At 40.7% G+C, this 244128-nt stretch overlaps 12 protein-coding genes, 1 long non-coding RNA gene and 1 other non-coding gene across 19 annotated transcripts; 6 read left to right on the top strand and 8 right to left on the bottom strand.

The window, feature by feature from the left end:
- Nucleotides 1-27336: 27336 nt before the first annotated feature.
- On the bottom strand, nucleotides 27337-33221 carry LOC119728407 (putative glutathione-specific gamma-glutamylcyclotransferase 2). The gene is made up of 3 exons (XM_038200634.1): nucleotides 32923-33221; nucleotides 32709-32744; nucleotides 27337-28604 (listed from the first exon to the last, which is right to left on the bottom strand). Exons 1-3 carry the CDS (start codon nucleotides 33106-33108, stop codon nucleotides 28119-28121), a joined length of 708 nt encoding a protein of 235 aa, XP_038056562.1. The 5' UTR covers nucleotides 33109-33221; the 3' UTR covers nucleotides 27337-28118.
- A 14635-nt stretch (nucleotides 33222-47856) lies between these two features.
- Nucleotides 47857-60663, bottom strand: LOC119728406 (delta-like protein 1). Of its 2 annotated transcripts, XM_038200632.1 has the most exons (11): nucleotides 59625-60663; nucleotides 59026-59337; nucleotides 58438-58498; nucleotides 55409-55672; nucleotides 52927-52984; nucleotides 52608-52741; nucleotides 52280-52440; nucleotides 51784-51985; nucleotides 50532-51624; nucleotides 49491-49599; nucleotides 47857-48905 (listed from the first exon to the last, which is right to left on the bottom strand). In XM_038200632.1, the coding sequence occupies exons 1-11, from the start codon at nucleotides 59694-59696 to the stop codon at nucleotides 48900-48902; spliced, it is 2472 nt and encodes an 823-aa protein (XP_038056560.1). In that variant the 5' UTR covers nucleotides 59697-60663; the 3' UTR covers nucleotides 47857-48899. The 2 variants fall into 2 exon arrangements, with proteins under 2 accessions (XP_038056560.1, XP_038056561.1); XM_038200633.1 differs by lacking the exons at nucleotides 58438-58498; nucleotides 59026-59337; nucleotides 59625-60663 and adding an exon at nucleotides 57277-57887.
- Nucleotides 60664-73355: 12692 nt separating this feature from the next.
- Nucleotides 73356-110171, top strand: LOC119728404 (constitutive coactivator of peroxisome proliferator-activated receptor gamma-like). Of its 4 annotated transcripts, none has more exons than XM_038200629.1 (7): nucleotides 73356-73477; nucleotides 75488-75567; nucleotides 86291-87841; nucleotides 88764-89035; nucleotides 90385-90591; nucleotides 100713-100809; nucleotides 109988-110171. In XM_038200629.1, the coding sequence occupies exons 3-6, from the start codon at nucleotides 86362-86364 to the stop codon at nucleotides 100806-100808; spliced, it is 2055 nt and encodes a 684-aa protein (XP_038056557.1). In that variant the 5' UTR covers nucleotides 73356-73477; nucleotides 75488-75567; nucleotides 86291-86361; the 3' UTR covers nucleotide 100809; nucleotides 109988-110171. The 4 variants fall into 4 exon arrangements, with proteins under 4 accessions (XP_038056557.1, XP_038056556.1, XP_038056559.1 ...); XM_038200628.1 differs by having other exon boundaries at nucleotides 75415-75567; XM_038200631.1 differs by lacking the exon at nucleotides 75488-75567.
- Nucleotides 80121-80516, bottom strand: LOC119727954 (mucin-7-like). The gene has a single exon (XM_038200036.1). The coding sequence runs from the start codon at nucleotides 80514-80516 to the stop codon at nucleotides 80121-80123; it is 396 nt and encodes a 131-aa protein (XP_038055964.1).
- A 5340-nt stretch (nucleotides 110172-115511) lies between the features above and the next one.
- Nucleotides 115512-129698, bottom strand: LOC119727953 (mitochondrial import inner membrane translocase subunit TIM50-like; the record flags this gene model as incomplete). Its single annotated transcript, XM_038200035.1, has 9 exons — nucleotides 115512-115908; nucleotides 122801-122904; nucleotides 124111-124267; nucleotides 124972-125070; nucleotides 126039-126146; nucleotides 127677-127796; nucleotides 128251-128331; nucleotides 128652-128683; nucleotides 129236-129698. Coding segments are annotated over 9 exons (1260 nt in total), but the record flags the coding sequence as incomplete, so codon positions are not given.
- On the bottom strand, nucleotides 119259-119331 carry Trnat-ggu. The gene has a single exon. It is a non-coding gene; the product is annotated as a tRNA-Thr (tRNA).
- Nucleotides 129699-129895: 197 nt separating the features above from the next.
- Nucleotides 129896-179412, top strand: LOC119728426 (endoplasmic reticulum membrane-associated RNA degradation protein-like). The gene is made up of 18 exons (XM_038200655.1): nucleotides 129896-130043; nucleotides 131401-131611; nucleotides 132579-132727; nucleotides 134458-134559; nucleotides 134884-134976; nucleotides 135902-135999; nucleotides 138658-138800; nucleotides 140210-140324; nucleotides 141134-141236; nucleotides 141856-141882; nucleotides 142653-142724; nucleotides 143992-144159; nucleotides 144672-144940; nucleotides 145285-145359; nucleotides 146143-146307; nucleotides 154708-154821; nucleotides 157094-157255; nucleotides 179257-179412. The coding sequence occupies exons 2-17, from the start codon at nucleotides 131446-131448 to the stop codon at nucleotides 157248-157250; spliced, it is 2016 nt and encodes a 671-aa protein (XP_038056583.1). The 5' UTR covers nucleotides 129896-130043; nucleotides 131401-131445; the 3' UTR covers nucleotides 157251-157255; nucleotides 179257-179412.
- Nucleotides 179288-180526, top strand: LOC119727952 (octopamine receptor 2-like). The gene has a single exon (XM_038200034.1). The coding sequence runs from the start codon at nucleotides 179288-179290 to the stop codon at nucleotides 180524-180526; it is 1239 nt and encodes a 412-aa protein (XP_038055962.1).
- Nucleotides 180527-203614: 23088 nt separating this feature from the next.
- Nucleotides 203615-208174, bottom strand: LOC119727290. The gene is made up of 3 exons (XR_005270935.1): nucleotides 208000-208174; nucleotides 206794-206888; nucleotides 203615-206464 (listed from the first exon to the last, which is right to left on the bottom strand). It is a non-coding gene; the product is annotated as an uncharacterized LOC119727290 (long non-coding RNA).
- Nucleotides 208175-209605: 1431 nt separating this feature from the next.
- LOC119728401 lies at nucleotides 209606-213475 on the top strand. Its single transcript, XM_038200626.1, has 2 exons — nucleotides 209606-209904; nucleotides 211074-213475. Exon 2 carries the CDS (start codon nucleotides 211328-211330, stop codon nucleotides 212312-212314), a length of 987 nt encoding a protein of 328 aa, XP_038056554.1. The 5' UTR covers nucleotides 209606-209904; nucleotides 211074-211327; the 3' UTR covers nucleotides 212315-213475.
- Nucleotides 213476-213744: 269 nt separating this feature from the next.
- Nucleotides 213745-217929, bottom strand: LOC119728400. 2 transcript variants are annotated; one of them, XM_038200625.1, is made up of 4 exons: nucleotides 217851-217929; nucleotides 216235-216570; nucleotides 215799-215954; nucleotides 213745-215403 (listed from the first exon to the last, which is right to left on the bottom strand). In XM_038200625.1, exons 2-4 carry the CDS (start codon nucleotides 216544-216546, stop codon nucleotides 215257-215259), a joined length of 615 nt encoding a protein of 204 aa, XP_038056553.1. In that variant the 5' UTR covers nucleotides 216547-216570; nucleotides 217851-217929; the 3' UTR covers nucleotides 213745-215256. The 2 variants fall into 2 exon arrangements, with proteins under 2 accessions (XP_038056553.1, XP_038056552.1); XM_038200624.1 differs by having other exon boundaries at nucleotides 213745-215954.
- A 975-nt stretch (nucleotides 217930-218904) lies between these two features.
- LOC119728402 (histamine N-methyltransferase-like) lies at nucleotides 218905-224573 on the top strand. The gene is made up of 3 exons (XM_038200627.1): nucleotides 218905-219381; nucleotides 221318-221635; nucleotides 222569-224573. Exons 1-3 carry the CDS (start codon nucleotides 219177-219179, stop codon nucleotides 222916-222918), a joined length of 873 nt encoding a protein of 290 aa, XP_038056555.1. The 5' UTR covers nucleotides 218905-219176; the 3' UTR covers nucleotides 222919-224573.
- Nucleotides 224574-229029: 4456 nt separating this feature from the next.
- On the bottom strand, nucleotides 229030-236459 carry LOC119727951. The gene is made up of 2 exons (XM_038200033.1): nucleotides 236258-236459; nucleotides 229030-236015 (listed from the first exon to the last, which is right to left on the bottom strand). The coding sequence occupies exon 2, from the start codon at nucleotides 234952-234954 to the stop codon at nucleotides 229030-229032; it is 5925 nt and encodes a 1974-aa protein (XP_038055961.1). The 5' UTR covers nucleotides 234955-236015; nucleotides 236258-236459.
- A 369-nt stretch (nucleotides 236460-236828) lies between these two features.
- Nucleotides 236829-243254, top strand: LOC119728639 (histamine N-methyltransferase-like). The gene is made up of 4 exons (XM_038200952.1): nucleotides 236829-237336; nucleotides 237781-238034; nucleotides 239474-239791; nucleotides 241779-243254. The coding sequence occupies exons 2-4, from the start codon at nucleotides 237830-237832 to the stop codon at nucleotides 242135-242137; spliced, it is 882 nt and encodes a 293-aa protein (XP_038056880.1). The 5' UTR covers nucleotides 236829-237336; nucleotides 237781-237829; the 3' UTR covers nucleotides 242138-243254.
- Nucleotides 243255-244128: the final 874 nt, after the last annotated feature.

Below are 244128 nucleotides of genomic sequence, written 5' to 3'. Positions count from 1 at the left end.
TCAAAAAGTGTACCATTTTCGTTGTAGAGTTTCCTTGAAAAATTTGTCGGCCTTGTGCAAAATGTTCAAAGCATGTCCGTAAAAATAACTTTATTTCATGTTGTGATGCAAAGAGGTAATATGGGTGAAAGACTGACATATCAAATCAGTTGAATTTGATATCAGTTTTGAATTAAACTTTTCTGAATACGGTAAGTTGTACAATAATGTTTCTTACCCTCAGTTGAAGAATTTCTGTTTCTTACTTTCACAACACAAATTACTCTGGAATAAATCTAGTAAGATCACTAACTTTTGCTACATTCCTCCCCTTTAAGATTATTGTTAATTTGATGATGTTTGCATGCCTAAATATTGATTTTGATGATGAAAAAAAAATCCTCGGGACCCAAGTCACAAATCATGTCCGAGTCGTGAACTTCTGTCTTTTTCTTCGTTTGCGGTGCACCCCTGATGATGCACAGACCCCTCCAAGTTTGGCCTAATTCCCCTTGCGCTAACGGCTAATAACGTAAACTCCATAGATCACTGGGCTTAAATAGCCCAAGGGTCGGCATAAATTCAGCCCGCGGCTTGTTTAAACCCTGGCCTGATGATGACACAAATTACCACTTTGGTTCTTGTTGTCGTGAAGGTTTTTTTGTCTTCGATAGAAAACGAGAACGAAAAAAACCAAGAGAGGAAAGCCTGCATCCCAATTTAAGAAATACTCGACATTCTGGCAGCCCTTTAATTTACTGCTCCCAAACGGCTTCTCTTATTTTATTTTCGTTTTGGAAGGTATAAATCCAATGGTGCCTTTCTGGCCTAGTTTATTGGGAACTTCACGACGTCATCCCGTTGCATTGCTGTTTGTTTGAAAGTGGGAGTGGTGACAATCCAGAGTTTCTGTGATAATCGTAAATTGTCTCTGGCATGAGCTTCACAAAGTCGGCTTGAAATTACAGCAACAAAAAAGATGGAATCCTTAATAGTATTCATCGGATTGTGCAATATGTATAATTGAGGAGATATATTGTTGTTTACACAATCGAACTTACTGGTTGTGTATGGTACAGACTATTACTATGTATATTTCTTTCCAGTTGTAAGTTTTTGATCATTGCAACATCTTGCTCAACACTCATCTTGCTGAAGTTGCTCTAATCTCATCTTGCCACAATGCTTTGTATCTTCCATACAATTACTTCAAGCCAAATGTTTTTGCTGTAAAATATTTATTACCCTATTAGGTCACCTGACCCTGAGTGACAGGTCACATGACCCTGAGTGACAGGTCACATGACCCAGAACTGGTCAAGATCACTTTACACCTAGTTCGCTTTGAGTTCCCTTGCTCCCTCTGTTTATTTACTTCCAAGGTGAAAAGTAGATTCATCTTAGATGTCCATTTCTCCAGCATCTGGGGTCCTTCTTACCACATGTACATGTACTGCCTGTCCCAGTCATTAGTGAATTATTTTTTTACATCTTGGAAGTTTTGGTCATCTGTTTGACCTGTTTATGTAGACTGTATAGTCCTACATGTAGATAAAAATACGTCAGTGAAGGGCAAAACTCAATATTGAATTTACATCACTCCGACGCACATTCCATCTTTTGAATAGTTTCATTGCGGTACCCGCTGCTATATCTGATTCGAACCAGCCAGCCGACCCGGCAAGCTCGGTGGTCAAGTGGTAAGAAGTCTGGGCTAGTAAGCTGAAGGTCTTGGATTCGAGTCCCACCCGAGTGTTTATAAAATATGTTGGTGAAGGGCAAAACCCATTATTGAATTTACATCACCCTGATGCAAATTCCATCTTGTGAATAGACTGCATTGATACCAAATGCGGTACAAAATGCTCCGAAAAAGACTGTGCTTTTTTGGCAAACCCGACTAGTTCATGTGGAACAACAAACAAGAAGAGATACATATATGCTTGCACAGAACTTGAACCATGTTGCCTTTTCCCTATGCAAACATTCAAACTGCACAACTACACAGTCTACTTGGCTTTTTCAGGGGTGTGAAATCTCAGCTTTAAAGCTGATTTTAGCTTTTTTCGTGTTGGATTGCAGCTTTTTGTCAGCTTTTTCCCTCACTTGCTGTGTGCAAAAGTATAGGAGATTTCCAAAGTTCAGCTTTTTACACCCTTTTAAGCTGTTTTCAGCTATTGTTATCAGTGCTCACTCACACCCCTGGTTTTTATACTTGTGAGTTTCACAATAATGCCATCAGATTTGTCAGATGCCTACTTTAGGAAAAAACATTTTACCAAAGTTTGGGGCATTTTTACCTTTTTATATTTGGATAATAAAGAGCAAACTACAGCTCTTGTATTAACAGTTAGGTTTCTTTATTTGTTTGCTCATTGTTTATTTTATATCACAGAAGATCATTTTTTTTCTCAGTTTCTCCTTTTAATGCTTCATATTCTCTTCTTTTACATTCCATTGTCTTCATGGCCTTCGTTGGTCTCATTTCAACTTTCCACCGTCTGTCCATTTTAATCTCCTTAATGAGGCGGCCACAGAACTCTGTCTTGACATTGACAGATCACCTCAACTTGCAGTGGTCCGTGCCCACCAAAAATGTTTTTAAACCAGCGTGAGCATGGGCCTGCTTTCACCAAGATCATTTTTCATCCACGTCCCCCACCCCTTCATTTCACCTTTCGCATTTGGACTTTTAGGTTTTTGCTTTTCATCGTATCGAAGATGTCCTTAACTTTAAAACTCCAAGTGCCGCCACGATGCATCTGTCACAGTTCAGAGGCCTTGCTTAAGCCAAATGCTCTAAAATATTTCGTGTCGAGGTTTCCATGACGACATTATAAATGGAATGCTTTGTTTTTGGCAGGGCACCGGGGAAGGTAGTGAAATCTGTATGGAGGGGTACCTACGGTTCAGTGGGTTACCGGCATGGGCAGCGTTGGCCATTACTCGCCGTGACAATCTCGGACATCATCATTTACCATCATCTTAATCATCATCACCATCACCATCATCATCATCATCATAATCTAGGCCTTCTATTTACAACTCTGGAAGGATCTCCTGTGCAGCACCAATTTGCCGTCAAAGTAATTCCGTGTTTGGGAGGCGTTAGCCCAATGACAGGATCACACACCAACAAATACGGCAAGCCATTCACTACGGGATGAAAACGTGAAACGTGAAGTGTGAACAATCAGCAGAGGTCTTACGTAAAGTGGCAAAGTGGAAGTAATGAGCAGGACAAAATTATGTAATTGTCATCTTTGAGTTTTTTACAACCCCCTTACTAACAAAAAAATAACCAAAATACTGGCATGATAGCAATAAATCGAGTACACCGCAAGGAAGACTAGCTATATCATCAGTAAGATTTGAGGCTTTGCATGGTGGAGATACTAATGTATGAAAGGTTTGCCAAAACACCATGTGCGAATAATTTCTCAACTAAGAGAATGGTTCTGAAAAGAACCAGAGGTATAAACTCCTCTTTATACCTCTGGTTCTTTTCAGAACCATTCTCTTAGTTGAGAAATTATTCGCACATGGTGTTTCCGCAAACCTTTCATACATTAGGTATATCATAAATAGATAGGGAGACCGCCAACAAGGGATTGGATCTAAGGAAAGTACGATTAAAGGACAACTTTTAGAGAGAAAAAATATTTTCATTGTTCCCTGCCCTTCACAAAGTGAGCTTTTTTTCTTTTTTTTGAAATGTATGTTGAATTGAAGGCAAGTATTAGTGTGAAAGGGCAATTCCGTAAATTCGGATGTACATGTCAGACTCTTTAATGAGCTGCTGTTGGAAAAGTGAATGTGATACATCTAATGAGTAGAAAACAATTACAGACCAAACTAAGGTTCACCACCAATTTAGCAACCTTGTACATATACATCATGTGGTCAGACATAAGTTGAATTGTACGGAATTGCCCGAAAAGTAACATTTAAGTGACCCAATCGAAGGAAAGTGGTCGGTCGTATAAGTTTTTTGTTTATACCCCAGTTTTTGACAAGTTATTTACCATGCCTTGTGCATTTGGAATCAGCATGAATGCAGCACATTTTTGCTCCAGTTTGTACCTTCCTTGACGGGATTGTAAACCAGTGTAGTACCATGTCAGGAAACTGAATAGGGTCTCTCAAATGAATACATAACAGCCCAAAAGTGTACAGTTTCTTAGTAAGCCAGCTTGCCGAGATCTAAAAACCTAATTGTGTAAAACATCATTAATTAAGCAAATTTCTTATCTGATGAGTAGTCACATTTCTTCAATTATTCTTTTGATCTTGCACTGCCCACACCCACCCTGCCTGCTACTCCTCATACCACCCCCAAAGCCCGGCCCAGCACTCTAAGGTTTCATGGATTCATGGAGGAGTATATATAAAATGTAATACAATTTAAGAGGTGCTATTTGCGGGCCCAGCAAATCCATTAACTACTGCAAACAAATATTTTGTTATCGTAGCGTAAAACGAGACACTCCACAAGCACTGGAAATCGACTTCAATAATCAACGCCGCCTGAACTTGTTAATAATCTGTTCTTCTCAATTTCTCAACCCCCTAAAAAAGCCTTGGCAAGTTGCCCCAAATTCATCAGGTACTGTTTCCCCTAGCTATGCCACCCACATACTACTGGTATTTTGCTTTTCTTCGCCTCCCCGTCTTTTATTACTTGAGATGGAAAGCAATAACACGAGACATTTGTGGAACTCACAAATTACTTTTCCCTCACTTTGTTTTTCTGCAGAGTAGCTTTCCTGTTCTAAGCAGTAGGGGGTGGGGTTGATTTTGTTCATTTTGCACGATTGCTTCTTTCCTATCGACTTAACGAGAAAATCCTTGCTCAAATTGAAGATAGGACTTGTACCAAATGCCCTTCATAATTATTTCGCTTGAAATGGAGTCATTTGGAAGAAAACAATCATATAAGATAGTTTTAGAAAATGTGTCAACGGGCAATTTTTTTTACGTGGGTTTGCAATGGAACCCAGTTACGTGACCTCAACAATTTTGCATACATTTTCTCATTTTTCTGAAATGTGTTTAGTATCCACTGAGCTGAAACTGCAACACGTTAGTTGTTTAATAATAAATATGCACTCTCTTACCTATAAGATTTTAAGCAATTAAGTTGCTTTGAACAAAAAACATGCACAAAAAACAGATGTGTCCATATACCTAACTGTTTAAATGTGGCAGATCAGAGTCTTTATAAATACAATTCCTGTGTTGAAATATTTGTAAATCAGGTGTAATTATGTATGGATCCCAACTGAAGTACCAATTACTCGTAAGTTCTTAAGAAAAACAAGGGTTAGCTTGTATTACTTGTTCATGAGAAGTCACATGGCTTAATTTTTTTCTGCGAGTATTATCTGGGGTCTGAGTGTAATACTCACCAGTTAAACACATGTTGCCACTCCGGAACCAGACTGACTTAGGAAAGTTACTCTGGACTAGAGAATAATGTTCACCTTGTCAGTAATGTAACTGTTGGTTTGGGGTTTTTTTTCACTGCAAAAAGAAAGATGTATTGCTGTTTTTATGAAAAAGAAATCTTCCTTTTGAGATGTGTAAAAATAAGGAAAGAATGTGTGCAACTCATTTTGCTGACTTGTCTCAAGTCATACCAATCCTTTTACTTCTTGTCGTATTTTCAAGTAATACATTTCTCCAACTTCTTGTCCAGTTCCTGCATCTCATTTTTATCCCTCTTCAAACCGGACTTCATCTGACCACCACCTCTCCCCCCTCCTTCTCTCTCTCCCTTTCAAGAGACTCAAGAGAAGAGAAAAATCCTTCTAACAGTCTTATCTCCTGCTGACAAATCCCAAACACTTAGAGCAAATCTCCTCTAAATCGCCCCAAACCGGTTCTCCGAATCTGGGTTGATTGACACGCTGTTTGTGTTCGGAGCATCTCTAATATCTTGTGTGCACAACATGCGCTAGTAATCTTCCCCTGATTATTTCTCTAACCCAGATGTTTTTTAAAGTCGTTATAAGAGCTTTTTTTCACCCCCACTTGGCCGGGTCCGTGATATGATGCAGTTGGTTGCCGCTTACATAGTCGGGCTGGTGTTGCTGTGGGTTAGATTGTCAGAAGCAAGGTGAAGAGAAAGTTTTGGCTAAGTAAGAACTCCAGATGCCAGTGAATTTAGATCTTGTTTGTTGTTGAATACTCATTCCTTGACGGTATCTTCTCTCATCTCTACGCTTCAGTATCCCATGTTTGACCTGTCATTAGGCATGTTGTAATATCCGCGGCACGGGTTAACTGGACCAGACTGGCTCCAGTTCTTTGATTTGTGGCCGGTATAAAAAAGTTGGACTGTTGTACCATCGTTGTCGTGTAGAGATCAAAGGGTTGAAGAACCCTATGAACTCTGAGCGACCCCCTCTCTGACCGGCTTTTGAAGTTAGGACGGTCTGCCGACAGAACCGCTCAGCAAAGCAAGCACTGGTCATGAATGTCAGACACGAGCACAGCTGGCCCGAAAGAGAAAGATGAAGTTTTGAACTTGCCAGAGAACCCGTTATTTGATGGACTTGGGCTTCAGTCTGTCTCATAATAACAGCCCGAGAGATGTTGGTTGTAACAAGATGCGCTGCCCAGATGTTAGTACTAAGGTGTCATTTCACAGCATAAGTTGATGAACTGAATGACATTTCATATCTGTAAACTTGAAAAATAGAACAAAGACAAATGAAGTACATGTACAGATCTTAATGTCTTTGGACGGAAAGAAAAGTCTCATGAATTCCTTACTATTTCATATTCCGTTCCCCGTGGACCCTTTATGCAAAGATACCTATTGACATGATAGATAGGTAAATATAACCACTTGACTCAGGAAAGTGTTGCCAGGCACATAATCTGAGATCAATGTGAGAATATTGCAGATGAAATTTGCGTACACAAATGCCTAGGAATAATTCTGGGGTTAAAGGAAGTTTCTTTTTGACTATTTTGGATATATTCAATTCCTACTGCGTTTCTCTTAATAATGGTTAACGAGGTAACTAATAAGAAATCACAATAAGGGTTGTTTTTTCATTTGTTTTAACTTTATGGTTTTGGAAGTGTCAAACTGGTTGACTGCCTAACAATCTAGAGATTTCATTCACGCTGAACATTTTGTGCATGTGGCTCATGTGTGTCATCCTTGGCCGCCTGTGCTCATCACAAAAGCTGCCGCCGTGTTTTTGTTGGGGGTTCGTCAGTAGTTGAAAAATGGTACATATTTAAAACACAGCGGCATGTTTTAACGAGGGGCCAGTATCTCACCAGACAAAATATGCAGACAAGCAAAACACATAGAATGGCGCGAGAGAGTTGCGCATACTTCAAGACAGCAATGCTGCGAAAATCATTTCACCATAGAGATCGGTATTGCAAAGGCAAAAACCCGGTGTGTGTGGTTTTGAGTTATATTTGGAAGTGAACATAAAAAAAACCTTGTAATTTGTAAAAATAAAGAAAACTTCACTATTTTTATATTCAGTTCAATTCAATTGCTAAGTTGCGGTTGGTTTGTCGGAATGATTTTTATACTTCAAAATTTTATACTTCAAAATGCACTTGTTTATCGCACTCAAATTCTTTTTTCACAGCTGATAGTAAGTAAATTTGAAAACTAGAATGGTAAAGCAAGTACTGAAAGTTATTTCATGAAAGACTGACAAAAATACACAGTGCTGTGATAGTATGATGTTTTGTAGTCTGTGTATATTTCAACAGAACAGCCGTTAATGTAAAAATTACTTGCACCATTGTTGGAACTATGCTTCCAATTAGTACAATTTATTTATGCCAAATGACACGATGAAATAAAGTTTAAAGTCTTTTGGAAACTATTTTTCATTGTCTCATTAAATTTGTACCTTTTATTTGTTTTGCTTCGTAAACATACCCCATAGCTCAAACCTAAGAGTTATCCACAATCCCCCCCCCCCCCATGGCACCACTCGGACACTTTTCTAAGTATTACAAGACACCCCCCCCCCCCTTTTTTTTAAGTCCTAATAGTTGAGCTAGGAAATTAAAATGTATTTTATTATTCGGTTGATAGAAGTAATCCTGGCAAACTGAAGTTAGTGCACAACAGTTTTCTATGAACTTATTCCAATTTGTCGAAACTTTCAATTTCTGAAATTGTCACATTTGTCCGTGGTACAGTGCAATGCAGAAACATTCGCAAAAGCAAAGTGTGAAGATTGTCTGTGAAAAAAACCTTCAGCAGACTACGTGACTTACCTGTTGCCTCGCATGGCACGCTGGCTAGTTTGAGGGTGATTTTATACCGTTATACAATCTCGGACAATTTCCCTGTCGGAAATTGTGAGAAACTTACTTTGGCAGTTAATGATCATCCCGGAGTATTGAATTTCAAACTTACACCATGAACCACAAGATGAATGTAGTATGCCCTGTCACTTAGATCGAAGAGATACTTGAATGTTAGCCCATTTTCACCAGGAAGTGCGCAAGTTCTATCCCCTAACTTAGGTTTGTATATTACAGTTGTTCTCCACAAACTCTTCAGCAAATTATATGTTTTTGGTGACAAATTTTCTTAATTGTATGTTTCATTAAAATAAAAACCTGGGTTTTTTTCTCCAACCTTTTGGCATCAGCAACTCTCTGAAAATAGGCTTTATTTCCGATTAAGCCTCTAATGCACAGAAATATCCACGTAACATATTGTCGATCCACACAAATTGGAAACTTGTAAAGTGATTATGCCATATAAGCATGAGCAGAATTTGTGTTCATTTAAAGTGCTTTTTAAAGCCAGAAATGTAGCAACTGTAAATTATTTTTCGGGCGGAAACTCAAAAAAATACTATGGGGAGAGTAACTTTAAATTACCAACCATGTTAACAAACTTTTCGTTTTTCGAAACTTCCGGCTTTCTTCCTCAAACTGCAATTGTTCTCTCGGTATCTGTCCATTTCGCAATTCTCGTCAGACTTTCCATTGTGCTGCCACCATATATTTGTCTGAAGCTCCTACTTGACGTTCATAAGTGGGTCTTCCCCAGTTTTGATTCCATTGTGTGGCAAGAAATTATCTCTGTATTGGTGTTTCTAGAGAAAAAAAATCTACCTGAAGTAACAATTGACTATCTTTGAGTGTGTGTGTGTGTGTAGATTTCCATGATTGTACCATTCACTTTGTGTCCAGTAGGTCGTAAAGGCCTATGTTACTTGAACAAACTCGGTCGGAAATATCCGGGAAGTTGCTGGCCAATGAATTCGTGTTACTGTTCATGCACGAGTCATGTGATTGTGCCATGTAATGTCTGGAGTGAGTAGTGTTTTAGTAACAAAATCGGGTGTTTGACCCCAGTGACCCCATGACGACCTTTGACCCCAGTTTGGTCATGTGACATGTTGGGGCTGAGCTACTGATACTTTTGGTTGAAATCGGTCAAAATATGTAAGAGCAATAGACAATGTCAACGTTTGTTACTAACTAACTAACGGACTAACGGAGAGACATGATGATTTGTTGAGCTAGAGCTGGTATCCTGCAGCTAAAAGTATTGCTTCAAGTATTCCCTCCCACTTTCTTCTTTTGAAAATAAATAGAAGAAAAATTGTACTTTCAGTATACAGTTACCCTCAAGATTGTCAAAGAATGGGCCGTCAACATGCTTACTGTTATCTGTACCTCTGCCGGTTGACCTCGGACAAACAAGGATTTATTTTGGACTGGCCTTATCAAAATATGATATTCAATCGCATGATATATGTGATATGATGTCAGTGTGGCGTGTGCCAGGCGCATGCATGCTGACTGCCAGTGCACGCGTACGACACCCGCCGACCTGACCGCTACCACACTGATAGCAGAGCCCATGTCCAAACACAGCCCTTGTTAAAAAAAAAGAAAAAAAAAAGCACTCATAAAGAAATGTCGTTAAAATGTTGGCACACTCTGGTCTGCATTTTTGCGCCCTGAATAACACAGATATTTGTGGCTGTAAACCTGCGCACATTGGGGAGAAATAAAGTTTGGGCAGGTTGTAATGAAATAAGTTTTCTTGAGTTGGACGGGGCATTTTGAATAGTTGAATGTGGTTTTGAAGAGGTAATTTATTTGCAGTTTGGCTGAAGATATTTCATAGAAGCAAAACTTTGGTTGGTGCTTAGTCCACGATTAATTTTAATCGTTTTTTTTTCTGTTTTCTCATTGAATTTTTTTTTTGTTCTCAATAAAATGTAAAATGTTTTGTTACTCAAGCCATGCAGCAGAACCATACGCGGTTAGCAGTGGCCTATTTTTGGTTAGCAGAAAATTAGAGCTTGTGAACACACTTCTTGTAAGCAGGGATTTTAAGCTTAATAGTTGTATTTAACACCAAACGGTGTCCTTAATGCTTAAAATCCCATGCTAAACATGCAGACACAGTGAATTCAGGAACTGAGATAAACTAGGTTTTCATGACCACCGAAGGGTGGCCTTAAGCTTAAACTCCCATGCTAAGCAGAAACAGTTAATTTGGGTGCTGGGATAACTGGGTTTTCATGACTACCATAGTGTGGCCTTAAGCGTAAAATCCCATGCTAAGCAGACACAGTGAATTTGGGTGCTGGGATAAATCGGGTTTTCATGACCACCAAATGGTGGCCTTAAACTTAAAATCCCATGCTAAGCAGAAACAGTGAATTTGGGTGCTGGGATAAACTGGGTGTTCATGACCGCCAAAAGGTTGGACTTAAGCTTAAAATCCCACACTAAGCAAAAACAGTGAATTCAGGTGCTGGGATAATAAACTGGGTTTTCGTGCCTTTTTTTGACGACGCCCATATTTAGCATCATTGCCCTTGACCAGACCTTCACCGTAATCTATCCTATCAATTGAGCAGGTTTTTTCTTGTCAATTTTAATTGTTTTGTACGTGACAGCTGTTTCCCAAACTGATCCCTCCCTGCAATCACCGTCTGCTCTGTGTACCTAGTCACACCCACACAGATAACCAATCAAACATGCTAATGAGTCTGGACCCCATTAAAACTCCATAAATATTACATTGCGTTTATCGGAAAGATCAGTATGCAAATGAGTTACACAACCAGACCAATCCCGATTAAGCTAAGTGCATTGCGCTGTTTATGCATTGAACTACATGTACTCGGGACAATATCATTTGGATTCTTTTTCGAGAGACAAATGCACGCACACTTTTATCAAATTTTATGAGATGATTATTCAAAACGGACTTTGGTCCCTGTCAACCAGGATCAAAAAACGGTTTACAGACTTTTTTGTTTCGGTTGATGAATATATTGATTTGCTATGAGCTGTGTTGCGTTTTCCATATGCTTTGCGGCAGTGTTGGTTGCGCAAGTCAATGTTCATAGTGGAAGCATGTAGATGCCATTGACATCACTGGAATGATAATTGAAAAAGCGAAGAATAATAAGTGAGTTTTTTTTATTGAGATGAAATATACCACTATTGAGACAGTTTGAGAAAGTTTGTTAATCCTAACCCTTGCAGATACTTCAAAATACACCGAGAGGTTCGGAAGATTTTAGTTTAACTATATAAAGATGAATAAATGACCTTAATGCAAAAATACTAGAAGCCGTTGAAGCATTGAGAAGTATTTTTCAACACCCAGGGGCGGATCAAGCTTTTTTGAAATTGGGGGGGGGGGGACCTGAACACCATCTGAATCTTGGACACTAGCGAACAATACATGTCGCTCTTCATTGCGGCATATTTGCCGACAACCACACAGATTCTGCTGTTGTCAGTTCCAAAACAGAAATGGCAAAATACAAAAGTAAGCACCGGAGAAAATATAATACACGTCTCCATCTTTAAACTCTTGGCATTGGGAGGCATGTGCTCAGCATTCTGTCCTGTCCGTTGCCCCCAATCTCACCAATCAACCTTAATGATGAGGTCTCAAAGAGATTTAACAAGGTCTTGGCTCGGCACTCAGGGGATTATCTCACAAAATCGCTGAGTGGTGGAATCTGCTTAGCAGGTAAAGTGCTATCATTTGTCGGCTTAAAGTTGGTCTTCGACGTATTCAATTTGTTTTTTCTCAACACATTTTCAAGTTGTATGTTTTATGTTAAAAACAACTTTTGTTTTCTGTTTTGGGCATCTGCAACCCTCTGAAGAAAAAAAACTTCTTTGGTGGGGTTGCTTTTGCACCTCGAGCGCACAAAAAGATCTGCCTGAATTATTGAAATTTGAAAATAAGCTAGAAATATGGCAGTTAAAAACAAAATTAGGGGGGGGGGGTGAATTTTAATACCAGCAGGGAGAGAGCAACTTTAAGTTAGTGCAACACTACATTTGCTGCTGAATCTGGCTTACCAAATAACTACAACAATTTATTTTCTGCTAAGAGAGCTTCTTTCGCAACTCTGTCCGGATTTCTGACCATCCCCATCTGTCTCCGCATCTCTTGTGATGGATCTCCGATTTCTCCATCTCACTCTTCCCTCTCGCTAGGCTGGCATCTTCGGTCTCAGTCGTTGGTCCCCGCTGCCTACTGACCTCCTGACATCCCTAGTGTCCCAACACAGACAAACATCCAATCCATCAACAGTGTCAACATTAGTTAACCGGCCCGTGAATCTCCGTTGACCCTTGTTAGCCTGTTTTCTGTTTTATTCTGTCAATCTAGTGTCCCTCTCCTCTATATTGGCAAGAGAAAGAAGCTATGCTCAAAAGGAACTGGCCGAAGATGGTCAGAATTCAAAATTAGTGGGATTATCTTGGATCGATACTTCCTGAAAGTGTATGCCAATTTGTGTCCTACTTCCACCACTTGAGAATGCCTGGCAATTGGACCAAGGTTTTATGTGCGAAGCATGAAAAGCTGAAACTGGTCAAAAGCAAAAGTCATCATATGACATCTTGCCTGGTGAACTAGTTTGCAGATATTGTCGTTGCTTTCTCAAATGTGCCCCAGAGTTTTCTTGGGGTGTGTGTGTTTTGTTCTTTTTTCTTTGTTCTTCTATTGCCATTAGTCGCAGATGTCCTTGAAAAATTTGCTAGTTGGATCAGTCCCATGTGCCTACCAAAAAAAAACCCCAAAAACACTTACACAGCGCAAGGGCTCAAAATTAACTGGGGAAAAAACCTGCTGGTTAGAAATAACTGTTTGCTTATCGCTTACCACACTAGATTGCTTGCTCCAATCTTTCCTTGCATTGGCCAAACTTAAATTGGGAACCGCAAACAAAAAATGTGTCTATACTGACTGCCTAAAGCAGAATCACCAAGACGTGCATTCATTTGATTTTAAGTTGTATTTTCTTTCCACTTCCCTGTAGTAGTTGGATAAATGTAGATATGTTTTATCTGTTTTTATGGGCCATTGATGGTTTGCATGAATTTTGAACTCTTCCCATCACCTCGCTCCCTCCAAAATGCCACACCCCGGAAGTCAGTTGGAAGTTTTTTTGCCGATAAAGGTTTTTTTTGTTAGTGACTCCTCCTCTGCATAAAATGAGTATAAGGATGCATCCAGTGCAGTGAACTTCTGGGAGTCATGCACAGTTGACTGACATCCTGAAGGATCCATTCTAGAAGAATCTCTTTCTCTGGCCTTTCTTTAAAAACAAAACTAGACTGTTCCTCTGCTCCCCTGTTTGAAATCCATCATATCTGGCAAGCAGACACATTGGAGCAGTAGACATCGTTACATAGATGAATGTGGATGTTGTGGAGGCACCGTCCTGCATCTGTCGGTTCGTGACACGCAGTGTTTTTGCCGTACATGATCCTGTCATCGTTGTGACAGGAGGTTTGGCAAAAGAAGTTCAAGTGGAGTTCGCTTGCATCGCACGCAGGCAGTAATTAGTACAGTGCCGTGGATAAGATGGAGAGGGATTGGGCTGTTGTGTGATTGGGGGTTTGTGGTTGGGCTGGGTTTGGATGGCCAGGGAAGTCGGTTTGTTGGTTAGTTGGTCTGTTAGTTGGTTTTTTGTTTGGTTGATGGATGGGCTGTGAGGTTTTTTGTGTTTGTTGGATGATGGGAGTTGATAAGATTGTTGATTACATGGTTGATGAGTTGGTTTGTTGGGTTGGGTTGACTGGATTGTTTAGTTGGTTAGTTGGTGTGGTTTGTTGATAAGGCAGTTTGTTAATCGGTTTGTGGATGGATTAGTTGGTTTGGTGGCAAGCTAGTGTGTTGGTTAGTTGGTTTGGGATAGGTGGATTAGAAAGTTGATTAGACGGTTTATGGGAGGTAGGTGGATCAGTTGGTTGGTTTGTTAATAAGTTGGTTTGGGATGGATTGGTGATTATATGGTTTGCTAGTTGTTTTGCGGGTAGTCTGTGGACAAGTTGGAGTTGGTTGGTTTGTTGGTTACTTAGTGGGGATAGGTGGATTAGAAAGTTGGTTAGTTGGTTTGTTTGTTAATTAGTTGGTTGGGGATGGATTGATTAGATGGTTTGCTAGTTGGTTTACAGGTAGTGTGTGGATAAGTTGGAGTTGGTTGATTTGTTGGTTAGTTGGTGGGGATAGGTGGAGTAGAAAGTTGGTTCATTAGTTTATGGGTGGTTGGTGGATCAGTTGGTTGGTTTGTTAATTAGTTTGTCGGGGAATGGATTGATTAGATGATTTGTAATTTGTTTTGTTGGTTGTTAGTGGATCAGTTGGTTGGTTTGTTCAGGTTACTTGCATGGTTTGATATGTGGATTAGAATGTTGATTAGTTGATTTACTGGTAATGGGTGAATCACTTCGTTGATTTGTTGGTAATATTAGGTAGGTTTGGTGGTTTATTGGTCAATAACTGAGCACATACAATGGTCTGTTTGGCAAGTTGGCATTGGATTTGCGCAATAGATGTTTTATCTAACTGGTAACCAGTTCATTGGTTGCATGATTGAATAGTTTGCTCTGTTAGGATTACTCTGTGTGTCTCATACCGCTATGCGTGAGTTATTGCTCGGGAATTAATGAACTTGTACATGACCCAAACCATTGCCCCAGAGACTAAACAAAGTCAGCTGCGGAGTTAATGACTGGGCATGCCATCACGTTTTAGCCGCGGCCGCTCATCAGCATGGGTTCAGGGACCTCTCCCGCTCTTTGATTGAACGGAACAACTGGATGTCACTCAAAGAAATGAAACTTTCCATTCGCGCACGAGTGTCAGCCAGGGACCGTTAGCTTTGTTTTGTCTTTTTGGAAAATGGTCTCGCATTACATCATCAGTTTGCAATGCAGGACGGGGTTTTCTTGTGAAGTGAAACTGCCGCATGGAGTTGTCACTCCTCGGCGATTTTGATTAATTACGTTATCTTTCGCACTAATCTAGACACGTCAGTCAAGCTTACGTAGACAGTATTGTGTTTCACCAAGATTTGCGCTTTAGCCTAGCCGGAAAAAGGTTTGGAGAATTGGAAGTCGCGGCGTGAAGCTGGCTCTGTTGTGATCGTATGCAATTAAACGCATTAAGATTTTTGCCGGGATTATTCAGAAGCACTGAGATGTTTCCTTCAGCGAGCAAAGAAGAAAAGATAGAAACGAAACCTCCGAACTGAAAGTTTTGCGCAATGTGAACACTGCCTTTGTTAGTCAGGAATTCGTAGTTGATGAGTTTGTGATGCAAGATTTAGATGTGAATAAATATTTGAGATAAGATTTTTTTTTCCACTTTGAACGAAAAAGCTTTAATCCAAGGACAGTGTACTCTCTCTCTACCTGCCTGCTACGTCCAAGAAACCTCTTCATAGAACAGTTATCGTTTATATTTAGACAAAAAAAATGCTTACAGAAAGAACTGATAAAATTTCCCTTACCTCAAAATTACGGACTTACTTACCAGTACTTGACCATCTGGTACTCCCGTGCTGTGCCTGGTGGGAACAGTTCCAACTTAAAGGCACATCATTTGCTTTTCATGCATTTTGTTTGTTTTCAATAATAATGTCACTCAAAATCCAAAGAAGAATCTTCAAAACCTAACTTTAAGTTTCTGTTCAGTGGATATTACATTTATCGAGAAAACAGTGAAAAACCATGCATAACTTTTTGATCACAAAACAAGTTTTCAATAGCAAGCATTATTCCGACATTCTGATGGTACCCTGTACCACATTGGTACCCTGTATAGTACCACAGTGAATGGCTGCTAACTCAAACTGACAGTCTGGCTCTTTCCAGGAAACTGGTTCCCTGACACCCCCCCCCCCCCCCCCCCGAAATTTCACTATAATTACTTTGTAATCAGACCTCAATTAGCAGCACAATGATCAAATTTTAAAAAGGATGACCTTGATTATTCAAAATTGAAATAAAATAAAATTAAATGAAATTGACAAAAGGGGCAAAGAAAGTAAAACGATTGTTGGACATAAGGTGAATATGAATAATCATCCTGTGTGCATTCATTAAATTTGTGAATAAGATGGATACTTGGAAAGGAAATTATTACTATGAAAACTATGTTGATGAAATTATTTTGGGGGTTAGGGAGATGGTAAAATTAAGCATGATTCATTGGCAAAACGTGTATGTTTTGATTTTTTGCACCTGGTAATGACAAGAGAACTTACAGCTTGAATTGCCAGCTGACAACTGAAGATGATGACAGTCAAAAATCTACAAAAAGATTTTCAATAACTACTTCTGCATTGGCAGAAAGTTTGCTAACGTGAAAAAGCACCGAGGGAAAATAAACTGTATGCAAATATATATGAAGGATGTCCTCTTCAGTGAAACTCTGTCCTGCCCAGACATAATCTGACCATGAAGACAATTCCGTCTAATGCCACTTCAACCCTCATCAGACGTGGCTTCATTTAATCAGAGATACATCAATTTGGAAAATCCCTAAATGAAAATGGATAATGACCTTTACAAAAAATGCCGCAGGAGGCCAGACACATTGCAGATGCATTAAAAAAAATCTAGAATCGAAAGAAAGAAACATGGAGTCTGTTTTAGTGTAGAGCATGTACGCTGGGGTTATTACATGTTAACAGGGTTGAGATTTAATCAGTGGAACTGTCGTGTGGCTCGGGGAAGGTCAGCGACGTGCTTAGCGACAGCAGTGTCCGTAAGGACAAGTGGACGTCAACACGTAGAACCCCTAGCGAGTCGCAATCACCGTGCAACAAGGACGAGACTGGCAACCAGCAGATGGAATTATAAAAGAAAAGATGCTCATTTGAACAATATTTCAATTCATCATTCAGATATGAATTGAAAAAAAAAAAATTAATGACTGTGTAGCACATGGTTGTCAGATATCCGCAATAATTTCATTGCATAGGGATAGAGGCCCTTGAGCAGGGAGCGTGAGAAAGCTTGATGAGATGACCGTAAGCAGAGTTGGTGTCATGCGTAGTCATAGAGGGCGTTTTTTTGTTAGGAGCTGTGAGTTGTTGGGCATAGATGACTTGCGTATTGAAGTGTAGCATTGAGGCTATATAGGTAGTTGATGGAGATTTGAGACGGGGGGGGGGGGGGGGAATGTTATTTGAGAAGGGGTTACATGAACCCCTGATTAAAAAAAAAGAACTTGTCCTTAGAGAGCTTCTCATTTGAAGTCCCATCTACTAACTCAAAAATTACTATTTATTGGAAATTTTTACAATATCCTGATGATGACGTAGACAGTTCCGCTGAATAGTTTTTACCCCCACCCACATTTGTCATGTATGACTGCATCTATCTGTCATCACACCTGCCATTTCCTTCCTGCTTTTCGTCAACCTTTTGCACTTCCAAGAAATGGTTTGGGTTATCCTGCCACTGATCTCTCTCGCAGACGGTGCCAACGTGTTTCAGCTTTCACTCCTGCATCTTTCTGATGATGCGGGCGTACAGCTGTAACCGAGAAGATGCTGGAAAAGATGGAAGATAACCCGCCTAATAACTGTCTTAAATGCCAACGTCCTGACGATGTCAGTTAGCGGAGTATTAACTGACTCGGAAGCTTCCCCGCAGCGCCTTCTTCGACTATACGACAAAACGAAAGTATCTTGTGCTGCTAATCGGCAAATTGGTTCTAACGAAGCTGCAATTTGGCTAATTGCGCCAGCATCGTGGTGGAGCCGCTGAGTTCATCTTGGCTGCATTAGCTTTTGCGTGGGCACTGGATTTTTTTTTCTCTCTGCCAAATCGCGACGGCAAGGGGGGGGGGTGTTTGTGAGCTTCCTGGAACGGAGCTTGGCAGCAGACTACATCTCTGAATTTTTTATGACTTACTTCGCCGGTCATTGTCATCAGGGCTTAAATACCGCCATAACTCATCCTACATTGCGGGCTTAGCGCAGCTGACTCGCTTTAAACCCAAGCTCCAAATACCTCGCTGTGTTGGACGATCATCTGTTACTCGTCCTTCTTTAACATCCTCTTCCTCTTCTTGTCTTTTTTTCCTCCTCTGTTTCTTATTCACGGTTCATTCGCGGTCTCGGACCGACTGGCTAGTCGCATTGATGTGTACAATCATCTGTTGCTGTGCGTGGGTGTTCATTTGGCTTGATGAGGGCGATTGTCATAATGGCTGTTAATTCACTCAAGCATGACGGGATGATCTTCTCCAATACATTTTCAGTTGCACAGTGCCATTGCACCAAGATCCCATTCCTCATTACTTTATTTTGTAATAACTTTCATTACTCCAAATGCCGTCTTTCTATCAGTCTGATTAGACAATTGTCCTGATGCCAGTTACATCACCCAAACGTGATTGCACTATCTTCTTTGTAATTTGTCGGATTAATACAAAAGCATTCCACCTACGTAATTGTGTTTTTGTCTTATCCACCTACGTAATTGTGGTTTTGTCTTATCCTTTCCTTTCACCAAACTTCTCTCAGTGCTGAGTGGTCATAATAATGATTGTGAACTTTTCTGACCCCAACTGTATAACATTTCAGGCAGAAATTTTTGAAATTAAGTCCTAGCACTGCTAATTGCTTTTTCTTTATTCCTTCATCAAAAGTGTTTGATGGGAAAACTCAGATCAGTGACTAGCTTATCTAGTTGAAAGTGACACGCCCACTTATTTTCCCAAAATAGACTTCAAGGATGGTTTCAGTATCTGTCTAAAAATTGTGCATCACTTGAACTTCATGTTGCTTGACCCAGGGGAACCTTAACTTCCTATAAGACCATCTAAATCATCTTGATACTGATATGTTTTGTTGGAAAGCTTCAAATAAATCTGAGATGTAATTCAAGTTTGATCAAAAAAACAAATCCAAAATGATCTGGTCCAATCTAAAAGAGCATTCAAGTTGACCTCAACCACCTCCGAAATTGTACGAGAATACAGCACATTCGGGCACCATGTTTAGGATCCACAACATGTGTAATATCCTATATTTTGTATTTATTTTGTGTCTTGACCAGGCCCATCCAATCAAGGGCAACAAATGAGTACTTCAAAAGAAAAGAAAGCATCACAATTTACTCTATCTGCTCCGTTCACAAGTACCCCCTCACCGGCAAAGAAAGTACAGTTGGGGGTGACTGACCGACGCCATCTTGCCTGACCGACCGACGCCATCTTGCCTGACTGCAATTCATTTGCCGCGAAGCGCGGCCACTGCGTGTACATAATACAAATCCCCAGGTGTACGTGTGTCACACACAAGGAACGGTGCGCGTCAACCAAATGTCCCGCCCATGGGTTCGCTTGTACCCCCTGCCCTGCCTGTTTGCAGGGCGGGGGGTACGAGCGAACCCAATGGGACGTCGTTGCTAGGTAAAAGGGCGGCCTCTTTCGTCGGCACACGGAGCCTATAGTAAAACTATTTACCGTACCTCTGTTCATTCAATCACACAGGTAACAATTGGATGAATTCAAACACAGGGTCCGTGACTAGACCAGTCAGTACCAAGACGTTTACATGAAACGTAAACGTGGACTTCAATCTTCAATCCATTCTGATCTGATGTTGTCAGATCAAATCAAATCTGATATTCCCCCCCCCCCCCACCCCGTCACCTCCCTCCCCCCCCCCCCCCTTTCCCATTGAAAATTTGGCAATTTGAGAACAGCTTCCCATGATTAGCGGGTGTAACATAAATTTCGTTTTTGAAACGTTTTATGCTCCCCCCCCCCCCCACCTCCCTCCCCGAAATCCTGTGTTTCACTTTTGGCTATTTATTTTAACGCCCTGTGGAAAGCGAAGAGCACCACCTATTGTCTGACATTAACCATGATTTCGGTTTTGAATAGCGACCCCATGGGAAAATGGTGTCCAGCCCCCCCTCCCCCACCCCACTTTTTGATTTTACGGAGACCAAATGTCCAGTGAAAAAAAATATATCTACATGTATACCTTTCAGCATGGATGAAATTGGGCGTCCCTCCAATGAAACATCCAGCCCCCCTCCCCCACGCCCCCCCCCCCCCCCCCAGGATGAGAACCCTGGCTACGCCTCTGATCTAATCTGATCGAGTCTAAATAAATCTCATCCATTCTGATCAGATCTTATTTCCTAATCTGGTCAAATTCATTATCTAATCTGATCAAATCAAATCAAATCCATTTTGATCTTATACTTTCCGAACCCAATCCAATGCAATCTGATCAGATCCACCCTGATCTTATGTAAAACATATCAGTCTGATCCAGTCCATGCTGATCCGATTTGATCCACTTTGATCTGCTCAGACATCCACCCTGTTAATCCAGTGGACATATTTGATCTCATCAAATCCATTAATCCAAAAAATGACTCCATATTAAGCCAGCTGGCCCAGTACGTTCAATTCCACCATTCATCCCTCATCCCATTGTGACCATCTCATCTTCCAAAACAGACACGAATTGGACACTCGACCCAATTGTTCCTCTTTATTTCACACTCTTAACACCCCAATGAGCACATCTCGGCAATTTACGGGTATTTAAGTAATTATAACCGCCGCGTTCTCTGCTGGAAGGCAGCCATCCATATCATAGAGCCTTAAAAGACAAAGTGGGATACAGAAGTGGAGTGTTGTGCTGTGCAGCTGACAACTTTCCCATGGAATTATTTTTCTACCAGTTTTTGCCTCAGTTCTCTACCTTGTTAAGGATGGCTGTTTGAAGCTGTATATTAGTATAACATGTATGATGTAAGTAGGATGAGAATAAGAACCCATTATACCTGGTATTTGTTGTGATAGCTACAGATCCAACGACAGGCGATGAAGATTTAATAAAGCTAGAATAAAGAAGTAGTTTTGTATTGACAAGGTATGGCTTTTGGAGTTTAACCTTCCCCCCCCCACCCCACCCTCAAAAAGGACAAAGGGTTAGGGGTAGAAGTTGCACTCAAGGTACCATTGGAAAAATAGCTACGGCACAAAATGAACCATTTGCGTTTGTTTATGGTGTTAATCGAGGACACACACATGCAACATCATCGGTGAATCGAGGACAGGAACCAAATCGAGGAGGACCTTGATTAGAAAACGTGTACAAAACCAATGAGAGCTGTTGCGAAAAAGTTAGAGTACAAACAAAGGAAAAGGGAAGAGGAACAAAAGAAAATCCTCAATTTACACCATAAACAAACGTGTGTGTACATGTGCAAGCATCTAACATGAACATAGTGTCAAATGGTGTTTTGTGGTTCCCCACCCCACCAAAATATGTGAAGCCTTTTTCCAGTTAGTATGTCCTCCTTGAGAAACTATCCATTCCCTATTTGCTTAGCATGAGTGTGTTTTTTGGCCATCCGTTCTGATTGTTTGTCCATTAGGACTGTAAACCTAATCTTTTGTTATGTAAAGTTCTCTCCTCCCCCCCCCCCCCTTTTTTTTACAAAAATCATGGTTCCGTGACACTGCCACACTGCAGCTGTCTTTAAAAGAAATGAAAGATGCATATAGTCATTGAGATAATGGAGATACTTATTAATTTAAACGACATAATGGAATAGACTGGACTATTTCAGGACCGTAAACCAATCTTTTTCGTATTAATACTTTAAGATAAAGACCAAAATGTAATTTCATTCAATTTTTAGGATAGTGTTTAGACACTCAGATGCTTAAATATGCAACAGGTTGAAGATAATGAAAACAAGATGGCTTGCAAAAAAAAATTATCTAATAAACTGCACTATTTTCAGTACCAGGTTGAACAAAGAAATTGACTGAAGTTGGATGTGGACCAAAGACCTTGTAACATTGTACTGGTGCTCTAACAACTGAACTAGGTTTTTTTTGTACATCGGTAAACATTTTTCCTCTTATTGGGGGGGGGGGGGGGGTTAGGGGGTGGATTGAAGGGAAAAGTGCATTTTACAAAAAGCAGTCCCCAACTCTGCTTTAAGGGAATATACATCATTTGCTTTTGCTGTAATTTTTAGAAATGGATGGATTTCGGGGTTGGTAATATATAGCAAATATTGTTACAATGATTTTTTTGATGTTTTGGGTTCGTAGATGCTATAAAAACCAAGAAAAACAATCGTTTTTTTTTATGTAGGCTGGTTCCCTGACTCCATTTAAGATGAAACGGAGCAATTTATAGACGTTGGGAAATTGTAAGGCCAGGGAACCAGTCTAGCTGGCTTGTACCCGTTCATAGGTGTGTAATCGATTGCAAACAATTGTGGACTAGGTAACTATGGTCAATTTGGGCCAGTATTTTTTTCAACGCTGCTCGGCCGACCAGCATTGGAAATTGATACGAAAATACAACTTTTCTGGAAAATAAACCAGGTGCCATGATTTTACAAGATGCTTTAGACTGTCAGTCACTTACAGTCTAGAAAGGCATTTCAAACTAATTTGGTAATTTTATTTTTTGATGTTTGTAAATGTTGTATTTTCCCTTTAAAGTTGCATTCTCCGTGACAGTTAGCTCAATGGAAGAGCCAGTGTATAACTGCCAAGTTAAGCACCGTTTACTGCGGTCAGTAGTTGGATGGGAGACCATTCCATGTATTGTCCTGGTTGGTGACTTGTCTGGGACACGATTGGACTCCTTCATCTTAGCCCTCGACGTAAAACTGTGCATTGTGTAATAAAACATAATAACATCCAGGACACTTATCATAAAGAGAAGGGGCTTGCCCAGGCATTTCTGGATCGGCTGCATAAAGCGCCCTCTCTGAGCATGTTTGGAGTCTAGTTTATGTTATGGGCATTTGAACTACTCCCATTGTTCAAAATAATTACAATAGAGTCATCTAAAAGCAAACCAAACTTTTTTGTCTAAAAAACCAACATTTTATTAAAAAAAAAGTATTTCATGAACATTTTGATGTTGCTTTTCAACAAAATATAATCATTTGTTGAGTAAAAGTTGTACATGACAATTAAATAAGATGTCTTGTGGTACATTTGACTTATGATTTACTTGCGACCAGAATTGTGATGGACTTTTTTCACATAACTGGAGCAGGAGCCATAGATACATGTCTTGAAATTTAGTTATTGGTCTTGCAAACCCCCCTTTTTGAAACCCTTCTGTTTAGCCCCGCCCATTCTCAAGATTGTTTACAATACTGTAACCCCCACATATGTGGCTGTTCGTCCATTACCGTTATAATTATTCCAATTAGGGAATAATCAGTTTGGCGGATCTCTTTCAAATTCAGACTTTGTTGAGAGGATCACTGATAACATCAGCTGGGATGATTTCAATCGTGTCATCCCAAACTGAGCGAGTCAAGAGATACTGTGATTTGCTTCACGGATGTCTTTAAGATTAAGCCGCATCCAAATGACTTTGGCTACGGCTTGTGATGACACATGCGTCTAATGGATTGATTGAAGCCACTTCCCATAGTCACATGTACAAGTGCCAGTCGTAGCCAAGCAATTTCGGATAGGCCTAAATCTGATATTTCAAATTGTGGTACTCCACAGTACATTAGTTTGTGTGATTAATTAAAACTCTTTCAGTGTCTTTTTATTTTTGCCACTGTGGCTCAACAATCTTTTGCAAACATTTCAAGTGTTTCCTTCAAAGAACAAAATCACATGATCAGGAAGGGGGCACAGCACTTTCTATTTTATCCTGCAATGAACAATCTGGATTTTTTTTAAAGCTAAAACAACACATGTATCCATTTGCAATCCAATTGGACATAGAGTTGTACAGCTTTGGGTTTTTTCAGCTGGGTTTGTGTGGGCATATCTCGTGCACTTGTGCATTTGGTCAAGTAATTTGCTCGCCAGGTTGAAAGATTCAACCCAGTTTGCTCTGCCGATTTCTCAGAAAACAGGTCGTTGAATATTCAATAGTCCTCTCTGTTTTCCCGGCGCTGGTGCTATTTGCTGTATCAATCTGTCAGTGTGTAGTGAGGGGGGGGGGGGGCATTAGTCTTGGACAAGAGCCAAGATTCAAGACGGTTATTGCAAGATTTTATCAGGGATATGGAGGAGATTACTGGTTGCTAAACGCATCAGGAAGATGCGTTGCTGGGGACGGGAGAGAATAAAAAGATGTATCTACTGACCTCCACTCTGGCAGCCATCTTGGTTTTCACACAAATTTATAATAGCTAAATTACAGGTATCAGGTTTAGGCCAGAAGCTATGATTTTGGAGATAGTGCTGCAGCTATTCACCATCTTGTTTAGTGTCATATACTGACGCTTCAGTCACAGAAATAACTGTTTTAAACGCATCCACGTGTATGCAATGCGTGCACAAACCAGTGTGCACATGCAGTGTGTTCCAGACCTCCTCACTGGGGCTTCTACTGTAAAGTGCATGGACTCCAAATGCTGGTTGCAAAGTGGTAAAACTTTGAATTTTAATAGTTCTTACACAAGCAAAGGCTGTATCGGAATTACTCCTCCTTGGCCAGCAGTAACACACATCTATGGGACTGTGACTTCAGCAGCGTCCATAGGCTTATGTGTGAATGCAGGCCATAGCCAAGTCATTTTGATGAAGTTTAACTTAGTGGTAAGAGACAGTGTTGTGGTGCAGTCTCTTTTCAATGAGTGTGAGTATGTGAGTAGACGTAGTTTGCCACAAGTTTTTAGTTCAGGTTTTTTGCCCTTAATAGAGAAGGCTTTTGACTAGCAATAGGTGGGCGTGAACATCCGGGAATTGTTTACATTGGCTTATCTAGCTCCCAGACCTATGTTCTTGAAACTCAATGGTTCTTGAGTCTGGTGTGCTGAATGGTAACACATAGCAACTGATGAAAACTAGTCTGCAAATGAATAGATGTTTTCATCGGATGACATCACCCCGTCCCCACCTAGGTACAGATTTGTTAGTCTGTAGGAGTAGTCCATTCATTGTACTTTTTAATGTGTTTCAAATCTTTGGGACCTACTCAAATTCGAAGGAGGGTTGGATATAGTTTTCAATGATGTATGAGGAGGAAAAACTGGAATTGTGAAAAGAATGATGAGGCTTTTGGTTGTGGCGTGTCAGTATGTATGTCTGTAATGGATGATGCATAGAGTATGTGCTTCCCTCCGTGTCTGGTCGTGGAGGGATTGGGACGAGACACTGTCAGTTATTCCGCCCAGCTCATCAATTGTAAGTTTCTTTCAACATCTCTGGTGTGGTTGGCTTCCAGAAGTTGCCGCCTCATGTTGTTTGAAATAAATGGGTTTAGTGGTGTGTATCAAGCTTTGATGATTTGAAAGGCTTGGTGTTCAACGAAAATTTATTACGAAACAAATTTTGAAATCATGAAGTGTGGAAGCACTTCTGAATACCAAACTGGTTTTAAATGGGAATGGGGGGGGGGGGTGTTCAATTAAAGATAACTCCACTTTTTGGAGGGAAAAATGTAAATGTCAAAGCATTCATGGGGGTGATCTTTTGTAGTGCAATGCGTGTGTTTTTTCCCCTCATTGAAAAAAATTTGAACTATTCTTGGATCCTTGTATAATGTATTTGTCGACAACAATGCTGAATTTTTAATATCGCCATTTGATGTGCATTTGCCGTCGCCTTTCTGGCAACTCCCTCCCCAACCGTTCATAGAAACGGAAAGTGCACTCTCACAAAGCGACCACGCCAGGATTAGCTTCACTTGTTTTGCACAAAAGCTTGCCTGGCAACGGTTTTCCCCGGGTGCAGCTAGCGAGCGATGCTTCATTGTCGGCGTAATTGTGTCAAGTCCCTGTGTTTAATTAATGAGGCAAGTGTCTCCCTGCTAATTTGCATCTCCTCAAAACACTTTAATTACAGGATTTTATCTGCTCACACCCCCCCCCCCCTTCCATCCCTCCATGTACCAACCACCGCTCAGTCGCCAGAATGCCGGCCGGTTCCCTCAGTCGGTTTTGGGGGCCGGGTGTTGTGACAGTTTTTCTTGCAGGTCTAGGGTTGTTTGTGTGTTTCCAGGGGATCGTGGGTCAATATTTGAAGAGATTGTGTTGCCGTCATTAATTCACGGGCAGTGTCAGCGGCGCGATGACAAACTGCCCAATAGATAGTGCTCATCAACAATTTTCCTACAGAGATTGGGGAGGTTTTCCACCACTCTCGTTGTCTTTGATGTTCCATTTTGCCGACACTCTCATAACTGGCATCAAGAGTGCTTCCTGGAGAAATAGTAATGCATAATCGGACCAGATTTTGTTTTACCAAATCAGTATCATTTTGTAATACGTGATGAAAAGAGGGCAAGCTTCTTAAAAATTCTAAAAACCTCCTGAAATGAGTCTCTACTTTCAAATTGCCCACCCCACCCCCACCCCACAACACCCTAGCACCTACCCATACCCCAACTCCCAACCTCTGGAGAAAAACAAATACCACAAATAAAACAACACACATCAGAATGCATTTGCAAGAATATTTTTTGGTTTTGTTTTAATGAAGCGAACATGTGAATATTGCATTTGAAGCACCTTTGGTATGGTCCACTACATATACAGCTGGTTGTCAGCCATTCAGAATATTTTCACATCACAACAATAAAATTAAATCAAAGTTAAAAATCTTCTTAAAAAAAGTAGTCAATGTATTTCAGAAACAAGATATGTCTTGGCTCTAACACAGAAGTTGCATTCAGTGCATCTTGGAGTGTTATTCCCAAAGTCAGGCATGTAACTAGGAATTTAGAACAAATGAGGACATTCCAAACCACACAAGACTTTGCACAGTGTTTTTCAATTTGTAATGGCATTCATGAGAAGTCAAAAATGAGGAAATCAGAGGATCCTGGGGAAAGTTGCATGCCTGCAAAGTGTGCCTGACATGAAAATCAGGCACTGGACAGGAACATTCTTCTGTTAAAAATTAAATTAAAAACACAACAAAACAAAACAAATCATTGTGCAGTTATTTTTTTAAGTGGCAACATATGTACTATGCCCCCAAGTAATGTCAAACAAATAATACTGACTGTTTCAAGGTCAGTTTCATGAATCTATATCTAGATGGCTTAATTTCTGGCCAGAGCTTAGGGATAGCTTTTGAAAGTGTTTTTCTTTAGAATAGACGGTATGTTTAAATTGTGCAATTTTGTTGATATTTTTCATTCAGCTTAATGCCATAATAAAAACGTCTCATTAGCATGAACTCATCAAGGTAATTCAGTCGCTTTTGAAGTCTTTGTGAACATGACAGTAGCACCACAACAGCCATTCACAACAGCTGTGCAAGATTGAAATTGGGGACAGGGCTTATTTGCATTTGCCGATATTTCACATTAATAATAATAATACAGAGCATTTTTTTAATGCCCCAGATCCACCTTGATTAGATGCTCAAGGCACAGAGATACACACACAAAATACAACATGCACAGGAGGGAACACGCAGGTTCACACAAAAGAATTACATGAATATGAAACAGCTGGAAATGTTAGAGGAAATGTTTGCCGTTTAGAAGTTATATTCATGCAAAGTGTTTATTGTCCATATACACTTTTTTAAATAAATAAAAATAAATATTTTTTTTTTCAATATCTACATCTTTATATTACAATGCTATGTACATTTACTGGCCAAGATGATAAACTTCATATATAACCTTGTTTTTGGTTTACTGTTGCCATGTGTCTGCTCCATTTTACCCTGTGTATTTTGTTATGACAAGTGCAGTCAACAGCTTTTTTTTCATGCGTAGTTCATTTTCATTGACATTTTAACTTTTGTTGAACTTCACATGGCCTCAGGTGCTGTTACATCGATGGAAGAATGATACAGATCTTTTCTCTCTACTAACATAAATAAAAAATATCCAAAATACTGATAATTGTTGTTAATGGCTGATGGTAAGAGTAGATGTACTAGATGGCCATGCTTTAAGATTGTTATTATTATCTTCATCTGTGCATTTGACAGGAAGAGCAAAGATTTCTTGGGATGGTGTTCGGGAGCTGAGACGGTGAAGCAATCTCCTGGTTGTAGATTCCAACTCAAAGAGATGATTGTCCTCATCCTCCGGGATCAGTCTTCGTACGGTCTCCGCCAGTTGGAACAGGTACTCCATGTTGTGTCCGCTCATCCCCCGGGAGCTCAGGATCTCTGTGGCTATAGTGTGCACCGGGGCGGGGCCCATGTAGTGGGGGCAGTCCGGCGTAGCGGTGTAGACCACCACGTCGTGTTGCGAGCCAGCCCTGGCGTAGAAAGTGGTGTTCTGGAATGTGTAACCACCCAGTCTGCATTCCCTGGTGTTCAAGTGGCCAAGGGCTGCTAGAATTTGTGCTTCACCCTGGAGAAGGAAGGCCATACCCCACGTCACACCCTGTGGCACATAGAAAATAGATGAGACATGAAATCACTCAGTACTTGGAACTTTTAACAAGTAATTTGGGGGGGGGGGGGGTTAAGGTTGTTGTTTAAAGACCGGTTCATACTTCCAGCAAAATGAAGGCAAACCCAAAGTGAATTTGACGTCATGAAACATCCGTTGCCAAGATTGCTGGAGTTGAAACGTGTTCAACCTTTATATAAAAATTGAGATTTTGTTTTTACACTGACTATGGACCAATCTGTAATAAAAGAGAGGGGAAAAATCATTGCATTGTGGCATTAGCACCATGGAGTAGAGTCCCTGGCTACGTTCAAAGCTTAATCTGTTAACTGCAGCGCTTTTCTTTTTCAGTGAATTCACAAATCTTGGAGTAAGTTGCCATGTACATGGTTCATTTAAGTTTATTCAGTCAGTCATTATTTTTATTTAAAAACTTCAGCACAAAACAACGATGCATCGCGATGCTCTTGGAAAATTGTTTCTATGTTATGTTTACTAAGTACTGAATTGTGCTCAGATATAGGGAGCATGGTATTGTATTTACAAACAATATGTTTTTTAGTAATTAAAAGTCTCTGTCACTGAAAGATGCAGTCTTTACAAATCATGTACAAGTCCTTTGAATACACACTAAAAGTTTAGGTTGTTTTTGTTTTGCAATTTCTAGAAGCCTAGATGTGACATAAACGCATGTAGGATTTCAGAGGTATGTATGTTTTATAATACCAGCAACTTTTAGGGGTTGAGTGGAAGTGTTGCATAATAACAGGAATGATGTTTTGAAAAAAAAAAAGATTAGCATTTCAACCATTATAAACATAGCATTTTCTCACTTGTATTGTTGTTTTTCTTTCTATTTCAATATCATCTTTTTCAATTTCCAGATTCAGGGGAAATGTGTAAATGTCAAATGACTTGTGAAAATAAGCAAAGTTTTACATTTACTTGCATTTGGGCGACCATATTACTTATAACATTGAACTTTTTTTTATATTTGTTAAAATGGGATTCGTTTATGCACACTGCTGGTATAAACACAAAATATACATGATTAAATTGATGCATATACATGTATATTAAAGTCAACGGTTCAATTAAGGATCCTATTGTGACATAAGTGAATTTTGCATTTCTCTATTTTTGTAAACAATTGTTGTCTGGAGAAAAGCCAAATGTTCAAAGGTTTTAGTTGTTTATGTCTTACATGTAAAATTATTTACTGCAATCTATGCACTCAGTTGATCCTTTGTTTTCCTTAAATCACTTACTAATGAATTGAACATAATGAAATTCCAGCGTGTAAATAAAGTTATTTGAAGTTGGTTAATCCAGAATATGTCCAGAACAGTGAATTCTAAAATTTCATCTAAAGCTGTCAGCTTTTAGGTTGTTTTGTCCATTCTTCAGTGCCAGATCTGGGGCAACCCCCCCCCCCCCCCGGCTCGCATCAAATTAGGAAATTTACGCAGAAGTAACACATACCTACTAACCCTCATTGACAACTAACCCCCCCCCCCTTCTTGAACCATAATTGGATCCACCCCTGTTCTCAGTAAACACATTATTTCTCCATCTAGTTTCTGTTCATCTATATATGGATGCACTTAGCTTTCCTACAAGCTCTCTGTGTGTCTTTGTCTTTTGAAACAAAACCATCTTTGTGCGGGGTTTGAAAAGAAAATATATTAAAAATTGAGATTTAGACACAGAGTGGAACTTACAAAGACATCCAAATGCAAACAATTCTCGACTGTGGAGGATTTTAGGAGATTAAGGAAAGTTGGTAGCAAAACAAATCTTTATGGTTAATGAGTATTTTCCATTTTACCTCTCATAAGATCGACAGTTGTCTTGATTTGGAACTTACGCATCCCAAAATGAGAGAAAAGGATTTCCGGTATGGTTAATAAGATATTTGCTACAGAAAAATTGCAGTCATTGATGCGGTATACAACCAAAGTTAGGGAGAAAATGCGCATTTTTAAAGTATAGGTATACTTTAAATATGGTACCAAAATAACATAATGCATGAATTGGTGATAACTTATAAGAGTGCGTGTTTATAAATTACCTAGCATTTTTTTCTAAAAAATATATATTGTATAAATATAACAAAAATCAATTTCTTTCAGCATCAGAGAAACTATAGGCTTCAATAGAAATAATTCTTAATTTGACATAACCTATATCCTGCCTATATCCTACCAAAATTGATAGCCAATGGATACCCTACGGCCACACATGTCAATGTTTTGATTATGTGCTCTGACCAAGTCCATCAGGCAAAACAGGCTGAAACTGTTATAATAGCCGATATATTCATATATAAAGAATAATCCCCGTGCCGCCTCTAATCTATCGATCGAGCACTGCAATATGGGCGATTAATCAATAGCCCCATCACATTACCAAACACCTTGCTATAGCCAGGCCTTGGGCCAGACCACATATGCGGTGCCTCCCCTTCAAATCTCGACCAGTTCCCACGGTCTACCACTTGATAATCTATTGGCTAGCCTGGGATATGATTTTTCCGAGTGCGGGGTATTTTGTAAAGGCTGTTAATAACGAAGAAGTATGATATCACGAATAGCATTACGTAACCAAAACTTCCAAGTTTGTGAAAATTGTGTTTGTGATCCTGGTATGTATGACACGCGGTTTCCTTGTCACGTACGTTATGGTGCGCCGAATCGGGATACTGATTAAAAAAGACAACATTAAAAAAAAAAGTTGGTTGTAATTGTCAAGGTTTATCCGTATCTTGCAAATTCAAAAGGGTAATTACACAAACATTTACTTGTAAGTCTTGCATGATACTTTGTTTTGACATCTCAGTGAATCCAAGTTATTCTTTTTAGCCACAAGAATAATTTACAAACTCACGAATTTTCATACCATTTTTTGGTTCGCCATTATGTTTCGTCATTTTGTTTGTTAAATATAATCAAAGATGGCAATACAACCATACACTTTACTTTTGGAAAACACCTCTAATTCTTTTCCCCTTTTTCATTACGTAAATCAAGATGCCGAGTATAAATTCCCCGAAAAACCTAACCGCGCCAGCGCTTCCAAAACAGTTCCAGATAATCAGCTAGAGGCCATGCACGTGACACATACGTCATTGCGAAGTGCATCATGTGACCGATGTGCGTGCGTCATGTCAACAACTCCACGTGCTCCTGATCCGCGAAGCCGGTTTGGGACGTGTGGGTGGGCGTAGTAGTATTTTGGGGATTCATTCATAAAAAAAAATACACATGGGTGCGTGGGCAAAAACCCGCGACCTGTCAGTCAGCGGAAATAATAAACAAAACAAAATACCGCGTCACATGCAACGGAATGTCATGGAATCTTGAGACATTCTTGACTCAAACTCTGTCCAAACGAAAACAAAACAGGATGTGGTGTTTGGGTTTCTGAAAATATTTTCTGACGCATGGCGGAAATGACTTCTCAGACTGTAACGTCCCGTGATCTATGGAATGTAAATTGGTTTCGGAGCGAAATATGTAATAGAAATGTTCTGACAAATGTTAAAAGATAAAATTAATTCGTTTCATCGTCGTGGACCTTGAACCAAAAGTTAAGTTTTTTTTAAATACCGTATTTTTTTCTTTTTATCAAACAGAATACAATGTAGTAATATTTTTTTTTGAAATGATAGATCCCGTGTCGTAATTTGACCAGCGTTTAAAGTACATGGAAGTTACAGAGAAAATGTCAATACATAATTTGAAAATATTGGATGTTTCGAATAGCCTACCTGCTCCTTTTGTTTTAATCTAACGTTTACAATTAGAAACGTCAAACACTGTACGAACTTCTATCAGACGTGCTCATGGTTCGTACTCTGTTATCAAAAAAATGTTTGGCTTGGCAACGAAATTATTGATTCCATCAATCACGGGGACATTTTACCTTCGATTCGAGAACAAATTCTTTCAGAGTTTCTGTTGGGACCCTGGGCCAGTCACAATGTGATTTTCCAGCTCATCGGGAGAAGGAGAAAGAATACTCCCATAAACAAAAGACATTTGTCATGGTACAACTCTTATCTGAGAAAGGAAACGAAGAAGGAACAACACTTACCTCGGCTTGTTCAACTAATGTGACGACTCTTCCAGGCTGTTAAAAAGACGAAAGAAAAATTATCGTCATTTTTTTAGTCTTCAGTGTTCAATTATGATAAAAAGATGGCACCTAAACAACAATATGTAATGACTGCATAATTATTGTTTCATTTGGTAATTTATAATGGTAAAATAACTGAAATTCTAGGCAAAAATCTTCAAGTCTGTTTTACCTTTCCTGGCACTCCTCTGTGCGTCGTGTTGCCCTGCCAGAACCGCCGAACATACCCCTTGACATGACCGATTTCCACCGTCGAATACTCGAAATTTGGTTTCCAGAGAAGGGAACCGTAGCCAAAAACCCACAGACTGGTCGTGTCTGTGCAGTATTCGGGCAAAAAGCTGTCGTTTGGCGCCATTTCTGTGAGCAGAATTCGACTATTTTGATGCTGTTTACTGCACGAGATCTACGTGATTCTGATCAGTATGGGCCTTTCCGATCTCGCATGCTGCTTTCCACCCACGGGTCGTCGCGCTGATGACGTATGAGCGCCAAACGTCATGAGTTGAACCTATCAATGACGCGTATTCGGGACAGCGCCTCCAGCAGGTTATGAATATTGATGATGCGGGGCTCTGATCACTACGGCGATACACGATGATGCAATCACAACAAAAGTTGCGCTATATTATGAATGGTGCAGTATTTTCTCAACAAGAACATGACCAAACATCCGTCATATCATGGTAAAAATGCGTTGCGCCCTGTATCGAGGGCAGTTTATATTGAAAAGAGAATATAGTTCAGAGGATCGTCGTGCTGTATTGTTGCTTGAACTGAGATGAATAGAATTTGATCTGTTTATGGATCAGACGTGGTAAACAATATAGTTTTTTGAAGTTAATTAAAAAATAATATATTATCCTCAGTTCGTTCGAAGCCATGAATTTACTGTTATTTAAATTATGGAATGTCTCCCTAATGTTTCAAGTCCTATTTCTAGGCATAATTTTATTTTCTGGGCGCAAATGGCCTAAATCGATTCATCGTGATGCAAAAAAACAAAACAAGTTTACAACATTTGGTGAGGGTGGGTTAAGTTTAGGTTCGGCTTAAGTGTCATTAACGTTCGGGTGTTTGTGCTAAAGTCTCATGGGAATGTCTCCTAAAGGCACAATTTCCCATAATAACTATATACTGTTGCAGCATGTTGTCCTTATAGACACTCGAACATTGTTTAATCCAATCGAATCTGGTTTGTTTGTGAACGCATTGTAAGCACGTCCTTGGTTGAAGAGTGAGCAAGGATGAACGTGATCGGCTCTCAATTGGGACTACTTTCCCATTGAAGTGCGCCCGAATTACTTGAGGCTACGGCTGTCATGCGGTAACTTGGAGGCTGCTTCCATCGGCGCAAGGGTAATTGCAAGCCATAGTCGTGTGGAAATAACACACGGGTCTATGGGAAGTGGCTGCATTGACCCACCACAGCTTACGCGACCTCGTGACTAACTTCTGACCAATCAACTGTGTTTCCGCTCCAACTAACCTCCTTCCCATGAGTTTCCATTGAGCAATCCTTGATATCGAAACAGTGATAGGAATTCGTGTGGATTTGGAAGTTATCGCACTTGCCAAAGCACTTTAACATTTCTTTTCAATTTGAAAGTAGTAATGTTAAAGTCGTTCTATTGGACTTATAGACCTTTGTCATGCTTCCACATTGTATTCATGTTCCCTGTATCCAATAACAGTACTGAATGATAATGTTTTTGTGCAAAAAGGAACCAGACTCTTTTTTCCCTTCCAGCCTCGCTTTGATTACCGGTACATCGATTTGAATGGGATAAAAATCAAATGGCTGCAACATGATAATGGTCTATTGTCAGAATTCCTGCCCACATTCGGCTTTAGCACAATGTGCATCTTTTAATTGTCAGTGGAAAGTGAAACGATCGTTTTGTCGAATTAGGCGTCTGTATTGTTGTGAAAAGGGTCGACTGCATACGTGCTGTAATTTGACAACTTAAGCCAGAAAAACCAAGGCATTTCTCCTTGATATTAAGATGAGGTTGTTGTGTGTTGAAACCAAAGATGCGAGAAACAAAAATCAAATTCCAATACAAATTTCATGTAGGCCTAGACTACGCTATAGAATTGTGCCATTTGAACGGTAAGACTGGAAAAGAGACTAAACTGTCGAGTCTTGGCTACTTGACCTTATGGTTGCAGACCAGTAAATCGGTCCGAAATTGCCTGCGCCGGCCACATCACGATTTGCATGCCCTCAAAATCTTCAGTATTTAAGCATGCTGTGGGCCATGAACTTGAGGGTTTGTAAAAAAATATGGATGGAAGCCGTGCACAGGACTGTGAACTTGTAGTTCCGTTCAATCTGGATGAAATTGGCGCCCTTAAAGCGCTCTATTTTGCAATGGAGTGTAGGCATCGTTTTTCAACATGGCGATGGGCTTCAGGACTATTTTCAGGGGTGATCATCTTCGGATGGAAATTTCTCCTAAAAGTCATCAGTTAACCCCCCGAAAATTGAAAAGAAAATGAAAGATGATGAAATATGCTTTAATTTGATGTGTGTCTCGAACACCTTGGAGAGTTGTGAGTATTTTTCCCGAATTTCGGAAGTGTGAGCATTTACTATTGGGGTCTATGGAAGTTTATTTACTAGTCTGCTACCTTATACCAATTAGCCGCTAGCAACCGCGTAAACCGATTCTCTGGCTTTATCCAAAGGTTTTCAATTCCGCGGTGCAAAAACGAATAGTCGGAATTTTGTTCGATTCCAGAGAAAATTTATGCGGAAACGAAAATGGAGGTCGGTGTGAGGCATGATACAATTTTACACAAACACCAGATGTTTGTGGTGCTGGATGGCCCGGTTGTTTGAGCAGAGTTATCCCGGTGAAGTAGGCCTATAGTGGCTGGGGTCATGTGAATAGGACGGTTTTGAAGCACCATTGACATGCTTGATGTAAGAATGAACAGCCGGTCACCAAAACCGGTGTAAAAGTGCCTGGTTTGTGTAGTTAGGAAGCAGGCCTATTGAACCGCGGAGCTGTAAAAAAAAAATCATCTATTATTACACGGTAACACCAGAATTATACGACTAATGTACCATTAAGGAGACACGGTATCGTAATTTCTTCGAATGGTTGGAGACATCGGTCATTGTCAAAGCCCCCCTTTAGAGGCACAATTATTTTAATGTCGCAATTAGGTTATATTTGTTGCTCGTGGTCTAATTAGTAAACAAAGCGAAATTCGTGGGAAAGGTACAAGGGAATATTGGGTTAGGGCACATTTAAGTTTGTAAAATTTGGGCACAAGTCTATGGGGATGTCTCCCAAATGTCCAATCCAGGGTAATTAATATTACTGTATAGATTTGTAAGGGCATATTTTTTTCTAACTGTTTAATATTACATTAATGTTTACACAATCTTCGGAATGAAAAAAAAGGTGTCACCGAAACTATTTTCGAGATTTTTTTTCGTGCATTTTCCGCAACCGCGTTGCTAGTACTGACAGTTTTGAAATATTATTTTGATATAATTAAAAGTTTTACAAGATAGAAATTCATTTGATGTCACGGCGCCAGAGCAGCAAGGACAAATTTGGTTATTTTATTGTGGCGGATATTATAGAATTTTAATTTAAACAAAAGAGCCTGACCTTATGATATTATGATTGGATTGTACCATGGAGATATACAGGGTGAGTAAAAAAAACGAAACCCAAATGTCGGGACCATTGTTTTAGTGAAGTTCTGCATGTAGCACTTTGAAAATGGAGGATATGAAAGCTCAATTCATAAGCTTTCTTTTAGTACAAGAATCATTCACATCACTCATGTACTTTTCAAGTTACGGGTTTTGAACTCAACCACCGTTTTTAAAGTTCTGTCCACGGATCACAAAAAAAGGTGTGCGTTCTTTCAGCAAAACGAAAACAATTCACACATATCCATATGTGATTTTTTTTTTTTTTACAACCCAATAGTCAGAACAGAGAGCGCCGCTTTTCCCCTACCTGATTCCACCGTTTCTTTTACGATTTCATCGTAACAACGTCCATTTCTGCACGTTGAAACCCTCCCCATAAGACGTAACAGTTGTGCGTTATAATACGTGAGCAAACTATTTATAAAGGAGGGTGGAGTCCTTCTTTTTCCGAGAAACGAGGTGCCGCTTCGTGACCTCCGCATTATGTTGTATTCCTCACGTTCCCGCATTCGGTCGATTTGCAATGAACAATTATTTACTATAGCTTCCTGATCTGCCTGCCAATAAATTGGACAATGATTAACAAAAACCTGGTTAATGCGGGTATCATAAATTATTTCATAGAGTTTGGGTTTCCGTTTTTGGTCTCGTTTCCAACATTTCAGTTCAGTTGATCATTGCATTTATATGTTACTTGAGTTTGTAATGTTTGTACCACTCAACATTGTTGCTTGTGTATTTTTTACGCTTTTCGTTTTTTTTTTATACACTTAGTGTTAACAAACATGCATGTGTATAAATTAGAAAGACCTCGATAAAAAAAACAACTATTGACCTATTTGCATTCGAGCTAACTGACCTTGGTTAAGGATTACATTAGAATATTGGAATATCGAACGGTTTACAACTAATTACCTTATGAACCATATTCCCTGTGTTTAAACGCTGCAGGTTGATGTTTGTGCTTCCCCTGGTTGGGTGTGCATGTAATTAAACAGGCGTTCTCGTTGGCTTGTTCCGAACTGAATGGTTAAAAGGAAAACCCAAAGTAAAACTGATTATTTGGGGGGTTTTGTCAATTATTCCTTAATGTAAAGAAAAATGTATTTATTCCTGCAGTGGGGTTAGACAACACGACTAATTAGTCGACCTCTCCGGAAAAATTCTTACCTCCTCTGTGACGGAAACATATTTCTGGCCTTTGTTTTTCTCAAAATGACGGCTGATATTTTTAGAGTGAACATAATGGAATGTTTAGAGCTTATTACAATGTATGAAATAATAAAAATTATTATTGTGGATTAATTTGGACGATTGCTAAATTGGTTCCACTTGCTTTACAATTAGCTCAAAACAAGTTAATGGCTGCGTTTTATTTACTTTTTTTCGCGGATTGAACTCGGAGGTATGCCCCCCCCCCAAAAAAAAATATCGGCCGATTATACATGGTATAAGATGTATTAAATTTTGTTTGTGTGTCAATATTACTCTTCCATGTTATTTATTGTATCTTTCCACATTTGAGTCATTTCGTGAGAAATGTTTTGAATTTGGGGTAAGCATATTTCTTATGAATTACCGATCCTCCAACTTACCCAATTTGCCCGGCTCTGCGTTAGTCATGTGTACTCACAGTATTTTTGATGAAATAAGCTCCCATTAACAAATTCCTCAATGACCTGAAGCCTGGTTCGGAGAATTAATTCGAGGTCAATTAAAATATTAGGTTCTTGTGATCACAAAATTATCAAATATTAATGAGTTTTAGCCGGATAGTGTATCGCGTGCTTTGTGGAGATGCATCAAAATAGTATACATGTATTGGCAACCGCAAACTCACGTGACCCCGCCAGCGAAGGTCAACCGCAGACGACCAGCCGACAGACTGACGATATGGTATAGCAATGATGTCTCGTCTCCCTTTTGTATTTACTTCTCATTAATAAGGCAAGATGGATTATTGTGAATAGAGACGGTCTGTTGGCATGCAGGCAGGGAGTCAAGGTCCAATGTGAGTGTATGATGGGAGCGGGTCGGTCACGTATACACCAAAGGGGGGATGCAGCCCCGCACGCCCCCTGTCAACAGCTGCGTTTGAAGACCACCAACGGAACCACCAATATACCACAGACTGTTACCGCTATACCTCACGTCCCAATTTTATGGAGCTATTAATTAAGCATAAATACAATTCAGCACATTTCAGCTGAGCAAAGATTCAGATGAGAACCAGTTTTCAAGCTGCATGCATATATTTTTTTATATCCCATGGCTTGAAAGCCGGAAAATGTTATTGCTATTGCAAATTCGTTTCTGTGAATTAGCAGATGCTTACAGGGCCCATGTAATGTATTTTTTAATGCAATCTTTGGAAATGCACCTTGGTTTCCCATTTAACATGTTTTCAATTTTCGTTTTGCAATTTTCAAGGGTATGTTGGTGCCTTTTCGGTTTTTATGCTATTGCCAATTTCCATATTCATGAGCGAAAGTCTGATGTCATTTCAGGCAGAAACCTCAATGTTACAGCTTTTTAAAACTTTATACAGGAGACTTGGCCGGCTCCGTGGATAACGGGTGATACTCAGACTATAATCAGGCTGATCATAATGAAATTATTGATGAAATATTGCTTAAGAATTTGTGAATACATAATAGATACTGATTTGGAACTTAACTGACGAGATTTGAACCTGGTCCATGTATTATTGTTCAGGATACCAGAGGGTTCACGTGATCAGCAAAGGCTTGGTAATTTGCATATTATCGACTTGACTCCGTAGTTATAAATAAACTCGTGTGCGCGCGCCGTGGCTTGCTTGCAGGGCGCGCGCGGGCCGCCCTGCCTGCAGCACATGACATGTGCCACTTCATCCGGCTTCCGCACGTTGTGGTGTTATAGCTTATCGGCCGCTAAGCCGCAATGATTTTTCGCAAGTTTCTTTCCGGTTTTGCCGTATATCGATTTGGCGGGTTAAGTGAGATCATCTTTCACCGAAAGCCATCGATGTTGCCAGCAGTGCGCGTGCCTATCGGTCAGATTCAGCTTGCTATCAGCGGAAAGCAGAAGTAGAAGTAAAATATAAACAGTGTTTTCAGTTTTTGCTTTCTTCGTCTCCATTTTTGTGAGTTTGAGCCTTTTTATCCCAAGGCACCCAGCCTTGCTAATTGTACCCAGAAGCTCAAATCTGGCTTTCCGACTACCCGAACGAGAAATGAGAAAATAAAATTCATAAAAAAGTGGTGTTTGGGTTGTGAAGGATCCAATATTGGCTAATTATACAGATAATCAGGAAAAAACGTTTAAAAAAGATTTTAAGATTTTGTGCAACTTATGTACCTCACATTTCATCTGGCTGGTTTCCCATTAGTCAATCAATTAGTCAATGCATTGTAGGCAACCTAAATAACTGTTCGTCGTCGTGTCCATACAAGTAAAAAACACTCACAGCGGTACGACAAACTAAAAGAGAGGCAATGTGAATTTCTTTTCTTCGTGGAAAACTTGATGAAGTTAATTAGCGTGTTTGTGGTTTATATGAGCTGATGTCGAGAAACAGAAGCTTTGGCCAGCATGGTTCCTCCCACCCCAACCGTAGCCGACTGCACCAATCCCATGATTGGAAAGCTTGTGCGATGACGTGGCCACAGGGGGCGTAAATCGGCCCGCGTGGACCCATTCAGTCCCAGTTAGTTTTGATATGAAAGCTGCATAAATATTGTTGTTGGCCCCAGTACTAGCATCATGCCGGGCCGCGCTGGAAGCGACTAAGTGCTTCGTTTTTGGCTTTGCTTCAAAAAAGGGGCGTGCATTAAAAATGGTATAACCTCGCGTGGCCCCTAGACAGGCAGGCGCGTGGCTTACACGTGGGCCCCCGCCGACCCCAGCATTTCTTGGCGATGTGCCAAACTGGGTAATATTGTATGGCATCGTTGCACGTGCAAATCGCGGGCCGGTGCAAGGTACAAAACCAGTGTCGTATTAAAAAGGCTCATATTTTTCACTGCCAAGCCGAAGCGTGTCTCAAAACTGCATATCCAGAGTGTGTTGAAACTAGACCTGCCTGCAAAATATGTCTATGTTACTTCTATTACTGTATTATATTTGATATTCGCTTTTTATTTTCGTCCATTCATTTTTGTCCATTAAAATTAAAAAAGCAACCCCCCCCCCCACATATTCATTGGAGGGCCAGCACCACAACACCTACAAGAGCCTGGAATGAACTCACAAGTAAAGGACGATCAATAAATGTTGAATTAGTTGACATCCGGTCCATTATTTCTTCCAAGAAAATGGAATGCATTGATTGTCTTCTTAAAGATGAAATGTATCGAATTGTATATATTTGTAACAAAATACTGCCGGTTCAGGCAAAGGATATTAAAGGGTATGGCAATGCAGCTGGCTTAAAGGAAAGGCGAAGCCATTTTTTTCTTAGCATTATATTTAGGAATTTCATGATTTAAACCGTGGTCGTTGGATTCTATTAATGTTAGTTCGATCGGTCTATTCCATAAAAACCCTTTCCCCCACCGGACTGTTTTTCCAAATTCGACAATGTTTTTATTTTTATTTTTTGTTTAAGAAGCAAACCTATGGGCCTGACAATTTTTTTAAAGTAAGGATAATCCGTTGTAAGAAATAATCCATTGTAAAGAAATAAGGAACTGTGATTATTATCCCTTTGAAATTCTCCGCACCGACAAATCTGGGTCAGCCGCCTGGGGTAAACAAAAAAAAGAGAGATGGAAATCTCTGCCCCACAGATCGACCATATAGCCGTCGGTCAGAGAGGAAACGAAACACCTCCAGATGATGATTGTGATGAGAGTTAGCCATTAAGACTTGACATTCGTCATGATAATATCCCAGCTCTTCTGGCACGTTCGCGCGCGTGTTACATGCTGAGGTGGCGGCTTCGTTTCAACTTGCAAGTTTCCGCGCGCAGGTCAAACATTTCACTGTTAGCACGTGGGGCCGGGTCCCGGGCTCGGTCAATCAATAACATCCAGGGTACGGGTAGCTCTATATAAAAGTGGGATTCCCGCCCGTGATATTGCCAACCGTATAATAATTTATCGCTCATAGTTTGATGAAAGGGTTTTTTTTGGGGGGGGGGGGGGTAAATCGGTCATAGTAATTTTTGTTGTGTTGTGCTGGACTCGAAAGCCAGCCTATAATACTCTAACTAACTAAGTCACCGACTGACTGACTGACTGACTGAGTCACTGAGTAAATCATGTCCTAAAATTTCTGGTACAGCTGGAGTTGGACTACTATAGACAAGCAAGTCTGGTCTTGGTGTTTTTTTAATAAAATAAACTGAGAATAAACTCACAATTGAAGATCCAGCCTGACCTCTTTCCAACTAATCATATCAGTGTAGCAACACATTTCAGTCGGAATTTCTTGTCCACAATTTAGCTGTATTACATTCCATACTTTGTTGCCTACACAGTGTTTCCATGACGACGTTGGACTCTCATTAGCTCTGCGTATTTGCTTTTGTGGCAACCGAATGATGAGAAAAAAATGTCGGCAAAGATCAAACAAGCAAATGAGAAGCTAGGCGTACATTCGACCAAGATCTCAATCCAGGTGATGCAGGGGTTCGACTGATCCTCACCGCCAAATTGCCCGGGCTAGTTCGGCATGGTTTGACTCCAATATCTATAGACTACGACCACACAGTCAATGACAGAGATCCAATCTATCTCGCGAGGCGAGAAGATCATGCATCGGCGTGTTGACTCAAAGATCTTGGTTTGTTTATTTATGAACTCCAGTCCTGATGAATTGTCCCTTACTTTTTCTTTCGTGAGGAGGTCTGTTCCCCAAAGTTTCTCCGGTGCATTTAAGGAATTGCTCGAACATTTGACAAAAGTAACGATGAGTGTCAATGTTCTTGGTAAGTTTCATGACGATAATCAAAAATGTTATATTCTTCGTTATTAAATGCATAATATATGACCTTTAGATTCGAAAAATTAATATGGAGATTGTATAATTATACATTTTCTGTATATAGGAAAAGCTTGTTTTTCTGCTAATCAAAGTCAGGGCTAGGCATAGCTTCCTCCAAATCCTCAACAGCACCATGGCGTCGCTAAGATGAGGCCCATGAACCAACCTCGTCCCCAGTGCTTACTTTATTTCCAACCTATTTCCTGGATAGGAAACTTTCTTCCTGTATTCTGATTCAATATTGCAATTGGCAATTTGTTAATTTGAATATGACATGTGATACTGCATGTTGTCTCGTTAAGATCGTTACAGTTTAATTAAAATAAAATCGTGTTTTCATCACTCACGCCATGCTCGCGCTGCGACGAATTGATTCTGTTTTTACCCCAGACACCGCATACAAAACAAACGCAAATGTAACGCACAGGCAGGCACCAGACTATTTCTCATTTGCATACGTGTTCAAAAATCTTGCACATGCAAATGATCCAATACCAGGGTGAGAGAGCAGGTAGTAGTGGGCGCGTACTGCTCGACACCCTGGGGACGAGGTTGCCCATGAACAGCACCAATGTCATCATCACCATCGCCATGTTATTATGGCAAAATAATTAGACCTCATACTTTCCCGTCATTTCAATTTGGGACCCGTTTCGCTTGATGTCCACTTATACGCATCTCAAAAAAATTCTGTCCACATCTTCACCCGTTGACCTGTGGTAGAAATGCCGTAGGCTCTTGACTGCAAATCGAACGTGCGGTTTCACATCGATTAATGGAAAAAAATAGCCTGCATAATAATTAAGCTGAAAGTTGCTCTGTTGGTTGGTTTAATCTTCTACCCATTTCCTTGTCCTTATTGTATAATGCTTTATTATAATGGTAATGGAATAGTGGGGAGTGTGGCCTAGTGTGGCCTAGTGGTTAGGGTTCGTGACTCATGATCAGAGGGTCCGGGGTTCGAATCCAGCTGCTGGTCATTATGTTGTGTCCCTGGGCAAGCCACTTCACCCCCACTTGCCTTTCTCCAACCAAGAGTATAAATGGGTACCGGCATTAGCTGAGGAGTAACCTGCGATGCTACTCAAACTGGAGATAAACGCCGGCCTGAAGGGCCACACTGGCTCGTGACAGACTTTACTTAATATGGAATGACTAAAATAGTAGCGTTTGTGCTTCTTATTAGCGGGAGGCATTTTTCAATGCATTTCGCCTGTGTGGAGCTTGCTTCCACAGCGAACTCTATGAGCCTCAAAATGTTAAAACGTATCGATTTGTTCTCACTACGAGTTGGTCAATTTCCGGAGCCCGGCTTTTTTCCCTTTTAATCAGCAAGGTGTAATTAACCAGAGTGACTGCTGACTTGTAAGTGCTTCATTACAATAATCACTGTCGCTGCATCGCTAATAATGGCCATCGTACAGTCGTGGACAAGCCATGATCAGTATAAAGTGAAAGAGGTATTTGCAGACATGTTACGCAGGATTTATAAAAACCTCTCACGGAAACCCCTGGACTCTAATTTTGTTTCACCATGTATGGTGCACACGATCTCTTAACCCCCCAAAAGTCGTTTTAGTTTCACACATTTTGTTCTAAATGAGTCTCATTATTATTGTAATGATCTTGGTAATCACTCTGTACCAGTCATTATTGTTTCCATAGTGTCAAAATTAAGTAGGCCTGCTAAAACAAAGTGTTCTAAAATTGTGTTCTGTCAAATTCTCTCCTAATAGAGACTTTTGTGGCCTCTGCTCTTGAGGGTTGTTAGCAATAATGGGTCCCACTACTGAAGTCTATAATATGGAAAATTCCCTCGCACAACAAGGGTCTATGATAATGTGAGCAGATTCAGCGACTAATTGCAAAACAAGACTGCGTCTTGACCTCGAGATTCTTACCATTCAACCTTCTATATCGGGTCTTCGGTAACCCGTTGTTGTATTTCAAAAACGTGGCATCCAAATCTACCAATCAACAGCTTAGTCCATATTTCTGATCGAAACGACGTCACAGTTTCCAAAGTCGACTCCGATTGGCTGGTGCGAGGGGTCGCATAACATTTACATGCCAGGATAGGCCTATATCAGATGTTCGACCGTGGCTCTGCACATCACGTGAATGTCTGATCCTCAGACTACACTTCTGAGGCGGTCTTTGAACTTGTGTCTGAGAAATTGGGGATGAAACTGAACCCAAACGTCGCTCTATTTTGCAATGGAGTGGAGAGATCATTTTTCAAAGAGGCGATGGGCTTCAATACTACTTTCATGGGTTATTGTCTTCGGGTTCAAAATCACCCAAAAGTCATCGGTTAACCCCTAAAAATCAAACAGAAAGTGGAAGATGGATGCCATGAACACCTGTCGGAGTTGTATTATTCCCGACTTTTCATTGGCGTCTATACGAAAATTTATGGACTGGTTTGCACCTTTAATACGCATGGTATAGATAACCACGACGTCTCAACTGTTGTGAATATCGCAACACAGCGTCAGGGAACTACACATCTGAGTGGCTAAGGGTGGGGCAGTTTTCTTGGTGGGGCTTACGTTCCCTCTTTTGGGGGTGTTATTCAAAAGAGGGATGCTGTCATTGTTGCCATCATTTATATCAAACAAAACTTCTGGCCAACTTTTGCAAACAGCAGATAATTCAAGAAGTTCATTATGATGTCCCATCCCCTCACCCGCCTATTACCTTCCACTTTTCGTCAAAATGACCAAATGTAACATACATGGATTAAACAGTACAACCTGTGGACAGTAATGAATGCACCAAAAGACATGGATTAGCTTTTTTTTCATGTTTTTTTTTATTTATATGTTTTAAAGACTTTCACAGGCGTATAAAGTATAAGCAGTTTCACGCTCCGTACAGTATACGGAGCCAAAGCTCCGCCCACAACAAAACACCGACTTTCAGCGATTTTATTTTGCACTCGACTTTGCACTTTCATACTTAAAATAGTTTGTACGATTAAAAAAAAATGTCTTTTCTGTGTACATGTACCATAAGTCTATTTTGTGAAACTGAGAATTGGCGAACACCTTTTAATACCGTTGGATTCAAAACACATTGCACTCACAAATTTTTAAATATTTTTTTCTGAAGAAAAATGGTTTTTGTGTGAGAGCGTTCTATAACTGTATACAGACTTTCCACAGAAAAGGCATGTGGTTTTTGACTTTACAAATATTAAAAAGGAGAAACTTCGAATGGTGAACAACATACAACGTGGTGATGGAAAAAACTATAAAAACAGCGAAAATGGGCATTGTTCATGTACAAAAAGATTACAGATTTTGAATACATCATCAGGAGAGGCACAATTTATATTAATATTAATCCATAGGTCAGACTGTGGAACTGTCTTTAGTTACTTGCGGTTTCAGATATATTCATGGCACCAAGGCCGCCACCAAGTATGATGTCTGGAGACCGCCGCTAATTGGCGCCAGTTAACTGCTGTATGAAGTATTGTTATCGTCGATATTTTGATACAGCTATTAATTTGTCTATACTGCAGCAGATAATGACAGTTTCACATTCTGAGAAATTTCTTTGAACATATACTGAATACCATCACTGGTTCAAACTTATAAGAAAGGCCTATTCCTTAACAACATTTCTGGCAGTGGTTTGTCATTGATTTTTTTGTCAATAAAAAAGGCAATTTTACGGGAGATTAAAGGGAAAGAATAGTCCCTTGAAATTACGAATTTTATAGAGAGCGCGTATAAAGGTTTGCCGAGTTACAGTACAGAGAATGCAACATTATACTGCTCACGTACAAAGCATTGACAAAACATTTCCACTTATTGGTCCGATGTACATTTTTTTTTACAAACCTAGTACACAATTCTACTGAGTAATCTGATATATTTATTTATCTGTGAAATGCATATTCATTAGAAAAGGCTTCCAATCGATTGGACTTGTTCACTTGCAAAAAGTTTCAGGTATACAAATTTGGGGTATATTCACAATTTCAAAAAAGGAGTCTTCTCGTATTTTGGTCAAAAGTAAAACGATCTAATCAGATTCCTCGGCTTTTAAGCTGTATTGAAAATGGAAGACCTCAAATTGTTGAAGGAGTAGCCTGTTTTTAGATCACAGAGATGGGAATTTCGCAGAGAGCCATAAAAAGGACTGCAAACTATGTTAAAAAAATAGTAAAGGAACACATCTTGTGAAAAAAAATCACAAAAATATGTAGAGCCGTTTAGTGAGAACAGGGGTCGGTCTTCTTTGCGAAGTGAAGGACCCACTGACTCCTTTATATGTTTTGGTGTTCATATTTAGTTCAAAGGCCACACCAAAACATTATTGAAACTCCAAAAAACACCCAACCGGTCCAGACCAATTTTTTTCTTGGGGAGGGGGAGGACCACACAATATAGGTCGCCCAAGTTCTTTTGACAGCCCAAACAATGCTTTTCTCTAGCTGTTGTTTCTGGGCCGTGAATGAACCGCTACTTGCACCTGCTCCTGAGCACAAAGGCCCATTTAACGGGCTGAATAGGGCAGGATATAGGCTGTGCTCTCTAGCTACCCAAGTGGAACTAAGCCGGCGGTTCAAACCTCGCATGCAGTGACTGGGCCCGTGTACTTTGTGTTATTGAAAAGTGTTCAAAAACATGGCCCCCATTTTTCAAGCTTTATTCATATAAATAAGTGAATGGTAAAGAAGCCATTGGCCCCCGGGCAATGGAGGGTGTTTTTTTTTGGTTGTCTCCAGTTTCGAAGAAACAAAACATGTCTTCTGGTGTTACCGGATGAGTTAAAGAATTTCTTTACTTCTAAAGGCCACGGATTCTCTCAGGTGTGCTTGTATACAGGCAGTGACAGTCCAATCTTTGTTTCCCATAAATTTGATCACCTTTTTAATATTTCTGTGCTCCCTCCCGGCCCCTCCCATTTGCCATCTCCCCCATGAAGAAATCTTGTGGTCCCAGGGTGCTGTTGACTGTCTGGAATATCAGACAGCGTCAAACCACGTGATAATATTCTATATTAAGGATGTCATTGGTATGGCAACACATCCGTATGATTTGGATGATAAAGAAGAATTCGTCCAGTTATGAAGAAGGGTTTTATAGTCTGAAATGTGGTCCTCGAAGCACCATCTAAATACTGTTTCAAGTAGAAACCCAGTGTTTCGTAAGTTTTACCAAAGTTTGGCTATAGTGTACTTATTTTCACGGATGCTCTTGGAAAAAAAACCCCAGTTTTGCCTTTGTATTGAGCTCAGTATATTCCTGATCCAAGGAAATTAACGAATCGGCTGTTATTTAAGTCTTGACATCTAAAATTTGTGTAAGTACATGCTGCCATTGTCAATAGCATCCTCCTTTTCCTGCAAATCATACATTGTAGTCTTTGGGTATCAGGTAAAACATTGTGATTAACCATGAACAGAACTGCAGATATCAAAATGACAAAAGGTTTAGCAAGTGCTTCGTTCTTTAAAAAAAGAAAACATCTGCCAGTTTGGTTCATTTATTTCGGATTCCAAAATCACAAAATACCAAATACGATAATCCAATGATTTTCCACATTATGTATATACAAATGTGCATTTTTTACTTTCCCTATAAAATATACACAGCATATACAAAATTGGACAAAATGCCAGCGAAAACACCTATCGCACTGGTGAGAAAACGGCCAAGAACGGAGCATGATAATGTCCGGCACAATAAAATACATTTTGGTCCGCATGCATAGTAATTAATTCTGGTAGCTAGAAAATGGTCCTAATCGGTAAGAAACTTCTAGCTATCCAATAAAGTCATTAAAATCGATTCTCGTTTTTTTCGCCTTTGTTAGTTTAATAATTAAATTATGGAAATCAAAAAGGAAACTCTTAACTCACAAAAATATATAAAATATTTCAAGAAAATTTATATCTCAATAATTTAACAACACAATCAATCATAAGTTCCTATTTTTTGATCAGTTTAAGTTTTCATTTTTTTGCAATAAATAGGAATATGTAACAACTTTCAATAGAAAAAGGAAACTACATCGGTAAAAAGGGATGGTGTTAACCACTTTTATGTAAACGTACGTCACCGCATTATCCCAGTACAAAGCATGGCCATTCTGTATGGTACATAGCCTTACTATACAAAGATAATCAAAAACAGCGCGCTATAGAAAGCAGACACTTTTTACTAAAACACAGTTTACTTTTTCTATTTTGTTTATGAAAACTTTTTTTTGTTTTGTTTTGTCGTTTTTTTTCAAGCTTTGGAATATTGCTGCGAATTAACTATGATATAATTATCATCCAAGGCACAGTGGTATCCTTAGCTGCAGTACGTACGTACAGAAGCGGCCAGAGCCGGTCGGCAACAGGCTGCATAGAAGAGTAGTTTCTGAAGGAGAGGCGAAGTCATCAACGACAGCAATATTGGCAGTGATGTATAAGCAGGTATTTTTTTAAACAAAAACAAATGGCAGTGTTGGCATCACAGGGCGACCACAACATTGAAGACTCATACCTGTCAACAGCAAACAAAAAGTGAGAGAAAAAAAGAGAAAAATTAAATATGAGCTTTCACTGAAATATGCCACAAACTTGAAAGCTTTTGTATCTGTTTAGATTTAATGTGATCGATTCACTTTAGGAGAATTGCCACTTTTTCATTTTTATGAATTTCTTCATCCTCGCAGTCATGCATAATTACACCTCCAAGGTTCATCCAACCAAAATACCTGATTGAAAAGTATACCCAGTCAGAGAAAAGCGTAACTGGAGATTCGCAGAGACAGAGTCTGATATTGCCAACATCAAGAGGCATTTCAGACGTGATAGCATCCCTTGGATCATATTTCACAACACTGTTTGACAGTCCCAGATATAGATCAACTTTTAGTTGATGCTTCCATGACATGGGCACTTCGTGAGTGATACGGCCTGACGGTGTAATGAAATCGTCCTCCTTCTGCCATTCCCTGAACCGGGCATCGCTACAAAGGATGATTTGTAAGCCGGGGATGGAATAGTTTTCAGAGATCGAAGTTTTATGGATAAGTAGGAGGACACAGGACAACAAACACTGAGTGGAATCTTCAACTCTACTCACCTCTGTTGCTTGCAATCTTGCCGGCGTCGACCTTTCTTCGTTGAGATGTACTGAATAACACTGTGAATTTCTATTTACACTTTTTGGGTTGCTTTCTTCAATAACTGCACTGTAGAAGAGAAAACGAGTAAACGCCAAAAATGTAGAGTTAGAATTCTCTGTGTGTGGATTATTTTTCTCACGCCTATTAAAACAACCTTGGTTAAGTTAAGAAGGCTTTATACAGTACAAGAGACCTTGAAGACGAAATAAAAGAAAACGAAACATCAACCACTCAAGGCACAATTGAAGTGGATGTTAATATCGTTTTTGAGGGATAAGCTTGGATTGGATCAATACAAGGGTCCACTGTCAGATTATCATAGGTGTTATGGTGGAGTCTGTTTTGAAACGCAGGAAAATGGCCTTGTGTTTGACAGCACAGCGAAGATGTCCTTCGATGCGAAAACTGAAAAGGCATTAACACTCAACAGATTCTATAAAATGAAATTGAGCACAATTCTTCCATATACATGTACATTGTAAAAGGTAAAACATTGACAGCATCACTCCTTTGTTGTATTTTTTTGTCGTGACTACAACTATTTGGAGGCTGACAATTGAAATAAACGATGAAAATAAAAGTGAAGTAACAGCAACTTTTTTTTCAAAATACGATCGTCTGCCTTAAGTTTTTGCCATCCTAAAGCCAACTGAGTTTACATGAAGTATTCGGTCCCTTAAACAACTTCATGATCATCAATGATAGATCAACATGACGCGCGCACGTTGAAGTACTCTCCTCTCTAAAATGCAATTACTCGATACGGTTTGTGCTGACGTCACCGCTTGGCGACTGCCGATCGGGTTCAATTTTGGAGCACGAGCCATGCGCCGCTCAGTTTTGACAGATGGAAAAGATATTAATGTGATATCTGAACGTGTGTAGCTCACATCACGCGTCCATTAACGAAACAAAATCGCGCTCAACACCGAAGTAATTTCCTTCGAGTTGATGGGCCAGGCAAAAAGAGGGTCAGGATACAGTGAGATAATACTTACGAAATTTGCACGATGGAACACTTAATATTGTGTCTCGGCGTGCTCTCCGTTGACTGACATGTCGAGTGCAACGATTCAGTTCTTTTGAGCTGAGAAGCTTTCTCATCGTAATAATAATAACTATCCTCCGCGTCCAGTCTCGGCAACGAGTGTCTCTGGACGTAACTCATGCACTCCTGTGTGCTAATTTTCTCCACGGGCAGGCTCTCGTGGTATGTCTCCTTGGCGGAGTAGTCTTTGCACTTTGATTTGCTAAAATTGTCACTTTCTGTATTGCAAACTTTGCTGCTGATGCTGAGCAACGGGAGGACTTTCTCCTCCTGTGAAAAGTTGTCTCTGTACATGTGTCTGTTGTTGGGCGTCGAGTCTGTTTTCTCAACGTCCCGCGCACCACGTGCGTGGCTGTGGTCCACGTGTTGTCTTCTGTACACTACAATAATGAGAATGATGATGAGAATAATGATGAGCACACCGAAGGACACGTAGATAGCAATCTGGGTGACATCAGACAAGCCGTAAGAGGTGTGGATGTACGGTGAGCTGGTCCCCACGTCGCCTCCTCCATTGCCTCCCAATGAGGAGGCTGATGAGCGATCGTTGGTAGTACTACCAGGGGTGACCGACGGCTCCAGCGTGGTAGTTGAAGCCGTCACATCATGCCTCTCGGCTATTCCACACGTCTTACCAATCCAACCAGCAGGGCAGGTACACACAAAATCCAGGGGATTCGTAAGATCCGGGGAGCAGGTGCCTCCGTTTAGACACTGGTTGGGCAGACAGGCTGTCGGTACGGTGCAATTCCGGCCGGTATATCCAACATGGCACAGGCACTCGTAGCCGTTGACCTCATGGTCCACGCAGGTAGCTCCGTGGGCACAAGGGGCGGTAAGCTGGCACTCAGTCAGCTCAGTCTCACACTGGGCGCCGGTGAAGCGTCTAGGACACACGCATCGAAGGGTGTCGAAGTCAGCCACACAGGTACCCCCGTTCTTGCACATATCGGCCGAGCACACGTTCCTGCTGCAGGTGCTTCCAGTATATCCATTGGGGCAGTCGCAATAGAATCCACTCAGAGTGTTGACGCAAGTACCTCCTGGAAAACAAGATTTAAAAAAAAAAATACAAATGAGTTCCGCTGATAAATTTTTCAGATGAACCTACAGAAGTCTTCTTTGATAAGTCTTCCTTCTGCTTCTGATTCCTTGAAGAATCCGTTTCATGGTATCTGAAAGTTAAGCATTTCCTGACTTACCGTTGACACACGGGCTGCTGCTACAGTAATCTCTTGTCTCACATCGGTTGCCCACGAAGCCTTGCGGGCACAGACATTGGTGGCCATCTTGGGTTGTGATGCAGGTGCCACCATTACTGCAGCAGGTAGGTACCAGGATGGTGTCACAGTACATGCCAGTGAACCCTGACGGACAGGCGCATGCGTAGCCATTCTCGGTGCTCTATAAGTAAACAAAGAGGGAAAACAAACCAAAAAATCCCAATTAATCCAAAGCTTCTGAAAACCATACGAAAGGATCACCACGCTTACAAATTGGCAGGCATTGGTAAATTGTGTTCATTCTTTTTTTCACGACCGCCTGGGATGTTTTAATTGGCGTTAAATTAGCCTCCGGTTGCCGGAGTACACTGTAGCTGGACCCATCAGCATATACAGCCATTAAGTGTGCATGCTTTTTCATCCATGTCCATCGTTAAAATTAATGATTCATGTGACTGATGCTACTGCCTCTTACCTGACATGTACCACCATTCTGGCAAGGACACTCAACCGCCACACTGCAGTCGATACCGGTGAATCCCGGCGCGCAGTAGCACGTGAAGCCTTCGGGTTGACCGCCGTTCTCGCAGGTGCCTCCGTTCTTGCATGGCATGTGGTTCGTGCAGTAATAAAGATCTGCAAATAGAACGTTTCCAACTTGGATAAGCATACCAGGGTCTTTTTTTTATAAGATGCAAATGAGGTATAAAATATGGATTTCAAGCTACCAGCAGAAATGCCTGGGAGTTATATAACAACTTATAGAGAGAGAACGAGTTATTGGTTTTGGTGGGTCAAGTTACCTTGATTGCACAGCAGATCACCCCAGCCCGGATTACAGATGCATTCTCCAGGTACCGTGTCGCAATACCCGTGAACACAGCCTTCATAGGGAATACACTGGTCGCAAAGTTCCCCTTCCCAGCCATACTGACATCTGTAAAAAAAACCCAAATGATTTCAAAATGTTAATTTAGAGACAAATCAAGTAAGCTTTCAATTAATGGAAAAAGAAACAAAATCGAATGGACTGTTTCATTATTTCAATATTTGTTTTTGACAAAAGTACATCAATATTAAACGACACAACATAACACAAAACAATTCATTCAAAACACATACGTGCATGTTCCTGGCGCTGAAGTGCATGTTCCATGTGCACAACCTTCGGCACAGATTGCTGCAAAAATAGGTAAAGAAAAGAAGAAAAAAACATGCATGATAATAAAACTCTATTATATCAAATTTTGCAGATACTACGCACGATGTTTTATCGCCCATTAGTAGCGAAAGGCACGCGCGCGTTTCCTATTAATAGAATCTGGATATTATCAAGGGGTTCTCGTATTTCCCAGGGTAGGAGATTTGCAAAGGGCGGCCATTACATTGACAGCAACCATGCGGTGCGTTGATGTCATGTGTGTAGACGTCACGTGACACGTGCCCCTTCGGTTTCGATTTAGCGCGAGTGTGCGCCTAATGCGTGGCGGTAAATAGCGATGACAAGATCTCAGCTGCACCCAGAAGCGTTGCCAGGGCACTGTAGCGTTAAGGCCATCTTTTTTTCTTTTCTTTTCGCGCGAATCATAAGTTATGCTAATTTATGCAGACAGCTGTCCACCGCCGGCACAGCCCGTGCGCGCACGCGACATCGTTGTTGTTATCAACCATGCACTACGTCTCCATAATCCCTACATGGCGCGAAATACTGTATTGAACTCGAGTGATGGGCACAGCATAATTATCATTCATTGTAGCAAGCAGGAGGTAAATTAACGCGAGATCTCCAGAGACTCACTGAGTGCCAAGCAGAAATTTGAAGCTCTTTTTCTTAACACTTGCTTTTAATCGTTTACTCTGATTGAGATTCAATGACAGGCATGAATGCTCTCGCTTTGGTATAACCACGATGTCTGTCACAGTCAACTAGTCCCACTATGCATGGTTGGGAGCAACACACTCCATGTTGCCAAGCACATGATTTACACTGACATAGTTACCAAGGTTTCACCGGCCTTGCTTACAAATAAATTTGGGCAGCGCCATGTTTTGGTGTATGTAATTTAATTTCATTTTTATGGCGGCCTGACTGGTAATGTTACTGCGCGCAGCTGTCGCTCTAATTAGATGCTGCAGGAGCCCAGGGTCATTAGCAGTTATCAACTCTCCTTCATTGTAATGAAATGAAGGCAGGAATGCCATCCAAAATTAACCCGTGCGCGGTCAAAGCTTACTACTCGCCGGTTGCCAAGCTGCAGAATCGCAGGCCAACGCGCGTGCACAAGGACTCAGCTGCCTGATAATGATGATGATGATGCCTCATGCCTAGTATTATAAGACGATGGTGAAGCAACGGGTTGAAATGGACGGTGGATATTTTTGCATCAACCTGGGAGCCTGCCAGTGACCTGCTCGGCCTGTCAGCTCCCAGCACCGCTGGCAGTTGTTGAAAATGTGGCTCTCGCATTCGCCGAATAGCTGCGCATGGCGTTACTGGCGTACCGAGCGTGGGAAAATATATAATACAAGCTCGCCTCTTGGTTTGTGCACCACGAGGGTCCGTGCACGGCGTAACCCCCAAAGACAAATATGGCACCGTCCCGGGTCGCGCTACTCACAATCATAATAAAACCATAATTCCACATATGTTGAAGAGATGGATCGCTCTTGTCATTATTATAAATCAACTTTACGGTCGTATGTATATACATTATAATTAAATGGGAAAATAGTAACACTGATGAGTTTTATTCCAATGCAAGAAAGTTAGGCCCTACTGAATCGCCATCCAACATACAATACAGGGCATATGCCAGAGATGTCTAATTGAGAAGTCATTGATAGAGCTAGGCGTTACTCGCTTTGCCGGTGGCTTAATGCTGTTCAATCCTTTTCACCCATGACTAGTTCCTGCATAAATATTAGGTAAATCCCTCGGGAATCCAGGGTTTTCACAGCCAAATTCATGTACGTTGCATCTCTCGCGGTATATTCCCCAACCACACTAGCTTCACATCTGCCTATCCACAAATAATAACCCCGGGCTACAAACACAGATTCCCAGGGATAACTCATCGGAGAACATCACCAGACCTTTTGTCAAGGAGTTAACACGCGTTGGGACTATCATTATCGACAATTTTGTTCAAAACGATTAAGGGAATTTATTTTACTAAATTCCGAGAGTCTTCTTAGCACACAGTTAATCGTGGGTTCAATTCGAAAACCAGATACGATTTATGAATTGTAACACCAGTCAATGTCATTGTCATTTTGTGTATCAAACAAAATCGTAAATTTCTAATTTGGTTCCGTTTTTTTTTCATTTCGATACTTTACTCAAAAAGTTAAAATGGCTTCCCCTTGCGTGTCTAAGACATAATTGCACCTGGCGAACCTCCAACAATTTCCACAATATCTGCCCTGATAAAAATAAACCTATTTATTCAGCGAGTGCAAAGTCCACATATTATTATTTTCGGAACCCAAACGTTGAAACCGTCTTAGCCATAGACCTTTTCTACTGCGAATTCCAATGAGAGGTTGTTTCATCTCACTAATTACTAAGAAATAAAAATAAAAGAGCCTTTTATTTTATCCTTACCTATGGTGCAAAAGGCTCCCTCCCAGCCATCCAAGCACACTTTCTGGCCGTTTTGGTCGCATCTCCAGTGGCCCAAGCTGTCGTTCTTGGGCCGGCAAATATTGGAACATGTCGGTCCGTAGTAATTCTCATTGCAGACCACCCGATAGGAGATGTTCAATTCGTGCTGGTGCTCCTCGTCTGTGTGTGTTCTGTTCGACCACTGTGTGTCGACGTCCAGAAATTGTTGAAAGGCAACCCTGGTTAAAACCTGCCGTTCGCTACCTGTGTGCAATAAAAACAAATTAAACACAGCGTTAAATGTATAATGGGCATGTTGTAGTGTTCAATTTGTAATGACAATATCTAGCAATACACCATGTATATTATGATTCTTGAACGATGTTATAATAATTATAGCTATACGTTTCATATCTCTCTGATTTTTAATTGCCTTCACGATAGCAAAGAAACCATAATCTCCAGCAAGTTGTGTTAATTTTATTTTCAACCCATCAGCTGTGAAAACTCATTTAGGTGCTGGCCTTGCCACGTTAAATAAAACATGGTTGTGTTTGTGTGTGTGTGTGTAAAGGGATACAATAGTTGGGAGCCTGTGCCTTCATATTCTATCAGTGGCTCAAGGACGGGGCGGTATTGTGTGTGTATATATATGCAGATATTCGCGTGCGTAAGCGTGCCCCTTCGTACTCCACCTGCCGTTTGTCGAAACAAGTGACCCCTATCTCAACTGTTCCCTCGGAAGCAAATATTTACATATTGCCTATTGATTATAGTATTTGCTGCGCTCTCCAATCGATAAGGATGCAAAAAAAAGAGAGAGAGAAATATTTCAGAGTGCATATTATTTTATGACAGCTCCTATTTTGTATTTCTTCCAAAATCTCTCGTACATGTACACCCAGACGTGAACTTTTATAATGTTATTAAGAAATGTATGTTCGAATGACTCGGGTAACACAGCGAGTTTTCCAAAGACCGAGTTCGTAAGTAAATGTTAGTGGGGGAAACAGATGTTTGATGTCCCACGGTCTGAGCCAAAGAACTAGCTAGGTTGTACTCTGACCGATTTCGTGTCTATACCAACGTGTGATCGAACTGATCAACGTGGATGCTATTAGGTTACCTATCAATATGACACCATGCATTTCCCAACATTAACAGACCTAATGTATTCCACACTAAGTTCATACAGTGGAGAAAGCTGATCACAAGATATTCATGACACCGTGAACTTTATACTCGGTGCTAATGAAGCATGTTGAAGGACACTATGTGCTGGTATGCATGAACATTAAAAATTATATACTGGTTACAAAATGCTTTAAAAGACACACAACTATTAACGACAACTTTTGGCCCTGAGTGTTTCCACTTTCAACGATACATTGTAGTGGTTTTGTTTTAGCATAGAGCAGGGGTTTGGGGAAACCCTTGAACGTCTCACGGCCAGTGGCGCGTCTTAAGACGTGCCCGAACAAGCCCGCATGGGTGCGTGTGTGGGTCATTGTCTGGCCCGAATTACCATGCGGTTGCACATAGGGTTTCATTGTTTGTGTCAACGCCCAAAGGAGGTGCAAAAAAGTGTGGGTAGTCTAGAGTCTGCGAACTCCGGAATAAACAGGAAAGTTTTTTTGTCTTAACAATTGGAAACAGGCCGAAACTTGTCCGGTTGGTATCAACCGACCAGGTGACGCGTGTCCCGAGGCCCACACCGGAAATGTTGGAGGTGTTTATCGTCCGCAATATTCCCCAAATTTAAACCAGGAAATGCCAGGTAAATTGGCACGCAAAATTTGCAACCTTCAAGAAGGAATTGGATGAATGGTAGAGGGGGAAAAAAAGGAGGGATAACCAAAATAATTTACCATAAGGAAGTGATGGTGGGTTTGACATTGGGTGTTGCTAAACTGATAAGCTCGGTCTTGCCATGCTTTCCCTTGACTTCTGGCCCCGAAGTTTCGATGAACTACATTCTGTGTCCCAGGGGATCCCTTGCCAAACTTCCTCAAAAAACAAACATGGCTTTTGGGTGGATTGGATACAATTCTTGACAACACGCGAGGGAGAGATGGTAACACGCATCGCGAGTGTCCGAATATTACAGACCCGGTAGCCATTTTGTTTAATTGCAGTGTATTTTTTTCTTCCAACGTCGGAGTGGGACAAAAAACACGGTACGGTAAAACGGACGGTACGCTAGCAGCTGTCAGAGCTGGTTGGGGATCTGATGTTAACCGGTGACAAGCTGCACTGCTGCCGTGGCCTGTCCCTGTCACGAGTCAATTGGGGATACAACCAAAATGAAGAAAGACATGATCAGCTCGATAATTTGAAGGAATCTAGCCGAAGCATCCTTCGCGCACTGTATTTATGGAAGGGCAACTTCCATAAAGGGACGGGGTAGGGTTTCCGAGAGACCCTCGCTGTGCGCCAGCAATTTCAACAAGTCCCGCGTTCTCGCGAGTGCAGCCACTGAAAGATGAAATATTTGATCCACTTTGGTGTGTATTCATATACGAAAAGCGGGAATCGGAATATGAAAAAAAAAATGAAATTGGGTGATGCCGTGTTTAACCAAGCTTTACTATCATAAAGAGAACCGAGGCATACAATAATAAACACGGAATGAAAATTCTTCTAGTCTGGGCATCGATTTCCAGAGTTCTGGCACGCGTGCAGTACTCGCGCCCATCGATCCACCGCTCCGGGCCCAAGCCATCATTAAATTACATCTTTTTTTTGCGAAAAGGATTGAAAAAAAAAAAAAACCCTGAAAGAGGGAGGAAAAGGGCGAATAAATAAATAGAATTTATCTGTCTGACACACGCCTGGAATGTACGATGCAACAGGCCATGCAAAGTGAAGATGCAGATGAAATTAATATCAACATTCTGGTCACGTGACCCAAACGGTTTCCATTCAAAGAGTGCATTGCCCCCAAAGAGGGGTGTGTCACAAAGATGCGCAAACAGCCCGAAAAGCAGGTTTAAGTTTCACCTTGGGAGTGAAGAAAATTAAAATCTTACCTGGGGCGGGTCCAAGACTTGTAACGTCGTGAAACGCTTGGATTATTAACGTAAAGGTCCCCTAAAGAAACAACGCAAAAAATAATAATAAAAGACTTGTGTTGACAATATGAAATCAAACACAAAGGATTATAAATTCTACCCGCCCTCTCAAAACCGGCTCCACAAAAGTTTACAGTGGTCTTTTCAGTCACGATTCATAGAGAGAAAAAAGGGAAAGATATTTACGAGTGAAAAGCGCGAAAGCCAGCCATGCATATTATCACGAGAGCCCAGCCTGGGCCGGTGTGGGGGCAGGTGCACACGTGCTGGCCAATTAACAATCACCGTGTGCATTGTCCAACGGGCCACAACAACGGTTATCTTGAGCCCATTCAGAAGTTTCACATTGGCGCCATTGCGTTTAAATAATGCTAACAAGAATGGTAAATAATCGACTATATACCGCTACACCTTCATTTGCATTTGATTTCTGTGATGATTTACATGCGTGTACAAAACCCAAGACATTCCAATCCTCCATCCATCCAATACATACACACCACGAGAGGGTTAGATAAGAGAGAAAAAAAGGTGATCAGTACTTACCGGCCAGGCGAAATTCAACTGAACTTTCAATGGGTTGACGAAATTATTTTCCTCCGAGGGCCCAGTGGGAATATCAAATGTGTTATCTCCAAGAACCGGTGTAATTTCTTCTCCAAAAGTGCAAGCCTGTGTATTTTCCACATCAGATGGTATATCCCGCATGTATTCGAGCAAGCAAATCCTGAAAAAGGTCTCACACTGCGCCGTGCATTGGCCAGGGGAGCCCGTGCCACAACAGTTCCCTTGACTGTCCGCTGCCAGAGTGTTCCTAAACGATGATAATTCCAATTCGAACCGCTCTGTTCCCGTTACCTAAAACGTGCAAAAAAAATGGTGGAAAAGAAGCAAGATCGTTATGTATCCGTTATCTGTTAATAAATCAGGCACCATTCGCACACACACACACTTTGCATAGCGTAAGGCAGCATGGCATGACATCGCATACACACTGCACGGAGAGGACCACGCGGTTCATGAGCTTACTTCACAACAAACCCGGGCCTCCTCGGTTTATATTCCACTTGCGCATCATCCCACCAAAATTTCTCGGATTTGCACACAGAAACGAAGGAAGGTTTGAGAATGAAAAATGTACTCACCTTTGTAAAAACTGTGATGAAATAAACCATTAAAACCGTGATATATCTCCAGGAGAGCCGTAACCGACCCATGATTATATGTGACTCTGCCGCACTCCGTGTACGGCTAGCGAGTAATATCTGCCTGGTCGTATCAAAGAGCGAACACGACCGTATGCATCCGATCGGCTTTGTGGATAGGCTCCGCCTACTGATGTGTGATTGACAGTACTCGGCACGCACGGACGAATGAGGGAGTGCTGCTCACTGAATGGGGCTATGTAGTGACACCCCTTTTGGTGGTGTGTGTACGTGCACTAGTGGTATACACGGTGTGTGACACGAGTCTGGCGCTATGATCTTCTTCAAGTAAACGCACAACTCCAGTATAGGACTGTACTAACTGACTGCCGACCAAACTCTTTTCCAAATTAATCAAGTCAGTTATTCGTGAGCTCCGAACTGCCAGTACACGTGGATCACGGTGTCAACTAACGAAAGAACCCAGCGTGCGTTCCACATTCAAGACTTTAAGAGACTGATTTGCTGCGATCCGGCGTTTAGCGGAGAACTTCACCGATGCAAACTCTGTCACGAGACTTTAACACTGACGGGTCGGCCGGTATAAGTGTGTCTTAAATATTTCCCCCTCCGCATGTTATTAGCATACGATTATTCAGGCTCGCGCGTGGCACGCGACTTAAATCTCTGTTTCTAAGGAAAAGATGGCTTCGCAGTCATTTTGAACAAAGCTAGTCAATTTGCACTTCGGATTAGAAGTTAATCAGTTCATCCTATCGACTGAAAAGTTTTAACACCTTACTGCCCTCATAAACATGAACATCTGTTGGGCTCTGTTCACAGAAAATCGACTTGCTCATGTTTTACAATGTGTGTACATGTAGCAGAGAACATGATTGAATGAATGTCAATTCTTGTTTTACCCAACTAACGGCAAGGAGGAAGATGTAAAGAACATATTTTTATTGCTGGTCAAATTCCTTTGGTCGTATTATGGACAGCGTTTATTGAAATGCCAGGACGAGATCGATCGCCAAAACTTGGCACGCGTCAGTGTGTCGTCCAAACCCCTGCAAGTTTTACGATCGCTTTTGTTGTTGGCAAACGAGAAAAAAAACTTTGCCAACAATTCTCTTTGTTCGTGGCGCGTGCGCTGGGGGACGTGGCTTTTAGTCCTTCCCTGCTTTTGGCAAGGAGCCCAGTGTTGTCCCCCAAAACCCTGCCTTGCACCTGTCCGTTTCTCTTCCCCTATTGTTCGGCCTTTCCTTATCTTTGTACACATGATTAGTGGTACCCGTTTTATGAATGACCTCTAGTCAACAACCGCCGCCAACGACCAATAGGAATGCCCCATTAAGCGTGCCTAGTCCCGGAAGCGGTCACCCAATGGCCCTTATTTGCTTGTTATGCTAATTACCTACCTGAACATGGATTATTGGGTGCACGCGTACGTATGAATAGTCATGACAAGTTTGGCCTTGTGTAGTTTTTTTTGTGCTTCGTGCTGCTAAGCAGAGCTTTCAGTGTATGGTTTGGGTCAAAATGGCTACTGCCCGGTGTCATGAACAGCTACATGTACTCCAAAAACCAAATTGCAAAATGGATCAACAAGATATTTCTTGCGATTCATAGCAAAGCGACACACAACTGAACACATTTCAAATATAAACGCCTGATAGTGATACAACCAGATATTTATCATTCTGAAATATCTTACGGGCTTAATTACATACAAGCATATATTAAAGTTTACATCCGAAGTTTTTTTTTACAAGACTCCTTCCGTGTGACTAACTTTTATACGACATGCTCAACAAGCAAATTATATAAGAAGTAAAACATGTAGATCCACTACTGGGGTAGTCCCACGAGTTTCCTATTGATGACAAAGGGCCCGACATTTTTTTTACACGAATGTGGTCAGCGCATTAAAGGGGATCCCTGCATGCGCAATACCGCAGGTAATGGACATAGGCAATGCACTTAGCAGTCTATACGGAATCTCTGCCTATCATAACATGGAGATACAGAACATGACCCCTTTGACCCCGTCTAGTCTACGTCATCAGCACAGCTGGAAACCAAGGCTAAAAGGCTGGCTCTGCTAAGTAGGTGACCTTTGACACCCGACAACGACCTCCGATTTCACATTATTCAAAAAACGAGAGAAGCTATCTGACATTTAGTGGATCACAATCAGGTTTTCATTTGTAGACCATGTTCTTTTTTTAAGACCTCCTTTGTTTTATACCCAAGATGAACTTGTCACGCAGAGGTACATTAAAGCCTATCATCATGCAAATATATGACTTCATACCAAGCTGAGATTTGTTGATGTTCTTATTTATCGTCCGAAGACAATGAGTATCATTCAAAAGAGAACCTTTTCGGGTTGAACATTTATTTGTTGAGGGTACCCCCAATACTGCACCCGCACCACGTGCATCCTCTCCAAGACCCTAATTGTCACCCGCGGTCACGGTGTGTAACAATGGCACGTGCCAACGCGTGCTTCGTTAATGAGTTTTCATCGGGTACCATTTCAGACACGCGGATCTTGTCTAGTCACCAAGACGTCACCCAACATATACGTACCCCGTAACTTACACTAGTCACGTAATAACTGGGCCCAATTTTTATAAAGCTGCTTATATAAGCAGGAAATACTTGCTATACACTTAGCTAAAATGAGACGGGTGCCAGTTACAAGTAACTTGAATACTGTGGCATTTTGGCTGGTGACCAAACTTCTGTGCTTAGCAGCTGTATGAAAATGGTTCCGTTTTGCAAATCCTTCTTACCCGGCTTCTTCATCCAGGTTTTTTCATTGCAATTTTGTGGACAGTTATGAATAGAATTTGGTTTCAAGGATATAAGATGGACAAGAAACGATGATGTGTTACTGGGAATTGCATCTTCAACTCTCCATCGACGATAAAGCGGGTGAAAGATAAATGTTTAACTTATCACGATACATTCCATATTGAACAGTCCTTTTTCATTTTTACAGCAAACCGTGCATTTGACTGTCACTCAATGAGGTCTTGATAACTCGTCAAAGTATATTTTCTCCCAATCATGGGCACATTGAAAAAAATTTATGCAACAAGCACGCTGCTAACGACCTACATGCACCTGTTGTACCGACGAGACATTGGCCGGAAAAGGGAATGTTATCAGCTGGCGGGGAAAAAATAAACAACAAAACAACAAACAGACCACCTCGCGTCACATTCACCACCCTGCATAATAATAAAGTGTTTGCGAGTATCTTGTTTTAACCATGTTTTAACGTCTTATCAAGTCAATAAACGTTTGAAATATCCCGGCGTCTCGAGGGTTTATCAGCAGCACGCGTGACTCGCGTGCCGGTCATAGAACAAAGTGGACTTTATCACACTGTTGACTGTCGCTGGCACGCGTATAATTAAACGGGGGCCGTCGCATAGGCAATGTTATACGGAGCATGGGTCAATGTGATGTGTTAAGGTCTCAGATCACTGTTTATCAAAATTCAAGAATGAAACATAAACAAAATCTGTTTTGATGGTCTGAAGTAGATCTTTCCAAGTTTCACATTCCTCTGAAATACAGACAGAAAGGCGTTTTATTCGCCTTTGCCATTTTTTTTCATCCGCACGTTTTTAGCAACAACTATAGCCCTACTGTTCCCAGAGAACTTTTGAGGTTGAAAGTAATATACAACATTTGCAAACATAAAAAACTACCAAATTATTATAAAATACCTTACTTGACTGTAAATGAATAAAAGTCTCAAACATCTTGTTAAGATAATGGCACCCGGTGTGCTGTCATTTTCAAGAAAATATTTTTTTATCAATTTCCAACGACAGTCGGCCGACCACCGTTTGTAAAAAAAAAGAGTTTTTTTCCTTCAAATACTGCCCCAATTTATATACCAAATTTAGTTAGTCCACAATTGTTTGCAATTGGTTACACATCCGTGAACGGAAGCCAGCTATAGTCTGGTTCCTATATTCCTGACAATTCCCCGACGTCTACAAATTGCTCCGTTTCATCTGAAGTAGGGTCAGGGAACCAGACTACAAGAACAGCATTTTTTTCTTGGTTTTTCAGCATCTATGAACACAAAACTTTCAAAAGGTTAGTGTAAATATTTGCTATAAAATACCAACCCCCTAATCCATCCAGTTCTGAAAATAACAGCAAAAGCAAATGTTGTATATCCCCTTTAATGAGTTAACTTTAAATTGTCCTGAAGTACTTTACACAAACCATTCGACACAGAAACGTTGACATTTTTGATGAACCTGCTCAATTAAGAACACCCTTAAAAATCAGCATAATACCAAAAAAAGAGAGAATAAAAGCAAGTTTTACAAGACCAAGTCCGACTTTAAAGGGAGAAGAAATAATAAAGAGAATAGAACAAAATAATATAGAAACATTACAGGGCCATGTATTACCACTAACAAGTGGTGTAAGAAACACAAGTTTATAACTTTTGTAAACCTGCTCGCGAGAGGCATCCGCAAAGAAAACAAAGTGAAACATTTGCTGCGTCGACAAGTAGCAGGTCCCTTTTAATTTACTCTCTTCTCCATACAGTTTGGGGGAACGAGAATATTTCGGGAATTAAATCACGCTGCGATGTCCACTCTGTCCCGACGTGGGTTTTTCTCCAGTTACCCGCTTGACCTCTGTCGATTTGACAAGTTAAAAGTCCTTAGCGGAGCATATTTTTTTTGTATCATGTTTCAGGTTACAATTAAGGAGCATATCATGCATAACGGAAAACACTGTTGAAACAATGTATAGACCCTTTGCATATTTCACCATGACAGTGGGCAGGTCTTTGTGTCTGTGCGGTACACTTGATAGTGCTTTATAGATTTAAATAACAAAACATGCCCGCTGTCATGGTGCACCGTGCAAAGGGTCTATTTTCAATGTGTCAGACTTAGGCAATGCGTTCAGCTGTATGACAAATTGCTCTCTTGTCTTTTGAAATGTCCTTTGGGTGTTTTTTTATAAGAGACTTGGGTAAAAGAGTTCATAGATCATCGCAAACCTAAATCGGTTCTCTAGTGGGGCAGATAGGGGAAATATTTGGGGGAATTGTGCCTTTGATGATACGAGCATTGAATTTGGCACACAGAGTATGTCATGAGAAGGATATTTGGCTATAGGGCCATCGCAGATTTGTCCCTAAGGTAGGTAGATAACAAGCAATGACAGCCATTTTGAAAAATTTGAAAATTGCTTGTTATTCTAGGCCTACCTATATTTTTTTCATAGGACAAATCTGCGATGGCCCTATAGCCAAATATCCATACTCTTACTGTGTGCCAAATTCCATGCTTGTATCATCTGCCGTACTACTCGGTGGAGTTATACTTTCGGTCTACAGGTTTAGCATTTCGAACTTCAAGATTACTTAAAATGCAGTCAGATTGTAAGATATCAGTGACCTGAAGTGCTCTTGGTGAGCTTAGAGAAAAATGGTGCAATAGTTCAAATCAATCCCCACCTGATATGCAGTATTGTACTGCAGCTATGGTTTTAATTCAGTTTTTAAATTTATTTGTGTAATCAGAAATTGCAATGATGTTACCGTACGATGGAGGAGAGTGTTTCGAGTGGAGTATGGTATTTCTACCGTGACAACGTATTTTTTTCTTTGACCGGTACCGTTGGCCAGGACACCGGTCAGGCGCGTGCGGGAGCGTGTCAACCAAGACAAGAACAAGTCTCCCAGCGGGGTCTATCCACTGAAAAGAAAACAACTTTCTCATTTGACCCTTAAATGGCCCAGCATTGTAATTAGTTACACCTTTATATATAATTGTATAATTCTGTACATACTTGCTGGTTTAGCCACGTATTGTTACACAAGTTACAACCCCGAATTGAGGTTTGGAGTTGACTTAATGCTTGAAATTTAGAACAGTAAGAAAGTTCGACATTGAAAAAAACACAAACCCATATCCATGCTCTATCACAGATGTAGGTTTGGTATAGATACTCTATGCACTTGAACACTTGACCTTGGTAAGAGGAAAAAGGACTTTGCGAGTGTCTTTTTGTCCAATAGGACTAATAAAAAGAGTTAGAGACAGGCTGAACTCCATCAGTGCTGCAAGTGTCTGTTGTGACGAGCTAATTTAAAGGAATTCGGAAGGGCAAGTGGAGGGGTCTTGGGGGTTGATGGCGTCTGGAGGACGGCGTCCCTAGGTCCCGTGCCTCGCACCCACCCAGCCCCGCGTGCCGTGTGACAGCCCGCGCCTTATATGGTAAAGGCCGGTGCAAAACACGACAGGCAGAAACACAAGTCGTTCGTTGTTTTCACCGGGTTTAGGTCGCGTGTTTGCGGGTTGGTGTTGTCCTTATTTGGAACTGTTCGCGGCGTGAGTGGCATGGGTTGACGGCGGGTTGCCCTGCGTTCCGTTTCCTTTAGCTCTGTGGTTATACTTGTCAAAAACTCACCCAGTTTAATTTACGCTGAGTTTACTATATCCCACTTGTTCTTCCAGGACCGGACGTCATTAATCTAGGTCTGAATAATAAACAATCCTTGGTGCACACGGGGAAGACTCAAGTACTAGAACAATGAATGGACACAATGTCAACATTATCATTTTCGTTTCATGAACATTTTCGAAGTGAATCGAAAGCGATACCCAAAAGTTGTCGAGATTTCAACCACCTCTGACCTATCAAGTCGAGAGGCGTTGTTGGAGATTCGAAATTCTCGTCACCCGTGGTCTAGAGGCGACATCGGCAAAAAAGGGTGAAAATTGGTCTCCTCCGTCTTGTGGTCGAATGCGTGAAATATTGAGACCGTAGCACCTGTCTCCTTGTGTTATTTTCTCTTTGTGTGTCCATCCCAGGAAACAAATGGGGGAAAAAAGAACACTCGACTGGCTTTGAGCACGGGTTGAGATCATTAAGAGCCACGGTGTTTGCACTACCGACCGCCATGGCAAATTTACACACGCTTAACTTGGAGGGTGAGTGCTTTGCCCCCTGTATAATCGGCAGGGAGACTGCGCCCAACACCGAGGAGGAAAAACAAAGTAGGAGAGAGGAGGAGGCAGGCAGTGGTGTGTGGAGACTGACCTCTTTGAAGGCTCTTTGTCTGCACCCAGTGTGTGCGCCTGGCCTAGACAATGCGCCCATGATTAGGCTACATGCTGAAGTTTAACTTTGTCAACACGCTGTTTGCAGATGTTCCTCTAGGGCCCTGGGGAACGCGTGGCCACGAGTACGGATCGAAGACTTGGCGCGTGTCCGGCTGAGGCCCCCTTTGTTGGCCCGCCTAAACCCCCCTGCTTATCCCCTATCAGCTTTGTTCCCACTTGACGGAGGCAAGGCTGCCACGCGAGCGAGTCGCGTGCCGCTTTTGTTTCTCCAACTACCGTTTGTAATTAGGCTTTGTGCACCGGCAAGCCCCATCACGTGGTCCCCCCCCCCTTCAAGCAGTTGATTACCAACAAAACCAGCTTTAGCGCTTCGGTAAATGAGGACAGAAAAAGAAGCCCACTCTTCGCTTTTTGTTGGGTGGGGGGGGGGGGGGGGATGGGGGAAGGCGAGGTATCACAGTTTATAAGCCACACGCGCCTTATCCCAATCACCCCCTTGGCCTTTTGTCAGAAGCAGGGAGCTTATCGGCCCTGCTCGCGTAATAAATGGGCTTCAGTCCTGCCGAATTAGAGAAGAAAAAAGCCGGATACAGGCCTAAGACTTCCAGACAGAAAATTTAGCGAGAAAGCAGGAGAGAAAGAAAGTTGGTTTCCGCTTCAAACGGGGTCTAAGCCGATAATTGCGCACGCGCGAATTCGTCTTGGATTATTGTCCGTGGACACAAACTTTATCCTATACAGTGTCTGTCCAATAGCCTGGAGAACTTTCTGCCTACCGCATGTCACGTGTCAAATAAAGGGTGTGAAAGCAGAAAACAGTCGTTGAAGAAACAAAAGATGCTGCAATCACTCGGGACATAGAGTTCGACGAAAACAGAATATAGGGAGTCTGTGAGTTTGGAGTGTCAGAATGACGATGTGAGGAACTGAATTTACCATGGTTTTTCTTCAACCGCATGTGACTATTTTACCGTTTTCATCTACAAACCAAATATCCGATCTTTCTTACGTTCTGCGTTACAGCCATTGCCCCTCCAAAGTAAAATAAAGCCTAGAAGATACAAAACAAAATTTGGGAAGGTCAGGATAATTTCAGACCCATCGCTGATGTTTATTACGGTGATAAAAATACTCAGGGGGACATGCAGTAAAAGATCCTTCCTGATGTCTGTGCATCGCAACGAAATATTTATGGGCATGAATTGAAATTGATGCTCTCTCGAGTTACAGAAATGTTTGAAATATCTCGGTTATGTAATAAAATTTCGTCCGAATTCAGTTGGCCCAACTATCAACGTAGAAAAAGTGACATTGGAGGGTTGATTCCTTGTGTCTTAAGGTTTTTGTTTCTGTAAACTCCTCGGCTTGTGCGTTTTTCGTGAATGAAAGAAAATCTTGGAATTCCCAATTGTACATGGGTAATGAAAATATATTAGGCTTACACCCTTTTGTAGAAAAACAATACTGTTTAAAGCAAACTAAAGACACCAATTTGTCGAAGGGATGAATACATAATCATGTGTAGTGACGCTCAAATTTGACTGATGGAGAGAGGGGAGTTGGTCAAACCAAACACGGCATTGTGTTATTGTAGGGTTTTACCAATCGGCTCGTGTTACGTAAGGGCCTTTAAGCCGTGCATAATAGGCCATCTGGCGCGTGGCTGCTAATGTCGGACAGGCGCCGATCGATACCGAATTAGCGACGAAAAAAAGACCTCGTGCTTCAAACTTCTGTTCTTCTTTTTGTCTAATAAGGCGAAATATCACGGTTTGTAGGATTACAAGATATACAGACTGTTGTCGTAGGAGGTTGGTAAAAAACTACAAATTAGTAAGCAAGTAATACGCATTGTCTCGTCTTGCAATGACTCGTGAACATGCCATAAGCCCCGGTAGAACATTTCATATAATCATTCTCTGATGAATTGGGTATTTTCCTTTAAGAAATATTGATTCACCTTCTGTCATCAGTTGAAGTGAGAGGAGAAAAAAAACAATAAACTCAATTGGAAAAGTGCGTTCTGGTGCAATGTTGGTATTGAGCTATCCGCTGAAATAAAGTCAACGTTTGGTTGGTTGGTAAATTAGTTCACGGTTAGTTGATCGATTGGTTTATTCGGTCCGTCGGTTGGTCTGTTAGTTTGGTTGGTTCGTTCCTTGATTTTCAGTGGTTAATTAATGTAATTTTTCGGTTGATGTTTTTTTTTTTCCCGGATTAGCCTTGCTGGTGATGAAGCTCTATAATCATACTGTATTATGAGAGTTGAGCGATGCATATTTTGTGCATATTTGAACTTAAAGCTGTGCCAGGTCGTGAATATTTGGCAAAGAAAGGGCCAACAGAAATGGGGAAATGCGCTTCACCTCCGTCCCCGTTTCCAAGTCTGATGATGATGTAAAATAAAGCAAGGCTCCGTGCAAAACGGACGGTGAAAAAACTCGCCGTTGAAACCGAATCATCGCCAGATTCCCCCAGTACCCAATTATATTTATTTTTTAAACAACTTATACCAACAACACACACGACTGTTTCGGTATAACAAGCTTGACGCACGGAAACTGACCGAACAAAAACGGACAATGGACTTTTTAATGCCGCGGCAGGCGCCTGCATCATTAATATTCCTGTCCGGACTGGTCGCGTGCCCCATTGTTCCCCCACAATAGGATGCTACTTGTGGTTTGGTGGCCGCCAGGTCCTTTGTTGGGAAAAAAAAATAATGAACCTCTCCAGTGCTTTTATTCCTGGAGAATGGGGGTATAATCCTTTCCTCCAACCCCACCCGCCCAGCACGCGCACAAGACACGCGAACAAGACACCCTGTTAAAACGAAGCTGCATGGATGTTTTGTATCAAGTCATCGATCGCGGTGACATGTTGTTACGGAAAAACAAAATTACAAAACTTCGCACATTTCAAGTTAAACACTTCTGCAAAAAATGTTGAATATTCTTTTATCGTAATTCCGATTGTTAAGGTTGGGAGGCCCGGTGTTCCGGTCCCGAAAGAATCTTTCTCGAAGACAAACGAGTCACCTTTGAGAAGATTCTGCTATACTCGAAAAGCTGTCTTACTTTACCCGGTTCAAGTCAATCCAGTCAGTGAGCAGTGCTAAGGTCTTTTCACACTAGAGAATCCACATGTACCTTTTATCTGAGTTCTTAACGATTTACCCATCCAATCATCTATACCATGGAACAACAAACGAGTTGTTTTTTTAAAGTTATTTCTTCGCTCTGAAATTTTGTTAAATTAACGTGTTCACAAAAGGACTCGAAACAGCCCATTCATAACGATGCGTCGCAAAATCCATTAAGGGCAACTTTCTCCACAAATATTGATTAGGACAACCCGTGAAGACTCATCATAACGTTATTAAAATTCTACCACAAAGGGGCAGAGCTCTGGACCATTAATTTTTTTCTGGTCATCGAGTAATGTCCAGTCAGATCTCCGGACACTATCCGTCCAGCTGAAGGACTTGAAGAGTGCATTCACTTCCGAGACGCCCCGCCGCCTTTATCACCCCGTCCCAATTATCGCCCGGGCCGCTACGTTTTCTTCTGCAACCGGGTACAGTCACTTAAAATAAGCACGCGTTACTTATATCACGTGATCAACGGCGGATCCGGGGGGTACCCCCCCAAAAAAATTAAACAAACAAATAAAATACGAACCCAATTGTTTTTTTTTTTAAAGTGACGTCGCAAAAAGGCAGCCACTGCGCACACCACCATCTTTTGCAAAAAGAAATTGGTGAAAGTGGTCAGAAATTGCCTCAGATCGCACAACAGAGCATCTATAGGCCTAATCCAAAATGTTCCGGGACCCTTAAGCGAGCCCCGAACCCATGCCGTAAATTTTGGAATCAACTTTTGGGGAACACAGTTTGTTTTTTAGCCCCCAAAACAATTGTGTTCTGGATCCGCCCTTGCACGTATTATGTCACGTGATTGGAGCAAGTTCATGACGTTATCAATTCGTTGGAAAGTCGAAGCGAATTGTGGCCTATAGAGGTTTAGGCTGATGTTTTCAGATATTGAAACATCGTTGGCTTGAATCCCACCCACTCATTTTACCCCTTATTAATCAAAATTATTTGAAAAGAAAGTTTTTAAGTCTGGGAACCACCCCGTTGACAATTTACGCATGCGCATTATGGCCAGGGACTACGGCAAGGTTGCAGTCTACCATTAAATAAAGCGCCATAGACCTCAGTGATAAAAACGCCCACTTCCAAAAATTATGAAAAATATTCACAACTCCCAGGTGATTTTAGACACACATCAAATCAAGCTTATTTCTTTAAAATTCATTTTCCGTGGATCTTTTTGGGAGAAAATTCTATCCAAAGATGATCACCCCTAAAAAGTCCTGAATCCCATCGCCATTTTGAAAAAAGGATGCCTATACGCTCCATTGCAAAATAGAGCAATTTTAGGGCCCAATTTTATCCGAATTCAAAGAAATACGAGCTCGCATACCTGTTCACAGCTTCCAACCTTTTTTCCTACGAACCCCCAAGTTCATGGCCTACAAAATGCTCTAATAGCAACAAACCCCCCCCCCCCCCAAAAAAAAAAACACACACACAAAATAAAACCAGGGCATGAAAATCGCGATTTGACCGGCGTATAGGCAATTTCGGGCCTATTTAATGGCCTGCACCTATAGGCCTTTACTTGGTTGCGGAAAAAAAGTAACTGGTTCTATCCATGGTCAGTCTTATTACAGCTTCATGGCCATTCCGAATCTAGACAGGCTCGGTGCAATTAATTAAGTACAACCCGATTGTTGTCATGCAAATTTAACCGCGGAGGGATTAGTGGGAAGGGTGGGTAATTAAATGACGCTGGCCACACTCATCCGCAGTGAAGACAGCTCGTCACCAACCAGACGTTATGGGCTCTATGTGGGCACTAACATTGAAAATACTGTCGGTGAATGATAGAAGTTTCTGATATGGACAGGGCCATATTACCAATAACGGTAAAACGTCGCAAAACAGAACTTAAAAAAAAAAAAAAATTAAAGCCATTTATACCACTGTGAAAATTGGTTCTGGTGGTAGTTTTGAAAGCTTTTTATTCGTAATCACTAAGGCCTATCCTTTTCGATACTTGGAAGTCTGTAAGCTTTTTTTCCCCGTAACCTTGAGCAAATTGTGTGAATTTGGTTCTTTTTGCAGCGGATTCTACTGTTTTTATTTACATTCCGAGCTCTCCAGTACGGAAGCTTAAAGTGACCATCCGAGTTTCCACGTTTCTTTGATAATTTATCTCGGAAAGAAGGATACTCCAGACTTTGTATTCAGAAATATAGACAAGGTATATTATATTCAACTACAATATTTCATACACCTGAAAAGTCGTGATAACCATCCATGGAAGAAATCTCCACGTTTTAGTAGATCAATTAATCGTTGAATCGAGAAGTTATGTTGTTTGAGACCAAACAAAGTTTTTGCCGCTTTTCTTTCAACTGTAAAAGGTCAATTTTTGTAGGTTCATATTTTTTTCAGGGGAGCAGCTAATCCAATGATGAAAGCCAGAGGCCGGGTTTAACTGTGTTTAAAGCTGCCTTGTGGCTACAAGTTGTAAGCTTTTGTTACGAGAATAATTAATTGGATATTATGTCTCCTTTTTTGAAATCCTTTTTTTTATGGGCTAAACCCGCTTACGGCCTTACTCATTATTTCAAAGCATTTCATTTTAATCCCTAAATAATGACGTGACATATTGAAAAGCCGTCTTTGTTTCTCGTTTTTCCTTTCTTCAGTTAGTCCTCAAATCCACGTCAGATTATTTCAGTGTCATTAGAAGTACCAAGACAATAGGCTTTTTCTGTTAACGGAGGGGCCAACAGTTATATAGGTACCCGTGCAATCCAATATGAACCAAAAAAAAATTAAACATAATTTTCTTTTGGGCTTAACATTTTCCCGCGATGATAGCATGTGACACGTTTTCAATTTATTTTACATGTAGGCCTAGGCTTATGGCAGTGAAATATAAGAGTTGTTATAGCTTATCAGGAAAAAAAAGAATATTTGTAATGGATAACTTTATGTTCAATAACATATCTTGCACCTGAAGAAAAATAAAAACCAGAACTAGTGATTCTTAGTTTTTTTAATTTTCAAATTTTGGTGAACGGAATTATTCAGTGGCGTTGCAGTTTTACCTATGATTTTGTATGGGATGTATATCTACGCATTTCGATTTGATTATCTTTTTAAGCCTCTTTTTTTCGTGATTCGTGCCCGATTTAGGATGGTTTCGAAGAAAAGCTGTATAACCAGTACATAATTAACAACTGGCGTCCCGGACTTTAGTTGTACATCGAAGGCAAACCAATCTAATAAACAAATTACCATTCATGATGCTTTTTATTGCTGTTTGCCACCAGCAGATGGCAAACAACAATACGAAATGGACCGAAAATGAAGCTCAAAACTCCGGATTCCCCCTCGTCTTTTGTACGATTTTCACAAAATACCCTTTTCGTCGAAAACAAATGAGGGTGTTTCCCCGTCGAGCCACTAGTTCCGTCTTAGCATCGGCACGATCAATGCACGGGGCATCGGCGTCGCTGTGTACAGGTGGTCGTTGAGCAGCTGACATGGTGTTATCAGCGACTGACAGGCGTGCACACAACCAAATACATATCAGGACTGACCCGGGAGCTCTATAACAAGCGACATCATTTCCTTGTGGACAGTACACGGTAATATACTCCCCTGTTTAGCTTCCCGTATCAGACCCATACAGGAAGTCATTGGAATAATTTGATAAGTCCAATGCGACGAAGCCGTCTGTGTCCCTCGAGAGTCAATGTTTTCGTGTCATTAGCACCGCGATAAGACAGATATGCAGTTACAAGGTCGACTAATATTTGGAGGAATGGCGCGTTCGATAGTGTCTGGGTGTTTTGTCATCATAAATGTGACTTGCTCATTATTTTGTTGTATTCTTTAAATTCGTGGAAGTGGAAGCTTGTCCTTGTTTTACAGAAGTTGTTTGAAAATTTGCAACTTGCAAGGCGAGGTGTCGTTTGTATGGCCATACGTCGGAGATTCGCAATAAGTATTTCCATGTTATGTAAGATTTTGTTTCCTAAGTAACTTTGTTCAGATTTGCTTTGCTAAGTTAAAGGTGTAGCCCTAGGAAATAATAAGCTAAGACCAATGCATTGTCATTCACAAAACCGCTCGGTTGAACTCTTCTTCGTTAAAGTATAGATGATAATTTCTTTTTTTTTTAAAGAAGTAAACAAACCTGCCACGATTTTTTGAATGAGAGGCAGCTTCTGAACGGAAATATCATAACGATCGTTAGAGATCAAAATTAGAAGATCAAAGTCTTGCACCATATCTTTTGCTTTTTGTTAAGTTTTAAAAATGACAGTACACCAGACTTGAGATTCTCTTCTGTCCATTTCACTAGCGTCTACTATACGACCATGTACATGTACAAGCTGAACGATTTCGCACCCGGATAATCGTCTCTGATGGGGATACCGGATGGTCCACATCGAGTTAGCAAGCCGCTTTTCCTCCAGAGATAAAGGCTGTTAAACCTTGAAAATCTGACATCTTTATCAGAGGAAGTGGGCATCGCATTTACTACCCACTGTGCGTATACTTGAAACTGGGGGAAAAGTGACTTTCCCACGGTTGTAGAGCGAAAGGAACGTGTGATTGTTAATTCGTATCCCTGATTACAGTGTTAGCCGCCAATTGGTTCACTTCCGTGTTGAAAAGACAAGGCCATAAATGGCAATTTTGACAGTCTATATTTGACACCATTGCTTGAAACGTGGGATCTCGAAATAATGCGTTGATCTGATATGGTACAGGTTTAATCCCGCCGTACAATTAATATTAATGTTTTTAGTGTGGTGGACATTTTTCATCGGTCAAATTCCAGAAAAAATAATAATAATTTGCTAAGTTTGATTTACTTCTCTCATAGACGGTCCGCGTTTGTATTTTCTAAAATACCTCCAACTCACAATCCTTTTAACACAATTCCTATAGCCACACATAACTCAATAAAATGTATGAAGCACACTTATCAATGCTACAACCCTATACCCCGCCAAAAAGGCTCACAGAAGTCTTGTTCTATTTCTTGTTATTTGACACAACCGGGCAATATTGAATCTGAGCCGCTTTGATTGTGTTATTCATAATCGTTTAATTACGAAAATAGTAGTTCACGAAGCAGTGACATAATGTAGACCTCGGACTTGAAGTTCCTGCAAAGACTGACTCCATCCTTTGAAGTAAATATTCTTCGATATTCATCCTAACACTGCAACTATAAGGTTTAATATATTGGCCTGTGGTGGCACGCTGTCTTGCGCGTGGCACCACGTGGGCAGCGAGTGCCAAGCCCCTGCCCCTCGTGCGCCCGGCACGTGGAGGCCTAACTCATTGACCACCCTAGACGACTGATCAAGAAAACACCGCGTCAGTGTGCCGACCATAAAAATAGCAAATTTCTGGTCGTGAACTTCTTAACAGACGCACCCCTGCATGCTCTGAGGGCCTGTTTGATGTTTCCTGGCCCGGTTGCCACAGCAACATTTGACCCACGCGAGACCCCCTCGTGTGTGACGGGGCTTCTAATAAGACTTTTTTTTTCTTCCTTGGCACAAAGAGCGGTGAGTTCGTCGCGTCACCTGTTCGGGATTGTAAGCTTAATTCCTCCGTCACTCAACATTCCTTCGCAGGCCGTGTCTTGAACAAAGCGTCCCCGTTACCGAAACACACCGCAGCAACAAAGGAGGTGTCTCCAATACACACAGCACAGGTTAGCTCCATATAACATTCTTGCCTTAGGTTAACAATCGACCAGATGTTCATGTCTTTAATTTTTGTCACATACATTTTATATTACCCCATCATATTTTTAAAACGAGAACTTTATGACAAAGAACTCAGAGTCATTCTTTCCCTCTAAACAACCACCAACATCAAGCAATTGTTTTTATAAGCGAACAGTTGTATTCTTCAGCATAATTGAAAAGGATCAGGAGTGTGAGGGTGAGTGTCGGGGGAGGGGAGGGGAAGGGATGTCAAAATCAATTTCTTGCGAGATTTGGAAAAACTTATAGAAAAGTAAATCGATAAACTAAGGAAAAATAAGTTAGTTTTGTGGCAAAGAAAGTTGGGTTTGGGTTGATAGAACGTTGAACAAAATTGAGTCGCTACAAACGATTTTGAAGGTGGTGGTGGTGGTGGTGGGGGGGGGGGGGGTCACTCAGCCCCCGGGGCTCGCGTCCACTCTCAAGGGCTGATCCTTAAAAAGACTGAAAGTTACAAGGCGAAAGCCTTTTGTCACGGGGTGGAAAACTCACAAAAGAAAAACCCGGCGCACGTGCGGCTAGGTTGTACGGTTTTGCGACCGAACTGCTCGGGATGACAATGAATACCCGTTGTGTGAATCGACCTTGTTTTGGCTGTGGTTGTTTCATCTCCCACTCCTCATATCTGTGTCATTGAAAGAGAGGTTATGAACTTCTTTTTTTTCTCTGCTTATTTTTTTCAGAGACGCGCTAGCCCTAAATGGGCGTTCCGTCCTTGTGTTTTGTCATGCAGATAGGGATTGTGACTTGAACATCATGAAAAGATAATGGTTAACGACCTTGCTTCCACCCTCCACGAAAGAGAAAAGTTCCATTACAAATTCGTCATTGGTGGGGCCATCGGATGTTGTTTATACAATCTCATTCCAGTCGGAGTGAATATGGATACCTAGTTGGAAAGCTCCGGTTTTCATATGTGTGTGGTGGTGGGGGGGGGGGGAGGCAAATACAGAATCATAGTTAATTTTACAATGGTCAATTTTTTTTTTTGGGGGGGGGGGTTGGGGTGTTGGCTGGTCGATTGATACACGTATAAGATCACTGTATACAGACGCTAGTATAAGGCTTCCCTGCATCAGAAACCTGCAAACAGCGGTTCCAAAGATTCTAGCCGCACCATGATGTAGGTCCTAGTTTTTTCCCAATTGTCATCTTGCATTTATTCAGTGGGAGACATAAACCTCAGTGTTTGTGGTTTTGCAGTGACCTTTGACTGCCGTAAATCACGCCACCGACAACCCTCTGTAAATCACTCCATGCACCGCGCGCGCGCGGGCCAGATTCACCCTTTGATCTCCACCCGAGGACGGGCACGTGAGCTCGCGTGCCAAGACAGAAATATAAAAGATAAGCGGCACCTCCGCTGTGTACATTGACTGTAGTCTTTCGCGCCAAAAAAATCGGACCCATCGAAATTCAGATAATTCCTCCACTATGCAAATAGATCTGCCATTTATCTCCGTCAGTAGTGACTATTCTAACAAATTACAATGAACGCAATAAAAAAAAAATTGCAGGTGAACAAAAATAATTTCATGAGCAATTTAATCCGGCTATAAATTCTTTGGTCAGGATGCAATTTTATGACATGGGTTTATACTCAGAACTTTTCATCGTCAGGAAACGAAATTGGCAGATTTAGCATTTCAGACACATCCTTTGAAAAATGATTGAGGGACAATTGCATTTATTTAGTTCTATGGGTTCACTTACACAGTGCCCCACTGGGAGGCAATATGCATTCAGAAGGCGGTCATGCCCCAGTGCGTAAAATACATCATAGGTGTACTATAATAAGTGTTCCTTCACAACAAGGAGTTTTTAATAATAATGTTATTCAGCGAGCTCTCTTTAAAAGAGCGCGTGTGGCAAAGGCCCTGGACGGCCTACAGGTGAGCCGGGTATTGTTTGACTAAGCAGGCAGAACAGGTGTGGGCCCACCTGCCCCTCAATCAGCCTAGGCACGCGCCACGCTTCACGCCCCGAGAGATCGCTTTTGTGTATGTCATTTTGTCAAAGCAAAGTTGGGGGGGGGGATTGAGCGCGCGCAAACATCTAAGAGATTACCAGAATTTGCCGCCCGTGTTGGCCGAAGTCCAGGGTCCAAGGTAAAGATTACGGATTGTTGCTGACATCAGATTTGGCGGGAATTTTAGCTACTGCTGGTAGTACCTGAAGCCAGGTGTACGGTACGGTGTACACGTACACAAGCTATAGGCCTACACAGAGGTGCACATCAATGCATAGTTGTGGATTGTGACGTTTAGATCTATAATTTCAGAATGTACGTTTTAATATTTACTGAAACTTGTCACAAAAAAGATTGACTTTTATTAGCAATATCTTTCTCAATTGCTGTGGGAATACCGCAACAGTTTTAACTGAAATTGCACAGAAAGTGAAATTTTATCAAGTTCTAAACACTCCCGTTCATAAATCGCAAGTTTATTTACCCGTTACAAAGTTAGAACAATTTTTTTTTTGGGCGTGATTTTCCGATTTTATTTTCAAGTGCAAAGTGAACCCTTTGAAAATGCCCCGAAAAACAAGGGAAGACAAATTCTGACAAACACCTGGCTGGGTATGTAAATAGAGATAATAATTGTTTATCAGAATATCAAGATTACAGAAATTCTTAGATGTTAATTTGGAATTTTCGGAGATTTATTTAAGTGCGCCACGTTAGGGAACACTCTGCAAATGTGTGCCCAATTTCCGGACGCCACCGTTTTTGAATTTTGGACTAAATTTTATGAATTTTGGATTAAAACACTTGATGACCTCCTATATATAAAAAAAACATGGTTGTTGGTATAGTACCCTGAACACATTTTACATTGAACAAGGGTTTTGTAGAAGCGAATCAGACTACGTGAGAAATACAATTTCTGGAGTCATGCGAGTGACGAGGAGATTTATTTATTTGTCTTTAATAAAAGCTTTGAATTCAGACGGAAATTGTAGCGAATAGATCTTTCTTGAAGCTTTCGTTCTTGTCTTTTTGCTAAGTTTTGATTGTGTAGTTTTGATCATATTAGATTCAAGGCAAAACAAGTAACTTGAAGGTATGCTTGGCCTAGGGAGAACGGTGTGGAAAGATTTCCATATCTGGCCAGCACTTGTCACCCTGGCCTGTGCACAAACCCTATGGGATTGGTCTGAAAATTTCTTAGTATTTTCTCAGTAAATGCTTTAATATTTTCCCTGCTAAATTTGACTTTTTAAGGACATTTTAATAACTTTCTGATGGTTGATAAGTCACTGAAGAGAACAATTAGTGATGGCGAGATACGGGAATCTTTCCCGACATGCCCGAGTAACTAGGACTCTACCGTCTACGAATCGCCTTTTATAACATTTGGAGATGGTCGGGTGATAGTTAGGGTCCTAGGATCATAAAGCAGTCGCGGAAAGCAAGACAACGCACCAGACGAAAATTGAACCCACTAGCGGCGCTTGAAAGCGGTGTGGTACCCACATACATCCCGCATTTTTTTTCGGTAATCATCACGTGATGCATTCATTTGCATAATTAACTAAACACGATGGAAGACAGCCGTTGGAACTGGACGTTTTGTTATGGACAAGCCGCCGAAATCGTCAAAAATTTTCACATTTTAGTTTTTTTTGGTTCTGTTTCAAGTCAATCATTAGCTTCATGAATGACTGCTGAATAGTGTGAGGTATGGCCATGTAATCTGGGGTGGGATTATAGAGGTGAAAATGGACCATTTTGGGGAGGCCCCCTTTTTAGGGTCTCTTACGACCAGTCTAACTCTGTGGTTATGTCTCCAGCGTTACATGTGAATTCCTGATGAGCTTGTTAAGCTGGAATTACTCAATCTAGTTGTGTACGTGTGACGTTGTTGTGTACAAGTGTCCCACGATCACAATTGCCGTTTTCCAACCCGGCTTCGGCGGCTTCTTGTGGGAGTCCCGATATGATAGGACACCGCCGTTGTGTATGGTGTGTTTGTCGTGAGAGTTTTTTCTCTATGGCACCGCGATTGCGTGCGGAGGGACTTTCCCTCAATGTGAAATAATTTTGCGTAGAGTGGGTGGATGAGGAAGTCGGACACATGCAGGAGAATACTGTACACTAATGTCAGGAACTCAGAATGACAACCCTGCATCCTGAAATGAGACAGAATGATACAATTTTTGGGGATTAAAGTTCCAGAAAGTGAGTATTTATTAAGCCAAGATTACATAGATCCACTTTACAGCTTCCTTTGATAGCTTTATTTGTGTAAAGTTTGCAGACACGTGATGTACAAAATGAAACTTTCTGTGTACATGTGTTTAACCATGTAGTTCTATGTGTGTGTGTTTTTTTTTTTTTAAATAAGTATGATACTATTTGCCTTCAAGCAATGACTACAGCGTCTGCAATGAAACACAAAATAACAACAACAGGTTTAAAGTCACAGTTCTCTACGCCCTCCCAAGTCTTTGGAGGCCGGGGAGTGAGAAAGACTGATACGAAAGTCATTGTTTGCTAAAGTCCCCATTGTTCAACCATGTTGGTGGTTTGGTCTGTCGAGTTGAGCGACACGTGGTAGGTGTGGGTGGGTGAGGAGAGAGCGGGCTGCAGGTTGAGGCTCCATGGTGTGGATGGCAGTGCTCCTTGAGGCCGGGGGCATTGTGTGGCAAGAGGGCTCGTAGAGCTCGTGGAATGGGGCCGGCTGCCGTTGGGCGCTGGGATGGCTGTGGGTGGGTGGTTGTTGGAGGTGGTGTCGAGATGCATGGCTGGTGGTATCGTTGCTGCACCTGGTGAGTCCTTCTGGGTGGTGGGAGGGTCGGTGTGGAACGGCCGAGGTGTGGTAGGGGGTGGCGATGGGGGCTTGGCCATCTTGGCTGGTGGAATCATGGCTGTCACCTGGCCAGGTGCCATTACCAATTGTGCGCGGGGAATGACGGGCAGGTACTTACGCAGAAATTTTCTGTTGCGCAGTGTAACCCGTCCTCGAGACGTCCACTCTCACCAAATATTGGTCAAACTGGCGCACCTCGACCACAATGCCTGTCTTGTCCCACTTGGTGGGGTTGGGGCTGGTCTGGTTCTGGATGCGGACACAGTCTCCAATGATCAGCAGAGGAAAGGTGCGGGTGTCACTGTGCTCATTGAGGCGCTCAGCAGTATGCATGTGACGGTTGCGCAGTGCCTCCTCCCAAGAGAGGAGGGTCTCCCGCCATGTCGTGTGGGGCTGGTACTTGCCGGGATGGATGGGGATGAAGTCTCTTATGGGCCGTCCAAATATGCACATGGCAGGGGAGAGGTGTTTGTCACGGTCGGGGGTATTGCGGTACTGGATCATGGCTCGTTGGAACTTGTCAGTGTTCAATGTGCCGGCAGCGTCAGTGTTGTTTGTCAGGAGGCATTTCACGGTTTTGACTCCTACCTCCGTGCGACAATTGCTGTGGGGGAAGGCACCTGAAGACATGCGGTGGTTCATGCCCCAACAGCGTAAGAATGTTGTCGTGTGGCCGGACTTGAACTCGGGGCCGCCATCTGACGAAGATGCGGCGCAGGGCAGCAATGAGTCCGGTAGCGCCATTAGCAGCTTTCTCCACGATTGGCCAGTTGCTGTATCGGTCTACAGCCACCAAGTAGTTCTGGCCTCGGTAGTGGAAGTAGTCAGCCGCGACACATTAGAATGGGTAGGCTGGTTGGATGGGAGAGGTAGGTGGTGCACTTGGCTGTGAGGGTGCCATCCGGTTGCAGGGTGAACAATGCGCTCGCATCTCTCTGATTGCTGGTGTCATGCCTGGCCAGAAAAATGAGAACTCTGCCCTCGAGCACATCTGTAAGACACCCGGTGGGCTGAGTGCAAGGCCTGAAGTACCCGGTCGCGGATGGAGGTTGGGATGACTACCCCATTGAAAGTGGTTAGGCCATCACGAAATTGGTGATACTGGTGGACTGCGGGGGGAAGATCGCCTCTGAGCTCTGGGAAGCCATCCACAATGACTTCGAGTAAGCTGGACATTGAGGGGTCGCTGGTGGTGGCGAGGCGTACATCATCCCATGTAATTGATGTGATCACCTCGGTGGGCTGTGAGGCTGCCAGGGTGCAAAGCTGAGTGGTGTCCTGGCCATGAGTACGGAGCGCGGCAAGGAAGTCATGAGGCAGCTCAGGCTGGGTGATCTGTCCCGAAGGGTTGAGTACAGTCGCAACATCATCTTGTAGGCCCAGTTGCACAGGCTCGCCAACTGGGTGGCGGGAGACTGCGTCGGCTGTAGCATGGAGCACGCCGGGTATGTGAACAACTCTGAAGCGGTAGCGCAGAGACTTCTCTTTTAGGTTGCGGAGACGAGGGTTTGGGATGTCGTCGAGGGACCAGTCGCCAAACGTTTTCAGGAGGGGCTTGTGATCCATGGCAACAATGAGGTCAAAGCAGCCGAGGACAAAGTGGCGTGCCTTGTCTATTGCATCAACAACTGCCAGTGCCTCCCCCTCCACTGGGGCGTAGCAGGACTCTGCCCCCAACGTGAAGCGACTCCCGACGAGTGTGATCTTTCAGCCAGTCTTGCAGCAAAAGGGCTTGGAGGAGGGGCAGCTGCAGTGCTTTTGGAGGAGCCAGAACCGGGTGCCGGGCTCACGAAAGGGCAGCATCCGTTTGGCCGAGGCAAAGGCGTAGGAGACCTGGTTAATTAGGCCAAACCAGCTTCGAACATCGGTGATGTTGCATGGCGTGGGAAAGTTTTGGATGGCCTCTAGGTTGCAAGGGCAGGGGCGAACAGAGGTCGGGGTAATCTCGAAGCCAGCGAACTCGACTGAAGTCTTGGCGAACGAGAACTTGGAGGGGTTAAGGGTGATGCCATGGCAGCAACAGATGTCAAGCCAGTTGATGGCCTGGAAGAATGCCTCCTCAATGGTGTCAGACCACATCAGTGTATCATCCACACACTTGGTCTTGTTTGGGATGTCGGCAACGATCTCATCAAAGCGGCGGCTGTAGCCGTCTCCCGAGGCGATGTACCCTTGCGGAGCAACGCGGTACCAATAGCGACCCCATGGAGTGATGAATGTTGTGAGATGGCTATCCTCTTCATAGCCGTTCCACGCGTCAAAGACGGTTTTGCGTGTTTGGGGTGGGACCGCACGTGCCTGGTGGAAGGGTGACTGGGTGTGGTTAGTTTCGCGAACGGCATGACGATTGAGTGTTTGGAGGTTGACTGTCCGTCTGGGCTTGCCCGACTTCTTGGCACAAATCACCGTCTTGTGGCACCAAGTAACGGGTGTGCCAATGGGTACTGGCTCCATGACTCCAAGGCACACGTCTTGATCGAGGCCTGCCTTCACATGGTCTCGCCACAGTGCACAGTGCACAGGGACCGGGATCGGTGTGTGGTGAGCGACTGGTCGAACCGCAGGGTCCACCATAAGGTGCATCGGTGATCCAGACATCATGGGAAGTGGCTGATGCTCGCATACGTTGAAAGTGCTAGATTTGTAGCACTCTAGCAGCCACCGCTCGAGTCTCTCGCGTTTCTCTTCCATTGCTGGGAATGGAAGAGATGTGGGGGGAGGTGGCGGTGCTTGATGCCGAGGGCAGTCGCATGTGTGGGTGATGCATGATTCAGGTGTGGGCATCAGTGTAGTTGCCGAGGAGGAGTCTCTGGCACTGGCGGGCTTGCATGCCTCTCCAATAGTGGGGAACTTGTCGGATATCAAGCCAAGGGCGACGCAAGCCTGTCTTGATAAAAATAGTCTGTCAGAGGAGTTGGTGAAGTAGACTATCTGCCGAGTCTCAAGTGTCTCTCCAGAGGTGGAAGTCACAGAGATCCATAGAACAAATGCACCTACGATGCCGATGCCGTGGTTATTGGCAGCAGTCATTTTCATGGTGACTGGGATTAGGTGGTGCTTCTCCAGACCCAGCTTGGATAGTAGTTTTGTCCCAACAAGGCATGACTGGCATCCAGTGTCGGCCATGGCGGGGTACGAATAACCGGGGGGGGGGGGGGGGGGGGGCGTGGTGAAGCCAAGAGCGCAGGCGCATCGGACGGGATGGCCTGAATAGAGACATCAATGAAGGGCTGGGGTCGGATGCCCGCTTCTCCCATGCATCACAAAACTCACTGTAGATGTGGTGTTCGAGTGCAATTGCATGGGCACTGGTTGCCAAGGTGTCGTCAACGGAGCACAGGGCTTCAAAGATGGCAGTTGCATTGTCCTGTGGCGGTGGTGCGGTGGATGGGGTGGGCTGCTGCCTGCGCTTGGACTGGCGACACACATTCTCATGGTGGTGTAGGATGCCGCATTTGGCGCACGTGTGGTTATAGGCTGAGCATTTCCTCACACGCTCCAGTCTGCTTCGCTCGTGGCCTGACTTGCCACAGTGACTGCAAAGTGAGGCTGCGGGTCTGGTCCCTCATCCTGGCGCTTGTATGAGCTGGCGACAGCGGCAGTTGTAGTGGTGCTGCCATGAAGGAGGCAACCGGCTGACCGTTTGCCACTCTCTTTCGTTTCGACGTACTTGAGTACCTCTTCCAGTGACATGTCTTGTTTCCATTCGCCAAGGATGTCCAGTCAAATCTCCTCGTCCTTGAGCCCCCGGACGAGGGCGTCTCTGATCATGATGTCACTGTAATCGACCTGGGTTTTGCATTGACACTCGATCCTGAAGCTGCACACCCCGGCCTGACCACGGAGGTGAGCAGAGAAGGCACGCACCGGCTCGTCACTGTCCTGGCGCATTTGCTACAGCTGTACTCTTGCGATCATGACGTTCTCTTGACGCACGGCAAGGGTCTTGATGTTGCCGAGAACGGTCTGTTCATCACTGGAGGCGAGGGCACCAAAGGTCCGTGTGAGGTCCTTCTTAAGTGCCTCGTTGCAACACTCAAGTAGCTGGAAGACTTTGTCCGAGCCTGTAAGATGTGTGGCAGCCTTGTAATCGGCCCATCTCTGTTTGAAGTATGCCCATTCTTCACTTGTGCCAGCTGCAGATATCACAGGTCGCTTCACCTTCTCTGCCTTCGCTGCACCTGAGGCAAATGGTGGCATGTGGGCTGGGTCAGCCGGATGAGCAGTCCGTTCGTGCAGATCGATCAGGCGGAGCAGGATCTCCGGAGGTGTGGCAGTGGGCCATGTCGTGGCGCAATCAGGTGCTGGGCAAGGTATGGTGCTCATAGTCCTTCAACTGAATATGCTGCAGTCATAAATAAGTATGATACTATTTGCCTTCAAGCAATGACTACAGCGTCTGCAATGAAACACAAAATAACAACAACAGGTTTAAAGTCACAGTTCTCTATTTTTCACAGTGCAGAATGTACACCACTCCATGTACATGCGTGAGACATCCTAACATTTGGGATTGACTGACCCTGGGGGTTTTGTTTTGGGGTTTTTCTATTCCTACCTCCATGATATGACCAAGCATCAGAATCGTAATAAACCGTAGTGATCGAGAAGTGATTGATTGGTGTCCAGCTTTCATCCGTGTTTAATCATGGACGGACCCCAGCCCTAGAATTATAGTAGGGTAGATCACTTATGCAAAAACATAACGCTAGGGTCATCCTAGCTAGGTAGACCACCACATTCGTATCCAGGTCCAGCCCCATTGCTACCTGCATGAATGGATGTAGTGTCGCTAACTAGTTTGTTAAGTCTGTTATAATGTAAAAGTTGATTTTTGTCCCCTTATTAATTATAGGAAACAGGGCCCTACATAGCCCGAATGCCTCTGGCCGTATGTTATTGCAAGATCTGAAGTACAGCCAGAGCAGCAAACATCCCCTGGATGCCTGAAACTGATATAGCGAATTTGCTACCAACTTTGAACGAGATTATCTTCTCATCCAGGACAGAGATTTTTAAAGTTAGGGTACCTGTTCGTAGAGGAACTCACACTTTTCCCAAAACACATTCTTTTATCAAAAAATCTTCATCAATCTTGCCAAGAAACGACGATCAGTCTGCAGCTCCCACAAATATCGTCTCAAAAATGTTCCTCCATGGGATTTCAAAATAGTGGACTGGCTTATGTGCGTCATTTATGTATGCATTTATGCAGGCGCCCGCAAGGGTATGAATATGCATTGTACAGTTCATGACCTCTTGTTTGTATGGCCGGCAGCGCCGTGCAGCCAACAACACGAAGTCATGAACTGTACAATGCATATCCTAGCCAAAACTAAGACTTCCCGGTCCTTCCTTCTGGTGAAATTCATCTCATAAAAATTAATATTCCAACCAAAGTGGAATTTCACTGAGTGAGGTATATGGTTCCCCGACTAAAAATATTGCCTTTCGTTTACCTACACAATGTCAAGCGCACCGCGCCTGGGTTTTGGTCGTATCATATGTTGGGAAAAATTGCATTTGGCCATTAGAAAAGCCAATCACTTGGCACCTCGATTATTTATGCTGAGTACAACATCCACCAGCCGACAGGACAATGGACCGTAAAGTTCATGCAGAATGTCTTACTGACCCGACGGGCTGATGGATGTCGTACTCGGCATAAATAATCGAGGCACCAGAAGGAAGCAGGGGGAAGTCCTAGTTTTTGGCTTAAATATTGAAACATGTGGGTAAGTGAACCCCCTTGCCAAGCATTGAGTCCAACATATTTGCATGAAAAAATGACAATTTTTAACTAAGGTTTAGTGCTCACATTCGTATCTTTGTATCATTTGTTCTTTGCCAACAGGTTTGTTAAAACTACATCAGTTGGTGGCGTGGTCTTCATTAATTATTTAAAGGTGATCAACTTTGAAAGCGATGGGAGTCAAAGGTTTACAGGTTTTTGCTGATACCAACTGCCCTGGTGCTCTTGTGAGAGTTAACATAGCGAAGCTTGCTGCGGATTTTCATCGGCGCTTTGATAGGAAACCAGTCCTTGTTGTGGATGGCATGGGCTGCCTACGTATATTCTACAATCCCAAGACACCCTGGGTGTATGGTGGACAGTGGAAGGAGTTCTTGAATAGACTCAAACGTTTCGTGGATGCTTTCACATCGGCGGGTATAGAACTGGTGTTTATATTTGACGGCGTTGTCGAAACTTCCAAAGTTGCCGAGTGGGTCAGAAGGAGAAATGACGAAATGAAGACAGTCGCCAAAATCTATCGGAGCATTAAGGAGGATGGCAGGCATCCCCAAACCAATCTGCTCCATCTCCCACCTAGTATGAGCTTTTACTCTCAACAAGCTCTGAAGATGTGCGGTGCGACTGTTTACTGTTCGTTCATCGAAGCAGACAGGGCCATTTTCCACTACTACAAGAAGTATCAGTGCTTCGGGGTGCTGGGCCAGGACTCTGATTTCCTGGTGTTTGACATCCACAACTACTTCTCCTTGAACTCTCTGTATTTTGAGAGGGGGCTGGGGATCAAGAGGTATGATAAAGAGAGACTGTGCCGGCAGCTACGCCTGCAACCCTTCCATCTGCCCCTCTTGGCCTGTCTCATGGGTAACGATGTGATAGCACATGCAAAATTGGGTAGCTTTCATCAATCAATCACGGGCACAACGCCCAACAAGATGGCAGATCTGCTGCCAGCTGTAGCCCGCTTCCTGTCGGATCTGCAGATACAGATTTTGACGCCAGAAGTTGTTGAAGATTTGGAGCAGCGTGTCTTCGGCCGAGCACAACATATGTGGGGGCTCATGGACAAAGTTGTCCGTCAGTACATCATGACTGAGCCTGAGCCTCACAAAGTGGTCGACGTCACAAGCACTGGTAGGCAACAGCATCAGAAACAGGGTCTTCCTCAGACATCACTCCAATCCAAATCAGGATCTAATGTAGCATCCGAAGACCGGCCAACATCACAGGATGGCAGTGCTTCCTCACAACAGGTATTTCAAGCCATAAGAAGGGCTCATTTGAACGCTGAAATCCCTGCAAGAATAGACAACTTGTTCTCCCATCACCTCTACCAGAGGGGTCCAGCAATTGAGGACTGCACAGACTCTACTATGCCCTCAGCGGGTCCACTTTTCGAGCCAATTAGGAAGAAACTGTATGGACTACTCCTGGGGGGTGGGTTACAGGAGGATGTGAGCGTTCCTCAAGCCAGTGCCCCTGCTACGAGCTCATCCTTTCCAGATACAATCGACAAGAATCCAGCCAGCTCAAGTCCGGTGACCTCTAGATTAGTGGTTGGTGTGAATGCAGTGAGGGAGTGGGTTGCCCAGCCTGGCCGCACCCTTGCGGTGGAGCCTGAGATAACGGAAGCCGAGCCGTTGGATATGCCAGGTGTGTTTTCTTCAGGAGAAGTGTTTTCATGCAGTACTTAAATCTTTTTTATTTGAAACATAAAAATATAAACTTATTGTTCCACTCCCACAGTAGTTTTTGCAAACACCGTCCTGCATGTTTTGCAATTTGTATTGTAGTTTTTGTAAACAGTCTTGCTGCTCTGTGCAGTGAAGCCTTGCATTGAATAGTTGATTCACATAAAAAAAAAAATCAGTCGACCAAATTAAAAAATTTAGAGGAGAAAAATAAAGGGTATTTTACCTATCCACCCACCGTCCGTTTTTTCCCCAGTGTAATAGGAAACATTAACATCTTTTTCTTGGCCTTATTAACATTCATACTCTAATGCACTGTGATCTGTACTGCATTTCCATTGTATTTTGTAATTCAAACTTGATGATTGAGGATTTTTCTGTTCAAATGAACCTCTCCATCAACAAAATATAGGTATGCAGATTTGTTTGAAAGAAACAAAATACACTTTGTTTTAAACAAAAATGACAGACAAGGTTTGCTTAGAGTAAAGTCATAAATACATGAAACTTAAAAAAAAAAAACACTTGCAATTTTTGGAATGTTTGAAATTTATTGCCAGATCTAAATTACTGATGTTTAATAAATTTTGGAAAAAAATATATAGATTTACTTAAAAATCTCAATCTATCCACTTCCACTCAACATACTTGGCACAGGGGTGTGAAATCTCAGCTTTAAAGCAGATTTCAGCTTTTGGGGGGGGGGGGATTTCAGCTTTTTTTCCCTCACTTGCTGTGTACAACAGTATAGGAGATTTCCAAAGTTCAGCTTTTTTACACCTTTTCCAGCTGTTTTCAGCTATTTTGATCAGTGGTCACTCACACCCCTGTTGGCAAGAAATGGAAAAGAATTGAAACTTTTTTTGTGTAAATCTCATCTTCAGGAGGCACACCACGACTGGAGGCCCTGTGGCTAGGACCACAAGCTGAGGTGCGGTCCTTGAAGTTTGAGACCTTCCTAGCCTGTATGCATTGTGACCTAGACCCTGCCCAACTCCAGCGCATCCCAGCACACTTTCGGCTCTTATGCGTTGTTCTGCAATACTTTGAGAAACACACCGCGCCTAGATTCCTTCGAGAGACTGACGTGGATGCCTTCTTAGCCCAGGCCGTGTGCCTGACGACGCACTACATGGCAAGTGTGATGAAGCTCAGGGTGAGTCCAACTGTAAATGAATAAATAAATAAAGTAATTAATTAATTGGGTGTGGGGGGGGGGTATTGTCCTTTTTCGCAGCAGGAGCTGAATTCCGAAGGACGCAGCTACAACGTGGTAGAGCCGAAGGCATGTATATGTAAAGGCATCCTAGGCAGCCACCATGCAACCCATGTCTGAACACGAAGCACACCAGATCAAAAGTGTCAATTTTTGCAGAGGGAGGAAATTGGAGAACCTGGAGAAAAACATGGAGAATCAGTGAAAACTCTACTCATATTTGACCCGAGCCGGGAATCGAACCCGGGCCAGAGGGGTGAGAGACGAGCGTTTTAGGCCCTGCGCCACCCATGGTGGAATGGGTGGCAATTGTGACATGTGGAGGCTTTGGGCTCATGGTCTGGGGCATTGAACTCATGATTTTCTGGGCAATTCTGCAGGTTGTGGGTTCGAGTCCAGCCTGGGTGTTGCGGTGGGGGCGCCCTTGGATAAGACACCTTGTCACTCATTGCTTCTCCCCACCCAGGAGTAAATGGGTACCTGTGAGGGCAGAGATGATTGTGTGTTTTGGCTTGTCTTCATTGGCCTGTTGAGCAGGGGTAATTGAGAACCTGTTAGGTTGATATGTGTGCTTTAGAAATCCATACAGTATTACAGTATTACTATTATTATTAAAATTACCCTGGATTGGACATTTGGGAGACATCCCCATAGACTTGTGCACAAAATTTTTCAAACTTAAATGTGCCCTAACCCAATATTCCCTTGTCCTTTTTCCACAAATTTCTGTTTACTAATTAGACCACAAGCAACAAATATAACCTAATTGCGACGATAAAATTGTGCCTCTAAAGGGGGGCTGTGACATTAGGGAGACATGAAAATGTCTCCCTAATGACCGATGTCTCCCATCGTGCGAAGAAATAACGATAACGTCTCTCCTTAGTGGTACCTTTACACGTATTATGATTATTATTATTAATATCAAATGTTTTGTTTTGCCAAAGAAAACTAATTTGCAAGCTGGAAGAAGTGTATTAAATGTGTGAATAGTCAATCAAATGAATATTTTAATTTTTTTAAACTGTTTAAAATGTCGAAAAAGTGGACAAATTTTGTTTTGTTTATTTGTTGGGCACATCCACCATTTGGCTCTTAGAGTGATGCCTGAATACCTGTTACAGTGCTTGATTGATATTTTTTAAACCAAAAATCCCCCCCCAAGGCCCCCCCCCCCAAAAAAAAAACCCTCCCCCTAAAAAAAAAAAAAAAAAAAAAAAAAAAGCAAAAATATAAAAAAAAACACCTGTCTGGCTGGAACTTTGACTCCAATGTTTTACCCTCACCAGGTAGACAGAGTCGACCCCAGGGGTGTCCACCTGGCCAGCCTTTTCATGAGGGGTGTGTCACTAGTCTGCTCTGTCAATGCGGCCTGTGGCCGGCCTCTAGACATGGCTGACTTGATGCCGTGGCGCTTCTTTGACGGTGAGCTGTTCCACGCCAAGTACCTCATGAGCCAGGATGGGGCTTCAGTTGAGCAACTCTGCGACAGAAATGTGAGTGAATGGTTTCATTTACTAGCTTCTTCTTCTTGTAAAAAAAAAGTCTCCGGTTTCTGGTATGGAGCTTACCCCAAAAGTGGTGCGGCGACGTGGGTTTTTTTTCCCCTCTGGAGCTTGAGGTGGAGCTTGAGGTCTGAATTCTGCACCCACTTACGATCTCGACCGGCACAAACATTCTTTGGTAAATATGAAAAAGTCTAGTCTAGACAAAAATCAGAGAAAACAGTAACGCCAGACCATACAGCGACATCGACATTGTGCACGAGCTGCCAGGCTGGTCATTAGTCTGCTCCCTTACATACCGGTATTGCACTAATTAAACTTGTGCAGCAGCAGGATCCCAATCAAACCAGTGAGTTTGGCGGTTTTGAGACATCATGTTACATTGAAAAAAAAACTTTTTAATTTTGCCGACTCGCATGGCTACAGCGACGCGTGCGCAGACCAGAAACCAGAGACTATTTTTTTTGGGCCTAATACTTTATGTATTTCTCAATGGATAAACCACTCACTCTCAGTTCATATAACAATCTTATTAGATGCGCCAAATTAGACAATATTGGAAGCCTTGTTACTTTAGGTGGAACCACGCTCGTGTGAATATTGCACACATGAATTCGAGTCTTGCTCACATGTTGGTAACCCTCTTGGTCGAAAGAGTATTGAGTGAACGTGTGTCCTGCCTGCAAGTGATGCATCCTAACTGAGGTCGCAGTTCTTGTCTTTAGGTACTTCCTTTTGCAATGCTGTCTGTCTGCGACCTCCAGAACATTAATCCGGAGGTTGCAGGTTCGAACCCCGCTCCAGTCAATTTCTGTGTTCAACCTTTGGGTGTGGTCCCTGGCTACATGGATACAGGTTGATGGCTTCTGACTAGCGCCTCTTGAACAAAGACATTGACTAAAATAAGGAGCCGCCAACATAGGGCTGAATAGCTTAGTTGGTAGAGCACCGGAACGGTAATCTGGAGGTCGCAGGTTCAAACCCCGCTCCAGTCAATTTCTTTGTTCAACCTTAAAAAAAAAAAGAAGATGGGTATCTGAGTAAGGGAGCATTGCAAAAAGATCGCGGCGCGGTTTGTCTGGTTTGACCACGCCAAAATCACTCATGCGAAGGGAAGATAGGGAAGTAGGCTTGGAACATGCGCTATTATATTAACCCTCCCTCTCTGGCTGGCAATTTTCAACAAGGCCAGCCCAGCAGTCAAATCAGGTGACTGTTTTTAACAGTTGAGTGCCCTCTACGTTCATAAAGCAGGATTGACTGGCTGTAATTGTTTGGTTGTGGTTGTTATGAAACCTGATACAGCTATGCTTTGACTGTGGGAGATTGAAAGCCAGCCCTGCCTACCAGTCACCTGCTTTTGTCTTTTGATGGAAAAACGAAAAACAAGATTATTGTCAGAGTGGGTTGTAAAAGGTTATTTCTGTAGCATTTATAACTGTAATGTAGAACTTTAGAGATTGCAATTAGTAGTCTTGGAAATGTCCTGGTACAAAAAAAATCATTGCAGTTGATGGCAGTGAAAGTGCTGGAAGAGAAACAAATAAAAGTGTAAAAATTTACAGAGAGCAATAATGTCTTTACATTTTTTTCTTGAAGATCACCTCTCCCTTCTGAAAACAAAAAATCAAACCAAAATTGCAGAAATGCCCATTTAAGCGTCTTTGAAATGGTCTGTAAGTTGGACAGATGGTCGTTACTTCTGTCGCTATCAAAGTTGGGCCGAGGAGGTTTAAACAAGACTGCTCTGCCACATCTTTATAGACTTTAACCAGATTTTTATGATCGCACATTAATCGCTTGATGCCTACGATACCTGGGCCATTGTAAACCACTCAGTGTTGCCTCACCTGATGTGGGCAGGTATCAAAGGACCATCAAGCGTCAAATCAAACTGTCGTTTCTCATGATTTGTCGTTTTGATGGTGTTCGTCTCGCCGTTACATAGTTTGCATTTTCCGGCCCCTGGACCTTCCTGCGGTACTGTTTGAGATGGGGACGGCTTGTAAATCTTGCAAGGCTTGAAGGGAATACGATGTTTAATGCGGGAGGTTGTCTCATTCTAATCAATCAGCATGTGTCCTGAAATTATTTGCCGTACATTTGTGTGTGTGTGTTGCAGAGTGCCATGGGCTTTTACAAGAACTGAATTTCGTCACAAAATCCGTTTAAACTGTAAAACTATTTGCGATTAAACAGTTGATTATTGTGCATCTAATTTACTATGACCTTATTTTCATCCAGTCTGCTTCCTAAATATCATTTTGCGGACAACTTTACACAAATTTCTAAAAGGTTAAAAAGCTCATAAGTTTGTGTAAAAAACAAGTGTAGAATATTTTTTTTTTAAATGGCGGTTCCAAAGATTGGTGAATGTGTTGAGAAGCTGAATAGGCCCTATGCGTCTGAATATTTGTAACATCTATCAAGAAATTTAGTACTGCAGTTTTATTTCATATCAAGCTAAGGTAAGATCACTTCCACTGTTTGCAGTACTTAGAAGTTTTCTTATCAATTTAGTTTTTATGATGAAGGGGAAAAGGGAACTCAATTGCAGTGTCAAAACAAAGGCCCCACTTTATGGATTATAATTATCTGACGCCATTTGGTCTGAGAACAGAACCGCTATCTACAACCTCTGTGAAAGATTAGTTGTTGTTTTTCTTGCATCAAAAGGAAATGTTTTTAGTTGAGATAAAGCTTGTTCAGTTGTTTTGATCACTGTCAAACAAGGAACCTGAAACGATGAAAACAAAACAAAAATAAAAGCATCAACCTTGAAGTCCCTGGGAATTAGAAAACCCTGGGATTTCCTTCTTGTAGAATTAGCATGATAATCATCCTTCCCCACCCCCCTTGATCCAGCAATAGTAACAGCAGCATATGTACTTTTTTGGAAGTGTACTGTCTGTTGCAAGCTTATTGAATTGCTATGCAGTGTAAAAAGGTCATGGCGTCATTTAGGGAGTACAAACAGACTTAATCCAAAATTACTCACAAAAGTTTACATTAGGAATAAATTACTAAGGGAATAAATATGTGCTTGGCCGGTTTTAAACAAGTAAGTTTAAAACCGGCTAGGAGTCTGGACGTGGATACATGTATATCAGCGACCAGGCCCCTAGCTGGATTTAAACGTACTTGTTTAATACCAGCCAAGCACATACTTATTCCCATTCATAAATACCTTTTGGTCCAAATGTCAAAACCAGTCAAAAATTATAAATGTCCAACAATTTTGTTCAACAATTTTACTTCATGTTTTGTGAAACAGCCCTCTGGCTATGTTTATGGTATGTTTCTCATGCGAGTAGTACTAAAAATGTGGCGTAGAATGCAGCAGTGCTGGTGCGGTGTGAATTGGATGGTTGATGTGTCCTTTCTCTATGGTTGATGGGAGGTCATTCCATAGTCTAGGGGCACAGATAGCGAATGACTTCTCCCCATCCATCCTTTGACTTCTAGGTACCACAAGCTGTTTAGTACCTGTGTCTGTGCATAGACCCTTTCTTAAAGGTATTTCAAAGAGTTGTCAAAAGTTGTACAGAGTATGTGTTTAACACATGAAAGTTAGTATCATCTCAGACAATTCCAAATCCCAACAGTAATTTCTACATCCCCAATTTCCAAGAGAGACTGGAAAAAGTAACAACCAATCATGCCACCTGTTGTTACTAATGACTTTAGTCTTAAAACGAAAGCTTAAACTGACCACGTCTGTTTCCCTTGCCCCCTTGCACATGAAGAAATCATTTAGAAATCATGCCAAATGAATGCCATCTGACAGGCAGCCCCAAAACACACACCCCGTTTCCGGGGGAAAAAAATTGGTTTCATATGTTCCTGCATGTGTTACCCAAAGTCTCATATTCAGGAAAAGGCATTCCTTACTTGTTTAACGATGTTTCCACAAGATTTAAGCATTACTTAATTGTCTTTGTGCACTAGCACCCCCTCCCAGCCTGTTCCAGTTTAGTTGATCCATAACCCAAGTGAAATATTCTTCTCACAGTGTCAATCCAGACTGATGCATCCTTTACACTTATGGGTTAAAACTTTTCAAACTTTTAAAATGAAAACCAAGTCTTTGCAGTAAAAATCTTGAGGTTTCATCCTGAATTTTTTAATCAATAAAAATGCCATTTTTCATTGTGCATATTATGGTGGTAGACATCAGTTATGAAGTCGAGTCTATCACAAAATTCCGGTAACAAATGTGGTCATAAGTAACAGGGGATGAACAGTAAGAAAGTTATGCCTTTTGTACAATTTCATTTGAATATCTTGTGACTTGACTTGGGACTGAATGACGCATGATTGATTTGTGGTTGATTTGTGATGGACTTGACTACCACATTGGTAGACATGGGTTCACAAGATGAGGGGTTGGGTGGGGGGATGTGGGGTGCGATCTGATACACCGTGCCCTCTGGAGACATGCACACAATAGGGAACAAAAGATTGTATAGGTCTCCACAGGCAGGGTGACCGTAAGGTCATGGCCAAATTCTGCTCAATGCACTTCAAAAATCTGTCACATTTATCAAAAATCTGCCAAATTCCCATGAATTACGCGAAATACACTATAAACACTTAAAATCACATGCAGATGTTGTAGTATTGCCTTAATATAGTCATATAAAGGTGTTATGAAATGGCATAAATTTCAGTCAAAACGAGGTTGCATCACGACGAAATCCGATTCCCAGTGAATGTCAGCACATAGACAAGGCAACCTGTCCTATTTTGCTAGGGTTTGTTTAAAAGATTGAAGCTTTTTTAAACAAATCTACCTTTTTTTCAAATTTGCTATGTTTTTCTGTCAAATAACCATTTTTGCAGAGTTCTGCCAGAAATCTGCCAAAAAAATCAATTCTGTCAAATTTTTTGTCAAACTCGTTTTTTAACAAAAAATCCGTCAAAATTAGCCAAAAATCGGCTAAAACGGTCACTGTGTCCACAGGGCAATTTCTATAGATGAATATGTCTCCACAAGGTTTTCACAAAATAGATATATGGATTTTACTCACAAACTAGGAATTTCCAAGGTATGTTGATTTGTTGCAAATGGTACAGTTTTAGAAAAGGGATTTTGACTGGGATTTTCTTCAATTAGACCCAACTCCTCAAATTTTGAAAGTACCTTGCAGTTGTATATGTATGTATACCACTTCATCTTGTCTCCCTGTTATTGCTTGTTATTCTGGTGAAGTGCGTTGACTGCAAATTGTTGGGATAATTGTACATAGCACCTGCGAAACAAAAAAACCCATATAGCGTTTAAACCAAAAGAGTTGAATAGCCAGCTAGTCACTAAATCCACCCTGCAATAAACCCAAACAAACAGGTGCAGAAACAAATCACAGTGAGATAATTTGCATCACCCTGGTCAGCTTTTTTTGTGCACATGACTTGTTTCAGTTTGGAGGACCTCCTAGACAGACTGTTGTGATAGTTTTATTTTAGATTTGATGTACATGTACATATTTTTGTGTTTATTCATGCAAATGGGGGTGTAGAAACAGCTGAAATGTTTTTTTTTGGGGGGGGGGAGGAAGAGGGGCATGAATGGAAGGGAGCAAGCGAGTACAACGCAGGTGTCTGTGATTGCAGTGGGTGCGGGAGTTCATCAAGCTGTTGCTAATTCGTGAGGGACTCTAGGGCATGATGAGAGAGTAGGGGTACTCTACATGGGATCATTAGGATGTACACCATTTTCTTATTAAATGGATTTTTTTTCGGGGGAGGAGGGAGGGGGTGAGGAAGGGAACACTGAAATCCCATATTCTTACTATTTATATGAAGTTTGTTCCCACTAAAATGTGAATATTTATGTTGAACAAAAGTTGAATGACCATGACAATGTGCCCACTGACTTCATAATAAGGGCACAGTCAAGTAAAGTATCATTTTATAGTGTAGGCCCTACTACTCACTGGCTAAAATGTCATGCACATATATGGAAAAAAAAAAGATTTTAGAATTAAACCAATTAAGAATAAAACCCCTTTTTTTAATGGACAACCTTTACACATGGAAAATAGGAGGAAATAATATTTGTACCCATGTCTGTTCCTTGTTTCCTGCAAATCTTGAATCAGGCAAGTTTTCATTCGTCCTTTAAGAGTTAAGAAAGAAAAAACTAAACAGACAAAGAGGAAAGTATCATGCATGCCAGTTAGGAAATAAAAGAGTGAATCAGTATGACTGTTTTGTCGTTTTGGACTCTGGATATTCGGCACTCCGCATTTTTTGTTTTCCCCACAGAAATCTTCTTCTTACGGAAGCCGTAGCACATAATTTGGAGCCTGTTACACCAAAAACAAATGAGTGAATTACAGCTCTCAGGTGTGTGTTTGAGTCGTGTAAGCAGCTGCATCCCCCTAGCTGCTGTTAAAGAAAATCTTGGTCTTAATCCAGATGCTTTGCTCCCCGAGGGACGATGTAATCTTCTGAAGATACGGGGATCATTTCTCAGTTATGACAGCTCTTAGACAACAGCAATCATCTTCCAAAATTCTCTTTCGTTTTATTCCAAAGGTCATTGATCACTTGGCTTGGCCTTGTTTTCTACTGTTTTTCTCACCGATTTCCCCCCAGTTTTTGGTTCCTGCATTTGTTTTCTCAAAAAAAAAAGAAAAAAAAAGAAAAACAGTAAACCCAAACTTGTCAGTTTAGGTCATTATTTAGTCATTCAATAGCAATTCAGTCAGTGAGGGAGTCAGTCAGTTAGTCAGAAGACAATAGCCAACCCTTCAGGTCCAGCAAAAAAATATCTTTAAATCGTCCAGCTTCTTAAATTTTGTATTTGGCAAGATACTGGTTGTCAGTTTAAAACATTTTAAATTGAATTCTTCCTCCTCCTCCCATTCTTGTGCCAATTTCTGACCTGTCTCTTTACCCATCTGCCGTCAGTAATTTAGCAATCACGCGTGCCGGATGCGGATGCGTATCCAGGTCTGGTTTCATCTCTTGTGACAGAGCTATGCCGTCTGCCACCAGACTTTAAAAAAAAAAAAAAAAAAAGTGGGACAAGTTTTCCCCCTCTTAGTCTGGTTGGAATTTTGGAATGTTAATGCATTTGATGCTTGCTGTCAGTCATGGGTCTGTTAGCCAGGTCTTCCCCAAGGTCTGTCCTGATGATGATGATTCGTGTTTGTCCACGATGCCAAAATCACTTTAAGAGACCTGAAAGAGATGTGGGTTGTGGAGTTGTTGCATTTGTGCCAAAGGAGGTTGTGGAGTTGTTGCATTTGTGCCAACAGAGGTTGTGGAGTTGTTGCATTTGTGCCAAATGAGGTTGTGGAGTTGTTGCATTTGTGCAAAAAAAAGAGGTTGTGGAGTTGTTGCATTAGTGCCAAAAGAGGTTGTAGAGTTGTTGCATTTGTGTGTAAAGATCTTGTGGAGTTGTTGCATTTGTGCTAAAAGAGGTTGTTAAAGTCGTTGCATTTGTGTGAAAAGAGGTTGATGAGTTGTTGCATTTGTGTGAAAAGAGGTTGTGGAGTTGTTGCATTTGTGCGAAGAGAGGTTGTGGAGTTGTTGTATTTGTGCGAAAAGAGGTTGTGGAGTTGTTGCATTTGTGCCAAAAGAGGTTGTGGAGTTGTTGCATTTCAAAAACAACAAATACATTTTTGTTGGTGTCTGCATCTTTCTTAAAAAGGCTTTCATTTTGGGTTGTATGTTGGGTTACAATTAATATGAGATTTAAGTAATGATTCCATAACTGAAAGTCGGCAGAATTTGTTGGTTTTCAATAGCTAGAAAATGGAAGTATTAAAAAGGACCGCTAAATTTTCGGGTGAAAATCGGAAATGGCACGGGGAGAGCAACTTAATTAACAGTTCGCTGCTCTCCAATTCTGGACCGGTGCCAAATCGTACGTAACACAATATACAGATGGCCCGCTCTCACATCGTCCTCCTCTCTGCCTCCGATTCCGGAGGTAAAGAGAGAAGTTTAATGTGCTTGGATTCACTGATGCATGTTTGCTGAATGAGCAACGCCGAGCATTTATGGTGGAAGCCGGCCATAAAATGCCCGTGCTCGAGCTGAAAGAAAAACTGAGAAAAAACAAGGTTGTCAAGAGCAGCTGCAACAGATTTATATTTTTCTCATACGGTTCATTTTTTGGGGGGTATATATTTTGTCTGCCTTTTATTCCTGCCTCCTTTCCTCACAATGAAAAGTTCATAAATCATACTCCAGCCGTCTTTTGTGCTTGTATGCTGCGAATGTCAACTGCTTTTGATTGTCGGATTTGAGGCTTTCGCTTCATTTTTGTGTGTGAAATGTTCCGCCTGGGCCATTTTCAATAAATAACCTCCCAGTCCAGTCATTCCTTTCTTTTTGGTACGTCTGTTCAATCCTGTTGTCTACTAAGTTGAGTATTGCTTTCTTTGGGTCCATTTGAAAAGAAATGTGCTTTGAAAACCATGCTTTGAGATTTTTTTTTCTAGGCTTACACAAAAAAAACATAATCCCCAAAATTGAAAGGTTGGCCACACGCAACTTTTTGAATCAGTCCAGTACTTGAAAACCATGCTTTGAGCCTTTTCTTCTAGGCTTACACAAAAAAACATAATCCCCAAAATTGACAGTTTGGCCCCACACAACTTGTTGAATCAGCCCAGTACTTGAAGTTGTGCCAACTCTTTAGTTCATATTTCTTTTATAGGGTTTTCTTCAATGTCGTTGGTGTAAAGAGAGACAATATTCAGAAAGCTTGACCTCAGGTTTAAGAAAAATAACTTTTTTTTTAATTTCTTTTTTAGGTTGTTATGTGTAACAGTAAAATATCGATATGGATTTCTAGGTTTGCAATATAGTAATTTTTTTTAACAGGGTGAGTAAAAAAAAAAAAAAATAAAACCCCCAAATGTTAGGACCATTTTTTATTGAAGTAGCACTTTCAAAATATAGGATATGAAAGCCGAATTCATAATCTTTCTTTTAGTATAAGAGTCATTCAAATCACTCATGTACTTTTCAAGTTACAGAATTTTAAACACAACACCGTTTTTTAGTTCTGTCCTTGGATCTCAAAAAAGGTAAGTGTTCTTTCAGCAAAACGAAAACAATTCACACACATCCCTATGTGAATTGTTCGTTTTGCTGAAAGAACACTTACCTTTTTTTGTGATACGTGGACAGAGCTTTGAAACGGTGTTTGTGTTTAAAATTCCGTAACTTGAAAACTACATGAGTGATTTGAATGATTCTTATACTAAAGGAAAGCTTATTAATTGGGCTTTCATATCCTAGATTTTGAAAGTGCTACATGCAGAACTTCATTAAAAAATTGGTCCTGCCATTTGAGTATCCTTTTTTTTTTATTCGCCCTGTATTTTAGGTAGCAGTACTATGGTAGAAATGGTTGCACTTCTTGACAAGCTTTTGAGTGTTGAGCTGAGTTTGATTGTATGATACATTCTTGTCAGATATTTCTGACCATTAATCGCAGATTTTACAAAAAATCACCCGAACTCAGCAGCTTTCATGAATATGAGAATATGGATGTGTTAATTTGTGCTACACATTTTACAATCTTTAGCATTACCTGGGGAGTAAACCTGCGATTGACAAGCATCCTATCCAGGGGGATAGAAATATTCTCAGTGGTTTCGTGCTACTGAAACCGGAGATAAACGCCGGCCTGATGGGCCACATTGGCTCGTGACAGACTTGACTTTTACTTAACTTATTCTACAATCTTTGGTGAACATATATTCTTTCTTTGTGTAAAAAAAACCTTATTTGACCACCCCCTCCCCCACCCAAAACAAAAACTACACACAAAAAAAAGTTAAAAAAACAAAAACAAAAATTTATTAACTGGCAAGTTTGGTGGTTCAGTTCTAAGATTTCTACACTATTACTCAGAAGGTAGTGAGTTTGAGTACCGATTGTGACACTGGCTATCAAATTACATGAAGAGCAAATTACTAAAACTGTAAATTTTACTAGAAGTTGATAGATTTTGGAGAGAATGTTCTAAACTTCTAACATTACCATTCTATTTCGTAGACAATTTTGGACACTGCTTCAAAAAAGAAATGCTGGTAAACTAAAACACATATGATTGTCCGATTATTTTTGTTGTGCCTATCTTGTAGGTAGCAGCAGTTGAGGATTTCCGCTTGCTAAAGACATGCATCTACTCTCGGACACCAGCTACTGGGTACCAGCAGCATGCGCATTCAGATTCCTGAGGTATCAAATTATTTTGTCTGAATTTTCATTTGATAAAAATCATGATTTCCAATTTCCAGTTCAAGAAAAAAAACGAAAAAAATTTTCCTTCAGAGAAGTTACTGAATTCAAAACAGGGCTCTTCCACCATTCTATTTCGTTAATCATAATTCCCAAAGGCCCTGTCAGACTGTCTGCGATCATATTATGCGCTGTCACTGCATCCTTGAAAAATACTAGATCACAGCTAGGTCTTTGTGGTCTCCGATGAGCGCCAAAGTTTTTGAACAATCGCAACACCTCTGTGCTCTGGCCAGGGCGCCGTAATGACGCAACTCGGGTGCTCTGCGAGCGTGAATCGTGCGACATTGACGTGGCATTGACGCAGCCTAGGCCCAAGGCAGATGATGTAGTCTCCATGAGAAAGTAACTCCACTGCGATGAACTTGTAGAATAAATTTGAAACTGGACTGTGGATTGACCATTTTGTCGTGGTATTTACACAGCGCAAGTGACATCACGTGAGCGTAATTTGGTCGGATAGAGAGCGCGACGCGAGCTACAAGGACGTATCAACAGTGAGCAGAGTGTAGTGAAAGTGCAGTGACAGCGCAGTGGCAGCGACTAGATCGAGTAATTGGGTTTGACAGGGGCGCATAGAGAGCGAGTTGAGCGCATCGTAAGCGCGGGATGAGCGCAGTATGAGCGTAGCTTGAGCTACTTTCTTGCCACGTAATACAGAAAATTGTCATTTTCGTGCGTCCTCGCTGCGATTGTTAAATTTATTTAATATTTTTGGTCACCGTAAGGTCTCCTTTGAGAGCCCATATAGGGGGGCCTAATGTGACAGGCCCTTTAGTTTATATTTTCTTTGCCAGGAACCTTACCAAATTTTTCCAAATTATTTACTGTCCAGATTTCCAGTGATACCTGTACTGGAACTTTCAATGGGGCATCTAGGCTCCATGTGAAATAACACTGGCTGGGTTGCACCTTCCTAAATCCTGAAAAATCCTCCCAAATCAGGAGAATTTCAATGGAAAAACTAAACAAACATTCATTGATAATGCATTAGTTTCAGTTATTAAAACCATAATGAAACACTGACTAGATGTATTATAATAATTCTAAAGTTGAACAAAACAATTAACTAGAGCAGGGTACCTGCAACATCCGGATAACTGCACCGGTGGTCTACCAACTGAGCTATCCAGCCCTATGTTGGCGGTTCAACACATCTTGACAATTTTGAATTGGTGGACCAAAAAATACTTCATCCTTCAGCAGATTTGGGCAAAACAATACTGGTTTGGTGTGTCTGCACTGAAATCAGTCCTAAATGTTGTAAACTTTTCAAAAGTTCCTTTTCAGTACTACCTTGGCAAGAACTTTTTGCTTCACTTGTTAATTTATGGATCATCATTTGATCATTTTTTTATTCTGTCATTCTCAAAATTCATGTCCGCCATCTGTTTGGAAGTTAATGACAATCAACCAGTTATATGTTTTGTGTTCTTGAATGTCATTCATCATAAGATCGCACACTAGATGGTAGGCCTGATATTAGGAAAGACATTGACATCCGTATCTATCAATCATTTACAAGATTTCAATTTGTCTTTTAAAAATTGTGTCATATTGGCTTAATCCAGCGTATATCCCTTCATGGTTTACAGCTTGATTGTGAAGAAACGGCCCACAGATATTCCATGGACATTTTGGCTGCTTTCAATCATCCTAGGATTGGGTGTGTGTGCGGGGTGGCTTAGGAGCACTAAGGCCAGGTCCCATCTTGCCGAAGAATAATGCGTGCGCTGTCATTAAATTTTGAGTTTAATTGCCGTAGCGTGACTCGGAAAAGACCCCTAAATTGTTCTGCAGCACGCAGTGGCTTTTGAGAGCCCTTGTGTGAGGCTAGGAGTCTGGATTGGGGAGGGTAATTAATGATCCGCCATTGGAAAGCTCGCCAATATCAGAAGGTACAAACTGGCACACACACATACACACGCAAGCAGCTGCGCCATGCTACCGCATTAACGACGTCAGTGTGATTAGCGTAAGCTAGCAACACGTTGTTGTCGCACACTGTAAGGCAAGGCTTAATGAGGTTAACGTAATGTGCAGGCTTCCCCGCTGTCCCAGCACACGGACCCCAAAACCCCCTCCGGGCAAAAGAATATAAAGAGTACAGTCCCGTCGGTGGTTGGGGCCTTGGGGTATTAGAAACCCTCCGTCTAGCACGCCTAGCACGCAACAAATAAGTAGCTAGCTCGTCGCATTACATCCTATGCAACATCTTTTCTACCCCTTCCTGGCAGCTATTGTTTGCTCGTCGTGGCCTGGGGTGATTTGATGTCATATTACATTGGAAGCAGGTACACACAAGGGGATTTGTCTGTTGATTCAGCTCTTCAGTTGCTGAAATATTCCACAATTTCAGGCTGTGGTTGCTTTTGTCTGGAACCCCCCCTCCCCTGAAAAAAGTGGCTGGATTTTTTATGTCATTTGTGTGTGGTTTGGGACTAACAAGTTAATTAATTTTCCCGATGTGTTTGGAGAAGAGAGACTGAGTTTTGGGATTGCGGAACTGGTAGCCCAGCTTTAATTCTACATATTGAATGCAAGACTTTGCATGGGCGCTTTTATGTTCTGTTGTCTGTTCCGTTTTGGAAATCACCAACTATTCATGTTTTCTTTAAAATTACGACACGCCACACTTAGTGTACATTTTGGAAAGAATGTAGAATCCAGACGCCACTTCAGCGGTTGTGTACAAAGTCTGTGGAGAGTCAAGAACATTTTGTATTTCCTAACAAAATTGGAAATGTTTCTCAGTCCCAGATTCATGTCTTTTCAACATTTTTGCAATGGGTGAGCTTTGCTGAGATGATATATGAAGGTAAAAGTGGTGTTAGTTCCGACATTCTTTCCTACGTTTCATTTTCAGCCCAAGCCAGATTTCTCTCAATTATTTGACCGACGTACATGTGCAGGTTTCCATGTAATTACCAATCAGTGTACGCATCAAACCAGCATTTATACACACTGTGCATTGATTAAAAGCCAACCACTATACGTAGCTGTCATTTTTCTTGTGCAACAAAGGAGAAATCAATTCCTGAACACTCGGGTTTTGTTTTGTTTTGGCATAATGCATTAATGAACCCTGAAGCAAATACACTTAGCTGTGCATGACTAACGTGATGAAGATGTAATATCGATGTTTCTACACTCATTAAATCACAGCGTGGCCAGTGGTGGCTACTTACGCTAGTGTTATGGCAGCATCGCTACTTTTGCTAGTAAACATGCACTCGGTGTGGCTACATTTTTAACAAGGCACATGTTTGCATATCGGGCCTGTGGCATTTCTGCGAAACAAGAAGTTATTTTTTTTAAGAGTTTGTCCTGTGTACAAAGAAAAACGAGCGGAAGTTGAGCGATGACATACTGGCTTACCGAGAAACTTGTAAATATTTGAAGACCGGTAGCCTGGCATGGCAGGTGCATTTCAACATTTGCTACTGGTATCAACTTCCAGTTTTGGATGTCCTTTCATAAACACAGAAATGTCCTTTCCAGACATGAGATTTATCAGACTTTTGTCTGAAATCAGACTTTTTGAATCTGAGAGACAAACATTATCATTTAAAAAGAATGTATCTTTCTCATGTTCGTACAGTTTTCAGGCCCCCCTTTTTTTTAAATTGACAATCTCATTCCCACATTTGATAAATTGTTCTTTTATCAGTCTATAACTTGCACCGCCAAGACTGGTTTTCATAGAAAAGAAAACTCATCAATCAAGAAAAAAATCTTGTCTCGTTCCCAAGAAAAATGCCCTCCTTTTTCATGGGAGTGAGACAAGAAAATATCTTTGAAACAAGAACCCGACATTTTCAAATATTAGGAAATTTCATTTTTGGCAGTGTTAAAAGAATCGAACAAGTTACATGTATTTAAGATGGCTGCAGTATTACTCTGTCTGGGATATTTCTTTCCGCCAGTAAATATGAGGATTTTTTTTTTTAATTACAAGGTTTCATTTTTTTTTTCTGAAACAAAACTTCCAGCTACATTTAAGACAGTAATAAATATAAGTGTTTTTGAATTTTAAGCTCTGTTGAAAAAATATGAGAAACTGAATGGATATTGAGAAAAAAAAAGTTATTTTTTGTGTCTGAGAAAAAAAAAGGTGTAAATTTGAAATCACAGTAAAATGTAACACTATTCCCTTCGTGTCCTGCAGCAGATTTAATTACGCATTCGCATTCTACTCATCCCTTCTTTCACCACTCCATTCTCCCAGCTAATTTACAAATTTTGCGCTCTTCCCCCTAATCATCAGCCGACCATCTCCCTATTTTTTTCTCCCTTTCTAAATGCCCCAGGGCAAGGGCATCTTAACCAAATTGGCTGGCAACAGAGACGGAGGTCACGCCATCGCGGCGTTATCAGTCCTTTCTTGTCTTTTTAACCTTTCCTCAAGCAATAATTACAAGAGAAGGATTTTTTTGGAGGGATATTTTTTGTGTCCTCCCATGCCAAAAAGAGAAATTGGTAATTAAAGCTTGCGCCCCCAAATCACCTGCGACATGGTGTTTGACCTTTACACAACAATTTGATGAGATTTTTGATTACTTGAATTTTGTTGTTGTTGTTGTGTTGGTGAGAGAGTGGAGCCTATGACTACTCATATCACACGTATGTTTCAGCCGCTCATTTAGTTTGCGCGCATGCGCACTCAAAATATGAAATTATGAAATACTGATAATCAGCAAACATGGATGCCTGCAGTCGCAGTTTGACCCACTGAAGTATCGGTCAACATCACGCTGGAAGTACTTTGATCAATTTTTCTTTCCACGTGGACAGGAATTTAAGGCAATCAAAGTCACTTTTGCAAACCTTAGCGCAAAAAAACAGAGAGTATTTCATGCATTTTGTTTTGTTTTTCCGTGTCGTGTAGTAAGACAGTATTGGGTAACAAATTCAAAACAGGCGACAGTTTAGGGGATAATTTTTCAGTTTTGCTGAGCAATTGTAAACTTGTCTTCACTGAAAAATGGTAAAGGATGCCACGGAAAGTGCGTTGTATAAATTTCATTTAAGTCGGAAACCGTTTCAAAGAGAAAAGTAAGGTCTCACGTTATACGTTTTTTTCGTTGAATGTAACGTTATTGTGCACGTACCTGTACACAGACCCTGGAATCTGGCCCGTAAACATGGCTAGCCACGCGCCGCGGCGCTCCGTTTGTAATCTTTCGACGCGTTGGAAATGTATACATTTAACTGAAACGATTTACAACTGACTGGTTCCCGGCCCTGAATTGCAGTTAAGTACGATCATAGAGGGCACTGGGACCAGTTTATTTGTGCACAAGCTTTCAAAATGGGTTTACTCGAAAAATGACGATTTTTATAAGCTACAGTTTAGGGGATAATTTTTCAGTTTTGCTGAGCAATTGTAAACTTGTCTTCACTGAAAAATGGTAAAGGATGCCACGGAAAGTGCGTTGTATAAATTTCATTTAAGTCGGAAACCGTTTCAAAGAGAAAAGTAAGGTCTCACGTTATACGTTTTTTTCGTTGAATGTAACGTTATTGTGCACGTACCTGTACACAGACCCTGGAATCTGGCCCGTAAACATGGCTAGCCACGCGCCGCGGCGCTCCGTTTGTAATCTTTCGACGCGTTGGAAATGTATACATTTAACTGAAACGATTTACAACTGACTGGTTCCCGGCCCTGAATTGCAGTTAAGTACGATCATAGAGGGCACTGGGACCAGTTTATTTGTGCACAAGCTTTCAAAATGGGTTTACTCGAAAAATGACGATTTTTATAAGCTACAGGTTTCCTTCTTACATCAAATCACCTGTAAAATGAAAAAAATCTACCATCCTTTCCAATGGTACTACAGCTGATCTAAGGTAAACCCGGCAAATTGTCCAAATGTGTAAACCAAACTCAAAAGCGAACGATGTTTTTCCTTTTCATTTTGTACGTTTTTTGTCCATAATTGTTATTATTTTTTTTATATATTTGAAAAGGTTTTTAGCGCCGTTACCACACTGTAGAGACAATTTATATCTTTGTTCACTTGGTCTACTGATAAGTTTTGGTTTGAATCATCTTTTAAGTACGTTTGAGAAGGATACATTTTAAGACATGAAAACCAGACAATCGTTCAGTGCGTCGTCTGCTACCGCTGTTTGCAAGCCGACGATGCGGAGGAAACCATTGCGTATGCGTGAGAAGACAAACTAAATGCATGCACGGTCTATGGGCTGAAACATACGTGATCACCACTAGGCTGCTTGTCTCACTTGGGGAACTCAAGGGAGGATCCAGAGCCAAATTTTCGGGGGGGGGGGGGGGCAAGAAGGCTCAATTTTTTTTTTTTTCAAAAAAGGGAAGGGGATTAGTGTATGATACGCAACATTTTAATTTATTTCCAGAAAAGGTGTCTTCACTGCCATTTGGGGAACTCCAACATTTTTAGAATCCATTTCAATTCTGTTCATGATTCAGAATTTTAGTTTAGGATTAACTCAGAAGCTGTAGAACAAAAGGGACATAATAATAAACTCCACATTCCTTCAAACGAAAAGCTAATTCTTTCCTTCTGAACCGCTGAAACTCTCCATTACTTTCTTTCCTTTTGTTTCCGTCCTACATTTCTTTTACTTGGCTCTTGTAACAAAATTAAATACATGTATAACTACCATCTCAGATTTTGTAGGTCTTCAGTTACTTTTGGTTGGAAAGATGCAGTTCGATTCCCCATCTGAATGACTTGGCTATGGCTAGTAGTAGCACGTGTCTATGGCAAGCGGCTTCAGCGGCTTCCATAGGTGTATGTGTAATTTTGCAAGCCGTAGCCAAGAAATTTGGACGCTGCAAAACTTGCAGTTCCTATAGAAAGCATACATTCAATGATGCATTCAGGGCCAAATTTCACAGCGCTGCTAAGCACAAAAATTTGCTTAGCACAAAAAAGTCTGGCTTATAAAAGCATGTTACCAGCCAAAACTCCATGCGATTTTCATGCTAAGCAAACAACAGCTGCATACTAATCACAAGCAATATACATCACATGAAGTTTTGGCTGGTAACCTGCTTCTATAAGCCAGACTTTTTTTGTGCTAAGCAAATTTTTGTGCTTAGCAGTGCCGTGAAATTGGCCCTAGGAGTCATCTAAGTAAATTTGTCAAGTTCCATTTCTCAACTTTCAGGGAAGAAGACATAGAGTGTATTTTTTTTTCCCCCAAAGAAATTATTTGAGAGCAAAAACAAAATTAATCACCTGTTCTCCAAAAACACCAATTTTTTTAACTAATGTTTTCTTTCCGGGAGTATCCATTACACTGTTTTTATTTTAGGCTTCGTAGTGACCGACTGAATAATGGTGGGAAGATAATTCTGAAATGGCCAAAATGAAGGAAGGTTTCAAACATGGACATTGTTGGGCAGAGGAGGGCGCTGTTTTATATTACCAGTGGCTGTGCACATGTGTTATTGTTCCAACAGCATTATATCTTCAGTAACAATTTGTTGTTGCATCTCACAAGGTTGAAGCGGGCATAGTGCCTCTCACAATCAGTTATTTTTTTCCCGCGTTTTGCACACTTGCAGTTCTGACCCAAGTACACATGTAGAAAGTACAAGAAAATAAAGAGCTTATGCATGTTTAAAAACTAATCTTCTTATGGGAAGACAGAGATTTAATTCTAATTTTACATCACCAATTGCAAAACATTTTCTGCAGAAGTCAAGGTGCAAAGATGTAAACAAGTCCTAAGGAGTCAACCTCGTCCCCAGTGCTTACTTTTTTTCCAACCGCGTTTCCAATAGTAAGCCCTGGATAGGAAACTTTCTTCCTGTATCCTGATTCGTTACCGCAATTTGCTAGTAATGGATTTATATTGTGTAGTTGGTGTTGTTTTTTCCAACGTGCATTACGTGTTTTCACAATAATTGCAATTCTAACGTCCACGCCTTCTCAATAATACTCCTTTTCTTTCAAGTTTGCTCATATTAATATGAAATGTGATACTGCATATTGGCGGGCCAGATTGTAACATTTTAACTTTAAAAAAAAATTGTTTTTTTTATAACTCACGGCGCGACGAATTGATGCTGTTTTTACCCCAGACACCGCATACAAAAACAAACGCTAATGTAACGCGCATGCAGGCACCAGACTATTCCTCATTTGCATACGTGTTCAAAAATCTTGCACATGCAAATGATCCAATACCAGGGTGAGAGAGCAGGTAGTGGTGGGCGCGTACTGCTCGACACCCTGGGGACGAGGTTGCTAACGAGTTAACCACAATTCACATCACAAGTCCATAAAACCGTGACAAGGGAATTCCTTTGTCATTGTTCATTCCCTGCTAACTTCACTTGGAACTTTTGTGATTGACATCTGATTGGCTTGATGACGTCTCTAGTAAAGGAGACTCAAAACCAGTGCTGTAGTCCAATCCATCACAAGTCCCTTCACTAGTCCATTTCACAAGTAACAGGTAATCAACAACAAGAAAGGAGTGTTCTCGTCACAGTTCAATTGAATAGCTTGTTGACTGGGGACTGGAAAACATGTGACTAACTTGTGATTGACTTTTGATTGAATTGTGATGGACTCTAGTGCAATATTTATGTATATATTTCTTTATTTATGATTATTCGGCAATAGACCTTTCTCATGCTGCCACCATTTCAGTCATGTTCCCTGTATCCAATGACAGTACTGAATGATGTTTTTGTGCGAATAGGAACCAGACTATTTTTTCCTTCCAGCCTCGCTTTGGTTACGTTGATTTGACATGATAATGGTCTATTTGCCAGAATAGTCTATGAAAGTCTTTCGACTTTTGGGTCCCTTAGTAGAAGATGTGGAAGGAAATTCAAGTTTTTAGTGGTGGGAGGAAAACCCCAGAATGATAGTCTGGGGAAAACCCACAAAAAAATCGAACCTAATCCACAATATTGACCCAGGCGGGATTCGAACCCGGGTCACAGCGGTGGAAGGCGAGGAAGATGTCGATATGCCAACCTGATCCCAACCCACCCAAAACATTGACAATTTCCTTCAGAAATCGCACTACTTTGCTCATAGTACTCCCTTCATTACAAATACAGAATGTACTCGGCTTACATTTCTACGTTTCCTCACTCATTTTGACACAGGGATGAGCAGTGTTGAAACCCAAGCTGGAAGTGACATCTCTGGTCAAGATGGCGAACAGTTGGAGGAAAAGAGGCCGACTACCATTTGTGCAATGGGCCAGGTTTTCTGTTGCTATGACTATTTGCTGTAGTCTGCCGGTTACACCTCTATGTTCCGACACCCCTATGTTCCGACTGCACATATTCCTATTCCTAACCCTAACCCTAACCCTAACCGGGAGTAACACAATCTAGGTTGTCGGAACATAGGGGTGTCGGAACATAGAGCAGTCACCAGTCTGCCAACTGCAAAAACTTAAGTCTTAGCCACAAAATTGCCTATAAGCTTTTTAGGATTTGATTTAAAGACAAATTTGAACTAAACCTTAAAGAATTGGACTAAATTTCAATTTTGAATTAAATGTGCTTTATAAATATAATTTGCTTCACATTTTGTTTTGAATAAGAAATATTTAATCTTTATGACATTTTTCCATTTACTTTATATACATCTGGACAATACCTTCACACAGAAATTGGTGTAGCATCCCTGTCATTTGGCACGTGGTCCATACATTCACAGAAAGCAGATGTGAAAAAAAAGTGCGTCTTCGGTTGACTACACCAGACGTTTCTGTGTCTCCCAGGAAAAAAGCCTCCACAGTACGAAAGCGTGTCGGCCACCGTGCCAGGCGCGAGAATCACCGGACGGTTTCCCACGCTCCACTTCCTTCCAGTTAGCTCGCCTGGCACCTCGTTGCCTCTCAAAGTCGCATACCGCAGCAAAGCGTAATAGACAAGCATGCCAGCCATGCTGCACTCATTCTCCCTTCATATGGTTGGGGGCATCTTGGGAGCAAGGACCACCATAGACATGTTCCCCCAGTCCCCCGAGCATTCTAAAATGCGCCAATATTCTTAGCATTGTCCCCGGATATAAATCTGCCAGATTTTGCCAACATTGAAGCAGAGTCATTGGCTACTAACAGGGTTCGACCTTAACTTTTCTTTCACTAGCCAACCGTGCTACTGAAACAGACTATTAACTGGCCCGCAGGCATTTTCACTAGCCCGCATGTTTTTAAAAATTTTTTTTTAGCTCAAATACAAAGTGGCGTACTTTCAGGCTCAATTCTGTCGCAAATTTGTCAGTGTTTTTAATAAACAGATCTAATAGTTTAACCTTTTAAAAGAGTTGATAAAATTAGACACAAATTGATACATGTTTGCTTTCTGAATTTAATGATATATTTCTTCCTGTCCTTTCATCTTTGCCGTATCCCAATATTTTTTGACTCGCAAGCCGGGCTACTTAAGGAATAGTTTGACTAGCCCACTGCTGTTTTGACTTGCATTTGGCTAGCGGGCTTCCACTAATTTCAAACCCTGCACTAATAAGATTGTTTAATGTTGCTCCTCTGGTCCCTTTTACCAAATGTATTCTTTTCTCCTCTTAAATTTTAAATTCTGTGTTTAATTCTGGGAAAAAAACCCCCAATAAAACCTAAAATTTTATTCTATTTTGGGCAACGGCAATTCTCTGGAAATGTTTTTATTTTATTCTGGGTTAAAATTTGAAGGTTTACATGGTGAATGTAGTAATAAGGTAAAGGTTTCCGGTAGCACCATGTGACAAATCTCCTTTGTGAGTTTGTGCCTTAATTATTGTCAAAATCAAAATAAGTAGAAATTGGTATAGTAATTATTCTGTAACCAAATATGGACTGATTTTATTCCCAGAGACATCTCACTCCAATGTGAACAACTTTTTGTATTGCTAGAAAAAAAATCGCAAATAAAACTAGAGTTTGAGGACAAACACACGGTGTTGGGCTAGAGGTTTGGCTTTTTCGCAATGTTGATTATTGTTGTTGATTGTTGATGTTGGTTGTTGATGTTGATTGTTGATTTTGATTGTTGATTATAGTTGATGGTAGTTCATGATGATGTCGCCACAGACATCAACTGAAAATGCGTTTTGGACATTTTTTAACCTGCCGCCAGAGGGCGCTCGAACACTTGATGGCGTCACCGATCATATTTTTGGAAAGATCAACCCACCCACAGGCTAACATAGTTGAAAGCAAGTTCATACCTTTTTCCACTTTTGAATTATTAGGCACTTCCGGTTTCGACCGGGAGGAAGGGTCATGTGATTTTCGCACACAAGATTAATGAAAGAGCATGTATTATCATGTCGATTCCCACAAAATTCAAGTTCCGGTCTGTCATAGTTGATTTTATATTGAATTTCAAAGATTAAATTTATTACTTTTTGGAAGTGACGTCACGTGACCCATGATGACGTCATAATGACGTAATTGCAAAAAAATTCATCTTCAGTGGGTTGTGTTTTCATGTATTGACAATTGAAGTTCATATCACTTTTCATGTTGACAAACAGTTCTGGGGAAGAATTTTGCTGAGAAGAACTAAAAAAAACCAACAAAAAAACAATAATACTTTTTTATTAATAGTAAACTCTTACAATAACAATAGGTGTTGGGCTCAGGCCCAACACCTGAAAAGGGTAGACTTGGGGTGGAAATTGATAATAGCATGGTAAGAGAAAATTTACGCAAGGATTTAATATTTACACTCTCTCATCAATACACTGAAAGAATGCAGCCGAGTTTATTATTGCGAGCTTTTGACAAACGTGAAATTTTTATGGATGAAACATTGGATGCATGCAGTAAAATTGGATGCATGCTAAATAAGCAGGGTACCTTAATTCATGGTCAGATCATTATTCAAGTGTGGATTTGTAAAATAGGATCCAAATAATAAGAAGTTGATAAATTAATTATTCCATAACCAAATGGACTGATTTTTCCCCGCGAGATATCTCACTCTAACTTTTATATTGCTAGAAAAATAGCAAATAAAAAAAAGGTAGTTTTGGGGGTGAAAGTGATAACAGCACAGTAAGAGAAAATTCAAGTAAAGGCTTATTTAATTATTTTCACTCTTTCTTGTCAATATGCTGAAAGAATGCAGCTGGGTTTATTTTTGTGAGCTTTTGATATTTTTTTTGGGTAAAAACATGCAATTTTTGTGGATGAAAATGTAATTGGACTGAGGGTGCATAACAAAATGTAAATTTAAAGATACAAAATTAAAGTAACATTGGATGCATGCTAAATAAGCAGGGTACCTTAATAGATTGTCAGATTATTATTCAAGAGTGGAATTTGTAAAACAGGACATCAATAACTTGAATGCTTTACAACTTGCATATTTAAGAATTATATTTGAAATCAATTACAAGGATGACAACTCATATGAATACATAAATGTTTGTGTACTTTTATTTTGAAAACAAAATAAAAAGATGTTGAATCCATGGGATCAATTCAATTGACATTGACATTTATTCTTATTTCTTCAGCAATTTTGCTGGTTAATAAAAATATGTGCATTATATTTCTTCATGAAGTGACACCATGCCCTATAAACAGCAAGATATGAAGTAGGATAGACCTTTATCATGCTGCCACCATTTCAGTCATGTTCCCTGTACCCAATAACAGTACTGAATGATGTTTTTTTGTGCATAAAGGCACCAGACTTTTTTTACTTCCAGCCTCGCTTTGGTTACGTTGACTTGAATGGGATATACCCAACTGGCCGCAACATGATAATGGAGTATAGAAAGTGCTCACATTTTCGTGCTGAATTTGTGCAACCGATTGTCAGGTTTAACAATTTTTTTCCCCAGACAATTCAATAAATGCTATTTTGTGATCCAAGTTCTCACAAGTCTGCACAAGTCACATCACAAGTCCAGTCTCGAGTGACAAACTATTCAAATCAGTAATGAATGTCTCGAGACCGGTGTTGAGATCACTTTTTCTCCGTTTTTTGAATTGTCGGTCTTGGTCACGGACACTGTGGTCTCCACTCCACCACTGCCTACGATTGATGTATTTCAATGATGGAGGTCTCGAGACCAGTCTCGTGATCAGTTTTTCTCAGTCTTGGTCTCGGTGATCTCAAATCCATCACTGATTCAAATGAGAATTGACAAAGCCAATTCGTTGTCATTGATCATTGTGACAAACAAACTTGAGACTGTCATGTGACAAGCTTGTGACTGACTTGCGATAAACCTGGGACCGACTTGTGATTGACGGACATCTGTTCCTTGGTAAACGTGTGTCCAAAATGCACAAAAGTTGGACGATGTGGTCACATTTTCCATCATAAAAGATGTTTTTGGCATGTTCTGTTCATGAAGTTCTGTACATACAGTGTACCCAAGTTATTAATAATACACTATATTGTCAATTTTTTGGTAAATTTGTACCCAAGTTATTAATAATACACTATATTGTCAATTTTTTGGTAAATTTGTACCCAAGTTATTAATAATACACTATATTGTCAATTTTTTGGTAAACAAATTAATAAAGACTTTCCATGATAATTTCCTACGTCCACTTGAAGACTTCTCTGTTCAGAATCAAAAATTAAGAAAAGTCAGGATTTGATGAAACCCCCTCCCCAAGTCTCAAGTCACATTTGAGCTATGAGAAAATTTAAAAATAAAAACACTTATTGGGAGCTTTGTATATTATATACAAACGCCCACATTATTGACACACAGATGTACATGTTGTATTTACTACGCATGAAAAAAGGCAGATTTTACATGGGTAATGTCCAGTGCTACGCATTCAAGGGTTGTACGGGATTCAGGTACCCTGTTGAAGTAAAGCACGGGTATCCAAGTACCCGTAAAAGAAACCCAACCCCAAAATTGAAATCCCGGAAGTTGTCTGAAGGGCTTTATAGCTTTATGGTGTAAACTGCAAAATTCACAGTCGGCATTTGGTTGAGGTGCAGACAACCGATGCAAATCCCATTAGATATCTAATACAGTAGCAATATCAATTTAAGCAATGATTTATTTGTAATGGTACGCAATACCCCATAATTACAGACATACAAACTGAGTACTGGACAATTTACACAGTGACAATATGGAATATATCTCCCATTTCCCTATGGGCCTATTTACACAGAAAGGCAGTAAAGGAAAGTGGGAACAAAAACAGCATATATCATGTAGTAAATATTAACAGGCGGGTGGAAAACTACATATTGTGTGATTATTCAGATAATTTTAAAGATGAACAAAGAATTTGACTGGAGCAGGCTTTAAACCTGCGACCTCCGGATTGTCGTTCCAGTGCTCTACCCTATGTCGGTGGTTCCCCCATTTGGTCAATGTCTTTGTTCAAGGGGCACTAGTCAGTCGTGTCTTCTCTGAGTGATTCCAGTTTGCTATATCCCAGGTTAGCAGCATTAGTAATGTTGCTAGCATTGCTAATGTTACTGGCATTGTGAATTTGGGCATGATCCCTGGCTAAACAGCACACAGGTTTATGACTTGCTCCCCTTGAACAAAGACTTTGACAAAATAGGGGACCGCCAAAATAGGGCTGGATAGCTCAGTTGGTAGAGCACCGGACTGACAATCCGGAGATTGCAGGTTCATACCCCACTCCGTCTGTCTGTCTATCTTTTTTTCCTAGTCAGTCTCCCTTTGTGGTTTATTTGCAAAAAATTCAAAGATTACAAGGCTAGGTCATGGCCAGCTCAATGACATCATAACCAGAATGATGATTGATTGGCAGAATGATGATTCATCGCACTGTATTTGAAAAATTGCTCAGGTTTTTTAAGCTCGGAGCGTTTAGTGCTCTACGGTGCAAAACGCATACACCCAGTACAAACTGGCCAATTGAACCAGCACGTCCTTTTCCCTTTGTGGAATCCTGTAATCACTTGCAGTAAAAAAGGCCCTAAAATACACCAATTACCAAATCCCTCTGGAGTTTCTACCTTCCCCTCAGCCTCTGTGTCCAGCTGCCTGCCAAACTGCCCGCTTTGGCCGACCCTTCCGTTGCCTGCTGCACTGCCCTCTCTTGTTCAGCCTGTACCAATAAGAATGTGTAAAAGGAGGATCATTACATTACACCAACTCTATTGACAAACCAAAAAACTGGCAACACATGCCTATGTCAGTTTTAAAGTGTAACCACCGATGAAACGGGGTCTACCCGATGTTCCCCAATACCTATGTTCCCCAATACCGATGTTCTCCGAAATCCTTTGGATTAGGGTTAGGGTTATAGGGTATGGAATTTCGGGGAACATCGGTATTGGGGAACATCGGTATTGGTGAACATAGGTATGCACCCGATGAAACGACTGCCCCAATTTGTGTGACTCGCGTCCGTTCCGAGTCATAATTTCGGTGACTCAGACTTGACTTGAGTCATGTTGACAAAGGACTTGAGACTCGACTTTCATGATTCGAACTTGACACCGAGAACTTGTGACTGAAGATGATGAATTCTTTACCAGTACCACCTTTTAAAAATAAGGTAAAAATGTGTCCTTGTTGGTTTTTTGGCCATGAGTACTGGCTAGGATTCATCGCTCATCATAGATATTGTACTCTACTACGGTGGTGTAAAGAATGAATTATTATGCTGATCATTGTGCTGATTTGTATACATGTACATGTATCCCCTTAATTCAAATATGCAACTCATGACTCTAACTTAAACTCAAATCAAGTGACTCAAGAGTTAGGCTCGACCTTGGACACAACTGACTTGAAACTTGGACTTGAAGAAAGTGATTAGAAATGTTTTGCTGGGTATGCATCATACTAACATTCACTTCAACAACTGTTGTTTTTACCCCAGAACCGTTTGTCTTTCAGCGATAGTCACATCACAGCTCCTAATTGAAACTCTCAACCATTCAATAATTCAAACTCAGATTAGTTAAAAAAAAAAAATTGGGTCCATATATTTGTGTCTCACACACAGCAACAGAGAACAATAAGAACCATTTCTGATAACCCCTTCTGCATATTACAAACTCATCACAGAAATTCAAGTGACATATTCTCAGCATAGTGGGTCACAAATAACACCTTCAGCAGATGTGGTTAGTAAAAAAGCATCTGGGAGACGGAGCTGAAAGGGAAATCAATTAATCCTGAGCAGCTTGCTAAGCATTTAACAATCCTTAAAATAAACCTGGGGGGGGGGTACGGGAAACTGAAACATGCTTTAAAAATGCATTGAAAATGCAAGTTCTAGTGAGGACTATGGTTAACCATAGTTTGATTAACTGCTCTCGAATGAAGGATGGTTGGACTACTCTAGTTGACTATTAGGAGCCAGAGCACGGGGCATGGTTCCATCGCTGGTTACCAATAGCCGCGCGCATCATAAAGCACAACGGGGAGCCAGGACCAAGAAGTTTTGTGATGGCGTTTTGACCCTCGTTTGGCCAGAGGCGTTGACATAAGTGCGTATTTAATAGTGCATAGGCGTAAGTTGCTTCACAAATCAACCACTAGTCGACTAATGGTCCTCATTCAAATGTCCTTGCTCAATGGTGTAAGTAAAGTCAATCGTGATTGGGGGGGGGGGGGGGGGGGAGGGAAGGGACACGGGAGTCGGTTTTTTCCAAAGAAGGGAGCAAGTTTGGTCACGGTTTAAACAACTTTTAAGCTCTTTCTCCTCCAAATTCTGAAAAAGGGGGGGGGGGGGGGGGGCGGCGGGAACAGATACATCAATAAGACATGTTGGTATAGTGTGAAATTTGGCAACGAAATGTGGACTAATTAATTGTAGTGCGCATACTTCGACAAACGTAGTTGGGACAGCACTTGACTGGTCACATGTTCGGATCAGAGTCCTTATATGGTAAAAGAGAACAGGAGTCTAAATTTCATATGACACGGGGCCAAGTTTTATCCATTCAATGACCCCATAGCAGACAGGAAAAATGATATACAATACAACAATTGAGCTATCCAGACAAACCATAACTACTAGAGGGGGGCAGGCATCCCATACGACAGATGCAACAATTATCAGCTGGTCGGCAGTAGTGATTTATGCCGCATCCTGAGAGCTGAATTACTAGGCTATAAGCCGTCTCCCTCGCTGACGTCAGCCTACCGATACTCAACTGCAGACATACATCAAGCCGTGGCGTTATGGTCATCTGCTCATCAGCTGTAGCCGGAGTAAAACATTTTATGAAGGAGGACGGTTCAACTTGTTAAAGAGGCTCTGTCTTCTCTGGTTAAGTTGTCGAGCTGCAAATCTGAACAGTTTGACACATTTAAACTCCGGCAAAATTCCTTACCCTACAAAAACTTCATGACATCAAATTTGCTAATTCGCATTCCTGTGAATTACAAACCAGCCTTTATGAAGGGGTAACTTTTTTCTTGGGAGTTCTGATTGCCTCAATTGTAATTTTTGCTCAAAGTCTCAACCTTTCCAAATCCTCCAACATCTTTCACCATGTAGGATCCCACAACAAAAGAGTTACCAGCAGCATTTCAATGACTTTGCAACAGCTTGCTACTACACAGGCGCCTATAGAAGTGGCTGTAGCCACTTGCCATAGACTTGTGTGTTACTGGCTGCCGTAGCCAAAGTCATTTGGACCTGAGCCACTTCAGTGTCACTGCTAATTCACTTCTCGTATAGATTCAGTCACTTCTCCAAAGCTGTGCACTCCGCCATGCAAACCATCACATCACATCGTTCAAGTGTCCGGCAACTATTAAAGATATCCTGAACTTGATCATTAAATGAGGACTCCCGTTTGCCATCAGCTTGCCAACACAGGACTTGAAATAGTTTGGGATGGATTGCTAAACACATTAACATCAATGTTGTGGATGGCTTCACCATGTGGTACATCTGGCAAATGCAAGGCTGGACGTTGGAGGGAGGACGTCAAGATCACTGACGTCAAAAACTGTCTCTTGAAGTGCAAATGAAAACGGATCATTCCCCCCCCCCCAAGGCCAACTATCAAGATGCCTCAAGATTATCCCAAGGTCAAGTGACTCAGGGATAATACAAAGAGTGCATACATGAAGGTCTAACACCCGTTTAAAACTGGTCTTCCAAAGAGCGAATCCAGTCGACCCAAATACAATTTGATTTCAGACAGGCGAACTTTTTGTACTAATTTTCCATTGACTGGACTCCGGAGTTGTTTCAGATGACTATAAGAGTTGTTTAATTTGGCATGTAGTCACTTCTAGTTGTATCAAATTTAATTCTAACCTTTGGAATAATTTAGTTTGGCCTTTCTCTGGAACACCAGTACGGGTTTAAGGATGGACAACAGAGAAGAGATTGGTGCTTTCAACTTCAAAATGAGAAATTTTTGAATTGATTTTAAAAGAATTTGTACGAACTTGATAAAGATTTATACTACTATTGAACAAAGAAATTGACTGGAGCGGGGCTTGAACCTGCCACCTCCGGAGTACCGTTCCGGTGCTCTACCAACTGAGCTATCCAGCCCTATGTTGGTGGTTCCCCAATTCGTCAATATCTTTGTTCAAGGGGCGCTAGTCAGAAGCCATAAACCCGTATATGCCACGCAGTCAATTTCCCTTTGCGCTTCATTTGAAAATACTGCAAAAATAGTGAAAACGTCTAAAGCATCTATACGAACGGCAAAACAATGAAATAAATTTATGAAAGATTGCACAAATGTGGGTCTTAATAAATAACTTTAGTTTCGCCAATTTTTTTTCTTTATTTTTTTTGAAACAAAACTTGAAGGAATGAAGAATTACAGATGTTCCTTTAACAGCCTGCGTATATCATTTCAAGGCTGACGTGACATCTTTATTAAACATTACATGCCGGCCGGACTATCAACATTGACACATGGGCACGTCCTGCGATGGAATGTCTTCTCCGTATATCATACCGGGAAAGCTTTCATAATGGCAGATATAAAAAAAATCCCATTCCGCAATCATCGTTAGAGCCATCTGGCTGCTGCGTCATCGCGGCGTTATACGAGACGGAAATAATGGCGTGATTCATCGTGCAGCGAGCCGTCCAATGACCTCAAAACGAAAAGCTTGAAATCGTTGACATGATGGAAGGGGGGGGGGGAGGGATGAGCAGACATTTCCTTGTAAATGTGTGATGCAAACACAGTGAATATTCCTGGAAAATCGTCTCAACGATTTTGAAAGGAAACAAACATTTCAATATCTGCGAGTATGATTTACAATTCAAGAGCAAATCCAACTTTGAAAGAATGTAGTATCCTGATGCCACTTCAGCGGTTGTGTACAAAGTCTATGGAGAGTCAAGAAAATTTTTCTAAGCATTTCCTAACAAAATTGGAAATGTTTCTCAGTCCCAGATTCAGGTTTTTTCAACATTTTTGCAATGACTGACCTTTAGTGTGATGATATATGAAGAAAAAAGTGGCGTCAGGTTGCATCATTCTTTCCTCCAACTATGGCTTTTTTTTTGCAGATGTTTTTGTGTGTGTAGCTTTTATAGGCCAACACATCTATCGACTATGACGAGGTTCAACACAATTACAAATGTTGTGCAAGGAACATGTGGTATGCAAATGTATTCATGGACCACCGTGGCCTCATAGAACAAAAGAGCATTACAGTTGTACGCGCCCACAATGCATGTTACTGATGCAACTCAGTCATTGTGCCGCCCCCCCCCCCTAACTTCTGGATAAACTGGAGGGGGGGGGGGCAGGGGGTAACCACAAAATTAATACTTTGAGTAAAACACCTCTCAAATACCACACTTAAACACGAAAAGTTATGATTAAGCCGTAAAAAAGTTGTGATTATTTCTGGTGACTTCAATTAATGGAGGATTTTGATGTCTAACAATTAGATTTTTCCAGGGGGGGGGGATAGAAATACAAATAAAGTCAGGTGTGGTATCTTTTAAATATTTTTTTTAATAACTTTCCCCCACAAAATCAGTGCAATTTGCTGTACTTTAAAAGACTTCAATAGATGTACATTGTACATGTATCCATGGTAACTTTGTTTTGGGTGTCACTTAATCGAGTGCAACAATGTTTCATTTATTGCTTTTTCAAGTTTCAATTCGTGACACAGTTCTGAGCACATAATCCAACTCCATGCGTGTGACTCCTGAGGCCCCAGCACAGCGTGTACACCTGACACAAACAGGCTTCCTACATTGATGGCACACTCAAATGGTAGGAAAAGATCACAATTATTCATGTCTATTTCATAATTCTGTGTCACATGCATCCATCATCCGGCCACACAAGGCGGACTGGGTAATTTACGGCGCCCAAATGATAATTCCGACGGATAAGGAATGTAATGGAGGCATGCGTCAGGGCGGGATAAGGCTGACTTTATACAACTCCCTCTGTGCGATGGGTGGGGGGAGGGTGGTTCTTGGTATGTACCACAGATTTCCAACAATCTCAGATGTTCCAATTACTTCCCATACCAATAAGATCGTGTAGATTTCGTCAGTGCACTCCAAGTAACTGAAATGGAAATAGCGCCCTCTATGGATTGACAAAATCAGACAATAACCCAAACAGGCTCATTAACCCTAAGGCCAAAAAAAAAAAAGTCTTCGGTTTCTGGTCTGCACGCGCGTCGCCGTAGCCATGCGCGTCGGCAAAATTAAAAAGTTTTTTTTCATTGCTGCACAATTTTAACCTGTTTTTAGATGGGGTTACTATTGAGTATTTATAAGCTTTATGTGGCCTCGCTGGGCTCCTATATATTTTGCACTAAATTGGTCGGGCACCATTTGCAGTGATCAGCCGAAATTTGGAGGGAAAAAAAAAAAAAAAAAAAAAATAAAAATAAAAAATGCGTCACCGCACCACTTTTGGGGCAAGTTCCATACCAGAAACCGGAGACTTTTTGGGGGGCCTAAACCCTTGATTGATTTACTAGGAACCTTCCTCACTCTTGCAAATTCCAACACCATATGGTAAACTCTACTCCCAAACTGTTGGACTCTGATTTTGGTGGTATGCCTGACCCCATGTAAAGCATAATCAGTTAACTACATGTAGTGCTCACTCCAACAGAATCAAACAAAATATTAAGTTGGATTTTGAGGGGTTGGGAGTGTTAAGGGTTAAATTAACCACACAAACTTGAGTAGTATCTGTGAATGTGCTTTTATACATACATGTACATGACCTTATAGGGTACTGGGAACAAAGAGAAACAATAGGGGCAATGGGACCTTGCAAGTTGGTCTATACAAATTCTGGTAACCTGCAAAAGAAACGCTATGGGGTTTGACATTTTAATTGAAACAAAGGAGAAATTCAAAGGGGAAAAAAGGTCGACAACAGTGGTACCCCATAACTACCCATATGTACAGATGTGATTGCCCAGTCAGACTAACACCTCTAAAGGGGTCTTTAAAAGGCGTATTTTTTATCTCAAAACTGATGAGTGAAATGTACAATATTTAGGGTAAATTGAGTAGAAAGTCGGGGACTCGGAAGTTATTCAGAAAAAAGTAAAACTGCATAAGAAAAAAACAAAGACTATTTTTTTATGTGTCTGAAATGCCAAACTCCTGACATAAATATGCATTTTCTCAACCAAATGTCAAATAAATAAAAAAAACCTAGTACTTTTATCAGGCAATCTACCCTGACCAGTGATCTGAGACATTTTGCCGTACACATAACCCCAGTTAAATAATTAGAATCGTAAGGTTGAGTACAGTACTTTGCTTTTGCCTAGTAAAAGATGGCATTGCATAACCACAACATGCGACATTCTATACAACGGTTATTCAAGCAAATAACTGATTACAACCATTGAGCACCTCTGCTTTTGTCATAAACAACATAGCAGTTAAATGTGGAATAATAGCTGCCACAATGCTGCAGCCATAAATGACTTGAGGTGTCCTACAAACGTACATTGACCTCTGTAAGTTTCTCACTGCTTTGGATTAGAACAAACGCTATTCCTACCTGTAGTCTGGCTTGGTTTGTCTTGAACGTCCCCAAGGGATCATCAAATTGCTTGTAGTGATCCAGCACTGGTCGCACGTCTTCCACACCGCTAACGGCTATCGCTGTGGACACCAACAAATAACGATTACAGAGGACAGTTTATAACGAATAAAGTAAACAAATTCTGGGGGCTAATTCTCCTTACTCGCAGCAGAAGCTGAATTGCGAAGGACACTGCTACAACGTGGACAACCAAGGCATGAAAAAGCATCCTAAGTAGCTGCCACACGACCCTTACTATAGAGCACAGTCTGACCGAAAGTGCTTTTGTGGAGGGAGGAAAACCGGAGATTCCGGAGAAAAACCCTCATTGCATAGGAGAGAATCAACGAACAACTGAACTCACATATGACCCGAGCCAGGAATCAAACCTGGGCCACAGTGGTGAGAGAGTGCACACTATACGCAATGCGCCACCCATCCCACATCCTTTTCTGAATTTTATTTCAGAGTTGCATAGAAGAGCGCAACAGGTTGACCCAACTAGATGTTGGTTTCAGACAGGCAAACTTTATGATGTATATAATTTTTTATATTTTCTAAGTTGTTTAGAAGGGCTGCAACAACTGAACTTTCATGTGAAGTCGCTGATAATGGTATCAAACAGCAAACCTAATTCTTATTTTGGAATAATAATTTGCCAGCGCAAATCTGAAAATGTTAGTCTGAAACAGGTACAAGACAATAATAGCCCAGGTTATATGCGACAAAAGACCCATAAACTTTGTAGAAAACAGAACAAGTCTGTTTTCTAAGATTTTTAGTTTCTCCAACAGAATTTTAGTATTTCAAACTGATAAAAAAGATGAAAGTTCTTTGAAACAAAGTCTGCAAGGTGTGAAACTTTGTAACAGATTAGAATCACTGCCAAATGCAACAGCATCCAACACTTGTCAAAGTGACGGGCCTGCCTAATGTTACAAGATTCAGCAGGTCAAAAATCCCAAGACCAAAGTGTCTCAGAGTCTGTGGTCGCCAGCTGCAGCAGGATAATACTAGTGGCATTGTTCAGTGGGACTAGCTCTCATTGTCCCAGAACTCGCAGTTTATGCACTGGTGTTGATGGCCCAATGCAACAAGGTCCCACAGGCTATAACACATGTTGCACTGGGATTCATCTGGCAGGGTTAGGTTTTTTGAAATGGAAGGCAAAAACCCAATTTCAAACTTTACTTCTCAAAGTAAAGCAAAGATTCTAGTTTCATTTCTTGTTCTAGCGAAAAAAAAAAATAATACATTGATGGCACCAGGCCAACTGAATTTCTTACTTCTGAGGAAATCAGCCAAGTCCACCAGTACCCTGTCGTCGTCGCTTCCTTCCCACTTCTTGAGGCCAAACGCGTTCTGAGGCTGCAGGGAGAACGATTTGGTGTTCCAGTCCACAAAGATGACCTTGCTCATGTCTCTGTTGAGACACGAAAGATCCTGAAAAGCACAGACAACAAGGTTTACAATCTTAAACAAGTTTTACTCTGAACTAAAAATGAGACACAAACAAGATGTCAACATCTCCTAAAAACTACCAATTCTGTTCAGGAATTTCAGATATAATAATGGATACTTATGTAGCAGTTTTAACCGAGATCAAAGCGCTTTACATTAATATTACCCTGATCATTGGGCCAATGAAACATTCCAAAGACAATGTCAGCTCATTGGGGAGTATACAGCTCAATGCTGTCATTTTGTTGCAAAGCAGCTAAAATCAACCACAATAACCATCTCTGCCCTCACAGGTACCCATTTACTCCTGCGTGGGGAGAAGCAATGAGTGACAAAGAACCTTGCCAAAGGGCACACACACCATAACCCCAGGCTGGACTGGAACCCACAACCTGCAGAATTACCCGCAGACCACAAACTCCATGTCCCAGACCACGAGGCCACGGCACTCCACATAATGATTGCATGGAAAGCTCATAACTTATCTTAAATCTAGCATTTCATTTTGTGGGGTAAGTTTATATTCAGGATACCACACCAAAAAGCATGAATGTTGCAAATTAGTGGTAAATTAGGCCCTCTTGTGGAACATTCTCTGAAGGTTTAGGCTTTGACTGTTAGTGGGAATGGGTTGCAATTTGGGCCATCAGCCTCTAAGTTATTTTGTTTTTCAATTCAAGACTTACCTTGACGTGGTGGCCATTCATGTATTTAGTGGCGTCCCGAAATAGTCTGTACATGATGTAGCCATTGGGATCTAGGTTGTCTATCAGTGGATACCCAGTCTGGAAGGAAAGGAAAAAAAAATGAAACCAAGGTTTTTTAAATAAAATTCAAAGTAGTAAATAGATTACACAAAAATACATAAACATTTGATCTTTCAATTTTGTTATTTTTCTGTAGGACGAATAGTAGCCGACACAAATAACAATACAGACTTTGTGAGAAATGGCAGTTTTGTCTATAGGGATACTGACAAATTTTTAAAAATGGGATTTTGACAAGTGAAGTTCAATCTGGCAATATCTTCAAGAACTACAGCAAGTACTGGAAACACAACCACAGCGACAAAAGTTCTCATCAACAAATCAAAATCAAGAAACCAAACCGACAACAATCTGTAACATAACTTGTATTTAAAAAATTGTATTCAAAAGTTCATAAGCTTCATTTTGGTATTATCCCTAACTCCCTAGGCCTTTTTGCTAGGATGTAGCCTCAATCCTGCAAAATCCTCCAATTGGCCTCACTGAAAAAAACATGAAGCTCAATCCTGCAAGCTCCTCCATTATTTCTTGAATATGGTCCATGGAGGGGTGACCACTGCCTGAATCCTGCAAAATCCTGCGGCAGTGACTGTCAATATGTTGAGGCAGGGCCAGTAACATCCTGGAGAAGTGCGGAGGATTTTGAATATAATCTAGGCCTTCACGTAAATTTATGCACTGCTGAACATAAACAACACAAGGTCCGGCCCAAGACCTTGGCACAGTGCATCCTCCAAAATCAGCCGCACATTTTTTGCCATAAAGCCTCAATCCTGCAAAATTCTCCATTTTGCAAACATCATTTTGGAAGGTTAGGGTTTTTAAGGAAAATAATTCCATACCAAACGAGTAAGGATCACGCTGTAAGATTTCTGAAAATTTAAGCAAAAGTTCTGCAAACTTCTCTCAATTTACCACTTATCAAGGAGTAATACACACCACTTTTACTATCGAAATGAGATTTTGCAACTATTTTGTTTACTTACAAATCCCTGCTCGGACGTGTAGATGACAATTTCAAACAGTGGCGGTCCAACCTGCTGAAGAAAGTAGTCGACACCTGGACGTTTCTTGAATCGCCAGCCATTGGAATACTGAAAAGAAAAAGATTCAATATTAAAAAAAACAACCTTAAATGTACAAATCAAAGTCATGGCATTCACTAGTTTAGTAATTTTTAGTGCCATCAAAAAGGCTGTACCACGGTATCCTAGTTGTGAACAAAGTATTATACCATTATGTACTGGAGGCAAACATGCATGTTTAATAGTGTTGGGCATATTAAAAAGGATGAAACCATTATCCCAAAGTTAAGTTTGGATTAAAGGGAATGTACAACATTTGCTTTGCTGCAATTTTCAGAAATAAATGGATTCGGAGGATTAGTATGTTATAGAAAATATTGTTAAACTGACTTAATTCACGTTTTGGGCTTGTAGATGCTGGAAAAAACAAGAAAACCTTAAATCGTATTCTTGTAGTCTGGTTCCCTGACCCCACTTAAGATGAAACGGAACAATTAATACACTTTGGGAAATTGTAAGGTCAGAGAATAAGTCTAGCAAGCTTGAACCCCTTCACAGGTGTGTAATCAATTGCAAAGAAAAGTCAGAATAACTAAATATGAAAAAGTAGGAACAGTTTTTGAAAAAAGCCAGTTTTCTCCAACGCTGGTCGGCCGACCAGCGTTGGAAAAATACAGTTTTTCTTGAAAATGACAGCACACCAGGAGCTACGACTTTACAGGATGCTTTAGAATGTCAGTCCCTAACAATTCAGTAAGGTATACGTGATAATTTGATCATTCCGTTCTTTGATGTTTGCAAATGTTGTATCTTCCCTTTAAGTGCAAGTGAGTTTTCAATCAATGTCAAATTGATGATGCAAAATAGTTTTGAGGTTGTACAGAAAAAATGACTGGGACTTTTCAACCTGCAACCTCTTATTCAAAATTGATATTACAACTTGCAGTTGTAATTATACAAATATCCCTGAACTCTACAGAATACATAGGTAGGCATCATAAAACAAAAAGGGACCACAATTAACCTTAACCCACCTCAATCGTCTAAAATCCTCAGTGCGGTTTTGGAGGATTTTGGAGGATTGAGGATGAATGGTGTTTGACAAACACGAGGGTTTTGGAGGACTGCAGATGAATGATGCTTAAGCACATGAGGATTTTGGAGGATTGAGGATGAATGCATTTTGAGGCAGGACTGTCTGATGATTTTTGAAGGATTGAGGGGCTGGGTATCCTTCACTTGAACATGAGTGCATAATTTTGGGTTGAGGAAGATTCTGGAAGATTGAGGATGAATTCATTTTGAGGCAGGACTGTCTGACCATTTTGAAGGACTTAGGCGCTGTTGCAAGTTTGGAGGATTTTGGATGGTTGCCGGCTAGCAAAAAAGGGCATAGGGGCTTAGGGTTACATGTAACTTACGGTACAGTATAGATCTAGCCTCCCTTGGTGATCCATGCATCATCTCAGCTCCGGAGTTTAGTTTTACTATACCGCACAAAGCAGTCACTATTTGTATAATATATCCTGAACATTATCAACACATGGTTGGCTGTGGGATTTTATAAGTCAAACTAGACAAGTGTAAGCTTGTTTTTACCGTCCATTCTGGATGTACCAGTACATTGGTCATCTCTAAGACCAATGTGTAAGGAGGCTGGTAGTAGGGTTCCGTCAGGGGATCTGGGAGTAGCTTCTCAGCTGATGGCTCCACTATCATCTGGAAAATAACAACACAATCAATATTCATAAGGATTGCATATCTGCGGTTTGCTTTAAACAAAAACAATCACTGATACTACTCCTATGTATACATACACTCTGTGCAAAGTTGTCCATTCAGTCGAAATCAGTCAAGTGACTGTTCCTAACAGTTAAAAAGCTCCCAGCCTACATTAAGCAAGATAGACTGGCTGTGACTGTTTATGTAACTTGATACAGCTATGCTTTGACTGTAGGTGATTGATAAGCCAGCTGTGCCTACCACTTGCCTGCTTTTGTCAGTCGACTGAATTTGACTAGTCACAGTGCTTGCTTGAAATATGATCTGACTGTTGGCGACTAGCCTGTGTAAAAGGCATGGCAGGGGAAGAGGATTGATTTTTTGACTGTCTGTGACTTTTCAGACAGCAGGAGGGTTAATCTAGTACATGTACTGATGATTGAAAACTTACTGTTCTGTACTCCTTGACTTCCTTGTAGGCCCTCTGTACATAAGCGGTTAGGATGAACTGATCGGAAAACTCGTCTGGAATCTGAAGTTAAATAATTGTCGATAAAAGAAACGATTGAATTGAAAGGAAATCTAAATTAGAAGATGGATGACAGAAAGACAAATGCACAGAAAAAATGGAGATACAAGTATTTAAAATTTGGAGGTCATGCTAATTAGTCCAAAGTTTGTTAAACAATACAAGCCAAATTACAAAAGATTTCAGTTCTGGGGGTTTCTCTTATACTACGCCAATCATCACACCAAATATGGCCTCGGGGTGGGTGAAAAGTCGTGTTGAATTGACAGGTAATGACCCTATTATAGCTTTCAATAACAAATTTGGCTGAATTATAGACTTACTTGTTTTCCATGTTCGTCTAGTTTTGGTTGACCTGTAAATGTAAACAAATGCATTTATTTGAGTCAAGTGGATGTTATACAAGAATTCAAGTACTTACAAGTTACATCCCTTTGGAATTTGCCCTTGTTTTTTTAAATAAATTTTAGAAACTTTTGGAATGCTTGATTATTGCAACAAAATAAAAAAAAGGGGGGGGGGAGGCATTTAGTATTCATACGCCACTTTGTTACTTGCAATTACACTTCCATTATGCGCCTATCAATTGTTATCCAAAAAAAGAATATTCTTCTTTTATTATTTTGAATTGACTCCAACATCTTTTTCTGACTCGCGGCTATGGAGGAATTTTTTCAAAGGGACATCAAGTCCGAAATTGTGGTCTGATTCCCATCTTGTGAATATAGAGTCACAATGACAAAGTTGGCCCGGAACCTAAAATTTGTCACGGTAAAAATGTCTAAGTCCCCCCAAAAAGTCACTCACTGCGCATGTTCAGTGCCTATCCAGCAAAACGTTGTTTATTTATTAAAGAAAGCCGGAGCCGGCTAAATATACACTATGCCAAATTAAAATGTTGACTCACCAAGTTCATAGAATGTTAAAAGAGCTGCCCCACCCAGCATAGCACCAGTGATGCCCATGGCCCATTTCTGATAGCGGGCGAATTTCTCCTTGCGTTCTTTCTTCCGCTGTTCGTCGTCTTCTTGCTTCTCCTTCACCTTTTCCTCCGCCTGCTTCAACAGCACACTCAACGGCAGGGTGCTCGCGGATGAAGACGTTGCATCACTGCCTACACCGGACGCTGAATTCGAGGTCGGTTTTTGCTCTGCAAGTGAAACATGACAGGTTGATAATCGCGAAACTTGACATTTTCTGTGATGCAGTATATTTCTCTGGGGAGTGGTGGTCCACTTGTTGTTCAACAAATCGCGATTGGGGGATTTTGAGACCAAAATCCGCAGCGCGTTTCGGAGCGCACATGTATGACTGAGCGCTGCCATATTGGAATCGTCCAATATGAACAAGGTAAAATTCCAACGCAAAAATTAAAGTCCAGTACAAATATATTGTATGTTAATAGTTACCTCCCACCGAGTGATCGCAAATCACCTTATTTATTGAAATTCAAACAAAACAGGAACTTTTTTCAAATGTATAAACGGGTTTGTATTCTCGAAATAGACGTCGTGTATTTTTTTAGTGCCCCTCACTATCTCTAAAGTTACCTATTAACTAATGAGACGTACGTACACATAAAAGTCTGCAAAATGGACTGGATTTCGAGCGTGTCATTTCCGACTGCAGATTTTTACATGATAATTTGATATTAATTAACTAGACACTTAGAGCATAGAGGTACAGAATTTGATTTTTTCCTGCTTGATAACCAGGTAAGTAGCTTCCATATCAAGTGGAAAACAGTCTGGAGAGAGTGTTGCATCCTGACGCCACTTTTTTCATCATAATGGATGAAATTGAACATGTCAGCATGTTGAACGAGTTGAAGGTCAGCTTGTCAATTGTTGCCAATATGTTGAAACCATGGTTGAAACAGACATGAATCTGGGACTAAGAAACACTTCCAATTTTGTTAGAAAAGACTTGTTAGAAAATGGCGTGTGATACATTCTGGAAAAAATTCCGTACTCGGACGTCACTTTTTTCAATTAATTTTCTAGCGCCAAAAGTTACATCTTTGATGGTTATTCCTCCACTTTCCCTCCTCTACTCTCACCCTCTCCTTTCCTTAATTTCTACTTATTAATAAGTCAGTTACTTCATCGGGATTCGAACCTCTGACGCTTGCTTGATACACGAGACTCTTAACCGCTAGGCCGCGCACGATCGCTGTTGCAATAATCAATCTTTGGACGTATTTGAAGTATCCATTGAAATAAACTAAATATTCATGAGAAAATAAATATTCATAATGACGTATTGCACTATCATTGGCAGGCTCATGCGACGTCATGGTTGTTGATGTCACGTGTATAACATACCGCTGTCTTTCAGCCACTACAATCAGTTTTGACTGGCTGCTTCAAGTTAGTTCTGCACGACGTATGCATCCAAAATGTGCTCTAAAAACACATTTTGAGTAAATTTTTTTCACCTTAACACAGCTTCCTGGATTTCTCTTGGTTCAAAGGACAAGGTGAGGTGACCATTAATATGTTTGGCAGCAGATAAATTGACGTCCGAGTATGGAACTTTTCCCTACATTCTTTTCAACAGTCTAGATTTCAAATTCAGAGAACACAACTTTTCACCTTTTTTCAGGAAAGTTTTTAATTGCAAGCATCGAATTGCTGTGTGGTCCATTTGAGACACAAGTTATGCATGTTGTGGCCTGGGGCTACTTCTAGAATTAGAAAGGCACACGGATGCCTTCTAATTCTAGAAATATTATGGGGCTAGCTATTCAATGATAATCTATTTTCACAGATATCTGGATCTTGATCTAGTACATGGCAACAGATCCGGTAGGATCCATGAAGAGTCACAGGAGACGTTGTAAAGATAAATTTGGAATCAAGTGGTTACTGTGCCTTATAACAGTTAAAGCATAGGTTTTCTGCATATTTAACTTTTAGTGGGCTTTTTTATTTGCCAATAGGCCTATCGTAGTTTAAGTGACTTGTGTTTTGTAAACAGAAATTCAATTTGGACCTGTTTTAAAGAAAAGTATTACACTGTTGGACAGCCCCTCTTTCATCTTTCTGTTTTATCTGTTTCTTTAATTCAAAGGATGGAGGAATTGCCTCTCACCACATTTACCTTTGATCTCTGACGATGACAACCTGTCTGTCACCCAAGAAACACCGTCTTGTCTGTGAGTTGGGAGCTCTGGTCAGCCCAGTGGTGCAGCAGGAGGATGGACGGATACGTCACTTTGACAAAGAGACGGGCCTGTTGCTATGGAGCTGCGTTGCCATGGATGAGGTCAAAGTTCGTAATGGTACATACCATTTCCATGAGGAGTTTTTGAAACATAGACTTCAGGAGATTTTAGACTCCTGACTCTGGGCCTTTCCTGCTCATGGGTTTATGCCAAACTGGGACCATGATGGCTGCAAAACATGCAAAACAAACTCAGGTTTACTTTACTCACTCTTTAGATGAACAAAATCTCCAAAATTTTCATGAGGCAAAGACAATGTCCTTGGTATTTCACCAGCCAAGTTTGAAGTCTCAATTCAGTTTTTAAAGGAGACTTTTCTTCAACATTTTGCACCTGAGAGTGAAGCCAAGTGATTGCGTCTTGAAGCCTAAGACTAGATTGGTACATGTCCAACTGTTTGAAAAGATTGACCCTTCAGTAGTCCGGTGGCATGACTTTGGAGAGATGTGCAGAAATCGAGACAGGGTTTCACATCTTTCTTTTGACACAGTTGATTGATGCAGTACAAAAGGGCTGTGCCAGTCTATTTTCTAGTGTTGCATGTTTTCAGTGTCTTGGGAGTTGGGACTCTCATACACAGTATTGGGAGTCCCATATTTTTGGACTAGGTGCATGGCATGTTCAGCTTTAGGACAATCAAATCCTATAATATGAGGCTGAGGTTTGGGGTGTTAAAAGCTTCGTAATGATTCTTAAGCCAGAATAGCCCCATAAATATGTCTCAAATACCGCACTTCCTCCATACTTCGAGACAAACAGCGATGCTTGCTAAATTTCTTGAAATATTGTGTTTCCTGAATTTCAAATCTGGACTGTTTTTTTTAACTTGATATTCACTTACCTGGTTAATAACCATGGAAAATCAAAATGTCAAAGGTGCGTGATCCATGACCTGGAATTAAACTTTCTCCAAATTTCCTTTGAAAATTACATGATAACTAGAATTCTAGAGGTACAGAATTCAATATTTCCCTATGATTCACTCGGTAATTAGAACAAATTTATATCCTGGTTTTTGTTTAAGGATTGATAACTGCAGAAGCCGTGTACGAAGATCACGTCGTCAGCCTGGCTCCTTACTGTCACGCTGTGCACCAGTGGGTTCTTTGTCTCCAGGATGCAGACATCCAAGACAGATACAAGAAGCATCTAGAGTGGACGGGTAACACAGAGGTATGATCTGTGTAGAAATTTGCTAAGCACAGAATATATCTGCTTAGCAAAAACGGGTTACCGACCAAAGTGTCATGCATTGTGTATTGCTTGTGACTAGTCCTCTGCAGATTTTTGCTAAGCATATTAATTAGCTTAGCAACATTTTCTGCTCAGCGGCTCCTGAAAGTAGATTCCGACTAGAGAGAGAGGCAAAGGCAGATTTTCTTTCACGTAAGGCCGTTTTTTTTTAATTACTTGGATTACGGAATTTTTGGGTCCCCATTTCCGGCGGCGAGCGGGAAATGAAAAAAAAAAAAAAAAAAAAAAAAAAATGGGGGCGCCCTATCATCCAACATGGCGGCGCCCATAGAGACATGAAGAAACAAAAACGGGCACGAGAATGAACAGTCACCCAATTGGTGGATCAGATCCGGCAATTGCAGGATCACGATCAGATGGGAACGCAAAAGGTGGATCTGATCCGGCAATTTGACCTGTTAACATCCGCCCGGTGCACGAGTGGCGCGAAAATGTTGCGGTCTCATGAACGAAGAAACACGTTTTCAGGCGTGTAGCTCATGTGGACATTTCCAGCGTTTACAACATGCACAATAAACAACCGCTGAACTACGGGCTAGCACCGCGCATGCAAAAGCGCACGTGGTATCCTAAAACTACACTATAGGCCTTATTTTTGTTGCGTGTTCGTCCATTACTAAACCTTTTTCATTCCTGAAATTTTACTTATTTTTCCATCCATAAATGACTCTGAGTCCACACTCACCAAAAGACATCACTTTGGCACAGAATCATTGAAAAGCTTACGAGTATGCGATGGGAATAGTGCCGATAGCGCGGTACGTACGGGGGTGACAAATCTGAAGTATTGATTATAGAAAATTGGAAAATGATGTCGTAGTACATCATGTGACCGTTTCTAACCAATGAGAAACTTCAGAACCAGGGAATCCCTTATCGATGCATTGGTTTCTGCCGTGATGTCACACGTGAGCGGCTCTGTTGGATTTCACCTTTTAATTTATGCACGCACGGATCCTCTACGGATCCGTGATTTATGTTGGTGAATTCGCGTAATTTTTGTCTGTTAATTCTGATAGTGCTGTTTGAAAACTGACCCATCCTGGCCTAGCATGCAACAATGGCACTCCCACAGAGCGCGCGTAATTCCGAACTCAGTGACCTTTCGGACCCAACATTTCCGTACGAAAAGGTGGATCAAGCATAAGTGGGAACGCGACTTGCGGTTTCGTTGCGGTAAGATAACGATCACACCAAAATGCCGGATCTTGATCCGCCTTTTTCCAAATCAAGTGGGAACGCGGTGTATGTCATGTCGTTCGATCAAACCAGTACTAATACTATGGTTTACAGGCCTGGACAGCGCGCAATATAGAGTTTTTTGTACAATAGGCACTTTTTTTTTTTTTTTTTTTTTTTTTTGGGGTAGTCAGAATCGACAATTTCCGGCGGCGATTTTTTTAATTTTTTTCAAAATTCCGATTTTTTCCGGCGGCGATTCCGTAATCCAAGTAATTAAAAAAAAACGGCCTAATGGTTTTATTAGACGTCCATGACAATGGGTTTCCGAAGACCCGATATAGAATGGTCAGATTCTCGAGGTCAAGACGCATTGGTTTCAGCCCAAAAATTCTCCACCATTTTTTAAAGGAAATTGATTTTACATCACCAAGAAAGACAGTGCATGTAACTCTTTTTATTCCTTGCAGCTTTTCTTGGACTGTTTCAGGAAGGCGAGATCAAATCAACCGGTTGAAGCCAGCTTGAGCATATTGCTGTCAACAGCAGCCTTGGAAAGAGCTCTAGGTGACGTAAGTATGGTGGACGACTTTTCCTGCAACAAGCAAGTTTTATTTAAAGACAGACTTAATTTTAAAGGTGAACAGAGAAATTGACTGAAGTGGGGTTTGAACCTGCAACCTCCGGATTGCATACCGGTGTCCTAACAAAGAGATTTACCAAATGGGGAACCCCCAACATAGGGCTGGATAGCTCAGTTGGTAAAGCGCTAGAACGGTAATCCAGAGAAATTCGTTGAAAGTGCAGTGACAGTCAGTTTCCATAGACTTACTGTCTGAGAACTAACAGAGTGATGATTACATAAATATCAAAATTTGTTTTTCGTACCTTGCAAGGTTTTTCTCATGAAGAGTAAGGACCCCTGCCCGGCAATGCTCAAGAATCTCTTGGCCACTCAGGAGCTTGTGGATACCTTGGGAGAAAATGCAGTAAGTTGTTGGAGACTTGGAGTAATACATTCCACTTGCCAATTGTCAACACTGGGTGTGGTTCCAAAAACAAGAAATGTATTTGGTACTTAACCCTTGGTGGCCATAGCATCCAGAATTGGCCAATTTGAAATTCTCATAATGACGAAAGACAGCCAGTGTTTCCATTTTTTTTGATTTACACACAAAAAAATTAAGTTTTTTAAAATCCAGTCACAGAGTTCAGGATAAGAACTCAACTCAGTGGCACATTCTAAAGTCTAGAACTTTGGCAATTGTGTAGTACGTGGGCCCTGTTCCTGTAAGAGATCAAAAATCCACTTTTAGGTTATTGGACTTACCAAACTGGATATCGACATTTAAAACCAACAGGAGTGTTGTTGATAGAGGGCAGGTTTTTATTTTTTTAGGTAACTTTTGAAAATGACGATGCAGACGAAAAAACGCAATAAACATGCATAAGAACTTCACATTCCTACCTAAAGATACTGTTCAAATTACAAAAATAAATAGGGTAGTTAAAATTAAGAGAAGTCTGTTTTAGGTTGCTTGAGTCATTTTGAAATGATAAAAAAACACTCCCGACTGTGAATTGACCAAAAACTGAGACACACCGCAAATGCACAAAACCGTGTTGATTCGCATGGAATCAGCTATAACATGCATAAGAACTTCACATTCCTACCTAAAGATACTGTTCAAATTACAAAAAATAGGGTTGTTAAAATTAAGAGAAGTCTGATTAAGGTTGCATAAGTCATTTTGAAATGATACAAAACACTCCTGACTCTAAATTGACCAAAAATAAAAAGGGGCCTGTAACTACACAATTGCCGAAACTTGAGTTGGGAGGGGGCTGGGCTTTCCTCAATCCTCCAAAATCCTGATCTGCTAATCTGGTCTCTCATTGGTTGGTTTATTTTAGATTTCTCTTCTACGCATTCTTATTGGTCCACCAGTCAGTCTCAATCTGCGCAACATATTGTGGCATGGCTTCGCCGCTCCGGAGGAAATTCCACAAAGGTTTGTTGAACGCTTAATATTGATTCTCAATTTGGCAAGACAGACTTGTCACTGACTGACTGACTGGCTCCCCGACTGAATGACTGACTGGCTCCCCGACTCCCCGACTGAATGACTGATGAAATTCCTCAAAGGTTTGTTGAATGCTTAATATTGATTCTCATTTTGGCAAGACAGACTTGTCACTGACTGACTCCCCGACTGAATGACTGATTGGCTGACGGACTGACTCCCCGACTCCCCGACTGACTCCCCGAGTCAACAACTTATACTGAGTCCAGGGGTTTTCCTTAACTTTTTCCTTTACTGGCCGGCCGGGCCAGTAAACCAGAGTTTTCACTGGCCCGCAACCTTTTTCACTAGCCCACATGTTTTAATAGTAACTTTCAATCAAACCACCATAACTTAGCATTTTTGATAACATTTTTGATAATAAATCATGCAATATGAATACAACATAATATTGCATGTAGTTCCTTTTTAAGTGATGTCAATGTTTCTTTAATCGTCCATGCTTTAACATAGAGCAAGACTTTAATTAACAGGAATCAAATAGGGGGGGGAAGTTATAATCAAAATTTATGCAGTGTGCCTCGTTCCGAACTTAAGGCTTTAGGTGTTCTATTTCCGACATGTTTTGATAAAACACGAACTAAAAAAGCGTTATCTTGAGGAACAAGAAAACATTGCACACAGTCGTGGTATTAATGGGAGTTTACCAAGTTAGTAACTGAACTGTTTTAACTTGTTTGAAAATGAGTGAGAAGGCCAGTATTTTAAAAAAAAACATCTCTCGCACGCGCCATGCATTTCTAGCGAAGAATGGTGCAATCAGCGTGCCTAGCCAAGAAGCGCTGCAGGCGGGCGACCCACGAACTTACGCTGGTCACGTCAATCCATAACGTTTTCCGGAGCACGGTCCACTTTACATTCACTAGTCTTTACATTCAAAATAGGCCCCTCGAATCTCATATTGTCCTCATCTTTTCGGTACATTCGTTTGATAGTGTTCAAGAAATCATCCCAAGAATCCGTTCAGGCACAAGTTTTGGCAGTGACATGAAAGTTTTCTCCTCACCACGTTTTATGATACGAATACGATGTTAACGTACGTACGTCCGTACCATGTGGACTGCAGACGAAGTAAATCACGTGCGCTGCATGTGTGCACAATGTGTAATGGCAAATACACGTTGATTCGCCTCATGTTCGTCGTTGGGATTTCAATGCACAGCGCACTGCGAATATACATGGAGTGATACGAATTCGAACTACCGATGTTTTTATTTCGGTCGGCGTGTCAAAAGTATTCATGTGTTGTATCACCCTTAACTTGTTATTTTGATTGATTGAAAAATACTGTAGGGAAAACTTCGTTATTTTTATTTTTTTTAACAGTTTTTTGACTCGCCCGTCGGACTACTGAGAGGAGGGTTTTGACTCGCCCGCCGCTGATTTCACTCGCATTTGGCGAGCGGGCGACCGCTAAGGATAATCCCTGTGAGTCACTGACTTGCTGACTGACTAGTCACTGACTGACTCCCCAAGTCACCGACTGACTTACTCCCGAGTCACTGACTGACTCCCCAAGTCACCGACTCCCGTGTCACTGACTGACTCCCCGACCCACCGACTGACTGACTCCCCGAGTCACTGACCGACTGACTCCCCCACTCCCCAAGTTAGTGACACAGTATGACTGACTGATTGCCCGAGTCAGTGACTTACTGTGTCACTCCCCTATGGACTGAGTCACTCACTTGCTGCCTGACTGGGTTACTGACTTGCTGAGTCACTGACTGACTGACTCCCCGAGTCACCGACTTACTGAGTCACTGAGTTACTGACTGAGTCACCTTACGTTCACCACAGCAGTCATAGATGACTGAACACCACTGATTTCAAAAACGACAGTAAAAAGTTTCTTCACCAAGTTGAGGCTGATTTAGTGGTGGGTGGCATGAGCGGGCAAACCAGTGGCTTTCCTGTGGAATGTGTAGAGTCCCCTTTCTACGCACAGTCCACAGTGACGGTGAATTGTTTCGGCAACGCATTTTATAGCTCAGAATCAGCCCAACTGATTGAGATTGCGAATCACTTTCAACGAACCATGGGCCTTATTCACGAGTCGGCCATATTAAAATGAGAGTTAGGAAAAATCTTGATTTTTTGATCTTGCGAAGAGAAATGAAAGCAATTTGATTTATAATCAATTCCAGTTTGCCTCAATAAATAATTTTAAATTTGTAATTTAACATTTCCTAATGTTTCAAGCCATATTAAAAAAAAAATGACAGTAAAATAAGGCTGCATTGTGCCTGCATAAATATTCTGGCGCCATCCAATTCAACAGTTAACAATTAATGAATTGCAGTCAGGGAGCTCGACAAAAATGGCCAACTCGTGAATAAGGCCCATACCTGTGAGCAAATTAGGCGATGTTACATTTTCAGGATACAAAAGCTAAAAAAAAAAATCCTGTATATGGAAGCAGTTGAGCAGTTTAAATACAAATGTAATTTTTGAGTTGTAGTAAAATGTAAAATAATGCTAATTGTCTTTGCTTCACGTCTGTTTTATTCCCCGAAGATGGCATCCTTTACACAGCGCCCTCATTCGATCAAGAATAATGCCTATTGCACTGTGTTTTTCCCCCAGGTACAGCACTTTCCTCCTGATAGTAGTTGCAAGTTTAGGTGCTTGGCTTGCACAGCGTGGTATCACTGCCAGCTGTATACCACACAGAGAGCCACTCAAGATACCACAGACGGACACTGATGTCTTCAAGCAAATATTCCCAGGTCGGTAAGGTTGCAACCCAAATCTCAAACAAAAATTGAAGGTTTGCATGTTGAAGATAGCAATTAAATAAAGCACAGTACAGTGGAACGCCGCTATAACGAACATCGTGGGATCCACAGAAAGTGTTCGTAATAACGATTGTTCGGTATAGCGATTTTGAACTGTCGGTACCCTCTTTTGACCAATAGTGAACTGGCATTTCTCACATCCCACGGCCACAAGAGGAGTCATCACGAAACTTTAGCAATGGGTGGTTTTCCCTTTTATTCCTTGAGGAAATAATAACCATCTATCGCTCTTCAACATTGAAACACGATGTAACTATGGATCGTTTGATGTTTGGGAATCAAAAGTGGCCCAAATAGTGTTTAATACATGTACAACCAGTAGATGTTTTGTTAATCTGTTGACTTTTTTTCAACAACAATGTTCGATACGTGTTGTACATTAAAACCGGGAGCCAAGGATGATGTCCAGTATAGCCGAATGTTCGGTATAGCGGTGTTCGGTATAGCGGCGTTCCACTGTAGCACCATGTGACAAATCTCTTTTGTGAGTTTGTGAGGTTCTGACAAAGAACCAAGGGAACCATGTTGAGTTTTATGGTGCTACCGTAGAGCTTTATAGCCGTAACACACAGCAACCAATGAAAACTGGTGTGCAAATGAATAGGTGGTTTCATCGGATGAAGAATTTAAAACTGGCCTCAGTGTTTTTTCTTTTTATTCCAAATGTTCACAACCTTTACTTCATTTGGGTGTGCCATGATCTGCATAATTTTTTTTTTCACCTCAGGGCTGGGGGGGGGTGTAATCAAATATTTGGGTCACTAGTTGAGTGAAAAGGTTGTTTAAATGAACTATTTATTATTGATTTGAGACCTGGCTTGTGATTTTGCTTGTGATTTTGCTTGTGATTTTGCTTGTGATTTTGCTTGTGATTTTGCTTGTGATTTTGCTTGTGATTTTGCTTGTGATTTTGCTTGTGATTTGACTTGTGATTTGACTTGTGATTTGACTTGTGATTTGACTTGTGATTTGGCTTGTGATTTGGCTTGTGATTTGACTTGTGATTTGGCTTGTGATTTGACTTGTGATTTGACTTGTGATTTGGCTTGTGATTTGCTTTGTGATATGGCTTGTGATTTGCTTTGTGATTTGGCTTGTGATTTGGCTTGTGATTTGGCTTGTAATTGACGTGATTGACTGCAGCTCTGCAAAAAGAGTGATTTAAGTAGAAACATTCGGGGTTTAAAATGCGCCTTAGTAAAATTGCTCACCATGCACCGTCTCGATTTTATGTTGTATATTTTCCAATGTAATTCATCAATAACTTGCCTGTGTCTACCCATACATCAAAAATGGTTATGCTCTATTTGACTTTATAAATCGTTTATTTTTCAATTTAGAAATCTGCAATGATGACCTAGGTCATTTATGGGAGCTGTATTCAACCAGCGAGTTCTTCCATAAGCCCATGCTGCCTTACTGTCAAGCTGCCTTGGACTACTGCAGGGAGGAAAAGTAAATGCTGCAATCGTAAAAAATACAGAGTATTTTTTGGTCGGTGATATTCTTTAATGTTGATTGGTTCAGTGTTTGCCTTCTTGTTAATTTTTCTGTAATCATATGAAATCTGAATTACTAATATAGCAGAGTAAACAGATTGATTAGAAAACAATTGACAGCTGATTTTATTAAACATAGGCCTTAAAGGGAATTTACAAGTTTTGCTTTTGCTGCAATTTTCAGAAATGGATGGATTTGGGGGTTAGTATTTTATAGCAAATATTGTTACACTGACTTGTTTGAGGTTTTGTGTTCGTAGATACTGGAAAAACCAAGAAAAACAATCGCTTTCCTGTAGTCTGTAGACGTAGGGAATTGTAAGGTCAGGGAACCAGTCTAGTTGGCTTGTACCATTCATAGGTGTGAAATCGATTACAAACAAAATGCCGACTAACTAAAAATGGTAAATTGGGGGCAGTATTTGAAAAAAGCTAATTTTATTTCCTACGCTGATCGGCTGACCAATGTTGGAAATTGATACAAAGATACCACTTTTCTTGAAAATGAAATCACACCAGGTGCCATGATTTTACAGGATGCTTTAGACTGTCATTCACTAACAGTCCAGTAAAAATAATTAAGGTATTTCATAATAATTTGGTAGTTTAGTTTTTTGATGTTTGCAAATGTTGTATATTCCCCTTAGGAATAAGTAGGATTTATAAATTTGAAACGCATCTGAGGGAAAAGAAACAAGCTTGTCAAGCAAAAATTATTTACAGATTATAATTTTCATCAGTGTTGAAATAAATTGTGTTTTTCAGATATGGGATGACATGCGTGTTGCTGCTACCTCAGCTGGAGAACGGTGTAAGACGTTTATTTGCGACAGCCAATAATTGCCCAGACAGAATATTGACAGCTGAAGTGAGTAACCAAACTTTGAATAATTTTAAAAAAATAGAATGATAGTGATAATCGTTTCAGAAAAATAAAATACTGAGGAAAAGGCTAATTAAATTCCTGTTTTGTAGACGTGAAAGTGAAAAATGCCAATTGTTTTTCCTTAAAAACACTTTTATTCCACGATTTGTATTCTATTTATTTAAAATATGTACAGTAGACATATCAATGTTTTTTTTGCATTTTTTCTCCACTACGACTTGTGCCCAGTTCCGTCTGATTTTGACAGAACGCCTCACATTTTATGAACCAAAAAGAATCTTTTCTAAAGGCACATGTGGAGTATGGCAGTGTTTTATGCACCAGCATTCTACTGTGTCTATAAAATGTACTAGTTTTTTTAGACACACACTCGGTGAAGGGCAAAACCTAATTTGATTTATATCACCCCGACGCAAAAAAAAAATCCATCTTATAATAGACACACACTGTCGTGATTTGTTCCTAGTAAATATTCTCTTACTAATTCTTATCATGCACATTAACTGAATGGCGTATATTTGGCTGTACACAATTCATCCTTCCTCTGTCTTTGTCACAAATAATCATTGGAATATTTTCTTCCTTTTGTTTTTTCTTACAGTCAGAATATTTCACGACGTTTGATGAGGTAAAAGTTGTTTCTAATAATTAGATAATAGTTTCGAACCTAGTGTAGTCAAATCATGTAATTTTTGTTTCAAGACACATTCATACTCATTAGTCCCTGTAACGTCCCAAACCACCCTGCCAATTACTCCCTGTACCATCCAAAACTGCCGGAGCATGAAAGGGGCTAAGGAGTAATTCCATATGAACTCGATCAGAGGTCCCATGGTGACCGACTCAGATTTGGCTTTAATAAAGTCTAGATGTTGTATTATGAACGCATGCAAAATTTTAGGCATCAACTCCTAAGGGTTTCCGAGATTTGGCCCTTCAAAGATATGATGCCACGCCCGCTTTTTGCAGCGATAAAAGAGATTTATTTGCAAGGTATTGGCCTCCACAAAAACCTATAGTGCAATTCGGCATGCCAAGCCCGCTAGCACTCCACAAGCGTTGTTATAGCTGAGGCGCGCACTCATTTTGTTAACCCTATTAGTTGAGAGAGCATGGAGCGCGTGCGTACTACCTGAGTGCGACTCCCACAAGCCTGGTGCCACCGCAGTGCCACCAGATTTTTTGAGCGAAAAAGGTTTTATGAATGGGAATAAATATGTGCTGGGTTGGTATTTAACACTATGTTTAAGATCTGTTGGAGTCTAAATACTGATAATTGCCCTCGCCTTCGGCTCGGCTAATTATCAGCATCCAGACTCCAACTGGACTTAAACAGAGTGTGTAACACCTCCAAAGTACACATTTATTCCCTAATTAATCTCTTTCTTGATTTCTTAGATGCTATGTCCATACCTGTCAGATGAGACTGTCAACAATGCATTGATCCCAACAATTGGAGAGACTTACATGGTAAGGCGTATGCGTTTATTGCAAATTCCAATCGATTTCAGAAGTTTGCTTTCCACAGAAATCGTGACTTATTGTAGTGTTACAGGGTTGATCCCGCAAGTTTCTTTAGTGAAACCACACGGCTCCATAACACCCTGACATGAAATAGAACATATGATTTTCTGATAAGATCGCATTTTATTCGTCAATGGTAGAGGTACCGGTAAAGCACCAAGATTCTCGTCAGTCACTACATTTTCGCGTAAGTTTGATGATAAACCCATTGCCCTAGATTCTTGGGCTAATGACTGCGTCTGGAGTTTTCTAACACTTCTACTCTGGAGTCACCAAGTTCTTGTCATGTCCTCACAACTCAACTCCTCTAACCAACTTTTTCGCACACCCCAATGCTGAGAAAGATGTCACAAGCTGCCCGGCTCCAAATATGGGGGTAATTTTTAGACCGACCCCAAATAACATACTACCAAGAGGCTGTTTATAGCGCATATTCTTGAATCGTCAGTATTATAATCAAGGCTGAAAATGCCACCCCCGCATTATGGCTGCCATTTTGTACATGCTATACACAAGTAAAGATGTTTCCTGCATGCTATATATAAGTAGTCTTCATGTAGACGCTATGATATGCGTTCAGTTTATGCGTTCAGTTTGGCCGAATTCCTGCCCTAAATGATTTCACCACTGCTAAAGGCGGCTCTGGATATATCAGACGTTATGGCTGTTGTGGCTCTGAACGTTGTGGCTCTGAACGCCTGTTATCCCAGAATTATTTTTTTTTCCTAACAATACAAAATTATACGCATTTGAATGAGAAATGAAGGAAAATCTGACCATATGAAAATTTGTTTTTTACAAATTTTGAATTTTTGCGTTTATGATGCCCAAAAGCAACCCAAAGTAGGTCAGGTCACTCCCGTAGCTGTGAGGCCGTTAGGGCACTTTGATGAGTTTATCAGTCTCCTCTATCTCACCCGATCTGCTGCAGTCTGCACGCCCTCCACCATGCTCTTGCCTGTCCATCTCCGAATATCAGAGTCCCAGTTTGCTCTTGGTCTGCCCCATCTTCGTCTGCCCTCTACACTTCCGTGCATGATGGTGTGCACGAGAGTTCCTGGTCTACGGACGCCCAAAAAAGAAAACTAGTAGATTGTCATCAAAGTAAACATACTGATAGAAAATTTGTTAGGAGAAAAAAAGAAGACTTTTTCAAATACACGAGAAGAGCAACTTTAATCCATGAAATTTACTTTGTGTTGTGGTTTTTCAGGAGATGCTCCTAGATATCTTAGTCCATCCAGAAGGCCCCAGGCTACGAGATCACATCAGTCATGGGGAGCTGGACCTACAGACAATGACTAGAGCCACCACTAGCCATGTCATGTCTATCTGTGCGGCATTCTGCTTGAGGGACTGCCCACATCAGTCACTGATTCAGGTGAGATGAAGTTTTAACCCTACTAGGGCTTGGAAGGGACACATTTTTCCGATATCTTCACCTCACAATTAGGTTTTTGTACCAAGAGTCTGTGAGTTTTAGACGGGTGTCTTGCAGACATTTTGACGTAAATTTTACGTAAAAGGGACTCAAATTTTTGATGCAGGGTATCAAAATCTTGTGCTTTATGTTGATCGTTTTTCTCTTACAAGTGTAGAAGTTCGGTTAACATTTTACCATAATTTAATTACATAATTTAATTATGATATGTAGAGGTTGGATGTTGAACCCCCTCCCCACGACCAAAAAAACCCAAATGCTCTTTAGTTGGACTAGGTTTAAACCATCACCATGTTACGATCTAACAATGTAAAGGAACTGGTTTTGAACTGATTAAGTTTTGCTTGAACCAAGGAAAGTTCAATTGAGCCAGGATTCAAAACAAACCTCTGGACCTGCTTCAATTGCAAAGATTTCTGTTAAAACACCGAATCTATTGTGTGTCTTCTTAGATACCCCTGTTCAGTAGGATAAAAATGACTGCCGAAGACTACGCCCCGCTGTTCCACCCAGTATCACTCCTCAAGAGAGAGCTCCTGACCTTCCTAGAATCTCTGTCGCAATGGGTTGGAATAAGCAGGCCAGACGAATCGGGGGATATCGGGTACCAGACCTGGTCAAGCACAGAAACTGGTAGCGACCAATCGGCACGCGATGCAGCAAGTAGTTTACTCGCATTGCATGAAGGCATGCCCGGAGCAACTGAAGACCTTTTACAGTGGTGAGAATGAATCAGACTTCAAAATTCAAATTTTTTGCCTCTTAATATTTTAACACTGTTCTCTAAATCTCATTTTTTTGGGGGCGAATTTGAAATTGAAGGAGGTGCTTCCCACACAGTTGTTGCCAAATGAAGTAAGTGTGAATACAGCATTGAAATTACTAATGGAAATTGAATTTATTCTTGCATGCATTTATATAAAGAAATTTCAACATGTTATTATATAAAGAAATTTCAATCAAGAAATTTCAAGCAAAATTCTTTGCTATTTTCTTCCTTATAGTAAAGAATGTATGTTTTGAAGAGATGCAAATGATTTCATTTTATTTTGATTTCAATTCCAGTGTAATGATGCCTTTTGCTGAACTCGAGCCTCTAGTCATCTGTGTGTCTGAATCAATAGGAAAAACTTTGTTCAGGTAATTTTTAAGTCTCATTCAGAAGTACCCAAGAGATTTCACATTTGTTTTGTAGCGACCCTTAGGGTTAATTAACATCATCGAATGAGCAGCCAGAATTGTTTAAATATTACAAACGTTTATCATTATTTTTGTAAAGAATACAATTTAGAAGAGCATGTGAGGTATACACGTGGGGAAAAGACCGAAACTTTGATTGCAGGAAAACTGGCAAAACAGAATCAGGCTGTAGTAAACTTACTCAGTCTTGAGCAACACAATTTAAACAAAAATATCCACGTTGCTACGATTGGGTCCTGATTACTTGAATATGTATTTATCCCAGTTTTGGGGTCTTGAGTTAACCCTAACCCCCTAGGCCTTTTTGCTAGGAACCATCCTCAATCCTCCAAAATCCTCCAAAATTTTACAACAGTGCCTAAATTCTTCAAAATTTTCAGACAGTCCTGCCTTAAAATGCATTCATCCTCAATCCTCCAAAATCCTCCTTATCCAAAAATGTTGCACTTATGTTCAAATGAAGGGTACCCAGCCCCTCAATCCTTCAACATCGTCAGACAGTCCTGCCTCAAAATACCATTCAGCCTCAATCCTCCAAAATCCTTTTTTGAAAAAATACCATTCAGCCTCAATCCTCCAAAATCCTTTTCTGAAAAATACCATTCAGCCTCAATCCTCCAAAATCCTTTAAAACCACAAGGAGGATTTTGGAGGATTGAGGAGGGTTAGGGTTAAAATGTCAAAGCGAGTTTTTTATCATCCGTTTATTATTCGTCACCTCAGGCCCCGAAGAGAACTTGAAGTCGTATCCTTACTGCGACGAATCACTGCCCAGTGTTTAGCGTCTTGCCGTAATGTGAAGGACATGGCCGAATTGCGGTACCAACAATACAAAGCCAAGGAACTCAGGTCACGACAGCGAGCCAACTACACAAGGCTGCTCAACTGGTGAGAAACGCTTGATTATTAGCATTTTAGGTAAATTGCATTTTTTGGGACTAAGGATATTGAATAAAGTGGGAGTTGAACCTGTGTCCTCTAAAAAACCGCTTCAGTTTTTTTAAAAATGTGCTGTCTGCCTCTGGACTCTTTGCAGAATTACCCCCTTCGTGGTTTCACAGACAGAGTTATATAGGACTCATGAACATATAGTGGAATCCGGCGACCAGAATTAGAAGCTTTTACTGCAGTGGTGTCAGGCTCACTCGCATGCTGCCTGTGTTCTTAAAGACGAGGCGCACGTGCATTTTGGTGTTCCTATTGGTCGAAGGAGTCTGGTGTGCGTGTGTTCTACCTGAGCACAACTCGCACGAGCCTTGCGCCACTGCAGAAACTGGCTGCCGCAGGATTTGTCTATAGCTGCTGTATGAAGACGACAGGGATTGTGTACATTTTAATAAATTGAGTTGTGTGTACTTCCTGCCATACACATGCGAACCAACGGGCCTACACAATCCCCCCCCCCCCTTCCCTACAAAGGTTTCATGAATGGTCACATATCACCATCTAGTGTTCATGCATAGAGTCTGTTAAACCTTTCATTGCCATGTCACAGCTTAACTTTTTTTGCCAATCCGTGGTCGGCCAACTATTGCAGGCTTGGTCCAAAACAAAACAATAAATCACAAAGTTTTCAAGGTACCGTGCCATGATTTGTATTAATTGTGAATTCTCTGCTCGACCAAAATTCAACTGCCAAACATGAAGACAAGTTTCCTCCGTCTGATGGGCAGAGGTAGTGAATGTTTTTTGGACAAATATTGTTGCCAACCAGGGTGGGAATTTTGTGTATAAACTGAAGGCCGACCATACAAATAGTGCTAAGTGTTTACAAACAAAAGAAAGATCTATATACAGTCTCACACTGTGTTCCTTTTTTGGGGGGGGGGTGGTGGATAAAAACACTATAAAAGTATAGAAGTTAAAAAAAATCAGTAAACGACAATCAGTGACAGCTCACACAAAAACACACAGTTTTATACTTTTGTATTACCCAATAAATCCTGTTTTTTGGTTACGTCTCCCAATGAAAAAGTCACCTTACAAAAACAAAAACAAAACAGTTTTATTGAAAAATGTACATTGCAGTGGGGTAAAATTGGTTTGTCTTGTTTTTTGTGTGTGATAGGGCACCACCTCCCCCCTCCATTTGTGGAAATCATCAGGTTTGATCTCTCCCCACTTTTGGATCCATTTGAAAAAAAAAAAAAAATTACAAAGTGTCCACCAGCGGATCCAGTAAAACAAAATTAAACCAGAGAAGGAGCAGAGACAACTGTTGTTACATTGTTTTTGTAGTCTAATCATCCCGTTTCCTTCAACTGATTCGTAAAAAAAAGGGGGAAAGAAAGTGCCCCTACCATTAAGTTAGATCATGCCCCCATATTTTAAAAAAAAAATTGCAAGGGTGGTCAGCCACCTGGTTGGTGCACCACTGTATTCTTGTCCCCCACCCCAATCCCCCAGAAAAAATATTAGTTCACAGGTCCATTAGAGTGAAAGAAGTTTGCATTGAGTGCATTAAGATTTGAAGGTTTGCATGTTGAAGAGAGAATTATGAGTAAGTTTACGGTCGGACCATGTAACGGAACCTCACAGCCCCCCAAAAAGAGATTTGTTTCATGGCGCAACCGGAAACTTATTCTTATGGAGTGCATTGCTAATTCATGTAAAGTTGTGTCTCTACAAGTTAGTTCCGGGCAGAATTTCCATCCTGTCCTGTCCATGACTTCTGCTGAAGCGCTTATACCCCTTTTAACTCCCCCCAATAATGTTCCCTCTCATATTCCTTTCAAAAATTCAAAATATATACCATTCTAAACAAGGAGTGATCAAATATCAGGCATTCCTACTGCAGCAGGACTGTGGAGTGTGCATCCTCGAGTTCAGAGAGTCAAGTTACCGACAAATCAATTTATGACTTGGCCAGGATAAGATTATACAAAAAGAATTGGGCTGTCTCAAATGACATGTCTAGGCAGTTCCTTAGGAAGAAGAGTTAACATGACCCTGGGGAATGATGAAGGAGTCTTCAAGGTTTTTTTGTGAATTTGATCTGGCTCCCCTGAAAGAATTTTAATGGGGTGATTCACCATTTTACCTTGATGTTAATTACAGATCCACGTGCAGTAAAACGTGGGCTTATGGATAGGACCCTCGAGCATTTATGAAAATTTATTGGAATATTAATGTTAAAAACATAAAGGCTTTCCTGTCCATTGTCATAAATTTCCCACTAGGGGCTCTTCAGAAGTTTTCAATTTGCCCCTCTCATTTTTTAATCCCCTCTGCAGAGACATGGAGTCCACCCCAATTTCAGAAAATTCTTTGACTGTTGGTTATTAATTTTGTTAATATTTTAGATTATGGACAATGATCCTTGGGGAAATGGGAGGATCGAGTGGGGGGGGGGGGGGAGGGGGGGAAATCCCCTATAAAACTGAGGGTGGGAGATGCAAAGGACAATAAGATATTGCCTGTCTATCACCCTTTTCACTTAAAAGTGATATACAACATTTGCTTTTGCTGTAATTTTCAGAAATGGATGGATTTGGGGGTTAGTATTTCATAGCGAATATTGTTAGACTAACCTGATTAAAGTTTTGTGTTCATAGATGCTGGAAAACCCAAGAAAAAAAAATGCTCTTCTTGTAGTCTGGTTCCTTGACCCTACTTCAGATGAAACAGAGCAATTTATAGATATTGGGGATTTTCAAGTCAGGGAACCAGACTAGCTGGCTTGCACCCGTTTACAGATGTGTAAATGGTTGCAAACAAATTATGTACTAACTTTGGTAAATTGGGGGCAGTATTTTAAAAAAAGTTAGTTTGGCCGACCATCATTGAAAATTGATGCACAAATTCCACTTTTCTTTAAAAGGATGGCACACCAGGTGTCATGATTTTACAGAATGCTTGAAAATATTGTTCACTTACAGTCATCAAGTAAGGTATTTGTAATAACTTGGAATTTTTTTTTGATGTTTGCAAAAAAAGTTTAAAAAGCAACAGTGTGTTGGTAGAATAGGAGTAAAGAGTACTTGTAAACATGTACTCTACATAACCCCCGAGGACAGACACACAAAGGGAGAACAACAGATCCTTTCAGTCCTCGGGAGTTGGGTCTTTTGTTCAAAACGGTCCTCTGTAGTAGGTTTGTGTGCTTAGTCTATGGGAAAGTGTTATATTACAGGGACAAAGGGAAACACAAAGCATTGTCTTTGGGAATATAGTAAAACAAGAGTGGGTGGGTATATTATAATGTGTGTGTAACAAACAGGTTTGAACAGCGTCCCCAGACTAGAGTGATACGGTGATAACCCCCCCCCCCCCAAACTACACAGCACATGGTCGTGGTCAGGGGAGTCTTGAAGGGGGATGCCAAGGTCAATTCACTGGTGCTGTGGAGTGCTCTGGTCCAATGGGTATGGTGCTCGACTCACGTGCTGTGGTAGGTGGGTTTGAACCCTGATGGGTAACATGGTGCTTGTGTTCTTAGGCAAGACGTTATACTACACTTGCCTCTCTCCACCCAGGAGTATAAATGGGTACCTGTGAAGGTAGAGACCAGAATGCGCTGATCTCGTCCAAGTGTATTCCGTCCAAAAAACGGTGAAGTATGATTTCATTTTTGCACGAAAGCTTTAATAGAACGTGCATACCAGGCAGTGTTAGGATTCCAAGAGTAAGAAGACAAAGTCAATAAATGTGTTTTCAGGTTAGAGTGACGTCAATGCAACATAAAAATTTGCAACCCGTAAATCTGCCAATTTTGTTCCTCAATTTCAGAGTGTAAGGACGCTTGAAGATATATATATCCTTAAATTGCTAGAGAAATTATGTGCACATGGCCCCCAGTTCACTGTAAAACTAAGTCGTTTACCTTTCAGGCAAAGAGAGATAAAAGTTTAAAGAAGCAAAACAATTTGCGTAACTCGCATTCTCTGGCAGTTACATTGTTGCTGTCCCACTTTGATAGATATTTTGTGAGTAGAAATCACATCTGAATTATTTCAAGAGGTGTTAGTTTTGAGGGATAATTAAGGTATGTTTGATTTCCACCAGCCGGTCAATAGAATAGGAGTTTTTTCTCAGCAGATTTTGTTCTTGGGACTGTTTAATAATTGTTGTTTAACTAAACGTAATATAATTAGTCTGAAACGGCCCTCAAAATATATATTTACAAAATTCAGTGATTTCACCAATTTCACAAATATTTAATTCATCTGAATAATGGATGTCAAGCTAAGTGGTTTACCTACATCTTAAATGAAAAGCTCATGAGTGTGCCCTTTCTCATGCATATGAAAAACTTACAAAATGAAAAGAAGTCCTTGAATTATTTGGTGGCATCTTTTCATAGTGTTCCATAACCCCCTCAAAAAACAACGACAAAAATTAAAGATCAATAGTAGAAAGAAGCTTGACCACACATCTGTTAATGAGCGAAGCAGGCCTGATCAGGTGGGATCTTAATTGAACACTTGCTGAACGTCCCCGCATCACGTCACAATCATAATTGCAGGCCTCACAGCAAAACCTGTACAATGCATAAAACCTATAAAGACCTATTTTCATTCTGCCATACATTTGAACATTTATAAAAGAAAATGTAAACAACTGCGAGTGTACAATAAGCTCTGGCCATCCTGCATGAAAGTCTTGCATGAAATTATCAAAATGATAGTCGGAGCTTAAAAATGTGATGCCCAAAAATGCGACACCAATGGCACATATGGAACACCAAACTTTAGATTTATACCTAGATAGATAGCGATTTGTGATAAATACCACGTGACTATAACATTACTGCACATATTTGTCCTCCATTTACAAACTTTGCATAAACAGCTGTCCAATTGTTATTTTTGTTAAGTATTAAATTTATTTTGTTTGCTTGTTTTGAAAATTAAAATTTTGTAGGTATATTTTATGGGAAACTTAAAAACTTTTGGTCAATTTTCCGGGGAAAGACCGACCGACCACCAAGTGGCATGTAGAAGCTCCTGCCAGAGCTTTAAAAAACCCTTTTGACCCACAGTTTTATTTAAATTGCCAAAATAACCACATTGTCAATATACATGTATACCTCTCTGAGATTCTTTGACAAGTGTTTCAGAGCTGCGTTAAGGTAACTATTTAGTGTGGAGAAGTTGTGGTAAGCAATTTGCTATATTTCTGCATTCTCTTTCTGAAAAGTGCACGATTTTGCACCATAAAAACTTATAAATGCTTATCTGAACTTAGAAACGTTTATAAACGTATATTTTGATTTTCAAAACCTATTTAAAAGCCTTTCTGTTGAAGAAGAGGGGCACTGTGAGGCCTGTAATTGGTATATTATAGACCCCTCCATTAGGCTCCGCCCCTTGTGCACACGGGCATCAACACATGTGCCTCTCCAAAACCAACACTGCTTGTTCCAATCACGCACGTTATAGGCACGTGAAAGCATGCCAGGCTAATGTGCACGCATTTCAAACACTAATCACGGTTGTGATTGGTCAAAATGCTGTGGGGTGGGGCTGAATGGATCGGCCAATCATTGAGGCTGATTCAAAAAACTATATTTGTCCAGTGTCCTGTATCACTATATCCCCTGTCCTATTTCCATCTCATCAGAATACCGAGTGTGCCAAAAAAGTGCAGCATTTAGAAAACAAATAATTCAAACTGTTTAAATTTTTTTTAACGAAATGATAAAAGCTTGACTATATTTCAATCCACTCTTTTTTTTTTTTACCCCATTTCATTTGGGTCCCTAGATCCAGAAATACAATCAATTAAGTGAAAGGGTGTAAATTTAACTTCGCCCACTCTCACCTGTGATGTCACCAACTTCAATGCTTAACCCAGATTCAGCATGTCCAGGTGAGACTACCAAGTAAGATTGACACCCTTTCACTTAAATGATTGTATTTCTGGATATAGGGACCTCAATGGAATGGGGTAAAAAGGAATGGATTGGGAAATAGTCAAAAGAAAAAATATTATACAGTTTTAATTATTTGTTTTTTGAATGTTGCACTTTTTTTGGGCACACTTTGTACTTCCAATTACCAGACACATCGACCTCCTACTGTTTTTCACCTCCCTCTCCAGGCCTCTCATTTGGATGTCTTGGGTCTGTCTTTAACCGGCGATGTTTCACCCGCTCTTTGCAGCAATTTGATTATTCAGGGAGTCCAGGGACCTCAGGCCATGTCCAAAGTACTTGGCTACGGCTGTCAATTAACACACACGTTAATGAGAAGTGGCTTAGGTGCTTCCATTGGCTTGGGAAGCCGTAGCCTCTTCAGGCGTGGCCTTGCTGTGCTCTGAGTAGGACGAGTCAACCGTGCAGTCGAATGCAACCAATCAATTAAATGTGTCATGTTTAAACTCCTGCACTGCAGGTTGTGTCCCCAGATAGAATCTAACCCCGAAATGCATTTGTATGCATCACTCATTTGGAAGGTTTTATTCTCTTTGTACTCTTTTTCTGTGGATTTTCATCAATTTTTTAGTAGTTGCGTTCTTTAAGAGTATCAAGTTTACTGCCAAATTGTAATCTCAATTGATGTGAACAATGCTGAGAACATGGACGAAGGGAATATAGGCTAAAAGCTTTTTTTGCAGATCACAAATTATATGCAAGACTCTTGATAATCAGCTTTATGATAATTTTGAACCTCTGGTAAATTTACTTGAAGGGTACTCCGCCATTTTGAGAATGATTGTAGGTGATGTACACAAATCAATTTTACTTTTTTTGTGAATCACATTTTTCCATGAACTTAACAATGTAATCCTTGCTTTTGGATGGACCCATTCCAGGGACCTAAACACGAAGCATTTTTTGGTTTTTTTTATGATATCTTAGCCTTTGTGAACAATCTTGTCATTCCCCGGCCAACCTCCTAGGGCCCTTCTCAATTCATATCCGGACTGAGTTCTGAACAAGTTGTGGACATTTTATCGGGTAAAGGTTGCAGGATTCTGAACAACTTCCCTGTAACCTTCTCACAATGAAGATATCAGTATTAGTGACAGTGTCAAGCAGTTGCTAATGAAAATTTCCCTGGAACATGTCCAGGACAGATGCGGAGCTTCTTCTGGACAAGGTGAATGATTCTGCCCGCTTCTTGTCCAGAACTCGGCCCGGATATGAATTGAGACAGGGTCTTATTAAGGGCCTTTTCACACTGTGTGCATACATTCAGCATGGTAAAGCAAAAAAAAATTGCTTGGCTTGGAAACTTGAGCAATTTTTTTTCAAAAATACGACATGATGATGCATTCTGGCCAATCAATGTATGGGTGGAGGGGTGAAATTTGTCGGGATTTTTTTTCTGATTTCAGGATTATTTTGTCAGGATTTTTCCTGATTTCAGGATTTGTAAAGAATCCCTTTTGAAATCTGGAATTCCTGAGGTTTTATTCAAAGGTGTTTTTACCTCTACGTAGAACAAAATAAGTGGGTATTCTAAGGGCTGTCTTTAATAATAATAATAATAATAAAGGCATTTATATGGCGCTTTATGTAAAAATACCTCAAAGCGCCTCACAATAAAAACTCTAAAACCTATAGGCGATGAAAATACTAAGATGGAAATTAGAAAGTAACTTAAAGTGCTATACAGTGACAAGTACTAAAACACGGAAGCAAACGAAACTAGAATGCAAGTTACTATGCCAAAAGAAAACAATTCCAACCAAAAACTTTAAAAAGCCAAAACACCAAACCAAACAAGTAAAATGCATAAAAACTAAGCACAAAATGTATAAAAAAAACAATGTTTAATGCAACACTGAACAACAAGCCATTAGAAACAAGAAAAAGGCAGAAATGTGGTAACAAAAATCTAAATTACCAGGAAAAACTATATAACGAGAGACAGAAACACTGAGTAAACAAAAGCTCGTAATAAAAAAAAGGGGAGCAAACCAAACTAAGAAGCAAGTAAATATAGTCAGATACAGACACAAACAACAGACCCTACACTGCACTAGGGTCCTCAGTATCGATAATTTCATGGATTTTTTTCATATTCACCAATCTCCGCCCTGATGGGAGGTTATGACATTAACCCATTAGCCCTCATACTGTCCCATACCTCCCTGCCTGTAACTCCTCATACCGCCTCAAACCGCCCAAGCACTCAATGGTTTTATTGATTTTATGGAGGAGTATAGACAATGTAATACACTTTAATACAAATGCTAAAAGCCTTTTTTTGTGCTTGAATAAGCACTAATGTCGGGATGTCCCTCCACAGCTAGTTCATTTGACAGTCAAGTTGAGGTCATACTTTTTGAATGTCTTGCCCAATTCTTGGATTGATGGAGTTATTGTCTGGTTAATTGCAGCATACCCAGAGTGTCCTGTGGCCTGAGGCTGGTCGCGCTGATACTGCTCTGTCAACTCAGAAATCTTTACAGCATCTCGTGCTGTGCTTCTAAGGAAGCTGAATTTCTTCTCAAGTAAGTTACGCTATCATGATTCTTCCCTCAACCTTTTATTGATTTTCCTTATGTTTTTTTAAATTTTTTTTTTTAGAATTGCCTGTCATAGTCCTCCCAGAATTGACATGAAAAGGTACATTCTATTTCCAAATCCACCATGAAGCTTTGTAACTGGCACTTTGTGCTGATCAAGTTAGAAAACAAAATGCAAGAACTGCAGGCCATTTCACGAAAATTGACGCAATGGCATAAGTCCACTTGCGGCACAATTTATTGTGCAATTTATGCAACATTTCACGCTGCACAACATTACAGGTATGACAATGTCACAAACGTTTCATACTACGTAAGTCTGCGACTTCAAGGGCGGATCCAAGGGGGGGGGGGGCCAACAGGGGGCCTGCCCCCCCCCCCCCCAAATGAACCCCAATTTTTTAAATTTTTTGAAGTGACGTCGCAATAAAGGCAGGCACTGCATACACCACCATCTTTTCCTAAAAAAAATTGGTTAAAGTGGCCAGAAATTGCCTCAGATCGCACCACTGAACATCTAGAATCCAAAAAATGTTTGGGCCCCTTGAGCGGGCCCCAAACCTCATGCCGTAATTTTTTTAAACCAATTTTTGGGAGACCAATTTTTTTTTGGCCCCCCCCCCCTCCCAAATTGTGTTCTAGATCCGCCCTTGTGGGACTTGCGCAACAAATTATGGCGTAACCTGCGCAATCATTTTACCGGCAGGTGGCGTATGTTGTGGAGTAGCGACTGAAAATGACCCTTTTTTACCAGCACAACTTATCAAGGTTGATACAAGACACTCACAGCTTTGTGCTTGAAGTATAAGATTTGCTATTTTAGAATTGTTAGAGTTGTCGCACGGTTCCAAAGAAAGTCGCACAAAAACATTTTCAGAATGGTGGATGGAGGTGATTCAATGACTGTTTTTAACAAAATCATACACAAACAGTCGTTGTGAATGCTGTCACTATCCTTGTCCAAGATGTTTAGATCTTTTTAAACATTGCGCAGCTACGCCAAGTTTTGTTAAATCGATCGTAAGTTTATTGCGCAGCTGTGCAATAAATATGTTGCGTAAGTCCTACGCATGACGTAAGTTACATGTACGCACCGTTTCGTGAAATTGGCTGCTGTTTCGGGCTGGCTTTTATTGATACTTCACAGGCTTGCACCTAATTCAGTCAGGTATTTTTTTAAAGAAAGGAAATCTCCCTAAGTTAACTGCCTGTCTTTCTTTTACGTACCATGAGCTTCAAATTATACATTTCTTTGTATTATTATTGATTTTGCAGTTGTGTCCTGCGTAAACAGGATCCTTGTCAATAAGTGAACTTAAGTGCTGCCCTAAAAAAGAATTAACAATCCTGAAAGGATTTTTTTTTTTTTTTTTTGTCTGAGTGTTAACCTTTGCATGCCATCATTATTGATGTTGCAAATGACGTCAGACGGAGTGGTAGTTAAATGTAGCTTGAATAATCTAGGTGTAATTAATATGTGCATCAGGGAATTACGCAAGAACTTATTTGTGTTGGGTGTGCTGGACATCACCATGGCATTACGGGTACTGAGAATTATTAATTATTTTGGTACATACTTTGGCGTCACCATGTTGTTTCTCGGTCATAGGCATTAATAGTACTAATTACTTTATGTATGTGTGTGTGGTGCTATGGCCTTAACAAGAACAGAAATGTTTTCACTCAAAGAGATCCCATAATTAGGTATGGCAGTTTGGGGGTCTACCCGATGTTCCCCAATACCGATGTTCCCCGAGATCATTAGGATTAGGGTTAGGGTTAGGGTTATAGGGTAAGGATTTCGGGGAACATCGGTATTGGGAACATCGGTATTGGGGAACATAGGTATGCGCCCGGCAGTTTGTTTTGTTTTAAACAGCACGATCGCAAATTTGTAACCAAACAAATCTTTTAACTCTGGATTAGGATGTAAATTCTGCAGGTTGTGGTTCGAGTCCAGCCTGGGTTTTGCAGTGCGTGTGTCTTTGGGCAAGGCACTTCGTCACTCATTGCTTCTCCCCACCTCGGAGTAACTGGGTACCTGTGAGGGCAGAGATGGTTAGTGTGGTTGATTTTAGCTGCTTTGCGCCGAAATGGCATCATCGAGCTGTATACTCCCCAGGGAGCTGAGATTGTCTTTGCAATGTTTTATTGGCCCAGCGAGCAGGGTAATAATGATGTAGCACCTTCAGCACCAAAACTGGTGGAAACTTGGTCTTTATAAATACACATTATTATTATTACAATGTTCTCCCAGGTTTTTGAAGGCTGTTCTTCGATACGCTGAGAACCTCAACAGTCTGACCAGTCCGGAGAAGAACAAATGGGACGAATGCTGCGGCCTGACTGACTCACTGCTTCAACAAGTCAATTCCCACTGCGCAAAGCTAAAAAAGGCACAACCGAGCGCATAAAAGAGGTAAGGAGTGAAAGTTGAAGTTTAATATTGGTGGGTTTTTTTTTAAATATAAAAACATGGTTTATCATCCAGACTTTTTTTAAATGAAGGAGGCAGCCCCCCCCCCCACCTATTTTTTTCCCCAAGCTGGCAGATTTTCTTGGACGGTACATGGATTCTTCTATTTTCTTGACTCTTTTACTGATACAAAATTGTGTCCCAAAGAGCCGTCACCCTTTCTACATAGCTACAATTTTGTAGGAAACTAATATAAAGACAATGTGTTGACCAAATTTGCAAGATATATTGCAAATGTATGATTTACAGGAAAAAAAATCCAAATAAAAATCATTGAAATAAAGAAGGCGGGCGGGAAATTGAAATGGGCGGGACGTTGCAGTTGACGTCAAATCTGAACGTTTTAACTATGAAGATTGCTTCACTTGAAAATTTCAAGTGAAGCTTCAGTTCTCATTTTGTTGCCAATATATACACCGGTACTATGGCCAACATGTTGAATTGCTGAGTTTATTTCATTTTTGGGAAATTATCCAATGTTATAGTAGTGTATTATTCTGGTGAAAACATATTTAATTCCATTTGATTTATTGTGTAGGCCCAACCCAGATTTCAAACAGTGTTTGCCGCAGGCAATTATACAATCAGACTTATGTACAATGAAGTTTGTGGCAACCATTTTTGGGGCATGTTGTATCAAATGAAAATTACAGTCAATTTATTGCACAGTGTTCTTGTTTTAAACAATGTAATCAATTAAAGATGTGTTCCCAATTCAATATAAATGTCTTTCACTTTGGAATGAGACATCGATCAAAATAAGTTGGCCAATGTTAAGTTATTGTATTATTACATACAAGTTCCAATAATTGGTTGCCGGACAATAATTCCATACTCACAGGCTAGGCTGGTTCCCGTCCCACAATCAGTATCCATAATGTACGGACTGGTACCTAGTCTGCTCGCAAAGCAGATCAGTTGTTTGTGCCAAAAAAAACCCCTCTTACAGGGGTTGCAGATGTCCAAAAAAGAAAAAAAAAGTTTTTTGTTGATGGCATAAAACATGCCAGTGGAAAATGTACTGATAGAAAAAAAGCGAATTCTTTTTTTCTGCTTGGAGTTTGTGGTGTGTATTACTCTTTTTTTCCATGGAGGTTTTCTGCTGCAAAAATGTGGCCAACATCTTGGAACTCTCATACCTAAGGGGTTGTGATTTGATTGTTTTTAAATCCTTGGCCTCATTTTGTATATTTTCATTGAGTTAGTGGATGAAAAGAGCCTCAGGTGGTACTTTGCAGTGAACGACATGGTGCCAAGTTTTGTGTGTTTTTGTTTTCAAGAAGTTGTCAGCAAATAAGGGCAAATTCAAGCATGAAATGTTATTAACTTTTAAATGGACTAACTGTTATAATTGATTACATCATAAGTCCGGTCACAAACCCAGTCACAAGTAAATCACAAGTCAGTCCTCTAATATCTCAGAGACATGCATTTGCAATCATTTTTTCGTCACTTATATTTAAAGATCAATATTTAATACCATTAAATTAAAATTTTAAAATGTGCTCAACAAGTAGGTGAAAATTGCTGTCAAAAGTGGGTTTCCTTCTTTTTGCACCACCCTGTACACTGCAAGAATGCAGGATACCTGTAGTTGAACTAATCAAGTTGACTTTTGGTAACGGACCCTGTGACATTCTTCCTGGCTGTTACACCCCTTTACTGATGGTTGATGAATACCCAGGTTCAAGATAAATCCAGTGCGAAGGCCTGTGTATTCCTGTGAATTGTGCAGAATAGTGACTCTGCTCTGGCTTCTGAATGCAGGACACCGGTAGTTGAACTAATCAAGTTGACTTTTGAAAACGGACCCTGTGACATTCTTCCTGGCTGTTACACCCTTTTACTGATGGTTGATGAAGACCCAGGTTCATGATGAATACAGTGCGAAGGCCCGTCTATTCCTGTGAATTGTACAGGATAGTGACTCTGCTCTGGCTTCTTGGGATTTCATTTGGCTCGCTCCTGAGCCGTGATTCATCCAAGGAGCATCTCCTTCATTACCTCATGCATACAGGATCATTGACATCAACCGGAGAGCTTTGGTGAGCAAATCACAAGACAGAGTCATGCATGATCCTTGGATCTCAACCAGGCCGTTGACATTGCGTACGCACGAGTGAGGGGTGCCAAGAGTTCACGATGTAATGTACTCCCGAGACAGTCTGAAATATGAGCGACAATTTCTGTGTGCTTATTCGAACAATTGGGTCGATGCCCTGTTAATGTAGACTCAGGAGTGGGGTCGGAGAAAGCTATGGAGCCTGAAAAATTGATTTCATAACCCCACTTGTCTACGTTCTCCATGTTTTATTGTGACAGTGTTACAGATATTGAGCCCCGAAAATATTCCGGTTCATTCTCCATGTGGATAGGAATAGAAAGCAATTAGACTTCAATTTAAGCATTTGTGGTGAAATTCAGCAACGTTTGAATTCGATCGAGTGTTGCAAATTCCGAGAATAAATTCTCTATGACATCATAAATTCCCATATGAATTTGCTGTCCCATTAACACCACTTTAAGGAAGAATATTTTATGACATACAGTCTGGCTATAAATAAACAAACCAAAACCAAAACACTTTTTTTTCTTCATACAAATCCTTTTTTTTTTTACATTGCTGGTTTAAAATTGTTTACATTTACTATCCTCATAACTGACGAAAATCCAAAATGGAAATCAATGAATCTGTTCAAAAGCATAAATCAGGTGGGTTTTTTTTGCATTCCTTTGCCGGTGATACATGTAACTCTGCCTACAGGAGCATAAATTCAATCCTTTTCTCTCCCTAGAATTACAAGTATACATGTACCTTGACAATAAATATGCAGTTTAGGTATACCCTTACTGAACGTTAGTGAGAAGACATGTCTGGATAGTTTACCAACAAGTTCGAAATTGCATCAAACCTGAAAGTGCTCATGGTTCAATGGCCTGAATTTCAACCATGTTCTGCAGAATTTATTTTTCGCTGTCTGTTTTGCTATAAATCATAATGCAGTTTGCATCAAATTGTCATTGTTAAGATAAAGAAACTTTGCACCCCTTGGAATAATTAACAGAATATTGTTATTGTTTCTTTTTGATTTGTTTTTGGTTTTTGGTTTTGGTTGACATTTGTCTGAGCCGTTGCTCCTCTGCCGAAAGCCCAACACTCCTGAAGACATCACTGGCAGCTAGTATTCCAGACCAAGTCTTGGTTTTAAAAATGCATTCCTTGTGCTATTTTCAAGTTTCATCCCGAAAAAAGAGATTCCTAAATTGCTATTTTTCTAGCAAGACAAAAGTTATTCACTTTTGAATGAGAATTCGATCAAAAAAAAAAATCGGTCCATGTTTAGTTATTGAATTATTACTTTACAGGTTCGATTCTCATAAGGTAGGCTGGTTCCTGCCCCATGATCTACTCACAAAGTGGATCTGTTTAAACCTTTTTTCAGAGGGTTGCAGACATATCCAAAAAAGGGGGCAAAAAGAGGGGTTTTGGTTGGAATAACACAAGCAATTAAGTCGAACATTTATTAATCGAAAAAAAAATGAATTTATTGAAGAGCACGGGGAATGGAACTTTAAACTGCAGTCAGTTTTTATGGAGTACCGAAGTGTGATGTCATTTAGAACCAGAAAGTGTAGTGCAAACGAATGGAGTACACGCACGTGTTGGTTCATGGGCTGAATCACGCGCTAATGTCTTTCACACACATTGTGTGCGTGACGTTTTCACTTCGGTACCCCATTAGAAGCAATATCCATGATCCCATTGCATGTCTTGGAATTCTCAGATGGACAGGGTACGTGCTTGATTTCCAGCTTTTTTTTTCTGAAAAAGGGACAATAAAATCAGCTTAATAGGAACATGTGCTTTTGCAAACTGATTTGGGTGGAAATTATATTTATCTGGATGCTAAATTGCTTATTTAGCATGAAAACTTTATTGAGCACCCAGATACAAATAATTTCACCCCGTCATTTCATCGCTGGATGTATATTGCTTGTGGCAGTTTCTGAGCTTAATTGTGCTTATAGTGCTTATTTTTTTTTAGCTTCGCACTCTGACAGTGGATGGCTCTATATTGCTGACCTGTATCCAGAGAGACTCCCCAGAAAAGTGAATTTCCTGTAGAGGCATTTGTTCTAGGTCAATATACACTGCAGTCTGTCACCGCAATAAGACCATGGTTGATTAAATTGACCCTGAATGTAATATCGATGTAAGCACTTAAAAAAAACCCAGGACAGTCTACTAGCTGGTACAGACAAGTAGAGAGTCCAGAATTTGTTTTTCAATTTACCGTGTCTTTGCTGTAATACATGTGAATTTGTGCATCCGTAACAAGGAATATTGTAACAGTGTAATCCCTTTCAATAATTTTTGACCTCTTTTAGCGGAGAACATTGTTTTTCAGGTGAGGACAAAAGTTAGAAGTTTAGTTTGATCTCACATAGGTTATTCGTAACTGAATTCACACAGGTCTTGTATTCTGAGTATGCAGTAAATCCTGCCAATTGAAAGCAAAGTAATCATAATTAGGCCCTTTCACACGCTCCAAATCCCTGTGTTGGACCCAGTTGAACCCAGGGATTTTGAGAACCCCTTTGATACAAGTAAGAATCCACCACGGCTTTTACACGGGTGCGGCGCTGTACACTGGTAAAATTCAACCCAGGGTCAAGAGGCTCTAACCAGGTAGAAAATCCAAAATCTACAGCCGACCGGTGTACATGTATAAACCAGTGTACGTGTGAATGGCATGCCTCGTCAACCCGTGTTGGATGGGACTTGGTTCCGCTCACACTGGACCCGTGTTAATACCACCAGGGGTACTATAGGCAATACAATAGTGTGAAATGGTGTATAGGTGGAAGTACATCATCTTGACTCTCTTAGATCACATACCATAAAGGGAGCAGCACATACCGTATGTGTGTTGGTGTAACCTTTTCATCAAAAGTCCACAGCCAAATCAGTTTTATCCCAATGAGGTTGTTTTTACTTAAATGCAAGCATATCCCAAGTCCCATGCATGAAACATGCATGAAACATGCATGAAATATGCATTTTGAGCAATCCAAAGCTTCTACACCTGTCACTACAAAAATAACCCCTGTGTTGGCCTGGGTTTACAAACTCATTCCCTTTCCCCCCTCAAACTTTGGTTAAAAACAAACAAAAACAATTTGCCATCATCCAGGGGTTTGTTAACCCTTGCTTGTGAGCAGGGTTCAAGGCACATTTAGGATCATTTGCTTTTATCCCAAAAGTACCGTAACCTACCAAATTATTGTCAAAAATCTTACTTGTATAAAAAGATTGTACTGGTACTAAACACACCGTAAAACTATTCTGTCTGGCTTTTAGTGGCTTGCTGTCATTTAGAAAAAAAATCAAGAACTGCAGGTGATTTCCAACGATCAGTCAATTGACTTATTTTTTGGAAACAAAGAGTTACATAGAAGAAATCGCAATTCGTGGTCAAAAGAGGTTGTGTGTGGTTTATCATTGTTTTCTCAAAAAAGTGTAATATCCACTGGGCTGAAACTTCCACTTATTAGATTTTGAACATTCTTCTTTGGATTTTGAGTGGTGTTATTATTGGAAACAACAACATGCATGAAAAGCAAAATGATGTATGCATTTAAGTTTAACTCAAGGTGAGTGATAAAACCCAAGGGGTGATCATACTTCAGTCAAAAACTGAGTTGGGTGTCTTTCAGACCAGCTGGCTTGCCATCTCACATGCAGTACTCTGACATTTCCTGGTGGATGGGAAATTAAACCGTGTAAACCCGGGGTAGGATTACTCCCATTTCAAAACAAGTGGGAAACCAACATAGGCACATTGAACCCCTGGCTAAACCCTGGGCAGGATATCTCTAGTTTAAATAGTTGTAGTAGGAAAAGGGTTTTACATGACATCAAAATATTTGAACTAATTGTTCACCAGCAGCAGATGACACTTCGCTTTCCACCAAAGCTAAGTCTCAAAGCACTTCACAGTTATTACCCCTGTTCATCAGGCCATGAGACCACTTTTCTGCAGCCGAGATCAGTGCAATCTGGTCTCTACCCTCACATGTACCCATTTATACTCCTGGGTGGAGAGAAGGAATTGTAGTAAAGTGTCTTGCCCAAGAACACAAGCACCATGTTTCCTGTCAGGGTTTGAACCCAAATACCATGGCACATGGGTCGAACATTGTCACTATTGGACCACAGCACTCCACGATACTGTCATTGACTAGGTCTGAAATGTATGATTTTGTTTATTGATAAATTAATATTTCTTTGTTCAGTTGATGGTTGTGATTATTCAAACGGCTCATTTGATTTTTGGTGTCAATTATGGTAAATACAAATAATGTTAACTGTGGTAATTATAAATATTTCCGACAGTGGAATTTAAATAGCCAACTACTCACTTGCATACTCAGAACATTTTGACAACGTTAGCTTTAGAATGTCTATTGTTATTTGGGAGGGGGGTGGAATGTGCTTTTGAATTTAATCATTCCGAAAGGAAGCCTTCATTTTTCCAAAACGACCTTCAATTAATAATAGTTAATTGGCTTAATCAAATAATTGCATAAATTTTGGCAGCCTATTAACATTTTAATCACCTAGGCACCTCCCTTTTTGGTCATTATTTTGGTTGCCGTCTCTGTAATGCCCTCCCCACGCCTCTCCTATCCCTGCTTGACCTATTATTAATTGTTACAGGAGATCTGTAAACCTTGAATATGACAGGCATTATTTAACAAGCAAGCCTAGCCTAAATGAAGTAAGCCTAGATAAACCTGGTCTTGAATGAAATGATGCCCTGTTTCCTGACAGCTGGTGTGCTGAAAATAAGTGGGGGGTTACTGGCTAGGCAGAGTACCAGGCATCAGACATCACCAAGGTCAGACACACACACAAAACTCCACACCTTGCATTTAAGAACGCATGCGACCTGCACTCTTAAAGCAGGTTCCACCTTGGTAATGGCTTCTGATTTTGTCCAAAAGTCCACACAAAAAAAGTCTCCGGTTTCTGATCTGCGCGCATCGCAGTAGCCATGCGCGTCGGCAAAATTAAAAAGTTTTTTTTTCAATGTAAGATGATGTCTCAAAAGCGCCAAACTCACTGGTTTGAATGGAATCCTGCTGCTGCACGATTTTAACGTGTTTATGGGGTTACGATCAAGTATAAGCTTTATGTGGCCTCTCTGGGCTCCCATATATTTTGCACTAAATTTAGTCGGGCACCATTTACAGATGGTGTTTTAATTTTGTGATGATGCATCTGGAAGCCAGACTGAGGGAGCAATGGTCGTGTATCTTGAACCTGTAAACGCTTTTTAATTAGCGCAATATGTAAAAAATTGCAAAATATCTTTTGTGTTTGAAGTGTTAAACTCACTGACTCCTGTTGATTTTAAACATTGTGATCGAACATCCCCTAATGTTTTAAGCCTCATTAAAAAAAATTGAAGTGGGGCTTGGCACGTATACCAATTATAAAATAGTCTGGCACCATCTTATTCAAGGTTTACATAGATTCAGACAACACAATCGAAAATGGCTTCCGCGTGAATAAGGTCTATGGTAATGAAAGTCATGAAGGTGATGAAATTGTGAAAAAAAATTGTTGAAGAGTGTGGAGAGGGCAACTTACAAGTAGACATAAGAGCATGATCCCTCATTTGTGAAATGACAAAGGCATTTCCTAGTCTACACGTTTTATTTGTAGGTTTTATTTAACGTAGGCTTCTGACCAAACCTAATTTTCTTATCACGTCCACACATTCCACATGAATTACAGGCATAGGTTTGATGTTCCCACAACCTCTGTATTTACGGAGCGGCATCCTTTGTCTCATCATTCACTGATGGGAAAGCACTCCCATGGGAATGGAATTAAATGACAAAACAAAGGCAAGCCCCGAGAGAAAAACATACATCCATTTGCTTGGTCAGTTGGAAATACGAAGAACATCTGAAATTAAACTCTACAACATTATTGACTTGTAGAGTATGGGTTGTGTTATCAACAGAAATACATATGAATGGCTTTTGCCGTGGGGGGGGGGGGGGGGCAATTGCTCGCCAAGGGGGGCGCAGCCCCAGCAGGTCCCCCCCCCCTTGGCGACGGGCCTGCGGAGCGGCCTTTTTTGCCTCATCATTCACAGATGAGAAGAGTCAGTATTGAAATGAAATTAAATGACAAAACAAAAGGAAGCTCCAATTAAAAACCATACATTCATTTGCTCGGTCATTTGAAAATATGAAGAACATCTGAAATTAAACTCTACAACATAATTGACTTGTATAGAAGGGGGTTGTGTTATCAACCTGTGTGTGTAATGAAACCACTTTGTTTTATCTTGATTTTTATTGCAGGAGTTTAACCAAAAGGTAGGGGATGAGCAGTGGCGCACCCAGGATTGGGTTTGGGGGGGGGGGGCCCAAATTTTTTTCACAAAATGTTGTCCAAAATTTTTGGCCGCAGAAAAAATTGGAGGTTTTTTTCGGGGGGGGGGGGGGGGGGGGAACTATTTTGACGTTGGTGGCGCCACTTACACCCCTATTATGCTACTTGAAAATAGGCCACATACATATCACCAAGGTCAAATCGTGGGACTAAAAAAAAAATTTAAAAAAATAAAAATATGTGAGCCACTGGGGATGAGTATTCATGCAGAAAACCGATATTGTTGATTTATGTAATTGTGAAATCTTGGATTCTATTTTTTCATTGTTTATTTTGGTTAAACAATAAACAAAACAAGAAAACCCCATAACAGAAATTGGCTAGTAGCACTTTATGTTCTGTTCCTGAATAGACAGAAATCTATATATAGGGGATGGGTATTCCATAGAAAACCTGAATTGTTAATTTATGTACATGTGATCGTGAAAGCGTATTTTTTCTTTTCATGGCTTATTTTTATTTTAAAAACCCAAAATGTCTGGTAAGCCCTATATATTCTGCTCTTGAACAGACAGAAATCCAATTCCATTAATGGTAAGTTTCAATTTTTTTTAATGAACATGTGCATGTTTAGTTTGTCTATGCACCGCCTGTTTAGACTTTCATACATGTGTGTCATTCGGAGATGTCTCAAAGGAAAAAGTGTTTGAATGAAGTCAAACCTAATGGAACTACATCTGCCTCTCGCATCATATCAGAGATGCATGCATATTCTGGTCACGGCCTAGCACTATGGCTCTATTCCTGTACATGATCCAATGTTTGTCAAAGCCGAGCGGGCTCTGAAAAATCCTCCAGGGCCCTTCAACCTAGTTCTTGTAATTAAAACTGGAGGCTGCGTGATGAATAGCGAGGAACAGAAATGTGTGCAAGGCCTTCCCATGCTGCCTGGAGAGGTTTTGGTTTTTCGGAAGGTTGGAGAATTTTACCTTTTTGTGTTCAAGTTGACTATTGTCAGCAAATTTTTTTCATGCAGCTTTTCTTTGAAAACACTATATAATTCTTGTAAAGCTTGGAATTTGCTCTTTTTTTGGTTAGACTTCCCATACCAGTTTCAAGCCTGGTTTATCCCCTCACATTGAATTTCATGTGATTTAGAGCATTGTGCCAATATTTCTTTTCTATTAAAAAATCCTTTAGTAAGAGATTGGCTAATAGCATTGCACAGGGAAAATGTCCACATTCCAAAGAAAAGCCCAATATACAAATAACATTTTAAAAAAAAAGTAGACAGTCATATATATTTTACAGTACTCCAGTCCACTGTTTTGTTTTCCCTGTGGTCTTTTTCTTATATTCCTTTCATTCTGTACAGACATGTGATCAAACTGTCTCAACTAATGTCAGGTTTTTTGTTGTATTCCTACTAATACCCTAATATAACCCAATACAGTTGTGGGAATACATGTACATTTCCCCTTGTGCATTAGAACAGTAAAAGAAAAGGTTTGAATCCAAAGAAAACATCCATTCATGTGTCCAAAATGCTTTCATAAAAAAAAACACGCACACAAGCACACTTTATTTTCCTAATGGAGTGGAAATGAATGAAACAAACGAAGTAGAAAGTGTCTTTGTTTTCCCATCCATTAGTGACGCATGAATAAAAGCATTGAATCGTTTTTTCAATCTTTTTGTAAAGCCTACCGTCTGGTTTCCCCAGAATATGTAATTAGTATAGCTCACTCCGGAGTATTGTCTACTTGAGTAGAAAGCTTTCATCTCCTTTTGTTCTCTTTATCATCAACATTTATTTCCAATTGCAACAGACAATGAGAAGTATAGACAAACAAATATAAAGAAGAATGTGCATTGGAGGCACAGCCAAAGAAACGAAGCTTGTACATATAGGAGTGCCCATACAATACAAACACTACAGACTAAATTGACAATACGCAAAAAAGTACATATAATAACCCTAACCTTCCCAAATCCTTTTTTGCAAAATGGAGGATTTTGCAGGATTGAGGCTATATGGCAAAAGTGTTGCTGATTTCAGAGGATGCACTGGGTCAAGGTCTTGGGCCGCACCTTGTGTTGTTTAAGCTTAGCCGTGCACAAATTTACGCCTATATTATACTTGAAATCCACTGCACTGCTCCAGGATGTCACTGGCTCTGCCTCAACATACTGACAGTCATTTCCTGGAAGACTTTGCAGGATTGAGGCTGTGGTCACCCCTCCAAGGACCGCATTTGAGAAATAACGGAGGATTTTGCAGGATTGAGGCTGCATGCTATTGTTACATGGAGGCAGTTGGAGAATTTTGCAGGATTGAGGTTGCATCCTAGCAATAAATGCCTAGGGAGTTAGGGTTTTAAAGAGACGACAAAAATTACACGCACTTCCAGTGGTTGATCCAACTGCTAAAATAACAGTAGTAAGGATGGATATAAAAGTAAAGAATAAATAAACCATTACAAAACCACTCACTGTTGAAGAAGGTAAAAGTTCAAATTACGTTGAAAACTGAATTAAGCGCTGGCTCTTCCTTAAACATTGAGGTAATCCATTCCATGAGGCCCCGAATGCCTAATGCTGTGTTTAAAGGCTGATGTCTTGAACTTGGAAATATGCACTAGGGAAGATGACCTGGTATTATAGCTGTGTACATTAAGTTTTTGTTCCTGTGTTGTTTTTTACATTTGTCACTAATTATTAGGTTTCTAAGAGAAAAGTCTGGCCTACCTGAGCAGTTTTTGTTTTGCCTTGTCTGGCCTGATGGAAAACTGATTTCTTCTTTAGACATATTTTATGTTTTTTATAATTTTTTTTTTTTAATTCCATTTGAATTGATTTTTAAGTATATTGTTCTGTACTATGTTTTCCCCTTCATTCACCACATTGTATTACATTTTATTTATTTCCTGGCCAAGGGCGGATCCAGAACACAATTTTGGGGGGGGGGCCAACAAAAAATTTGGTCCCCCCCAAAAAAAGTGGATCTCAAAAATTACGGCGTGGGGTTCGGGGCCCGTGAGGGCCCCGAAAAATGTTTGGATTCTAGATGCTCTGTGGTGCGATCTGAGGCAATTTCTGACCACTTTAACCAATTTTTTTTGAGGAAAAGATGGTGGTGTACTCATTGCCTGCCTTTATTGCGATGTCACATTAAAAAAAAAAAAAAATTGGTTTCGTTTTGGGGGGGGGGGGGGGGCATGGCCCCCTTTGGCCCCCCCCCTGGATCCGCCCTTGTTCCTGGCGAACCTATATAGCGCCAGGGCGGTTTGGGGCGGTACATGTGCATGTAGCAACACACAGGGTGATTTTAGGTGGTGCAGGGAGTAATAGGTTTAAGAAAACCTTGAAGTGAATTGAAACTGTCTATCTAAGTGTCTTGGTTTTTTTTGTAAAAAGAAAAAAATACACTCCACTCTTGACCAAAAAGCTAATACTAAATTCAACATAGAATGCACTCAGCGGACATTTGGCAGCAGCATGCATTATAATTCTTCAAAACTGCCATTTTCCACAATCCTTGAAGCAGAAGCACCCATTAGCGTAAAGTGTAGGCCTATTCTCCACATTTGGTAATCAGATTCTTATCTCTCTGAAAATTAAAGTGTCTGCCTTGGAGTTCAGATTGCTGTGAAATTGATGATTACACCTAAAGCTTTTTGTGCTTTGTGATTTTTGTGGGGGAAAAAATCCTTGGAAAATGTGTTCTCGCTCTTGCAATATTCTGTATGTAGTATTGATTGACGTGCGTGTTTTGATGGCTGGTTCAGGCACATTCTAGTCCCAAGTTCATTAGAGGCCCGGTAAAGGAGGGATGTCAATCAATTTTTCGAAGAAGATGATTTGATCACCGATTTAAGGGAAAAAGGATGGGGAAAATCTTCATTTATGTTCACACAGATGTGTAGTTGGAACACATTGTCCCCTAAAATTCCTTAAGTTTTTCATTATATTCTCAATTTATCATTTTTTTTTCGAGTGTGAGCAGGGGAGCATTTGCCCTACCCCCCATCAAATTAACAGCAATATGGCTTTGCACCTCTTTTTCCTTTTTTTGGTTGTTTTTCCTTTTTCCTTTTTCCTTTTTCCCCCCGTTTTCCGGGGGGGGGGGGAGGGGCAATTGTCCCCCTTGCCCCCCCCCCCCTCGCGACACCCATGACCCAAGGTTATTTTGGGTATTTTTTTGTTTTTTTGGTCTCAAGATTTGACCTTGGTGATATGTACATGTGGCCTATTTTCGAGTAGTATAATAGGGCGGTAAGTGGTGCCACCAACGTCAAAATAGTCCGCAAACCCAAAAAATAATAATAATAATAAAAAACTTCAAAAAAAAATTGAAAAAAAAAATTGTGAGCCCCCCCCCCCAAAAAAAACCCCAAATCCTGGGTGCGCCACTGCTTATTGGCCATTCTGAGCAGTACAGAAAAGTGAAGCTATGCACTGGTTCCCTATCCCTCCATTCGAATGTGTGCAGTGAACCAGTCCCAACCAATCCCATCATTCAAAATAATTAAAATAAAGTCATCCCTAAGTATACAAAACCTATATATTCTAACAGAAATTTTAATTAATTAAACATAAATTTTAATTAAAATATATGTTGCTGCCGTTTTAAATTTGGTTCTTTAACCCCAAAATAATAATTTGTTATGTAAATAGTGTCCCTGTGAAGTAAATAAGATATCTTTCTTTACAAATCTATTGTTCTTGGGGTGGTAATATGGCGGATGGTGACTTCACTTCTAGCAGCTAATGGGCTACCCAGATTTTTAAATCATTTGGGGGAACTCAAACCTTAGATTGAACCTTTTTTGCTGCTAATGAGATATTGTGACACATGTGTGTGCCATTTTTTGTTCATCATCGAAATTACAATACAATTGTGCCCTACTTTGTATTCCTCATCTGGAGAAACTAGCAGGCAGTGGTGGGAGGAGCAATGATTGATGCTGCGCTCTGATTGGTTGCTTGCATTATGCTGTTGCTGTACTGTGGCAAGCAGAGGCAAACATCTCTTCAAGCAAGTCGAGCCAAACATTATGTTTCTCTGAATTTTTGAGAATTAGACAAATATTCCCAGAGAGCTTTTTATTATTTTGTTTTGTTATTATTATTAATAATTTCTGGTACTGAAACCAAGGATTCCTCAAAAGCGCCTCTAGGCACTGTAGCTCACAAGCCTGAAGAAACCTGTAGGGAGAAGACATTGAGAAGAAGTTACAGTTTTAGAGGTGGGAGAAAAACCCCAGAATGATATTCTAGGAAAAACCCACAGAATCAGGTAGGGACTGAAAAGCCAACCCACATATTGGCCCAGGCGGGATGCGAACCCGGGACACAGCGGTGGAAGGGGAGGAAAGTACCGCTACATCAACCTGACTCCCCACTTGTTTTTGTAAACATAAGCAATGATTAAACTTCAAACATTTAGAATAAACGGTCTTAATCGATGGAAATAGAGCTTACAGCTTGATTGAAATAGTTTCTTTAACTGTGGAGCCATCCTGAATCATCCCATGCACATGCTCCAATAACAATGTAGCTGGCTGGCATGGCTGGCATAGAGAAAAGTGAACTTTTTCATCAGTTTGCATGGGTGCATACCCATGTTCCCCAATACCAATGTTCCCCAACCCTAACCCTAACCATCTAACCCTAACCCTAAGTATTTTGGGGAACATAGGTATTGGGGAACGTAGGTATTGGGGAACATCATTTGTCATAAAATGAATACATGAAACATGGTTCTAAGCATGCACTAGAGGTGCTTTACGAACAAGTTTTAGTTTCCGTGTGGCCAAAGCTGTAAGAGCATTTTTTTCCCGCAGACTGTGTGGAGGTAGTGGAGGGAGTGCATTGCGTGAGTCAGTAGGATGCAACAGCCTTGAGTGTATGTGACTAGGAGGGAGACTTGCTGATCATGCTATTGACAAGGAACATTACTGACCATCCTGGCCTTAACGTCAACTACAAAAAAAAGGAAGCACTTCTGTTCTGATTAACTCATCGAAGGGCTACCGTGATGGAACACAATCTGGAGAACGGGGTTGTCAGTCTTACGACTCATTGAGGATGAGATAAGAAAATGAGTGACAAGTTTTCGGAGTAAAGACCGGATTAGGAGTTACGTAACTAATTAGCTCGTTGGAAGACAGATGATCCGCTGGCCCAGAAGTATCCCGTTGATTTGATGCATCATGGTCATCCTTGTCAAGTTCTGAACCATGTGCCATAAGGAAGCATGATGTAACTGCTCATTACTACCGAACTCTCCTCGATTTTATTTGACCAGGGGTCTGGTAATTCCTTGGGAGGGATGACGTTCTTTTCCAAGAGCTTGAGATGATGAGAGTCTTTCAGATGAGAGACCCACCTGGATGATTTGTCAACTGAAGCCGACAACCTGCAGAGTGGATGCACTTCAAGATTGCCTGGTTTCCTTGTGTTCAGCTGCGACTCGGCTAAGAGTGGAAATAGACAACCAAGGCATTTATTCTGCTCGTGAGCAGTTAACAGTTGTTTTGTTTGGTTGTGCATGGGAAGCAGCAATCGCATTTGCAATAGCAAGTGCTCTGGAAAACCAGTACATTGTGGTTTGCCACATTTCGTTTTGCGAAAAGCACTTTTTTAGAAAGTGCCAACGATATCACTTTGATTTGAGTCTAGGCGTAAGACTAAAGAGGAACAAGTTTCTTCTTATAAGATTGTGGAAGGATTCCCACTTTTTTGGAGACAAATCTTGAGGTTGTCTGGATCGAGTCTTCGAAAGCTGAGGAGTGGAGCTTGCAGACAGTAAAACCATACTGTGAGTTGATCTTTCTTGCAAGTCTGTATGTTAATCTGCATGCTGTCTGTGATTTCTAAAAATAAATGTAGCAAATTTTTTTGTTTGTTCAAACTCCTGTCTGCTAACAAGCAGATTTTGTGTGGATTTATACTTATGCATAATCCCTGTAACAACTAAAATTAAAGTACAATCCAAGTTGATTTTGGTTAAAAAAATTACCCTCAACTTTAGGCTTTTAATGTGTTCAATACAACAAAATATGATAAATTTAGATTTGTGGTAGATTGAGATATGTGGTTTCAAAATCAAACTCAGTATGAATATTGAAATGAAATTTGTATCCTTCTTTCTAATAATGTGATTTTCTGATAACAAAGATCCTGGTATCACATTTCTCTACATATGCAATAGTTGTACATAGACCTGAAAGATCTTGTTAAAAAAATTAATCTGAAATCAATCTGGAATCTCGGACATCATTTCAGGTCCTTCACAACAAAAGTACAAATGAATTCCAAAATCAACTGTACCTGTGTAAATGAATACCATGCAAACAGATCATCAAATACAGAACATTCCTGGAAAGTCTTCCTATTACTTCATTTCAAATTAAATTTCCAAAATCTACACCACGAGCGCCGGGTTTTCCCAGTTCCGGGTTTGTTTTTGGTACGAGATCGGCTCCTCTAGGCTTAAATTCCAGTGTACTGACGACATTTGATATTTCTTCTCAATTGAATTTGTCATTAACGAGCTTTTGTTCCATTGCTCCAGACAAGTGGTGTCATTAATTTTCGTTCGGGTCTCAGTCTAGTTTGGAGTTCTAAAGTGGCACAAAATCCTTGTTTTGTTTTTGTAATGGTTGGACCTAGAACCTCTTAATTTCAAGTATGCATACCTGACCTATCTTACCACCTAGTGTGCATGGAATGTTGCAGTGGATAATTGCAAAACAGCAGTCAGTATTACCTTTCACAGATTTTTGGATTTTTTTTGGAAGAGGTGGATATATTTAATTTGAAAGGGCCGGGATAGTGGGGAAGTCACTTAATTATTTCCAGAGTTCTGACTACATCCCATGTACTGGCCAGCTTTTTGCATAAATATCTTAAAATTACAGATTCCAGTGATTCACAGAGAGGGACACAGGTTTTATGCCACTTTTTTTTTTTTTTTTTACAAAAACCAAAACAAAATTGTATCAAAATTCTGAACAGTAAATGTTTGCAATTTTGTTAAACCCATTGTCCTCTGTTTTTAGGAGCTCTGTATGATAAAAACTTCAACCCCTAAATGGGTAATAAATCAAATTTGTGACTATATTTACAGGGACGACTGTGGGCGAAGCAACAGGATGTTATAAATTTATAAAAAGTGATTGTGTGATTTTAATGCATGATCATCAATGCTAACAATGGTTTCCCTGGCGACTACGTTCATCGGAACGATTACCATTTCACAGGGACGCTTCTTTCAATTACTAGCATGGTAATTTGTTTTATTTTGTTCATTAAGAATTCAAGGGCATCTATATTCGTATTGTGTGCATATTTTTCATGGCTTGTCAGTCATTTTCAAAGGACTTCCATATGTATAAATTATGAGACTGTATTGTATTGCTCTTCAAAGATATATCTCTGGGTAAGCCATGCACTGTTTGAACCGTGGTCTCCTATGAGCAGACTAATGAAATATGACTCTATTAAGATTTTGTAGAGCCTCTTTTCAAAAAAACATTAATCTTGCCACTCCTCCACTATGAAAAATCCCCTTTTTTTATTTTTCATTTATAATAACTTGTTTAAAATTGGCATTACTTATAGTCAATTTTCTATAAAAAAAAATTAAAAATTTGGAACTGTACTTATCATTGGAAATAATAATTTAAAAAAAAATATATAGTCTGTCACAAGCCAAAATATGTCCCATCGGGCTGGTGTTTGTCTCTGGTGATCTTGGCATGAAATGACTGAGAATATTTCTGTTCCTCCTGGATGGGACACCATGCCAGTCCATTGCAGGTTACTCCCCAGCTAATGCCGGTAGCCATTTATACTCCTGGGTGGAGAGAGGCAAGTGGGGGTGAAGTGCCTTGCCCAAGGACACAATATTTGACCAGCAGCTGGATTCAAACCCCTACCTCTTATGACGTAGCCTAACTACTGGGCCACACTAAAACTACCCAGGGGACATCCCTTTGTAAATTATTTCAAAACATTTCAGCGAACAAAATGGATTAATGTCTTGGCATAAATAACCTCAATTTGTCAAGTTTATTAAAGTCAGCAATTATTAGAATCGAATTTTTACCTCGACATTTCACCACCAGGTAAAGTTTTTCATCGGAGTAACTTATTTTAAAGTGTAATTTTCTGTTTGTGAAGCGTGTCAATTTTTGATGGCCAGAAAGGTACTGTAGCTAACCCATACCCCCACTAAAATGCAACAAATATCTAGTTTTTTAAGATCTTGGTTTTATACATGTATGTATGGTAAATATATGCTGATGAGGCAATCTTGTTTGTGCAGAGAGGATGATGTGGACAAAATATAAAGTGACAAAAAGTGGGTGGCCATGGAATTATCAAAATGGGCATCTGTTGGTTGTAAATTTGACATCGGCCATTCCATCCCAATGTTCCAAAATATTTGAACTTGTGTTTATTTATTTTTTTCAGAAGCGCCGCACAGTGCTCTGATGACAAATCTGTTTTGTGATATGACTGACATTACCTGAAAACATAGATAAAAGATTTTAAATGACATTCATGATGTCTTCTTTGAAACACCAAGCCACAGTAAATTATCTTTAAACCTCATGTCCATTTTCAGTGTCACCTCCTTATATAAAGTGCAAATCTTTTGTGATTCGGAGTAGAGATGCCCTGTGTGACAGTCCTCAACGATTTCCTCATTAATATCCAAGACTCCCGTCCACTAATCATGCATTATATGGATATGATACCACCAGGCACTGGACTCCGCATTTCCTGCCTGCCAAAAATAACCCAATTGTGTGGTTAATCTGGGGGCTTGTCCTGGTTTCCGGAGTGCAGGGGGCCGGACACAGGTATAAGCAGCTGTAGGTTCTCCAGCCCCCCCTCCCCACATAATGTCCTGTGAGCTCAATATTCACAAAGTGTACAAAGTAAAAAAAAAAAGAGCGGAGTTTTCAAAGGACAGGATCACTATAGTTTAGTGTAAACCGAAGCCGCCGACAGATTTAATCAATCACAAGTCCAGTTGCACTTAAAGTCACGATTAATAGGAGATGAACAATGATAAGTAACGGGGGTTGAACGCTGATAGAGTGATGTCTTTCGGAATAGCATGAAGACTTGTGATTGACCTGTGATTGACTTGTGGTCGACTTGTGATTGACTTGACTTGTGATTGACTTGTGGTTGACTTGTGATTGACTTGAGGTTGACTTGTGGTTGACTTGTGGTTGACTTGTGGTTGGCTTGTGATAATTTGATTCCAACTCTCCAAATATCTGGAAATGTCATTTGTTTTGTGTGGCCAGATTTGAAACAAGAACAATCTAAACAAAAATATAAAAAAGGAAGAAAATCCTACCCACCCCCTCCCCAAATTCAAAACCAAAATAATACTGCCGCCCTCATTTTCTCGACCAGTGTGCGTGTACAGAGGCTGAATTGTATATTGTGACCATTGTGAATAGTCTTAAACTACGAACATGTAGTTCCTATTTTGCTTTTGAATAACACTTGAAGAAACCTTTCATAATACTCGGAAAAAAAAGGAGAGAAGCGCCACAGGCAAAAATGCCAGCTTTTCCTCAAGAAAAAATAAAAGAGTTGTGATGAAAGCTCCACCTTCAACAGCAATTTATTTTACAATGCCCAACACAGCCTCGAGCCCTTATATCTAATTTCACACCTCCTTCATACAAGTATGCTCTATTTGGGTTCCTTAGATCCTGCATCCAATTCAAATGAGTCGTATCCGACTTCTAAGGGGTTTCCCTGGCAATAAAACACACTGCCATGCCTGCTTCCTTTATGAGACCACGTCTTGACAAGGCGTTGCCTGCAACTTGATTACCTTCATCAACATAGCCTAATTCAATTTCCACTTTTTGATCCTGTGCATGTCATAGTTTGACAGAAAGAAAACTTTTTATTGGCTCTTGACTAGTGTCTTCCTTTTTTTTAAAGAACTCTGAAATTGAGTAATTTGCTCCATGCTTCAATATATGTAGAGAGGGGCAGGCGTAATGTATACTGTATATATGCTGCATCATGTATAGGAACTACGTAGTAATTAAAAAAGAACTTTTTTCGAGACTTGAGTCATCTGCTTAAATCCTCGATATACATTTTTGTCAAAAATATCTCCATGGAGATCAGTTATCATAATGAGAGAGTGGTTCCGCCGGTACTTTTGTGCAAAGTGTTAATTTTTAACAGCCCTGCTGGACTTCACCGGCGGTGTGCATTTTTTTCTATCGTACAATAGAAAACTTGCTTCCATTACTGAAGGAGCCTTTTGTGTAATGGACTGTGGATGGGAATTGAGCTCTTTGGGGAAGTTCAATGCAATTAACGAGCACGGAGTACCAATTAGGCCAGTAATTTACTTGTTTTTTTTATGGGACAAGCTACTTTCCCATTTGCACAATCGTGGGGAGACAGCTATCGTTCTGTCATGCACCACAATGACATGTATCATTTGGAGCACGGGGCATATTTTGAGGGGCCCTAGAATGGTTTTGCGTTCAGTGGTTCGTGTCTGCTCTCTTGCAATTCTGTTGCCGCGTAATTTGCAGTTTACACAGAACTAGTTTCATGGTCCCAGCACTGAAGTAGAACAGGCTAGGCACGCATGTGTTGCCATGACGATGGAATCCCAGGATTTTCAGGTGTTTTTGTCCCAACCAGTTTGCAATTCTGATGGTTTTTTTTGTCCGCATCGCATCTTTGATACCATTGATTTGAATGCAAATTGGTATCCGTCCAAAATGGCATTCTTATTTTCAATATTTACTTCTGCATGTTATATTTGCATCCGACTGTTATAATATTTACTATATGGTCAAAAATTGCATCCTTGTAAATTAGTTACCTTCAAAAATTGGTTAAGCCATTGTTTTTTTAAGATCGTGCCAAGATCAAATGTAAATTTTTAAGTCACCTACAAAGCATTGATTATTGTTCTCATTTAAAATGTGCTGCCTTTGAACTGAATGTTTATACAGTATTATTTACGACAACCAATACTCAAAATACCCCATGGACTACTTTCCACTGCTCTCAGACCATGGATCATTATCATTGACGTCAAGCAAACGCTCCATTTCGAGTCCAATTTTTAGCAAGCCAAATGTACAGCATTACGAACAGATATTCTTATCCATTTGCCATAATATAACAGTGAATGAGAATGTTCTTGTGCTTTTCTGTTGAACTGTTCAAATGTGAAATTTTGTTGATTATTGGTAATGGTCTAGTTAGAAAATACTTCAGTTCTTTTTAAAAAGTTTCATTTACTAGCCCGGCAGTCTAGCAGATGGTGACCTGAAATTCAGACTCTGACAATCCATTCTGAAATCACAGATTCATTTAACCGAAGGGATCATGGAACATGTAACTCCTCAAAACGATTGATTAGTCTTTGAGGTTATTTGCCCCAGTCGCTGTGTCATTTGCACCATTTTTGCACAATCATGTGAATTCCAAACCCCAATTCAAGGGGATCTTTTAGAGTTGAAACAAAATTTTACCCAGATTCATAAGGTTGCAGATTTGTCAGTGGTCGTAAGTGCAGGGATATAGTCTGACTGCTGCACCCAACCCATAATAGAGCCCATTCTGCATGTATCCCCTCCCAAAATACAACGAAATCTCTGTTACACTTCCCCACCCACTGTTACAGGCTCCTTTTTGGGGGTTACTTTCCCCACCCTGCACTATCCCCCTCACCTCATAATTGAGCATTACCTGCCCACCAAAACTATAAGCTCCTCCCACGTAGCCCTACTGTTTAATATTTCGTTGGCGACTCTGTCCTCCCCCCTGGATTCAACCCTTCTCTTGACTCTGCCTGAAAGAAACCTCAGCCCTATCACTTTCATACTTTTATCTGTATTTTGAGACCTGCTCCCCAAAACCTGGACAAAGTTGCAGAAGTTGTTTTTGCACACAGGACATGTGAAGTCATTTTAGGGGGAGAACGGACCATTTTGAGGTTTTGGGATTTTCTGAATCAATGACTGTAAATTTAAAACCTCCCAAAATTTAGGAATAGAAAAAGTAGGAATGTGTTTTTTGGTCAGTTTTAATGAACAAAAATGTGCATAGAAATTAGAAATTTTTACAAAAATTATTTTAATATCTCATAAATTGGGTTGTCAGGCTTTTATTACTTAATCCTTCTCCCCAGGGGTGGTAGGATTACGGAACCTATAAAGATCATATATCTTTTGAAGTTAAAAACTCAGGAATTTGAAAATGCCAAAGCCAAACAAACCCAAAACAATTATTCAACTTTGTCCAGGTTTGAGGGAGCAGGTCTCATTTGGTCACCACATTCCCAATCCTTAAATTTGTACTTTGTCGAAAAGTTTTCAGAAAGTTTCATTCCAAAAGTGCCTGCAAATGGTTGCACCTTGGACTAGGGCCTGATACCAAAGTTGCCAATCTCTCTTCTGTATACCTTACCAGTGCTGGATTAAGAGAAAGTCTCTTCTTTTTTAACTTTCAGATTTATGGGTCTCAAATCACGCGAGTTCAAGATGGGAGACAGCAAACATGAGGGTACCGGCCCACCTACACCCCTCCAAAACAACTCGGGCAGTGCTGAACTAGAGTGGACACCCCAGACTATCTTAGCAATGGTCAGTGTGTCACTACTGACGATCTTGACCATATTTGGAAATGTGCTGGTCATCATAGCGGTTGTGAAGTACAAACGTCTGCAGATCCCGTCCAACTACATACTGGTCAACTTGGCTGTGGCTGATGTCTCGGTGGCGGTTTTTGCTCCCCTGGTGTTTGTCGTCGAGCTGCTGGGTTACCTGGTGACCAATGTCTACCTCTGCATACTGCCCTACTGCCTGGTGACTCTTGGATGCGGCGTCTCCTTACTGAGTCTCGGGATCGTTGCTTATGACCGGTACGCCGCTCTGGTGAAGCCACTGAAGTACTACCAGCACGTAACGATGAGGCGTGTCCTGTGTTTCTCCCTTGTAATCTGGATGTTCGTTTTCATCATTGCTTTCATGCCACTGTGTTGGCAGTTTCTGGTGGAGAGCCAAACGGACGACCAGCCAGCGTGTAGTTTTTATCTCCTATCCAAGTACCTCCTGCTGTTTCAAGTGTTGGTGATATTTGTGCCGGCATTCCTCGTCATGATCGGATGCTATTGCCGGGTCATGCTGGTCGCTAGACACCATTCCCGTGCCATCTCAGCCATCCAGCTCTCTCTCTTCCCCAACACTTTCAGCAAGAACTTGCACATGTTCAAGGGGACCAAATACACCAGGACATTACTGATCATTCTTGGGTTCTTTTTCCTCACGTGGGTCACGTTCACTCTAATGTTACTGATAGAGCGCTTCTGTGACATCTGCAGTAGGACCATACCTTTGCACCACTACTCTGTTTTTCTCATCTTCGCAAACAGCGCCTTGAATCCGTGGATCTATGCCCATCGCAACCAGGACTTTAAGTCTGCTTTCCGAAGGCTCTTCCGCTGCGGAAAGAAGAGTCAGCGGTCGTCAGCTCGTGGCCCGGAGGGTCGACGAAACTCCAGGGTCTCCGATGCACTGAGCAGGACAAACAGCATGGTAGGAGGACTTCAACACTTGCACGTCTTATACAATAATGCTGACATTGTTCCGCCAGCGGTTGATGCGGAGACTGGCCAGCTGGACTCAAAAACGTCGTTCAGAGCAGCACCAAAACTGATTCAGCACAATATCAGCAAACCAGTTGTTGAGACTGTTGCAGAGGAAGTGTCTGGGAATGTCTGACATGTAGCAGTGCCAATAAAAATTAGTACGTACAAAGGAATATTGGGATACATTGGTGAAAAGGAAGAACCAATGCTGTGAATCTTAATATCATATCTTAAATTCTTATTTCAAGCTGTGCTTTGAAGTAAAACAATTGACATGGATGTTATGGTTCTGAAGCAGCGGACAATTCACTTAAGACTTTTGGCTGTAATTTATCATTTTTTCCCCATCATTTTGAGATGAATAGACTCTAAAAAAAATATATCATGCACTTTTTCAGTAGCATCTTAAATGCCTTTTTCTGTGTGAAAAACAATTCAAAGAAAATACAGCCTTCTTTACACAAATTGTTATTGTCCATGGAGAGAAACATAAACTTTTTGTAATATGTTGCCAACTTGCCAGTCTCAATTGCCTGATGTCATATAATTGTGCCAAAGTGTTATGATCTCTTTTGGGTAGAGTTTTAAAAAAAGATAAGTGTATCTTGTTTTTATATTTATAACATTTATTATCAAATTGTAGATAGTAAATGTTCAAAAGTTTTCCATCTCCCTATTATAGTCTTGTGAAATCAGCAGTGAAACTGCTTTTTCATTGTTTAATTAGAAAATTTGGAATTTCCATAGGATCATCTCTTCTTAAAAATCTCTTAAAGCAATTTAAAGAAAAACAGGTCCGAGCTTTCACAAATTCTTTTTTTGAAGATTGGGATCTGTGTCTTGGAAGGTCTCGATTTAAGATTTAAACTCATCTTTTTTTTGTCCCAAGGTGGAGTTTTTCCGTAGTGGAACATATTAAATATTTAGACTGACTAAATAACCATCTCAAAGCGTCCTTGGTGTAAAAAAAAGTGATTCCACTATGACAGTTATTTATTTATTCATCACCTGTTTTATCACTTTAAGTTTCACCTCTGAAGGACAGTGTACCACCTCCATTGTCCTATCTCTCTCTGTGTTATATCAATATCTTCAATTCTCCCCTGTTTGTTGTCTTTCTCCATGACAACATTTGCAGAGATGAAAAAAGACAGAGGTTTTTTTTTCAGTATGGAGCCGCTCCGGATCTTCATAAGGAAATAATAGTAATGTGACTTTCCTGTTCAATCCAGCTGCCGGAATTCGCTTGGATCAAGACGGATGAAGGAATGAATTGTCCACTTAGCTTATTTGTGGCTCACTCTTCATCCGTTTTCCTCAGTTTTCCTTGAGGGAAGGGGAAGCAGAAATCTTTGTCTTAGAAATCAATTCCTAAGGTTGGCTAATATTGGGCGTGACAAACGCAACCATGACTCACAGCTTTCTTTCCACTGAAGGTCCGGGATGTGTGGCAAGTCTAGGGGGCAGATAGGGGAAATTTTTGGGGAAATTGTGCTTTTGATGATACAAGCATGGAATTTGGCACACAGTCAGAGTGTGTCATGAGAAAGATATTTTGCTATAGGGCCATCGCAGATTTGTCCCTTGAAAAACATCTACATAAGCAGAATAACAAGCAATTTTTCAAAATGGCTGCCATTGCTTGTTATTCTACCTATATTTTTCAAAGGACAAATCTGCGATGGCCCTATAGCCAAATATCTTTCTTATGACATACTCTGACTGTGTGCCAAATTCCATGCTTGTATCATCAAAGTCAATACAGAATTATTTCCTGAATTTTTCACAAATCTGTGTAGGAGTGTGTGTGTGTGTGTGTGGGGGGGGGGGGGGAGGGAAAACTACAAGAAATGTACATTTATATCCCTGTTATCGGGGAAAGGAACAGATTTCAAAAAATTTCACATAATCTTAGATATAAATTTAAGACAATGAAAACAATTATTATAAGCCTGTATGTTCCACACTGATTTCAGTCCTAGTTTTCTTTTGGTATAACTAAGGCAAAGGATATTTTTTTTCAAACAGTCTTTAAGGCTCTGAATAACGAAATATTGTGACACTCTGATGGAGTGACTGTTCCAGTGATAGAAATGATAAAGATGTTTCATTATTTCATTCACATTCTTTGAGAGAAAGTTAATGAGAGAAAATATGTGAACCTATACACATTTCACAAATCATTTCATCTGTCCCGTTTAATATTCTCATCGCAATCGCTAATGCTTCATAAAATGGACCGGCTCTGTAAATCCTGACATTGTGGTGACTGTCGGTGAGTGACCTATGGTCGTACAAAAAAATAGAGGAGAGATATATTAATTTTATAAACTAAAGGCATAATTTAAAAATTGACACTGATGCACCTTCAAGGTGACAGTGAAGCCCCACAAATCTGTGGAGATAGCTTGTAATTCTTGTACCACTTGGGTGATTTGTCTTTCACATGGCCCTTCCACCTCGTTCAAGTCAGCGCGATCGGAATTCTCGGCAATAAGCCTACTCTTCCGTTGTCTTAGTAAAACGATCTCCAAACTACGTGATCTGCAAGAATTCTAGGATATAATTTGACCGGCTCGGTGTGTTTGGCTTGGCCATATTTCACATCCCTTACGGGTAATTCCGCCGCTAAATACCTCTCATTTTCAAGGCAATCAACTACTTAGGGTCATATGCGGTCAGTGGAAGTCCTTACAACCATTTGTCTTCTGGCCAATTCTGCGCAAACTGCTGAAATGTTTTCTTTATGACACGGACACACGTTTAAGTTGTTTGAGTCTTTGTCACGTTGCTCAAGAATAAGTAAAATCATCCTTTTTCCATATTGGAATTCAAAACATGGAATTCCCACCCTTTGCAATATGTAAAAACAACAAATTGAGCAGTTATAAAAGCATATTTTTTTTTGTTACCAACGCTTGGCAAGATGAGCAACAAATGCTAAATGTTTTTTGGGGGGACGCCCGGAGGCGCCGGGATAGGTGGGGTGGGGGGGGGGGGGGGAAACCGACCCAACCCTCAAATTGGCCGCAGGTCCATTTTTTTCCTAGTGATTGACATTCGAGTTTTACTCAAATATGTATATTTCCATGCATAATCGACTGTTAATTAAACATAAAATTCACTTTACTTCATTGTAAAAACGACCCTCCCCTCCCACCGGGTCCTGTTGGCTCAAACTCGGTATGACGGTTATCTACATAGGGCAACAGTCATTTTGTTAAGTCATTTGAGAATTTACTGTCGTATGTCGAGTCCATGATATCCTTATGTTTTGATAGGATGTTTAAACGAAATTCGTTATTGCTATGGACCTTTAGTAATGCGTTCGCCTTTCGCATAATAATTTGGTCAGTTTATTTGGGACATTGCTATACCACTATAGCGGGGCAGATAGGGGAAATATTTTGGGGAATTGTGCCTTTGATGATACAAGCATGGAATTTGGCTGTAGAGCCATCGCAGATTTGTCCTTTGAAACAAATATAGGTAGAAAAACAAGCAATTTTCAAAATTTTCAAAATGGCTGCCATTGCTTGTTATCCTGCCTATATTTTTTTTCAAATGACAAATCTGTGATGGCTCTATAGCCAAATACCTTTGTCATGACATGAGTCTGAATGTGTGCCAAATGCCATGCATGTATCAAAGGCATAATCCCATCACTTATCTGCCGCACTACTATAGTCTATGTTTGAAATCTGATAACAAACATTCACTTTGGACTTTGTGTATTTATGAATCTGGAATAAGTGTGGAAGAAATGCCTACTTTGTTCTGTTGCTGACACTATTATTTTTTTCCCCGATGTTGACACACATACTGTGCAATATCTCCCTCGTATTGTATTGGGGATTTTAATTTAGTAAACGGTTATGAATGGTAGCTTAATTAGCAAGCCGCCTGTTGATATTGCTACAATAGCAATTCATGTATTAATAATTGTAAATGATTACATTATTTTGTATATATTGTATAAAGTTCATAATGTTAATATCATTGAGATAAACATATCTCCAGCACATGAAATTAAAACTGTGATGTGAATCATTGTATTCTATCGTTGTATATTAATACTTACACAGCAGAATTGAATTCACACGTACGCGTAACAGGGACACGTCGGGGACATTAATGTGAAACCATAATATTTGGGAACACCATATCACATCTTCACACATGTTTTTCTTTACAAAGTGTATCTCATGTTGAAATTGCACAAATGTTAATAGTTTGAGACTGTATTTTTTAGCCAAAACTATGAGAATTCCCGGCTGATTTTTAACCAAAACAGGAATGGGATCAAGATACCAAATTTGTAGGTTTTATCTATGCAACTGATTGGAGTTTGTTACATATAAAGTTCCATAAACTTTAATCGATTTCCTATTTAGTTAAATTAAGCAAAAAGGACAACATTTCTCATTGGACCCCTACTTTATAGAAAGACCCACATGTACATGTACAAACGTTGACACGGATCAAAATGATTCGCTTCGCTTGAGTTTGAGTAGTTAGGCCTATGCAGAGGACCCTTTTTTTTATCGCGAGAGGGGCAATGTTGCTTTTGATGGAGAGTTCATTCAGTGACCATTTTATTCGTGTGAGGAGCACTTTTTTTTTGTTGAGGCCAGTTTTGCATCTTGTGATGAGAGGGGCACCGTTTTAATGTTGCGAGCGGGGCACTAGTAGTTGTGCTTTCGATGGGCAGTTTTCCATCTCGATTAGTTATCGGCGAGTAGAGCACTATTGTTTTTGATGGTCATTTTCTTATCTCGAGAGGGGCACACTTTTATTATTGCGAAAGGGGTGTTTGTGCTTTCGAGGGATAATTTTCCTTCTCAAGAAGGTTCACAATCTTGTTAATGCGCGAGGGGTAAATGTGTATATCTTGAGGGGCGCTTTTGCATTACAAGAGAGGAGACAGTTTTTAAGCGCGATCATAATGCTTTCATGTGTGCGTTTGAGGGACCGTTTTGTTTTCATGTCAGGGGCCACATTAATGACTGCGAGAGGGGCACTTTTGTTGGCCTGGGAAAATTGGGGGAGGCCCCCCCCCCCGGTTCCGCCGCCCCTGCCATACTGTCGAATTATTACTCTGTTAAAATTTGGTTGGTCAAAAGTTCAAGACTCTAAGTTACATAGGGGGCGCTGTATGGTTCGTACCAAATCGAACATCACTTTGACTGGCAATACTCCAACAATAGATGGCGTGCTACAACATTCATTCACAAACAATGATTGCACAACTTTTGCGCCATTTGCGCGATATAAGGTATACAATTGTGAATTTGTACACTTTGAGCCGGGTGAGCCGTGGCCTAGTGGTACCGAACTCGAGACTTTAAGCGTCTTCGTTTCGCATCTGCCTGCTAAACCGCAGGATCACGGGGTGCGAGGCCGCTGGGACAAACTCGATACTCACCTTTTGATTTGTTTTTCCACCTCCGTGTACACATAAGAAATTAAGAAATTAAGAAATATTTTATGTCTTTTAAAGTTTTCTTTTCTCAGTTTTTATTTCACACAAAGAACAATGTGTTTCTTTGAAATGAAAATGCAATCAACACTGGTGATATGCAGTCGGTCGAAATCCTCCACCATTTAAAAAAAAAAAACCTTTCTTCTGGGCAATTCTGCGCAAACGATTTGCTGAATTCGTGTCGACACATTTTCTTTTCTCAGTTTTTATTTCACACAAAGAACAATGTGTTTCTTTGAAATGAAAATGCAATCAACACTGGTGATATGCAGTCGGTCGAAATCCTCCTCCATTTTTTTTTTTTTAAACTTTCTTCTGGGCAATTCTGCGCAAACGATTTGCTGAATTCGTGCCGACACATTGTAAATAATTTGTTTGAGCCTGTAGTATAGGCACTTTGCTCGAGAATAATCATCATCGTTTTCCATCTTGAAATCGACTACACGGAGTTTCCACCCCGTTTGCAGTACACTGTTAACAGTGGTTAAAGATAAAGAAGGGGGGAAAAAAAGCAATTATAAAGGCATTTCATCTTGGGAAAGACGAGCATCATGCTATTATTTAAGGGTGTCCATTATGTAAATAATCAACAATTATCTACATTCTTCGTTAATCTTTTTTCCTCCAGAGGGCTGCAGACGTTTAAATAAGGGGGGAAAATAGGGTTTTTTTGTTTCGTTGTTTGAATAAAATATACAACTTGGACATTTATTAGTAAACAGAAAAATCGAATTCATTGAAGAGCACGCGGAACGAACTTGAAACGAAATTCTTTACTTGCTAGACCTAGCAATGCGTCCGCCTTTTTATTTGCAGCAGTGTTGTAGGTCTCGAGACCGGTCTCGGTCTCGGTCTCGGTCTCGGGAGCTGTGGTCTCGGTCTTGGTCTCGGTGTCGGTCCCCTTTGGTCTCGATATTTTGGCTGGTCTCGAGTCCAAAAAGTGAGGGGGCCGGATTCCGCCCCCGACCCTTTTAGGGTGAAGTAAAGAATCAGTTTAGGGCAAATGTGACTGCAGTGTGATGCTAATGGACATGTCTCTCTTCACTTTCTAGTGAGTGAGGCATAGTCCAATAACCATTGCTCCTCTTCTTATTTCTCGTTTTTATTGTGGGATGATCTGTTGAAACAAGCACTTTATAGCCATCCTCATTGATTCCAAATACAACTGAGATTTAAATCTTTTGAATCAAGACTGAAACATTATTTTTACCGTCAGATTTTGTATTTTGAATATGGGGAACAATTCAACTCTTTTCCCCTAGAAATATTGGTGATTTTTTTTCGATTTTCCTTTTCAATTTTTCCTTTATTCGTGGAGGCGGGAAAACGTTTTTTTTTCATTATATTTATTAATGGATATTCATCAATTCGTAAACCGTTAAATTGGTATTAGTGGTGGACAGCTGAATTTTGTGATCTCTTTATTAAAATAGACACGACTTGGGAATAGAGTATGCAAATTACGTGAAATGTTCACAGTTACTAAACTCAATAACATGTTCTTTATCCCAATTATATTTTTTACAAAATGGAGCGTGCCATTTTTTTTAACATAGGCCTACGGTCACTTTCTTTTTGATTCGCCATGTATTCATCTTTTCATCTGTGATAAACACAAATTGAGCTACAAAAATCATGAGAGTCTAATTGCCTGCCTCGTCTCCTTCCTAAATGTCAATTGCATTTGCATGAGTCGAGAAGAATTGTGTTCCATTAATCGCTATATGCTGTTTACGGCCATCACAATAAACTATTAATATATTGGCAATATGTCGTACTTGTTAATCACTAAAATATTCAAGTAAATTGCCCAGCAAAGTAGCTGATGCGGGCGATACGATGGCACGGTACAAAACACAGAGAGGCGTGCGCACTGAGCCATGAATCCTAAAAGTACATCTCGCCCACCACATTCAGTTTGTGACAGCGCCCGTCTATTGTGTCAGCCATATTCTCAAATAGGCTAATGACGATGATGACGGCGGGCAATTAACAGAAGATAGATCAGGCAAATATGGTTCATCAATCTTCTATAATATATGTAACGTTATCGACATTAAACAAACATAAAGTGGCATTACATTTCAGCCTGAGCCAGGCCTTCTTCGGAGGTAAATGACAGAGGAACAAGAAACAAACATGTAGGGGACACACAAACATGCAGGGTTGGAAGGAGAATCACAAAGAGGGAGGGGGGGGGGGCAGACCAATCCATATCTGGCTACCATCTCTCAATTTTTTGGTCTACATGTACAAATCTATATTCCATGACTGAAATTAAAAAAATAAATCAATATTTTCTTGCTCCAAATTTTTTTCGAATCAGGTTTACAAGGAGGTCCAATGTAAAATTAAAGTTGCATTTAAATATCCGTTAGTGGTCATTGCTGAAATCAAGGGGTGGCTGTGGAGTTTAGGGTCCGAGTTCCTATAACAGATGAAACATCCACCTTTAACTTTTTACTTTTGTCAAGTTTCAAGATGTTCAAGTTTTGCAAAAACTAGTTCCATTTGTCGTACTCCTCAGTTAGAGTTTCTTCATCAGATTTACACTTTATAGTAGTTAAACAATATTAATTTTTTTTTTTTTTTAAATGTGGCAAAAATATATGGAGTTCATCAAATAAGGTTTTCCCCTTCTTTAAATTAGGTTGTTTTCAATTTTTTTAATTGATTGTGACAATAACAAATTCTGTTGCCATGTTGTGATTTATGGCATGAAGCAAACACGAAGAGCACTCGCATGACACAATTAAGCAGGTACAAGTGATTCCTAACTTTCAATCACTTCCTTCGCATCCCCATGAACATCAACATCTCAAGGACAGACTGTTCAGCTGTAATTAGTGTCTTGTTGTTTATTTAGATTATTGTTATTTATTATCCGCGGTCCCGGTCTCGTTCTCGTACCATTTCGGTCTCGGTCTCGGTCCGCCTTGAAGGGGCTGGTCTCGGTCTCGGTCTCGGTCTCGCAACTTCAGGTCTCGGTCTTGGTCTCGGTCTCGGACTATCCGGTCTCGACTACAACACTGATTTGTAGTTTATTTTAGGATATCACAACTGATCGATTTCGAGGTCTGTAAACAATATAGCAAACATTCCCTTTGGACTGTCTATTCATAAACGTGGAATGAGAAAAAAATGCTGGCGTTCGTATGTTCCAAGTCCGTTGCGGACAAAGTACTCCGTATTGCTGATTATATTGTACGATATTGACACACACTGTATTGTATTTGAGAATTTTAGTTTAATGAACGGATCATGACTGTGTGGAGAATGGTACCTTAATTAGCAAGCTATCTATTGTTATTGCTACGATAGCAATTCATGTGTTGATAGTTGTAAATAATTACATATTTTGCATTTTTTTGTATAAGTTTCGGAATGTAAATAATATTGAGATTAAAATATCTCCAACACATGGAATTAAAGCTCGGTGTGGTGAATCACTGAATTCTGTCAGTGCATTTTAATGGTAGCGTATACGTTCGGTGCATGCAAGGGAGTGCATGTTGTTTTTCTTTTCGAAAGTTAACTTCGTTTGGTTGGTCAAAAGTTCAGGACTCTTAGTTAAAATAGAGGGCCTTGTCCGGTTTGTACCGAATCGAACATTATTTTGACTGGCAAGAATCCAACAATAGATGGCGTGCTACAGCAATGATCCACAAACAATTATTGATTGCACAACTATTGCGCCATTTGCGCGTTACAATAATATCAAAGTATATGATTGTGAATTTGTACCCTTTGAGCCGGGTGAGCCGTGGCCTAGTGGTGCCGAACTCGAGACTTGAAGCGTCTTCGTTTCGCATCTCCCTGCGATAAACCGCAGGATCACGGGGTGCGAGGCCGCTGGGACAAACTCGATACTCACCTTTTGATTTTCTCCATTCTACACATAAGCAATTAAGAAATATTAAAGTTTTTATTCTCCTTAAAAAAAAATTACACAAAGAACCATGTGTTTATTTATAATGAAAACGAAGGGGCCTACTTTACATTTTTTGGTTTGCACATTTTCAGGTTTTTTTGTTTTTTTAGTAAACTTCACGGCTATCACAGAATTATCAAATTCTTTTGACGTGGAGAAAAAAAAGAAGACATTTCAATGTTAAGTCTAAAAATGGCGATACACGCGGCCCGCGTAATTTTTATTCCTAGGAGGGTTAGGGGCAATGTCATGAATAATTCATGTTTATCCATGAGAATGGACAATGACATCAACAGCATTGTTGTTAGTTACTCAACTAGTAACAATACATTAAAGCATTTTAAAGAACGGTTGTTGTCGAGCTACCACACAGTAGCCTAGTGGATAGCGAGATGAACTATGGATACAAAGATCCCTGGTTCGAATCCACGTCGTCGCTGCTCATTTTCATCAGCTATTTTTCTTCTCCAAATTTATCACTGAGATAATTTTAAATTAAGGGGAAAATAGAACGAGAACCTAAGTCTTGCAATGATTCAAAGGAAAAACTGAATTATTCATGACATTGCCCCTAACCCTCCTAGGAAAAAAAATTACGCATGCGGCGGCCCTACATTCACCTTTTCTCAAACGCATGGTGGCGCTGCACAGTTTTAGTTTCAGTGGGCCAAGCTGGAAATTGCACGAATGTTAATAGTTTGAGACTGTATACTTTTAGCCAAAACTATGAGAATTCCCGGCTGATTTTAACCAAAACAGGAATGGGATCAAGATACCAAATTTGTAGGTTTTATCTATGCAACTGATTGGAGTTTGTTACATATAAAGTTCCAAAAACTTATAATCAATTTCCTATTTAGTTAAATTAAGCAAAAAGGACAACATCTCTCATTGGACCCCTACTTTATAGAAAGACCCACATGTACATGTACAAACGTTGACACGGATCAAAATGATTCGCTTCGCTAGAAGTGGATTCAAAAAGTCACCATAATCAGCGGCGGCGGAACGCTTTTCAAACGGGGGGATCACCAGAAAAAGGGCACCTTCCGTCGGTGTGAAAGAGGAGAAAATTGTTAAACTATTTTCTTTCAAATTGCAGTTTTTTAAATCTTAATTCCCTCACTCAAACAATTACAGTGTAGAACTATTCCGGAAATAGTCGCAGTATAGCCGTATTGTTCTCAAATCAGGTAATTTCTCCGGCACAGCCCCGGCAGTACCCTCTCTGGGTCCGCCCTTGAGTTTGAGTAGTTAGGCCTATGCAGAGGACCATTTTTTTCATCGCGAGAGGGGCAATGTTGCTTTTGATGGACAGTTCATTCAGTGACCATTTTATTCGTATGAGGAGCACTATTTTTTGTTGAGGCCAGTTTTGCATCTTGTGATGAGAGGGGCACCGTTTTAATGTTGCGAGCGGGGCACTAGTAGTTGTGCTTTCGATGGGCAGTTTTCCATCTCGATAAGTTATCGGCAAGTAGAGCACTATTGTTTTTGATGGTCATTTTCTTATCTCGAGAGGGGCACACTTTTATTATTGCGAAAGGGGTGTTTGTGCTTTCGAGGGATAATTTTCCTTCTCAAGAAGGTTCACAATCTTGTTAATGCGCGAGGGGTAAATGTGTATATCTTGAGGGGCGCTTTTGCATTACAAGAGAGGAGACAGTTTTTAAGCGCGATCATAATGCTTTCATGTGTGCGTTTGAGGGGCCGTTTTGTTTTCATGTCAGGGGCCACATTAATGACTGCGAGAGGGGCACTTTTGTTGGCCTGGGAAAATCGGGGAAGGCCCCCCGGTTCCGCCGCCCCTGCCATACTGTCGAATTATTACCCTGTTAAAATTTGGTTGGTCAAAAGTTCAAGACTCTAAGTTACATAGGGGGCGCTGTATGGTTCGTACCAAATCGAACATCACTTTGACTGGCAATACTCCAACAATAGATGGCGTGCTTCAACATTCATTCACAAACAATGATTGCACAACTTTTGCGCCATTTGCGCGATATAAGGTATACAATTGTGAATTTTTACACTTTGAGCCGGGTGAGCCGTGGCCTAGTGGTGCCGAACTCGAGACTTGAAGCGTCTTCGTTTCGCATCTCCCTGCGATAAACCGCAGGATCACGGGGTGCGAGGCCGCTGGGACAAACTCGATACTCACCTTTTGATTTTTTTCCCACCTCCGTGTACACATCAGAAATTAAGAAATTAAGAAATATTTTATGTCTTTTAAAGTTTTCTTTTCTCAGTTTTTATGTCACACAAAGAACAATGTGTTTCTTTGAAATGAAAATGCAATCAACACTGGTGATATGCGGTCGGTCGAAATCCTCCACCATTTTTAAAAAACTTTTTTTCTGGGCAATTCTGCGCAAACGATTTGCTGAATTTGTGCCGACACATTGTACATAATTTGTTTGAGCCTGTAGTATAGACACTTTGCTCGAGAATAATCATCATCGTTTTCCATCTTGAAATCGACTACACGGAGTTTCCACCCCGTTCGCAGTACACTGGTAACAGTGGTTGAAGAAAAAGAAGGGGAAAAAAGCAGTTATAAAGGCATTTCATCTTGGGAAAGACGAGCATCATGCTATTATTTAAGGGTGTCTATTATGTAAATAATCAACAATTAACTACATTCTCCGTTAATCTTTTTTCCTCCAGAGGGCTGCAGACGTTTAAATAAAGGGGGAAAATAGTTTTTTTTTTGTTTCGTTGTTTGAATAAAATATACAACTTGGACAGTTATTAGTAAACAGAAAAAAATCGAATTCATTGAAGAGCACGGGGAACGAAGTTGAAACGAAATTCTTTACTTGCTAGACCTAGCAATGCGTTCGCCTTTTGCAGCATAATTTGGTCAGTTTATTGTAGTATATCACCACTGATCGATGTCGGAGGTCTGTAAACAATATAGCAAACATTCACTTTGGACTGTCTATTCATAAACGTGGAATGAGACAAAAAATGCTGGTGTTCGTATGTTCCAAGTCCGTTGCGGACAAAGTACTCCGTATTTTTAATTATATTGTACGATATTGACACACACTGTATTGTATTGGAGAATTTTAGTTTAGTGAACGGAACATGACTGTGTAGAGAATGGTACCTTCATTAGCAAGCTTTCAATTGTTATTGCTACGATAGTTGTAAATAATTACATATTGTGCATTTTATTGTATAAGTTTCGTAATGTAAATATTATTGAGATTAAAATATCTCCAACACATGGAATTAAAGCTCGGTGTGGTGAGTAATCGAAATCTTTCTGTGCAGGTTGATGGTGGCGTATATGTTTGGTACATGCAAGGGATCGGGAGTGCATTGTTTTTCTTTTTGAAAAGTTAACTTCCATTAATTTTTCGTTCGTAAAAAAAATTGTTAGATTGATAAAAGGGATAAAAATTGTGGGGATTGATCCGCCCAGTTTATTAAGCAAGGAATCACAATGAGTTTTCACAATGAGTCCTGGTCATCAGTAGTGGACTCATACTAGCATGCTATTCATATTTCAAATGCAGCGTCTGGTGACCTAGAGAATTGTGCGGTACCTGGTGAGTTCATATTTTGCGTTTATGCCACCGTACCGTACAAACAACGAGGTGCCTTGCGCAAGTTTAAAAGCTAATGAAATCCTGTTTTGTCTCTTTGTTAGATATGGTTGTGTTCTTTTAACTTGTCTCTTATCCAGCCCTGACCAGTTTATTGGTGCAAGTCAGATTTCACCCGACCCCTTTAATTGTCTCCTGTGCAGTCATGCATGAAAACCACTCCAGTGAAAATGTCACCAAAGAAGCAGGAAGAGTTACTCTAAAAGTACATATGAAAATATCCTTTTTATATTGCTACAGAATAAAACTATGGCTAATTTTAAAAGTATATAGTTATTTTTGACTCACACTGTTTAAGGGGAAAAAATCTGTTGGATGCCATCTGTCAGTACTGATGTCTGTTTGTTTGCGCTTTGTTTGTCTGTTGGGGTATTGGGGTGTTTGTTTGTTTGTTTGTTGGGGATGTTTTTTGTTTGTTTGTTTGTTTGTTGGGGGTGTTTGTTTGTTTGTTTGGAGTTTTTTTTTTTTAGTTTCATTTTGTTCTTTGCGATTTCGAAACAATGCCATGAAGATGCAGAATTATCTTTCTGTGAACAATAATTGCCATCAGTTTGAACTGCTGGCATACTGCATGATCAGTTTCAGGTAACCGTTTATTTTAACGACTTTGTGGAAATAAAACAGTAAAAATCGATCCAGGGGTCGAAAAATAATATGAAGCGACGTTAGTTTTAATTGTCGTCTGGCTTCAGAGCTGGCCGGTTGTGTCTTCATTGTCGACAAACACAGGTAGGCAATTTGCGTTTCGTTAATCATGTTATTCCCTATTGACTAATATTGGTGAGATTGTCGTTTTACAATCGCCACGGACGATTATTGACAGCATCCCATACTGAATCGGGCGGTTGGACACATGACTTGAATAATAATAATAAGAATAACATTGATAAAGCGCCATGATTTCACATCAAAATTGCCCGTAGATGCAGTGCAATAAAACAATTAATAACTATTCAACTTAACAAAATGTACCACCCCCCCAGAAAATACAAAGAGAGACTAGAAAACACGCCTAGCCGAACACTACAACCAACCGACCGACAGACCGACCGACCGACCGACAGACCAGTTAACCCATGCACCACCGACATCAACATGCATTCTTCACAGGTGGAATTCAAACCCACGATCCTTGAATTATAGAGCACATTTCATAACCAATAGACCACCAAGAGTGCCCTGCGACAAGAGGCCAGTTCGAATTCTAAAAGCTCATTAACTTTAAAATTTAAAAAGCTATCGAATTCTGTTCTTCCTGCAGAATTTTTTTCATATAGCGGAGCTTAAAAAATAAACTGTTAAACACATGGGCAAAAATGCATTTCGTTCTACATATTGAAATTGATTTGGTAAAGGGTTTTAAGGGTAATGTACAACATTTGCAAACATAACAACTGCCAAATTATTCTTTTGAAATACCTTACTTGACTGTAAGTGAATAATAGTCTCAGGATCCTGTGATCCAGAATACTTTGACGTCATCAAACCGGAAGTTAGGTGTTATTAATGCATACACTTATATTTTCCATATTTTCATACGTTATTTTAACTTCACAAGGAACATTTATCCACTCCGAACTAATCAGTATTCACTACCGTTTTTGACTTATGACGTCATCAAGCCAGAAATAACTTGTATGTGTTCATAACATGTTTACTGAAAGTTGTCAGTCCGTTTAAGAAGATTTTTTAAACAAATTGATTGTACTGGAAAGGATTTAGGGGTGTGTTAAAGATGAACATTAAAGTGACGTCACGATGAGTCATCACGTGACATCTGACGTCGTATTAAAATTGCATATTTATATAAGCCAATATCTACAGAACTACAGGTCTGATTGGGTTGAAAGTTGGTATGAACCTAAACCGGGATGTGTTATAGATGAAAATTTAAGTGACATCACAATGATGTCATATTGTGACCTCATATTAAAAGTGCATAATTTGATGGCCAATATCTACAGAACTACAGGTCTGATTATGTTGATTGTTGGTGTGTACCTAGACCGTGATGTGTTATAGATGAAAATTGATGTAACGTCATCATGACGTAATCACGTGACATGTTACGTCATAATTCAAAGCCCTAAGAGAATGTAAACACCTATTATATGCCACCATTTATTATAAACAGAAGTACACATCCTTCCTTGATGGAACTTATACTTGCAACTTTACATGTCCCATGTCACAAAAAGTTACCGAAGCAGCCCTATGTTTGTCCACAAACATACTTGACATAAATCTAGTTCCTTCATTTGTGTTACTAGGGGCGTAACTGGGGTTCAGTTTGCAACTCTGAGCAGGGAGCACGAGCCTCGAGCGGAGAAGTTGTGCCTTCCATGCATCCGCGTATATTGCAATCCCTAAACAAGGACATGTATTTGGCCTCCTCCTGTTGCATGCATGCTCGGAACTTCATTTATTAATTTATGATCCAAGTTAATTTCAGCCAGGTAACTTAATTGGTCGAATTTGTCGAATTCAGTTCAGTTGCAATTTTACATGCAAGTTAGAGCTAGGAAAATATATTAAGTACAAGGACACAATATTCAAGTACATGTAATATGATTATCGTTCGTTTCAAAATCGGCAAAGGATTTTTAATTGACAATATGGTATGGTAATTTTAAGACTTTGATAAATGCCATATATCCATTTCTGCTTGCTGCCTCTTTATGCGCATGCGTGCATAAATTTTAATTGCGGGGCTCATTTTCTAGAGGAGGCACTCAATAGGTTTAAAGATTTAATGAAAAGTTCATTTGCCTTCCATAATTCAGAGCAGGGGTGGGAATGTATAACACGGAATGTATGGTTAACAATAGATTTATCTTCCAGCAAACTTGACTCCTTGCTCCTGATTGCTCGATCCAAGGCAACAACGTACAGTGTGATAGTATACAAATATTGAGTGGGTCAGCGTGGAATGGGAGGAATATTATCGTGAGGTAAAATCTGGACTTTTCCATTTCACGAGGCGAAGCCGAGTGAACTGGAAAAGTCCAGATTTTACCGAGCGATAATATTCCTCCCATTTCACTACTTAAAGCCACTCAATATTTGTTTTATATAGCTGACATATAGATCCTTGCCATTTGATATATTTGAACTTTTATTTCAAAAATAATAATAATAATAATAAACCATTCTTATAAAGCGCATTTTACACGGGGTCCCAATGCGCTGAACAATTAACAGAGGAAAACACTAACATTATATATCATTTGCAGTGAACAGATGGGTTTTAAGATTAGCTTTGAAAATGTCCAGGGTTGGGGCTTCCTTGATGTGATTGGGTAGTTTGTTCCAGAGGGTTGGGGCTGCAGATGAAAACGCTCGCTGACCGTATGACCTTGTCGATGTTGAGGAGCAGGCGAGCAGGGATTGTGAGCTTGATCGAAGATTTCTACGAGGTTCATATTTATGGATTAATTGCTGGAGGTAAGTAGGGGCGAGACGATGGAGACATTGGTATGTTAGGAGAAGGGTTTTGTAGATTATCCCATAATCAATACAAAACTGGAGGAAAATGTATTTGTCTTTTCCAAACCACCCCTTCACGAAAATGTTTGAACCCAATGCTGTAGCGCTGGCTCTTTGGAACAATACGCGCTACGCGCAACGCCGAACGCGCACACCAGCATGCATTTGCACACAAATAACGCGTCATGATCCTAACTGTTGAATAGTATTTCCCATTCCCCATTGGCGGATAGTACTTTTTTGAGCCGCGGCATGAATGGGAGCAGTGAGTTCCACCAATCAAATGACAAGGATCTGTATGTCGTTTATATAATAAACCTAATACCACGATCTGTATATCGCACTCTGCATATCACGTTATTCCAAGATGTGCGAGCGGTTCTTTCTGCACACGCGTCGAGCTTAACCGCTGATACGATTGTGCACAGCATGCATCTTCCATCTTTACTGTGCGTCAAGTTCGCTTGACGATACATTCGTTATCCCATACACACGCTCCTGGTCTCAGGCACACAGACGCACTACGTTTATACAAACTGAATTGCGTGTTCCACTCGCGCTCGTAACTAGTAATAAGAATACGCTCAAGAAGCGTTTCTGTGCCCACCGGTCAACGGTCAACACCAAGAAACTAGTATACAAATATTGAGTGGCTCAGCGTGGAATGGGAGGAATATTATCGCAAGGTAAAATCTGGACTTTTCCATTTCACGAGGCGAAGCCGAGTGAACTGGAAAAGTCCAGATTTTACCGAGCGATAATATTCCTGCCATTTCACAATTTAAAGCCACTCAATATTTGTTTTATATAACTGACATATAGATCCTTGTCATTTGATATATTTGAACTTTTTTTCAATACAAAACTGGAGGAAAATGTATTTCTCTCTTCCAAACCACCCTTTCACGAAAATGTCTGAACCCCAACTCTGTAGCGCTGGCTCTTTGGAACAATACGCGCTACGCGCAACGCTGAACGCGCACACCAGCATGCATTTGCACACAAATACCGCGTCATGATCCTAACTGTTGAATAGTATTTCCCATTCCCCATGGGCGGATAGTACTTTTGGAGCCGCGGCATGAATGGGAGCAATAACGAATGCCACGTGATGTGAGTTCCACCAATCAAATGACAAGGATCTGTATGTCGGTTATATAAACACCCCTGTTGGTCATCACTTCAACCTACCTAACCACTCCATTTCTGATATGATTTTGCAGGGCATTGAATCTCTTGGCCATCGCAAGGACTCAGTTCGCCTCAGCAGAGAGAAAGTGTGGATGAATCGTCTTCGAACTATTCAACCACATGGTCTCAACATCCAACTTGGAAATGATTAATCCTTTTCTTCCTCCATTGTCTTCTGTTACAGATAATCCACCAGGTCTTCCTTGTTTGTGTTTACCCATCTTCCCCCATCTTTCATCCCTTTCCACCTCCATACTGTTCCCCCCCCGCATCATCCCCCTTCACTCTCACACTCTTTTGTCCGTTCCCACTCCCTGTGACCTTTGATCCTTCCCCCTTCTGGTCCTTCCCCTGTTTATACCAGACCCCTTGTGGTTTGCCATCTCCCTTTGTTTCTTTGTTCTCTCATCCACCCTCCCCTGCATCTTTTCACACCTTTCCCACCTAATCCTCCTTTTGTGTTTCTTCTTTCAGCCCTGCATGTTTGTGTGCACCCCCATGTTAATGTATGTACCTCTGTCATTTCTGTTTTAGCCTCTGAAGAAGAACTTGCTAAGTTCGCAACGTCAGGCCACATTAATTTTTAGATTTAGTAATATTGTCATAACATGCATCTATGGTTTCCATAAAATCTGACTTCGTGCGGATATATTATGCTTGGGAATTCCCTTGTTGTTCTGTGGTAACATTGCATTCTGAACAGTGTTATTGACAGGTTATTTGCATTTTTAGCATATGCTACACGTCGGTTTGTTATTTTCCGCTCATTAACTTTAAAATTTAAAAAAGCCATCGAATTCTGTTCCTCCTGCAGTATTTTTTTTATTATATATATATATATATATATATATATATATATATATATATATATATTATATATATATATATATATATATATATATATATATATATATATATATATATATATATATATATATATATATATATATATATATATATATATAATATATATATATATATATATATATATATATATATATATATATATATATATATATATATATATATATATATATATATATATATATATATATATATATATATATATATATATATATATATATATATATATATATATATATATAGCGGAGCTAAAAAAGTAAACTGTTAAACACATGGGCAAAAATGCATTGCGTTCTACATATTGAAATTGATTTGGTAAAGGGTTTTAAGGGTAATGTACAACATTTGCAAACATAACAGCTGCCAAATTATTCTTTTGAAATACCTTACTTGACTGTAAGTGAATAATAGTCTCAGGATCCTGTGAAATTATGACACCTGATGTGCTGTCATTTTCAAGACAAGTGGAATGTTTGTATCAATTTCCAACGATTGGGGAAAACCCTGACAGGTTACCAAATTTAGTTGGTCCAGTTTTTGTTTGCAATCGGTTACACATTCGTGAACAGGTGCAAGCCATCTCCCTGGTTCCCTGACCTGACAATTCCCGGACGTCTATTAATTGCTCCGTTTCGTCTGAAGTAGGGTCCGGGAACCAGACTACAGGATAAGCATTTGGAGTTTTCCATAAGTTTTGGTACAAACATGGATGCGCCAGCACACATCACTTTGTACATCGAGTCAGCGCTTTAGTACTTTAGTACAATATAGCTCTATGGGGAAAACACAGATGTTAAAGATGTGTATTTTTGTGTGTTTGTTGGGGTCTTGGGGTCTTGGGGTGTTGGGGTGTTTGTTTGTTTGTTTGTTTGTTTGTGTGTGTGTGTGGGTGTGATTACTATTCGGCAATTGACCGGAATAGCCCACGAACGTCTTTCGACTATTCCCAGCGGGGTCCCTTAGAAGGAGATGTGGAAGGAAATTGGTGAGCACCTTTTCACACATTGTTGCATCGGTAAATTGAAATATAATTATGTTAAAAATCACTTCTCTTTTTATGCTTATGAGAATGAAGAATGTTTTGGGGAATCCCTATTTTATAGATACCAGTTTCATTATTCAGAACCAATAATCAAAATTTCAAGCCAACACTTGCAACACGTACTGGCCAATCACAATCGTTCCTCTTGGCCTGGTGACTGGTACCTGGAGAGAAATGTCAAGTTGATTTATTTTTTTCCATTCAAAAAACTTTTGTTTAGAGATTATATTTCTTGTATTCTATGCATTAATATAAGAATCAATTATCATTACTTTTCTTGAAAAACTATGGAAGAAAATCAATTTAAGTTTGAATGTTCACTGCCCATAGGTCTGTGCTTAAACTACATTGCTTGTTTATCATCCACACCCATAATACAATACAACTATCAAAAAAGTTTGTTCCTAGTGAGCAATTCCTATGCATTTGCATTTCTGAGGGAAAAAAGAATTTAGGTTGGTCGATAGGTAGTCGCAGACTCACGTGATCACTTGGATGAACAGCCGGCCACGAATTCACTTAACTGAAAGGAAAGAAAAAATGCTACAAGAGGGCGCGCTGTATGTAGTCCGAGTATATATCACCCGTTATCCACGGAGCCAAGTCTCGAGTATAACGTCTGATTATGTCACAGCATGCAGGTTAATGCGATCTCGCGCCTTAGCCAATCGGAGTCGACTTTACTAAATCGTGACGTCATTTCATTCAAAAATCAGGACTAAAACTGTGATTGGTCAGTTCGAATGCAGTGTTTTGTTATACAACAACAGCCGGGCGCTTGTCGTGTTACATTATACCACAGAGCGCGCGACCACAGCCTTTGTTGCTGTGTCTAGGATATTTTTGTTTTATCCATGTCATGCGACAACGGTGTGACCGAAGATCCTAGCCTATATAGAAAGCGCACGCTGATTGGTCAAAATCTTGAGGTCAAGATGCGGTTGTCTTGCATAAATAATAAGCGAATCTGCTCGAAATAATGTAATAGCCATCTCTAATACATTGTGCAGGCAGCACCCACTATAAGTGTATCTGCCATTAAAATTCCGAAATGTTGACGGTAAACGTTAACTTTATCAGGCATTTCAATACGAGACTGTGCAAGATTGTACAAAGACGGTTTGCATACCCTATTTTTTAATTCCAATTCAACTACAATTACCAAATGCACTTTTACCCAATACCATACGATAAGAGCTGATACTGACAGTAAAAAGTTACTTGGGCGCAAAGAGGTAAACTCGGACAACTTTGGGATGATAGGGTTTGGGTTCGGGTGGGGCTACGACTGATAGGGTTTGGGTTTATAGGATTAGGGCAAGGGTTAGGGTTAGGGTAAGGGCAGTGCTTCCACTTTCATGGAAATTTCCTCACTTTAAGGACAATTTTACTTTGGAAGGAAGTTCTAAGGAGATGGACAAAATAGGAAAATTGAGGAAATCCCCTCATTCTAAAGAAACTCTAAGGTAATTTTTATATTCTGAGCAAATTCTACAACATTCTCCACAATTAATATTAAGTTTTCCCTTCACCGACGTATAAACACTTTATACTCAGTGTGTTGCCTCCCGAGTGAATATATTGGACAAAATCACTCGGGGTTGGGACTCGAACCCACGACCTCTTGCTTGAGGTTCGAGTCCCACCCGAGTGATTTTTTTCACCAACTTTCACCGTCAGGAGGTAACACACTAAGTATACAGTGTTTATTCGCCGGTGAAGGGCCAAACCTATTAAATTTACATCACCCCGACGCAAACTCCAGCCTATGAATATTCTCCAAAATTAAATGAGTTGTTTTATTGAATATCATGTCAGTTTCAGAATGAAAAAAAAGGAAATGGGGAGGAATAAGGGATTAAATGTGCCTCTCAGGATAAAGACATTTTCATTTGGTTTGAGGAAGCACTTGGTGAGGGTTAGGGTCTGGGTAAGGGTTTTTAGGGATAGGGTAATGAATATAAGTGGGGTCAAGACTTAAAAGTTATACGGTTATGATTGAGTAGCTAAAAAAATAACATGTTAAGAGAGCAAGCTATATCAGAAATAATTATATCAATGTAATACAATTACCCGTGTTAAGAATGCATAAACGATGCAAGCTAACTAAACAGAATGCAGGCCAGGTGCGGTTCTATATAGGCTAACCAAACTCAACACCTTAATTATTCCCCTTTGAAAGCGTAATTTATATTTGCTCCTAGTTAAGAGAGAGTTCCGAACCTGTTGTGACGAATCGCAATTGTTTTCGTTATTACAAATTTCGAAAGAGGTTTCCTCTTTTTCCTGATATTCGTAGGAAGCTCACATATTTTGTTTTAGACAATCTTCCACAAATATCAGATGATTTAAATGAGGTTTTCCTTTCTTTTTTTTCGATATAGAACCGCACCCGGCACAATGTGCACATACCCATCACCTTGGCAAACGATACCCCATTCTCCTTACACAAACATCGAGAGTATTGTCATCTAAAACGCCAATATTTTCGTTTTAATAATTGTATCCGTGTCTCGAGTCCACAAAGTAGAAAGCGTCGGTTGAGCGCGTGGCGCCCGTTGGGTTGGATGTAGTCTGGTTCCCAGACCAAAAGATTCTGACTTTTCCTGATGAATCTTAGGTCCGGTCGCCTCCGGTAATACATCGTATTACAATTTACGTCACGTGACTAAAACGGGAGGTATTCCTCCTTTTTCCGAAAGTTTCCGAAGTTTGCCAAAGTCGTTTCGTCGACACTCGGATGTAGACCCCCTAGTATTTCCGAGTATAATATAGGTTTAATTAACTGTTAATTGCTTATTAATTTTTTTAAATGAGTTGATAAATACTATTCATTGCTTTCAATTAGAACACTTGAAATTCAGCGACGATTTTGTGCATCAAATATACTCGGATCGTATATGATCGTGATGAAACACATGGTTCCAATTAGCCTTGGTCAATGCTCTCGTCGTTATTCGTCCCGTACGCGGTCAATCGTCGGCATATATCCTCACGCGCTATGCACATGCATGTAAAAATACAGCGCGAACAGCGACCTCATGCGGCCACTAATTTTTTATGCAAATCAGTTGGGGACGATCTCGAGCCTTGGTTCAATCGTCGGCAAAAGCTTATGTTTTTCTTTATTTTGCGCTGGATTTCTAGCGCACGACCTCGTATGCGAATACAGATAAGTGTAGGCGGGGCTAATATGTGGAGTGTCCAATCACACCTTGGTAAATCCGGACGTCATCAAATTGTTTGCAGCTATTCGCCTTTTGCGGACGTGACAGGAACCACAGTTTTTGTGCATTGGTGCCGTGTGCAGAGACACACAACGTGTACGTGTATGGATCATGTACGGTGACACGTTTCACTATGCAAGTTTCCACGCAACGATCGACCAATAAGAAAACGACATTTAAGGTCAGCTAAGGCTATTAACATAATGAGCACCACCCCCAAAACCACACATGGACGATTGAACCAAGGCTCGAGATCGTCCCCAACTGATTTGCATATAAAAATAGTGGCCGCGTGAGGTCGCTGTTCGCGCTGTATTTTTACATGCATGTGTATATAGCGCGTGAGGATATATGCCGACGATTGACCGTTTACGGGACGAATAACGACGAGAGCATTGACCAAGTAAAGGTTCAAATGGAACCTTTCACTGCATTAAATTTCAAACTGCTTATCTGTTATGTCATTGGACACAATTTAAGTAATGGCATTTTGCCAGAGACCCACATGTTTCCTTTTCATCATGTGGTGCTTTGCCAGTCTCTGCATCTGGCAACACTGTTGGCCATATCTCAAATGCACAAAGATGAAAAGTGAGGGTAGCCCAGTGGTTCCCTACTTTTTCTCCTGCCTTGGCGTTTGGCACTTGCAGTGATGGGTGACATTCCAAAACTAAATTGAGCCTTTTCTCAAAAGGAGGCAGTAAAACATGTGATGAAGAATAACCAGGAGATACAACACACTCCTGCGGCTTGCAACTTAATATCGACTTATTTTCCAAGTCATCACAAACGGGTGCAAACACAACACTGGGCTCTAAAACAGGCCTTACATCAACAACCTCGTGGTGATCAGAGACTTCCACAATACCATCAACAGGTTTTATCAAAATCTGTTCTGACACCTCTACCTCTAGAACAGCTGCTACATCGGTACATGCAGGGACAATAACTACTGGCTCAGAATCAACATTTGTCTCACTAATTTCACTGGGAATATCACCACCTGGGACACCATTAGATCAGAAGACAAACTTTCCAGGTTTTTGACCTGTTGGTCTTCAACAAACGTGAGTAAAATAGCAGCATGCTCATTGAGTGCTGTCTCTATTGACTTAGCTACACTTAGCTTAGAAATGGAATCAACAGATTCACAAGGCTGTTCATTGAGTAAGTGGACCTCATCGTGACCATCCTCTAATAAATTTGAAAACACATTGACAATAGTTTGTGCTAAAAACTGATGTGACTTAACAAGTACTGTCTGGCAAAACCATGGTTGTGATATAAATGACCACCTACGGCCTACAGTGTACATGAAATTACAAGGCTTCACAAATTTGACAAAAAATCTGTACCTACACAGATATAACAGGGTCACAATACAGCCTATTTTCCATCCTACAAGGGATACAATGACATAACTTGTACACACAAAATCCAACCCAAAATTACAGCCTAAATACAGACTGAATCATGTCAAAAATAGACAAAATGCACAGACAAAATATGAAATGCACATCATGCACGTCAAACTTCACGTCAATATGTCAAAATATACAAGGGTCTGCAAATTAAGTCAGCAAAAATACAATCAGGCCATACTCTACATACAAACCAACTGTGCACACAAATTTGACTTCAGCTACACGTAGGCCAAAAGGCTTAATCTGTACAAATGCAGATCTACAAAAGAATGGATACCAAAGTCAAAATACACTTCACATGGAAGATAAAATTGCACAAGTGTATGTAGGTTAAAACTACAAGTGACCAAAACTACACCTGCTGACAATACTATAAAAAAATGCAGCCCAGTCAATAATACAAAATGGAAGAGATGATCATGTCCCTCAACAAGTGAAACGGCGCATCACAGCCTGGCGAATGAGGAGAAACATCTTGCATGGTAACAGCAACAGCAAATCCCATCTCGTACGACGCTCCATGATAAATGGACGGCCACAGCGAGGAAAAGGCGTTCGGAGAACTTAATAATTTACAATTAAGGAAACTGTTTATCCTACATTGTCCAAGGCATCCTGTCTACGACGCCACTTTTGTAGCAGGAGGAGTAGACATGGAAGAAAAAAATACTTTAAGCTTAGTAGGTAAATAAGTTGTGACGAATCCTATCTACGACGCCACTTTTGTAGCGGTACGCCATTAAGGAGGTCCGCTCAAATGATTGGATTTAAGGACGCCAAGGACAACCAAGACAAAACACTAGGAGGGGTCAAATTATGTTTGGTCTCATGAACTTGTTACAGATTACTCGTTTACAAAATCAATTACAATAGTTCTGGATCTGAATCTCAATCTAACTCACAAAACAAGTGTTACAAAAATCATATAACTTGGATTCAACTTTCAGCTCTATAAATTGTAATAACATTGTCAATGATAAATTATAATCACAATGTTTGTATTTCTAAAGTTGCCCCGCTTCCTAAGATTTCCAGGTGTCTAATGTTCTTGGTTCTAATATTTTAATCAGGTTCCTAATATTCTTGGTTCTAATGTTTTAATCAGGTTCCTAATATTCTTGGTTCTAATATTTCAATCAGGTTCCCCGAAGTTCCCCGAAGGCCTGGCAAGTGTACAACTGTGTAGTGAGCTAGGCCTCCATATTGCACAGTTTGGTGTGGAAGCAGAAAACTCGCGCGTACACGCACTGAGTGCGCGTTTGTACACATTTTTTTTCTGGGCTGTGTGCCAATTGTACGGTGCCTCGTAAAAAACGTCTCACTACAACAACAAAGTAGTTATTGGCACATTTAAAAATGCAAAACCAATTCTGTGTGCAGGCTGGAAAATGAGCGACTTCAATGAAAATGGCAAAACTCCTCACCACCACTGCCACCAATTTGAAAAATTCCAAATTTTGGTAATAACCATTCATATATGAAACACTAAGTTTTTTTCTCAATATACTTTATATGCCACAACAAAAATATACCTGACTTGGGTCCAGAATATTCTGACTCGCCCTGTATTTACCAATTTATCAGAGGCTCAGGAACGTTTTGTCATGAGATCCCATGGTTTATATGAAAACATTCTTCACATATAGGCGACTGTCAAGTAAAAAAACAACAACAGCTATATGCGTTTTGTACAACTTACGGTCCTCCTCTAGGGATCGGTCTTTTCCGTATCCGTCCCGATCCTGTCGCGATCTGCCCTCCAAGTATCGCTCCAGGAGCAGTTCCAACAACTGGTCCTTAGTATCTCTCTCTGGGAATCAAATCAACCAAGTTAAGACCATATGAATACTGACTCCGATCACTGGTATTGCACATTCCCACGTGAGGATCGTGAACTTTCGACCAAAACAATATTAATACTTCATCCAAATTTCATGTGACACTGGAAAAGGGTTCAAGATCAGCCAGTCGATCTTTATCGACCGTTTAAGACCGGCCACGTGACGGGCTCTCGACCAATAGGAATGGGTAAACTTTTCTCAGATAAAATGGTAACTAATTTTGTCCTTGAAAACCCTACTTGCCATGCAGTAAGGAATGCGGCAAGGAACGACCAACACGTACAGCACTCGCACATACCTTGACGAAGTGCCATGGCAAAGACGCAGCTCAGGCACATCAACAGAACCAAACAGGTGAATCCCTTCATCCTTTTTTTTTTTGCTGATTTCTTTCTGAGAAGAAAAAGGTTGAAACAATCACAGGATAAACTTCAATATGGTGTAATTTGGTACAAGATTTTTTTATCGTACAAAATATTGACTCAATTTACCCATTGGCTACTTGCCCAATTTTAACAAACCAACAAATAACATGTAATAACAAAGTTCAAAACAAATAACCTGAAATGTTTCCAAAGCGGCTAAATTTGGTTAAATTTAATCAACGTTGGGTAAAATGACTCATTTTAACCAACCGTTGGTTACCAGGTGAACAACACAATTAACAGTTGGTTAAAAAGTTGGTTCCAAAAGTGAACCAATTTTACCCAACGTTGGGTAAAGTGTATATGGTCAAATTGACCAAAAGAACACATTGGTTAAAATTCTAACCGACTTTTTTAATCAACCAAATTTTAATACGTGTTTTTAGATTGTAAGACTAGATCAGCTCTCCCTAAAATGACGTCACTATGCATGTATGTGAAAATTTATCTCGCCACAAATCCATTTAGGCCTGAGCACCGAAAGAGACTTTAGAAATGCAATACGAAGTTTGATAAAAAAGCAAAATGAACAAAGAGGTACAAATGGAAAAAAAATCATCATATTCACGAGACCACTTTAGGGTATCTTCAACGTCAAATTCATACGAGCATCGGTGTCTTTATCCGACCGAACAAAGAGGTGACCTTGCGCTAAAAACAAATGCCTCAGGGAAGTCCTGCAAGCATTCAGCCGCGAATACCATTCCCTTTTGTAACTTGATTGATTGGGGGTCAGTTTTCTTGGTTTACTGGATAAAAGGTAAATAACAAGTGCAAACAACAAGCGTAATATTAATGCCTGCCATCAGAATACGACATAGTTTCCCTTTTACTGAAATATCACTTACCGATACCTTAAATGTGATCCGTTGACAAAGTTAAAACCCCACGTTTGTGATCAAAACTGGACAAATATTCTTTCACTAAAAGAAAGCTTATTAATTGAGTTTTCATATCCAAGATCTGGAAAGCGCTATACAGTGCATGCAGAACTTCTTTTTTTTTTTTTTTTTTTTACACAGGGGCACCATTTTGGTTTCCTTTTGTTTTACTCACCCTGTAAATAATACGGGACTTACCAATGCCGGATGAGGAATTAAAGATGACTGATAAGCAGGCAGTGCTGTTGAGTATCGTTCATGTACGCGTTCGAATTGGCAGTCTGATTACAAGTGGGAAAATTGTAACTTTTATTATGCAGCAACCGAAGTAACTCTCACGTTCCCCTCCACGTGACTGACTCCTTTGAGAACTGCGCATGACGAAATATGCCACGTGACTCAGGCATAAGGTAGCAGATCCCCGAACGAATACCGCTTAAAAGGCAATATACAATACTTGCGAACATCAAGAAACGAAACTACCAAATGTTCATGAAATTATCATGCAATACCGTCGGACTGTCAGTACATTGTCTCAAGCATCCTGTGAAATCATGGCATCTGGTGTATTGTGATTTCCAAAAAAGTGTGTTTTTTTTGTATCAATTTCCAGGCCGACCATCGTTGGAAAAAACTTACTGTTTTGTTAATACTGCCCCCCAATTTTTGCAAAAGCAAAACGTTGTATATTCCCTTTAAGTCGTGCCTTGAATATTCATGAAACCATTACTGACCAATAATAATGGCTTGCGTGGCCTGTTTCTGGTATGAAATAAAGTTTTACGTTTTTTAGCACAAGCTTGCACGTAGCAGCTCTATATAATTGTGTGAGTGTTTTTTTGGGGGGGGGGAGGGGTAAACAGTCAGCGTTTTCTCTCTTGTCAAGTGGTGCGTTACTGGAATGCTACAGTATTCATATTTCAAATGCAGCGTCTGGTGACCTAGAGAACTGTGCGGCCCCTGGTGAGTTCATATTTTGCGTTTATGCCACCGTATCAAACAACGAGGTGCCTTACACAAGTTTAAAAGCTAATGAAATCCTGTTTTGTCTCTTTGTTAGATATGGTTGTGTTCTTTGAAATTGTCTCTTATCCAGCCCTGACCAGTTCACTGAAAATGTTATTAAGTCAAATGACCAAAAAAAAAAAAAAAATAGGTATGCGCAGTGTCATATTTGACTAATTGATAGTTTGTCATGTATGGTAAATTTTGACTAATTATAATTAGTCCTGAAAAAGTGTCTTATTTGACTAATTTCTGAAATGATTATTAATGCAATAAACTTAATTAGTAATGCGAGAAAATTAATAAGTATTAAGGGAAAATTAATTAGTAATGCAAGAAATTCAATTATTAATGCAAGAAATGTAATTAGTCGTATCAGAATATAATTTGTCATGCATTCACGGTGCCTCGCAGTGTACCAGCTCTATTTTCGTGTCGTGTTTTGTCGTCTTCATCGTCGATCACCCCCAAATTTCCCTAAAATTAACTGCGCTCATTTAAAGCTACAGTCCATCATTTGTAATTTGTATTTTTGCAGTCTAGCTTAATTGCTTGCCTAAACAAATTCGACTTTACCCGGCCGAGTCTCTCCAGTAGTACAGACTACAGTCGTTTTGCTACAATACTCGGCGGAAACATGTCCCACTATGGCATTTTGATTCATATGGCTACTTGATTCAATACAGATTTTAGGCTCTCGGAGGATCTATAGAGGGCGCGAGGGTGACGTCATTGTTTTGTTGGTCGGCCATGTTGGATTACAACATAACAACAACAAAACGCACATAAGTACCCGTACCCACATACATGTACGTACGTGACGGTAGCGTAGCGCAGCATACACACTTTTGTCAGTTGGTTGCTGTTTCGACATTTTCTATGTTTCCAAGCTGTGTAAGACATAGAAATGGTGAATTTTTGCGCAATTATTGGCTGCAGCAACAGGGGGGATCGGGACAAAAAATCTTTTTTTCGGCTGCCCGCCGTTTTGACCCGAGAAGGAGCTGCCACTCTGGAACTCTCTGTCGCAAATCGCCCGAGACAGTAAAGAGAGCAACTTGCCGTATGTACGGGTCTGCTCGGACCATTTTACAAGCGGTGAGTTATTTGAGTAAAAGGAATTCCGTATACGGACTCCTCTTATTTTTCCTAAATATGACTTGAAATTAAGTACCCAAAGTTGTAAATCTGATGAAGAAACGCAAATTTAGGAGGGAAAACTGAATCAAGATTTTTTGTCAGAAAACACCTTGACTTTTTTCTGTCATGGCCCATACAGTTTGTGCAGAAGGTCTGAGGAGGAGTCTGTATATGGAATTCTTTCCTAAAAATGATTATTTTAATAATATTATTAATATTACACTACAGTTACAGGAGTGAGAAAATTTAAAGTTTTTCTTTGAAATTTATGAAAAATCTTTTATTCTGTGGTACTCCATGGACTTAATGTTCCCCTGGCCCTCTCCACCTCTTTGCACTATCCCGACCCTTATTTGGGGTTTTCGTTATGTTTTTCATGCCCCAGGATGGGGATTTTGACACAAATTTAAAGTTTAAGTGTACCTGTGACTGTGAGCAAACCGCGCTCAGATTTTTGCCAGATTTTCTTAGGAAACATTGGCATGTCCCGTAAGTGTAGGTTTTGTGCATGGAAGTGGCTGGGTATGGAATTCTTTCCAATATTTTTCCTCGCTAATTTTTTTTTTTTTCATCAAGCCTGCACTTCAACAAGATTGTAAATCCATAGTTGGATGATGATGCCTAGCAGCGATGTCCAGTCAACATTCTGAGATTCTGAGATAGTGCTTGGATAATGGATATTATATGGAAATCAACGCTCATTTTCTCTGCCAATTTCTTGTACATTAGCCCTTTTTGTAACCGCATACGTAACCCCTAACTGCTCACATTGCTTTTCTGTCGTGACCTTTGACAATACCCACAATGCCTGACAACGGTGATCAACATCAAGATGGCATCCTACAGGGAGCAGTGCAGGACACATGCAGAGTGCGCGATATCAGACCTGCTTGACGCAAGCGCCTAGATGAGATGCACACAAAAAGCCTGTGTGTGAACGTAGTAGCACATGCATTGTCAAAGGTCACCAAAGAAAAACAAGGCGCATTGTTACGTATGTGCAGTTGGGAGTAAAAAACAAAGGATTATGGAACCAACCCTTTTTTTGTGATCAATAGGGGTCCACCCACTATAATGTTATTTGAATGAACAATTTGTTAACTTATTTTGTATTTTATTCCCTGTAGGAAAGCCCTCTGCATTGTATGATAATACCAATCCAGACTGGGCACCAACTGTCAAGCTTGGTCACAGCAACATAGATGGTGCAACTGTCACTCGAGACTTGGAGAGGTACCAAAGACGCTGCTACAGGCAGGGACAGAAGTCCAAATTGGATGCCGCCGAGGCTCTTCTCCAGCTTCATTCAGTTCCCAAGACCCCCAAACGACAACAGTCCACTTCCGAAGAGGCCTGCCAAACTGACTTGGATAGCAACTCCATGAATTCCACACAATCGGAATTACAGCGATTGTTAGAGGAAAATCGAAAATTGAAAGAGCAGCTGGCTGAGAGTAACAATAATTTTGATCGGCAGTTCTTCCAAGATAATGATGAAAATGTGAAGCATTTCACAGGATTGTCAAGCTTTGCCATTTTGGATGTTCTGTTTACGTACCTAGAAACATTCATTGTGTGCAGCTGTTTGAACAAGTTAACAAAATTTCAGCAGCTAGTGTTGTGCCTCATAAAACTCCGACTGAATCCTACATATGTGGACCTTGGGCAGAGGTTTAATGTGCATAAGTCTACAGCATCTAAAACATTTTTGAACATTATTAACATCATGTATATCAGACTGATGCCACTCATATTTTGGCCTGATCGGGAACAGCTGTGGGAAACTATGCCCATGAGTTTCAGGACACACTTTGGCAAACAGATAACTGTTATTATCGATTGCTTCGAAATATTTTTAGAAAGGCCGTCCAATCTTGCAGCACGAACGTCAACATGGTCTTCGTACAAACACAACAACACTGTTAAATACTTAATCGGCATCACCCCTCAAGGAGTCATATCTTATTTATCACAAGGCTGGGGTGGAAGAGCAAGCGACAAATACGTGGTTGAACATTCATCTTTCCTCCACAAGTTGTGTCCAGGGGATGTTGTGATGGCAGACAGGGGATTTGATGTTTCAGACAGCGTTGGAATGATGGGTGCTAAGCTTGTACTCCCTGCATTTAGAAGAGATGGGCCACGACTATCTGGAGAGCAAGTTGAAAACACGCGCAGAGTAGCAAACTCCAGAATTCATGTGGAGCGAGTTATAGGACATCTGCGCCAGAAATATACCATCCTCCACAGCACAATTCCCATGGATTTTGTCATTTCCAGAGATGATAATGTTACACTTCTGGACAAAATCACCGTTGTATCTTGTTCTTTGACCAACATGTGCCCATCAGTTGTTCCTTTTGACTGAATGGATTTTTGCTTTTCCAGACACAAGTGTCATTGAAGCAATTTTTCAATCTTTATTGCCTATTTTTCTTCCATGTCATAACAATTTTAGAACAAGTCTCCCTCTGCTTGAGTCTCAAGTTAAGTCCAGTTGAACTGCCTTCTGAGTGCCAAGTCAAGTCAAACTCATGTACATGTTCATGTACCTTCAAATCCCTAGTCAAATCAAATCAACACAGGCATGTTGGTGAAGTCGGGTCAAGTCAAGTTGTCACTGCAGTAACTTCGTTCAAGCTAAGTTTAAATTGTTATCTTAAAAAAAAATCTGTTTTGGCAGACTCGAGTCAGAGTTAAGTCGAGTAATTTCTGACAGTGATTCGAATCCAAGTCAAGTCATTTGAAAAAGTGAAGCGAATCCAAGTCAAGTCATTTGAGGTTGGATACTTGAGTCGATTGGAGTCCCGAGTCTCGAGTCCAAGTCATTACAACACTCTGTCATAATAGCATTGATGCTATTTGTTGTGGTTTTTCCCAAAATAATCTGTCACAAACCATTTGAGAGAAAGTAACGTTGGATCATATGATTTATAGCAACCCTTACTCCAATAACTCCATCCATTCGAATGTCTACTTCTTCATATTAGTGAATGGATATGATTCACATTGGGGGGGGGGGGGGGGTTGAATTTCAAGAAATATGGTCCAACAATAAAAAATAAAATGAGCACATAAAAATAGATTAGAAATGAATGAAAGTCGACTTTCATGGAAAAACAAAACACTCGTGGTGGTGACGAAATATCTATTGTATTGAATTTTGGCTAAAACCTCTGTCTTACTGAAGAGGACATTTAATGATTTATAATCGAACACGCCACTCTAGAAGCTGCTGGCCCCCGCCCATGATGAGTTATAAGCTTATTTTGTATAAATGCCTAATGCGGTGGTGGATGGCAGTGTAAATGTGATTCTTTTTTATAACCGGTGTATATAGTTTTCATTGTTGTGGCCATTTCCAAACACATTTTATCTTAACCAGTGTATTATTTTAATTATGATCATGTATTTATATTTATTTATTCATTTATTTATATATGTACATTTTTATTTATTCATTCATTTATTTATTATATTTATTTATATATATTATATTATTCATATATTGGATTGTGATGGATGCCATTTTCATTGGATATATCTATTTATATATATTATATATATTATATTATAAAATGTGGGGATGCTGCGTAGCACTGTGAAGCATAGTAGATGTAAAAACAAAAGTAAAACAGTGCTCACCGGTGAGCACTGTTTTACTTTTGTTTTTACATCTATATTATATTATATATATATTATATTATTTATATTATATTTATTTATATAATATTTATTTAAACTAAATATATATATATTTATTGGGGGGGGGGGGGGAAGAACCAGAGAAACACATCCTTTGGACATGTATACATAACAAGAATGTTATTTATTTTTGTATATTACAATTGTGGGTTCTGACATAAGGCACGCCTTTGAAGAGAAGTCAATTTTACAGTACAGTAGATAACGAATAACCTTGGGATCCATCAAAAGTTGTTGTTACTGTGGGTGATCATTATACATGTACTATAGACTATAGGAAGCAAAGAGATACACTGTAACTTACAAATTGAGAGCCATGAGTCATGTTCACGGATGCAGAATGTTCATTAGAGCAACTTTCTACAGTATTTTCTGAAATGTGTTCACCTGCATTGTCGTATGAGTATGCACAGTGTAAACTCAATAATAAAAACACTTGCTTACTGTTACAGAAAGAAAAACTTTGATCAGAGGTCCTTTGTTTTTATTACAGCCTGGTGTGTGTTACAAGGGAATTCTATACATGTACATTTGATTGCACCCATTTGAAATTAATACAACTAGGAAAAGTAAGGTACATGCAGGAGCCCTTTTTAAATGTATTCTTTTAAGGATAAGGGTACAGTCTTTCCACAGTGATGGAGCCCATTGGACAATTAAGATCATGTTTTTGCACAAAAGCCTTTATCTTTTCTCAAAGTGAAAAAAAAACTAGTTTTTTCAGGGAATGGCTTTAGCCCAAAAGTTATGCATTTTTTGCCTTGGGGTGGAAAAAAGAAAGTGATTAAACTCTCTGCAACTTTCCTTAAAAAGCACAACCAATTATTGTTATAATAAAAATTTCATTCTTCCTTTTTCCGTGGTATTTTACGACACTCTGGGCAGATCCATTTCCCTTTTGGCAGTCTCTTTATCTGGAGGCAACTTTGGTGGAACCAGGTGATTTTGCAGCCTTCATTAGCGCATGAGATCATCTTGTCCACAGGTTGCGATTTTCCACAGTAGCAGTGTGTAGCTGGTGGCTTATCGTGAACAGATGGGATACGGGTGTAAAATTTGCCCATTAATTCTGGTAGCACTGCTTTGTAGAAAAACTCGCGACTTTTTTCTAGAATTTCATCCCACATATTTGCATCAGGCTCAACTCGCTCGATATGGACATCTGTATTTGTCCACAACACAAAGTCAGCATAGTCAACAGAGCAAGTATGTATTTGTGTTTGAACCTGATACATGTATGCATGTTTCCTATCAAGAGAAACCTCGTTATCATTTGCTACAAGGCATGTATTTTGTAGGGATGCATATTCATTGACTTGAGTGTCACGAGCACAAAATGGACACTTGATTTCTAGGACACCTTCCCCACAGCAATCACAGGAAATACGCCCATCTGGGGAAGCCCCAATGTGGGGGCAACTTGTGTTAATTACCAAGCCAGAGTCCTTAACATCAAAATTATGGTGCACTTCTCCCATTCTTTCCACATAAGCCTGCCGTGCCTCTATTTCATGGGAGCATCCCCACTTGGTTGCAGCTGTAGAAAACCTGCACGACTCTGGATAGCACACAGATTGAATGAGTGATTGAGAAGGTTGGTCTGGATTAGTCCTGCAAACATTCTTCATCTTTGATGCAGTGGTGCGGCCTGATCGAAAACGAAACCATTTCTTGCTGGATGATTGTGCTCTTGTTGCCTTTTCTACATTGTCTGCCTCCTCTTGGGTAATTGTCAGCTGAAATTCGTTGCATCTGTTAAGCAGGTCAGGAAATGAGAGAGTTGAGTACTGAGGGTTATACAGATCGGTTAGAATTGGCGGAAGGATGTTGTCAGTATGTGATGGTTTGAATTGGTGGCAGTGTTCAGGTACAACGCTGAGGAGTGCCGGCTTAGTTCCTGTTGCATTCATCTGCGAGAAGAGGGTTGTGAGTTCAGCATCAGTAGGCCCAGGAACTATCTTCCGCACCTTGCTCCGTGGAGGTGGCATCAAACCATCATTAACTAACATATCAAGCTTCCTCTTTTTGGTTTTGGCTGATGTGAAGTCTATTTGAGCTACAGGTAAGTATTGGGCATCCTTTACAGCAGATGGAATCTTCCAGTAAGCTGGTTCCTGTGTTACTGTTTTGCTATCTCTGATACGCACCTTTGTGTCAATGTAAAACATCAAAGCACTGACATGAGTACAAGCCTCTCCGAGACCAGCAATGCAGTTGCAGTGGGTTGCGATGATCTTCCCACACTTTTCTGCAATTAACCATGGCTTGAGTGCCGCCTCCCGCAGTCTCTGTGAATGCATCACCTGCAAGTGTTAAGAAAAAAGTTACAAAACATTTTCAGTAAACCAAACAGAAAGAATATCACACGAAGTAACATGCCCAAGACCAATGTACAAAATATGGAATGTAAAGATCTGATATTTTTTTTCCTTAAAAAGTTGTATATTTCATAACAAGGACAATTAAAGACTTGCACTGTATTAAAGTAGCATCTTCTTATGGTGTGCACTGATGGGGAGTGAATTACAGAAAGTTTACATTAAGGGCACATAATTTTTTTTCCACCAAGTCTTAGTTTATTACCTTTGCTGTAACAACGTGCTTGCCGTTGATGACGGTAGAAACGACATTACGAACCCATCCACTTACGAATTGGTTGTACGCATCCAGGCCTTTATAGCATTTCAAGTCCTCCAAAGTGTATGGACTAGGAGTATACACTAGAAAATTAACAATGTCAGGATACGATATTTGAGGAAGAGAATGTGGATCCTCTTTCCATGACCGCAAACTAATTGTGTATGGATCAATGTCATCAATACACTGCAGAATCTTGTTATATCGGACTTTTGCAGGGCCATCCAGGGCTTGGTAGTATGTTGATCTTGCTGCCATGATAACAGGTTTACATACAGTCAACTGCGAAATAAAAACAGAACACAAAAAAAGCAAAATTAATGGCGCTCAATCTGCAGAGTAATAACACATACACACACACAAATTACTGGTGATCGCCAGCTCTCATCAAGCTCATACAGGGCAATACTTGACATTATAAATCAACCTTTGCAGTGTTTGCCCTTGATTTAATTGACAATTACATTTTTTCCCTAAATAAAAACAATAACTTAGGCCAAAGGCTAAGTGCAGTTCAGATGGGATAAAAATTAACAATGAAAAATGTGATGATTTCACTATGAGTAGGAAAAACCTAAATATTCAGCCTGTCTCATATGTTTTGTACAAAAGAAATGTCATTATGGTCAAATACTGAACTAACGCTAGGCTAGTCTCGATTTAGATCCTCTGTATAATGCGTTGTTTACATTTGGACGTGTATTGCAGTAAACAATGCATTAAACAAAGGATCAAAATCGAGAATAGGGCTAGGCCTGAGTCAAACAATACATGAACAAAACATGGTAATCCTTACTTTTAGGACCCCTTTCCTATATAAGGTTAAAAGACTCACCAAAACAGCTGACTAAATGACACTCAAAAGTGACATTCTGATATTTATTGACACATTTGAACATTTGGCAACGACACCTCTTGAATATCAGCAGGTTTGATTTTGTAGAAAGAGGGCAGGGTTTTGATTTATGAGGGGTTAAAGACGACGATGACAAACAGAAAATAAATTTAAAAAGCAAGATGGCGAACTGCAAAAAAAGGTAGGAAAGTCACATTTTCTTTGAAAGTGCTTTCAAAATTATAACTAACACGAGTTTGTCTGAAGAAAAAAGACTTCTTTAGCCTGCAAAAGTCACTTTGGTACTGGACAGTCATCTGCAAAAGTCAGTTTTGAACAGAACTTGTAAAAAATAGAGGTGTCCTAAAAGTAAGGATTACCCAAAACATATTTACAAAGTTCCAATGAAATTTTATTTTGGCGTTATTTTCTGATTTTTTTTCGAAGTGCACAATGACAATGAACTCTTTTAAAATGCGCCCCAAAACATGAAAATGATTTTACAAACTGGAGGTTACAATGATTTATCTGAATTTATCAATTTTAAAGAAATTATTAAATGTTAATGTGGGATTTTCAGAGATTTGTTCAAGTGCGCCAAGTCTGCACGTTTACTCGTTACTTACGGAACACCCAGCTGAATTTGTGCCCAATTTCCGGACGCCACCGTTTTTTTTATTTCGGACTTGATTTCATGACACTGAAATCTTATGATTAGTAGGCCTACCTGGAATTACATCCCCGCTACAGTTGTCGATTTAGTGGTAGCAGCAAGCACTTCAGCACTGGAGATCAATGAATCATGATGTTGTGCCCATTCTTGAAAATCACGCATTCTCGAGAATGGGCATGCACATTCTCGAGAATGGGCGCGCATTCTTAAGAATGAGCGCCCATTCTTAAGAACGAGCACGCGTTCTTAAGAATGAGCGCTCATTCTTAAGATTGGGTGGGAATATCACGTGCACAATTTATGAATTTTGCCCAATCTTAACAAACATTGCACGACATAATTATGTTAAATGAATTGTATAGCGGTTAAAAGGGAAACAATTCATATAAAGAGGAAAGAAAATGTGCTATGCTTCTGTACTCGTATAACTACGATAATTTGAATCAAAGTAAACCTGTTATTATTGCTTTTTTCTGCCCACTATGGGAAGTTTTGTAATAACGGAGGACTGGGAACTAGTCTGGGAAGGGCTTTGTTTAGGCTAGACAAGTTACAAGTCCCTGCATGTATCATATGCGTGCCACGAAAAAAAAACGATGTCCCGGAAGCTGCCAAAATTGCTCTTTTGACTAGATAGAATCCAGCTCTGCGACGTTATGGTGGGATGTGAACAATAAATTGGTGGCAATTTAAATGGGAAATAGCATTAGCACTATGGGATGTCGCAGTATTCATTCTCATTCTTCACATTCTTCATTCTTACGTTCCCCCCCCCCGCTTTTATTATCCCAAAAATCAGAATTCTTTGCACTAGTATTATTATGTCTCTTATATTTTCCCGGTCCCCGCCCCCATATTAATACGCCTTTACTTATCATATCCACTCTACTAGGATTCAGCTAGACTTGCCAAGCGCAGCCGGTGCTCGGCATCGACAAGACCGTTATCTTGTCGCGCATTCTCGAGAATGTGCGCTCAATCTGGAAGAGTTATTTTTTGCCAAGATTGAGCAAGGATCCAGTTGCACATTCTCAAGAATGTGCATGCCCATTCTCGAGAATGCGTGATTTTCAAGAATGGGCACAACAATGACACTAACTTGTCTTGCAAGTCGAGTCGTACTCGGGATCGTCTGTAATTTACGTGTTATAAACTTCGCGCCGTCAACGTCCCTGTAATCCAATATGGAGGGCGCTGTGCGTTGCTGCGGTAACATGACGTGGGGCGAGACGGCTCTATATTAATATTTTCGTAATTTCTTCGAATTTCAATCCTTTCATGATTGAGACTGTTTAAGTCAGTTGGGTCAAAATCCGTCCACCTATCTGCAGGTTGTCTACAGCTGTCAAAATATTGGAGTAATCAAGCAGAAAAGAGAACATGGACACAAAATCACTACAGAGTCTGCTCAGCGATCCGAGCCACTATGCCAAGGCGTTCAAAGTCTTCTGCGCTCGGTCTGACAAATTGAGGGTGTTCTCTGACTGGGTGGACGGTGTGTTTAGCGAGGCGGTGGTTGGTAAACTCCAGGCCACACTGGACGGACAAGAAGAGCTACGGGTCCTTGGAGTGGGCAGTGGATCAGGTACGTTACATTTTATAATGCTGTTGTATGTATGTATTGTCGCAATGCTAATTGTCAACAAACCCAAAACAAGTACCGTGTTGCAAGAAGGCTTGTGTAAAAGGCTTGCATGGAATCGATCAAATTGATTCCTGCCAGAGCTTAAAAATGCGACGCCGATGGCACACTATGGAACACCATACTTTTGGTCAAGTTTCGGGACAGACAGACATACGTCCGTTCCAGCGGGCGGACACTTCTGGGGTACCTCCATTATTGTCCCTTTGTCCCTATTTCTAATGATTTCACTTGCGGGGTACCCTATTTTCTAAAGATTTCACTTGCGGGGTACCTCCAACAATGGACAGGTACCCCACAAGTGGTCACTGGTAAGCACGGACAGACAGACATACGGACGTTCCAGCCAGATGGACTTCCGGGGTACCTCCATTGTTGTTATGTCCCATTGTCCCTATTTCTAAAGTTGTCGTTGCGGGGTACCCTTTTTTCTAAAGATTTTATTTGTGGGGTACCTCGAACAAAGGACGGGTACCCCACAAGTGGTGCATACAGACGGACCATCCGATCGACTGACCGACCGACCACCAAGTGACATGTAGATCGAAGCTCCGGCCACAGCTTGATTATACTATCACCATGGCATCGATGAAAACAGTCGTCTTCGATCCTCTTTTGCTTTTACTAAAAACCAACTGGATGTTGTGCCCATTCTTGAAAATCACGCATTCTCGAGAATGGGCATGCACATTCTTGAGAATGTGCAACTGGATCCTTGCTCAATCTTGGCAAAAAATAACTCTTCCAGATTGAGCGCACATTCTCGAGAATGCGCGACAAGATAACGGTCTTGTCGATGCCGAGCACCGGCTGCGCTTGGCAAGTCTAGCTGAATCCTCGTTCACTGATTCTCAATAATTATACTGTTGCAACGCAAGGCTCTGAAAAGTAGAGTGGATATGATAAGTAAAGGCGTATTAATATGGGGGGGGGGGGACCGGGAAAATATAAGAGACATAATAATACTAGTGCAAAGAATTCTGATTTTTGGGATAATAAAAGCAAGGGGGGGGGGGACGTAAGAATGAAGAATGTGAAGAATGAGAATGAATACTGCGACATCCCATAGTGCTAATGCTATTTCCCATTTAAATTGCCACCAATTTATTGTTCACATCCCACCATAACGTCGCAGAGCTGGATTCTATCTAGTCAAAAGAGCAATTTTGGCAGCTTCTGGACATCGTTTTTTTTTTTGTGGCACGCATATGATACATGCAGGGACTTGTAACTTGTCTAGCCTAAACAAAGCACTTCCCAGACTAGTTCCCAGTCCTCCGTTATTACAAAACTTCCCATAGTGGGCAGAAAAAAGCAATAATAACAGGTTTAATTTGATTCAAATTATCGTAATTATACGAGTACAGAAGCATAGCACATTTTCTTTCCTCTTTATATGAATTGTTTCCCTTTTAACCGCTATACAATTCATTTAACATAATTATGTCGTGCAATGTTTGTTAAGATTGGGCAAAATTCATAAATTGTGCACGTGATATTCCCAACCAATCTTAAGAATGAGCGCTCATTCTTAAGAACGCGTGCTCGTTCTTAAGAATGGGCGCTCATTCTTAGAATGCGCGCCCATTCTCGAGAATGTGCATGCCCATTTTCGAGAATGCGTGATTTTCAAGAATGGGCACAACATGGACACTTTTTGGCAGGGCATCCCTCAAATGGATCCGCCTTCACTAGGATTGCGGCCAGTTGCCTTAGAAGCAAAATCCAAATCCAGTCTTAATTTGACCAAGACCCAAAGGCCGGCTATCGGATGATATTGCAGCCCAACATCCGTTTGGAACATCTCAAGACAGTTGGAAGACTGACTTATTGGTATTATAATAATTACCTATAACTATTATAATTATGGCCTGTACAGGTGAACAGGATTGTGTGATGTTGGAGCAACTCAAAAAGCGATTCTCACTCGTCAATAATCGTGTAGTTGAGCCTTCTGATAAGATGCTAGTCCAGTACAAGGCGTTGGCTCAATATAAGACTCACGAACTACAAGGTGTCGAGTGTGATTTTCGGCAGCAGACGCTCGAGCAATACCAGAAGGCGGGAGATGCGACTAAGTTCCACTTCATCAGCGCAGTTCACTGCATGTACTACCTGGACGACTATGACAGCTCCCTGGAGTATTTGTACAACTGCCTGATCCCTGGCGGAGCAATACTTGTGATCCTCAAGTCAGGTCAGTATTTTATGCAAAATGCTAAATCCCATTGGTTTGGCGTAGCACAGCTCTCCCTATAATACGTATTTCTTTCTATCCATGGGTGCTAGTCATGGTTTGTGCCCTTTACACAATATTAAGAAGGAAACTCAAAGCATCATCAGTATAGGTAATCGCCATAATTCATACATGCACGTATATATCCCACGTGGAATTGTTGACCGGGCACAGCCCCCTCAAAAATGCTAGTAGGCCAATGTGTTCAGCACTCTAGCTTCCAAAATCAGTCGTGAAGAACTGCGTATTACAGGCTTTAACATTAAAGGGGCATAGCATGATTTTTCTAAGGAACATATTTTGTGCAACTTTCTACTTCTCTTAAATGTATGAAAACTGTTTGAAGTCCCTTTTTGGTAAATTGTATTCAAAACTACACTTCTTTAAACATTTACAAATTTTCCATGCTTTTCCGGACAACAGAGGGCGCTGTTGCTGTGAGTCATTTTCAGGAAGACACTGTTCAGTTTATGGGTTTTCTGTTCAACTTATGAACCCGAAATTGGAAACGTTTGTGACAAAAGTTTGCTCACTGGCTGTATTGATACAACAACGAATCACAAGAAAAGAAAAACTTATGACAGCCAAAAAAAATATAAATAAATAACATTCTGGCAACTTTTGTTGTCGAAATGGCTGTAGGGCCTAGCATTGAGGTTTCCGCCTGGTTGGCATCACAGTTTTGCACATGAATATGTAAATTTTCATTTGCATAAAAACCACAAACGCACCAATAGGCCTATACCCTTGAAAATGGCAAAGCGAACGTTGGAAATAAAGTTAAAAAGGACACAAAGATGTGTATTTTCAAGGATTGCATTAAACAAAATTACATTGCATAGCCCCTTCAAAGCTGGGTATAAGTTGACAGATTTTTGGTGTCTTTTTGTTCAGAAAACAACGGATGGAACCGATTTCTGGACCGCTTTCCTGAGCTTCGTCGGGGCGGTTGTGAAATAACTTCAGCCGATATACGCAATTCCTTGGACCGCCGTGGCATCCCGTACACGCAGTACCACCAACCCAACGGTTTAGATGTTACCAAGTGCTTCGACGAAACTGCCGATGAAGACAGCTTGTTGGTTGATTTCCTGACCCATTCTGTTAACTTCAAGGAGACGGCGCCCGAAGACGTACAGAGATCCATGATGGAGTATCTTGCCAGCAGCGACTGCTCCAAGAGGGAAAATAACACCATACTGCTGAACATCGACTGGGATGCAGTAGTTATAATTAAGCAATAAGAATACAATTAATTGTATCAAAAAAATAATCTGGCCACAAAATAAATATGAGTTCTTTCTGAAAACTGCCGGAATGGTTACCGCAAACTTGGGGAAAGTTTCGACAAAGTGAACTCATTACGTCAACGTTTGTGCATGGATTTTCATGAACAGCGCGCCCTTGTTGTATCAATATACCACGGCCCTCGCCCTAAAGACTCCCCGTCAGGAAAAATTGCAGAAATCGGTGACCACCGCCATGAAAAATATTTATGTCTTCGCTCCTTTTCCTTACTCCACTGCGATGTATTTACTAGTCTGTATCGGCGCCCTCAAGTGACAGGACATAAAACATAAGTAGTGAGTAGTTTTATCGTAGATTAGTTGTTAGCGATGGTAATTAATTAATGATTTCTTAAAGTTATTTCCGAACATTAGAATATGTTTGTTATAATTTGTTTGTTTGTTTATAGTTTTTTTCTGGGTGTGGGATTTTCGTAATAAATTTTGTTTGATTTAATAGTAATTATTTATACTGTATAATAATCTGGGTTTTTTTTTGGTTTGACACTCTCTGATGACAGTTTTTACAAACTTTTGTCTAGACCAAAACAATCTTTCTTTTTTTAAAAGATTTTTAATTATTGTCCGAAGATATAAAATTAAAATTAAACTTAAAGTGAAACATGAAACATCCTGAGATAATTTCTACACAAGCCTAAAAGACTAGGCGAGCAATTCTTTTTTATATTGATTCAGAATGGTTGAAATTTAAGTCCGTAGAATAAGCTATATTGATATAGTAATGGAATCACAGATGCCCTTCATTGTGTCGTTCACATGTAGACTTGACTCATTGCACTATATAATGACTATATGCATAATCAAACCCCCAGTTGCGGATCCAGATTCGGATCAAGAGGGGTTTAGCATTTCTTTTTCAGCGGCCGGACAATGCCGGCAGAACACAATTTTTTGGAGAGGGGGGGGGGGGGGGGGGGCAGTTTTGTTCCCGAATAAGCCAAAAATTTCGCCCAATTTAAAACATGAAAGCTAGAAGGTTTCAAACGTATTGCTTTGGTTGAGTTTGTAAGTGGTGTACGCAGTGTAAATATTCAAGAGTAAAACTCGTTTGGCCAACCCACAAAGAGTGCCGATAATGTCATTATTACTATTACAACGATTATAACAACAATATCCGACTGGCGCGAATCGAACGACAGAGGCCGCAATTAATTCGCGTTTAATTGTGCAAAGTGAGACTTTCTACGCGAGCTCATTAGCATAAAATGTGATCCCACAATTTCTTTTGAAAACGGAGACAGTTTGGCTTTAAAATTGATGGAATTGTATATGTCCAAGAATCATCTCCCTGGATTTTGGGATCCAAGTCCGTTGCGGACAAAGTACATCGTATTGTTGATTATATTGTACGATATTGACACACACGGTATTGTATTGGAGAATTTTAGTTTAGTGAACGGATAATGACTGTGTAGAGAATGGTACCTTAATTAGCAAGCTTTCTATTGTTATTGCTACGATAGCAATTCATGTGTTAATAGTTGTAAATATTACATATTTTGCATTTTATTGTATAAGTTTCGTAATGTAAATATTATAAAGATTAAAATATCTCCAACACATGGAATTAAAGCTCGGTGTGGTGAATAATCGAAATCTTTCTGTGCAGGTTAATGGTAGCGTATACGTTCGGTGCATGCAAGGGATCGGGAGTGTATTGTTTTTCTTTTCGTTACTTTTTCGTTCGTGGAAAATATAGTCAGATTGATAAAAGGAATAAAAATGTCGCGGGGGTGGTTGGGGAGAGATCCGCCCAATTTATGTTAAAGGGAATGTACAACATTTGCTTTTGCTGCAATTTTCAGAAATAAATGGATTTGGAGGATTAGCGTGTTATAGCAGATATTGTTATAGCACATATTGTTACACTGACTCGTTTCACGTTTTGGGCTTGTAGATGCTGGAAAAACTAAGAAAATCTATCATGTTCTTGTAGTCTGGCTCCCTGACCCCACTTAAGATAAAACGGAGCAATTTATAGACTTAAGGGAATTGTAAGGTCAGAGAATCAGTCTAACAGGCTTGTACCCCATCACAGGTGTGTAATTAATTGCACAGAAAATGCGGAATAACTAAAAACGCAAATTTAGGAGCAGTTTTTGAAAAAAAGCCATTTTTCTCCAACGCTGGTCGGCCGACCGGCGTTGGAAAAATACATTTTTTTTCTTGAAAATGTCAGCACACCAGGAGCCACGATTTGACTGGATGCTTTAGACTGTCAGTCCCAACAATCCAGTAAGGTATTTCCTGATAATTTCATCATTTCGTTTTTGATGTTTGCAAATGTTGTATTTTCACTTTAAGCAAGAAATCACAATGAGTTTAGTTTAGTAAATTTCACGGATATCACAGAATTATCAAATTCTTTTGACGTGAAAAAAAAGGCATTTCAATATTAAGTCTAAAAATGGGAATGCATGCGGTCCTACATTCACCTTTTCTCAAACGCATGGTGGCGCTGCACAGTTTTAGTTTCAGTGGTCCAAGCTGGATCAGGCTTATCTAGTCTTCTATGATAATCAGAGTAAAATTGGGATCCACTATACTGTTCACTTTTGTTTCTCATGAGAAGTTTTGTGCAATTTATGTTTATTTGGTGCTGAACGTGCATGTAAAACAAATTCACAAAACAAGTCCACATCTCATAATAGCTGGTGCGGTGGCATTGGTAGGCTGCAAAAAAGAAGAAATTCCACCTTGTCTAACAAAACGGTGCCTATTTTGTTCTAATTTTAGCAAATGAAATTCCCAATTTTATTTCTCCCCAGCTCACCCCACCCACTCCCGAATGATATTTTTTCCAACCTTTCCCGAAACTGCAACGGTTCCTGAATATATATTTAGTGTCCCTCCCAATAGTCAGTAACGAACCGTGCCTGCAAATGCCCGAAAGGTACATAATCGCTTAATTAACGATTTCTTCATATATTTTTTGTACAGTCCTGTAAACATTAAATACACGTATATACTAATCTTTTTTTTTAAATAAAGAGTTTTTAAAAGTCTCTTGATTGTTGATCACACTTCAAAACTATTCAGGCATCTCAATTCGATGTGAATGAAGAAGTAAACACTTAGATGAGGTCCGTGAGTGCAGGTAGAAGTAAAATGTTCACAAAGAAGTTTCGTCAGCAAAATCAACGACTTTTCAAAATTATTTACCGGGAATAAATATTTAAATCGAGTTGTTCAAAATCTGTTTTCCAGTAAAAATGTCCAAATGAAATTGTCCACTGAACGCGTTAGCTATATGTACTACTGATGTTAGTGTTGCAATTTCACTGTTCAACGGATAAAGATGGACACCAACAATTCTAAATTTAAAACGACAAGTCTTAGCCGAGTTACACACCTATACGAGATGCATTTTTAGTTGCTTCCCATTTCGTAAAAGTAGCAGTCTTCTACGTACGTGTACTCTTCGGTAGAGGCCTGCAAGCGAGTTGCACTGTTGAGCTGACAGACTCCCACGTCTTCTTCCTCCTTCTGCCAGAGATTGAAGGAGTGGCATCGATGCTCCTTCCCGCATTCCTTGGCACATTCGCTAAGTCCGGTCGTCAGGTTCTTGATCTCATGGTTGGGCAGACAGTGCGGCGGATACTGGCCGTCAGCATCGGTTGGCATGCAGAACGAGACACGAGAAACATGCATCTCACAAGCGACGTATTTCAAGGCACTGCACGATTTGCTACCCCACTTCCCCTTGAACTTGTCAGCCATCACGAGGCACTGTTCAAGTAGATCTGCTGGTTCACCAGGCGCCCAATTTTGGTAGATGGGATTAGTGACATTGACGCACGAAAGCGAACGTCCAAACATGTCATAAACGAAGCTGCAGCCAACCCACACTTCCGTACCATCCATGTCGTCGGTAGCTCCGTATTCTCCACCTTTTATTTCCCGCCAGATGAAGTCATGTTCTTCCTGCGAGTCAGGAACGATCAGGCTGCTCCCGGGCCGTTCACAAACCTCCTTAGCTTGCCACCAATCCATCTTGTCAGGCAGAAAGATGTAACAGGCGTTTTGCAAGGCAAACCAGCCGGAAGGACAAACGGCTAGCAAAGTTTGGAATGCTCCAAAAATTACCAAGATCAGAACGTTGACAGTATGCCTACTCAGTACTGACGCCATAATAAAGGCTTTCTCTTCAAAACTCCGTTAACATAATCACAGGCGAAATTTGTCTGCTCTGTCAAAGTCTCTTCTGTCTTTATCCCCAGTTTATCTAGTATATGGCTCTAGGTTCTACAGTCTTTTTTTGACCGTTAGTTGCTTAGAGACACAAGGTCAATTTTAAAGAAGAACAAAGCCAATTTCCATTCGGTCTTTTCGGTCTATTGTCATAAAATGAAATTAAAACACGGGTGACCAACGTGTCGTTTTCAGACAATAGTAATTGCCACCTTGTATTGGTACGCCAGCAAGCAATTTAATTGCGGAAGCAACAGTTTTCTGGTCAGTGCTTTCTTGTCTTTCTAGCCTTAATTACTGGAAAAATGGATGTCGTTCCTAGAGGTCAAGTTCAAGTATTCATCTGGGAAAAAAACATCGCAAAAATAAATAACTGTTTTAAGTTGGCTTGGGATCTATAATATGCAACGTTGACATACGTTTGATTTGAAGGCGAAACGATGGGCTGGTACGTCATCTTGAACATCATAGCGAGGCAAATAGTACAACAAATAAACAAACAAACAAACAAACACCCCAACACCCCAACAAACAACAACCATGGTGGAGTAAATAATGTGTTCGATGAACGAGTGACTCGATCTCGCAAAGTTACAGCAGATGGACAATCTTTAAGATTGTCAATCTGCTAACTTAAATGGATGGATAGCTCAAATTCCCCCGAAACATCAATCCGTAGGTCATGTCTCATTGCATACATTTTGAAGAAGGCTCTTAGAATATAAACCTAAAACTAAAGGTGGTGCTGCGCATAAAGCTAACACGGAAACTGTATTTTTTGTTGGCCAAATCTTGCAAAAATTGGTTGGACGCGTTTTGAATGCGATATACATGTATAGCACAATCCTATTTGTAGCGGCAGCACTAAATCAATTTCGAGGTGCAGTCTTTTAGGTGTTCGTAGTGCTACTACTAGGGGTTTCGCAGGGGGTCACAGGTCACATCTAGGTCACAGGTCACATCTAGGTCAAAGGTCGGTAACTAAGGAGTAAACAAGGGTCTCTACAGAAGCCGTTGATTATAACATCTCGCATTTATTCCATGAAAATGATTCGCAAGTCTTCCATGAAATGGTTCGCAGTGGCTTCGTGAAAACTGTGAATATATAAACAAAGTAAATGTCCTTAAGTTCACAGAGTATTACAGAAATTATAAAAGCATCGTACATAAATCATCACTTAATCCAAATTCCTAAATTCAATGGTTAAACATATACGAAAATCACACTCAATTTTGAGCTACAGAATGTCAAAACTGATCGCAGAATTATCTTATAAAATGAATCAAATATATGGTTTACACTTCTTTCTCAAGAATTACAAGAGTCTCTAAATTACCTCCTTGCATCCTTTCCCTCTTATTTCAGTTTCTTGGGTCTCAAAAGAGACAAAACCTCAAACGATTCTCAGAAAATATCGTCCAAAGATGTCTGACATGAAGGGATTTTACATGTGCTAATGTGTGTTTGTTCGTGGCTCAGTTGTGTCCTCAAAAGTCATCTGACAGAGGGCGCTATACACAAATGCAAACTTGTGAATTCATTAACATGGCTCCCCAAATTAGTGTAACTAATTTACAATCAGAAGTTATAGTAATCTAGACTCGTATTGATCAACATTGTGAACATGCACTGATTAGACTAAAATGCAAAAATTACATGGTAACTGCTCCTTTAAGTTGTCTGAGCACATTGTATAAACATACAATAGATCATCTTTGAAGCATCTTACTGGTGATCATTAACTTTCGAAAAAAGATAAACTATCAAATTTCTAAACTCAAGTACTTTAAACAACAATAAACTAACAGGTTATCTAAGCATACAACTACTAAACACAACATGTATGTTGAAGCTTCTCAGGGCTCCTCGTCGGGGATTCCCCTGGTCTCCAAGTCCTCCACAAGTAAGACTAGCTTCTGAATGGGACGCTCCAGGAACTTCTCAGAATGGACTCGCTTTCCCTTGTCGTCCAAGTGGGGGTCACCAATAGCGAGTTTGACCCTCCTTACATGATTGTCCTCGCCTGGGAACACCTGAGCAATCCGAGCAAGCAACCATTGATTGCGAGGAAGATTCTCGTCTTTGATGATGACAATGTCCCCAATGTGAAGGTCATCCTGTGGTCGTATCCACTTTTGACGCAGTTGGAGGTTTTGAATAAACTCCTTCCTCCATCGTGACCAAAACTCATTCGTCATGTATTGAACTCGACGCCATCGTTTACGGGAGTATATGTCAGTACGCTGGAACCTTCCAGGCGGTGGCAAGATGATAGTGGATTTCATCGTCAACAGGTGATTTGGGGTAAGTGGCGCAAGCGAAGTTGGGTCATTCAAGTTGTCCACTGTAAGAGGTCTACTGTTAACAATTGCAGCTGCTTCACACATCAGTGTTCTCAAAGACTCGTCATCAAGCTGAGAGCCTGCCTGATGCATCAGTGGCCCCAGAACTCTACGCACCGAACGTATCTGTCGTTCCCATGCTCCTCCTGTATGGCTGGCTGATGGAGCTTTCATCTTGACTTCATAGTGGCTGTAATCGCATCCCTCCTTCAGGAGAAACTGCCTCGCAGAGCTATGGTCCATTTCAGCGACAGCTTCTTTGAGCTCGGACTCTGCCCCAATGAAGTTCGTGCCTCTATCAGATCTCAGCTGTCGTATGGGCCCACGAATGGAAATGAATCTCCGTACAGCGTTGATGAAGGAGTCTGAGCTGAGACTTGCTGCTGTTTCGATGTGAATGGCACGTGTTGCCATGCACGTGAAGAGAACTCCGTATCTCTTTAATTCCTTTCTTCCTTCTTTGATGTACCAAGGACCAAAGAAGTCCACGCCACAGTTGGTAAATGGTGGTGCCGGTTCGAGACGGTCTTCCGGCAGGTCCGCCATTTTCTGCTCTTGAACTTGGCCGAAGAGCTTCCTGCATCGTACGCATTTGGATATGTAGTAGGAAACAGCCGAGCTACAGCCAATAATCCAAAAGCCATTCATTCGGATTTGATTCACGGTCATGCCCCGACCCTGATGTTGGGTTTGCTGATGGCAATGTCGAATGATCAATTCGGTGATGTGGTGCTTTCTGGGCAAGACAGCTGGGTGTTTGAAGTTAGAAGGAAACCCAGCCCTTCTAATGCGGCCTCCAACTCGCAGAATGTTGTCAGCATCCAGAAATGGGTCCAATTTGTAGAGACAACTCTTAGTCTTCATGACTTTGTTACGCTCTCGAACCTTGGATCTACTAGGGTTGTCGCTGTTGACCTTGAAAGATTGCAGGATTTTGATTTCCTCTGCAAAGGCTTCTTTCTGCACCAGTCTCAGGATTTCTAGTTCCGCTTGGCACATGTCCTCTACCATCACAGGTTTGTAAAGAGGAATCGCATCTTTTCGTAGAGCCTGGATCGAATTTGGCTGTGGTTTCTTTATGGAACGCTTCATCAGGAGAGACTTGAACTTCAGACAAGTCGCTATAGCTCTCTTGGCTTGATGCCATTCAGAGAAGCGCTCAAGACGTTCAAGCTCGAATGTCTGCTTCGCAGTCTGTGTAGCAAGGCTCTTGACCTTCTTCACCTCCGGATCCTCTGGAGAAATGGTTGGACTGCTGGCTTCGAGTGTGATAGGAACCTGCTCTTCCCACAGAAAGTTAGGTCCAACAAGCCACCTTGATTTGTTCATCAATTCCTCAACTCCAAGACCCCTTGATCCGTCATCTGCCGGATTAACATCTGTAGCAACATGTCGCCACTGGGAAGGCTTGGTGTGGTCTCTGATACGCTGTACCCGATTCGCAACAAAAACATGGAATCTCCGTGCATCATTGGCAATGTAGCCCAACACTACTCTACTGTCGGTCCAGAAGACCTCATAGACATTCTCATACTCGAGCTCCTTCTGTAACAGAGCACTGACACGGACCGACACCACCGCAGCTGTTAGCTCAAGGCGTGGCACAGAAACTGGCTTCAGAGGACAAACTCTGCATTTCCCCATGATGAGGCTGCAGTGTACTCTTCGCTGGTCATCGGTGAGTCTCAGGTATGAACATTGGGCATAGCCAGTGGTACTCGCATCAGAGAAATGATGAATCTCTACTGATTCAACACGACCAAAATTCTCCGGAAGAAAGCATCGTCGCATCTTGAAGTTCTCTAAAAGAGCCAAATCACTCCTCCACCGTTCCCAAGTTGGCCGTAAGGATTCAGGAAGTGGATCATCCCACTCTGCCTGATTTCTGCACAGCTCCTGTAATATCTGCTTACCAACCAACAGAACAGGACTCACAAATCCAAGAGGATCATATACCGAACTGATCGTGGAAAGGATTCCTCGTCTTGTGAGTGGTTGGTCCTTCAGAATGATTCGAAACTGGAATGTGTCCGACTCGATACACCAGTGGACGCCAAGTGCTCGCTCGATGGGGAGAGAGTCGTGACGCAAGTCAAGATCCTTGATTCCTTTGGCACGATCCTGTGGCGAAACTGCTTCCATCACTTCTCGTGAATTGGAGACAAACTTATGCAATCGCAAACCACCTCTGCCACAGAGATCCTTGGTCTTCGTTATCAACTCAATGGCTTCTTCGCTGGTGGAAACAGATCTCAGACCGTCATCCACATAGAAGTCATTTCGCACAAAGTTCGCAGCTGCAGAACCACATTCTTCTTCGTAGCTGTTCGCAATTTGTTTGAGACCAAAGTTCGCACACCCAGGGGATGATGCCGCACCAAACAGATGGACATTCATCTGGAACTCCTTTGGTTCAGCTTCAGGGTCTCCCTTTTCCCACCACAAGAATCGAAGGAACTTCCGGTGGTCTGGAATCACATAGAACTGGTAAAACATCTGCTCTATGTCGCACATAAAGGCGATCGGTTGTTGTCGAAATCTACATAGGACACCCACAAGTGTGTTGGTCAGGTCAGGACCCTGTAGGAGATAGTCATTCAAAGACTTTCCTTCAAACTTGGCACTGCAGTCAAAGACCACTCTGATTTTCTCAGGTTTTTTCGGACGGTAGACACCATGATGGGGTATGTACCATACACAGTCATCAGAGACATCAAGCTCGGAATCAGGAACCTTCTGAGCATAGCCACTCTTGATGATGTTATTCATGAAGGCATTGTACTCGCTGTGATACTGCGGGTTCTTCTTGAACCGGCCCTTTAGCTGCTTGAGACGCTGAAGAGCTTGAATCTTGTTGTTTGGAAGTTTAGGTTCTGCTTCCTTGAAGGGTAACGGCATGACAAAGTGACTGTCGCATCTTTGATGAATACCCTCCTCCATCTTGGTCAAGAACTTACGGTCGTCTTGAGACAGTGCAATCTCGTCTGACTTTCGCTCAGAGAAGTCTAGTTCCATCATTTGTGCAACTTCGTAGGGACTGACCATCTCCTTTACACGACTTCTGAAGGAGAATTGAATGTTATCAACATTCTCTTCTGTACATCCCTTTGGACTTTCACCAACTGTCAAAAACGATGGTACTTCATGGATCAGAATTCTGTGACTCACACCAATGGGATCACAGTCGTCGACTTCGCACTGGTTTGGGTCTACAATACCAACGATGCCCCAGCCAAGGACGGTCCTTTGACCATATGGTCCATTGTTGACAGGAGGAACGACATCACAAGGTGCCAAGGCACGCGGACAATTATAGCCGATGAGAATGCCTACTTCGCAGTCAGTCGAAGGCATCAACAAATCAGCAAGCTTCTCCAAGTGTGGCCACTTCCTGGCCATCTCTGAGGTCGGGATATGAGAACGGTTGGCTGGCATTATTTCCCTTGAGTATGCAGCTGGTAGCGAAATCTTTAGATGGCTGTCGAACCCACGCACTATCAGCCCATCTATCTTTCTGCTTGCTACCTTCTGATCCTCCGCAAACATGGTGGACAGCAGTAAATTGACCTTGGTACCCTGTAGATCCAATGCCTCGCAAGTGCTGTCCAAAATGAATGTCGTATCTGACTGAGTGTCCAAGAGCGCATAGACCAGCCTCTCTTTCTCCGGTTTATCACGATGTGAGACCCATACTGGGACGATCATCGAACTTTTACAGCAGTTGCTCGTTCCACTAAGATGACTAACACCTGTGTGGGAGCTGACAGATGTTTGCTGCTTCTCAGAATTCTGCTGAGGATTTTTTCCACCTTCTGTGGGTTTCTCTGTCTTTCTTATGTCTCCATGAAGAGCTGTCGGATGAGACTTTGCACAGGTTTTGCACGTGGCTCTCCGTTTGCAGTGCTTTGACATATGCCCTTGGCTAAGACATCCGAAACAAAGCCCCTTTTTCATCGCAAAAGTCTTGCGCTCTTCCAATGGCTGTTTCAGAAATTCCCAGCAATCGCCCAAGTTGTGATTCTTGCTACAGAGAAGGCAGGACTTCGGATTCTGGATCCCCCTTCCTGTGTTGCTGTTCTTTGTTGCCTCATTCGCACTGGTTGAGAAGGAACTCCCTCCAGGGGTTCTTTTCCTTTCACCTTTGTCGTTTTGTCTGTCTTGTCCCCTGAGTCCTTGTATCGAAGTCACAGGGTCGCATGCAATCTTGGCCTCCAGTTGCATGAACTTTACAAAGTCGCTGAATGGAGGATACTTCTTCTGTTTTTCTTTGAACTCCACAGCCTTTCTAGCCCATTTGTTGATCAACCAGTCAGGGAGCTTGACGAGTACTTTTCTGTTCTCTCTTTCGTCATCGAGTACCTGGAGGCTACCAATTGTCTCCATAGCCACCTGGCACTGACCGAGGAAGTCAGCAAGATTTCGCATCCCAGTTCCATCACGAGGAGAGATCTTGGGCCATGATTCCAGCTTGTTGCGGAAAGCGTTGGCGACAACAAAGGGATCACCAAATCTCTTCTCAAGAAGCTCCTTTGCCTTGTCAAATGCATCGTCAGTTGAGAGGAAGAAGTAGCCTTCAATGGACTCCTTCACAGCTCCACCCAGGTACTTTTGTAGGTAGTGGAGTCTCTCTGAGCGTGGGATGCCCCTCTGTTCGATGAGTATTTCGAAGGCACGCTTCCATCTTGGATACTTAAGGGGGTCGGCAGTAAATACACCAGGCTCTGGCGTCGGTAGACGACTCAGGTTTATCTGCTCTGCAAACGTCTTTGTGAGATCTTGCAGCGTAGTCTGTGGACTGGGCGTTCTCAACTCGTTTTTGATCTGCTGCTGTGATGTACTAGAGTCTTGGTCTGGCTGTGGAATTTCCGGTGTTCCTACTGGTGAGACTGACTTTACTGCAGACTCATCCGCTCCATGAGTAGCGTTCGGGGTAGGCAGGGATTTGATGTATTCTTCTACTAGTGAAGTTTTGCTGTCTGTTTCCTTCACAGCATCAATCACAATTTCAGCATATTCTTCTCGTTCTGATTGCTCGATGGCCTTTAACCTTGCTTCGGTTTCATGCAGGTCTGTCAAAGTTTGGATTTTCTTGAGTTCAGCTTGTTGCCGTTCGACCTCTGCTCTCTGTTTTCCTTCAACATCTGCAAACTCAAGCCTCGCTTTCAAGGCAGCTGCCTCGGCAGCAAGCGTTGCCTTGACCGAAACTCCTGAAAATCTTGAAGATTGCCTTGAAGATCTGGTGGCTCTTGAACGTCCGCTGAGGCGTTCTTCTTTGCTCAAGATATGATCTCTAATTTGCTGAAGAAGCTGTGGGTTGCAGAGTATTGATGTCAGTTCACTAGAGGGGGGTTGCGCATCTGGTGTTTCCGGAATTTCTGGTGTAGGAACGAGGAAGGGTGTAGGCGAAGACTGCTTTCGTTCTTCTGTTGAGTCAGCCATGGCGTACAGAACACATGTACTGATGTAGACTTACATGTATATCAAGTTTCAAAACTTAATCAACAAACAGTTAATACTATCTAGTATGTAACTCTTTGCTCAAATTCAATGGGTGTAAAATCAACAAAAGGTACAATTATAAACACAAATAAATTTGTGCAATCTACTTGTATCACCAAATCCAACTTACATGTAAAACAATTGCATATACACCATGTATGTTCAATGATACACACCTATGTACATGTACATGTACATGTAACTAGCACTACACATGTACATGCAATACTTGTAGTAAAATACACTTCGCACGTGAACGGAAAATGGCAAACAATGTGATTGATCTCAATACCACTATAATTCAGTGTACATGTATCGCATACAGTATATTTATATTCTGGAACAAATTCTGAATTGTTATCAACAAAGCTCAAATCAAATAACAATTTGCATCAAATCACAAATGCAAATTACAATTATGCAATTCAAAATGCACAAATAGACGCAAACTCAGTTTTTACTGTCCAGTTCAAAGATCCACGATGAAGTCTTGATGATCAAGAAATCCCATGTCCATGATGTCCGGTAGGACGGAAGTCACGGTCGCAACGGACGACAGGTCGCAGGGTCGCAGGGTCGATGGTTGATGGTACCGGAACGGGCACTCGTGTCGCAGCTACAAGAGTGAAGCCATCTCATCAGTACTCAACGCAGGTACAGCCTCGTCTCCAGATGTGAGGATGTGTCGCACAATCACTGATCACGCAGGGGGAAGTTCTTGTAGCAAAGACTGCTTAAGTTACGCAGGAGTTTTCACTGTAGCGGCAGCACTAAATCAATTTCGAGGTGCAGTCTTTTAGGTGTTCGTAGTGCTACTACTAGGGGTTTCGCAGGGGGTCACAGGTCACATCTAGGTCACAGGTCACATCTAGGTCAAAGGTCGGTAACTAAGGAGTAAACAAGGGTCTCTACAGAAGCCGTTGATTATAACATCTCGCATTTATTCCATGAAAATGATTCGCAAGTCTTCCATGAAATGGTTCGCAGTGGCTTCGTGAAAACTGTGAATATATAAACAAAGTAAATGTCCTTAAGTTCACAGAGTATTACAGAAATTATAAAAGCATCGTACATAAATCATCACTTAATCCAAATTCCTAAATTCAATGGTTAAACATATACGAAAATCACACTCAATTTTGAGCTACAGAATGTCAAAACTGATCGCAGAATTATCTTATAAAATGAATCAAATATATGGTTTACACTTCTTTCTCAAGAATTACAAGAGTCTCTAAATTACCTCCTTGCATCCTTTCCCTCTTATTTCAGTTTCTTGGGTCTCAAAAGAGACAAAACCTCAAACGATTCTCAGAAAATATCGTCCAAAGATGTCTGACATGAAGGGATTTTACATGTGCTAATGTGTGTTTGTTCGTGGCTCAGTTGTGTCCTCAAAAGTCATCTGACAGAGGGCGCTATACACAAATGCAAACTTGTGAATTCATTAACACTATTTCTTTTCGAGAGGAATCGTCAAGCAATGAATTTAATATAACAAAAAAAAAACAGTGTGCTCAGCGAGAAAAATACAATCCGGTAACGCAGTCAACTTTAATGGATAATCAACAGGGGCGGATCTAGGTTTCAGGTCACGGGGGTACCGGGTCTATGTGAAGGGGGGGGGGGGAGTGCAGGCGTGCAGAATTAAAGCATGGGTCCGGGGCATGACCACAGACAATTTTGAAAATCTACGATACTATCTCCTGCATTCTAATTAGGCAAGATGAGAATAAATTTAGGAACTTTAGCGTTCCATTTACTACTTTGGCCCCAGCGGCTGAACTTGGGGTTTGGGTGGTTGCAACCGCTACTGGGCTATAAAACAAACTAAGTACTCCAGTTAAAATTCTAGGAACGATCGAATCACACCTTACTCATACAGCACAAATCACCTAACCTCTTGAGCGAAGTCTAATCTGGACGTTATGGTACATGCAGTGTATCCTTGACCGGCTGTGTACAAGTGTACACATGTACTGGCGTTTTCTTTGTCTATATAATGCATAACCAAAGAAAGATGTAGAGGGAAAACACATGTTATTTTCGAGAATTTCGTCCATCTTTCTTGGAAAACATGGTCCACATTTTACGGTAAAAGTTGTTCTAAAGGAAAAAATAAATCCACTGTTTTCGTGATGTACGTGTGTACGTTTCATATTAATTTAACCCGCGTCCGTGACGGATCGACCCAGTGTGTTGGTCAATGTACAGGCTACCTTGAACTCTTCGACTTTTCACCCGATTGTGACTGTACGTCGTTATATTGTGATATGTATTGTGCCACTGCCGCCACAAAGTAGGCCTACCTACGAACGACAGGTGAGTCTTTGTTTAAATATGTCGATCAGTATATTAGTACAGTAGGCCCCCTATTATTAGATCAGTATATAAGTATATCTGCATCTGCATCTGTTAGCTTCTGTACAAACGCCTGGTGTGGCTATCCCGTACAGTTAGCGCAATGCAAGGAGTCGGTGCAAACTAGCTTTTTAGTACCTTAATGTAGACCAGCCAGTTCAATATTTAAAAGGCGGTTCTTGAAGTTTTCTAACGTATAGTATAGTACAGTCGTTTTGCTACAATACTCGGAAAAATATCCCCGTACATGGCATTTTGATTCATATGATATGGTTCCTTGATTCCATGCAGATTTTTTTCTGCGAGGATCAATGTTAATATTTTCGTAATTTCTTCAAATTTTAATCTTTTCATGATTGAGACTATTTAAGTCAGTTGGGTCAAAATCCGTCAACCTATCTGCAGGTTGTCTACAGCTGTCAAAATATTGGAGTAATCAAGCAGAAAAGAGAACATGGACACAAAATCACTACAGAGTCTGCTCAGCGATCCGAGCCACTATGCCAAGGCGTTCAAAGTCTTCTGCGCTCGGTCTGCCAAATTCAGGGTGTACTCTGACTGGGTGGACGGTGTGTTTAGCGAGGCGGTGGTTGGTAAGCTCCAGGCCACAATGGACGGACGAGAAGAGCTACGGGTCCTTGGAGTGGGCAGTGGGTCAGGTACGTGTAGGCCTATTAGGCTCCATATTGTGATACCTTTGTCGCTGTGTAGAACTAAACTGTGCATGCGTACTATTGCCGTCGTATATGTATCGTCCAGGTGTAAACAAGGGCGGATCCAGAACACAATTTTTTTGGGGGGGGGGGGCAAAAAAAAAATGTTGGTCCCCCAAAAAAGTGGGTCACAAAAATTACGGCGTGGGGTTCGGGGCCCGCTTAAGGCCCCGAAAATTTTTTGGATTCTAGATGCTCTGTGGTGCGATCTGAGGCAATTTCTGACCACTTTAACCAATGTTTTTTTGAGGAAAAGATGGTGGTGTACTCATTGCCTGCCTTTACTGCGATGTCACATAAAAAAAAAAATTGGTTTCGTTTTTTTTTGGGGGGGGGGGGCATGGCCCCCTTTGGCCCCCCCCCCCCTGGATCCGCCCTAGGGTGTAAATTACTTATTGCGTGATTCATCTATCTGCAGTGAGTGCCATGAGATCAGAAATTCAGAACTGTCGGTTTCCATTCAGTTCATTTCTATTCTGGGGAATAAGGCACCATGATCCCCCCCCCCCCCCCCTCCGTTCGCAAGGACTACATAAGTACAGATCAGTGAAAACATGAAACATGTCCAGTGTTGTCACCCTTGTTTTATTGACATGTTTATGGCCATTGCTCCACTATAAAGTCTGTCCAACCTGGTTCCTCCAATCAGAGTACTTGAGAGAGAATTTTTTTTGGGGGGGGGGGTTGTTCTCATCCAAATATACTGCTGCTATAGATATAGAACAAGATGATATTTTCTAGGTGTAGAAAAAAATATATTTAGGCCAATTTTCAATTTTCCCACGTGGCGCATCTCTTTGGCATTCCTTGCCTGGTGCTTGTTTCTCTCCAACCTATGATCTGTCTTGTTTCAAAAGGAATGTTAACTCATATATACCTTCAGTTTTCCTGCCAGTACCCATATACTCTTCCTTTAATTTCTCTTGTCAGCCCTTTACCTGGAGAGTTAGCCCTGTTAAGGGCGAATATGCATTAACAAACGCTTGTTATAATGACCAGTCGGTGGGCAATATGATATAAACGTGAATGATATAAACATTGCGCTATCAAAGTCAATCGAGCTTTATACCTTGTTGAACTATCATCTTTTTTCCATCCGATTTCAAACTTTTGCCCTCTTAACCCCCCACCCCCCACAACACTCTATATTCACCGTGAGGAGTTTTCAAGTTAGAATGGACATTCACAGATATCCATAACTTCTAAACGCGGATCGGAGATTGCCCTGTACTGTTCCGCATTGACAGCTATCGACCTCTTATTATTATGGTAATTAAATCGTTCGAAATAGCTGGCGCGCTGGCGTAGCTGCTAAATAATTATTGGCTATGTCTTTGGCAAGTGCATTACAATAAACACCAAGTTTTTATCATGGCTTCGTATAGGTGAAATGGACTGTGCGATGTTGGAGAAGCTGAAGAGGCGATTTCCACGCATCAACAATCGTGTAGTTGAGCCTTCTCGGGAGTTGCTTGGCAAGTACAAGGCATTGGCTCAATCCAAGGCTCACGAACTACAAAGTGTCGAGTGTGATTTTCGGCAGCAGACGCTCGAGCAATACGAGAAGGCGGGAGATGCGACCAAGTTCCACTTCATCAGCGCAGTTCACTGCATGTACCACCTGCACGACTATGACAGCTCCCTGGAGTATCTGTACAACTGCCTGATCCCTGGCGGAGCAATACTTGTGATCCATATGTCAGGTAGCCTATACTTATTCTAATGACCGCCAACATAATTTAATCAAACTTGAGAGTATGAGTCTGCGATACTTATGAGCCCTGCAAGGGGCAAGCAAACTTATCGTGAAGTGTAACTTGTAATAGAGACCGCATGTTCTCCATGCGCTATAGTTTAAGGAATCCATACAGAGTTCATGAACCTTTGGCTTGAGTCAAGTCGAGGCTTGACTCGCAATTACTCGAGTCGAGTAATTTTAGTACATCGACCTGAGTACAGTCAAGTCACGGAATCTTGCTACCCAGTAATGGACAGTATGACTCAATAAAGTCCGAGGCATTGCAAATCTGGTTGTGAGAGTGCTTTCTCGACGTTTCGGACATAAGGCGAAGTAAAAAAAAAACATGTTTAGCGTCCCCGCCCGCTTCCTTTTTAGAGGCCGCCTCCTTTTTTTTTTTTTTTTTTTTTTTTTTAAAGACAAAAATTGATAAATTTTAACGATCTCTGCGCAGAAGAGATGTTCCGTTCTGCATAGTTACATCATTTTGGTCTCATTTTCTGTTGCATCTTGCCCATAAGAAGCCAATATGTCATTTCCTGAGTCCAAGTGGCGGCCATTTTGAAAAAAGCTGGTAACCATCTTGAAAAATAGCCCGGCCGCGTTGTCTTGAAAAATGTGTCGGGCGGCCATTTTGAAAAAAAAAAAAAAAAAAAGGGCCTCCTCCTTCCTTTTTGTCAAAGAGGCAGGACGCTAAACATGTTTTTATTTTTATTTTGCCTAACAGTCGACTGTGTCTGTCGGAAATGATGGTGTCCAAACGTCATAAAACATTCCGAAACGAAATCATGGAAGATATATAGCTATATGTACACGGTATTCGCAAACCTCTTTCTTGTACAGAACGGCAGCTAGTCCAGTTGCCTGAGAATACTACCAACAACGTTTTTTTTGCGAGGCTCTAGCGTCAAGGGCGGATCCAGGGGGGGGGGCAAAGGGGGCCATGGCCCCCCCCAAAAAAACGAGACCAATTTTTTTTTTTTATGTGACATCGCAATAAAGGCAGGCAATGAGTACACCACCATCTTTTCCTCAAAAAAACATTGGTTAAAGTGGTCAGAAATTGCCTCAGATCGCACCACAGAGCATCTAGAATCCAAAAAAATTTCGGGGCCCTTAAGCGGGCCCCGAACCCCACGCCGTAATTTTTTTGACCCACTTTTTTGGGGGTCCAAATTTTTTTTGGCCCCCCCCAACAATTGTGTTCTGGATCCGCCCTTGTCTAGCGTCGGCGCAGAAACACGTACCGCCATTATTTTTATACCATTTTAAAGATTGGAATCTTAACTTTATCCCTGGCAAGTATTGGTTTGATATTTAAAAGAGTTTTAAAATTATTCGCGTTCAAATAAAGGCATGTCGAAAACAAACTCAACGGATTTCATCTGATGCAGTACATCAGATGCAAACTCGAGTCAACAAGCTGTTAAAAATAAAAAAAAAGTTGATTTAAATTAAAAACACCTTGAAATTAAAACGAAGTACAATATTGTAAATTTGTTTAAGGTGTAGTCTACATGGATCGAAAAGAAAAGGAAACACAGTCAGAAAGTAAAACGCAACGAGATCGTCACATGAACATGGTGAAGCATTTCCACATCAGAAAAAAATGCGTATGATTGATTTTCCTTGAAATCGGTTGAGTTTGTTTTTGACATGCCTTTATTTGAATACGAATCATTTCAAAACCCTTTTGAAAATAAAACCAATACTTTCCAGGGATAAAGTTAAGATTCCAAGCTTTAAAATGATATAAGAATAATGGCGGTACGTGTTTCCGCGGCGACGCTAGAGCCTCGAAAACAAAATGTTGCGGGTATTTTGGGACGCGCTTTATATCCAATGACACTGTGGAGCCTAAAATGAAAGCAAATCAGTGTTCTACATTGTAATATCGAAAACAAACCCTTCGCTGATTGAAGTTGTAAAGCGTTTCATTTTTTGTTGTTCAGAAAACACTGGATTGAGTCGGTATAGGACACGCTTTCCATGTCTTCAACCGAGCGACCATAACTACAGCACTTCGGCCGACATACGCAGCTCCTTAGACCGTCGTGGCATACCATTCACGCAGCACCCCTATCCAGTGCGCCTAGACATCACCAAGTGCTTCGACCAAGCTTCGGAGGAAGGCGGCCTGCTGCTGGATTTCCTCACCTTTCACGTGAACTTCAGGGAAACAGCGCCTGAAGATTTGCAAAGATCGGTCATAGAGTGTTTCGGTGGCAGCGACTGTTCGGAGAGGAAAAATGATGCCATTTATCTGATCATTGACTGGGATGCAATTGTTATAAGCAAGCCTAAACACTAACGAAACCACATAATAATAATTATCTAGTGAGTGACTGCGTGCGATTTTTTCTCTTCAGCATAATGCACAAGACTAGTGTTCAGTAGCTTCTCATTCACTTGACTATCACGGCGAAATTTGCTCCGTGCTCTTTCAAAGATCCCGCCTGTTTCAGTTTGTCTAGGATATCCGATTCGTAAGTGTGACGTCATTCCAACTTGACCATGCGTACTGCTCACAGTGGTGTAGCATTTGAACCAATGGAACCAGAAGTAAGTGCAACTTGACCGCTATGTGATCAGTGGTGCGTGCACGTGTATGGTAAGACTATGGAGCTTTATAGCCCCATGGTATGACGAAGTCACTGCACACACAGCCAAGAACCGAACACTTCGCCCAAACCATGGAGGACACACCCCACACAGACGTGTTGATTACTCGATGCTTAGGGACACAAGGACTTTAAAACGAACAAATCCAATTTCCATTCGGTCTATTGTCATACACGGTGACCAACGCGTCCTTTGAGACAACAGTCGCGCGCCAAGGAAAAGGACGCAAAAACACTTTTGGTAATAATCAAGTTCAAAGGTTTTGTGCTCCCATTTCTAAATTGCAACGGCTGAAACTTTGACTCATGAAATTCGTTAATAATTAAAATATTGTGCATGTTTATTTCAAAGCATTACTTAATTTTGACGTTATTTACATTTTTATGCTAACGACCTTTCACCGGGAACTCCCCCTGTCTTAAACTTGCGCTTAAGCGGCATGTTAAATCATAACGTCCTTAAGTTTGCTGGAAATAAACTTGGCTTTACGTACCCAATTCAGTGGGTCGTTAGCGCACTTGGAACATATTCTGTTACATTAATATTACATGCTAACACCCTTTTGCTGGAAAAAATAATGAAAAACCTCCTCCCGTCTGAAGTTGCATACTGTTAATTACGTCAGAATGACGCAGCTCCTTGAGACAAAAATAATGTATATCAAATGAAAGATATTTCAATGCTCTATCGATTACCCGAATAATCCAAATTTGCCCCTTGCCGGCGACCCATTTTTCGCCCTAGCGACCTTCTTCCACGCACCCGAACTGTTGCAATAAATAATAATAATAATAATAATAAAATAACCGTATTTATATAGCGCCGGGGGAGAATGCAACCAAATACAGGTAAATGAAGTATATATGAACATTATGAGACCCATTATGTAGCACCTTTTTGCTAGGTGCTGTGGCGCATATTACTGCCACTGCCAGAAACACCGGGGCAAACCCCTTCTCTTAGCGACAAGTGTTACTGGGATCTTTAACGTGCATTACACAACACACGGGACCTACGGCTTTACCCGAAGGACGAAGCAATAATGGTAAAGTGTCTTGTTCAAGAGCACAAGCACCATGTTTTAGCCTTCTTCCCACGATCAGGATTCGAACCCGTTTACCACGGCATCCGAGTCGAACACCGTAACCATTGCACCACAGCGCCCCGTTGTTCTAGTACAGGCGCCAACAAGCGATTCTATTGCAGAAGCCAAGATTTCAGGTCAGTGCATGCTTTCTCGTCTTTCTAGCCTTAATTACTGGTAAAATGGATATCGTTTCTAGAGGTCAAGTTCAAGTAATTCACCTGGAATTTGTTTTTCTTAAAAAAATCAATAATTGTCCAAGTTGGCTTGTGATCTAATTATGTTGCGTAGATACGTTTGATAAGCAGGCGAAAGGCCTAGGCTGGGTGGAAGTACCAGTGCAAAATAGGAGCCAAAACTACGCACATAATTTTCCTTCATGTTTGTTTCATGTTACAATTTTTTTTGTAAAGGAACAGCACTTGTTTCAAGACTTCATCTTTGCTGATAAAATCATGTTTAAAGGGAATGTACATCATTGGCTTTTGCTGTAATTTTCAGAAATGAACTATTGGAGGGGTTAGTATAATAGATCAAATATTGTTACACTGACATTTTTGAAGTTTTGTGTTCGAAAAGGTTGGAAAAACCAAGAA

The sequence above is a fragment of the Patiria miniata genome, unplaced genomic scaffold (genome assembly GCF_015706575.1).
Source record: "Patiria miniata isolate m_02_andy unplaced genomic scaffold, ASM1570657v1 HiC_scaffold_20, whole genome shotgun sequence".
NCBI lineage: Eukaryota > Metazoa > Echinodermata > Asteroidea > Valvatida > Asterinidae > Patiria > Patiria miniata.
The sequence above is the reverse complement of the archived record's forward strand: the minus strand, read 5'-3'. Positions and strand labels throughout refer to the sequence as shown.

What these genes read in the sequence shown, in the direction of transcription:
- LOC119728407 (XM_038200634.1), bottom strand. Translation starts at nt 33,108, where the DNA reads ATGGCGCCAAACGACAGCTTTTTGCCCGAATACTGCACAGACACGACC. An exon ending in ACAGAGGAGTGCCAGGAAAG is followed by an intron (nt 32,745 to 32,922) that starts GTAAAACAGACT and finishes TCTTTTTAACAG; the next exon opens with CCTGGAAGAGTCGTCACATT. An exon ending in CATTAGTTGAACAAGCCGAG is followed by an intron (nt 28,605 to 32,708) that starts GTAAGTGTTGTT and finishes TATGTGCCACAG; the next exon opens with GGTGTGACGTGGGGTATGGC.
- LOC119728406 (XM_038200632.1), bottom strand. Translation starts at nt 59,696, where the DNA reads ATGGGTCGGTTACGGCTCTCCTGGAGATATATCACGGTTTTAATGGTT. An exon ending in AGAATGGTGGTACATGTCAG is followed by an intron (nt 51,986 to 52,279) that starts GTAAGAGGCAGT and finishes GTTTACTTATAG; the next exon opens with AGCACCGAGAATGGCTACGC. An exon ending in TGTTCCATCGTGCAAATTTC is followed by an intron (nt 49,600 to 50,531) that starts GTAAGTATTATC and finishes TCTCTTCTACAG; the next exon opens with TGCAGTTATTGAAGAAAGCA.
- LOC119727954 (XM_038200036.1), bottom strand. Translation starts at nt 80,516, where the DNA reads ATGGCACCTGGCCAGGTGACAGCCATGATTCCACCAGCCAAGATGGCC.
- LOC119728404 (XM_038200631.1), top strand. Translation starts at nt 86,362, where the DNA reads ATGGGAGTCAAAGGTTTACAGGTTTTTGCTGATACCAACTGCCCTGGT. An exon ending in CAAGTGTGATGAAGCTCAGG is followed by an intron (nt 89,036 to 90,384) that starts GTGAGTCCAACT and finishes TACCCTCACCAG; the next exon opens with GTAGACAGAGTCGACCCCAG. An exon ending in AGCAACTCTGCGACAGAAAT is followed by an intron (nt 90,592 to 100,712) that starts GTGAGTGAATGG and finishes CCTATCTTGTAG; the next exon opens with GTAGCAGCAGTTGAGGATTT.
- LOC119728426 (XM_038200655.1), top strand. Translation starts at nt 131,446, where the DNA reads ATGACAACCTGTCTGTCACCCAAGAAACACCGTCTTGTCTGTGAGTTG. An exon ending in CAATTGGAGAGACTTACATG is followed by an intron (nt 142,725 to 143,991) that starts GTAAGGCGTATG and finishes GTGGTTTTTCAG; the next exon opens with GAGATGCTCCTAGATATCTT. An exon ending in TACACAAGGCTGCTCAACTG is followed by an intron (nt 146,308 to 154,707) that starts GTGAGAAACGCT and finishes GGTTAATTGCAG; the next exon opens with CATACCCAGAGTGTCCTGTG.
- LOC119727952 (XM_038200034.1), top strand. Translation starts at nt 179,288, where the DNA reads ATGGGAGACAGCAAACATGAGGGTACCGGCCCACCTACACCCCTCCAA.
- LOC119728401 (XM_038200626.1), top strand. Translation starts at nt 211,328, where the DNA reads ATGAATTCCACACAATCGGAATTACAGCGATTGTTAGAGGAAAATCGA.
- LOC119728400 (XM_038200624.1), bottom strand. Translation starts at nt 216,546, where the DNA reads ATGGCAGCAAGATCAACATACTACCAAGCCCTGGATGGCCCTGCAAAA. An exon ending in AGCACGTTGTTACAGCAAAG is followed by an intron (nt 215,955 to 216,234) that starts GTAATAAACTAA and finishes TAACACTTGCAG; the next exon opens with GTGATGCATTCACAGAGACT.
- LOC119728402 (XM_038200627.1), top strand. Translation starts at nt 219,177, where the DNA reads ATGGACACAAAATCACTACAGAGTCTGCTCAGCGATCCGAGCCACTAT. An exon ending in TGGAGTGGGCAGTGGATCAG is followed by an intron (nt 219,382 to 221,317) that starts GTACGTTACATT and finishes TGGCCTGTACAG; the next exon opens with GTGAACAGGATTGTGTGATG. An exon ending in ACTTGTGATCCTCAAGTCAG is followed by an intron (nt 221,636 to 222,568) that starts GTCAGTATTTTA and finishes CTTTTTGTTCAG; the next exon opens with AAAACAACGGATGGAACCGA.
- LOC119727951 (XM_038200033.1), bottom strand. Translation starts at nt 234,954, where the DNA reads ATGGCTGACTCAACAGAAGAACGAAAGCAGTCTTCGCCTACACCCTTC.
- LOC119728639 (XM_038200952.1), top strand. Translation starts at nt 237,830, where the DNA reads ATGGACACAAAATCACTACAGAGTCTGCTCAGCGATCCGAGCCACTAT. An exon ending in TGGAGTGGGCAGTGGGTCAG is followed by an intron (nt 238,035 to 239,473) that starts GTACGTGTAGGC and finishes GGCTTCGTATAG; the next exon opens with GTGAAATGGACTGTGCGATG. An exon ending in ACTTGTGATCCATATGTCAG is followed by an intron (nt 239,792 to 241,778) that starts GTAGCCTATACT and finishes TTTGTTGTTCAG; the next exon opens with AAAACACTGGATTGAGTCGG.